Source organism: Semicossyphus pulcher, unplaced genomic scaffold (genome assembly GCF_022749685.1).
Source record: "Semicossyphus pulcher isolate SPU_LCO1_2020_fin unplaced genomic scaffold, fSemPul1.0.p SCAF_10, whole genome shotgun sequence".
In the NCBI taxonomy this organism is placed as follows: Eukaryota; Metazoa; Chordata; class Actinopteri; order Labriformes; family Labridae; genus Semicossyphus; species Semicossyphus pulcher.
The window spans coordinates 16,374,535-16,657,154 of NW_027211604.1; the positions used below are offsets into that span (position 1 = coordinate 16,374,535).

The 282,620-nt window shown below is 41.5% G+C and overlaps 21 protein-coding genes and 1 non-coding gene across 37 annotated transcripts; 13 read left to right on the plus strand and 9 right to left on the minus strand.

The window, feature by feature from the left end:
* Positions 1-4,800: 4,800 nt before the first annotated feature.
* On the plus strand, positions 4,801-11,533 carry f9b (coagulation factor IXb). Its single transcript, XM_069674767.1, has 8 exons — positions 4,801-4,894; positions 6,874-7,046; positions 7,151-7,175; positions 7,270-7,383; positions 7,518-7,649; positions 8,369-8,784; positions 10,351-10,486; positions 10,898-11,533. Exons 1-8 carry the CDS (start codon positions 4,807-4,809, stop codon positions 11,452-11,454), a joined length of 1,641 nt encoding a protein of 546 aa, XP_069530868.1. The 5' UTR covers positions 4,801-4,806; the 3' UTR covers positions 11,455-11,533.
* Positions 11,534-12,761: 1,228 nt separating this feature from the next.
* LOC138599645 (proto-oncogene DBL) lies at positions 12,762-30,780 on the minus strand. Its single transcript, XM_069671399.1, has 26 exons — positions 30,721-30,780; positions 29,039-29,173; positions 28,654-28,770; positions 28,290-28,439; positions 28,053-28,177; positions 27,788-27,902; positions 27,588-27,707; positions 25,827-26,018; positions 25,483-25,674; positions 25,223-25,403; positions 24,588-24,676; positions 23,955-24,055; positions 23,792-23,858; positions 23,107-23,222; positions 22,876-22,945; positions 22,685-22,777; positions 22,366-22,458; positions 20,724-20,849; positions 20,244-20,459; positions 19,916-20,008; positions 19,705-19,783; positions 19,504-19,549; positions 16,498-16,595; positions 16,095-16,207; positions 15,720-15,832; positions 12,762-15,599 (listed from the first exon to the last, which is right to left on the minus strand). The coding sequence occupies exons 1-26, from the start codon at positions 30,769-30,771 to the stop codon at positions 15,518-15,520; spliced, it is 2,973 nt and encodes a 990-aa protein (XP_069527500.1). The 5' UTR covers positions 30,772-30,780; the 3' UTR covers positions 12,762-15,517.
* A 6,944-nt stretch (positions 30,781-37,724) lies between these two features.
* Positions 37,725-41,968, plus strand: arr3a (arrestin 3a, retinal (X-arrestin)). Its single transcript, XM_069672460.1, has 17 exons — positions 37,725-37,729; positions 38,094-38,124; positions 38,281-38,341; positions 38,433-38,477; positions 38,697-38,887; positions 39,049-39,108; positions 39,210-39,286; positions 39,640-39,775; positions 39,920-40,004; positions 40,108-40,180; positions 40,274-40,411; positions 40,562-40,645; positions 40,749-40,772; positions 40,866-40,915; positions 41,029-41,048; positions 41,217-41,247; positions 41,822-41,968. The coding sequence occupies exons 1-15, from the start codon at positions 37,725-37,727 to the stop codon at positions 41,031-41,033; spliced, it is 1,065 nt and encodes a 354-aa protein (XP_069528561.1). The 3' UTR covers positions 41,034-41,048; positions 41,217-41,247; positions 41,822-41,968.
* Positions 41,969-44,577: 2,609 nt separating this feature from the next.
* Positions 44,578-47,108, plus strand: znrd2 (zinc ribbon domain containing 2). The gene is made up of 4 exons (XM_069674057.1): positions 44,578-44,626; positions 45,112-45,263; positions 45,357-45,441; positions 45,640-47,108. The coding sequence occupies exons 1-4, from the start codon at positions 44,611-44,613 to the stop codon at positions 46,068-46,070; spliced, it is 684 nt and encodes a 227-aa protein (XP_069530158.1). The 5' UTR covers positions 44,578-44,610; the 3' UTR covers positions 46,071-47,108.
* Positions 47,109-47,561: 453 nt separating this feature from the next.
* Positions 47,562-51,009, plus strand: fam89b (family with sequence similarity 89 member B). Its single transcript, XM_069672884.1, has 2 exons — positions 47,562-48,015; positions 48,802-51,009. Exons 1-2 carry the CDS (start codon positions 47,758-47,760, stop codon positions 49,066-49,068), a joined length of 525 nt encoding a protein of 174 aa, XP_069528985.1. The 5' UTR covers positions 47,562-47,757; the 3' UTR covers positions 49,069-51,009.
* Positions 51,010-52,097: 1,088 nt separating this feature from the next.
* ehbp1l1b (EH domain binding protein 1-like 1b) lies at positions 52,098-82,522 on the plus strand. Of its 11 annotated transcripts, none has more exons than XM_069665255.1 (30): positions 52,098-52,686; positions 57,035-57,092; positions 57,184-57,279; positions 57,907-57,960; positions 58,139-58,317; positions 58,569-58,687; positions 58,834-58,923; positions 60,403-61,014; positions 62,658-62,723; positions 62,830-62,955; positions 63,055-63,294; positions 63,425-63,608; positions 65,458-65,790; positions 65,926-67,791; positions 69,261-69,515; positions 69,672-70,193; positions 72,371-73,462; positions 75,563-76,333; positions 76,823-77,009; positions 77,090-77,238; positions 77,463-77,511; positions 77,918-78,242; positions 79,685-79,755; positions 79,888-79,936; positions 80,056-80,108; positions 80,429-80,549; positions 80,759-80,858; positions 80,939-81,012; positions 81,147-81,261; positions 81,434-82,522. In XM_069665255.1, exons 1-30 carry the CDS (start codon positions 52,583-52,585, stop codon positions 81,519-81,521), a joined length of 8,148 nt encoding a protein of 2,715 aa, XP_069521356.1. In that variant the 5' UTR covers positions 52,098-52,582; the 3' UTR covers positions 81,522-82,522. The 11 variants fall into 11 exon arrangements, with proteins under 11 accessions (XP_069521356.1, XP_069521363.1, XP_069521380.1 ...); XM_069665262.1 differs by having other exon boundaries at positions 80,438-80,549; XM_069665279.1 differs by lacking the exon at positions 69,261-69,515.
* A 1,107-nt stretch (positions 82,523-83,629) lies between these two features.
* Positions 83,630-87,012, plus strand: LOC138600935 (CAAX prenyl protease 2-like). The gene is made up of 8 exons (XM_069672494.1): positions 83,630-83,769; positions 83,911-84,013; positions 85,284-85,367; positions 85,871-85,949; positions 86,061-86,228; positions 86,471-86,542; positions 86,641-86,703; positions 86,783-87,012. Exons 1-8 carry the CDS (start codon positions 83,630-83,632, stop codon positions 87,010-87,012), a joined length of 939 nt encoding a protein of 312 aa, XP_069528595.1.
* An 8,054-nt stretch (positions 87,013-95,066) lies between these two features.
* Positions 95,067-99,852, plus strand: LOC138600739 (complement component C1q receptor-like). Its single transcript, XM_069672234.1, has 2 exons — positions 95,067-96,066; positions 97,853-99,852. The coding sequence occupies exons 1-2, from the start codon at positions 95,628-95,630 to the stop codon at positions 99,604-99,606; spliced, it is 2,193 nt and encodes a 730-aa protein (XP_069528335.1). The 5' UTR covers positions 95,067-95,627; the 3' UTR covers positions 99,607-99,852.
* A 360-nt stretch (positions 99,853-100,212) lies between these two features.
* Positions 100,213-100,294, minus strand: trnas-gcu (transfer RNA serine (anticodon GCU)). Its single transcript has one exon. It is a non-coding gene; the product is annotated as a tRNA-Ser (tRNA).
* dpp3 (dipeptidyl-peptidase 3) lies at positions 100,268-108,532 on the plus strand. Of its 2 annotated transcripts, none has more exons than XM_069677433.1 (19): positions 100,268-100,321; positions 101,797-101,955; positions 102,127-102,271; positions 102,371-102,460; positions 102,739-102,876; positions 103,211-103,285; positions 103,453-103,543; positions 103,749-103,879; positions 104,137-104,267; positions 104,388-104,446; positions 104,762-104,956; positions 105,048-105,160; positions 105,267-105,359; positions 105,581-105,643; positions 105,731-105,855; positions 106,259-106,379; positions 106,686-106,865; positions 107,460-107,622; positions 107,740-108,532. In XM_069677433.1, the coding sequence occupies exons 2-19, from the start codon at positions 101,831-101,833 to the stop codon at positions 107,880-107,882; spliced, it is 2,181 nt and encodes a 726-aa protein (XP_069533534.1). In that variant the 5' UTR covers positions 100,268-100,321; positions 101,797-101,830; the 3' UTR covers positions 107,883-108,532. The 2 variants fall into 2 exon arrangements, with proteins under 2 accessions (XP_069533534.1, XP_069533526.1); XM_069677425.1 differs by lacking the exon at positions 100,268-100,321 and adding an exon at positions 100,580-100,625.
* Positions 108,533-108,660: 128 nt separating this feature from the next.
* On the minus strand, positions 108,661-113,138 carry LOC138605293 (ras and Rab interactor 2-like). Its single transcript, XM_069677437.1, has 6 exons — positions 112,993-113,138; positions 112,231-112,425; positions 111,946-112,066; positions 110,987-111,059; positions 110,728-110,819; positions 108,661-110,401 (listed from the first exon to the last, which is right to left on the minus strand). The coding sequence occupies exons 2-6, from the start codon at positions 112,423-112,425 to the stop codon at positions 109,179-109,181; spliced, it is 1,704 nt and encodes a 567-aa protein (XP_069533538.1). The 5' UTR covers positions 112,993-113,138; the 3' UTR covers positions 108,661-109,178.
* Positions 113,139-113,594: 456 nt separating this feature from the next.
* rbm14a (RNA binding motif protein 14a) lies at positions 113,595-118,964 on the plus strand. 2 transcript variants are annotated; one of them, XM_069677232.1, is made up of 8 exons: positions 113,595-113,605; positions 114,251-114,430; positions 115,126-115,310; positions 115,411-115,572; positions 115,874-115,983; positions 116,216-116,497; positions 116,595-116,818; positions 117,078-118,964. In XM_069677232.1, exons 2-8 carry the CDS (start codon positions 114,270-114,272, stop codon positions 117,559-117,561), a joined length of 1,608 nt encoding a protein of 535 aa, XP_069533333.1. In that variant the 5' UTR covers positions 113,595-113,605; positions 114,251-114,269; the 3' UTR covers positions 117,562-118,964. The 2 variants fall into 2 exon arrangements, with proteins under 2 accessions (XP_069533333.1, XP_069533342.1); XM_069677241.1 differs by having other exon boundaries at positions 116,595-116,800.
* Positions 118,965-123,310: 4,346 nt separating this feature from the next.
* Positions 123,311-150,903, minus strand: LOC138596595 (phosphatidylinositol-binding clathrin assembly protein-like). 2 transcript variants are annotated; one of them, XM_069667961.1, is made up of 19 exons: positions 149,901-150,903; positions 142,948-143,090; positions 140,412-140,487; positions 139,880-139,982; positions 138,583-138,676; positions 138,355-138,466; positions 137,865-137,971; positions 136,510-136,551; positions 134,533-134,618; positions 132,456-132,558; positions 131,770-131,903; positions 131,391-131,488; positions 131,090-131,203; positions 130,943-130,973; positions 130,624-130,765; positions 128,330-128,353; positions 127,833-127,889; positions 127,572-127,691; positions 123,311-125,909 (listed from the first exon to the last, which is right to left on the minus strand). In XM_069667961.1, the coding sequence occupies exons 1-19, from the start codon at positions 150,028-150,030 to the stop codon at positions 125,895-125,897; spliced, it is 1,731 nt and encodes a 576-aa protein (XP_069524062.1). In that variant the 5' UTR covers positions 150,031-150,903; the 3' UTR covers positions 123,311-125,894. The 2 variants fall into 2 exon arrangements, with proteins under 2 accessions (XP_069524062.1, XP_069524061.1); XM_069667960.1 differs by lacking the exon at positions 136,510-136,551.
* A 4,212-nt stretch (positions 150,904-155,115) lies between these two features.
* On the minus strand, positions 155,116-160,000 carry rab38c (RAB38c, member of RAS oncogene family). Its single transcript, XM_069667938.1, has 4 exons — positions 159,808-160,000; positions 158,898-159,028; positions 157,515-157,652; positions 155,116-155,277 (listed from the first exon to the last, which is right to left on the minus strand). Exons 1-4 carry the CDS (start codon positions 159,998-160,000, stop codon positions 155,116-155,118), a joined length of 624 nt encoding a protein of 207 aa, XP_069524039.1.
* A 1,241-nt stretch (positions 160,001-161,241) lies between these two features.
* LOC138601855 (ras-related protein Rab-39B-like) lies at positions 161,242-165,752 on the plus strand. Its single transcript, XM_069673126.1, has 4 exons — positions 161,242-161,465; positions 162,159-162,392; positions 162,791-163,061; positions 163,172-165,752. The coding sequence occupies exons 2-4, from the start codon at positions 162,178-162,180 to the stop codon at positions 163,325-163,327; spliced, it is 642 nt and encodes a 213-aa protein (XP_069529227.1). The 5' UTR covers positions 161,242-161,465; positions 162,159-162,177; the 3' UTR covers positions 163,328-165,752.
* Positions 165,753-168,607: 2,855 nt separating this feature from the next.
* Positions 168,608-182,430, minus strand: slc7a3a (solute carrier family 7 member 3a). 2 transcript variants are annotated; one of them, XM_069667929.1, is made up of 12 exons: positions 182,356-182,430; positions 174,415-175,035; positions 174,085-174,246; positions 173,488-173,671; positions 173,278-173,393; positions 172,838-173,060; positions 172,600-172,739; positions 172,063-172,165; positions 171,594-171,811; positions 171,326-171,492; positions 171,032-171,140; positions 168,608-170,935 (listed from the first exon to the last, which is right to left on the minus strand). In XM_069667929.1, exons 2-12 carry the CDS (start codon positions 174,779-174,781, stop codon positions 170,781-170,783), a joined length of 1,944 nt encoding a protein of 647 aa, XP_069524030.1. In that variant the 5' UTR covers positions 174,782-175,035; positions 182,356-182,430; the 3' UTR covers positions 168,608-170,780. The 2 variants fall into 2 exon arrangements, with proteins under 2 accessions (XP_069524030.1, XP_069524038.1); XM_069667937.1 differs by lacking the exon at positions 182,356-182,430 and adding an exon at positions 181,485-181,569.
* An 8,374-nt stretch (positions 182,431-190,804) lies between these two features.
* On the minus strand, positions 190,805-196,416 carry snx12 (sorting nexin 12). 2 transcript variants are annotated; one of them, XM_069674006.1, is made up of 5 exons: positions 196,051-196,416; positions 194,084-194,179; positions 193,646-193,770; positions 191,306-191,396; positions 190,805-190,821 (listed from the first exon to the last, which is right to left on the minus strand). In XM_069674006.1, the coding sequence occupies exons 1-5, from the start codon at positions 196,213-196,215 to the stop codon at positions 190,816-190,818; spliced, it is 483 nt and encodes a 160-aa protein (XP_069530107.1). In that variant the 5' UTR covers positions 196,216-196,416; the 3' UTR covers positions 190,805-190,815. The 2 variants fall into 2 exon arrangements, with proteins under 2 accessions (XP_069530107.1, XP_069530098.1); XM_069673997.1 differs by lacking the exon at positions 190,805-190,821 and having other exon boundaries at positions 191,294-191,396.
* A 151-nt stretch (positions 196,417-196,567) lies between these two features.
* Positions 196,568-203,675, minus strand: LOC138605547 (cytokine receptor common subunit gamma-like). Its single transcript, XM_069677887.1, has 8 exons — positions 203,547-203,675; positions 202,883-202,973; positions 200,805-200,974; positions 200,557-200,690; positions 200,270-200,435; positions 199,381-199,483; positions 199,027-199,087; positions 196,568-198,294 (listed from the first exon to the last, which is right to left on the minus strand). The coding sequence occupies exons 1-8, from the start codon at positions 203,608-203,610 to the stop codon at positions 198,079-198,081; spliced, it is 1,005 nt and encodes a 334-aa protein (XP_069533988.1). The 5' UTR covers positions 203,611-203,675; the 3' UTR covers positions 196,568-198,078.
* Positions 203,676-207,793: 4,118 nt separating this feature from the next.
* On the plus strand, positions 207,794-222,203 carry LOC138598876 (sodium/hydrogen exchanger 6-like). Its single transcript, XM_069670657.1, has 16 exons — positions 207,794-208,176; positions 208,773-208,972; positions 209,257-209,334; positions 209,490-209,566; positions 209,693-209,805; positions 210,516-210,621; positions 211,887-212,028; positions 212,279-212,384; positions 214,769-214,857; positions 215,560-215,673; positions 215,954-216,065; positions 217,770-217,923; positions 218,017-218,047; positions 218,126-218,214; positions 218,475-218,580; positions 219,493-222,203. The coding sequence occupies exons 1-16, from the start codon at positions 207,900-207,902 to the stop codon at positions 219,814-219,816; spliced, it is 2,118 nt and encodes a 705-aa protein (XP_069526758.1). The 5' UTR covers positions 207,794-207,899; the 3' UTR covers positions 219,817-222,203.
* A 502-nt stretch (positions 222,204-222,705) lies between these two features.
* Positions 222,706-237,301, plus strand: LOC138598256 (four and a half LIM domains protein 1-like). Its single transcript, XM_069670004.1, has 6 exons — positions 222,706-222,796; positions 234,718-234,897; positions 234,968-235,142; positions 235,592-235,761; positions 236,035-236,221; positions 236,479-237,301. The coding sequence occupies exons 2-6, from the start codon at positions 234,742-234,744 to the stop codon at positions 236,628-236,630; spliced, it is 840 nt and encodes a 279-aa protein (XP_069526105.1). The 5' UTR covers positions 222,706-222,796; positions 234,718-234,741; the 3' UTR covers positions 236,631-237,301.
* Positions 237,302-238,749: 1,448 nt separating this feature from the next.
* On the plus strand, positions 238,750-258,389 carry LOC138600944 (adhesion G-protein coupled receptor G6). The gene is made up of 25 exons (XM_069672507.1): positions 238,750-238,759; positions 240,206-240,330; positions 240,446-240,683; positions 241,731-242,006; positions 242,908-243,005; positions 243,242-243,303; positions 243,476-243,524; positions 243,676-243,701; positions 244,930-245,084; positions 245,170-245,322; positions 245,446-245,519; positions 245,610-245,677; positions 246,922-247,067; positions 248,967-249,171; positions 249,245-249,410; positions 252,195-252,341; positions 252,417-252,542; positions 254,420-254,541; positions 254,651-254,919; positions 255,038-255,152; positions 255,368-255,446; positions 255,691-255,892; positions 256,299-256,400; positions 257,519-257,683; positions 258,256-258,389. Exons 1-25 carry the CDS (start codon positions 238,750-238,752, stop codon positions 258,387-258,389), a joined length of 3,312 nt encoding a protein of 1,103 aa, XP_069528608.1.
* A 2,206-nt stretch (positions 258,390-260,595) lies between these two features.
* adad2 (adenosine deaminase domain containing 2) lies at positions 260,596-271,390 on the minus strand. Its single transcript, XM_069672519.1, has 10 exons — positions 271,239-271,390; positions 270,168-270,312; positions 269,553-269,691; positions 268,655-268,783; positions 267,844-267,994; positions 265,785-265,955; positions 265,136-265,350; positions 264,273-264,507; positions 261,460-261,592; positions 260,596-260,706 (listed from the first exon to the last, which is right to left on the minus strand). The coding sequence occupies exons 1-10, from the start codon at positions 271,388-271,390 to the stop codon at positions 260,596-260,598; spliced, it is 1,581 nt and encodes a 526-aa protein (XP_069528620.1).
* Between the last annotated feature and the right edge of the window lie 11,230 nt (positions 271,391-282,620).

A 282,620-nucleotide genomic window follows, 5' to 3' on the forward strand; every position in this document is an offset into this window, starting at 1 on the left:
GCGGCAGAGCAAACTAAGCAGCATTTTCCTCATGTGGCAACATAAAAAGTGTTCTTGTTAATTGCTTATAGCTGATTTATACATGTTAAGTAGATAACTATTTGCCTTAAAGTGACAGCCTTTAAATTCTTATAAAGAAGGCCATGTGAAGAAGCAGTGCAGGGCTGAATACAAACGATAATAATCACTAATGTTATGAATGCATACAATAACAGAGCTAAAGTAATAAAGAAATAAAGTACAATGAAACCTGCTGCCTTACAGCAGTAGCATGCACATGTTAGTTCTAACAGTCTTAAAGAAGGTCACCATATTCACGAGGTTGTCTTTAATCCGATAAATGCACAGCCACCTGCAGACTCAGCAGACTCACACGATGCAAATGAGCCACTTTATTGATCATTTAATCAATTTGTGCTGCAAAATGGGTTTTTTACAGAGGCAGAGGTAGGATACAGTCATGTGTAACATTTTACCCCGTGACCGTCTGCCTGAAAAACATTGCTTCCCCAGTGTTTCATTCACTATATGAAGACTCTATTAACATTTATAAGACAGCTTTATGCTTTCCCGGGGTAAAAATGGCCGTATATACGGCCAGTGTCTTCTCCAATCAATATAACCTACAAATCTCTCTTTATTGACTCAGCCATGGCCATTTTTTTATGAAATATCACTTACAATGTCTATTATACTGACAGGGTCAACCTATACCTGCAGGTACAGGAATAAAAATCATGTCTTTAACTCTGTCCATGACAGTTAAATGCTAATATTCTTGTGATGTTTTACATTCCTGCTTGGTGACAGCCTCCAAACTCTGATTCACAGTGTTTTTCTTTTTCATTCTTTCCCCTCTGCCTGCAGGACTCTTCAGATCGAGTCCATATGACGTGACAGTGCTCCAGGCTGGAGGGTTAGCTCCAGTCGTCATCACTCAGAAGTTGGGTCAGAGATAAACATCAGCTGGTTAAGTGGCACAACATGACTGGCCAGCTGGAAGTATCCCCAAGTCTTTTGTTTTTGCCTCAGACCATCAAGAAATATTATTAGTGACCTACTTTTTCACAAACTTTTCAGTAGTAAATGAAGTTTGATAGATATCCTGCAAAACTCCCAAAGTTTACTGTTAAGACGAGTATCTCTGCCGGCAGAGGGTCAGAATAAAGAGTTGTCCCACAGACACGTTCTGTGCGTCCTGTTTTTTACTCTCTGGATCTTATCGTCTCCCTCTTGCAAAGTAGAGCTTGATCTCATCTACACTTTGGCTGCATTCATACTGCAGGCCTTCATGCTCAATGGCATCACTGTTCATATCTATTTTAGAATGTGACCGAGGTAACGCATTAATATGAACAGAAAAGAATTTTAAAAAGACACGTGCGAAAACAATAAAAAAAGACGTCACCTCCGCTGACATTCCTTTTCCATAAAACATGGATAGCTCTCTGGCGTTGGGACTTTGGATATGAATAAGACTAAACTTGTGCAGGTAAGCGACATCTCCATCAGAGACAGGCAAAACAGACAAGAGCAGCAAATGTCTCTCGAAATATTTTCGAACACACTTCAGTTGCGGTATGAGCTTTCTAGTTTTGATTGGATAGAGGCATCTCCCCAAATAGTTATTAAGTCTGCTATTTCGCTGTCTCTTCGCTGCTGCGTGTCATTGTCCTCCGTGGTCAAGCAGAAGAAGGAAGTCTTCTTTTTCTTTAGCATCACTGCTGGAGATGCGCATGTTACCAAGGCAACGCGGACCAATTCTGATTTAAGTGTTCTAATACAAGTCGCATGTCATTTAGTCTCACATATTCAAGTAGCCCAGTTCTGAATAAATTATTGGCTCAACGTATTATTAAATTAAAATTGCATAAAATTAAATAAAAATAATAAAATACAGAAATAAATACCAAAACCTCCTCTTAAAAATAAAATGCAAAGATAAAATATTTAATTTATAACATTTATTAAATATACATATAAAAGAAATATAACATTGGTCTACAAAAATGAGCTGAAATCAAATTTACTGAGGCCTGCAGGTGTCAAAAAGTTTAGTCTGTACGGAAAGCCTCAGAAAACAAAACACTTTCATTCCTTTGTAAATCTCACGGCGTCCTTTAATGTGTCTTATGTGACATGTTGATCTGACTCTTGTGTAACAGGTCCGTGACGTCAAGTTGTGGCTTTTTGACTCCAGCTATGAGCCAGCAGAGCAAATCACAGCTGGCCCTCGGACCAAGCTCCCCCTGGAGGATTACTGATCTGGGACCAGCTGCTCTTTGAGAACAAAAAGTGACACATTTGACATTTTGACATACGACTTCTGTTCCCATCACCAGAGCCCACTCTGATAAGACGCTCCATGCAAACACACAGGGCCCTTTTTAGCAACTTAATTACTCCTACTACTTCCACTACCATATTTACATTTCTAATTTAGTTATTGTTGTCAAAAACCATTGTAACAATCCCCCTTAGTGTAACAGGTGGATAGGGTTAATTAAATCACACCTAGTCGGATAATCCTATGTGAAAACTCAACATGTTGCAGTTTACTTCTTAATTCAGAGAAAACAACGTATAAAACCTGACAAATCTTCAGGTAAATAAGTAATTCACCATATTTCCTTTGTGCTGTGAAGTCGTCTCAGGACAGCCTGCAGGATACACAACTCAGTGAGCTTACAGGAATGGCCGAGACATTGACCTCATGAGTCACACGCTGGCAGTAAAACAGCTGTATGATGGCAGGACAATTCTGTATTGATTGATGACAGTGTGACATGGAAAAAGGAGGTCACTGACTCACTCGCAGGCCTACAACCATAAACCAGAGGCTCCATCGCTGCACTGTCCTCACCTGCTCCTTCCACCATCCTGCTGAGGAGATGCCTCCCAGGCGCCTTCTTTCAGAGCTTTTCTGGGCATGTCCAACTAGCAGGAGACCCCCGGGGTAGACCAGAAACATGCTGGGGATTACATATCTCTGCTGTCCTCCAATCGCCTCGGGGTGCCCCAGGAGGAGCTGGGAAAAGATGCTGAGGAGAGGAAGATCTGGACTAATGTGCTTCGCCTGCTGCTACAGATAATTGAAGATCTGTCCAAATTAGACAGTTGTCAGTCCTCCTGACACAACTCACTGAGGAGCTCACATTCAAACCTCCTATATGATACTGCAAGATACTCCATGAGTCGAAAGGTTTAAAAGAGTTTCTCTCAATGAAAACATGGATGTGTTAATACAAAAAACCCCCAAGAAATGTTACTGCCAAATGCTTCCTGCATACATGGGACAAAGATACACGACAACAGGCACAATAATTACAGAGAAAGTAACTGAAAATCTGCATCTAAGTGAGTGAGTGACTAAACACTTTCAATTGCTTTTACTTTGAAGAAAATGAACAACGCTGCAAGTCTAAATCCCTTAACACTCTTCAGTGTTCCCAATAAAGACAATCACATTATATAAACGCTGATGTAATCATCTTGCCGACAAAGATGTAGGATTAAATTCGATTTGATAAGCAGCAGTCATGCAACAGTATGCAGCTCGGATTCTGCACACTGGGGACCAGATTTTCCACCAGCATGCCCTTCCTGGTTTAAACCCTCTTAGCTCTGCCTCTCTCTGTGCATTTACATCTAGTGGCCCCCGCCTGTTCGCTGAGCGACTGTTCACAGCTCTGGTCCCAGGACACTAATCAGCAGGAAGTGTTTAAATCATAATTGTTAACAAGGAGGTGGAGAAAGTGCTAATTGTTGTATTGACTTTTTCTTTTTGTCCTGTCAACTTTGCAGAGGGGGTGAGTTTAACAGCCAAAAACAGAGCTGTAACCCGCCTCCGTCAACCTGTCTAAATCATCGTCAGCCAATAAGTCACCGCAAGGCCGCTGTTGCCAAAGAGCTGCTGGCTCAAGGCCAGCTGACCGGGCTGTCAGTCACAGTGATTTGTCCGCAGCCACGCCCTGTGTAACTCACAGTCTAATCAAACAGCCTTCGATACTCCAGATCGAGCTCCAAGTTTGCGTGTCCTTCGCTTCAGTGTGTAAACAGCAGCAGCAGCTGAGGACTTTTAATTATGTTTTCAGAGACTTCTGCTGCGTCTAAATGGCTGTAAGCTGATTGAGCTGGATTTACTGCAGCATTTGCCCACACAAATTGGGATCTGGACACATTAGTCTGTGTGTGTGTGTGTGTGTTAGTGTATGTGTGTGTGTGTTTGAGTATTCTGAGGAGAAAAATACGAGAATCTTAGGGTTAATTCTTTGAGTTTTTTGGCTCTTCTTCACTTCTTCAAAAGCCACAATATCCAATGTGTAATGTTAAAAAGGGCCCTCAAGATATTATAGTGTTAAGTGTGTTGGTGTGTTCTTAACTGTCACGTAAGCCATGCTGCAAAAGCTGCTTATATGACAAGACTCATCAAACACACACATGCACACACACACACACACACAATGTCCAGAACTGTCCTTCTTTCTCATCATTGTCAATATTTGCTGTTACTCAATTTCAATCCCACACAACTGAATAACATTTTCAGTCTCCGTCACTCTATACCTCTCTCTTCTTCTTGAAAATCTCTCACATACCTTCTCCATATTCCTACTCTCTCTCTTTTTCACTCCCTCCCTCACAAACACACACACAAGTGAACAAACGCACACACACACACACACACACACACACACACACACTGCAGGCTCCCAGGTGAGTAAACAGTGTGTTTCTGTACTTTGGAGTGCTGGATCTGCCTCTCCAGGGCTGAGTTCAGGCAGACGGACAGTTGACAACGACAAGATGGCTGGAGTTTGTTTGCTGGTTTTCATTGCTGGTTTGTTGCTGGAGGTGACCGGACTTCCTGTTGGAACCACAGAGGAGAACACAGGTAAACAACACGGGGGCAGGTATGCTTCGAGGAGGCACGAGTCGGTGATCAGAGACGGGAAGATGGGAAGAGGCTGTTGGTCATCAGATCTCTGATCTCTGACCCCGAGTCTTAAAGTGACAACACTCAATTATCTATATTTTGATTCAATTCTGTAATTTTAAAATGCTATTCACAAGATATCATTTCAGCAGATGTGGCACATTTGATTTATGTTTGATATTATTGATTTGAATGAATATAAGGTTTAAGAATTACCCTGGAATACAACCCAGCTCTCTATCTAGACGAGTTTCTAGGGACTTGTTGTTGCTTTTATGCAACATGCAAAATCCAGCTAACCACCATTAGGATCCATTTTAACAACAGTGAGTTTCAAATGACTCCAGCTGCTTTCCTTCAACATTAAAGAATCATTTTAAGTCTTCAAGGAGCCAGTGTTTGATACTCAACAGAATATAAAACAGGAAGTATCTCTAACAAACTGCAGCTGTGATGCAAGTTAAGCATGACACCAGTGATCATGGGTCATGATTGTTTAAGGGGGGGAGGGGTTATTGTACTAATGTAAAGCTTCTTATTTCACTCTGTGATAGCTGTGGAGTAGCTTAGCATAATTTACAGTTAAAAAAAACCCTCATGTTTCTCACACTGGTGCTCTGTGCAGACCCTCATACAGCCTCTGCCTGATACGACACAGTCAGTTTCTGTCCCTTTAAAGGGCCAGTTGGCCGATTTTCAACCTCAGTCCTATCATGCTATTATGGGGAGCTAATGCCATTATGGTCAAATAAAAAATACAGTTTTGCTCTGTGCCTTTGGAGGACGCTATCTGCTTTTCCAATGGGCCCTGGAAAACCTCGCCAGACTACGTAAAATGCATCATCTGGTGGAGGTCAGGGAGCTCGCTAAACTACACTTCCTCAATCTGGGACGCCCGCCTCCGATGTCTGCAGTGTTTAGTTGAAAAAACCACATACTGTAAAATTTAATCATTTGTTCCGTGAGGTGCCTTGAAACGCTGCCTGCTCATTTGTTTTTCCTCCCAGACATTACAAATTTATAACTGAGTCATGTCTTGTTCAAAATCGTCAGGTTTGAAATGTAGACTGAAGACTTAGTTTTTTAGACGATCCACCGGTATATTCCTGCGTATTTTGGATTCTGTACCGTTCTGAGCCATTACCTGCAGCGATCAATGTCCTTGACTGGAAAACTGTAGTATTTCACTCCAGTGTCTCTCGCTGGGCCGTTCTTTTCAGAGGGAGGGGTGCAATGCACGCTGGGTGTTGTAGAAATGTAGATTGGCCTAAACCACGAGCTGTTTGTACAACTTTCTCCACAGCTATGGCGCCGATTTCAAATATTATCGCTTCTATCGATTACCAACACCAGCTTTGACAGACGGCGGCTTTTTCCAGGGGAGACTTGCTCCTTTAAGAAACCCCGCCCCTACAAGCCCACTTTCTTCTGAGCTAGCTCTCTAAAGCCTGCTGAGGCTGCACTTTATGAGGTCACAAAGTGTAGCATGTAGAAAAAACTGTGTGAAACCAGGCATTCACAGCAGACTGAGCTGAGAAGCCTGGGGATTACTCCAACGTACTTTGACTTACAGATTTGAAACTTCACCCACGTTTAGTGGGGACATCCAACATTATAACATTATATATATATATATATGTGTGTCTTAAAATGAGAAACAGCATAACACCCCCTCTTTAAAAAGTGTGATATGTATTCATCAAGTGTATTCTGATTTGAGGTTTATTGGTATCATTGTAAGTAGAATTCTATTTTGGGCTTTGCAATGTTTTTTAATAGTTATCTTCTTCATCAGGGTCACTTATATTGATTTTGTCTGAAAAGGGGTTTGCATAGTAAAAATGTTAAATCTCTGAAAAAGCTTTAAAGGTTGTTTTAACTGTACTTTTAATTGAACTGTTTTAGTAATGTCCTGTTTATCATCTGTTTCCTTTCAGGAGCCGTGTTCGTGTCTCAGCAGGTGGCCAACGCAGTGCTGATTCGCCAGCGTAGGTACAACAGCGGCCATCTTGAAGAGGTGCTTTACAAAGACAACCTGGAGCGGGAGTGCAAAGAGGAATTGTGCACGATGGAGGAGGCCAGGGAGTGGTTCGAGGATGATGACAAAACTGTAGGTTACACACACATGAGCACACTTAAACATCCAATCTCCAGTATTAATGTGTTTACTGGCTGATATCTGACTTCTCATGGACATCCATGTTTTCCTTTCAGATGGAGTTCTGGGTTGGTTACATCGGTAAGATGAAAGAGAAAAAGTTCTCACAGTTGCTCTGAATGTAAAACAGTGTCACCTCTAAACCTTCGTGTGTGTGTTTAATGTCTCTGTGTAGATGGTGACCAGTGTAAGCCACCCCCCTGCCAAAATGGAGGCTCGTGTACGGACGGAGTCGGCGCATACACTTGCTGGTGCCAACCAAACTTCAGCGGCAAGAACTGTGAGATCGGTGAGAGTGTCAGGCTGGATTTGAAAAACACACACATGGATCTTTACTTTGTGTTTGCTTCAGTTCAATACACAGTTAAATGAGTGCCAAGATGATTAACAACATAACACCACAGAGAATCTTTCTGTTTCCAGAAGTGACCAAGCAGTGTTCGGTGAACAACGGCGGATGTTCCCATTTCTGTATGATGAAGGAGGATCAACCTGTGTGTCGCTGTGCAGCAGGTTACACACTCGGGGCAGACAAGAGGACCTGTAAAACAACAGGTAGAATAACATGACAAACCACTTGAGAAACACTTGAGACTGAAATTAATTATTTCACTGTATATTTTGTATTTCAAAAAGTATGTATGTAATATGTGAAAGTGGGCCTACAGCAATGCAGTCTATCTGTAGGCAGGGACATGGATTTCCGGGACGGCAAGTGTTCTGGTTTCCGTTTGAACTACGCTTGTAGTCCGGAGAAGACAGCACGCCGAAAAGGAAGTCTTGACGGGAAGTTGATTATCGCTTACCGCCCGACATATTCACCGGTGTCCCCAGAGGCTATATCGTCTTGGACTATAGCCAATGCGATCCGAGATTGCACCGACCTTAACCATAAAAAAAATAAACATAAACCCCTCAAGTCTGCAGCTTAGACATACCAACCTATGACCCTCAGGGCCCATACAGAAACATTTATTTACACCTTTTTCCCCTCCATTCCTGACATGCATTTTGTGAAATACCAAAAGGGCATCTTTGGGCTTTGCTCAGGATCCAGAGTGTCCAAAATTACGACCATGTGGTTCATACCTAAATCATAGAATTCAAACAGCCACTCTGTAAATCTGCCCGTAGTGTCCACAAGTCACCCTGTGACAAAATTGCAAAAGGGCTGTAAGATAACCGCCCCAAATGTGCACCTGTAATTTTTGATGATGTCTAAGGGACATAATTAGAATATCTCATTCTTTGTTTTGTTTCTATTTCCCACTCAGATCAATTCAGCTGTGGTTATTCAGGCCTACCCGTCACATCCGACACCAGGTCCGCCTTCATCCCTCGGTCATCAAGCATGACAAAAAGCATAGAGGGACATAACCAGAGCAGCGAACCCCTGCTGACTGACTACTTTGATGAAGATCTATCACAGATATTAAATCAATACTATGACTACACTTTAAATGATTCAACGTCCAACACCACTATAGTACATAAACGTTCAGTAAGGTCAGATTCGGGTTCCTCTGTGAATCCAGAAGAAACTGTTGATGGAGCGAAGGAGAGCAGTGTAGCTGGAAAGAACATGCCCTCTTGGGCTTTCCCCACATCCCCAACCATCACAGCAGAGGAAAACGAGGACCATAGGATTGTGGGAGGGGACGACGCCAATCTTGGAGAGATACCGTGGCAGGTACTGTCAGGGTGGGATGCAGAATGGAAAGATGGAAATGAGTTGAAGGCAAATGGGCGATGCTCACAGATTGGATGCAGTTAGGTGGTTTTCATTATGACCATCGCAGTGTAACGCTTGTGCGTGGGCTTGACCCTTAAAATTTCTGTCCACCGCAAAAATGGAGTTTGTAGGTTTGTTTCTAAATACATTTTTCAACTTTAGGCATTTTCATCTGACATCACACTCAGGGTGGGAAGCTCATTATTATACTATTATGTCATACTGCTTTGTTCCAGGTTGCTAGTCGTAAAAATGTAGAAATCTGACAAATATATCTTAATACTTCAAAATTGATCAGCAACTTAAACAGCAACTAAAAAAGAAGTGAACAGTTAAAATCCAGAGAAATATTGGACCATATTTCACTTAAAAAAACAAAACAAATTTGATAGTCTATTGGTTATTTACAGACAAACCCTAATGTTAGCATTAATCCACCTGCTAGCTAACATGACTGTTTGCTAGCAAATGGCTGAATGCCAACCTTACTGTTTAAAAGTGTTGTGAGATACAGAAGAAAAGGCATCTCCAGACTTAACTTTGTAAAAACAACATATTTGATTACCCAATTGCTACCATCAGACAAAAGCTAATGTTAGCATTAATTCACCTGCTAGCTAACATGACCATTTGCTATCAAGCAGTTAAATACTAAACTCACCATTTAAAAGTGTTATTTGATATAGTAGAAAAGGCATTACCAGACTTAACTTTGTAAAAACAACATATTTGATAACCTGTTAGCTACCATCAGACAAAAGCTAATGTTAGCATTTAACCAGTTCCTTGCATTGCAGTTAGCTATTTACGCCCTTCCTATTGTTTGTGCAACACATTTAAAAGGTAAAACATTCAGCAACTTCGTAGCTAATGGAAATATAAGCTAGGAAGTGGCTGAAAGCTAACATTAGCTGTTGTCTAAGCTAAGTTGTCAGTAGCTAATAGGTTACCAATATGTTATTTTAACTTAAAAAAAGGCTAAACGTTCGGATTTCCACTTTACATTGTCTATTTGATCAATCAGGAAATGGTGGAATGATAATCATTTGTCCAATTCCCTGCGTTTATACAACTCATAACATACTACACAGCTTTACAACGTAACAGCATCTGAACTTCCCACCCTGAGCGAGATGTCTGATCATTCACGATATTCACACAGCCGCCATTTTCCTCTAACAAAAAATGCCATTAAGGTGCATTATTGGAGATGTAGATTGCAGCGGTTTTTATCTTACTAGGGACTCGAGGAATTCATCTGTTAGCCCCTTGACCTAAAGTCTTCCAGGTAATTGATTACAGACTAACAGCACAAGATACAAGAAAGGTTTTACATTGTGTACAAACTTGCCTGGCACGTCAAGCCCAAACTCCTGTGACCAAGTTTGTGGTATTTGCTACCAAGAACAGTTTAAGGGCAAATTTCAGTTACAGTTACAGTTTCCAGTTCTGGTGACACAGGTTAGAATAGGGCAGAGAAGAGGTGAGAAAATGTTGTGCATGCTGTAACGTTTGTGTTTGCAGGTGACTCTGATGCGTCGGTCACCTTCCCAAGACAGAGCACTGCCTTTCTGTGGAGGATCTCTGCTCAGTGAGCTGTGGGTCATCACGGCTGCTCATTGTCTGGCCCAGGCTGATATAGTTTTCTTCGTCAGAGTAGGTAAGAAAAATGTATGTGTTCTACATACTCACGATCTAAATCTCTGAGCTATAGCTCTAAAGTAAAGACAACCTGGTCTTAATCATTGCGATGTTTATCGCGTCATATTTTCCTTCAGGTATAATGCTGGTTATTTGCATGTTTTATCCCAACAAGTACAATACCTGCTGACTTTATCGTTATGTGGTAATGCAGGACAGAGCAGGTAGTGTTTTGAAACCTTTCTTCTTGGTGCATTCAGGAAAGCTCTGACATTTGAGATTTAAGAGTCAGCTCCCCAAAGCTTTTTATTCATCAGCTTTGTTGATGAGAAACCAAAGGAGGAAGACAAATATTGTGCACATGGATGATGTTTTAGGGGTAAAAAATGTAGACATCTCATTGTGTGTATGTATTTATCCATGCTTCTAGGTGAACATGATGTGAGCATAGATGAGGGTACAGAGCGAGATCATTCGGTGGCTGAGCGGCATATCCACCGCGGCTACAATTTCCAGGAGTCACCGTATAACCATGATATTGCACTGCTGAAGCTTGCCAGTCCAGTCGAGCTGTCCAACCAGCGCCGTCCCATCTGCCTGGGCCCCAAAGACTTTACCGAGAACTTAATGAGGGAGTCCAGCAGCTCTGTGGTGAGCGGCTGGGGAAGGATCAAGTTCCTGGGCCCGGAGGCCACCAAGCTTCAGAAGCTGGAGGTCCCTTACGTGGAACGCACCGTCTGTAAACAGAGCAGCAGGGACCACGTCACTCGCTTCATGTTCTGCGCTGGATACCAAAGTATACAGAAGGATTCATGCCAGGGGGACAGTGGCGGGCCGCATGCCACCAATTACAAAGGTACTTGGTTCCTGACAGGCATCGTGAGCTGGGGGGAAGAGTGCGCAAAGGATGGGAAGTATGGCATCTACACTCGAGTGTCGCGGTACTACTCGTGGATCAGTAACACAACAGGACTCCAAATTAAGTAATTAATGAAGTCATGTATTAGAGAGATAAAACAGCTGACGGCTGACAAAACATACAGCAACATTTGTCCTTAGTCACAGAGAAGGTCTTCTACTGAATCATGTGACAAAATCATTGAGTTAATTTTGAGCCTTTAATAAAGTGAAACTAAAACATCAGTATATGCATCTTTCTTTAAGTTTGCTTGTCGTTTATAATTAAAGTAATAATCTCTTTATTAACAAGATTTTCTTGTAAATTTATTTTCAAGATTTTCTTTTAAATAAATGTCTGTTAAGTCACTATCTATCTGAATGAGGCAACACAATGGTGATTGAGCCTATGGCCCACTGATGAAAGCCTTTGCATTTGTAGAGGTACAGACTGGGTGTCTGTGGCGGCTTTCACAGAAAAAAATCACAAGCGGCGCCCAGTTAGTGACGCGTTTTCCATCAGCCAGCAGTGGTTGGTCTGCTAGAGAGGGTAGGCGGAGCTAAGCGGCTGCTTTTCCGGTCTCTGCAAGTGTTGCGAGTAAACAGTAATCTACTATGGCTGAACAAACAAAGAAAAGATCGATGACTACAAATACAACTTCAAAAATAAGTGAGAATCCAAAGAAAAAGAAACAAATTCGACGCTCAGATGAAGGCAAACAGTCTAAAAAGGAAAGCGACCGTCAGCGATGAAAATCAAGAGTTACAACCGGAGCCAACCGTGGACGTCACACATGCAACACTGTCTGGATATCTGGGAAGTGTGCTCCTGCAATTACCGCTTGACGCCAAAGAGAACAAAACTGAGATCTTCAAGATTAGCACTTTTAAAGTGAAAGTGAATGCAAGAAAAATATTGGATCTAATCTTGAGTAGCTCATTTTTAATGACCATGTTTCCTGAAATAGGCAAATCGCTTGTAGTCGCATAAAAGCATGGTCTCCAATTAAATAAGTTAGTGAGTAATTGAGTGTGGGTTTTTTTTATGTCCCAGCCAAACTGTATTTAGTCGTTTGGTACAACTGCTACATGATGGCAGAAGCTGCGTTTCAAGTGCTGGAAGGGAATCAGGCTTCTAATTTGAAACAAATACAGGAAGTGTTGGGTCTGTAATAACAGCATAATGTAATAACTTTAACCGGGCAATTGGGAGGCTTGAAACTACCATATGAGCCTTTATACAGATAAAACAGATAATCCTTGTACTTGTGCAGCCAAGGTAGTAAAGGCACAGTTCAGAGAATACTGTAGATCCTAAAGCAAATGCACATTTGTAAATTTGGATTTGCACCTAAATCATGTAGAGAAGAAATCACATCAGTCAGGTGGAGTCAAATTAAATAATCCTGTGCTTATATTTTAAATAAAATAAATAATCATATACATTATGCATTAATGTACAAGCTTTCACAATGATTCAAAATATAAAAACAGTGCAAAATGAGCAAAAGTGTGAAAAAGACTGACTAGCCTGACTGAACATGTCTATTAATAACTTCTGATGTTACAGCCTGTTGAGAGTGGTTACAAATGAATTCAACATGAATTAATGTTTTCTAATTATTATTATTAAAATTCTTTTTTAGACAGACTGACACTCACTGTCAAGTGACTGAAATGTCCCCACTGTGTGTGTGTGTGTGTGTGTGTGTGTGTGTGTGTGTGTGTGTGTGTGTCATGAACAGTGACAATTAATCAACATAGAGTTACCTTTAGGGTGAGTGTTACCAGTGGGATGAGACTTATATCATCCAAAGACGGCTGATACTGTGGGAATCTATTGTCACTTAATAGTGAGTGTCAACATCTGAACGACCAAACGTCTATTGTACAAAGTTGTTTAACATCTAAAATTTAGATTTGTACCATTTACATTATTCACAGTTCAGTGCAGTTCAACTCCACAAGCTGTGGGTAACTTTAGTCTGCCCGTCAGAGAGAAACCCTCAGTCAATATGGCGGTAAATTGGCAGTGCTTCAATCACCACTTGTCACACTTTGTTCCCAAGTTGTTTAACAGTGTAAAGATGATCAGTCCGGGCAGTTTGAGAACAGGAAGTGATCTTTCCTTATTCTTCAGCTCACTGAATCTAACATAAATATTTCAGGTATCAACACTGTAACTGTAATAGTTCGGCTCTACACTACTATATTTACAGTTACTACCCAACACTGAGCATAGTTCTCCTGTTGGTGTAAAAAAGCAGTACAGGCAGACAAAATGCAATAGGCGTGTGCAGTGATTTGTCCATGCAGAGCAGCAAATTAACAGAATGTAAAGCTCAGTAAAAGCATCCCAGTGGTCACAACAGCTGCACGAGATTCATTTGATGGAAGAGTTTCAGAATTAACCAACAAATAAAAACACATTTTCACCATAACAGCAGAAAAAGTAACAATAAGTAGACAAATTCAGTCACTTTTGAAATCCGCATTATGTTTTAGAGCTCAGCACATTTGACGGCTGAGTAACAACAGCCAGCTATGATGCCAGCAAACGTAGAAGTGCTAGTGCACAGTGTTCATCCTGCATGAGTGCTGCAGTGCTGCCGACCAGAACGCTGCATCAATACACTTTTCTTTTTTATGGGAACATTTCCACTTGTCATAACAGGAGACGCACAAGAGGAACTGGAAACGTTCTAATGGCTCTGCTCCATCTACGCTCTCCACTGAGGCACAGTGCACGAGAACCAGGCTTACTACACCGCAGCCGTTATTCATGTTTTTAATCACTCCTGCACATTTCCTGTTATGACATGTTGAAAAAAAGATCTATAAAAGGGAATGCATTTTGACATTTAAATCCCTCAGCACCTCCTCTGAGTGGCAAACAAACTGCTATGTCTGCTATGAATGAGAACACCTGTAATGCCTTTGCTTAATATTGCCACGTTTCTTACCCTGCTTGTCCAAATCTTATACTCATTAATTTTACTACTAGCACGTACTGCAGCTGCCCTTTCAAAGTAAGGGCTTTGCATACAGTATGAATACAATAAGGACATACTTTTTTGTAATAATCAATCTTTGTTTTATGTCTATATAGAGCAAAATTACGTCAGAGGCCATGTGATGACACTTGCCGAGCAGGTCTAGACTGCAGTCTTTGGTTGCCTCTTGACCTTTGACCCCCTTGCTCAGTACATCTGTCGAAGTGTGTGGCGAAAAATTAAAATATTTTCAAGGAAAATTTTTGCTTTGCAAAATGCGACCGGATGTAGCAGAACATCCTGGTATTTTTGGCAAACTGCATTTAACACACATGTATTTGGGCACACTCAATCTTTTTCTGGCATACCACACATTATGGAAGTATGGGATTAGGAATGCAGCCCCTTCCTTGCCTTGCTTAATGTCCGACATCATCATCTGGCCAATGCTAAAAGGTTTGTTTGCCACTGAGAGGTGAATTAACCATGGCCAGTTTGGGTTAAAGTCAACGTCACATGCACACCGTCTTAAAGACGTAGCTGGCTGATGTACGAGGGTTTAAATCTACTGAAAACTGTAATACCACGAGGTAAAGCTATTCTCCTATGTGAGTCAAAAAGAAGCCACAACAATTAGCTGAGCTGTTTGGCACATGAACAGTAATGATATGTTAGAAAGCATACACACGAGTCCTGTGATATTTCATAAGAAAATAGAAATGATAAAAGTCTTAAACAATAGTCCATTATGTTCGTATGAATAAACCCCCCTGTTTTTACCCCAGGTCCAATAACTCCACTGTATTATGCTGGAAAAGACGGATTAAGTAAAGGAGGCGCCGGTTCTGTGAGGTCCAACATGTGTGCTTTGCATTGTTACATTCTTCTGAGGTCCGTCCTGTAGTTTACAGCTGTCTGAGGTGAAAGTGTCACAGTCGTTTGAAGACTTAAAACATACGGTTGATGTGCTTCAACCCGATGGTCTGATGAATGCATCGGCAGAGTCAGATACCCTTTGACTTTTGGTCAGGAACTTGATGGATTATGTGTGTGTGTGTGTGTGTGTTTGTGTGTGTGTGTAAAAAGGTTGAGCCCAATAAGCTAACGAAACCAGAGGAGTAAGGAGACGGGCGCCATCTATCCTCTGTTCTGATTGGCTCTCAGCAGGTCTCTCCCAGAATCCTGTGCAGGTCCTCAGGTAGAACACGCCCCTCTTCACCACGACTTACATTCCTCACCATCCTGGGATCACACACACACACACACATGTTAAAATATTACGTTACTAGTTTTCCATCCACAGGATTGTTTGCAGGTGAATGTCTATAATTAACATTTCTGAAATACTTAAGTCTATTTTACCACATTCCTGACACTTCCTCATGAAGCAGCTGGATGACATCACCAGAGTTAAAGATGATGTCATCAGTGCTGGCCATGCTGCTCTCCACCATGACCCTGTACCTGCCCGCCACCTGGAACAGAAGACAACAAGTAAAACATGAAGTGTTTTCCACGTGCACAACCCCAACCAACAAAGAGATATAGATACATAGTTCAAGATCAGCTCTTGTCTAATATGAGCCTGCCAAGGTAGGGCAGAAAGAGATGGACAACTTCATCCAGACAGTAGTTTGCTTTTGTCCCATCACCCAGTTCAGACAGGACCTGTATCCTAGCCTCCATATTCTCAAATTCAGCGGGGTTACAACAAAAGTTATCCCCCTAGTTTCTCACCAGGGGCGCGGGCTGATCCTCCTCGTCTGAGTCTGATATGTTGGAGAGGTCGGTAGCTCCCCAGTCCTCCAGGCCTTCACAGATCGCCACAGAGTGAGCGGGAACAGGCCACGCTGCAGGAGACAAGTCAGCTGAGACAACTTTGGCATACACTTTTTAATCACTGATCGAGGGTGCTGATGAAAAATACTTCATTATCTCTATATCATATATTTATTATTCCACACAAAATACTGTTTCTGCTTTAGGAAATGTAACTCCCATTAAGACAATAATGAAAAATAAAACTTGTAGTTTAAATTTCTCACCGCTAATCAAACACAAAACAACAAATAATAAACAACAAAGGCCATAAAGTGATTGTTAAAGGCAATTTTTGTGTTTATCTCTTCTGGTGACTCACTGCGTCGAGGTGAGTGAACCACAGGGTCCGAGTGGGCGGGGCTGGTGTGTACTGACTCCTCCCCTTGGTGCCTGTAGGAGTGGCTTGTTGCCGAGGAGCTGTGAGGAACAGGGAGACACGCTGAGCAGCCTCCCACCGACGCTCCGCCCCACGACACACACACCTCTGATGCACTAAACCGCATCACCAAGACACGACCACAACGAACAAAAACAACAACAACAAAACAACAACAACATCCACTGTGTCACAAAACGAGCTCATCCACATTCTGTAAAATAAAACAGCATTCCGTTAAGGTCACGATCACATATATTTCAGCGTCTGATTTCAAAGGATGTTTGAGTTTAAAACTGAAATATCAATAACATCAGAGATCACTGAAATACATGGAAATATAAGTTAGAGTACACAGTATTCTGCAGACATACCAGGCCCCCTTTAAACAGCATTTGCACATAATAAGTGTGGTTTAACCTGCTTTAAGTAGTAGATGGGTGTAGTCTGTCCTTTTAAAGTACATTCTTTAAAAAAAACAATCAAAAGGTAAATATTGGTTCACATTTTGCCTGATGTCTCGGCGTGACCATCTCTTAAATACAGCAAAACACTATTATTACTTACAAATGCTTTGTGACATTCGCCTACATCATGTAACAAAAAAATCAAGTTGTGACAAACATACGCAGCATCTCATCCTCCATCTGGAATCAGAACACCTCACAGTCTCTGATCATGATTATCTCATGCTCTGATGAGTCTTCATGTATCCATTTAAAGGGGGGTATTATGCTGATTTCAAGCTTCATATTTCACTCTCACTGTTTAGTAGCTTAACATAATTTACAGTTAAAAAAAATCCTCATTTTTCTCACACTGGTGCTCTGTGCAGGCCCTCATACAGCCTCTGCCTGAAACGACTCAGTCAGCTCTGTCCCTTTAAGAAACCCCGCCCCTACAAGCCCACTTTCTTCTGATTGGCCAGCTCTCCGAAGCCTGCTGAGCGTGTGAAAAAACTGCCTGAAACCTGGCGTTCACAGCAGCCTGCAGACTGAGCTGAGAAGTCTGGGGATTACTCCAACATACTTTCACCTACAGATTTGAAACTTCACCCACGTTTAGTCTGGACATCCAACATTGTAACGTTATATATATGTCTTAAAATGTGAAACAGCATAATACACTCTCTTTAAAGGATAAAACTGGAGTTATTTTCTTTTGTCAACAAATCCAATGAAAAGTCCAGAACCAGCATGTGTCAGTCCACTTCATTGCTCTCTGACTCCCAAACCCTTAAGCCCAAGAAGATTTCAAATTTTCAAATGTGTCGCAAAAAGTAATTTTAAGTTTTCCAAAAAGGTTTGTATTTTCTTAAATTGGGCTGCACAGGGGTGGAGTGGTTTGAATCACGGTTCGGTTGTAGTGGGCCTTTCTGTGTGGAGTTTGCATGTTCTCCACGTGCATGCGTTGGTTCCCTCCAGGTACTCCGGCTTCCAGTCAAGGCAGATGGCTGTTCAACATGAGTCTGGTTCTGCTCGAGGTTTCTGCCTGTTAAACGTTTTTCCTTGCCAATGTGCCGAATAAGTGCTACTCATGGTGGATTCATGTTGGGCCTCTCTTTAAATAATTTAACAAAGAGTCGGTCTAGACCTGCTCTTTCTGTAAAGTGTCTCGAGATAACTCTGGTTATGATTTGGCGCTATACAAATAAAATTTGATTTGATTTGATTTGATTCCTCCCACAGTCCAAAGACATGCTTGTTAGGTTCATTGGTGACTCAAAATTGTCCGTAGCTGTGGGTGTGAGTGTGAAAGGATGTCTGTCTCTATGTGTCGGCCCTGTGATTGACTGGCGATTAGTCCAGGGTGTACCCCGCTTCTCGCTCAATGAGATGCAAGACCGCGACCCTGAACAGGATAAGCGGTATAGATAATGGATGAATGGATGGATGGATGTGTAGATTTCTTAAATTGCATTGAATGCATGTTTGATGTATTTACGTTGTATATAGAGCTGCAGAGTGCTGGGTCAGACTGATCAGAAACAAGTTAAAGCTGTCGGTGTTTTAAATCGTTTAAGGAGAATAATTAAAGTCCATTGCTCAGAGGAGTGAGTTGTATCAGGATTTGAGTATATGACCCATAGTTGTTAAGATCTGTTTATAATTGGTTATGGACTTTCCATATAATTTGTTGAAAAAGAAAGCACAAATATTTGACCTGCCAGTGTTAATAATCTTCCCCTACAAGTGGTCCAAAAAACATGTTGTTTATTATGAAAATCAGAGGACTTGGTCATTTATAAATGATTAACATGCTTGCATGCTATCAGTGAACATAACGGTGCTATCATACGCCCACCAACCGCATGTTCCAATCTCCCAGCTCCAACATTGACACCATCATAAAGAAGCAGTACTTCAATGACTCACAAACACCCGAGCAAAAACTGTAAGATATTAGAAAACCTCTAATACAGTTTCCATGTTTTCAATATCAGACAGTTTCACAAAGTGCTCTTAAGAAACATGTCACCCTGTGAAGTGTTTGTTTTATACCAGGATCAATAACACAGGTGTCAAGCTGACATAAGAACTGTTTGAGAAGCCTGGCAAGGAGTTCAAGAACTGCTTCTCAATTATGGTCAACACTTCAAACCTTCCAATCGGGGACTGTGTAGCTCTGTCCATGGTGCTGAATTCAGTCGTATGAGTTTCAGCACCACGGACAGTGATGCTCAAGGGTGATGACAAAGATGCTTATATGTTAATTGTACACACATTGCGCATGTGCAAACTCATTCAATGACATTCACATCCTGAGAGCAGATAACCGTGTGATGCTTTCTTACAACAAATAACATGGAAGGTTGCTATGTGAGGGACACCTTTTCCTTCAGGTGTCAAGTTTTAAATGAATTCCTGAATTAAGAATAGATTAAAAGTGAGAGCACCCATTCCTACCACCACAAACAGTATGACAGTGAGGTCATGCAGGGAGAATTACCTGTCAGAGAGGGGGTTGTCTGAAAGTGGGAGAGAAGGAGTCTCATCTGAGAGAAGGAGACGGGACAGAGGAGACAGAAATGTGGCTTAAATATAACAACATTTCTATGAAAAAATCTTTAACGAAAAACAAATTAAATTCAGATATTTCAAAGAGAGAAGTAACAAAGAGGCAGCACATTAGTCTTAAAGTAATAGAAACCTTGACGCAGTCTCTGCTGGTTGGTGAGGATTTTTCGAATCTCTGTAAGCCAGGCAACTTTGACCTCTACTGTGGGAGCCTGAACAGACCATCACACACACAAAAACAATAACACAAGAGAGGTGTGTGAGTAAACAAGTTTGCGATACAGACACAGAGACAGAATGTTATAAAAGAAGAGCTATAAATTGGTAAGCAAAAGATGAAATACCTGAACTATGTAGACTACTTCTCTGCCGCTGTACCAGATTTCAAATTTCTTCACATCTCCTTTCACCGTTTCTGTGATTCCCACAGCGCTCATCTACAGAAGGACAGAAAAATAATTACACTTCATGAAAACCTTCATTATAAATTACCACTGAGGATTACACCATATTATTCTGCACAATTCAAACAAATGACCAGTTCAGAGTCTGCCTTGAACTGACGGTGTAAAAACATAATGTGATAAGCTCCTATAAGGAGGGATTTATTATAGGGCTGTTGAACTAGCTGGCACTGGATGTAGCCAGGCGTGGCGTGTGAGTTATTGTTACTCTGAGGCAGGATTTGAAGCTGTAGAAAGGCGTCCTGTCGTGAGAGTCCTCGTCCCGGCGCTTGCAGAAGAGGAGGGCGTGGTCGTAGAGGAAGAGATGTCTCTGCATGGGCTTGAACCTGGCCAGCTCCTTCATCCGCACCGCTGCCCTCTTATGGCTGATCCACACGCTGAAGCCCCCCTGCAACACCACCCGGCCCAGCTGGCTCAGATCACCCTGTCACAGACGGACAAGTGGATGGAGAAGACAGTATCATAAATGTACTGTACCAACAAGTGAGAAATGAAAATAGACAAAACTAACACATGAACTGTTTGTTATTCACAACCCTTACTCTGGTCTAACCAGATATAGTAGCTGCATTGTAGTCAGAGCAGAGCAGAGCAAGTGATGAATCTCTGATAATCATGTCTCATAAATCTGGCTCCCAGTGAAATGACTGCACAATACATCATAACCATTGATTTGACTGATCGGTACCTGATATCCCGTGATGGCTATTTGATGCATGGAGTCGTTGACAGACTTGAGCAGCTCCAGCATTGAGTTCAGAGCCTCCTGCAGCTCACAGCGGTATCGCACCTCCGTGCAGTGCTTCAGCAGCTCCTGAGGAAGAACAGAGTCACAGTGTAACAGGTTAGTGATGTTCAGTTTATCTAATCTAGTGTGCTTTTATGTTTGTCAGTATGAATGTTTACGTGTAAGTTCCTGCCTGTGCCTGTTTGAGATGTCTTGAAACTGGCTTAACACTGATTTATGTGCCCCTAAAGATGAAGTGCACTGATTTCTGATTAGCTTTGCATGAAGTGCTGCTATCAGCTTAAAATATGTTATTTTGTAACTTAGCTAATTAGCTAATGCTAGCATGCTAACACGCTAAGATGGTTAACATGGTAAACATATACACTCCCACAGAACTGCAAACATGCTTTAGACTTTTTCTTTCAATGTTTACTTTGGATCAAATGATGCTGATATTAAGCTTCATTGTAATACTGTAATTAAGGCTGTTCACCACAATTTTTACATAGTAATGAACTTTGTTAGCCTGAGAGCCTGTCCCGCTCCCGTTAAGACAGATTTCCATGTGACCAGATTCAGGTCGGGCCAATCACAACCATTTACTTAAAGGGCCAGTTTGCCGATTTTCAACCTCATGCTATTATGGGGAGCTAATGCCATTATGGTAGGAAAAAAAAGCTATTTCACTCTGTGCCTTTGAAGGATCCGCTTCTCCAATGGGCCCTGGAAAACCTCCGCCAGCCTCCTATCTCATGTCTCATTCAGAAACGTCAGGTTTGAAATGTAGACTGCAGACCAGAAGATTTTTTAGACAATCCACCGGTATATTCTCGTTGTATATTGGATTCTGTACCGCTCTGAGCCATTGCCTGCAGTGAAAACGGTAGTATTTCACTCCAGCGTCTCTCACTGGGCCGTTCCTTTCAGAGGGAGGGGCGCAATGCACCCTGGGTGTTGTAGGAATCTAGGATTGGCGAAACCACGAGCTGTTTGTATAACTTTCTCCACAGCTATGGCGCCAATTTCAAATATTATTGCTTCTATCGATTACCAACACCAGCTTTGACTGACAGTGGCTTTTTCCAGGGGCGAATTGCTCCTTTAATATAAATATATTTAATAAACAAGCAATATGGCTGCCGATGATGTGGATTGTTTTGAATCCAAAATGAGCTGGATGTTTTCTCATTTGCCCATCAAATAATGAAGCACAAAACCTTTTCTTATTATTATTATTGTGAACTAGTCGGGACATGAATTGAATGTTGGAACGAGCTACCTGACCGTCACAGGCTTGGTGGCTCTGATTTGTTCAAGCTTCCTCAGACATTTTGCTCTGCAGACATTGATAATGCCTGAAAAGAAAAGAGCTGAAAGGTTCCAGTCTAACACAGAGTCCTAACTGGAAGAGATGCATACAAGAAAAACACTCGATGGTTGCATTTTTCCTATTAAAGAAGATGAAGCAAACACACTAAGAGATGCTTTGCTTCACCTTCTCACTGGTTCTTACTAATCTTATCAACATGCATGTCATTGTGTGAGCAGCATTTCTACAGGACCCTCCACCAGTGATGGGTTCAGGATGAATGTACAGAACCTTGAGGAGCAGCTGGTACTTGGTCAGACGCTGGACTGGTTTCAGAAGGTAAGAGTCCAGACCCAGCTTGTGGTCCAGCTTCTTCTGGCACTCCTACAGAGAGAGAGAGAGAGACAGACAGAGAGAGAGACAGAGAGAGAGAGAGGCAGAGAGAGAGGCAGAGAGAGAGAGAGGCAGAGAGAGAGAGAGACAGAGACAGAGAGAGAGAGAGACCTTCACAAGCAAATATCATATCTCAAAATCATGGCCATGACTAATCCAAACAACTTTCACTCCATCAATGTGGGACTGTGTGAATGATGGTAAATATTGTATCTACCTGAAAGAACAGCGAATCAGAGCACTGTCTCCATAGCAACTCAGAGCGAGGCTTGTTTTGGCAGTAACGCTCATACACCTGGAACTTCTCTTTCTGCTCACACAAACACACACACAAACACATTTTCACACTTAGATATGTAATGTTGTTTAACTTCATAAAAAGTCATGTTTCTCTTCGTGTTTCCTCACCCGCTTCAGGAAACAAGCCCCCACCCTCTCCGGCGTGTCAAGGCACCCCTGCAGATCCTGGAGGAAGATCCTGAGCAGAGAATCCAAGAGGAAAATTAAAAGGAACGGGACTGGCATGAAGAAATGGAGAGACAAGGACAACTGTGTGACAGCTTGTGCACTCAGTGTGTGTGTGTGTGTGTGTGTGTGTGTGTGTGTGTGTGTGTGTGTATGTGTGTGTGTGCGTCTTGCCTGCTGTGGAGCTGGTAAATCTCGGGCATGTTGCCAAACAGAACGTCCTTCTGGCTGCGCAGAGCTGAAGGAAGAAGATTAGACATGGATGGATCCTCCATTTCTGCCCTGTAGCCCTGATATAGAGGAGAGGAGAGGAGAGGAGAGGAGAGGAGAGGAGAGAGGACAGTAGAGGGTGAATGAGGATGTGAAAATGGAGTGGAGAAAGGAGAAGTAAAGGAAAACAGGCAGACGAGAGGAGGGGAGGGGAGTGAAGCAAGGAGAAAGGTGATGGGAGAATAAAGGACAAGTGGAAGAGAGGAAAAGACAAACGGGAGGGTAAAAGGAACATAAGAGGGGAAATACATGAAGAAGAGAGAGGATAGAGGAGAGGCGAGGGGAGAAGTGGATGAGAGAAAGAAGAGGAGAGGACAAAGGAGAACCAGTGGTGAAAGAAGAGTAGGAATGAGAAAGGAAAAACAGAGGAAACATGAAAGGACAAAGGAAAGGAAAAAGGCCGGAGGAAAAAAAAAATGAAGAGAAGAAGGGGAGGGGAAAGGAAAAAGGAAGTAGAAAGGAGATGTAGAGGATGTATCAGTGTGAATTCCCAGTCAGCCAGGGATTTGCAGTAATTCTTCTTATTCCTTTTCCAAATACGTTCTGTCTCTCTGCGCTGTGTCATAAAGTAAACTTCAATAAAACTCACCAGAAGGACCGAGAGCAGCTCGTCCACATAGATCCTCTCTGTAGCGATCAGTTCCTTCATGATGTGGCTGGAAGGAGGGAAAATGAGACAAAACCTGAGTGCAAAGCTAAAGAAAAGTCGCACACAAAACAGTTCAAGACTGTGTCAACTGAAAGATGCTCACCGTGTGACCTGCTCTGGATTGTCCTCTGTCTCTGACTCTGTCTCAGTGGTGGAGCCGTACAGACAGCTGCGGTTTCCTTGGAAATCATGCATCACCTCGATCTGACAAAACACACAGGAAACTAATATTTAAGCCCGGAGCCTTGGACACATTTGTAAGACAAGTTCTGACATATTTTAGTCAATGACATCAGGACGTTAATAGACCATTAAGAGCAAACAAAGCAGTGACACTTCCATACTAACCCATACCTAAACTAAGAGATCTCTGGCCACTTTCAGAAGTTCATGACGATGTTACAAAATAGCTCCACATCCATAAAGTCTGCTCTCATAACTTGTTCATGTTCGCACATAACTAACCACTTATTCATATTCAGCAGTGGTGAGCTTTTTGCACTTCAGCACAGTCTCCTGTCTGAGCCCGCCTGCCAGAATCTGAGCCTCGAACGCCTCCTCAATTTCTGTACGGTGTGCAGCTGCATACTTTTATCTCCTGATGATGTGTGCCTTATCAGAGTAAGTAAAGTATGATCTACTGGTCTCATATACAGCTATCACAAGAGAATAATATAGCACAGAGGGCCTTACAATGAGAAATGTGTAGCTGTGGACTTAAAACACAAACACACACCTTGCGTTGGCTGTTGTTCTTCCTTGCGGCTCTCTTGCCAGGAAGCAGGTCAAAGGAAAACTTGGAGTTCAGGACGTTAAAGTCTACACCTGTGGAGAGAACCACACATACATACCTGTTGATGATGGAGAATAGAGCAAATGCAGAAAAAAGACTGCACAGGACATTTACAAAAGGGAACCAAACATGGTACTAAATGTCAAATGCAATGAGAAGGGTGTAAACAGGAGAGATTTTCACGCATTTTCCATCACCCAGCAGTGGTTGGTCTGCCAGACGGGGTAGGCGGAGCCTGTTGCGAGTAAAAGTGTTGCGAGTAAACAGTCATCTACTATGGCTGAACAAACAAAGAAGCTCAGATGAAGGCAAACAGTCTACAAAGGAAAGCGACCGTCAGCGAGGAAAATCAAGAGTTACAACCGTGGATGTCCGGTTAAATTGGGAAGTGTCCTGCAATTACCCTTTTTTTTCATTTTGGTCATTAGGTGCTGCCAAAGGGACCGAAACTGAAATCTTTGAGATTATATTGTGAAGTGTAAAAAAAACCAGCAAAGAGATGAGGAGATTTAAAAAACATATTTCTGATTTTATTTCTGATCACTGTGAGGGAAAGTGGCCGTTGTTGGGGGATGTACCATGTTTGGGGGAGAAGAGGGGAGACTTGCAGCGCTGTGAGGTCTGGTCGGGTTCGGGCCTGGGGGCCACCAGCTGAATCGGTCTGACCTGAACATCTGCCAGCCTCCTCAGACACTGCTCTCTGTTTCTGATCATGGACTGCATCGAGTTCAGCTTCTCTGTCACCATGGAGATCTGGGACTAGAAAGGCAGAAAAATGTGAGATGAGGTGGCTTGTGGGTAATTGTTGTGTGATTTTGCTTCAGTAGCGGTCTGTAACCTGCAGCTGTGGGGTGAGTATGGCTTCAAACTCCAGGCTCAGATGGTCCTGGTTGTTTTTCAGTGCAGATGGCGCCCTCTCCTGGTGACAGCTGAGGTAATGCAACGCCTCCTGAGCTCCCTCTCTGGTTTGAAACTTGTCCACCATTTGACTCGCTAGAAGATAGGCGCCCTCATCACACCAGCGAAGGGCCTGCACACACACAGATAGAAGACACAACACAAGTAAACACATGTGGATGATCGATCCCACTGGCACATTTTATGTTTAAATAAGGTATTTAAATTTGATTAAATAAAGAACGTGTGTTTGCTTGAATATTTGTCTCCTCGTGGCACTTTTACCCCCTCCAGGCGGAGCAGCAGGTCTCGTGAACGAGCGAGCGAGGACCGCTTGGTGCGTATGGCGTTAGTGATGACGTCACAGTGATGTCGCAGCTCGTTGCAGCGCTGGACGATGAGCGCCAGGGCGTAGTGGTGGTTGGCGGCAAGCTGGTGACCGTGGAGGATAACAACCTGGGCTCGAGCCATCTCCTCCTGAACCACAAAACACACACATCGAGGTTTGGGTTGGACACTTTTCAGCACACCTCATCTTGTATTAACATCAGTTACATTTATATAAGCTAATTTTCATTTGGGTTTCATGTTCCCACACATCTAGAGGTGTTGTCTTCTGGTGCAAGAAGACAATTATGGTTTGCAGGAAACAGATCGAAGCTGTTCTTACATTGCAAACACATGTATACAGCTGACAGGGACACTAGCCAAAACAGGTGATTGGAAGAGAAAGAAAAAAGTACAATGAAAAAAAACTAGACGAGGAGAGGAGGCGCAAGAAGCAAAGCTTAAAAACACAAGCTTTAAAAGTCTTTGTTTTAATTTTTAGAACCATTAACAGGGCTTATTCATCATATTTACATAGTAGCCATTTTGCCACTATGAAGTTCCACCTGCCTAATATTGTGTAGGCCCTCCTTTTGCCACCAAAACAAGCCCTGACCTTTCGAGGCATGGGCTCCACAAGAGCTGCAGTTTTGGAGATGCTCTGACCCAGTCGTCTAGCATCACAATTTGGCCCTTAGCAAAGTAGCTCTCATCCTCACGCTTGTCCATTTTTGCTGCTTCCAACACATCAACTTCGAGTACAACATGTTCACTTTCTGCCTAACATACCCCACCTACTGCCGGGTGCCACTGTAACAAGATAATCAATGTTATTCACTCGACCTGTCAATGGTCACAATGTTTTGGCTGATTGGTGTAATATCTGACAATAAACATTCCACTGCTTCATGATTGATGAGCAACTTAAAAGATAAACGATAGTAAAATCAAGAGGGACATATTTCAAAGTAAAACAACATATGTGTTAATCCGTGACCTACCGTTAGACAGCAGCTAAAGCTAGCATTCAACCTCTTCCTAGCTTATATTACATTAGTAGCTAGCTAATGCTAACACCACGTTAGCTAGGAGTTAAAGCCTCTCCTATTCTACCATGTAGCACTACCAAACGTAATAGCAGCTTTCATCCAATTCCTAGCCAACGGTAATATTAGCTACTAAGTGGCTAAATGCTAACATTAGCTGTTGTCTGACCCTTGCTAATTTGGTTAGCACAAAGGTTGTTTAACTTAAAATGTGGCGAGATTTCCGTCTGCCTTTCACTGTACAGAAGCTTTGTGGTTGCTGATCAACAGAGAAGCAGTGAAATGATAATGATTGTGAGATTTGAGATTTCCACCCTGAGCGTGACATCAGAGGAAAATGGCCGCTGTGTGAGTATATTCAGAGCACTGACTGAGTCACTTAAACCATTTAATTATTACTTTAAGGCATCAATTTTGTAGAATTCTAATGATATTATCATATATAGATCATACGTATGTACACATTTGCAGCTATCTGGCACTGTACTTTCCTTGGGGGTTAATAAAGTTTTATCTGATCTTATAGACATTTTAAAAGCCGTAACATCAGAGTTTCATCAGACAAACAATCACATGAGGGTTATTATAAAAGCGTTTTGTTCTCGTCGGCCACTTCCTCCTACCCAGATCTCAGACTATGATTTTTTGCATGTTGTGTGACTGTGCGTGTGACCTGAGCGCGTGCATCCAGCGTCTCCAGGTCTCTCAGTAGCTGCTCTGTCTGGACCATCGTGGTTCCCGCAAAGGCGATCTCCTTCTCCTGGTCTGTGATCCTCTCCAGCACCTCATCCATCTACACACAGAAGCACACACACAGTTAATCCTCACAGTAGTATAACAGAGACGTGGGGCATATAGGAGCAATCACCTCACCTGCTGGAAACTCAGTTCATAGTGCAGCAGCTGGAGGTACTGCTGCAGCTTCAGGTGGTGTTTCTCGAAGAAGCCGTCGAACGCCTCCTCCATGTCTCTGAGCTGGGCCAGGAGCCTGAAACATATGTGCACGCAGACATTAACACAAGCTGCCTGTTAAGATAAGATGTTGGTGTCAAACGAAGAATATGTCCCTTGTGCTACACCAATTAAAAATCTTGTCTTGTGTCCAATTATATTCTCAGAAGCAGTGTTAACTCTGCACCTTTGGACAGTGTCCATGTCTCCTCTAATGTCCCTCTCCTCCTCTACATCTCTCTTAGAGGCCTTGACAGTTTCCAGGTTGGACAGCAGCAGACGTCCCTCTTTCAGCACATTCCTGATATCGTCCTGAAAACAAAGAGACAAGCAAGATAAGACAGATGAAACCAAACGCAAAAGAGTACGCACAGTAAATCAAATACTAAAGAAGACAGAGTGAGGAAGAGCAGCCAGCGGCAACCTTCATCTGTCTGTATCGGTGCGTGTGTGAGTGCAGCAGGAACTCAATGGCATTCGCTTCGTCTGGAAGCTCGGTCTCAGACAGCTCTGATCCAAAGCCCTGCAGCAGCTGGGCGATCTCCTTCACTGTCACCGCAAAGGTCTCTATAGCCTAAACACACAGAGACACATTTCCACACATATAAGAAAAACTAAAAACCAAGTGTTCTACGTGGGGAGAAGTAGTTTCCGCCAAACCATTAAATACAAGAACAAATATTTTCCTGTCTGCTGCTGTCTAGTAAATCAGGCAGTATTGATAGTGGTTGAGTTGCTAGTTCCGTTTCTTGTGTTGTTTATTTTACAGACACATCAGAGGTGCATACCGTGCGGAGGACGATCCAGTCGCTCTGGCAGTACTCCACTTTCGCAGTGAAGTCTGATGTCAGGTGGTTTTCATCGATGTAGCGCAGCAGGTCTCCCACTGAACGCAGCATCACCACCTACAAGCACACAGACACAAAGCAACCACTGTCACAGCCACCAGGACAGTACTGGACTGTGTGACTGTATTGATCCAATACATCATCATTTTTTCTTTCTGTTTCTTTGGCAGCATGTTTGCAATAGATGGTGGTTGTAATCATTAGAGAAGAGAATATATACAGTAAGACAGTGTGTTGTGTCAAGCAGGAATAAGTTTTACATTCTGTAAACCATTGATAAAGATTTTCTTCCATCCCTCTTTCTCCGTTTAAAACCCCTTCTCACCGGCATCTTTAACAGGAAGTCATCCTGGCTGAAGCGGAAGCCCAAGTCAGTGCTTGAAGACGGACTGGGAGTGGAGCTTAACAGGCCGGTGGGGCGGAGCACCAAGACCAAGTGCAGATTGCCAGGAAATGAGGTCTGAAAGGAGAAGATTGTTTAGAGAAATTAAAGAGGTAAACACGTATGTATTTACAAGACCTTAATCAGTTATAGACAGCAATTACTTGGCTCTGACTAGCGAGGATTTAATACCGAGGATCCCTGTGACATACTTTCATTTTGAAGGGAATCTTATTGCCAACCTGAAAGTGGGGTAAACTGAGTTTTCTGGGTTTACAGGGGAGTGGAGGACAGAATAAAAGGAGTCCTGGTGTCAGTCAGAACACTTTGACAGCTGAATTCTGTTAGTCGTGCAGTCCAGCAGAGCTCAACACAGCATCAGCATCTCTCAGCGTCAGTCTGAGGAGTCTGACAGTCAGCTCCTCTGACTCAGTCTGCTGTTTCCTCACAGTTCTCTCCTGCTCCCGTCTCTATACAGATACAGGGCTGTTTTTATCTCTGCTAACTCTACCTTCCTTTTACAGGATGTTACAGAGTCAGCGCAAACGGGATTTGGTGGATCTTGCTATCTAGTTCCAGCATTTCTCCATTTTCTACAAGATGTGTCTCTTTCATGTGCCTATCTTTATATCAATGTAGTTTTTCCTGCACCAGAAAATGTCCCTGATTGGCACGCTTTCAACTAAAGGCACAGTATAATTATAAACAGATAACAGATAAATTACTGTATTTGCATAATATTCAAATCTGTATTTAAACTTTGAGCAACATGGCACAAGAATTAGAAGGCTGTGATTGATTTTGATTACTTTATATACTGCTGGTACATTATATCAGATTTTATTACATTATATTTTTATTTTGTTTTTATAATAGTAATCTGTAAACTAACTAAAGTTATCAAATAAATGTTGTGGAGCAAAAAAGTCAATTTATGCTTCCAAAATGTGTTGAAGTAGAAGTATAAAGAAGCATATACAGGTAAAGTAGCTACAAGTACCTCAAAAGTCCACTGTAGTTGAGTAAATGTACTTAGCTACATTTCACCACTGGCTTTCAGTTTATAAGCCTACATGCTAAATAATCAACCAAGTCCTCAACAAGAACCTTGAATATTTGCTTCTACAGCAGCCATGATGGATGTTAATGTGTGATTGCATACTTGTCAGAAACTCTGCATTACACAGCTGCATTAAGATCAGTGGGCATCAAGTATGTCACACACATTCCCACATCAGTTACATAAAGCTGCATGACTTGAAGACTCTCCACAGTTACAGACTGCAGTGCCAAACCTGATACAGCCTCATGCTGTTCTGCAGTTGCAGCCCAAACAAACACAAGCACACACAGACGCACGCGCACGTACACACAACCCGTTTGTCATTGGCCTGTCCCGGTCCCCTGAACAGACTCTGACATTGAAATGCGATTTAAAACTGAGCAGACTTTACACCATGAGGTATTTTAAATATCTGCTGCAGTTTGCACTGTACTGTTAGCTCATCCCAACCTCTGTGTCGCAGTACTGAACTGTCCTCAGAACAGCTCGTCTCTCCTCTGCTGCAGTATCCTCACCGCCCCGCTACTAGCCTCCCACCTACCCACCTCCCGGCGGAGCTTACCGCGGCCCGGCGCAGACGGGGGAACCCCCACAGCGGGTTGGACTCGGCCATTGCTGTTAGCGGTTCCCTCTCCCCTCTTCTCCCCGGACCCGGGAAGTCTGTAGCGGGACGCGGTGTCGGGAGCGAGCAGCCGCAGCGATGGCACGGTAACCTACACTGCAGTGTCCGGGCGGGCCGAGCGGCGCGCGGAGTGTACACCTCAGCAGACGCACTTCTGCTCTGGAGCAGGATGATGATGAGGAGGATGGGGTGTGTTTCACTCACCTGACGTCAAAGCCAAAATAAGTTTGCATGCTCTACAGCAGCGCTGCACACATACCAGTCCTAACATTATTTCAAGATGTAGGCTAAAACTAAACCATCATTAGATTTTAGAGTATTTATAATTTGAGAACAATTCTACTTCCTGTATGTGACCCCTTGCAAAATATGAAAAAAATAAGCGGCCTTCATGTTTTTGAACCTTAAATTTTACCTTACCTTTCCCCCTTTTGCTTTAGTAAAAGACAGAGAAGCTTGATAATCTATTAGGTGTGAAATTTAAGGCAAAGTGTGTATTGATTTATTAACACTGAATGGATCCACTAGGTGGCGCTTGGAACTCAGGAAACTGTAAACCACGCGGGATCACCTCGTGCCAAACAGCAGCTATACACCTGTTAAAGTGTGAGAAGACTTTGCTGAAACTTTGTGCTGTTCGTCTTCATTGACAACCTCCCACTCACCTCCTATTGGATGCATTTAGTATGACCTGTTATCTCCAAGTCTTTTTGTTTTTTCTTTATTGTGAGAAAATGTGAAGACAATACAAGTGAAACGAAATACAACACATACAAAACATGGAGTTTCACGACCAATAAAAAACAGTGACAAAAAGATCAGGCGTTACCAAAGCAGAAATTAAGCAAACAAGGAAAATAAAATGAACAGAAGGAAGAGGAAAATGATCTGTTCGAGAAATGAGAGGTGTGTGAATGCACATTTAGTGATGTGTGGGTGTTTGTTGTGGTGGGGTTAGGTGAGGTTGGGGTTGCAGGGTGGGGGCTGTTAGGAGCCGTAGGCGTTGCTGACTGGATCTACACTGCTGATAATATGAGGATATGGTGGAGGGCGGGGCTGAGGAGCTTGTTTAAATGTTATCTTTCTGGCTGGGCCAAACAACGGCAGACCCCCAGCCGTTAGAAGGGGGCCCACCAAATGCAGGTCAGGTTAGATAATGTCTTTCCATTGTAATTATTATATAGTTACGATATAGTTAGAATTATTTACATGTTGTTGTCCTCCAGTCCCTGATATCTCAAAGTTAACTTCAAATACAGACCAAGCAGACAGATACATACAATTTCACTTATAAATCCGGTGGCTACTTTGTATATATATATTTATATTATTTGTTGATATTTGTTGTGTGAAAAAAATGTGCACCTGCTACACACAAACAGCCCAACCCCTACCAGATATGTGCTTGTACACATACATCTACACACACACATGTGGTGAGTCATTTAATGTTTATGTTTATTTAATTGAACTTGTAGCAGTATATTTATGTATTTCTGTGCATGTACACTGAGCAGCAAAGGACAACAACAGCATAAAAGCGGAGGGAAATACCTTGGATGTGTATGTATACCTCATGATCTTATTGGTGTGCCTCATTTCATCGCTGTCCTAACCCAAAGATCATTTATTATGCAGTTTGTGTCCTTTGGCTGACGCTGCTCATGTGACACTTCACAATGTGATCAGTGCATTTGGCTTGACTGTTTGGTATTTAAAAAGGCTCAGCCAGCCACTTATCTTTCTCTTAGCTGGCCCTAAATAAAACCTTTGAGTACATGGGTCCAATGCCAACTTGGGCTTTTACAACCAGGTAGTAAGAGGACATCTGTCTCACTCTATATATGTTTATCTGTTTTCAAAACCATGTCATGATGTACCTGTCACTGGATTAATACAGGTAGCAGACCAGTGCAAGGTTTTATCATTTTTTAAAGACACTAGAAGAGTCAGAAATATATGCTGTTGTTATTACACATACGTTTCATCCAAACCAAAGTAATACATCTATTTCAGAGGATTTATTCATGTATTGCCATTTTTTTAGTTTAATCCTGTAAATTTTTTATCAGATATTTTAAATAAAATTTACATGCCAAGCCCATACTTTCAGTTAGTTGTTGATATCTTGAATAAAAGCACTCCAAAGGTTAAAAACAAGAATAATCTTCTTTCCTCTCTCTTTCTTTCTTTGTGTACAAATAGTGTGCGAGATAGTCTTAAGGTCATGTGTCGGGAGATCCTGCTGTGAGGGAATCACTCTGTCACGTTGTGTTCATGTTGGAGATCAAAAGGGCTGAGAGCCAAAGACGCTGCACTTTTCCTGGAAGCAAACTGTGCTTAGCAAAGATGTGCTGTTACGTGTGCTTCTAAAACCTGAGCTTACTTTTGTGTTTTATTTTAACCAGCTGGAAAACGGTAGCCTAGAAAGTTGATACAGTCACGGATAATTTTGTTCTGCTGAATGAAATAACCTGCCCAGTTTTAAGCTTTATTTTTCCTCTGGATCGTGCCAAGTAAAACGACCTGTGTGACGATAAAGCTGATGAAGCTTTAACGCAACACTGCGCTCGAACTGGCACCTCAGCCAAGCTATAGTCATTACAGCACAGTGACCCTTGACTTGTGGGGCGTACTCAAGGAACTTTACTGGATTACAACTAATGCCTTTTGTATACCTGCATTTACCCCTATTGTAATAATACATTTAAAATATAACTACATTATTAAATTTGTGTTGTTGTCATCTGGTCCTCGGTGGTCAATTGTGATCAATTATCGCAGAAATAATCGTAAACCTCAAAACTCTTTTTTTTTTTAAATGACCAAACTTGTTGAGTTTATCTTTAGAAGATTTTTCTACCCTAATTGCAAGTGTTGGGGGCTTTTACAGACCTGTAGTTCATGTTACATTTTAATGATCTTAAATGATCAAATTATCTCTCCTGATCCTAAACTTTTAACAGCTTTTTATTTAGTTTAAGTGATAATCTTGAAGTTCTCAGTTTCGTTCTATTTGGCGGCCCCTTATGGCGATAAAAGGCAATTGCGGGCGCATACGTCCCACATAACTTGACGTCTACAGTTCGCTCCCTTAGTCATCGATCTTTTCTTTGTTTGTTCAGCCATAGTAGATTACTGTTTACTCTCAACACTTGCAGAGACCGGAAAAGCAGCTGCTAAGCTCCGCCTACCCTCTCTGGAAAACACGTCACTAACTGGACGCCGCTTGCGACTTTTTCTGCGAATGTCACCACAGACACCCAGTCCATAATAATACTATATACTGCAAATGCAAAGGCTTTCATCAGTGGGCCATAGCCTCACTCACTATTGTGTTAACTCATTCGGCGATAGATAACGACTTAACAGACATTTATTCGAAAAATCTTTGGGATTATATCTTTAATTTTTCTCAATTTCTTTGTTAATTTTCCTTTGTAATATTGTAATAGATTTGATGTTATCCTTAATGAGAGTCACGCCTCAATGATGTCTCAAGTATGAATAAATATTTATGAATTAATGAAAGATTTTACCTGTTTATCCATCCATCCAGGGACTTCAGGGTCGTGGGGGGGCTGGAGCCTATCCCAGCTGTCATTGGGTGAGAGGAGGGGTACACCCTGGACTGATCGCCAGTCAATCGCAGAGCTGACACACAGAGACAGGCAACCTTTCACACTCACAATCAGACCTACGGGCAATTTTGAGTCAGTAATGAAGCATGTCTTTGGACTGTGGGAGGAAGCCGGGGTACCCGGAGGGAACTCACGCATGCACGGGGAGAACATGCAAACTCCACACAGAAAGGCCCCTTTGTCAGAACTGGGGTTCCAACTGTGAGGCATCTAGCTGTGAGGCACCACCGTGCACCCCCCTTTACCTGTTTATGTTAAAGAATATTTTCACTTTACAACAAAAAACAGAACTTATATGATGCTTCAGTGTATCAGTTGAAAAACAGTCTGGCAGATTTGGTAGCTTAATAAACCTCGACAGCTTGACTCCGGATTCAAACTTTCCCCGTGAGCTCATTAAAACAGGCCTGTCAGAGGTTTCCCGGGAGCTCCTAAGGTCAGAAGTCATCCGTTCTTCTAGTGATTCTGATTAATCATTGGCACGTTACTGAGACACGGTTGAATAAGACAGCTTACTCTTGACTTTGTAGTCAATGCTCAAATCATCTGTGCTGTAATGTGACTAGGAAGCCTTAATCTGCTCAGGTCAGACGGACTTGAATACTGGGAATCTCCACACTGCTCCACAAAGACCTAAATATATCAAACGCCCTGTATATTGTTTTTGTTCCTTATTAAGGACACAGTTTAACCCCTTGTTTAAACAGGTGCAGCTCACAGATAGATCAGGCTAATATTAGAAAGTCTACATCTATTATTAAACCCAAGTTAATCCACACATCAAGCAGCAAACCTCATGTTTTTGACAAAATAAAAGCCCCGTGATGTCTCTCGGAGATACTAACCCTGATTTGAAAAGGCCTAAAACTTGACTCTCCCCTCAGAATGAAAGCGGACTTGATTGTTTGGTTTGTTCAGAGGAGATTAACACTCTACAACTAGCACAGACATGTGGCGGCTGCAGGGTTGTTCGTCTGTGCCTGTGATTGAACTCGCTGGTATTATTAAACCCTTTGTAGTCCAAAAAAGCTATCCTCTGATTACTTAACTGGATTAAGAAGCAGGCAACGACAGCGACAATGAACCAGCTAAGCCTGAATGATGTTTAGAGAGAGGCTGCGGGTATAAAAAGGCAGATCACCTGCTGGAGATCGTATACTCTTCACTCAGGCCGAGCTCGCAGACAGCTGAGAAGAGGTAAGAGTTCTTCTTCTTCATGGTGGTGATGCTAATGAAATACAGCTGTTGTCTGACGCTTTAACTTGAGGAAGATGCAGAGTTTTATTTTTTTAATAGAATAAGCCGATAAGGGAACTCTACATGGGCTCTTACTTTAAGAAACTTGCAGCTGACTATCAGTGAGTAATGTTATTAGTCCTCACACAGCGCCGTCTCTTACAGGCCATCTTACAGACTAAACAAAGCATCTCGGATAAATTAACATCTCGCTAAATGTTAAAGCGATATACCAGGATGATGTTTAGGCGTTTAGATACAGCAGCTGTATTTTTAAGACTAAAGCCTAAATGATTGAATTAGGTTTGTAGTTACATGAGCTTATGTTCTCGGAATACCTATTGTTAGACCGTGCTGAATTTAATCTCCGTTGCTGAGTGCCAAGTGCAGGCAGATATCAGTTAAGTTACAAGTAAGGCTAATCATTTTCTGTCGTTTCAGAAATACAGATATAAGACAGTTCCTGAGATAAGTTTAGATTGAATGAATCATCAGGTGTCTTATTTGATCAAGTATCTTCAGCCAACATGCAAGCATTAACATCAAGTGTAGTTTCGTAAAAACATGCAGTAATACACAAAAGGAACGTGTGCTGTCATTGATATGTATTGTTGCTGAGCTACAGGTGAGCATTTGTGAGTTACCTAACTATTAACCAGTCAGAATTGAGGAATGGGCCTGTGCTGCATCTTTCAGTGGTCCTGAATCCACACGGTTGGTTTGAATTTGGAGGTTCAGTCTACATGTATCCGCCCACCTCGGCATTTCCAAACTGGAAAGCTTAAACCACCCATTGGAAATATTAAAAGACAGAGGTTATATTATTTTGCTATACCGAACATGTGAAACGTTGCATGCAATGTTTCAATGCCAACACAGCTTGTTATATAACGCAGTCAGTTCCTACAGTGTTCATCTCAGGTCCACCAGGCCTCAAGCTGAGGCAGGAACACTGTGTGTAAAGGGGAAATGATTAATTAAGCCCTTAGTCAATGAAACTCAAGATACCAGCATTTTATAAATAATCTCTAAAACGCACAAGTGAGTAAGATCAAACTGCCTCAGGTTAAACCAGACAGTAAAGCACTTCAGTTCATTCTGAAATGTTTCATGAACAAGAATAAAACACATGCTTACACTCTCCAAACCGCCCTGTAGTAATCCCCATTACAGAGCTATAAAGAGCTACTGTTAGGACTTAGTGTCTCATTATGTCCCCAGGAAGACTACAGCAAGTTACTGAATGGGTTTTATCCATTTAACCGCCCTTGAATAGTCCACGCAAGTAACGACTTGGCATTGCCGTTCCATAGTGACATAATATCGTGTGTTTGTGGTGTAAATGTGGCAGGGAGTTTGGTGTGAAACTTGGCGTCTGCTGGATGAGGGCCAGTTAGCAGATGCAGAATAACAGATTTGGATCAGGAGCCCTGAACACTGATGGTGTAATCTTATTAGGGATTGACCTTGTGTTGCCTAAAAACAAAACATCACTGCAGAAAGCTGACAGATGGTGTGGGGTCCACTTTTGAATAGCAATATTTGATTGATGCTGTGACCTCCTAATAACCTAAAGTTTTCTTTCTTTTCAAACAGAAATCTCCTGATCATCTTTTAGAGATGGCAAAGTAAGTATTTTACTTTTTTATTTTCTTCATGTCATCTGTGCTCAGGAAGTCTTTTCTGGTTTAAAATTGAAAAATTAAACTGTAATAAAAGGCAAACAGGTCTTTGTATATTCTTATACTTTCTTTGTCCAAATCTAATCATCAAATGAATCTTAATGGAAAGATTTGGCTCTTTTCTCTAAGTAACTAAAACTAGCTAAAGCACTCGCATTAAAGCGGTACCATCTCATACTTGGATCCTTTGACCCGTGTCAGCCAACTACTGAATGTGTCAAGCAGTTTTTAAAGTGTTAATCTGAGGTTTGCAAAAGGATTAATCAGTCGATGCGTCGGTTCAAATGGGCTTTTAGTCAGAAACACTGGTAATGAGCTATTTGGGAACGCTACCACACAACATTTGTAGCTTCCTCACCTGGGCCTGCCTCTCAATCCGAGCACGATGAGGTAAAGCTGCTCCACTCTTAGCTGTTCCTAACTGGATAAAAGGGAATAAGGGATTACTGGCCCTTCTACTGCTGGCAAACAAACTTACTTCACCTTTACAGCCTAAAACTAATCATTAAATCATCTGGCTAATCCAGACAGTCCCTCATTACTGTGTTCAAAGTCTTATTTACATTAACAAGCCAGTTACTATTAATCCAATCTATAGGTCTGCAGCTATGCTCAACTTTTCATGAGTCAAACTTGCTGTCATTACTTCTGATTATGAGGAGAAGTGGTTTATATTGGAGTAAAAACTGAGTGTGAAAAATGAAGAAATAAGGGTTAATAAATTAAAGTGATATGTCTGATATTCTTTTCACAGGGTTTACAAGAAGACCAGTAAAAGCGAAGGGGTACGCCTACATTTCTTCTCTTGCTTTCGTTTGTTTTGTGATATTACAAATATTTATATTGTCAGTATTTATTAGAAATGAGTGAAACATACTTGGAAACAGACACACTCTCAAAAGAGTCCAAACAACTCAATTGTCTTATTTTCTGTCCGACAGCTGACCCTCTACCTGGGGAAGAGAGATTATGTGGACCACATTACCTCTGTGGACCAAGTTGGTAAGCTCCTGCTTCAGTGTGTGTATGTGTGTGTCCGGATGATATATAAATATCTCTATATATATCAATGTCTGCTCTGTTACATTTACAGATGGTATTGTGAAGCTGGACACGTCAAATTTTGGAGACAGAAAAGGTTGGTGATGCTACGTTGCAGTAATGCACCTCTAAACTAGTTTGCAAACAACAAATACACAAAAGAAACAACTACCGGTCCTTCACTTTGAAACCAGTCACAAGACCTGTTTGTTCTGGCTCCTCTCAAAGAGCTGTTATTCCCATTTACATTAGACTCAGCTCAAGCTTTCCGAAGTGCAGTCATTGAAATATCCAATATGCTGTCATGTTTTCACAGTCTTCGTGCAGCTGGCATGTGCCTTCCGTTATGGTAGTGAGGACCTGGATGTGATGGGCCTTTGCTTCAGGAAGGACATCTGGATCCAGCAAGTCCAGATCTACCCTGAGTGCCACAAGCCCACTCTGACCGCCATGCACGATACCCTGCTGAAGAAAGCAGGAGACAACGCAATCCCATTCAGTTTTGAGGTATGACAACATGTCATCGGATTTTTGGGACTCTAAAATATGACCTTTACAGCCTAAACTTTCTGAACTGATTCCTATTAAATTGTTGGAATTAAATCTCTGAAAACTTTATATTGTGATTAACTCTTCTGTTTAGCAACAAATGTTCTTTGTCTCTCTAGATTCCCAACAACCTGCCATGCTCAGTCTCTCTGCAGCCGGGACCAGATGACAAGGGGAAGGTAAGGCTCACTCTAACGCCGCACACCCACACACCCTCTTTATAGCCAACACCCTCATTCGTCGTCGTTGTCGCTGCTAACCTTTAATTTTTTGTTTGCAGGCTTGTGGTGTTGACCTTGAGGTCAAAACTTACCTTGCCAAGGAAAAGTGCAGCGCTGATGAGAAGATTGAAAAGAAGTGAGTATGCTTCCATACTGTCTGCCTCACTATTCTGCCTGACCACTGGGGCCTCTAATATGAAGGAATGCAGAAAAAGTGCCCTCTTAGATTCCCCAATGGCATTGCACCATATTAAACTGAGCTGCCCTCAGTGTAAAAAAAATTGTTTGCCTCTTTGTGCCTCAAATTGGTTAAATAGTTAATACTTCCCTATATTTATTCTACTGAAGTGTACTAGTTATATGCCTTGGGGTACCACAAGGCATGCAACTGGAGCCCTTTTTATTTTTCGCGCTGGCCAGAACTATGATGGCTAACAACTTCTTCTTCGGTATCAATCTCTTCTTACTTCCTCCTCTTCTGCTCAACAGGGACACTGCTCGCCTTATCATTCGTAAAGTCCAGTACGCCCCCTCTCAGGTGGGCGCCGGGCCCAAGGCTGACCTCTGCAAAAGCTTCATGATGTCCGACAAGCCTGTTCATCTAGAAGCATCCATGGACAAAGATGTACGGTGGCAACACTTTATCACTTAACGTATCTCAAAGACCATCCTTATTTTTTGTTGTTATTTGCACAGTGAATTTGAATGCAGACTCTGCTTTTCCAACTATTCCTCAACATTAACTGTCTTCTTGCTGGTTTGACCACAGCTCTACTTCCATGGCGAGCCAATCCCAATCAAAATCAAAATCAACAACGAGAGCAACAAAACAGTCAAGAAATTCAAAATCACTGGTGGGTACCTCTGATAATAGCTATGCCTTTATATAGATGTGATATGTCTTTGACTGAGAAGAAACATCACTCTCTCTTTATTTTCATCCCCCTCTTCTCACAGTGGACCAAACCACAGACATCGTCCTCTACTCAGCAGACAAATACACCAAGCAAGTTTATTGCCAAGAGTTTGGGTACGTAGACAGTAAACTGACAGAACCACAGAAAGAAATATTACAGTAGCAAACACACATGTTTATGTGTGGCATTTGTTTTGTTCTCCACAGAGAGACAGTGGAGCCAAGTGGCTCCTATGAAAACACTCTGTCCATCACCCCCCTGCTCGCTGACAACAAGGAGAAAAGAGGGCTGGCACTGGACGGACGGCTGAAGGATGAGGACACCAACCTGGCCTCCACCACTATGTAAGTCTTACTTTTACTTCATTTGATTGTTGCTATAAAGGTCAGACAATAAATGGACCAAATGAGCAATTTGTAGTTTAACCTTGACATTTGTTTTTCTTGTATGTCACTCCATGGCACATAAAAGTAAAAAAATCTTCTCCCCCGCAGGCTGCGAACGGGTGTAGAAAAAGAGGTGTTGGGAATCCTGGTTTCCTACAAGATTAAAATTAACCTCATGGTAGCCGGAGGAGGGTGAGTGTCTGTTCCCCTTTCAGCACTTTTGACTCAAGGAGCTTAATATGAACCTAAAAAAAAATTAAAACAAACTCGTAATATTCTTTTTCTTCTCCTGTAGCCTGCTGGGCGGCCTCACGTCCAGGTGAGTTGAATTTCTGATCATAAGCAGCAGAACAGCAGTGATCATCTCCAAATTACCTGTGTTGTTCTGATTGGTTGGTTTGTTTCTCTGCAGTGATGTGACAGTGGAGTTGCCGTTGAGTCTCATGCACCCCAAACCGGAAGGTATGTTTATCAGAAGCCTGTACACTGACACCAGTGCAGCTCACAGTTTATATGCTGGTTTTAATTCTATCATTGTCTTCACTTCTCATCAATCTGCATTTCAAACTGAACAGAGTAAAGACTTCACATCAGCGTAAGTAACAAATCACTTTTATTTGTGACACTGTCAGCGAGAAATAATATTGCTATACATATTTTGCAAGCTGGCAAGAAAGAAGTAAATGTTAGAGGTGACATTTTTGACATTTCTTTCAGGTATTTTGTTACTGTTTGATAATGTTCGGTCTTTTCTTTCTTACAGTGTCTTGAAAGAAAACTCCCCCATAGTCGAGGTGAGTTTCACCCACAATAAAGTGTGCACAAGTGTTTTCTGTGTGTGCAGATTGTGATTTAAAAAATCTTATATAGCAAAGTTTAATTAATTAATTTAATTAAAACTTCCAAGGCATTCAGCTGGATGATGGAGTATTTAAAGCAAAAACTATATATAGATGGACAACATGACAGCTCCCTAAAAGTGAAGCCAAAACATTTCGGGCGCCCCCTGCTGACTGGCTGCAGTATAGGTCATAAAGCCCGCCTCCTCCATGTTAACAGATGGGACATGAGTCAAACTATGAAATCACAGGGGCTATTTTGGCATCAATTCCGTACAATGGGAGCAGATGAAGACACGTCGTCCATCTATATATACAGTCATTGATTTAAAGAGTTCCCTTTAGAACAGATACTTCATAAAAGTAATGCAGTGTAGTGATCATCGTATGGTAATTTAATGTGTTATGTTGCATGTTAGTGGATGTGTCACACAGTATAATGTTAAAACAATGTCAGGTGATGATTGTGTTCATTATGTTCACATTCTGTTTGTGTTGTAAAATGTACCTTGTGTTTTCTTCTTTTCAGAGAGGATCTCCCCCAGGAGGCTGAAAGAAACCAGCAGAATGACAGAAAGACAACAAGGGTAAAAGACGAAAGAAAGAAGATGGATGCGACCGATGAAACCCAATGGGTTTATTTCACAGCGGACATATTTACATCCAACAGGAGGAAAATCACAGGTGTTAATAAAAACTTTAACAATGGTTCTGTTCTATTCAGGTGTCTGAGAAAGCCATGACAGGCAGTCAGCATGCACACAACCAGGAACATGAAATTGAAGCAGCTAAATGGAATACAGCCATCATTAATGCTACTTTAAACACCTGTGCTTTTCCTCCTGGTGGGTGTAAAAATGTCGGCTGTGAAAAAGGTCTACACCAAAGAGCTTTTAAGGTTACACATACAGACGTAACATCAAACCCCATACAGATTTTGTTGTTCATGTTTTTGTCGTTTAATTATTGTTATATAGCATTTAGAGACCAAAGACTTACGTAGAAGCACATCAAATAAGTGTGCTTTTCACTTAACTGCAGAGCATAAGCGGGGGATAGATAAGAAATCCGTTTGAAGACCATAAAAACCACTGTGCTTTGGATTACAGTGATACACTTCTATCATTTTGATGTGTTTTTTTTTCTTCTGTGAAATGTACAAGATTATGTTCTGACGGTAAGTCATATATAGTCGAAATACAATAAAGCAATTCTAAAAATGAATGATTGAGGTTTGTTTCTGTTTCTTGGCTATCACTGATTGATAGTTTGACTGTTTTTTATTTTCATACACAAAAAGGGCCCGACCCTTAATGGTTAACAAGACACCAAATAGATACGGATGTAAAACATTTCATTAAAATTGCGTGTAATTACAAGATTACATGTTACTTTTAAGCTCGGCCTTAAACAAAATAAAATCAACTAGATAAAAGGTCGGCTTCCTGAAGAACAGACACTTTTTCATATTTGTCCAGCCAAAAGAATTCAGCTTAAATAAGATACACTGTTAAAAATATAGGACCTAGCCACCGTGACGTCACCCAACAGTGTCTCGACTGCGTAAACTCATACGGGATTTTGCAGCCGCCATGTTGGTTTAACCGGTGAGCTTCTACGTTGTGGCGGTAATTAATGATGCTGTGACACTGGTACATTCTGGCCAACATAAAGACAGACAGAACCTGATAATGATACAGCTCAAATACGACACTGCTACATTGGTAGCTTACCGGGTAACTTAAATGAGCAGCCTTCTCGTCACTACTGTCTGCTGTAATCTCTCTCTGTAAACCGTACTCCTCAAAATCACAAATGATCTTCTTCTGTCCTCCGATTCCGGCCACCTCAACATTCTCATCCTCCTCGATCTCACCGCTGCATTTGACACAATAAACCACACTACTCTTCTCTCCTGTCTAGAACATACTGTCCAAATCACTGGAACTGCACTCTCCTGGCTAAGATCATACCTCACTGACCGTCAACAATTCATTCATATCAACAACTGCAGCTCTAACATCGCTCCTCTTGCCCAAGGCGTCCCCCAGGGCTCGGTGCTTGGTCCCCTCCTGTTCATCATCTACTTACTCCCCCTTGGTAACATAATCCGTCAACATGGCCTTCACTTTCACTGTTACGCTGATGACATCCAGCTATACATTTCAACCAAATCCCTAACCACAGAAACACACTCCACTATCATTAACTGCCTCTCTGAAATAAAAACATGGATGCACAACAATTGCAGATACACTCATCCATGCATTCCTGTTGAAAACTCACCTTTTTAAATTAGTTTTTAATCTGTAATTGTACTGTTGCTTTGTTTTGACTTGTTTGAAGTATGTACATTTGTCTATGTTCTTTTTTAGTATTGATTTTAAATATTGTACAGCATCTTTGAGTCCTGAAAAGCGCTCTACAAATAAAATGTATTATTATTATTATTATTATTAATCCTGACTCCCATGCACTGGCCGCCGAGTAGATCAATGTGTGACAAACAATGAACAAGCTAAGAGCTAAGATATTGGTGAGCACAGTAGCCAAAAACTGTATGCTACTTAGTGGAAAAATATTAATACAATAACACTAGAATTTCACTAACTGAAAAAGCTTTACTACAGACTTCTTGGACGGCCAGTTAGTGCAATAAACAACACAGCAAGACAGATTATTTGTCAGATTTTTGCATGAAAAAAAGGCTGCAACAACAAAAACACAGTCAAGATCAAGTTCACTTGTCATGAATAAAGAAATGAGCTATAGAGCCCATTACCGCTTTTTGTAACATGCTGTGTTTTTTTCCATGTTTAACATTTTTAGTTCGGCTGTAAAACCTGGCTCTGTAATAGGGAGCCTGATGGATTGCTTTTTTTTTTGGTGCCAGCCTCAAGTGGACGCTCAAAGAAATGCAGTTTTCTGCACTTGCGCATTGGGCTTCAACATCAGAGTTTGCCACTTGGTAAATACAAGTAATTTTACTAAACAATATGTCCCCTTTGTCGTCATAGACTGGAGAACAAAACAAATCTTCCTTATTCTTAATTTCCCCTGTTTAACACATCACACATAAAACGAAAAATACATCAGAGTGCATTACAACATTAGAGCACATTAGAATATTCCAGTAACTTGAAAAATCTAGTTACAATTGCTAGTTACAGGAACTGTACTACCGCCGAATCGAAAAAGGAGGCAGTATAGCAACGTTAAGGGTTCCACTGCCGTTAAACTTCATAGAAGAAGAAGAAAAAAGTGACGACAGTTGAAGACTCCTACGTCATCACGCACAACGTGTAGCATTGAAGCAACATGGCACTGAATGGAGGTTTGTGAACTTATTAACTTATAAACAAGCTTACTTTATCAATTCTGCGTATCATTTACAGTGTTGTTAAAGGACTGTTTTTTGTGTTCATATGTGCAAATATCCTTACGTGTAGTTTTATATTTTCTAAGGTTTGTTTTTACCTTCAAATGGATATCGTTAGCTGACGTTAGCTCGGTTGATTTGCTAGCTTAGCTTATCATCATTTCCTCGCAGAGCACTGCGGCAAGGCTGATCACGTTTAAACATAATACAACGCTGACCAAAGTGTACAGATTTTCTTGTGGAAGTGCAAACATATTGTAAAATTGACTGTTGATTAATAATCGGCATACTGACAGAGAAAGTCGATGTATCTGTACGTTACAGCATTGCTAGGGACTGTTTAAAAGTAGCATCACAGCTGAGCATATTGTTGTGATAGTGGTGAAGTAGTTTGTCTGCGTAGGTGAAATATTATATCAGCGCTTTGTAACTCACCCCAGATGACGAGGACTTTGAGTGGGAGCCTCCAACAGAGGCAGAGATGAAGGTGATCCAGGCTCGCAGGGAGCGACAAGACAAAATCAGCAAGCTGATGGGAGGCTACCTGCTAAAAGGATACAAGATGCTGGGAGACTGCTGTGATGTGTGTGGGGTGAGTGAATTGGATTGTTTTTGGTTATGGTAGCGCCCTAATCTTGTATAAAAGGTGGTAAAATGTAATGCGTGTGTGTTTTTGTGTTTCCAGACAATTCTTCTCCAGGACAGACAGCAGAAAATCTACTGTGTCTCATGTCAGGAGCTGGACTCTGATGTTGACAAAGACAACCCTGGTACAAACATCTCATACACTCACTTTAAATGCACAAGTAATAAGAAAACTGCTGTTTCATCTCTTGTGTCTTCTGTTCCATCCACACATATTTCATAATGTTGTCTTATTTCCTGCATGGTTGCTCTTCTTGCTTTACATTTTTGGTACATTTTATTTGTGCTTGTTCCCATGTCTCCCTTTCTCTGTTTCCTTAAAGCTCTAAATGCGCAGGCAGCATTGTCCCAAGTGAGAGAAAGACAACTTGCAGCCCAGTCCCCTGCTCCGTCCCAGGCTCCTGTTGTCAATGGAGGCCTCAGCGGCAGTCAGGCAAGTGTGACAGTTCCCAGACCCGAGCACTGTGAGGGGGCTGCCGCAGGAGGAAGAGCTGTCCTGCCTCCGGCCACTGTCCCTTCTCCTACACCTCCTGCCCCCACCCCAGCCCTGGCACCTGCTCGTCCTCCAGTAAGCCCACAGAGTGCTGCCATCCAACCTGTGCTGCAAGAAGCAGAGGAAGCTGTTCTAACCAAACTTCGCTGGGCCACTAATCAGCTACAGAGTTCGGCCTCCCTGGAGGCGAGCATCCAGCTCTGCAGCCTGATTGCTAGCTGTGCCAGCTCACTGCGCAGCCTCAAGGAGCTCAGCCAGTAGCCATTATGGGAAAGGTTAAAACAATGGACTAACAGGAACGCTGTTTCTTCCTGCCTCTGTCCTGGAATACTGACTCTGGTTCGCTTCTTTGACTGAATCTTTGCATAGAGCTGAATTCAAAATTGGTCAAGAATTGCACTTGAAATAGGATTAAAATGTCAAACGTGTTAACAGAGTTGTTTGGCTGGCAGAGATGTCATGTTACATGGTTTCATATGTTTAAGTACAAATGTTTGAAGATTAGAATTTTTTTTTTCTGGCCATTTAAACATTTTAAAAGGAGACTTGATCTGTATTCAACAGTAAGAGACTGCTAACATATATCCTGAGCTGATTCCTTTGAATAATTCAAAATGGCCAACAAATTAACATCCAGCAAATCACAACATCTGTTTTCTGATTGGTTGTTCTGTAGTATATAAAACATGGTGTTGGTTTGCAAGTAAAAAAAAAACACAAAATAATTGTGTTTCTGCAGAAACAAGCGTGTCACTGACGATGTACAACACACTGAACTGTAAGTCATCAGTTAAATGTGTGCTTTGTAGGTATATAAGTGAACACACCAATCCTCTAATCCGGCCCTGACTGTTCATTCTGACACTCACACAGATATCTGTTGTCTCTGCCCCTCTGGTGATGGAAAGACTGTCATTGTGTGCTGGCAGTTCTGAGTTTTTTTTTATTGTAAATATATTAGACACATAATGGAGTTGATAGTCATGTGATCAGTGACAGACAGATTCTGGTGTCAGACTCGTACTGCTTTATTCATTTAAACATCTAGAGGAAATAAACTGTGCACTGCACATTAATTGACAGCACTTCATATTAGATTAAAAGGCCAGCGACAGTGTTGCTCAAGGCAGTTAAAGTTTTTGAAATACTGCAGCTGAATAAAGCTTTGCCTGTTCAGGACTTCTGCAGTTTGTTTCTTTCCACAAGAGGGCGCCAAATGCCATGCCATAAAGTGTATAAAATGGGATAACGCTGTATTTAATCAAGAACATTTTTAAGGACCAATAAAAATGTAGAATGCATGTCTGTTCAAAATGTGTCCTGTGGACTACAATGACATCTGCACTAATACTTATGCTTATTTGTTTCAACACAAATCCCCACTATAGCACTTCGAATGCAACTATTGGCGGATTAGTTTACTGTTTTTTTTTGTTTTGTTTTTTTATTTAACTTTTATATAACCGGGAAAAAAGCTCTTGAGATTTTTTTTACTTCAAGAGCTTTTCTCCTGGTTAAATAAAGGTTTAAAAAATTGTGTTTCTGTAAGGTGGTACATTAATTTGAGTAACAAAGCCTGAGTCTGATTCTGTGTTTTGTCTAAACGGAGCTCGGCAGTTTTCGATAATATTATTATTAAAAAAAAATTGACCCCACTCAGGCAGACCATAGCGGGGCGTGGCACGGTCACTGCCGGGAGGAGCCGGAGGCTGTCTGGGTGAACTCTCCCACACACAAAGGAGAGGAAACAAAACAAAGCCAGGAAGCCTGACATGAACCCGGAGTTCATTATTTCTACTGTAGTCCGCTCACATCCAGAGAAAGGGGAAGCATTGGCTTTCTTTTGCCTTTAAAAGGCCGGTTTAAAGACTACACCGATTGAGAGGAGATTAGCGCCTTTCGACTGAATGCGCATTTGAGAGTGATACATGCTAAGTCAGCAGTCGAGATGAACGGGAGTCGGTGCAGCGCGTCGGGCTGTCCGGTGGGTGGTGTCCCCTCCTCAGTGGAGGGTCTGCCGCCGCTGCCTAAAGGCCTAAGCGGCATCCTCAACTCCAGCGGCGGCTCGTGGCGGGACATCGAGAAAGTGCACAGCAAGCGAGCGCGCATCCAAGCCGACATAAACCGGGGTGGCGGGGACGCGCCGCGCGGACACAGCAAACCGGGCGGACTGGATGCTGCTCTGGCTCTGCTGCGGAAAGAGATGGTGAGGTGGCCTGCGAGTTTCCTGCCTTTGTTTTTCTGCATGTCTTAAAAGAGGGCGAACAAATCGCCTTTCTTTCTCTCATTCTTTCGATTTCATAAATTATTATTGAAGTCCTCATTAGTATAACGACATAATCAACACAAGGTCATCTTACTCGAGTTTCAAAGGCTAAAACCACACCACATCTGTGAAAAAAGTTTGCTCGGGTGGTGTGAAATTGGCTAATTGTTAAACTGTGTGAAGTGCAGCTTAAGGTAAGATAATCAACCACTTCCAAGGTCAAACATGAAATTTCTAACAAATTTTCCTCATTCATTCTTAATGTAAGTTCTGACCTAGTAATTTGATTGGACAAGAAGCATTCCATGGATGCTGATATAGAGTGTAACAGCACTGGGAATTTTAACTGTATATATCACTTCACCTCAGGTGTAGTGAACACTCTTTGTCTAGATTGACAAAGTTAGCACCTTGAAATCAAACATGCCACAAAACAACTGTCAGCAGAATTATTTTTATATAGCCTACCAGAGAAGCAAATGTGCAAAAAAATGTATACGTTGTTAGGCAACAGTCCAATTTAAGTCGTGTTGATGGAGCAAAATTTGTGACACTACAGCACACAAGAGGAAGGTCTTGTCTATACTGAATATCAGCACAGCTGTTATTATCTTGGGCATGAGGCCTCGGGCTGTGCCGATATTCAGTACAACAGCACTCCCTCTCCTGTGATATTGCTTAACTTGTGGCTGGCCGTAACAGATGTTTTATGCTTCTGTGTAACAGGTGGGTCTGCGTCAGCTCGACATGTCCCTACTGTGCCAGCTGTGGTCCCTCCATGAGGCCATCCAGGAGTACAAGGGCTCCTCGCTCCTATCTGACGCCTCTTTCAGTGCTTATAACGGAGACTCTGAAGAGGAGGAGGAGGAGGAGGAAGATGAGGAGGTGACAGGAGGTCTCTCACAGCCGTCTTCGTCTTCATCCTTGCCCGTGCCCCCACCGAGCAGTAACTCCAGGGACCAGTGGATCAAGGACTCTTTTCAAATCCCCTGATGAAGATACAGGCTCATGCAGCATGCGCTGTGGAGACACCCTGACTGTTCTTTGTCAAATTTCATGTCTCTTTTTTTACTTTAAGACCCAATTGAGTCTTTTGTTATGCCATTTATCACGTCCAGAACATATTTCCAGTATTATCTGTTTTGTTTTTTACACTTACACAATAAGTCTTGGATTGTTTCACGGACGCTGTAGCCGTCCCTCAGCCGTCGCAGCTTAAAGTCCCTGTTGATGCGGTTTGAGGAAACGTATAAGATGTCATATGTGGCCTTTGCGGATGCATCAATTTTTACTTCCAAGAATTTGCTCCACTGCAGCTTGTTATTGGTCTGCTTTCTCTCTTTCCTATCTTAACAGGGTCCAAATTTGAGTGTTTGACATGGTGAGGTTTGTGCACGACACCAGCAGGTAAATTGTAAAGAAACACTCGACCTTCTCATAATTGTAGATGTATTAACTTTTTTCAAATGGCTCTGTAATACAGGCTGTTGACTGTTTGCCTATTAGCATCTAAACTTGCTCTACCTGGGTGTGTAAGTTTTCTATCTGTTGTATGTCGCAGCAGAAATGTAAATTATAAGAAGAAAATCCAGACAGACATGTTAGACCAAATGACATCAGGTTTTAGTCGACACAATCTACATGCTACTACATGCTGCTAGCTCGGCACTGAAATAGAGCTGGGTGTAACTGAATTATTTTGACATCCATGTTTGCACGTGAGGGATGAAGTAAGATCGCAATTTAAGTGTGGTTTCCTGATAATCCCAGGCTATTTAGACTTCCTCTTTGGAGTATTAAGTAGGATAATCTTCCCAATCAAACATCATTCTTGGTTATTTTTGTGTTTTGTCTGAAGAACAGACATGCTGTCAATCAATAGCCAATATATTCTTTAATTTTAAGAGCATTGTTTATACATTTTACACACATTTTTCTGATCCAAATATCAGAAGGAATTTCTTTGCTTTTTGTTCTGTCACACCAGACCTAAATCTTAAAAAATTACAGCATATGCATATGCAGTATTATTGTTGAAGTAAAAGGCAGTCAGAGGGTGCTACTGCACGATATAACCAACAGGGGACACACTGTCTCCAGCGAAGCGCTCCCTCCTTCACTCCTCCTCCTCCCTCCTCCTCTGTGTTCATGTTGGAAGCAGAGCAGATACGTGGGGAAAACCATTTGCTGTGGAGCGAGAAGGAATGAAGGGCAGTGACGTGTGTGTCGACAGTCTCATGCTGTTCTCTATTTATAATCAACATATGTTGTGGTTATTGTTAGAATCTATCTGCCTGTCTGTCTCTCTGGCAGTCTGACTGTGAGAAAAACTCAGTTGGCTTTCTATCTTTTTATCTTGTATTTGTGGTTTTGATAATCAGCTTAATGTAAATGTGGATTCAAAACTCACTGACACTCACTGTATTTGTGTCTCTATCTTTCCCTGTCCTCCTCTCTTTGTATTTTTTTTGGCTCATTACTGTTATTATCCCACCCACAGTTACTGTTGGCGCACGAGAGTGAGTGATTATTAAAGTAAGTAGACATCAGACTGGAGGTCAGTGCAGTGGATGTCAGCAGGAAGGGCTGAGAAGAGCAACGAGGTGTTAGTGAGGGAGGCTGAAATACTGCTTAGTTGTAAAACATGAGAATGAGATTCAGTCAAGACAAAAACAACATAAGGAAGGACACTGTTGAAACTTGTATGTCACAATGCAGAGGTCGAGAGGTGAGATGTAATAAAGTAGATTAACTCAAGCACTAAACTTATGTACTTTATTTGTGTATATTCTTCTTATGCCACTTTCTGCGTCTCATCCAAAACAGTTCAGGGTAAAATGTTTTACTACTGACTGCTGTACATTTTTTTCTGATGCCTAAGTTACATTTCAAACTTTGATTTTTGCACCCTAAAGTCCATCAATCAATAAGTCAATCAGGTAATTTTTCATGAAATATTGTTTCATGTTTTCAACTTTAACAAAAATTGAAGATTACCTTACCTTTGAATTGTGAAATGTATTTTCTGTAATTTTAGGTGCGTAACATTGGCTGGACAGAAGAAAGCAATAAAGAAAATTTTTGCAGATTACTCCACGATGAAATAATCATTAGTTGCAGTAGTAATGCACGAGTAATAATATAAAAAATGACAGTATAACGGCCACAGCGGAGGATTTTCTGCATCGTATACCTTCAGTTGATTATACTTACAGTATTAAGTAACATTTTAATGCAGCACTTGAACATGTAACAGGGTCGCAGTTTTAATAGTTTCATATCCTTACTTTGACTTCAATAAAGGCTGGTGATACGTGATATATTATGAAGAAGTTGTACAGCCGTCAGCTCTGTTCATAAGGAAGTAGTGAAAATAAATAAACCTCTGTAGGTACTAAAAGCAATAATGCGTCTCTAAATACTCAACCCACAGAGTAATATAAGACCAACTCTGAGTCATAAGAGAGTTGTTTCCCCCCTGCTGCTGCACCCCAGCTGCCTCTGTCCGTCCATCCATCCCTGCTCCCCCACCTAAAAATACACTCCTGCTCTCACTGAGGAAAATCCCTGTGCCATGACCTGGCTTGAACACACACGCGCACACTCACACACACACACACTCTGACTAGACGGCTGGCACTCTTCATGGAAAGTATTCCTCTGTAGTTTACTGGATGAAATACACTTTTTCTGGATAACTGCTGTATGACGCATCTGAAACTCAGGAAGTTAAAACTATGAGCTCAGTTTGAAATAGTGGGCTTCATGTATTAAGCCCTGAGTGATTGCCGACAGGAGTTCTGAGCGTTCAGACACAAGTGAAAGAGTCAGATAAGCATGTTCCAGTGACATAGACAGTCAGGATCAAAGTCTGCAGGTAGGACTGAAGACTGTTACCTCAGTGCCTTCACTATAAGCATTTCGATAAAGAAGTTTGCATACTGCTGCATCACCAGTGCACACTCTTTGCATATCCTGTCTCACTCTCTGCCTGTCTCTCTCACGGAAGGAGGGAGGGTGAAGTAGCTAGCAGTAGACATATATTAGCTACAACAAGGCTTGACTAAGCGGTGCCGTCTCCGTCTGGATAACTGCCAGAGAGAAAGAGAGAAGTGGTCAATGAGAGCTCGTGCAGTTGTTTGGTAGAAACTTTAGCTTCATATGAGGCGTTTACGGCCGCTTTGAGTGACAACTAACAGGGCGGACTCGGTTCCTCTTTGATGCTCGGCTCATATAATCACCACTTCTGTTAAAAGCGCTCTCTGTTCGGCGACATTTCTCATCTTTTCCTGTTAGCGTGATTCAACTTATTGCCAATGAGCGCGAGTCGCAGCTTGTGCGAAGTTCATCATCACCACCATCATCATCAGGAGCAACAGAAGAAGAAGAGGACCTTTTAAGGGACTGTTACACCGGGCAAAGTTGGACTATATTTGCGCGGAAGTGTACAGCCTGTTTTCTTTTTTTTCCCTGTTTGTTTTCAGGCTCTATATTACCGGAGGCAGTTATGACTTCGGTATGGAAGAGGCTGCAGCGAGTTGGTAAAAAGGCGTCAAAGTTTCAGTTCGTTGCCTCTTACCAGGAGCTCGTGTTGGAGTGTACCAAGAAATGGTGAGTCTTGTGTTTAACCGTTAAAAATGAGTGTGTGTTTCGTATGTTATTAGTTATAATAAGACTCCATATTCACTCATGTTTTGGGTCTTTCCGCTATTGAGAAGGATGAGGGCGTCCCTCATATATATGTACATGTGCTCAGCTGTTCCGGAGTGATTGTCGGTTCGATTCTCAACCCCGCCTATCGACAGAGTCTGCGTGTGTTTGTCAGAGAGGCAGTTATCTGTAAATATTGTCCTAAGGATCATAAATGTCAACAAAGGTCACAATAATGTCTGACATTTAAACAATAAGACAAGAGATGCAAACGTTAATCGATTGGTTTTTGAATATTAAATTACTCACAAACTGTTTGGATAATTGATTAATCGGTCAGTAATTAGTCAAATTGATCTAATTTGAGCTTCATATTTCTGGTTTATTTACTCCAGAGAAAGTTAGACTAAAAAGCTAATTGATTAATCGAGAAAATAATAAACAGACCAATCCACAAAGAGAATGATCACTTGTTACAGCCATTAATATGACACTGAATATTGTTTTTGTTTTATTATCACTATACGTTTAATTTGAATATGTATATAAAAGCAGGCTATCAGACAGAAGTGCTTGTGGTTCATTCTGAGGAAGATTTAGTTTTACATTCCACATCAATACTAAATCATTTATCATTATAAACACAACAGTTTGGATTCAATTGTCTCTCTCTTCATTTCAGAGATGCAGTTCATTCAATTGATCACAGTTCTGTTGGGCTTCCCCTCTGTTGTGCCATTATGTGTCTTAAACATTTGAGAGGTGGCCTGGTGATGCAGCATCACACAGCTCTGACACAACCCTGAACAGAAAGAAAAAGAATCAAAACTAAAAGTTTAAGGGTCTCATGTTTAAAAGGAAAAACAAGGAAGTATAAATCACTTTCCTCTGTGTACTCTTTTTGGTTTTTAGCCATGTTATTGTTATATTGAAGTACCTTTAAAGTGTAAAAGATATTGACTACAATATTCTCTGATATATTACAAAAAAAGTTTCTCTACTGTGTTTAACTTTAGCCCACACACCAGTTTGGCCCACATTGTGCATTCTTATCTTTCCAGATAACATCGAAGCATGGAGTAATTATATAAGCGGCTTGTCAGCAGCATGATAAGAAACACTGATCAGTTCTTTTATCCTGTAACGACTGAAGCCTCTCGTCAGTAAGGTCTGAGATTTGGATCAGCAGCAGAGAGCCTGTGGTGTGTGGACACAAAGTGATTTACAAAGAGTGACAACTCCCAAAGTGATGAAATCAGAGTTCATAAGTCTTCAGCAGCGTGATGTTCAAACAGGGAGCGACCTCAGAGGACAGGAGGAAGTGAGGACCTGTGATTAATCCAAAGATTTAGTCATGCTACTTTACGGCTGTGTTGTTTTTTAAGAAATTAGCTTTAAGGTTTTGTGTGATTAAGCACTGCACACAGTGCCAGAGTTGAATGATAGTTAAGAACACATCAAACATCAGAGGCAGGAAATGAACCCTTGACCACGTAGGGGGTTGAAAACGTCTCTCAGGTCACATGTTTGTGTACAAGTTGTGTGTGTGTTTCTAATTTAGTGCTATGATTTGAGACCGTTGGCTTTCCTCACCCACACAGACTTGTTACTGAGACGCATACTTACTTTGTATGTGTTAATTTGCAACTATAACTCTTCTTCTAAAAGTGCAGTTATAAAGGGGTATAGATGTTGCATTAATTCAATGTTTTAAAGCACCTATAATAGCAGCTTTAAGCTGAATATTTCTATAATAACTGAAATGAGAATATGACACTTAATATCACATAAATATCACCTAAATCTCCCCTCAGTGTAACAGAGCTTAAAAGAGAGTTTAGCTTTTTGACCAACAACTTTTTTCAGCCACTGCAGGATTTTTTTTTTTACTGGAAAAGCTTTAAAAACTTACAACGTGGTCGTCAAAACAAGGCAGACAGACACAGGTGGCAACTAGGTGAAATGTATATTTAGATTTCAAGTAGGTGGAGACCAAAAACAGAGCAAAAAGAGTGACTTTTTGAGTTTCCCGATGTGAGCGCATGGTGAATATTGCTCTGTAAGTTGTGAAGCTGTAAATAAGCTACTATTTGCAAAAAATTGTCTTCATAACATATAGCCATTGTTGCAAGCAGCCAACATGAGTCATATGTTATTTCAGGTGTTATTAAGTAGGGGTGGGAATCGCAGGGTAACTCACAATACGATACGCGTTACGTGTCCCACGATAACGATAATATCAGCGATTCTGCGATAATTGATATCTTGCCAGACAATCGTATAATGACACTTTACAATATCTGATTAACTTCTTCAGCTAATTAATTTCCGTTCATGTTACCCTCATTCATGTCATAATTTCCACCGTGAGGGTTCATGAAGTTGTGACGCGGTGAGTTAAAATATCGATATTTGGCGCCAGCCTATCGGTAATTGTATTGCACGAGTCAGGACGAGGATATAATGCCATATCAATATTTTGTCCCACCCCTGTTATTAAGACGGGGTGTCTGTAAGGCTGTATTTACTTGATAGCACGACTGGAAGAACATGGCCTCCTGGAGGTATCCTCCATCACATGCAGCTCCATTAGATAAAGGACGAACACACAGATAAGAAGGGCTGGTGGTTCTTGCGTGACAACTGTTAGAAGATGATAAAGTGATGTTTACAGAGACGGCAGAGTGGCACCGACATTATTAAAGACTCAGTAACAGCACTATTTTTACAGTAACACTCGGATGTCAAAACACGAGATAGATGTTTACTTCTTTCAGTCTGTTAATGTGCGAATATATTTTATATAGCTGTGGAATAAAACCATTGTCTGCTAAAGGGCAAAGCAACAACCACCATGGAGAGTAATTACATGTTATAAACTGTATTACACCCTAATGTTCGCCTGCGTTAAACCACCATTGTCACTGAGCTCACTGGTACAGGAGATGTCTTTGTGTTTCAGGAGATACTTTTAGTCTCCTTCTTTCTACTGTTCTTTTCCTCCTCCTTCTCCTCTCTGTCCCCTACAGTCTCCTCACTCTGTGCATGTCAGGCTATTTTTGCTGCCACTCCTGACCCCCTAACACACATACCAAATAAACACATGTACAAACACAGCCCTCTCTGCTATACTCAAGCACTGATACACATAAACCTGAGGCAACATTCGGCAACTATAAACCACTGCTATGTATTCTCTGAAGTTCCTCTGTAGCTGCTGAAACCACTGTGAAGAAAATATATCCACAACTTCTGTTATGTTTGAAGTTGATTTGAAGTACTGGTGTATGTGTGTTCCTTTGTGAAGGGGGTTCCTTCTTCCTGTCAGCAGGCACACCTCACATTAAGATGGTCACGTGACCCTGCAGCTTCCAGTGTCACTTCCCGTGCAGCAGAAAATACAATGGCAACATAAAAGCATGCGTTACAACACACACAAAAAGAAAGGCACACGCAGCACTAGCACACACATATTAATAAATGCTATGCACACGTTTACACCTTTATACATACGACTCTTACACACACACATCAGCGCTTTATCTTTAACTCCGAGGCGTTATCGTTCAGCAGCGGCGGTCATAAGAGCTTCTTTTAGACCTTGTGTTGTGTTTGTATCATATGCACTTTGTTTGGTGTATTAAAAGGGAAACTGTGACCACATTCAGCCAACTTTGTGTCATTAAAATTTGGGTAGTAAATGCAGATTAACAATGTTTATTTCCCCTCTGCAGCCAGAGGTCCTCATTCACTTCCTGTGTACTTTTGTGTTACCTTTCTTAGTACTACAGACCCAACATACATATTTTTTGTATGCTTGCCTCCACTGACTACCTCTTTCTGCCTATTTGTTTGCTTGTTTTGTTCTGTTGTCTATTTATTATTTACTCTGTAAAGCTGCCTTGGGTCCCTTGAAAGGCGCTATATAAGTCTAAGTTATTATTATTAATATTATTACTGACATTTGGTATAAAGTGTAAAAGAAAATTGTTTGATTAGAGGATGTTTTTTTATTATTCATGGCTACTTTGAGTCAGAAATCAGGGCAGCAAAATTGCGTCCAAGACGGCAAAGCACAGCCAGTTTAGCACCCAGCAAAGTGCATTCTGGATGTTGTAGGTTTTCTGCTTTCTGACGTTTCCTCTGGTCATGTAGCACCAATCTAAAAGATATTTATGTATTTCTGCTGCATATGAAGCCCAGTTTAAAGAAGACCATCTTCAAAGCTCTAATGAACATTGTTACATAATTTGTCCACGTGGGAGGATGTCATCTCTGTGTTTTGATTTATGTTTTGATGTTTCTGTAGGCAACCCGACAAGCTCAGGGTGGTGTGGACCAGGAGGAACAGGCGCATGTGCTCAAAGGTGAAACTACAGACAAATCTCAATACACAAACTGAAACACACACACACACACACACACACACACAGTCTCACCATGATGTTTGTTCTGCAGCTCCACAGCTGGCAGCCTGGAATCAAGAACCCCTACAGAGGCATGGTGGAGTGGCCCGTCCCCGAGAACATCGACATCTCTGTTACACTCTTCAAGGTACCACGACACACTGTTGACACTGTCTACACAGACGGAGCAAATAGAGGAAATATCTACATAAGGTGGAGAAATAGTGCCAGTAATCAGTCATGCGCCAGTGACGTGCTGGTCAGCGCCCTTTACCACAACACCCAAACACAAATGAGGGAATATTATTCAGAAAAGAGGTGTTCATTCCTCCAGTAGAGTTCAGATTATTTTAATAACTGTAGAGTTACAGCAGCCAAATCAGCCATGAATCAAAAAATAAAACAAACATGTAATAGTGTTTAGTAGGTTCTGTATATTTTCATTTACTGGCGGAGAAGTATGAAGAATGAAATAGGAATGTATGTTTTACACGTGTATGTACTTAAAACTGAATGTAGGTCAGATATTTGATCATAGTAAATATAAACTTAAATTCACAGTGATTGAATGGTGATAATATTTTATGTACGTGTCACACTGACAATATTTGACAAAGAGAGTCTATGTTGTACAACCAGATGATTCAACAACATTCGTTTGCATTCATTAACAACTTTTACAAGCAAATGGATGAAGCAGCTGATAGAATAATGATGTATGATGATGACGGTTAATGGGCAGAGAGGATGTTTAATGTTTATTTGATCTTCTCAGGAGGTCAACGCTGACGAGTTTGAGGACAAAGAGTGGACCTTCGTCATTGAGGGTGTAAGTATCTCTTTAATACTTTTCTAACTCACTTCTTCCTTATCGCTAAGTTAACACAACTCTTTTTTTTTTTTTTCAATGATCTGCATCACTGGGCTTCCCTGGGCTGTTGGTTCTTTTGATTGATGTGGTTGGAAATACAATACACTGTATATCATGGTTCTTTTGTCATGTAAAGGAAAACAAGGGGCATCGTAAGGTGCTGGCGTCGGCAGACATCAACCTGAAGCGGTTTGCCAGTCCGACGCCGACGCAGACGGACCTGACGCTGAAGCTGAAGCCTCTGTCCGTCAAAGTGGTGGAGGCTTCGCTAAAGCTGTCGCTGTCGTGTGTCTTCGTCCGTGAGGGAAAAGCCACGTGAGTTACTTTAGTTAAAGCAGTTTTTATAGTGTGAAAAGCATATTTAAAGAGATAAAATGTTTTTGTACAAACTAGTAGCTGTCACACATTAGTCTGCCCAATATGACATCACTAATGTCATGATGTTTATACCAGACCGAAGAGCGGCAACAACACAAGTTTAAAAATGACTTTTACTTTGAAAATCCAGTATTTGTGTATAAGTATTGTAAGAGATAAAAGAAGTGTTTCCTGTTTGTTTTCCTCAGGGATGAAGACATGCAGAGTCTTGCCAGCCTGATGAGCGTCAAACCCACAGACATCGGCAACATGGACGACTTCAATGAGAGCGATGAAGAGGAGGACAGGAAGTCTGTCACTGCGGCAGGTGGGCCGACTCACACAAACACTTCTCCTTCTGATCTTCACTGTGAATTATTTCTCATCTTGTCACACATTTCTTCCTCCTCTACCTTATTTTTCCTCTTTTCTTCCTGCTGCTTCTCCTGCTTTCCTCTCTCCCGGCCTCTGCAGCAGTTCCTCACACTCTCACTCGCCCAAATCGCCCCGCTCCTCCTCCACCTGACAAGCGAAACTCCACTGGACCTACTTTTCCACCCTCAGGTAGCCTCCTTCCTCCTGCCCTTTATTTCCCTCGCTCTCTCTGTTTGTTTCTCCTGCCTGCGAGGAGGAGGTGTGAAACAGCTGTTATTGTCAGTTTATATAACAGTATTTCACACTCTCATGCCATTTGTTCTACATACCAAATATTTCTCATCCAGACATTAAATACTATTGACAATCATGTGATCACAGACTAATGCCGCCAATGTATTGAAGTCTGTTTGAAGGCAGGAGAAGCTCCAGCTGCAACACGGCACACAGAGGTCATTGTATCCAGAGAGACACCACTGTAGCATGAAATCTAAGCTGCTCAAATCAGCGTAAATCTCATCAGACTACTCGTCTCAGATGTTTCTGTTTTTAGACTGAATTAAATTACATGTTAATGGCAATTTTCAAAAGCAAGTGCTGCATTTACTTTATGTATTTGTACATAATATATTGTACGCATATGAGCAGAAGCAGTTTAACAACAATTTAAGAATAACATGTTACAAGATACTAAAACTAAAGTAGCTAAACAAACTTAAAGTACATATAGTTAATGCACTCCTTATACAATAGAGCACCTTTAATTTTACGTTATATATATATTGTAGGATTACTAATATTGCATTAAGCTGTGAGCAGCATTTTTTTGTAGTGTATCAAGAGAATTTTAAATACTAAAAATAATGAAATGATGAGAAATTAAATTTCCAAACTTATAAAGACATTTCTATCTTTAATTTGAAACAAGGCAAAGATTGCTTTGCTACAGCTGCAGCTGAAGCCGCTATTATTAAAGTATTATTTCATTGTTTATAGTCTGAAGTTTGAGGCGCTGGTTTATCTCAGTTGGTAGAGCAGGCGCCCCGTATACAGAGGCTGCAGTCCTCGACGAACTTATCGCAGGTTCGACTCCCAGTCTGCCGATCAGTTGGTGCATGTCATCCCCCACTCTATTCGCTCAACATTTCCCGTCTCTCTTCAGCTCTCTTATAAATAAAGAGCTCTATAGAGCTGTAGAGCTCTACTTGAGTAAATGTACTGAGTCACTTTCGGTTAATGCTACGCAGACAAATACAGCTGACATGCAGTCAAAGCATTAACTTTCTTTGCCTCCAATCCAAAAAATACTGACATTCCTACTTTAAGTTTTCTTTCCTCTTCATTGCAAAGCAGCTCGGTCCTACTTGAACAAAATGGCATGATATGTTTAGAGTGTTTTAGGTGCATATCTGTTGCAAAAATCTGCATTTAGAGAAAAATGATTTGACAACATTAAATAGGTCACAAGTCGATCGCAGCTCATCACAGTTCCATGTGCTGTTTGTGGTGTTCCACAAACAAGCGAATCGTGTGAATACCAAAGGGTCCTCATGACGGTAGCACCATTTAACAACATTGGATCCCAACAGTAATCATTTCACTTTCATTCTCTCCCTCTGCAATAATCTACTTTTACTGATTCATCCATCCATCCATCTATTCATCCAGCCTGTGGAGCTGATGGTCCTGCTCTCCACTCCCGCCCTCCTCTACCTACCGCTCCTCGCCCCTCTCCCCGCCGCAGCCGACACTCCTTCACCTCCACCCCTGTCCAGTCAGAGATCCAACCCTCCCCCGGCCCCTCCCCTCAGCCCTCACCCCGATCCAAGCATAAAAAATCAGCCGAGTCTCTTACACCTGTGGCTGTTTCCTCTACCGACCGACCTCCTAATCCTCCAAGCTCCCAGGTCACGGCAGGAACACCCTCCTGTGCACTGCCTCTCCCTGACGTGGCTCCTGCAAATCCTCCATCCCCCAAATTATCTGATTCTGTGTCTACGTCTTTGCCCTCTGTTCCTGTGAACTCCTCCTCAAACCCCCCCTCTAAACTTCCCTCCCCTGTGTCGTCATCACTCGAGAAAACGATAACCCCATCCGCCACATCTCCCCAGAAGTCTTCTCTCACTGTAACCACTACTACGATCCATAAAACCATCCTCACTGCCTCACCTTTAAAGCCCACCCTCACCTCTGAGGCTCCATCCGCTCACCCTCCACTCACCCGGACCCTCTCTCAGCCCCCCTCTCTGCCCAGAATCTTCCAGTCAGGCTCAGGAAAAGGTATCAACAGGCTGACATGCTGCATGCTTCCACTAACTGGGTTGACCTTGTTTTCCGCATGACTCAGCTTCATACCCATGATGCTTTACACAGTCTGACGCAGAATTTAGTATACTTCTTATGCACAGTATGGTGTGTTTTAAAGTAACATCTATGCATGATGAACGGTTCGTCAACAACAAGCACGGAGGAAAGTTGTGTGGCCGCTTGTGAAGTGTGATGAACACTAAATGTGTTTGTTTTGACTCCTGCTTCGTGGAGTTAAATCCAAATCTCTTGTGAATTAAGCCCATTGTGAGCACAGGTCCAGGAGGCAGGGGAAACATCACATGAAGGTTTATTTTAAGATTAACATCACACCATGAAGGAGGTGAGATTTAACCAAACATCAGACCAATCCAGTACCAGCTTTCATTTCCTTTTGCAGCAAAGTCATATCACAACATCACATGTAGAGACAGATCATAACACAAGCAGAAGCCTTTTGCAATCCACGCTAAGACTTCCCTACATGTCAATAGCAACGCATCATTCCTAAACTTTAAGGAATCAAGTTTTTTTTAGATTAATTCAAAGGATTTATCGGCATAAAGTTTCGAAAAATTTTGCAAAAACAAGTACAGTACGATTATTTTTTTACAACACGCAAAAATAATTATTATCCGCAGTAAGTAAATAAGTTTAAAAAATCAATATATGTGCTGTTAAAGCTCCTTTTGGTTTGTCTTGATTTTGGCGCCCCCTGTGGACAAAGCTGCACCTCTTCTCTCTTTGCTGATTTTGTCCTGTGCATGCTGAAGTGCTGTTTTTTAACAAAGAATCTCATCCTGCTTTCTTTAACAGTCACATGTATCACTCACTTTAAATATTTGCCCTGAAATGTAAACAAAGGCAGCGTGCAGTTAATCTCTTCGTCTGACACCTACCCCCCGCCAGCAGCTTCAGGCATTAAAAATAACTATATAGAAATAATCGATCTTGTCGCTGATGGTCTGGTTTCATAGCCAGTGAAAAACTCCTCACAGGAGCTTTAAAGAGTCAGAAATGAGCTTTAAAACTGCCCTGGAACACTTTTACCTGTTGTAAATAGTAAAGACACATGTGTATTAAAAGTAATGCATGTACTTCCTAATATTAACTCTACCTAGCCGTACTCGACATTTGAAAACATTCATAAAACTATTCGATCGATTAATATTTAAACACTAAAGCAGCTTAGAAAATAATATACAGTATGATAAATATTTGATTCAGTACAAATGTCTGTCTTAATGACTTTAACAAAACTCCCAATACACACGCCATAAGAGAGTGAGTTATGAAACAAACTATTAAAAAGTATCGACCATGAGGAAAATTAAATATTGAATTCATTCTTCTTAATGAAATTGCAGTATTAGCTTTTTGATGACTTTGACACCGCTGATAGATTACAATAGAGCCAAACTCTGCAGGTGCAAGTTCCTCGTCACTCTTTAGACCGCAGCAGGTGTGTTCCCGACAGATATAGATCCCTTCTGTGGTCATACAGTGTGCGATGATATGAAGTGTTCCCTTTTCATTATTTGCCTTCGCTGCTAATAAATTTGTTTTTCTTTATTCCTCTTTTCACTCCTCTTTCTGCCTTCCTCTCGTCCTCTCAGTTCCTGTTTCACTTCAGCGGCGCCCCCCGGAGGCTCAAACTGCAGATGATCTCACCTCAGTCTCTGGTTTGTTTGAGCTTCGGCTGTCTAAACTAAAGAGATGCTGATTTCATTTCAGCTCTTTTACTTCACGTCTTCTCTTCTGTCTTTCATCATCTGTCCTCTCTCCTAGGCCGCCCTCACATGTTCAGACCTCAGGTTGTCAAGTCAATCGCCCGCCCCACCTCTCCCTCTCCTTTTTCTGCTGATGCCCCTCCTCTCGCATCAGCACCTCCTCTTACATCTGTGTCAGAGTCAGGTAACCAACTCTTCAGTCTCACTCCCTCTCATGCTGCTTTCATTTCCTGGTTTGAGCTTCCACATTTCCTCTCCTGTCCTCCCTCTTTATTTTCCTCAGGTGCTCAGGGGGCGTGGCTAACACCTGGTTGTGACATCACCCCTATCCCTCTGCTGAGTAGCCCTGACCTTGACGCTCTCTGTGACCCCGTAGCTCCGGCTCTTACTCCCTCCCTTCCACGCTCCTCGGCCCCTGGTTCCTCCTCTTCTCTCTCCGGCTCTGTTTTATTCTCCTCTCCTCACGCTCAGCTCTCTGTGTCTCCCTCTGCTCCTCCTGCTCAGATCAGCTCCTGTCAGTCAGGTACAACCAGCTGAGTAATGAAACAATCTCCTGTCAGGGTCAAAGACAAACATATCAAGCTTTTTGACGTTTTAAATGTTTAATAAGAAGCAGTTTTTTTATTATATGACCTTTCTTTTGTTCTTTATAGGCCCATCTTTTCCCCTCATCCAAGAAGAAACGGAAACAACTGACAGCCCTGCGAGCCGAGACGAAGGACCTCCTCAAAATAAGCAGGCACAGGCTAACATCAGAATATCCAACCAGCCGATCAGACCAGCCCAGGAGTCAAAGGCGACCATCACACAAAGCAAGGCTGGAGCAGCAAAGATCAGGTGAGGTCATGGGATGATATCACATGAAATGAGACTGCTTGGTTTGGATCCTTAGAGATGTGTTTGGCCTTGAACTGTTGTGTGGAGAGAAAGACAACAGAGCTGAGGAGGCGTCCTGATGACTGCTGGGTAATCTCTATTTACAGATTCTACATAGAAATGTAGAATCTGTAGGCAGTGACGTGGATTTTAGGGAAGGCAAGTGTTCTGGTTTCAATTTGTAGTACTTTTGTAGTCCAAGTAATATTGACCAATCACGTATCAGCAGTCCAACAGTCCATGCGGAGAGCAAAAGCAGGCGGAAGGTAATGTGCCGTAATGACATCCCGGCTCCCATCAGCGTCATCTGACAACTTCTTATTAATCTCTATAAACAGACATGTGCGTGTAAGTTCAGCTAACAATCTGTTCTAGATCAAAAATTCAACTTGAGACAAGTCTGCCTGACGCTGTGTCAAGCAAGGCGTTAAGCGTTTAGATTTCCCGACTTCCTCGAATGCATCAGAAATTATCAATCTGACCTTCGTTAAACAAACGAGCATTTTAAAAGTAGTTTTCTTCTCCTCTTCAGACCTGACAAAGCTTCATTTTTACTTCTGACATAACTAGAGGGAAGAAATCCGCTTCACTTTGGATCTGAACACAAGGTGCTCATTGGACTGTAAACAATGCAGCACGCGGAAAAGAAAGTCTTCACTGGAAGTCGTTTATCGCTCATCGCTGGCCAAATTGGACACACCCTACATGTTCACCGTTGTCTCCAGAGGCTGTATCGTCTCAGACGATAGCGGAAGGGTTCCGAGATCGAGAAAGCATGGTTTGGGAGAAAAATCAAAGATGACAAAGCTTGTTTTAATTGAAATAAGGGTCAGAAAAGATCAGAAACATTTAAAAAGCCAGAAAGCTCAGAGTGTTCATCTTGCTCTTGTGTTGTCTATGAGAACAGTTTGTTACAGTTTGAGACGGGGTGTGTGCTTGCTATTCCAAAAGTCTGTAAAGGAACAGTTTGGCATTTTAGGAAATATTATCCTCCTTACCAAGAGTTAGACGGGACAATCGGCAAAACAAAATAGTCCACACATAACCAAACAAACAAGATATAACATGTAAATGTAATGATTTAGAGGTGCTGGTAGGTGGACTGTGGTAACTAATGCTATGCTAACCAAATGCTGGTTGTAGCTTAACAGACAAAGTGGGATTGATGTTTTTCTATAGCTCTCAGCAAGACGGATTATAAAGCATCTTTCCCAGAAATGTCAAACTACACCTTTTATAACAAACAGCTGTAGTTGATTATTCATTTACATGATATTAACTTTGTGTACGTCTGTCTGGAAGTGCCTCCAAAGATACACTTAGAGGAGCGTTATTTCTTCTCCACTTTCTTTTCTTATGTATTATATATTTGGTATGACAGCATTTGCAACAATTAACAGCAACATAATCGGAGTGTTAATATTGATTAGCACCTGATCGGCTCAAAATGACCCCATGCTAACCCTCCTGAGTGCTTACTGAAGCTTTAGCCTACTGACGTGTTCTCAACACTTCATCCGTGTTTGTGGGTTGAGAGACTTGTTGATCTCCAGTTGCTCATGGCCTATTGGTCGTTTGTTTTCGTGGTGTTTGTGCTTCCCCGCTGCTAACATGTGCTAACAGTTGCAGAGTGTTTGGTACCCTGCGTCATGTTGCTCTGACCTCACAGTAACTGAAGAGTTATCAGGTGTGTGGTCTTGCTCTGTGGCCTGCTTGTGTCCCTCCCAAACCACCTCCTGCACGCTCCGCCCTGTGAAATCTCCCTCATCTCATCCAGCCTGACCTCCTCAATATTTCTTTCCCCCCCTAGTCCTGCGCAGTCACGTTCAGAGCTGATAATAGCCCCGCCCCCTCCTTGGCCCTTTTCCTGCTGTGAGAGCACCACCCCTCAGCAGCCCTCCACCACTGTTGTGGCGGCGTTTATCACTCCTAAACCGCCAATTGATTTGAAAAAGCCGACCAATCAGACGCCGGGTGTTATGAGAGCCTTTAAGATCGAAAAGCCGCCTCTGGCACAGCCCGAGCCCGATCCCGACTTTGATGACATCATCTTTGAGTCGTTTAACCAGAGACAAGAATCAGGGGGCTTGTTTCTGGATGAGGAGGACTCTAAGCGGGATACTATCAAAAGGTGTCCTGCAGGGTGAGTATTTTGATTTGCAGATAAAGTTAAGTTCCAAAACATTAAAACATAAGTTAGAAAATGTGAATGAGGAAGGTGAAAACACAAACACACTCAGATTCACGGTTTAAGGACTATTGTTTATCTGTTCTGCAGTCTGGAACAGAAAACATCCGGAGAAAAGCCGTCACTCACAGAGGAGTTAGAGGGAGCAGCCACAAAGAAGGAGGAGGTGATGAAGGCAGAGCAGGAGAAGCAGAGGGAGAGAGAAATGCTAAAAAAACAAGAGGAGGAAAAGAGGAGGAAGGAGGAAGAAGAGCACAAAGCAGTGCTGCTGAAGCAGGAGGAGAGGAGGAAACATGAGGAAGAAAAAAAGAGACTGTTACAGGAAGAGAAGAAGAGATTCCTACAGGAGGAGGAGCAGGTAAAGAAGGAGAAGGAAAGGAGGAAACAAGAGGAGGAGAGACTCCTGAAGGAGAGGAGAGACAAACAGGAGAAGCTGAGGGAGGAGGAGGAGAAGAGGAAGCGAGAGGAGGAGGAGGAGAGAAGGAAAAAAGAGGAGCAGAGGAGACTCCTGGAGGTCGAGGCGGAGAAGGAAAAACTTAAAAGGAAGGAGGAGAGGAGAGTGGAGAAGGAAAGGTTCTTGAAGAAAGTGAAGGAGGAGGAGGAGAAACGGACGGAGGAGAGGAGGGTGTTTGAGGAGCAAAGGAGGAAAAGGGAAGAGGAGAAAAAGAGGCTCCTGGAAGAGGAAGAAAGAAGGAGGATGGAGGAGAAACGCTTGAGGGAGGAAAGAGAGAAGGAGCAACAGAAACTGAAAGAGGAGATGGAGAAAAGAAAAAGGGAGGAGGAGGAGAGAAAGAAAAACGAGGCAGAGATGGAGAGGAAGAAGAGGGAGGAGGGGGAGAGAAAGACAATTGAGGCAGAAAAGGAGAGGATGAAGAGGGATGAGGAGGAGACGAGGAGGAAAGAGGAAGAGAGGAAGAAAGGGGAGGCAGAAAAGGAGAGGATGAAGAGGGAGGAGGAGGAGACGAGGAGGAAAGAGGAAGAGAGGAAGAAAGGGGAGGCAGAAAAGGAGAGGATGAAGAGGGAGGAGGACGAAAGGAGGAAAGAGGAAGAGAGGAAGAAAGGGGAGGCAGAAAAGGAGAGGATGAAGAGGGAGGAGGAGGAGACGAGGAGGAAAGAGGAAGAGAGAAAGAAAATTGAGGAGGAAAAGGAGAGGAAGAAGAGGGAGGACGAGGAGATGACGAGAGCCAGAGAGGCAGAGAGAAGAAAGATGGAAGAGGAAGAAAATCAGAGGGTACTTAGGGAGGAGAAGGAGAGGGAGGAGAAGGAGAATGAGAGGCTCTTAAGAAAGGAGAGAGAAAGAATTGAAAGGAGGAAAAAAGAAGAAGAGAAAAAGCGACAAGAGGAGGAGGAGAGGAGGAAAGAAAGACTCTTGAAGGAGCAAAAAGAAAAGGAGAGGAAGATAAAGGAAGAAGAAGAAAAGGAGAGACGACTGCAAGAGGAGCAGAGAAAGCAGGAGGAGGAGAAGAAGAAAAAGGAGGAGGAAAGGAAAAAGAGGGAAGAGGAGGAGAAGAGGCAGAGGGAGGAGAAAGAGAAAGCACAAACGAAAATGAAGGAGCAAGAAGAGATGAAAAAGAGAGAGGAGGAGCAGAGGAAGAAGCTACAACAGGAGAAGGAGGAGAAAGAAAGAAAAAAGAAGAAAGAGGAGGAGGAGAAAGACAAGAGGAGAAAGGAGGTGGTGGTCACTCTGGAGGCCAACAAGTCAGACGAGGACAAACAGAAGATGAGAACTTTGGTTGATGCACCTCCTCCTACCTCCACAAACTCACCCACAGCTCCACAAACTCTCCTCTCCGCTCCGCACCTCCCTCCTCCGGACAAAACCAGCGCTGCACCCGAGCAGCTGCCCTCTCAAGCTGTCAGCCAATCGCAGCTGCGCTCACAAACTCTCAGCCAATCAGAGGACAGAAAGACGATGCTTCAGTCAGATAACAAAGCGATCTGTGCCTCCAGTGAGCGGTGAGTTACAGCTGTGAAACAAAAAGAAATGATTCAGTGTGGGTCTCTTTTTGTGTTCCTACCTCAGGTGGCTGCTACCTGCTTTCTTTATCAGCAGAAAATCAATCAAAGCTTTGACTGTAAATTCACTTTTTACTGATTGAAACATCGGTGTTTGTTTTGTTTGTGTTAATACTAAACTGATCAATATTTATATTGAAATAATTTCCCTGTTGTGATTCCTCTGTGTTTCTCTCTCTGTGGTGGGGTAAACAGATTAATGCCATTAGTATTAATACCACTCATACTAAAGGTGTCTGTCTATTTTTGAATCAGAAGCATTCACCTTAGTGCTGCTCTCTTTGTTCCTCTGCTGCTGCTGTGTGTGCACGCACATGTTCAGAGAATTCACACTATAAAAGGTGGCTTGCGTGTTAACTATAGACTCTAAATAAGAAGTAAACATAGCCCCGTCGTTTGTGGACTCATTTTTAGTTGCGCTGTAAATGGACTGCACTTAGATAGCGCTTTTCTCGTCTTCTGACCACGCAAAGCGTTTTTACACTGCATGTCACATTCACCCATTCACACACTCGATGACCTAAGTGCCCAATCAGGATCTATGCATTCATACCTGATGGCTATGCCACCGGGAGCAATTTGGGGTTCAGTGCCTAAGGACACTTCGACATGTGACTGTAGCACAGACTGTGGTAGACCGTTTTTTTTTTAGCCTGATTTTGGATTTTTTGTATTGTAGTATTTGGATGTGAGGGTGGATACTAACTGCTTTGTCTCTATCTTTGGTTGATAATGAAAGTGTAACACCACGCTGTGTTGAAGAAGACTAACAAATATGACCATAAAGTCATTAGGGACAGTATTCTCTAAGGTATTTAATCAACTTATAAGAAGAATCACTTTATCATATCATTACATCCACCCATCCGTAATCTACACCGCTTATCCTGTTCAGGGTTGCGGGGGGGCTGGAGACGATCCCAGCTGGGCTGACACATTGAGACAGACAAACTTTTACACTCACACTCACACCTACGGGCAATTTTTAGTGCCACCAATGAGCCCAACGATCATTACATACAATCATTCATCTTTTGCAGGCGCTGCAGTCGCCCTCTGCTGGCCATTACAAAGAATGCGGGTTTAAGGCACTTTTGAAACCAAGAAGCTACGTCTACTTCTTATACATTTAAGGCTTTAACATGCATGCATGTATTTAACAGTGAAAAGAAAGTTCAGTGGTAACTTTTATGTACTGACACATTGTTCAGCAGCTTCTGATGATAAAAGTTTCAGAAACAGTATTTTATCTTTGTATTTGGATGCTTCGTCCACCTGTGCTGCTTGCTTGTTGTGCTGTTTCATTATAGCTCCCCTCCTCTGCCGTTCTTATTTCTGATGACTCTTTCTTTTACATAATTCAACCAACCTTTCTTTTACGTTTTCCTCTCTCTCTCCCCTTATTCCAGTCTGGAACAACCCTCTCTCTTAAAAGAAGGTTCATTGTCAAACATTGGTCCTCCACCGGGCATCCGTTCAGGCCTCACTGATCGGCCCTCTGCTCAGGGAAAAACAATCACGTTAGAGGTGTTGACCCTGGTGCCAGCTCCACAGAGGCTGTGTGCTGCAGAGGTTCCTCTTTGGAAAGCTCTAGAAGGGAAAGGTGGGAAAGACACACCTGAAAAAGTCTCTGCCAAGGAGGGTGCAAAACCTTTGTGCAGGGGGTAAGAATGGATGAGGGGACGTCTGCTTCTCTGCTTTATCTTTATTTCTGAGCGTCTGTGTGTCTGTCTGCTTTGCTCATAGTGCGGCTTCTTAATGATGGCAGCAAATATAAAACTAAAATCGCTGTATTGTTCATGTGTTTCTCTTTTCTCTAGCTCACAAGGAGAAGATGCTGCTAAGGTGGACACCGCTGTCGTGCAGGTAGACCATCCAAAGACAGCAAAAGACTCAGAAACACATCAAATAGTCCCACCTCCCGCTCAACCCGAAGCACCACCAGCTAAAGAGGAGCCCAAAGAGCCAGAGGGACCCAAGATGGAACCAGCAACCTCAATCACAGTTTCCCCAAAACCAGAGGAAGAGCGCACAGCTTTGGCGCTGGAGCCGCTTCAGCCCTCAAAATCAGAACCAGCGCTGCGGCAGGAAGGAGTCCTCCAGCCTGCAGGGAAACCACAACAGGAGGAGGGAGCGGTGGAGGAGAAACCGGCCGAGGTCGCGGCTGGTGGTCAGGAGGGAATCGTGGACAATAAGAAGCCAGTGTGCGAGGCGGAGAAGCAGCTGTGGGCGACGGTGGAGGAGAACGCGGCGGAGACAGGAGCAGAGGGAGGGACGGAGAGTAGTGAGAGCGCTGCAGAGAAGGAGGAGAAACAGGAGGAGGAGGGTGGTGTGACAGGGGGGTGAGTCAGTGACGGTTCCGTTGCAGCATGGCATGACATGTCAGCCACATACAGACACACACTCACGCACACACCTGCACATGTCACTGACTAACACTCATCTGCGGTGCTGCCGCCTAACCCGCGCTTACTCAGCAGTCGCTACTAACCTCATCTGACGCACTTCATGTAAACCTGTCTATGCTGTTAGGCCGGTTGTTTAGAAGAATATTATTTCATTTGAGAGTAAAATGTGTGTGTGTGTCGGGTGTCTGTGTGTGTGTTAGTGTCCAGAAAGAGGCAGATGTGTGTGTTGCAGAGCAGCAGCCGGAGGCGCCTGCTGGCTTCATGTCAGCAGTAGTTGGGGTGTTTTACAGAGGGTGAGTCTCTCTGCCTGCCTGTCCGTTAGACGATATGTTCAAGTGTGAGGCTTGGTGCAGAACAGTTTCTGTAGAGCCAGCTTTAGTAGAGTCAGAACGCATACGTGTCAATAATTAGATAACTTGTTAATAACATGTTCTTCTTAGTGTTGCACAAAACAGATGCAGTAAAAAACCCTGTTGGGGTTCCTCTGTGATAACAACCTGCTCACTGTACATTATCCTGCTTATTACACGGCTTTACTTACAAAATCGATTATTTTAAACAATATATTGATCTGGAAATTATTTTTATTAATTTAAAAATGGTGAATATTTCCATCTGTTTAAAAATAGTCTGCTACATTCTCAGTGAGAGCTGCGTCCATAGCAACGGCTACCTCTGTAGCCTTGTTAAAATGAGCTAAGCTAGCTGTTTTTACTCTTTAAATGGAAACATTTCCACTGATGGTGAAGTCACAAAAGTTGAACAAGTGAATACCATTATTAACCAATCAGAATCAAGTATTTAACACGGCCGTGTAATAATGTTACTTTATTAAACACGTCCTCAGAAGAGGAATAACATATTACAAGATTTGATGGAGTAATAATGAGGCTAAAAAGACTTTTGACTCATTTCATATTTTAGTTAAACATGTAATGACATGTCTCGTTTATGATCATGAAATTATTATTATTTCACGACAGATTTATTAAAGATGCACAGTATGTTACACAAAAGTTGTAGCAGCATTTCTTATAGAAAATTCAAATGACTTAAATCTGTGTAAAGAAACACATTTTATTCATCAGAAACTTTATGATTTTAGGATGAGTTGTTCGTCCACTGCAGTTATTCACGTGTCTGTTGCTTGCTTAATTTGTCCTTTGCACATGCAGTGTGCATGAAGCTTACTGCTGCAGAAAACACTCAGCACAGAGCAGAAATTGTTTGCTGTTTTAGGGCCTGTGTCCACTAACAGCGTTTTCTGTGCTGGCAGCGCCTGTTTCCTAAACAAAACCAGTGCAGTTCAGTGTTTTCAGTGCTCAGCGTACTCAGCACAAAAATGCCCTCGGGGTGAGGTGTTTTTTGGTCGCTGTGCTCTCAGCGCTCTCAGTTGAGAATTGTTCAACTTTTAGAAGACCACAGCGCTCGTCAATCATCAATTCATCAACAACAATAGCGGAGGAGAAGCTAATCCTCTCATTTTTCCGAGGGTACAATGTCCATGTGTAGAGCTGCTGCTAACGCCAGGACACGATTCCTTTACATCGTTTTTATGTTTTCTTTAATAAAAGCAAATATTAAGCAAACAGAGCGATTTAAAACAGACTTAATGTTCACTGCCAAGGGAAGTGGAAGTGCTGCCAGACAACTTTCGTAACCTAGCAACAGTAAGCGCTAGTGAGAAGCGCTCTGAAATTGAGGTTGTGGGCGCTGCCAGCGCAAAAAACGGCATTAGTGGACACAGGCCCTGATACCTGCACTATAGATTGAAACTGTACATAAAACCACAGTTTACCAGTGCCCTGTAAACATTCTCAGGTTGGACACAGAGGACAGAGCACCTGCATGGTATCAAAATTAGCTTTCACATGTTCCTTAAAATACATTAAATGAGGTCATGTAAATGCCAGCGAGCTTCACTTCATTGTGCACTACGGAGAAGTCTAGACTAGTTCTTCTCTGTGGACTTTGGACAAGCACCAACACAAAGTCTGAGAAAAAGGAACCACTTAATCAAGCATGCTGTCGCTCAGTTCAGAGCCTGCTGAGGTCATCGTAGGGTGAGCGCTGTCTCAGAGTTCTCCTGTCCCTCGTGTCTGTCCCTTCAGCTATGAGACAGTGGCCTCCATCCTGCAGACAGCTGGCTCCACTGACGCAGCTCATCCACACCAACCATCCTCCCACCTGCCCATTTTACATGAAGAAGATGAAGAGATGTTGTATTCGTCAGAGCCCGATGATGACACGCTGGTTTCGGTGGACATTTTGCCACCAACAGCCTTTTCAGACACAACAGAAACAGAGACGATGAGGGCCGAGTTATCTCAGAGAGCAGAGTGTTTACAGTCAGGTGGTCTGAGTCTGGTGGCAAGTCTGAGACTGGCAGCTAGTGAGCAGGAGAAGGAGAGAGAGCGGGAGAGGGAGAGAAGGGAGAAAGAGAGGATAGAAAACATGAAGAGGGAGGAAGAAGAGAGAAAGGAGAGGGAGAAGAGAGAAGAGGCGGAGCGGAAAGAGAAGGCGAGGTTGGAAAAGGAGAGGAAAGAGAGAGAAAGGATGGAGAGGGAAAAGGAGGAGGAGAGAAAGAAGTTGGAAAAGGAGAGGGAAGAGCTGCAAAAGAAAGAGAGAGAAAGGATGGAGAGGGAAAAGGAGGAGGAGAGAAAGAAGTTAGAGAAAGAGAGACAAGATTTGGAGAAGAAGCAAAGAGAAGAGAGGGAAAAAGCAGAGAAAGAAAACGAGGAGAGGAGGAGAAAAATGGAAGGGGAGAAGAAGAGAAAGGGGGAGGAGGTTAGGCAAAGGGAAGAAAGAGAGAGAGCAGACATTAATTCTGGCTCTACGTCCCTGCAAAACAAACAGGAAGCCGCTAATAGCCAATCAAGTGAGTGGCCTCCTCTGAGAGAAGCAGAACTGGATGAGATTGCAGACGATTATGAAGAGCAGTCTGATCCCACATTAGTGAAAAGAAGTAACCCCAATAAGATCGACTCCAGATCAGTCAAACCACAGGGCTCTATTGTTGCTGTTAAGAAAGCCTTGGATGAAACTGCTCTGAGATCAGTTAGAAAAGGTCAATCCAAGCTGAAATCTGGTGCCGTCCCAGTGTGGATGAGAGAGGAGGAGGATGAGGAGGTGGAGTATGAGAGAGGACACGAGGATCTCGGCTCCATCTGGTTGGCTGAGCTGTACATGGAGGGGGAAGCAGGGTGAGTAAGAGGGGTGAGAGGGTGAATAGTTGCAGGGAGAGAGAGGTGAGTAACTGGGAAAGAGCTGGCTTCATGAGAGAGATCTGCTTGGTGCCTCTTGTGGATCAGAGCACTGTGCCTGTGCATTTTTGACTCACGATACCTGCAGGGGAAAAGTGATTAATAAGCATCCCTACCTTTAATTTACAGAGAGGCTTTGGCCTGTTCCTGCAAGTATTTACTAAGAATGACTTGTGTGTTGGCATGAGTCACATGTCTCTCCTCAGACAACATTATTACAAAGCTGTTTGTAAAGGAAACTGGAATGTTTTGTTTACAATGTTTAACACCTCGCCTGCAGCTGTAGAAACTCTTCTGTGAGTCATAGCTTGGCACACCCTCCAAATATATCATTATGTCCTTTGTCCAAATATCCGTCAAAAATCTGCTTTAAAACCATGAAGATAAAAGTTACTCCTTCAAACTCCAGATCTTGCTGGACAATAATCAAGTTTTTTTGCTTAACACTGTTAATAAGAATTTGATGGCCAAATATCAAGAGTCAAGATCACTGTGATCTCTAGGCCATAATTCAAGTATTTGTATGCTAATAACAATGAGTGTATATAAAGATGGACAACGCGTCTCCATTAACTCTCATTGAACAAAACTGATGCCAAAATAGTCCCCGGGATGGCACTGCCATCTTGCGATTGCTAACTAACTAAAACACACCCTTAACTTACCGAGAAAAAACAGCAAAAATCCCGCACGGCGGCGTGTTTAACAGCAGAACAGTTTCTTTGTGTTGCTCTGAGGTTAACGTTCACAAATATGTAAACTTCAATGACTGTAGTGATTGTTTTAGTTACGTCTCCTCTCGCCGTTCCTCCTCTACTCCGCTAATCCAGAACAGATCGGCTGCTGGAGCCGAATTTGTCAACATAGCTGTCAATCATCCTTTTTACAGCATCTAATAACTAATTAAAAAATAAACTTGTCAGAAGAATGAACACTTGGACGTAAATCAGAATGATAAGAACTAATTATAATGACAGAAACCATGTTTGAGAAACATTTAGTTGTTGTGTATTTGGATTTTATAGTTTGACTCATGTCCCATCTGTTAACATGGAGGAGGCGGGCTTTATGAGCTATACTGCAGCCAGTCAGCAGGGGGCGATAGAGACGGTTTGGCTTCACTATTAGGCTAGCTGTCATGTCGTCCATGTTTTTAAACAATCTATTGCTAATAATGACACAATTATACCTAAATGTCTTTGTACCCAAAAGGTCAAAGGTCAACTTCACTGCGACACCATAATGTCTTGGGGAAACACTTTTCTGCCCTTTATTTTCCATCCCATTCTTGTGAAGCAATATCCTTATGAAGGCCTGGAGCTAACACTTAGATTTTGGTGGGTAAAGGTCAAAGGTCGCTCTGATCTCATGTGTCTAATATCTCAACAAGGCCTGGAGGGAATTTTATAGCATTATTTTATTTTCTTTTATTTTCATTATCCGTCTGAGAAAACAACAGCACCAAGGATCAAGTAGTGGACAACCTCCCCTCACTCTACCCCACACTATTAATGTTAACAGCAACTAAAGCCCCTCCGCTCAGTCTATCTTGCTGTTGTAGTAAGTTGTACTTGGAGATCTGTATCTGCACCGACTGAATGTTTCTGTCTGTAGCATGGATTGATTAATTAGTTTGGTCATTGCATTATGCGAGGCCCCGGCATGTTTAAAATTGGTCTTTCACATTGGATGAGTCACATATTTTTGTGCCTGTTACATGTCCAGTTCGTTATGTTCTCACATAGCCAGACCTCTGTCCTGCCAAACTTTTGGACGTCTGGGAAAAATCTTGTCCAAACAATGTGGATGTCAGGACCTAGGGGAAGCTTGAGACAGGCGTGAAATATGCCGACTTGTGAAAATGTGCTCGTAGAGAGTTCGTCCTTTTGTGATGATGAGCGCTTTTACAAGATGGAGATCTGGCTGCGTGAGACGAGTGGTTGGATGTTGCCAGAGTTGAATTGAGCATGATAAGGACGTTGTGGTGGATCTGAACACCAGCCTTTAGGTTCAGCTCTGATACCTACTTTCTGTCTTCAGCCCCGGCCAGTCATCAGTTGCTGTCACCCAGAGTCCCTCCTCACTCCCGTCCAGTGGACAAACCTCAGACCGGGGCTCAGCTGCCAGTCGGCCCAATAAACCTGAACTCTCTCTAACCAGCCTGGCCGACCGCCCCCATCCTGATACTCCTGCAGGGTCTGAGCAAGAGGAAAGAATCAGTCAGACAACAGCCAAACCTTCTCCACAATTCACAGGGGTAGAAAAACAGCCAGTGAAAGCACAGAGAGACGATTTGGTCACAAAAACTAGCCACAGCCTGGAGGTAGAAACCAACGAGGAGGGAGAAGTTATTCAATCGTCTGTGGTGCCTTGGCCCCTTCCTCCGAGCACCAACACGACCAGCTTGCACTTTGACACAGAAAAAAAGAACTCCGACATGGACAAGACAAAGAGCGATGCAAAAATCACTGAAATAGCCACAGACTCACAAAAGAGTCTTGAAAGTCACACACACCGCGCTGCACAGACACACACCCCTGATCTCACCCGTCTGTCAAAAGACCAGCAGCTCCAGGAGGAGGAGAGGCTCTTACTGGCTAAAATTCATCTGATGACAGGTGACGCTTCTCCTGGCTCCTGCCCTCGCAGCATGAAGCTCCTCATCCCCGACCCCCGTGACATGGACTCCGACACCGCAGGGCTTGTTGATCACAGCGAGCCTTTGGTTATTCCCTGCTTTGATACCCTGCAGGAAGTATCACTAACTGAGGCAGAAGGGCCACCGGACAATGAGCCGGGAGAGGAGGATGTGTAAGTCAGCGAGGGCCGTCACCCTGTGCGGCTCTGTCAAATGCCGCTAAAGCTGTGTATGTGTGATATGCTGAGCTGCAGACTGAAGACTTGAGGCTTGTGAATTAGCATTTGCAGACTTGCTTTGACTTGATTGATGGACGTAAAACAGCTCTGGGAATGTGTGTTGCCACCTGAGTGCATGTTGGCTTAGATAATTGCTGCCATGTAGGACCGGTTCTGCTCGGTTCTGAGGTTAAAGTTTAGCCGAACAGCGAAGAGCTGATTTGAAAACAAGGTTCCCATATGTATGTTTCATGTTGTCCCCGCTTACTTGCAGTCAGTGCTGCCATCTGCCGTCTCAGCAAGCTTGCACGTCTCACGCTTGCATCTACGAATCACTGCCGATGCTGATACCACGCTGCTCGGATGATCGCATTTCAATTCCACCGAACAAAGTTTGTCTTTCTGTTCATCATCCTTTTCTTGCTCGTGTCCTGTCTCCTTCAGGCTAAAAGGCAAAACAGCCGACCTCACTGATGGTGTAGAGAAAAGAACGCAGCTTGAAGAAGGGAGGAGCTCTCGACTTCCTACATTACAAGAAGAAGAAACCTCGGACGTGAAACCGCCGATGAAGTCCCCTGAGCCTGTCCCGACGGTCAGAGAGGAGGCTGATGGGAAGGATGATGTAGCTGAGGTAAATATACAAAACACAAACTCTGACATGCTTTCAAAAAACAGACCCACACAGCCAAATCTGTTCTCCTCCTCCTGCAGGGTCTGGTGAACTCCAGCCAGTCGCTGCTCCAGTGGTGTCAGAACATCACCAACGGGTACCGGGGGGTAAAGGTCACCAACTTCAGCACCTCGTGGAGAAATGGCCTAGCCTTCTGCGCCATCATGCACCACTTCCATCCAGACAAAATGTACGCCTTTCTCACTAGGATGTCACAATGTTGCTTTGTTTTCCTGCAAAACGAGACATCTGGACATTTCAGTTTGTGTTCCAGCCGGGAAATATATTCTGCATATTTCAGTGTTTTCTTGCTTTTTATAGAATAAACAATACATTGATTCATGAAGAAACTAATCAGCAGATCAAGACATCGATATGTTATCATTATATTCTTTAATGCTTTTTCCCCATTAGAGATTTTGACCAGTTGGACTCTCATGACATCAAGCTCAACAACAAGAAGGTGAGGACGGAGCTCATGTTAATTCCCTCTGTATTCAGCCCTTCAGTGCCATCAGAAGTGTTTATAGTTTACTTCTTAACAGCTACAGCTCTTAAGTGAGGACCCTACCTCAATGCACTTTGTGAGGTCACAAAGTGCAGCCTCAGCTCAAGTTGGCTTGTAGGGGGGGGGTTTCTTAAAGGGACAGAGCTGACCGAGTCGTTTCAGGCAGAGGCTGTGTGAGGGCCTGCACAGAGCACCAGTGTGAGAAACTGTAAATCATGCTAAGCTACTCCACAGGTATCACAGAGTGAAATATGAAGCTTGAATAATACCTCCCCTTTAATCACATAAAATTCTACATGTACAGGCTTTTCGCTTACAGTTTGTAATTTACTGATAATGTCTTCCTTTCCTTCATCGTCAGGCGTTCGACGGTTTCGAGGCGCTGGGCATCTCTCGTCTGTTGGAGCCGTCCGACATGGTTCTCCTGTCCGTCCCTGACCGGCTCATCGTCATGACCTACCTCAGCCAGATCCGCTCACACTTCACCAACCAGGAGCTGAGCGTGCTGCAGATAGAGCACAACAGCAGCCAGTCCAGCTACGGCCTCGCTCTCTCCGGTCCCGGTCCCACTAATGTGGACGCGGCCGCTTTCTGCATGGCCAGGCTGAATGAAGGAGTGAGCCTGGAGGAAGGAGGAAGCAGCACGCTGGTCGTCCCCCCGCCGAGGACTAAACGGCTGGTTAAAGGTAGCTCATTAATTATAACCTTGTACATTTTGAGAGTTATGGCCGTACAAACTGTGCAGTGAGCTCACAATGATCTTTGACCATCAGTCAGCCTTGGCTGTGGCTGGCGTCGAGGCATAATATGAGACGATTAATGAAGAGGGGCAAAAACTAGTAAAGTCTGACAAACAGAAAAGAAAAGAGGAAAGGGGGAACATTAGTGTGTCTCCGGGGAACTTAGGAATGTGAAGTAGCACAGTTTGAGACCAGAAGAAGAGACAAACAAATCATTAAATCAAGCTTACAGCAACTCAATTAAGATTCTAGCAGATTCTCAAAGTTCCCAAAGAAACCAAACACACACGCAGATTTGTTGGGAAAGAGAGTAAAATGATGCTCATGTAGAGTTTTCTATTTGATTGAATGGTGCGCCATAAACATGGATATTTGGATATGAATATTTCTTTCAAAATAAGAGTCTAAAGATTAAAGTTAAAGAACGTTTTTGTAATTCAAAGCTCCTGGAACGCTCTGACAACCTATTTCAGCTTGTTACTATGAGTAACGGGGTCCTATATAAACACCTGTTATGTCAAAATCAGTAAAGATGTTTCAGATGAAAGATTTCTGTCTGCTGTCTGTTGGTGAAAGTAATAATCATGAAGATTTTCATGTAAATACATGTCTGTTAAGTCACGATCTATCGCCGAATGAGGTAACACAATGGTGATTGAGCCTATGGCCCACTGATGAAAGCCTTTGCATTTGCAGTATATAGTATTATTATGGACTGGGTGTCTGTGGCAACATTCGTGGAAAAGATCCCAAGCGGCGCCCAGTTAGTGACGCGTTTTCCATCACCCAGCAGTGGTTGGTCTGCCAGAGAGGGTAGGCGGAGCTAAGCGGCTGCTTTTCCGGGCTCTGCAAGTGTTGCGAGTAAACAGTAATCTACTATGGCTGAACAAACAAAGAAAAGATCGACGACTACAGATACAACTTCAAGAATAAGTGAAAATCCAAAGAAAAAGAAACATTCGACGCTCAGATGAAGGCAAACAGTCTAAAAAGGAAAGAGACCATCAGCGAGGAAAATCAAGAGTTACAACAGGAGCCAACCGTGGAAGTCTGGATATCTGGGACGTATGCGCCCCCAATTGCCTTTAATCGCTATAAGGTGCTGCAAAATAGTACAAAACTGAGAACTTCAAGATTATATCTTTAGTGCTCTGAAGGTTTGAAGATGATGGTATTAAGTAAAAGAAAAAGATGATGCCACATACTTCGGTGAACCGAGCAGGGACGAGATAAAACAATTGGATCAAAATGTGATGACACTTTCAAATTTTATCACACGACACCCACACAGTCCCGATTAAACACGTTCATTAAATAAAAATTGCATAGTAAAATAATTGTCTGAATAATGTGGTTTAAGAAGATTAAATCCTGTTTTCTGTTTTTAGCGGAGGAGTCGATAACCCCGGTCCCACCCCCAAGGTCGATCAACAAAACAGTCAAATCTGGACTGGCTCAGGTAACACTTTATCTACCTTTACTTCTAACTGTTACACACTCTCATGACATTTTCATCAGACTTTCTTTATTTTCCTTACTGTCCTCTTAATGTTAATTACTGTACCTGAGAGTTTCATGTTCTTTTGTCCAGGATGAAGACACAACGACTCACTCTGCTGCAGAAATCACAAGTAATACAGGTGTGACTGAAGCCTGAGCCTTTCAGAGATGATACACAAGCCTTTTAACTCTTTATTTAACTTCCTATGTTCATTTGTTCTTTTTCTGTTATACTTTGATTTTGTGTGTTTGCGTGCAGATTTGCAGAGTGCAGCTGAGACCCAGCCTCCTAAACAAGAGGAGGAGCCAATGGTCAGTTTTGTGTTCCCCACATTTCTGTTCTCAACTCTGATTCTCGCTCTCAGATCAAAAAAAATTGAAATGATTGACAGCTGCAGAAGAACATAATCAGTCTGCATTCACAGCTTGTATTTCCATCCTTTTGGGCACTCTCTAATCTTTTGACCCTCTATCTCCACCTGTTTCCCCGACTCCCTCTTTCCTTTGATCTCCTTTCCCCCTTTTTTCCTCCCTTTGTGGCTCTCTGGCATCGTCTCGTGTATGTTCATGGCTGATTGTGTGTGTGTTTGCATGTGTGTGTGTGTGTGTGTGTGTGGTGGGGCTTTGGTCAGTGTCTGCAGGACACCAGTCAGTATGTGCTGAGCGAGCTGGCGGCGTTGGAGACGGAGCAGAAGCACATCGACAGCCGAGCCGCTGTGGTGGAGAGACGGCTGAGAAGCCTCATGGAAACGGGTGAGTCACACACAAAGAGAATATATATAATTAACAATACTTAATTAAAATGCAAATTAATTTTACAATCATATTTTATGTGATTATTTTAGATGCTCTAGGTGTTAGTTAAGGTGCCCAACACCAATAGTCCTCCTGTATACGCACATGTGATGGAAACCCATCCAGCTGTGTTCAGACTGTCCTTTCTTCTTCTTCTGTTTCTACAGGAAGCGACCGTGATGAAGAGGAGCGACTGATCCAGGAGTGGTTCACTCTGGTGAACAAGAAGAACGCTCTGATACGCAGACAGGACAACCTGGAACTGCTGTAAGACCATCAACATTTTACACATGTACGTACACATACAGAATACTACACACCTGTCTGATCACTGAGTGTTTCTACAGGCAACAGGAGCAGGACCTGGAGCGGAGGTTTGAGCTTCTGAACAGAGAGCTTCGGGTCATGATGGCTATCGAAGGTTAGTAACCGACAGAGGTGGAAGAAGGATTCAGATCATTTAATTTAGTATTAAAACCAAAACGTAGACATGTTTTTCTTTGCTGTTCATGGATGTATGGACTGGTACATTAAGTTGTGTCGTTTGTCGAGCAGACTGGCAGAAGTCGTCCACTCAGCAGCAGAGGGAGCAGCTGCTCCTCCAGGAGCTCGTGTCTCTGGTCAACCAACGGGACGAGATCATCAGAGACATCGACGCCAAGGAGAGAGGGTGAGAGTGTGTGTGCGTGTGTGTGTTTGTGTAGGTAAAGCACTGAAAGGAAAACAACACATTTATATACCTATTGTTTTGATAGTATTGTCTTGCCATGTTTCAAATTAAACCTTTGGATTAAAGCTTGTTATATTGATGTACAAAGTCCCACATTGTGTTGTTTATTCAGGGCACTGGAGGAGGATGAGCGTCTGGAGCGCGGTCTTGAGATGAGGAGGAGAAAATATAACAACAAAGAAAAATGTGTGCTACAATGAGAGGAGGAGACAGCCACAAACAGCTGAAAGATGATTCTTTTTCTGTATCTTTTTGCACACAAGATAAAAACGGGGCTTTTGGAGCTCCGTGTTTCCCTTTTCAAAGTGCCTTTATTCCCCTGGAGAACTGTGAGCGGCCACTATGAGGACAAACTGTGGGCTGCAAACTGAGTCTTCTTTGAAGGTGTGTTTAATGTTTTCAGTTCGTCTTAACGTTATAGTATTATTTTAAATGTGTTTTTATTTATTTAAATGATGTGTCAGACTGTTGTACATCTATTGCACATTGGTGTGTGAGTGTGTTTATTCCTCTGGGAGTTTGTTCAGTATTTTTCACTGGCTTTTCTTCTTCTTTTTATATATTTAGGCAAGAGATGGAAACAAGAGGCGTTGTATCTGTGAGATTGAAGCTGAAATTAATGCTAATAGATTCAAGAAATTCTGTTTTGGTTTAGTATTTTTTCCAATATTTGCACCCTAAAAATTTTGAAATATTAGGTTTTAACATGCAAAAACATAACATGAAAATAATAATGAGCTGGACTCAAACTAATGATACTGAGTGTACAGGGTTCATGTTTGCAGCAGCAGGATGACACCCAACAAATCCTGAAGGCATTTCCACGTGTTGCATTATACTTGTTTTCTTTTTAGATGTTAGATGTTTAAAACTTTCTTCATATTAAAAAGTTTTTAAATCCTGTGTGAGCTGCTCAAGGTTTTCTCCAGCTTTAAGCGTGCCTTCAGTCACCCCTGTTCTCCTCTGCTCGACTCACAGACATGACCGTGTTTCCTCATCTCTGTGTCCTTTGACTACTGTGTGCATGTTTTTGAGGTGGTCTGTTGTATAAGTGGTACTCTGCTTCACATCACATTCACTACTGTAAACGTATCACACACTGTATGCCTGGTGTTGCTGTCTTTATTTATGAGGTGAAGATATGATGAGAGAAATAAATATTGGTTGGTTTCTTTCAACTTTGGACTTTGTATCTTTTCAGCTTCAGAAACAACATGAATCTGTGAAGTGTGCTGCTTCTGTTTACAATGCAATGCTCCTGCAACAAACACATGTTTTGTGAAGCTCATATTAATAATTTAAGCGACTCCTCGACTGAAAACTGCAGCACCAGAATTAGGCTTTAGTTTGGGATCTTTTTGCTTTGGATGACTATTTAATACGAAAAGTTCCTGTTCTAATGGTAGATCGTTAAAACACTACAGTACATCAACGTTAAAAGACCCTCAGGTCAAACTCACCGGTAACAAGAAAAAAAGTAAAAGAGCTCTCTACTGATTTTGATTTTCCACAAATGCGAGTGTCCATTATCCTGCTTATCCTGTTCAGGGACACTGGGAGGCCGGAGCGTTTCCCAGCTGTCACTGGGCGAGAGGCTGGCTTACACCCTGGATTGATCGCAAGTCAATCACAGGGCTGACACGTAGAGACTGACAACCTTTCACGCTCACATTCACACCTACGGGCAATTTTAGAGTCGACAATGAACCTAACGAGCATGTCTGGACTGTGGGAGGACGCTGGAGTACCCGGAGAGAACCGACGGATGCGCGGGGAGAACATGCAAACTCCACATAAAGGCCCCCTACTTCTGAACCAGGAACCTTTCAGCTGTGAGGCAACAGTGCTAACCACTGCACCACTGTGCAGCCAAATGCAGGCGTCTACATAAAAACATTGCTGAGAATGAACGAGGTGTGTGTGGCTGCTTACCCAGTAAATAAGTATTGTTAAAGTAACTTCACAATAACGTATATCATCTATACTTGCTAAACCTTCCTACACAAATGTACTGCGTGAATATTTCTTAGATGCCTTCAAATTGCTTATAAATGTATGGCTCAAATGCTCCAACACACTCTGAAACAGTCAAGACATAACATTTAAAGTATGACCTATTAGGTGGTGAAGGCACTCAGTGTGTGTCTGTGTCTTCCCAGTAGAGTATTAGAGTTAATCAGCTTGCCTCTCTCCACTAATCTGAACAGACAGCCAGAACTGAACCGATCCAGCGCACAATGAACCCGTGTTAGCTTCAGCTCACCTGAGGAACCTGCTCACTCTCACACTGCAGCACCTCAGTTCTGTCATGCTGGGTCCAGAACATGGCCCTGTAATAACGCAGGAGGAGCACGCCCAAACAAGATGTTGGGTGTGTGTGCTGAGCTGCTTTCTGCTCGCCTGTGTGTACGTGGGCAGTTTGTACGTCTGGAGAAGCAGCTTACCCAGGTATACACCTCAGACCTGAGACGGTGCTTTAAGACTGGACCGTTACACTGTTGCTTTATGTGTGCGTGTGTATTGTGTGTATTTTGTGCGTGTGTGTGTGTGCGTGTGTGTGTGTGTGTGTGTGTGTGTGTGTGTGTGCAGGGACCATCCCAGTGTGATAAAGCGTCGCTGTGCCAGTGTGCTGCTGGTCTCTGCACTGTCACCTGCAGCTGTCAAGGCCTGGATCCACTGGGCTGATGTCAGGGTGAGTACACATGCACAAAACATGTCATTATCTGCACCTGCCCTTTTAGCTTATAAGTTCTCAGGTTGGCTGTACTTTGCTGAGATTATTTATTTATTTAATTATGTGTTACTACTTGAAGTAGGCCTGCACGGTGGGGCAGTGGTTAGCGCTGTCGCCTCACAGCTAGAAGGTTCCTGGTTCTAGAAAGTGCGCCTTTCTGTGTTGAGTTTGCATGTTCTCCCTGTGCATGCGTGGGTTCTCTCCGGGTACTCCGGCTTCTTCCCACAGTCCAAACACGCTCATTAATTGGTGACTCTAAATGCCTGTAGGCGTCAAAGGTTGTCTGTCTGTATGTGTCAGCCCTATGATTGACAGTAGGTCAGCCCATGGTGAACTTCGCCTCTCACCCAATGACAGCTGGGGTAGGCTACAGTCCACTCGCGACCCTGACCCTGCTGAAAAGCGGTATAGATAATGGATGGAGAATTAAAGTATTTTTCCAATGAGTTGTAAACATATGCCTGAAAGGGAAAAAAACAAATGTACTTTAATACAGGTATGTTTCAGTCATCTCTTAGCTGTAATATAGATGGTAAGAATAAGGTTAGTAAAGATACCTCCACCTGGCTCCACAAGCACCATCAACTATGACGGATAATGTGGATAAAATACAAACAAAGTTTTTGTATAGGCAAGTAGGTTTTGGATGAAAACACAAACATTTCAGAGACTTAAACATGGCAGCAGCTTATTTTTATTAGGTTTAAGGGCTCCTGTTCTTACCTCACCAAGCCCACACCAGTACCAGGTGCTCCACCTCCTTCTTGAACACAACTCTCTTTTTTCAGTGCAGGTGTACCTAACAAACTAGCACATGTCCATACATTCATGGCCAGTTGAAGCCAAAAGAATACAGCCATAACAACAGCCCTCCTACAGTAAAGGCATTAAACAGCACAGCAGATAAACATGCTCACACTGTTTGCATCCACTTTGTAATGCGCTTAATATAAAACAAACCATCATCCCTGATACATGCAGAGAAAGAATTTTGTCATTTTGAATATACATTTCACCACGAGGTCAAAGGTCAGTGTTACTGGAGCTGAAAGGGATTCAGTGTCTTCCTAAAGGATGCTGACCCCTGACCGTCCAGGTGAAGGGCAGTTGTCCTCACTCCTGGAGGCATATTAGTTATACAGAAGGTGTTTTGTGAAGGTAGGCCCAGCGGCTAATTAGCTTAACTTTAAATAAAACTACTGTATGTTTATAAATTCTGCTCTTACAGGTGGATGCGTCAGTGTGGGAGCTGATGGGAGTTCGTTTGGAGGGTCTGCTTCCTGCAGCTGTTCTGCCGCTGCTGCTGACCATGGTACACGAGGAAGTCTCACACCAAGTTAAACCGAGAAGAAAAAACATTTTGCCAAGAAAAAGACTTAATTCATCTTGAGCACCTGCTTTTGACAGTTGACTTCATAATAGGGGTTCACAGGGTTTCGCTTCAGAGAGGTTGCGTCAGGACAGAATACAAGCTAAATATCCAGCGCTACCATGAGACAGGATTTTCTTTTTAAAACTATTTAAAAGCTGTTAAACGTGACGTCATCATAAAGAAGTTATGGGGTAACATTATTCAGAGGAGAAGACAACTCGGTGCATCCCATTTCCCTCTTAGTACATTTTATTTATGTTTCTCTGAGTCAGTTGTGACATGTCAGAGATCAAACCGACACAGCGTGGCCATTAACTTTACGCATTTTGTAGTGATATCTTATGAGCATGCATAAACCAAACATTGAAAAAACATCCCTTTAATAGTGTCTGTATCCTCCTCTTAATGATGTAATAAACATTTGACTTTCTTCTCGACACCAGGTGTTTTATCTCGGCCCTCTGGTTCACTCTGCGATGGAGAACCCCGACGGCGTCACTGGGGAGCTGCAGTCTGCATTCGGTCAGTTCGACTCAAAAGACAATCTGGATTTAGGGGCTTTTAAAAGTCTGCTTGCATGTATTTGCTGATATATATATATGTCATCATAAAGTCTGCATTTTATTTGTCCAGATGTGCAGTCATGGAGGCTGTGTGTTGGGGATGCAGTGTGGCTCAGGAACCAGGTGGTGGCACCAGTGACGGAGGAGCTGGTGTTCAGAGGAGCCATGCTGCCCATGCTGGTGCCCTGCACGGGACCCACAGCTGCCATCTTTACCGCCCCGCTCTTCTTCGGTGTCGGTATGGAAACAAGACTCTCAGGCTGTTTACAGTTGATGAACTCTTTCACAGTAAACCTTTGGACTATGATGGAATTATCATAACAGCTCATGACATAACGACCAGTTTACTTACTGCATTTCAAATCTCCCCCCCCCCCCCAAAATATGTCGGCAGAAGATACGTTATCTTTATTCACAAGGTATTTTAACGGTTATGTTATTTTCTAAATGTTTCATAGCTACTTTATGGTGTCATTCCAGCTCATTTCCACCATGTCATCGAGCAACGGCGCCTCCACAAGGACAGCATGAGAGTCATCCTGCTGGTCTCAGGTCAGTCGGTTGTCTAAACTCTTATTAAATAAACTAAACCATCGGAATGAAAGATAAAACATTTTATGTCTTTTTTTCACTGTGCTGTTTTGTTGCAGGGATGCAGTTCTTATACACAACTGTGTTTGGTGCCTTTACTGCCTTTATTTTCATGCGAACTGGTGAGAGATGAAGTAAACCGACACCAACTTTCTCACATCTCCATTATACACCTCTTTAACCTGTAACCTCTTCCTACAGGTCATGTGGTGGGTCCAGTTTTGTGCCATTCCTTCTGTAACAGTCAGGGCCTTCCTGACATCAGCTCTGCCCTGCAGCACCCTCAGAGATCAGCTCTGCTCCTCTCGTACGTGATGGGCCTGCTGCTGTTTCTGGTGCTGCTCTTCCCGCTGACGGACCCTTTCTTCTATGGTGCCATTCCCGTCTGCAGCCTTGCTCCCCCTCCGTCCTCTGTATGCCAGATTAGCTGAAATTAAATTTACGCCCACTCTTAAAACTACTTTAACAAAGGATTTTATTTTGTGTTGGGTTTTCAAATAAAAAGTATTTTTATATAAAGAGTGTGTGCACCTTTATATGGCTGGCGTGTGTGTGCATGAGAAGAGAACTGTTCTAGCGCTGCAGACATTTCCTGCATGGTTGGAAATATTTCCTACTGTATTGAAACAGAACACCAGTACAACTTTCCCTGGCTGAGAGAGTGAAAGAGAAGTGTGTGTGCGCATGTGTGTGTATGTGTGTGTGTGGCAGAGAAAAACAGATGAACTGTGAAAGCAAATGAGTGAAAAAAAGGAGGGTAGAGCAGACAGACAGACAGAGAGACAGACAGAACATTAGACCACAGAGTGCCAACAAACACAAAAGGAACCAAAGTGTAGCACGAAAACTATATAAAGTGACATTATTAGGAAAAAATAAGGCAATGAAAGCCAGACGTATGAGACAAAACAGTCACAGCCAGAAGCTACAACAGACATGCCAACAGACGTGAAGGGTAGAAGAAAAGAAGAGAAAAGACGAAATGAGAAAAATAATGGAGAACAGAGAAGTGATGCTGGATGTGGAGGATGGGGGAAACATTACCGTGTCCCAGAGGAAATTCAGAATGTGCGGTCGCAGAGTTGGGTGAAGAGAGGGGATTCAGGGTCAGTGGAAACAGAGAAGCTGTAGGACTGAGGGGTGAAAGGTTGTGACAGACAAGTAAGATTAATGAGACAGACTGATGAGCTAATTACAAAAAGAAAACTTTACAAGCCAAACCAGGGAAGACAAAAGTCAATAAACGGATACTTCTATGGATGGCACCAACTCTAGAGTATAGTTATGCAATATAATTCTTAATTTAAACTCTGGTATCAGTATATGTTTTTTCAGAGTTTGAACACTTGACCTTTGCATCCTCAGATCAGTGGTATAGTCCTTTTTGAAATACTCCTATTTGCTTTTGGATAATTGGAAGTTGGATAAGAAGTTCAATACCACTCCTAAGTCTGTACGGTAAATCTTATATGTAGCTAAACTTAGGTTAGGTTAGCACAAAACCGACAACAAGAGTAAGCAGCCTGTTCTCACCACTTGGTACAATACCAATGTTTTTTTTCACACTGCTTTGGCGTCTCACACAGATGCACAAGATACCCTTAAGCGTCTGTATGAGACGGGTAACTACCTCCACTGTAAACCTATCTGCAGCAATATTGCCATACTGAGCAACTACCCCTTCTTTCATGGTGTGTTATCAGGAAACACTGTAGAAAGAACGTTAAAGTTAGTTGATGCTAAAGCCATTAGCTTCTCTTTTAAGATACCCTTTAGCCTCATAGGTATCTTAAAACAAAAGGTATCGGCTATCTTGAATCAGACACAAAAGGGTCTGTATTTGACAACCGGCTGCTAGCATGGTTATGCTCTAAAAAGTGTACCAAGTTAAGCTAGTTGTGTAGCAGTATCGCATGGCTAGCGATACAAATGTTAAAAAACTTAAAAGGGGCCTTGAAACTTCAAATTATCTTTAAAATAATAGGTTAAGTTATGTGATGTTAGTTATGTTAGCTAGTTTGCCTGCTAGCTACCTGTTGCTAGGCCACATGAGCCTAGCAACAGGTAGCTAGCTGTTGCTAGGCGTCACATTCTTTGCTGGAATGTGACGCAAGGGTAAGGGCTGTTACAGCTGGTGACGTCAACAGGAAATCCTCCCTAGACCAGACCGTCTCATTTCAGTTAGCGGTCGACGCAGGCTACGAACGACGCATCCTTCATAGCCCATGTCCTTCTAAGGATGCAGCCCTTGTATTGAGACACAGCTTATATCTTTGCTAGAACAACTTGGAGAGACTCCAGGAAGTCACTGTTACACCAGGGTTAACGTGTTAACAAGCTTTAGACGTGCTAGAAGGTGGACTTTGTTACTAGTTGTTCCCTCCTGTTTCCAGTCTGTATAAGCTAACTAGCTTCCGGCTGTAGCTTCACATTTACCGTGCAGACATGAGAGTTGTATAAACCATATTGTCACAAACTGGGCTTTACGTTCTTATCCTTAAATGGATTAAACAGGGTGTTTGTTTCAAATCATTATTTAAAGGTGGAAAGAAAGCTCATTTGTCATCATCATCCCTCTTCGCTTTACTTTCACTTTTCATCTCATATTTGGGATCCTTCCAGTACAACAAAGTCTTCAGCTTCTGGCTGCTGAGAGTTTGGGGATTTGGGAGGACTTGGCTGCTCTGGCTCAAGCAAGACAGCTGTATAACCTATTTACCTCCTGAGTGTTTCTACACTGAAGTCAAATCTAAACATTCCCCGATCCGATGGGCACCCTCTGAGACTTCCAGGTGACCGCTGAGTCACTGGTGGGGATGTAAAATAAGGAAGGCAGAGTAATAGAGAACTAAAAGAACGGGCTGGTTTTCGACTCCCCTGCACATAAGTGGCCTGTGGTTAAAGGGAATGATTAACCTTCCTCTGCTGATGCTGAGTCAGCGAGTTTCTCTGCAATTTGTTTTTGCCTGAAAATTGAGGTGAGGTCACATGAGGGATGTGGGTAATAAAATATGATGTTTAAAAAGGAGAAGACCTGAGAGAATTGGATGAAATGGTGCAGAGAGAAGTCAGACGTGCGGTGGGTTATCTCAGAGGACCTACACATCTGACGCCTGTCTGTCTCTGTTGAGCCATTGTGTCCATCCTTTCTCCTGCAAAGTCGTCATCCTTTCTTCCCATTGTTAATGCATCCACCATTATTGCCCCGTCTCAGGAGAAGAATGACTGTATCATGAAAGACGCTACAAAGAAGTGTACGATGTCCGTGTGTGCGTGCATGGCTGTGTCTACGGAAAAGCTGAGCCTATCATCTGGTAAAGGAATAATCTGTCAGGAATTATCCTCTCCCTGAGCTCTCGCTCTCTTTCTGCCTCTTCAAGCAGTTCTTTCAAACCTGAACAGAGTTTCTGGAGATTCTTTGCAGAGTTTCTGTTTGTCTGTGGTTTGTTTATGCATGTGTGAGTCCAATTGCCGTCCAGACATTCAGGCATTTGTGTCACCTGAGCCTTTGTTAGTCATGTTGCTGTTTTTCCAAAGCTGAAAAAATATTTGTTTTAAACGTGGCCTTTGAAGTAGAAATTCAGAAACAGGAGTCAGACAATGGCATTGATTTTTTCCCCTGCAATGCAAGAAAAATGACTTTCAGCTCCTTTTTTAAGTAGGTAAGAGGATGAACCTGCAAATTCGATTTTCCAATGCTCCAAAAAATCTTGTTCCTCTGGAGCTTCTCGTTGGATAACACCGGGCGGCTGTGTTTGTACTGGGGAGCTCCCAGGTGTCAACATGGGTGAAACTAAGCATGAAGGAGCAAGGACACGGCTGAAAAGAACGGCAAATAAACTATTCCAAGGTTAAATAAAGGTTAATAAAGGTCACCAGGCATATAGACACTACAAAGACATAACTGCATCAAGCTAACAGCTGCCCCTAAAAGTGTCCAAATTCTTTTAGCCGATACTTCAAGTAACTGTAGACTTCAACTGGCAAGCCGATTTTTCCCCCTGGATTCAACCTTTCGACGCCGACCCCGGCCTGCTCAGATATTTGAGGTGAAGATTTGTTGACAGTCTGGGTGTGGAAGGAGGCGATCATGTCTGCTATGAAAGATGAAACATATGGAGCTTGTAGAAGAGGAGGATAAAAGTATCGTCTTTTTCCTGCACTCCCCAGAAATCACCAGGAATGCCTACACTCCATTATTTAACCACAAGGCCGCAGCTAATTGCTTCAGTGTGTGTGTGTGTGTGTGTGCATGTGCATGTGTGCGTTCTTGTGTGTGTGTCACAGGACACCAGCGGTTGGGAAAAATGAACAACTGACGTGTCCTGCTGTATTCGATATTGCAGCGAAGCTTCAACAGGCCTGAATGGTTCAAGTCTCTTCTCCAAACAACAAGGAAATAAAAATGTAGTTTTCTAAACATCAGTGTGGAGGCTCGGTGAGCAGTGGGGCTACTATTTATTCAGCTGGGAGCAGAGGAAAAAGCATTTTGATTATCAGAGCAGAGGAAGAAAAACAGTCTAAACTTCTGGTCCTGCAGAGACACCAGTTCCACTTATTGCCTCCATAAAGTCTCAGCTAAAAACAGAACAAAGGGACAGAAATGTATGTTTGTATTTGACTTTGGTGAATCGTCTCAACAGCGACTGGATGTATTTGCACACTTTTTTAATGACATTCATGGTCTGCAGATGATAAAGCTACGGAAGCCTGGAATGGCCATCCTTTCCAATAAGTTTCTACCTCGACATCAAAACATTATTATTCGGTTATCTCAAGAAACAAAGCTTGTTTTCTTATTGTAACCCGCTTATATATCTTTTGATCTCTAGGAGAAAGTAAAGGCCTGATTTCCCTCTCCAAGATCATTCTCTGACTGTCGGTGAAGATTCATAACTGGACAAGGATTGAAGTACAGTTTGATGCAATAATCGCTACTCCTGGATCTTAAATTTCAGCATTAACCAGTTGCTACAGATGTCAAGACACATGCTTTGCATACTGGCTTTGCACTCCTCCATCCATCCATTATCTATACCGCTTATCCTGCTCAGGGTTGCGGGGAGGTGGGAGTCTATCCAAGCTGTCATTGGGCGAGAGGCGAGGTACACCTTGGACCTGATCGCCAGTCAATCATAGAGACAACTCACGCTCACATTCACACCTACGAGTAATTTAGATTCGCCAATTAGCCAAACGAGCATGTCTTTGGACTGTGCTGGACTGAGCAGGAGGGAGCGGGGGAGAACATGCGAACTCCACACAGGATTCGAACTAGGCCTCACAACGGCCGCACCGGCTTGGCACTCCTGATCTTTGATAATCATAAGAATTAAAAGCGAATGATATTTTTTCAATTTTCTTGAGTAAACAAAACAATAAGCCCACTTTTGTGTACAAACTGGTGTCAAACTGAACACGTAAGAGTTGAGACTGTCTGAAAATGTGCGCAGTATCTCTATATTCAAAGTTATAATCTCAAAGATCTCAGTTTCATTCTCTTTGGCGTCACCTATTGCGATAAACGGTAATTACAGGAGCACACTTCCCAGATATCCAGACAGTGTTGCATGTGTGACGTCCACGGTTGGCTCCGGTTGTAACTCTTGATTTTCCTCGCTGACGGTCTCTTTCCTTTTTAGACTGTTTGCCTTCATCTGAGCGTCGAATTTGTTTCTTTTTCTTTGGATTTTCACTTCTTTTTGAAGTTGTATCTGTAGTCATCCATCTTTTCTTTGTTTGTTCAGTCATAGTAGATTACTGTTTACTCGCAGAACTTGCAGATACCGGGAAATCAGCTGCTTAGCTCCGCCTACTCTCTCTGGCAGACCAACCACTGCTGGGTGATGGAGAACGCGTCACTAACTGGGCGCCGCTTGTGAATTTGTCTGTGAAAGTTGCACCAGACACCCAGTCCATAATAATACTATATACTGTAAATGCAAAGGCTGTCATCAGTGGGCCATAGGCTAATAGTGACTTATTTAAATCTTTGCGATTATTACTTTAAATGATAACTGATCTTCCCTTTCTCTGTGCAGCTGTTCGTAAACACAGTTTCATTCCAATGTGGTAGAAAAAATGTCTTTGTTAGCATCACCCAGCTTTTATCTTGTTAAATACAAGTCACGTGTTCTTTCATTGAACAAAACATCTTGTGTGTTTTATCAATCCTGATACCAAAGGTTCAGAGTCTCTAAAGAACATCAAATCAAGAGCAGCTTTTCAGCAGCTTCAAAAACAGAATCAGCGGTTGAAGTGAAACGGAGAGGCTTTGGAGCTGAAGGGTTCGCTTCAGCTGCTTGGAAGCTAAAAGTTGAGAAAGTATCAGAGCCAGTAATGATATGTGGCAAGTGGCTAGGAGTCAAGGAGGTAGAGAGAAGGTTGTGACCTAGGAGGCGGGAATATAAAATGAAGAGATCTGTATGTTCCATTAGACGTCTTTGGGCTGGAAGATAGAGCAGCTTTGAGGTACTGTAAGTACATTAATGTGAAAGGGGGGAATTGGAAGCGCAGGACTATGGAAAGAAGAAGTTTTGTCTGTTATATCAATTACATTTCTGGTATGTGTCTCAGGGGGCGTGGCTGTCTACGCAGGAGGGTCAACCGGCCCGGATGATAGAATAAACAGAACAAGAGTGGGAGGTTTGGGGGCCTGGGAGAGAGATTGCTGACTTTGGAGCCCAAATAATGAGACTGAAAGAGAAGAGGGGGAGAAGAAGGAGAAGATAAGGGAAGGGAGAGGAGGAAGAGGATGCAAGAAAGGAGAGGACGGAGGAGGGGGTGAAAGAATAATAAGGAGAGGAGGCAGAGGAGAGAGGAAGATGGGGGTAGTCCAAGAAAAAGAAAGTCAGAGGAGGACAGGAGGAGGAGGAGAAAGAGGTGGGGAACAAGACCAAAAGGCTCTTTAGGATCTCCGGGATCCTGAGGTTTGATGTTTGTTCTCAATCTAGTTCCGATGGTTGTTACATAACTGGAAAAGACTGCTGAATAGTGCGACTGTATACATTCTGTCTGCCAAAACCAACACGCTGCCGCAGCCAGACGACTCATCTGCTGCGCACAGGGAGAAAGCGCAGGCTCGGACACACACACACACACACACACACACACTGATGCGGCTAATAAGTGATGCAGCTACACACACATGCAGCTCGACTTTTCCATCCCATCACCCTGTGGTTCAAAGCTGCGGCGGGTGAAACTTTGCTGTCGTTTTGAAATCTGCGTTAAACAGTCCAGACCACACTGCAGCTTTGATAATGACATCAGGCTGCTTTAATTGTGTTTTGGCAGGTCACACTTTCCACACAGAAGAGCGTGATGAGCATTTATGTGATGGACTATTGTGTGCCAAAGCATTTTTTCCACTTATGTTGCTTCTTGTTTGTGTTTGCTTGACTTAAACGGACGGCCTCCGCTCAGCTGTTCGTCCCCGGCAGCTTAAAATCTGTTACTCATATCAGGGCTTAATTGAATCCTAAAGATCACAGCTACTGGCTTCCTCTCTCGGTCTTTGGCCTTGCTTGCAGGAGATCAGGAAGGAAAAAAGATCCTATTTTTCTTTGGAAAATCCAAACTCGGCCTTTGACTTTGCATCAGGCGTGCCATTCATGGAGGACGGATCGTGTGACGGCAGTGGAGGTACCCCCAAACTACCCAAAGTCCCCCTGCTCCCCCAGCTACCGAGAGGTCAGGCTGATGCACATCTGGCATTTCCTGTTTCCTCTCCTCCAGATGCCCCCGAGTGGTAGCCACACACACACATGCACACACACTTAAGAAAACTTGGGCTTAGACATCTGTGCCCATATGAAGTTATTGTATAACAGTGTAAGAATGAACGCACACACACGCAAAGTCCAACAGGTATGCCATACTCAGATGTTTCCATTAGATTGTAAAAACTTCCAGCTGGTATGGACTCAAAAAGAAAAGAGACAAGAGTGGGGGTGGTGGCAGAAAGAAGAAAATTATAGTGTAAAGAGGATTAAGTGAAGGAAAATAAACAAAAAGATGCAGAGGGAGCGATGGTCAGAAGGTGGAAGAGAAAAAAAGGAGAGAAGAAGAAGAAGAAGAAGAAGAAGAAGAGGGAGACAATCTCTGCATCTCAGAGCTGACAAACACTTTCCACTCCTGCGGATGCTGTGCAGCGCGCTCTGCTTGACGGCTGTGCATGTGTGCATGAGAGAGTGCATGTATGTGTGTGTGTCTAAAGCCATAGGCAGGACAGGGGGGGGGACAGAACGGTGCCGTATGGTTTTCATAACTCTCTGAGGGTTTTGCAGTTCTCTTACTCCCCCCCCGACTTCCCCAAACCCCAATCCGTCAACCCCTCCAGCCTTCTCTTATACACTCGCACACTTCACCAGCCCCCTCTTCCAAAAACACACAATTCTTTTTCCTCTACGTAGCCTCCCCCCCCCTTCCACCCTCCCCCATCTGACTCCCTTTCTGAGGTTCAGTCAGACTTTGCAGAGGCAAGAGAGCCCCAGCAGGATCAGATACAGGAGAGGCTTTCTGTCACTGAACTCATCACAGTCATATTTGGACTCTATTTAAACTCTTCTGGACTAATCTGAAAGGCAGATTTCACCTTTGGACAATTTTGGTACGACTGGTACTTCACTGGACTTTATTCTGGACTGTACTGGACTTATGTGGACTATTAAGGGGCTTCCACTGGACTGCATTGGTTTCTATTAGTTATATTCAGGATCTGGTGAAATCTACTTCACTGTGGCAGCAGCTTGCTGATGAATGGATTTTGTCTGATTCTGCACTGTAAGGGTAAATTAAGGGCCGTTTTTGGATACATCTGCTTCAGATTACTTTGAGTTAAAGGCCAATTAGACCACATAATTTATTCAAACACAGCAATAGGGTAGAAATAATAAACAATCCGGGTTTGGAAAGTTTCAGTTTGTTGGATTCATTGAAACTGAGTCAGATTTGTTTGGAGAGTAAGTCAGAAAAGATTAGAAGGTTGTTTGTTTTGACAGTAAGGTTGGGGTTCTCATTTGAATGTTGGCCTAGTTTAAACCTCATGTCTCGCTGGAGGATGCAAAAGACCGTCAGCAACAGCGGTAGCTGCAGCAGCAGCATGAGTCTCCTGTGTGTCCTGTGGCTGCTGACGGTCTGCCTGGCTCCTGGAGGCCGAGCCCAGAGGCCGAGGGAGCCGGAGGGGGAGCAGCCAGCGGCCAGAGCTCAGCTGGCGGAGAGAGACGCTGTCTGCCATCAGGAGGGATGCTACAGCGTCTTCCTTCAGAAGAGGAGCTTCAGGGAAGCTGGGCGGAGCTGCCGGGAGCGAGGAGGGACCCTGGCAACCATGCACACCAGTGAGGCAGCGGGTGTGGTCCATGAGCTGCTGTCGGCCGTCGAGGCGCAGGGGACCAGGCCGAGGCTTCGTCTCTGGATCGGGCTGCACAGACCGCCGCGCCAGTGTTCGTCCACCCGACCCCTTAGAGGATTCGTCTGGGTCACAGGCAAAGTCTAAACTTTTTGACTTTTGACCCCTCAGTGCTTCTAATTTTACTCACCCTTTCAGCCAGTTTATTGGACTTTAATAAGCCTCCCTTGGCCAATTAAGAAACCACAGCTCTCAAGAGTTATGAGAAAATGTTAAGATTAGACTGTGACTGATGGAAAATCTGAAGATCAGTTTAATTTAGTCTATTCAAAAAGTCATCCATATATTACCAACTTGACTACCCATTAAACAAGGCTACATTTAGTCCTGTTTTACTGTTAGGACTACTAATTTCCAAAACATTCATTGAATTCATCTGGTTCAGTATCTACATCCATTAAGCCTACTTTGATATTAACATGATCATATTAGTTATATCAAGAGCTTAGTTTAGATTTATGTTGGACAAAACAACACTTTACCTATAAAGCAGGTCACTGTACTCTTTGTAATATTATATAAAGAGGCCCGATATTAATCGATCAATGAGTAAGCACTTGGCAACAGTGGCGAGACAAACTTCCTCTTAACAGGCAGAAACTTAGAGCAGAACCAGACTCATTGGTAGACAGCCATCTGCTGTGACTGGCCGGGCCGAGAATGTGGGACAAAGAGGGAAGAGAGATTAAAAAGACAGACAGACAAGGAGACATACACACAGCAAAAGAATAATCACTCACAGATCATATTATTAAAGCATTGTGCTGCCTCTCAGTCAGACTCTGGTACCTGGCCCGGCCTCCAGACCTCTGCACTGACTGGATGTTTAGTACATTAACTTCTTTTGTTTCACAGAGACGGAGCTGGCGCGACAGGGGAAGTTCGATCCCCCTTTTGACCTCACAGCGACTCCTCAGCCCGATTTAGACATTACACAAACGCCACCCACTAAAAACCAGATGGGCTTTTATCACTCAAAGTGTCTGCCGTGCTCTTTAGTTAAAAAAGCCTTTAAATCCTCAAGAGTTATGTCACCAACCGAGTTTTTCATCAGCCATGATTTACAAGTTCAGTTTACCCACATTACAAAAACACATTTTCTCACTCGTCCACTGTGGCATCCAGCAATGCAGATAATTTTGGTTTTATTTAACAAGGGTACGATTTACAGATCAGTCAGTCCAATAAATTTGGATGGGAGTTTGTTTGTCATGCAAAAAAACAGCAGTTTGACTTTAAAGAAATAATGACTGGGTTTCTCTGCACAATCAGTTGTGGATGTGGCAAAAGTCATGCCAACATTTGTTCCCCTCAAGTATGTTCAAACAGATTGAAATGATGCATCCTTCAGCTCTGTTTGTGATAAACTGTGTAGTACTCGCTGTGCAGTGTCAAGCTCAAAAAAGTAAAGGACACATTATCTGTAAAACTACAAACTAGATATTACAAATATTACAATTTAAATACTGTTGCAACAAAGATACAAGCAAGATAATGAGCTGTTTTCAAAGAGCGTGTGCCGAATTTGAAAATATCTGACTTTGGCGACTCCTAGTGGTGAACTGAAAAAACACACTGTTACAAACAGTCATGGCTGCTGCTTCAATCCCTCACCAAAATGAAGAATGAACGTGGGGACAGCGACTCATAGACTGCATTAATTTTTTTCTAGCATTCAAATTTTTCTACAAACTCAAAACAAGTAATAAATAAACAAATAATTTACAAAGAAAAATTGCAAAACAATTTGACACTTTGCGGCTTCAATCTGATAATCTCAAGAATTAACTCTGAAAATAGAACTTCAAAAGCAAAGAATATTAACTTTGACTGACCTTGTCCTTGTCTTCATTTCCCAACAGGAGACCAGGACGGCCAGTTCACCAACTGGCTCCGTGAGGACACTCCTGGGACTTGTGCGGCCCCTCGCTGTGTCGCCATGACCGTCCACACTTCCGAGAACGGACGCGAGAGCAGCGACAACTTCCGGTGGCTCGACGGCTCCTGCGCGCTGCCGTTGGATGGATACGTTTGCCAGTACAACTACAAAGGAATGTGTCCCCCGCTGGAGGATGAGGGTAGTGGCCCCGCTGTTTACACCACCCCGTTTCACCTTGTTAGCACCCTCCTGACACATGTGCCCTTTGGATCTGTCGCTGCTCTGACGTGCCCTGCAGACAGCTCCAACCCAGACGCTGGTGCTGAGCAGACGGTGCTGTGCATAGAGCGAGACGACGAGACGGTAGGCTGGTCAAGGGACGCCCCGCTCTGCTCGTCTGGTGCGGCTCCGCAGAACCAGGACTGGTGTAGCGGGGACCACGGATGTGAGCAGTTCTGCCAAAACACGGACACAGATTACTACTGTTACTGCTCCGAGGGCTTTACGATCGACGAGGATGGGTACACCTGCAAGCCTGACCCCCTGAGCCAAACTGACCCACCTGAATTATCCTCTGATGCTGCCAGTCCCACTGACCAGCCCCACATCAAAGATGTCTGCGTGAAGATGGGGTGCGAATACGACTGCATGGAAACATCTCGGGGAATGCGCTGCACTTGCCCTCCAGGCTACCAAATGGGCCCAGATGGCCGAAGATGCTCCGATGTGGACGAATGTAAACAGCAACCATGTCCGCAACTCTGTGTCAACATCCCAGGCACCTTCCACTGCACCTGCCACTCGGGGTACCAGCCGGACGACGAGGGCGAGTGTGTGGATGTGGACGAGTGCCTGGATGAGGGCAGCTGCGAAGGCACTTGTGAGAACACAGTGGGGTCCTTCGCATGCCTGTGTAACCCCGGTTACGAATCCGGCAGCGATGGAGAGTGTGTAGATGTGGACGAGTGTGTCGGGGAGTCGCCCTGCCAGCAGCAATGTCTCAACTTCATGGGAGGGTACCAGTGTTTCTGTGACAGCGGCTACGACCTGCAACCAGACGGACTTACCTGCCAGCCATCGCCCGATGATGAGGAATATTCAACTCTGACCCCTTACCCCAGTGACTCTGCTTACATACCTGAAATGGACCCTAACCATGATTTTCCTTGGTCCAGCTCATTCACCCCAGACCCAAACTTTGAAGCTGACACTAACTTTGACGTTAACTGGCTGACAGAAGCACCTGAGGCACTCTTACCTGACATGAGTCGTGGGTCAGATAATCATCTGAACCAATGGGATGCACTATCACCAGAAAGACATCAGACAGTCCCACCCCCCACGCAAAAGGGCAGCACAGGCAACGAAATAGATAATGAGGCTAAAGCTAAGACAGGAGGTAAGGAAGCTAGTGATGGGCTGGGAGCTGAGACTGCAAATGGGTCAGGCACTAGTACCAGGGAAGGGGAGGGATCTAATATTGAGGGTACAGAGGTTGTCAGCGGCACAATTGAGGAAGGGGAGGGATCTAATACAGGTAAAAGAAAGCATGACAAGAGCTGGCTTCTCGTGGCCCTGCTGGTGCCTCTGTGTGTGTTCCTCGTTGTGATGCTAGCTCTGGGGATCGTCTACTGCACCAGCTGTGCTGTGGACAAGAGCCTGAGCTTCTCAAACTGCTATCGCTGGATTCTCCCTACAACGCCTCCTGACAGGAGGAACGGCAAAACCCAAGCATGAACCCTCAAATGAACAAACACAGGAGCATGAGCACACACACACACACAGATGTGTTGAAAGCCCAGATGTTTGTTAACATTCCTCTTATGGTGCAGGACCTGTCACTGAATCTGCCATTTGGATATAGCAGCTGACTGGCTCTCCTATTCATCAAGAAAAACGTAATACTTTCTGTTGCACATCCTTTGTAAATAAGTCACTCTCTCATGTTTTTAGAATTCAATAAAAACCAATAAACTGATAAAATACTGTGTGGTTTGTAAGCCTTTTTAGATTATAACATAAAATTCAGTCTAATCAAAGATATAAAAGTGTGGAAAGAATGTGTGTTTATGGGTTTATGTTTCCATATGTTGAGAAAGAAATGAGATACATTAAATAGTGTTAAATTAAAAAAATAAATCAAAGAAAGAATATGCACTTTCGACGAGGGCGGGGGAGGACGAGGTGGGAGGAGCCAGGAAGGAAAAAGCTGCGAGTGACCCGAAGACCACGTTGCTCGGAGTGTAATCTTGTCACTGGTTCCAGTTGCGAGTTCTTTGGCAATGCTCATTCGGTGCCAGAATCGTTTATTGTTAAGATGTCTTGGATTGTGGAAAAGGTATCCGACGAGGATGGGATTCGAACCCACGCGTGCAGAGCACAATGGATTAGCAGTCCATCGCCTTAACCACTCGGCCACCTCGTCACATATCTGCAATGTCAGGCGATATTGGTAATTATTCATACATGTTTCCATATCCTGTTATTAATCTTTTGTGTGCGGTGTTACGGTCACGTGTCCGAGTTACAGACTGTCCAAAGATCGTGTATTTTATGCTTAACCTTGGTCAGAATATTACGGCACGTAGTATATGGAAAAGTCCAGTGCAGCTACTTCACGATTGGTCAGTTTTTCGATCAATCACAGCATGTGACTTGTGATTGGATAAGGGGCGGGTCTAACGTTGAATGAATACAGGAAGTGTACAGCGTGAGACTGCAATTTGACGTTCGCCGGGGCTGTTGAAGAAAATAAGGTAACAAGCTGTTAAGTTAGTGTCCACCTTTACACCTCTTGAAACGTACTAAATAGAAAGATATCATGCATAGAAGTGAGTTAAAAGGTATTTGATACTTAATGCTTTGCTAACAAATGTTATGGCAGTGTTTTTGATGCTGCAAACACTCAGCAGCCGTTAGCATGCACGCTAGTAGCTAACGATAACGAGTTAGCTGTTGGCAGGAGCCTGAAGACTGAACGTATTGTTATTTACGTAGAAATGCAGTGAAAGGGTTGTTGTTGTAGGCTGCTAGTTTAAAGGGGCTTTTGCGTTTGACATAAAGCTGCTTTACTTGTGCAGTAATTGGTCTTATCGAAAAGCGAAACAGAAACCTGATTTCAGTAATTAACGGACTTGTTCCTCTTGAATCTGTGCCATTGTCAAGTATAATAGGTCAAAGTTTAGAGACAAGCACCTGCTTTTCACATCGGAAACTTTTATTCCCTCTAGATAGCGGTCTCTTTAACTTACAACATTATTCGATAATATAACTTATTAACAGTATCATATAGTAACATTACTTACCACTTAAATCAATGCTCTGCCCTATTTATTCAGAAATTAAGTATCTTTTAAAAGAAGCTGCAATATCCAATAATTGATCAATATTGTTGATTTTTTGGGGGCGAGAGTCATTAGCAACATTTCATCGAGTAAAACATTCACGTTACCAACATATTGATTGGCACCGACAAAACTCTGGTGGCAGCCTTACCTAATTTACCAACTAATAGTATCAAGACTTCAAAGAAGCAAACCATAACTTATAATGATGCAAAAAAAGCTCCTTTTTTATAATGTAAGACTCAAAATCAAGAAATGTTTTAGTAGTTTTACCAACAGTACATAAGAATAGCTGTTACAAATGAGCATTTGTTTGATTGTACAGTACACATGCTTAATCTACCCAAAGCTAAGACAGGTGTGCAAATACTGTCTAGAGCACGTGGAAGAAAAAACACCAATCCTCTGGGTCCTAACTTGCAATTTTGCTTTTATCTCTTTATCCCATGCTCCACTACGTTCATTACTACCTCTCTTCTTTGATCTTTGTCTTCCCCCTTTTTTTTCTTTTCCATTTACACATCCTTACTTCTTAATCATTTATTTCTCTACCCCCACAACCCTTTTCCTCTCTTCAATTCAGTTCCTCGTCCTCAGTGTTAAACCTCAGACTAAAGATGGTGGACTCCCAGTACTACCTCCCTAATGACATCGGTATATCTGCTCTTGACTGCGGCGAGGCCTTCCGTTTGCTTTCGCCTCAGGAGAAGATGTATGCCCACTACCTGTCTCGCGCCGCTTGGTATGTTGTTTATCTCATGTTGTAGCAAGTTCAAATCAACCACTGTTCTAAAAATCATCTATCTTAAACTGAACTACCACCAGGAATAGAGAGGTTTCACCTGCTTTAAAGATTAAAAAGTTTATTGTAGAAGTTTAGCCCTGCTGATCAAATAAACATTTGCTGTTTCAGGTACGGTGGTCTGGCAGTGTTGCTGCAGACTTCCACGGAGTCTGCAAACATCTTCGTCTTGCTGCAGAAAATCTTCCGGAAGCAGACGCCTGCACAGCTGGAACAGGTTGCAACAGCAGCTGGACTCACCTCTGAGGAGTACCAGGTACATTTTTTGTTTTTGCTGCTGTCTCCCTTGACACACCCTGACATCCACATACAAATAAGATGCTTTTCTTATATTTCTTTCTTGTGTGATATTTAGGCCTTCTTGGTGTATGCAGCAGGTCTGTATGCCAACATGGGAAACTACAAATCATTTGGAGACACCAAGTTCATCCCGAACCTACCAAAGGTAAGAAGGTCTGCTGTGCTGGGTGTAAAATCCCTTGCAGCCGCTTTGTTAAAGCATGTGGACACCATACAGTTTACACAGTCTGACACAACAGTGCTATTAAATAGAGTCTGAAGATCTTCCACTTTAGAACACAACATTAACACAAAAATTAGATTGTATAAGTTTTCTAATAAACTGGCAGTAACTTTATTATGAGGTGCTTGTTATCAGTAATGCTCCTTGACTGCTGCTGTGACATATCATAAGCTGTCTGCCTCTGCGGTATGTGAACCCAGGACAAGCTGGAAGCTCTTGTGAGGGCCAGCCAGGCGTTCCAGGAGCAGCCCAATGAGATGGAGGCCCTGTGGGACAGCTGCTCGTGTCTCCTCTACTCCCTGGAAGACAGACAGAAGCAGCTGGGGCTGGGTGACAAGGTGGGGTCTTGTATCATTTAATGCAGTGTTCATATGGGATGAAAAACCCCTCTTGTTATCTGGACTGGATACATTTGACAGATGTTGACATTCCTTCATGTGCATCAAAGTTTTGTTTTTGTGGGGAGGTCTGTTTGTTCTCATCACCAAGCGGTTGCTCTTCGTCTCGTTTTCCAGTTTATTCTTTTTCAGAGGTCATTTGTGCCAACAATCACTTTCACTTTTGGAAACCACTGAACCCCAAACTTCCAGGGTGCTCCTCTAGTGACCTGCATTGTGACCCCAGTAAGGAAATGCATGGTCCATAAAGTGTTTTTGCGCATCTTTTCTTCAGGGAATTACCACCTACTTCTCAGGAAACTGCTGCCTGGAGGACGCTGAGCTGGCTCAGAAGTTCCTTGATTCAAAAGTAAGCTCAGCTGACGCCTCATTTACTTCCTTGTTAAACTCTTTATATTTATTCTCTCACCTCTGCCCTCCATTTTGAAAGGTTTATCCTGTGTCTGCTCCTGGTGCTCCTTTACCTAATATAACATATCACATATGCTTAACTGTGTTCTTGTGGTGTGTCTCCAGAAACTGTCTGCTTACAACACACGTCTGTTTAAGAAGGACAATGGAGGCAAAGCCTGCTATGAGGTGCGCTTGGCTTCAGCTGTGCAGAAAGGTCAGAACTAAAGTTTTACATGTGATAAGATTTATGAACACTTACAGCATCAAACAACCACATTACAGATGTGACAGATGTGGCATAGAGAAATGAAAGTGTATCGCATGTCACATGTGGAGAGATATGGTTATGTAACTAATGTTGTTAATGATGGCATACAGTCTGAGATCAAAGCATATAAATGTACACTTCTGCTCCACAGACTGTGCAGTGGACGGGGAATGTGAGACATGCTGCGGCAGCTTCAGCTTTGAAGACAAAGAGTTCACTGTGAAGAGGGGGGACTATGCTCCGATCATGGAGAAAGTCTGCTATTACCTCAAAAAAGCACAGGTGAGAGCAACTGATGCGGTGGGGAATATATTGATGTTCTGATTGTGATCTTTGAGCTGTGTGGAACAACTCCAAAATCAACTAAATATTAAAGGTATAAGTTAGACGACTGAAAGTGAAAGAGAGGAGGACAAACAAACCCAAAGATAAGGCATCTGAAGCTGAATGTAACAAGTATTGCCTCAGGCAGACAATGATTGAAAGAGGAGCTGTCAAAATTCCACTTTTGTATCTCTTGTTCCGTCTACTTTACTTAGACATACGCTGCCAACGAGAACCAGAAGAAGATGCTCGAGGAGTACAGCCGCAGCTTCACCCTCGGCTCAATCGATGCCCATAAAGAGGGCTCGCGCTACTGGATCAAAGACAAGGGACCAATCGTTGAGAGGTGAGAACCCAGTAAAAACCAATGAAATCATGTCTGTGCTCAAAGCTCCTTTCAACTTCTTCTTCTGCTCCTTTGAGCTCATTAATCCTTCACTTCCTCGTCCCTCTCTTCTTCTCTCAGTTATATAGGTTTCATAGAGAGCTACAGAGACCCATTTGGCTCCAGAGGAGAGTTTGAAGGTAACTACCACAGTGATCAAGTATTATCACTTAATAAGTACATATATACTGCTCTTAACTCCAGTTGGTATTTTAGAAATAATGTTTCATCCTAGCAGTGATTTTATTTATTAAGAGCAACATGCTGTAACTTGTGTTGTTCATTACCTGGAATGACTTTTACACTATTTATTAATGTGGTACTCTGCAGACTCGACTTCATCTTCACACTTAGCGTTTGTTAAACTAAAAATACAGGAGGGAAAAGGTGTTTGTTTGTTTTTGTCTTTTCTATCTTTTCACTTTTTAACTTTTGTTTTTTTGTGTCACTTTTAGGTTTCGTTGCGGTTGTAAACAAAGCGATGAGTGAGCGCTTTTCCAAACTGGTGAGCTCAGCAGAAGTCCTGCTCCCTGAGCTGCCCTGGCCCAGAGAGTTCGAGAAGGACACTTTCCTGAAACCTGACTTCACCTCGCTGGATGTCGTCACCTTCGCTGGCAGTGGAATACCAGCCGGCATCAACATCCCCAACTGTACGTACGCTGACAAACAACACAGTTCAGTTGGTTTAAGTTGAACATATCTTCTTGTCTCACTCAACATTGTCTGTTTGTTTGTGTGCAGATGATGACATCAGACAGTCAGAGGGCTTTAAAAATGTGTCGCTAGGCAACGTGCTAGCTGTAGCCTATGCTACACAGAAAGAGAAACTCACCTTCCTGGAGGAGGAGGACAAGGTAACACATGCAGCTTCCTGAGTCTCTTACACTCCAGCTCTTTACTCTCTCATGCTTTCACTCCCACAATCTAACATTCCTCTTTGTCTGTGTGCTTTTGCTCTAGGATTTGTTCATCAAGTGGAAGGGACCTTCATTCGAGGTGCAGGTTGGACTTCATGAGCTGTTGGGCCACGGCAGTGGCAAGCTGTTTGTCCAGGTCAGTCACACATGAATGTTGAATGCCAAACAGCTCCCGGGTTTGAAAATGTTTGTAGTTATTCTGATACGATCTGTTCCCCCTTGACACATTTGATCACTGTTTTCCAATCAATTAGATTTAATTTAAAGCTGTTAAAATGTTTAATTCAATAACATCATCAGAAGAGAATCTTAAGTGTGGAAATATCTAATTTGTTTCACTCCTTATTTTTCTCACAGGATGACAAGGGCAAGTTCAACTTTGACCAGAGCAAGGTGACCAACCCTGAGACCGGAGAACTGGTAAGTTTTTCTGTGTGTATAACTCTTTTTTTAATTCTTGTGTTGGTAAAGGCAGACTGAAGTTTTGAGTGTATCTTACTTCTTTAGGTGTCCAGTTGGTATCATGGCAGCGAGACGTGGGACAGCAAATTCTCCACGATTGCTTCCTCTTATGAAGAGTGTCGCGCAGAGTGTGTCGGACTCTATCTGTGTCTCAACAAGCAAGTGCTCAGGTCAGTCATGATTTACTTGTAACGTCCTCTCAAATGTGAATTTCTCCTAATTTTCTGAATCCCAAAAAAAGTCAAGGTGGGACAAAAGTCTGTTTTTATCAATCTTTTGTTAAAAAATAAAAGCAGCAGTTTGTTTGGGAGTATTTAGTGTACTTAAAACTCTGGCTAGCTTTGTATATGGGATGATATGTAATTATTTGAGTCATACACAGTCTCACACTGTATTGCTGATCCACCTCTTTGTAACATAAAGCTAGTAAGCCAGCTATAGCAAACGTAGCCTGAACAGCTGTCCAGATGTTGGAATGGAGTGGTTATTATTTCTGGTTCAGCTTGGTGGTTGGTGGCCGATTGTTATGAGGGAGGCCAGCATCTAAACAGTTCTCTGTCTTGCCTGTTCCAGTATTTTTGGCCATGAGGGCCAGGACGCAGAGGACGTCGTGTACATCAACTGGCTCAGCATGGTGAGAGCTGGACTGCTGGGTCTGGAGTTCTACACATCTGAGAGCAAGAGCTGGAGACAGGTAATCAATCTGATTTTCACCATAACACCCTGTCACTTTTTACTTGGACTGCTTTGCAACATGCAATGAATCTTACCTTTAATTTATATAGAGCTTCAGAGATACGTCGCGTAGGCTGAACAGCGTTTATAATACAAGTCGACATACAGACTATGAGGCACGTGTTTCTAACAAACTGACTGGCTCAGTCTTAAGTGTCTGTGTAGTTTTATATCACAGCTTATGGTAAGTCTGTCTGTGTTTATTTAAGTGTCAGGACATGTATACAGTGTATGTTACATGTACGTGTGTGTATGTGTGTGTCAGGCTCACATGCAGGCTCGCTTCGTGATCCTGCGTGTTCTGCTGGAGGCTGGGGAGGGCCTGGTCGGCCTGGAGGAAGTGACAGGAAAGGACGGCAAGCCCGACGCTCGAATCACACTGGACCGCAGCAAGATCAACACTGTGGGCAAGAATGCCATCCACAGGTTCCTTCAGAAACTGCAGGTATGTCCATATTTGGGTCATGCAGTTGCCCAGATATTTTTATCACAAGAACTTGCTTTGATTGATTAATCTGATTCATCTATTTCCATCCTATAAAACATACACATCTGCTTTACTAATAAATACTCTTCCTTCTTGCCTTTGTTGGTGCATAACTGTGTTCCTTGGTGCATCAATATCCCCTTTAGATCAGTAAAATAATTTTAAAGCAAAACTGTCTATTGTATCACTCGCATGCATGTGAATCCTCATGTTTGTGCAAGTGCTGTCATGTAACTCGAGTACAGCAGTGTAGTTTGCTAACTGCAGTGGACTGTATAATTAGTGTCTTCTGCATTACCACTGACATGAGAGGGTTTCTGTCTATGACTGCCTCTTAACAAATCCTTTTTTGTAATAACACGATGAAAAAGGAAACATAACCTCTTCATGCCTGTGCACTGCTGTAGTGTCTGAATAAATGATCATGGCACAGTTTAGGAAAGGTTCATGTTATAATGTTGATAGCTTTCTTGTTAAATGATTGATTATCATGTCTGTATGAACACCCTGTTGGTTTCATTCACCTCTTCATGTTGCCAACTTGTTTTGCAGGTCTTAAAGTCTACAGCGGACGTGGAAGGAGGCAGAGCCATGTATAATGGCTACTCTGCTGTCGGCGACAGCGGTGCTCACAACTTCCTGCGTCTCCGTGAGACTGTACTGCTGAGGAAAGAGGCTCGCAAGATGTTCGTCCAGGCCAACTCCAGAGTCAATGGTATGCACCTACATCTGTTCCTGTTATGCAGATAATCAGCTTTTGAAAGCACAGCTGGTTACAGACAGTATTAGCAACTTAAGACTCTTGCACTAACTGACCGTGTGTGGTTTCCAGGGGACAGCGTCGAGCTGGTCGAATACGAAAGCAGCGCAGCAGGTCTGATTCGCTCTTTCACTGAGCGTTTCGAAGATGACGCAGAGAAGCTGGAGGCCGACCTTCTGGAGATGAGCAAAAGGGACGCCCCCTGCTGGTGTTGATGGATGGATGATCTGCTTTAATGGCTTAAAAAGTATCAACATGAACCAGATTTCATTTCTCATCATATGTAAAAGCAAACTGATTTTTAATGGATAAAAACACACAATACTGCTAAATGATCTAAATCCTTTCTAAAGACTTTCAAAACAGACTAAAGTGTGGTTTATACTTCAAATGAAGCCATAAGACCAGAGCTGCCAGTCTTTCAGCCGCGGTCCATGGCATGGTTTGTTTTTTAAAGAACAGGACTGAATGAAAATAAATATAACATGATATGTAATTCAGTCTCTAACTGGATGCATTTAACAATCATGTTCTTCAAATGACAAGTATGAAAACTAATGCTGCCTGACAGGACAAATAAACATGTATGTTGTCGGCTGTGGGTAGTACCTCTTCAGATTTTCTCCATGCAGAGTTTTTCTGTCAAAATTGGCTAAAAATGGATCCGTCTTTACAGCTTCCCCATGAAATAAATGTGTTGATGATTTGACAGGTTGACTAATGACCAGCTGCCATTACAGCTTTATTGCGACTGTAAGGCAAAATAATGTTTTTTTGCTTGGTTTGGTAGAAAGTCATTTTAACCTGACTGTATGAAATAAGTGTACGGAGATTGTGGTGTTGAATCTGCACAAATAAAATTTGTTTGATATGATTTTAGCTGTTTAATTTCTTCTACCCTGATGAAAAAGTAAGGGCATGCTTATTTCATTTATTCATTCATTCTTTAATTACTTTCTGTATATTAAAGTAACATAGAAATTGCCCTGATGATTTAAATAGGACTTATATTAAACAGTAAATGCTTAGTTTAAGTCTGAAGGCCTGTATGTCAACTTGTGTGAGGAGAGGTTGTTAAATTCCTTATTTTAATTCATAAGCTTGGTCGCAAACTCAACAGCAGCCTGTTTGTAACAGTATACTAATATTAATGTGATTTTTGATGCTATAATGAAGGTAACTAAAGGTTCATGGTGATGGCTAACCCAACTCAAGACATTTTCAAAGGACAGGAAACAAAGTGCCAGGTAGGACGCCAGTCAGAAAATGTGGGGTATGATTTTGAAAATGGTAATAGAGCATTAATAAAAAGTAACAGACGCAGTTAATTCATGCAAAACAACCATTATCTTCTTAATATTTGGTTTTGTATAACCCATTTAATAAAAAAAAACTGCCTAACATTTCCTGATGAGACTCAATACTGTCGACATATCTACACAAAGTAGTTCTACACAGTGCTTCATGATATCACAAAATGTAATTCCATAACAGTCTAAAATGTCCGTTCACTAGAGGCTTGTGCCATCGTCCTGTTTGTAAGGTTGACTCTCTGCTGCCCCCTTAAGGCAGCTTTCTGTGTCATTTAGAGCAGCAGCACTCATCTGTAAAACCAGACCCTCCTCTTCTCCCCTTTTGTGCAACTCCTTATTATCTTCATCCTTATTTGTATCCACAGCTGCTCCCTCCCGCTCAGCCTCCTTTCCTGGTCTCAACTGATCTAGTCTTGAAGAAGATGAAGGTGTGTGATAGGCCTGCTCTGCCAGCTGGGAAAAAGATGGAGATGTGAAGGGAGAGAGCGAGAAGGGGACTTTAGGAGAAGGAGACGGGGACACAGAGGGTGAGGCACTGGGTGAATCATATGGAGAGAGGGAAAGGGGAGCCTTGGGAGAAAGAGACGGGGATTGATAAGGCGAGAGAGATGGAGAAGCAGCTGGGGAGTCATGAGGAGACATTTTGGGGAAAATGGGAGGCGCCATGGGAGAAACAGAAGGGGAGAGGTAAGGGGAGAGTGAGGGGAAAGAGGAGGAGGTGATCATTGGAGATGGCTGCATGTAGTCTGAGTCCTCTGGGAGATGCTCCGTGAACGTTGGTAGCTGAGCTGCAGTCTCCTCCTGCTCCTGAATGTCAGCCTGGAAGTTAGGAGCAGCTGATGGAGGCTGAACTTGGGCCTCACTCAGGGTATCCTGAACTATTGGATCATTCTGAGTTGCTTGATTTTGGTTCCCACCCTGCGAAAGACCTTTACTGGGATGGGTTCCCTGTTTCTGGGCTTTACATCTGCTTTTGGGCATTAGAGGAGGTGGAGGAGGAGGAGCAAGCGGGGGCGACAGCAGGGACGACGACTCTGTGGAAATCCGAACCTTGAGGCTGCGTTTGAACATGCGTCGTCTGGACAGAGCGTTCTGGGACTGCAGGAAAAGCGGGTTGATGAAACAGAGAGCGCCCTGGCCGGAGCCGCAGTCCAGCTCTCTGGGGCTGCGCGTCGTGATCGGACAGAACTCGTGGAACAGGGTGGTACCGGGACCTGGTGGTTGGGTGTCTGATTCAGGCGCTGTCTTAATCTGGGAGCCTGTGTCGGGCTGGGGAGCTGAATTAGGCAGAGCTGGAGCGCTTGTCTGTGGGGCAGCAGCAGGAGGGGCGGAGGTCAAGGGGTCTGGCTTCTTCTCCTTCTCCGTTTGGGGCTTTGGAGCGTCCCGAGGTCCCCGGACGTTTAGGTGGGAATTCCAGAATTCTATGAAATAATGCAGATTTGGAGAAATTACTTAAACAAAAACATTGTTTTTCACTTTTAAAGTAGCATTTTTAAATATTGTTATTTCTTCTTGGTTATTTGATTGGTTAAAATAATCACTAAGATTCTTTTTTAATGGTAAAAAAAAATACCTACACACATTTTACATACAGTTTTCCAGTGTTTATGTTTGTTTCCAAGTAGCGCAGAGATAATTACAGTATGTTTAGTATGTATGCTCCTTGTGTATATAAATCATTTAAGGCCCATGTAATTGAGGTTTAAGTTACAAAATCTGCTGCGAAGAAACAAATTGTGTCACCAACCTACTCCCATGTGTGAGATGGACTCCAGCTCTTTGTGGGACGCTGCCTTTGCAATGGCTTCCGGAAGCTCCAGAGGGAAGGGCAGGACATCTCTGACAGAGAGACATTACATTAAATCAACACCAACATTTACAGATGAATTTACACGGACAGTGATCATTGTAGAAAAAGAGGCAAAGGTAATTTTCACAAAGAACAAATGTGATAGAAAACATGATTAAAACAGAGGAAAATGAGAATAAATAAGAGGATATTTTACCTGCTGACACAGTAGAAGGAAATCAGTCTTGGGAGATCTGGAAAGCTGATGGCTGAAGTCTCCAGACACAGAGCTGTGGGAGGGATGAGGAAATTCCAAGGAGCATGAATTAGTGAGTAAGTATCAAATACTGTATGTGGTTGATGTGCCTCTAAGGTCTTATTCATACGGATTTATTGAGTATGTTGGCACCATATTGGCATGGTTAATTTCTCACAGAATAGATACATAGATATTACTGGTTATGTAATGCATCACATTAACCTGGGAAATAGAGCTGAATAACATGAACAAACTTTACACTGTACATAACAATCAATATTGGCAAAATAAAGCAATCCTTCACAAAAAGATACAAAACATGTTTGTTATAATCTACAAATAGGCCTTTAACAATATTTATGAATATAACCCCTGTAATCACCCTCATTTTGATTAGTAACTGTAATCTAATCACATATATTCCCAGTAACTGTAATGGGTTAACAATAGCCTACATTTAGTTTGAAATGTAATCCCTTTATGCTGGTACAGGTTACTCTTGAGTAACTTCATGTAAAGCTGGATGTAATGTCTAAATACTGTAATTACTGCAAGGCTCTTTTAGAGGACCATAGCAGTAGTTTTGCCCTTTTACAAAGCGTGCATTAGCTTGTAATTAATTTCCTGCTTTCCATGCAGCCATGGTTGCTATTTACTTCCTATCAATGCAGCCTTACAATAAACGTGCAGAGAAAGCGGGAATAGTTACTTCATAATCTCTCAGTAAATTATAAAGTGGTTGTCAATACTGTAAAGCAAACACAAGTAATGATAAGTGTTGTATAAGAACAGTTATTAAAAATTTAATCAGCTTTGTACCTGTAGAAATCTGTTGAATGGAAATTCATTGTTTTGCTAATTTCCTGCAGTTCCAATATTTTCATACATGAAAACCATATAAAAAATCTATTGCCTACTTTTACTGGAGCGCTCCTCCCTGATGCCAAACTGCTGAACGAAGGACGGCACGCTGTCATCTGCCAAACGGACACACAGCACATTCCTCTGGGATGTGCGAGACTTTCGCACCAGGAAGGTCTGCAGGACAACACAACTGATCACAGAGTGCAGGTGTGAGCATGCAGGCAAGAGGAGATAAGACATGTATACAGTACAGCATAAGTGTACAGCATAGATATATGTATGACATTCAGAGCAATTGTGTGCTTGTGATATTCTGTTTAAGTGTATGTGGCTCTGACCCCAGGAGGCTCCCTCTGCAGTATGTGCAGTGCAGTGGCAGGGTTGATTGACAGCTGAAGCCAGACAGGAACTGTGAGCAGGAGACGGTCCAGTACACTGATGCTCCTCAGAGATCCCCGTCCCCTTTGGAACCTGCGCTGTGATGGCTTGGTGGGCTCTGGGAAATCATACAGAGGTTCTTCTTGCTGAGCCATCTACACACACAAGAGAAAAGCAAACAGATGGTTTTGTCCTGCAACTTCACGCACTCCATGCTTATATGCTACAGGTGGCTATTACCTGTCCCTGTGGGGCTTATATTTAGGATCAGGAAGAAGGGTGGGAAGGCTGTACACACACCTGCGTAATAAAGCTGCCTGGATTGGGACAGCAAGTCCAGACTTGGTGAAGTGCAGCAGCTCAGACAGAGCTTAAATTAAATAGGAGGCTATGGGAAACGCGAATTATAATTTAGAGACCAAAGAGGATAGACAAACGCCACTAAAGTCAATGTCACATTACTTATTAAAAAAATAAGGACAATTGGAAAAGATAAAGTTTGCTTAAGGCTATCATTTTGAAAATCAAGTAGGTCTGTCTCTATAGCAGAATACATGTCAACATCTGTCTGGATCCGCAGCGCGCATACCTGTAAAACTTTTCATTTCCTCTTCAAACTATGTTGCATGCAGTCTTCCTGTTTGTACAATCACACCGCATCTAATGGAAATATGTATGTACTGCGCCATTCCAGTTTTAACATTAACAGGCACGTTATTTACCTCTTGGCTTTAGTCCTTCTTTTTATCCCCTCCGGTTCCACTTCACGAAGGCATGCTCGTTCTTCTTCCATCAACTTTTCCACCATGGAAAGTTTACTTCTCTTCCACTTGGTCGAGTGTTCCCAGAGGTGGATTTCTTCCTTGGCTCCTCCTCCCCTCCCACCTGGAAACAAACGTGATCATATGAGCTTAACTCGCTGGTCTGACATTTCATTTTACACCTAACTATGGCCGTGATAGGCCGAGCAGCAGTCTAAGATACACCAATATTAGTGCCTAGTTGTAAGTGTACAACGCATGCTGTTTTATTACTTTAGTTTAACAGTCGCAGCTACACAGTAATTGCTAGTGTTAACAACAGAATTACAAAAGTTTAATGGTTGTACAACCAACTCCACTAAATCCTTAACATTTTCCGTTTCAAAATAGTAGTCAATAAGGTCCAGCTATGTACAAAATCAATATATGTGATATGACATGAGGGCCTAAGCGCTTGTGATCTGTAAACGTGTTGTTGTGTCATCCTTGTTAAGAGCAAATTTGATGTAACTGCGCCCCTCTAGAAACCGGAGCCGGATGTGACGTCCGAAATACAGCTCCGGGACCGCGTTGGGTAAGAAGTCTGTGTAGCTTATATTCTTGAAATAATAAATGCTTTTCCTCCTTGCGTTAAAAAGAAATCAAAACGGAACTAGATTAATGGTAGTTAATATATATTGTTTTACCCCATACCAGTGGTGGAGCTATATCTTGCAAACAACTACTACGTAAAAGCTATAATGTTAGCGTACGCTAGTTAGCTTAGCTAACATTAGCTACATCGTCAATGTTTGCTTTTAACAAAATGGCCAATAGTGCCAGTAGTTTATAGCTAACTGTTGGTCGTTTAAGTGACCCTGCATCTTACACAACAATCAATGTTGTGCTAAATTGCCGTTTATGCGTAGTTTGCCTAAATAGTTAGATAGCTAACTTAGCACGTAGCTAAATTTAACCAACTGCCAATAACTTAATTGGATCGATTATAGCCGCGCGAGTTAACGGTTTAATTAGCTTAGCTAACAATATCTGACTAACTAGCAACTGTCACTGGATCGCAATAACTCCACCTGGCAGTTTTATTTTAGGTTTAAAAAATCTACGATGACCGCCAAAACGCATATTTTCTGATGAGATTCACTGACTCGTCTAAAAGATTTATTAGCATGTCTCAAAGTATCTAACTTAACCAAAGCTCTCCCTGTTTAATCTTTTGCAGATCTCCTGTGGACACAGAGATGAGCGGTGAAAACGTGAAGTTGTTTGTGGGAAACCTTCCTTTAGATGCAACTCACGAAGAGCTGAACAAGCTCTTTGCACCATATGGAGAGATCAACACCTGCTCTTTGCTCAGACAGTATGCCTTCGTCACCCTGAGGGGAGAGGGGGCGGCAGACAGGTACTCAACTCTTCAGTGTTAGATATCAGGGAATACCTACTCTTCTAGAAATATCCTTTTATAGTACGTAGATCGAGGTAATTTATTGAACAGAAACAGGTCCTGCAACTGTTGCTTTAACTAGCAGTGGGTTTTTAAGACATAAAGTATAATTATTTAAACATATGCACACATAATTTGCCATGTATAGACTATGTACTAATACTTAGTAAAATGTACATATTGTATAAATAAAATAATAAACAATATCATAAACAATATTACAGTACTGAAGATCAAAGGCAGGTGCACATTACAAAGAGGGTAATGTTTCCAAGTTTCCAGTTACTGTCATAAATTATGAGCTGGGAATAACACTGTACAGATGGCTACATATGTTACTGTATCACATTTTTATAAGAAAATGTTAAAGAAGGGATAAACTACTCTCAGCAGATGTCAACAGCCTTTTTTTTTTTTTTTTTTAAACAACAGTCATACTATCTCTGAGGTGTGAAAAATGGAAACATGCTTTCAGTCCTGTCTTTCATACTATCGAAAGGCAGCTAGAATTCATTTTGAAAATGTTTGTTTTACTTCATCAGACTTGGAGTGAAACAACAACATTGGTTTTGTTCTTTAAGGTCTCAAATCACTGGCCAATTGAGTTAAGTGCAGTGTTTAAAAAAAACTAAATTTTGCTCATACTCTCACAGGGCCATTCGGCATCTTGATGGCAAAGAGTACAGAGGCAGGCCCCTGGTGGTCGAGGAGTCACGAGCTCGCCCACCCAACTCCACAAAAGTGTTTGTGGGAAACCTCAGCGCAACATGTTCAGCAGATGACCTGCACGGGCTGTTCTCAACCTTTGGAAGAGTTTTAGATTGTGACAAAGTCAAAGGTAAGTAGAAAAGCCCTCCATAGGTTGGGGTTGATTTGTTGTGGGGGTTTTTTAAATCAATGTCTCATGCTGCTGTCTCTGCTTCCTTTTCATATTACAGCCAGATTATGCTCAAATGTTGGCTACGCGTTTGTGCATATGGAGAGGAAGGAGGAGGCCATGGCAGCTATCGAGGCACTCAACGGGACCATGTACAAGGGCCGTCAGTTGGCTGTGGAGCTGTCCAAAGCCCAACCTTTGATCAACCAGATTGTATCGGCCGGTAATGCAAATAATTAGGCATTTGTATACCAGTTGTATATACCCCATATTTTTATTTTATTTCTTTTATCTATTCATATTTTATTTGTATTTATTTACTAGCTGTTTTGACTTTGTGCTGTTGCAACACCCGAATTTCCCCTCTGGGGATTAATAAAGGATTATCTTATCTCTATCTAATCCCGGCGTTGGTTTAACAGCAGTTGGAGACGAGGGATCCACTCAAGTCTCTTGTACAATATAAAATGCTGAAAACTCATGTCCACTTTCTGATCATGTTTTCTGCTCACTTCTCCTTTTAGGTGGCAGGGAAGGTCTTCTTCCGCGACCACCTCCATCACTAGAACATCACCAGAGTCAAGCAGCCGTGCTTGCAGCAGCTGCAGCAGCTGCGGCTGGACTACCCATACAAGTAAGTTAATTCTTTAGCCAGGCATCCTCTATCTTGGAAAAAGGTATTTGTAAGGAGACTTGTTTTCAATCCTCGCCTGCAACTTTTAAAATCTATGTAGACCCCTTAAGATGTTGTCTTGTGTATTGTGTCGTTCAGTGTGCTCCTGCTGCAAAACAAATTTCCCCTTGTGGGGCAATAAAGATAATCTGAAATGTTTGGTAATGCTGCTGTCTGTCATTGTTGTTTGCAGGTTCAACAAAGTGTCCATAACTCGTTTTACAACACCACATCGTTTGACCCCACCTACGCTGCTCTAAAGGGCATTACAAGCTCTAAAGGCGCCGACGGGGTGATATATGGTGCTCTCGCCAGCCAGGTGTATGGCTCTGTTGCTGACCAGGTATACCATGATATAACCAATCACAATCCTGCACCCAGCACCGTTGTTGAAGAAGTAGAACCACCGTCTGGACCAGATCCAACAACGCTTTTTGAGGCAGCAAGAGCCAAGTTCTTTCAGGAGGGACAGAAGGTCTTTTAAACATTTCTTTGAGTAAAATCTGAAATGTTTTTGGGTATTTTTCTGTTGTACTTCTTCATATTATATACTGACATCATTTCAATTAAAGGTTCTGGCAGAGCAGCAGGCAGGGAGGAAAGCAGCAGCTTCAGAAAACGAGCGGGACCGCAGTCCAATCAGAGGAAATCGAGCCCCCCTCCTACCGGACCCTGTCCCGGGTTCCTTCGCTCAGATAAGACCCAAACGCCGCGCCCTACTGCCGACACCACCTGGAGGACCTGAAGAGACAGCGGCTGCCACCAACACACCTGAAGGGTCAGATCCCGTAGCTAGGTACACATAACACGTTTTGATATTTGATGAAAGCAGAAGAAAAATAAACCTTTTAGTCCTGCTTTCACTTACACACATAATGATAATAGCAACAACAGTAAACATTTATTAAAAGCAGATAACATTTAATGACGATAAAGTACTTTACAGACATGAATCAATTTAACATTTCATTGTCAAATATTTCATATGATGTGTGATTTATAGGCTAATTTTGCTTTGCTCCTTCTTTCCTCTCTGACTGTAAACTCCACTGCAGGTCTTACTCAGAGTACTACCAGCAAATGCATCAATATCAACAGTATCAACAGTACCAGCAACAGTACCAGTACCTCCAGTATGCCTACACCAATCCTCCTCCTCCCCCACCACCTCCTCCACCGGCCACCACACAGCCACAGGCCTCCACCGCAGCCCCTGCACCCCCAGGGACGTACTCTGCGCCCCCGACCTATGCTGCATCGGGTGCCTATGCAGCGCCGGGAACATATGACGCTTCGGGAGGGTATGACGCCTCATCTGGGAGCTACAACGCTTCATCCGGGAACTACGATGCCTCGTCAGGAAGCTATGACACATCTGGAGGCTACGGTGCAGCAGCAGCATATGATTCATCTGGAGCTTACGCGGCAGCGGGAAGCTACTCCGCATCCACACCGTATGAGCAGACACCCGCACACGGGCAACCCATGCCCCAGCGCCATGATTACCCTTACCACACGCCAGAACCCCCTTATCGATAGTCCCACCCCAAAACACTCCTTCCACACTGCAGATGTGTGTGTGTTTGTGTGCGCGCGCATGTGTATTTACATGAGGGACAGTTTTGAGAGGAAAGTCAGAGAGGGAGCAAGGTTGTTATTCAGATGTGCTTTGAATCTTAAGCATCTCTTTTCTCCATCGTAAAGAGTCTCCAACTAGCTTGGCTGTTAGTTGTTGGCTGTTGGGTTCAGTGGTTGATCATATGAGTGAACAAGAACAGGTAGAGATAAGTGGACGGCTGTTGTTGGAATATTGTCAAGCATTCACAGTTTCTGTTAGATGTGTTGGAGGCACAGCTGGTTCCTTGTTGATTGTCAAAGAAGCCTGAATGTTTTTCAGGACAGAGTTTGACAAGTGAAGGATCTTGTAGGAGAAGCCTTTCGTTTGTTCTGAATAAAAAGCCCTTTATATACTCTACATGAAATGTTGAAATGTGCGCATATTAGGTATTTCCTTCCAAGTCTGCATAATAAAAACAGTCCTTAAATTGTTTAGTAACATTAAAATCAGTTTAACGAGAAACTACTATCCTGCCTATCAACAGGATACATAAATCTGCCCCCACTTCTTTTTAAACTCTTCCTGCTTTGTTTCAGGTCTGTCTAGAGAAACATTTCGCCATGATGAATAATTTCAAACATGAGCACCCTGTGGAGTACATAACAGGCTTTTATATCCAGCCTATTTGTTCTAACGTTTAACATCCTAATGGGTAATACTACTCGGCTAGAAGAGGAAGCAGAACTACTGAAGAAGCCTTTACTGAAGAAGAAGAATGTTCGATGAAGGTTCAGATTGTCTCTTACATGTGTCACTGAGCTGACCGGTTTAGTGCTTATCAAACTATTCACACTCAAAGTGGTGGCAAATAATTTATTCCCCCCTCTGTTTTGGATCAGGAAAAACTTTGATTAGGCGGAAATCGACCTGATTGAATTGAAGGTTAACATGTCTCCTTATTTCCTTGCAGCCCCTTTACTTTGTTACATAGTGTGGCTTTGTGATTGAATTTTGCCCGCTGGCATTAAAGATTTTCTTCTGCAGAAGTTATGACAGCTATCACCAGACGTATGCTTTCTGGAAGCTTTATAGTTATGATGGATCCAAGTGTGAATTCTTAGCGTGACTTGGATGACAAAAAATGGGTAAAATATAGTGATGACAAAGCAATTACAATTAAATGGAAGTCCATGACTTAAATGTTTTCTCCATATGTTTGGCCATAATTTATCTTTCTTGATTGTCCCAGAATCTATGTTGTTGTTGGTCTTGAACAACTAATGAAGAAGAAACGCAAGTCCCACTCTTAGGAATTTATTATGTCCTGTCAAAGGTCAATATTCACATCTAACACTTATGAACCAATCATTTCAAGTATGCTACATAAGATGAAACCTCTCTCTAGTTTTAGGTTCTCAGTTGCCAGAGTTTTCATTTTTGTCAGACCTAAGAAAAGTTGTCGGATTTGTACATAATTAAGTTTTAAATGAGGGATGGCAGCGAGAATTAATTGGCCAATGATGCTGCAAGAATCTAAGTATAATAGATCCTTAAAAATTCAAATTATTATTATTTTGTGACCCTTTCTGTCGTTAGCTTTTGTTCCAGTCTCAGCAGCTGCTGTCGTCATGCCTCTGCTCTTTTTTGGAAACCATCAGGGATTTAGAGGAAAAGTTGAGCTCGTTTTCAAACCAGAAAATGTAAAATTTGGTACCCTTGTAAATACTTACTACCTTTTTTTTTAAATGACAACGTAATGGCAGCCAACATTTGGTTGAAGAAGAAAAATATTGACTGTTAATATAAAGATGAAGTGATTGTATTTTACTCCCCAACAGTTTGAGATAGCGAATAGATGAGACTTAGTCGGACGGTTGGGATGTTGTACTGGTCTGTTTGTGGGGAAAAAAGGAGGCAATCCGTCTGTGGCAGTGACTGAAAGGATAACCATCATCCTCTTAGCATTTAAGGAGTGTTGGGTGTTTGTAAACGTGGTAAAAAGGTTGCACACAGTTGTGAAGTGCTCATTCTTAAAATGGGAGGAAACATGGATGAAACGGTTTATTTACGTGCAGGCAGGTACAAGTGTTTTTCTTTTAAGTGCTGTGCAGTGGTGTGTTGCAGATGTTTGTGGGGTTATTGACTTGAGTGGATTTGAGCTGACAGTCTTGGTGCTGCAGGTGAATGTAAAGGTTGTTCTGGATTAAGCAAAGGCCGCTGGTTTTTCCCGAGCAGCAGTGAGAAGGGCCGTCGACCTTTTCCTTTTCCCTCTTCTGATCTCACCAGAAACACACACACCTCATTTCGACATTTTGGCTTTCTCTGCATTCATATTATAACCCTTTGACAACTCCACACAACACTATCCACACTATATAGATGTATTTTAACTGGGTTCATCACAGACTACACACGAAGTAATACCAATGCACACCTGGTTCCACCTGTATTTTATCTGACTTACAGTAGTTGTTCCGTTCGTGATTGTACCACACACTAGTTACTCATCTTATTTCTTATTTTCCACTTGAGTTGGTAGTGCTTCGTTAGGCTTAAGTGACACACAGCCTCTCTAAATTTCCACATTATTCCACCTTCTTCCATGTGAACTGTTAGTTGCATGCCTTGTTGTTGCTGCTGCTCCAGCCACCTTCTTCCTCTTGCTGATTATTGCAGCTAGAGTGGGAGGGAGCCAAACTGAGCCCTTGCCCTGGACGTACGCCACACGCAGCTGTAGCGTGGGATGGGGAAAACAGCAGCGTTAGGCCTGAAAATGCTGTGGACGATGGGGTGTCCCCCCACTAAGGTAAACACTCAGACCACACACTCCTGCCCCTCCCCGAAACATGCGTACAAACACATTCATACACACACAGATACACCTGTGTCCATACCTGTCTTCGGGGATTTTATTTCAGGATTTCAGATTTTTGGAAATGTTTCCCTCGTCATTTTTTTAACGGGAGATGACCTTTTTGATTTTTTGTCCTGATCATATCCCTACATTTTTCCCCGAAGCTTCCGCAAGCTCATACATTCCTGTTACACACAATATTTGGAGGAGACGTTTTTTAGGTCTAAATCCTTTTCTGAAGCCGCCATGTTGTTAGTACATCCCGTATCTAACATCCTGTCATTCAAGAGTACCAGGCAATCACAGCCAGAGCTGGACGTGGGACATTTAGGTAGGATGGGTCGTTGTAGTTTTTGTAAATGTGCCCCTGGGGCCACTTTGGAGTTAAGTGCCTTGCTTAGGAGCACATCGGTAGGCCCTTCATTTCAGAGTTGAATAACCTGGCTCAGGATCGGTTGCTGGTTCAACGCTCGACTCCCCCTCGCCCTTAAAACATCGATTTTTGATGCCACATTCAACTTGTATAAATGACAATGAACACAAATATTACATTTTGTTTTAAATTACATTTTGTCCTATGTTCTTTGAAATGTTTAATTATCAATAAATGAATTTCAACTGAATTAGAGGTTCTGTGTGAATGTTTGAAGGTCTCGGAGCTGTTAATGAACCAGTGATTGGATTACCAGCTAATTAATACATTATTATCACACGTTCTAAAGAGACTGTGGAGGAGTCAGCAAATAACTAAGAGCTCAGCATCAGATGACGTTTTATTCCATTTTCTTTTAAAAACATCAACCTATTCGTTTCAAATAAAAACCAAAAACTTGAGAACAACTCAAACCTGTTGATAATCACTTTGAGATACAAAAAAAGGAAATGAGAAGAAATTGAAGGTAGCAACCTCAATCCCTGCTATCAAGACTGATTCATGGACACTGCTGAGTTTCATGCCCTCAGCAACAATGAACAGTTTACAGATGGACACTTAAGCACTGAATGAGTGTACTGAATGCAGCATACACAATACTAAAGATATACTGAGGTAATGTGAAGAGTAGGCTTATGTTAAAGGACAAAGGGTGGAGCCTGATTTTAAGTAGACATCATGCACCTTTCACTGGCATAACAACATGGAAATGCAGTTTCTACCCAGGTAATGTAAAAGTCTGGTTTCCGCCCGCCAGAGTTGTCCATGAAGTAGCTTCAGTGATGAATATAGAGGTCTATTTTGTAGGGTTGCCTGTTGCGTATCTGCAGACGGTTCAGTCAGTAGATGGTGGTCTTAGGAGTCTTCTATTATGAACAAATACAAGACTACAACCAACCCTCTGTTGTTGGTACATCTTGAGGTAAGTTCACCTCTTATGTTCTTGTAAAGTAAGAGTGCAGGTAGTTGTGTGCGCTAACTACACTACTTAAAAAAAATTAAAGGAACAGTTACAATTTGTTAATACCAAAATAACAATGCGTGGATGTATTTGTTACATGTTTGCACATCCAGCAAATAAAATCCATACAGAATGCAACTTCACAAATCAAACTTATGGTAGACAAAGTGTTGCACTGTAAAGATGTGTTCCTTTAATTTTTTAAAGTAGTATATTTGTGTTGATGCTGGGGCAGGAAACCCTTCTAAAAATCCCTTTCAGTCCTGTATTAGACTTGGTAGTAAGACAAGTTTCTCTTACACCCGTTGAGCTACCAAGTCTGACAACCTCGTCTGAGGAGGCTTTTAGGAAATCCAACCCCAGATTCAATACTGCAAGTTTATGTTGCCTTATAGCTTTTTTGCTGTCCCTCACACTGATGTAGCAGGATGGAAAACAAGGAGGGGTTTATTCTTCTTAATTAAACTATGTGCTACAAAAGAAAATGTATACGGACACTGAGACAATGGGAGACTGAGACTAAATTTTGTTTACCCATCTACCCTTGAATAGAGAGGTTACCTGACTTTCTTACCTAATTGTCTCAAAATGTATTCGAAGCTTCTTTAAAGTCTGGTTTGAGAAAACCAGTCCGTGCTTTAAAGGATGACTGGGAAAGAAAAAGTCCAGTTGATGGCAACAGACGGGACAAGACTTGGCAAACACATTAAAAACACCACACAATATGGACCAGACCAAACACTTATTACAGTACTTTGACTTTCAATCACAACCTCCCATGATGCTGCTGGCATAGTATGAAAAAGGAGCAAGCATTCAAACACATGTATTGAAAATAGCAACGCTTTAATAAAGAGCGATTTTACAAGACTGCAATGTCTAGCTAGCTAGGTGATAACTGGCATTGACATCCATGATGTTTTACAAAGATGCAGTTATGGTAACTGAGTTTGAAGTTTGATGGGTTACTTGCAAGTTGCATTTCTGCATGCGAGGCAGCCTTCAAACAGTTACAGACCCTACATTGTAAAACAGTTGATTATGAATGTCAATGAACGTTCATGTCAAGAGGTAAGTAAAAAATCTCATGGAGAAATTTCCTTAACGTTTTCCAAACACACCGGTAAGTGAGAGTTCACACAATGGTCATGCTTTTACCGGGCACACAAGCCAATAAAAAGACGACACTTAATCATGCAAAAAAAGACAGTTTCTTTGTCTTAAAAACATAAAAGAACGAAAATCCTTTTGAGTTCTGATATCATCCATCCGTTGTGACCTTGAATAAGAAGAAGCTGCGCTTTGATGATGACTTTGGTGCAAAAAAATGTTCCTGTTTCGAAGAGGACAGACCCTGTCCTGTCCACTTCCTCGATGAAGACACTCTTGGTATAGACCAGTTGTGATAGTTTACCCTTAACCCCCCCTGAAACCCCACCCTCTTCCTCCTCCTCCAGATGGACACAAACATTACAAACATCAAACCCACCCACCCACCCGTCCCTGGATGATGACACCTTCAAAATACAACCATTCAAACACAGATACAGCAATAAATTGTCCCACGTACAGTACGTCTTCCAATGGGGCTTCGTTCACTTTACAGAGAGAGCACGTCTAGAAACACATGAACGGCATTACCTATATACAGAGGACACAGTAACAGTCAGAGGTTGGCCCAGGATGGATCGAGCTGCGTCGTGGGAGTGAAGTGCACAATGAAAAGAGCATTCAGCTGACGGAGGACAAACCACTTGAACAATGAGATGTGGAGGAGATTGAAACAAACTTTCCAAAGGAGATATCCAAGTGTCAGCTGGCCTCAGAGAATATCTGCCTGCTTGGTGACAATTTCTAACACTGGAGTCTCGGTCTGCTGGTAGAAGAGTCGTAGCTGCAGGGAGATTGGTTTTTGCGTAGCCAGCAGTTACAGTTCAAAGGTGAATCATTGCACAACACCATACAGTCGCAATTCTCTGATGATTTAGTTTGGAACCACCAGCGTGTGCAGCTCCAGCTGTCCGGAGAGGTTCGCCTCGGATTCGCTTTGAGATTCCACGTCCGATGACTTGGGGGGCTTTTTGTTTTTTTTGCGTTTTTCAGCAGATGAGTGATCCTGGAGCCACCTTAATTTGATGTTGGGTTGTACAGACTGAGACAAGATCACAATAACACTCACCGCTAAGTTAGTACACGCTACCAGCTCAATAGAGACCTTCCATCTCTAGTCGAGGAACATGACCCTGTTTATCTCTATGGGAAGGCATGTGCACACAAACACACATACAGTACATGTACATAGAACAGACACAATCAATAGAAAACGACTTCATCCCCAATCGATTATTGCCCCTTTCAACTGTACATCCCAGCAATGATTTTAGGTTTTTGTGCAGCAGAGCGTTGTCCCCTCTTCGAAGGTTGTGCTATATATTTATATATATCGTCTGTCTGTGGGTCGTACTTGACCTTGGATCCGCCAGAAAAGCCACATTAACATTTAACGTCTCATTAAGCCTCCCGTTTTGGCTGTCTGAATTAATCTGTATGTCGTCACTGCAGGCATGACTAGGGGCGTGATCGACAGACATTATCCTCATTTGACTCCTCCTACTGACCTTTAGCCGTCCTGTCCGCGAACGCTACATTAACAAACTCCTCTTTGTTTGCAATGTCTTTAATTCCTCTAAGTGAAGGTGAGACATATGCTGCGGTAATTACCCTCATACAGTTTTTCTGGAGCGTAAAGGACTTCACTAATTTTTGACAGGACTGGGAGGACATCGTTTAGTTTGAAGTTCAACCAATATTCTGGTCAACTCTCTATCTGGCTCTCAGTGCATTTTTCACTACTTTTAGAGCAGCACAGGTAAAACAGAACAGGAGTTAGAACAGGTTTAAGAAAACAAAAAAACAACCCCAAAAATTAAACCGCATTCTGTACAGAAAACTGATGTAGACACACGAGAAGTACATCACTACAGCAGGAAACAGCTTCTAAACATCCTACACATGGGTGGAAAAGACAGTAATGAGATTGCATGATATTGCACAGCTGTAGAGGAGAAAAACAAAATACACAGTGTGTACAGCACGTCCCCAAGTAGCAAAGTAAGTGTAAGAGGTTTGGTTACATCCAAATGCGATGCCTGGGTCTGGCTCAGTGCTTTCATTAGTTCCAGTGCAGTAACACGTTTGGTACCTGGCAACACAGTAATGACATCAGGTACCAAAGAAGAAACACATACAGGACACACTCTACACAGGCACGTCCATCAACACACACACACACACACACACACGCAAGAATGCAGGATTCTTCATGTGAAGTTGGCAATTAAGAACAAACCGAGCTCATAAAAAGACTCAAACAGTAACGTTGATGCAGCACGTTGAAATGTAAAAAAAGGGACATGCACACACACACATTCAAATGAATCAAATCTGACATCAGGTGATGGATGACACGCAACAGGGGAACCAATCTGAACAAGATGCTAAAATCACTTACACAGACACACACCCTTGGCAAAGTTCACATTGAGTAAAGTGCCAGCAAACAATCCGATCAGAGAAAGAGACGTGTGTACTCCGAGTTTGATTCAGTTGTGGGATGGAGAGGAACGTGGGGAAGTTTTTTACACGGGAATTATCAGGATGAGGAGGTCAGGAAGTGAGAATCAGAGCTTCTGCACTTCCGTAGAGCTGTCAGCCTTCGTAGCGTCATCACAGGTCGCGAACGCCGTTCCAATTGGCAAATCAAACAAGAGGATGAGTGGGATTGATGCAGAGCCTCTGGTGCGCCGGCATTACAGATTCAGAGACTGAGAGATCAGTAGCCACATGGAGAGAGGAGAGGAGATTAGAGGGTGAGGCGACATGGAAACAGACATCAGCATTTCTTCTTTTATCCCTCCTCTGGTCCTCTCTCCTTCCTCTCCCCTCCCTTCTTCCTCTCTGTCTTCGTCTTTCTTCCTCCGGCTCTGGATTTGGTTCTGGGTTTGTTTTCTTTCTCTCCCTCTCTCTTTCCTCTCGCGGCTTTGCTGCCATGGTTACCACATCATCCCTACATGAAGTGCATCTGCAGATGATGGAGGGAGAGAGTGGAGAGTAATTTAGTTCAACAAAACACCTCATCAAGTGTTCAGGCATCTATTGACAAGCAAATTACCTGCCACAGTGCGAGGAAAACAGCTTCTCAGTAAGCGTGAGAGCTCAGTGAGCAATTATATTACTCTGTTATGTTTGGAATAATTGGTCAAAATACACTTGTTTGTTCTGCTGATAGTCTTGTAGCCGGGCCAACTGATGATTACTCGCTGTGAAAAACAGTTTTTTCACACTTGTTGGTCAATTTTAAAATTGTCTGACAACATGATTCATCCTGTTTCTTGAAGGACCCACAGCTTGAACGCTACTTGAATCAATCATTAGGAGCAGCTTGCAGCGAGCGCATCACTCATTAGACAAGACATGAAGCATGCATACAGTTATTAGGCTGTCATACTAATAATGCCTTTTAAGAAACACTTTCACAAGCATAACAATAAGGGCAGCCAAATATTCAGCCAAGATTCTATTCGGATTGTTTCCCCTCATCTTGTCTTTATTGCCCACTAAACATGTCTGCATATACGAGAGAGAAACTATGAATAAATAAATAAAATGATTTCCTGAGAGATGAGTGGAAGTGTTTAATCAAATGCCTCGTGATTCTGTACGCAGTTTAAAACAATGATGTATTGGGGTGCCGGTTTAGCTCAGTTGGTAGGGCAGGCGCACCATATGAAGAAGTTACAGTCTTCGACGCACTGATAGCAGGTTCAACTCCCAGCCTGAGATCACACTTCCTGTCTCTCTTCTGCTGTGCTACGTATATAATAAACGCAAAAAACTACAATGTATTCCTCTGCCCTCCCCAAATGTGTGACGTCCACGGTTGGCTCCGGTTGTAACTCTTTATTTTCCTCGCTTTCCTTTTTAGACTGTTTGCCTTCATCTGAGCGTCAAATTTGTTTCTTTTTCTTTGGATTTTCACTTATTTTTGAAGTTGTATCTGTAGTCATCGATCTTTTCTTTGTTTGTTCAGCCATAGTAGATTACTGTTTACTCGCAACACTTGCAGAGACCGGAAAAGCTCAGCTCCGCCTACCCTCTCTGGCAGACCAACCACTGCTGGGTGATGGAAAACGCGTCACTAACTGGGCGCGGCTTGTGATTTTTTCCCGTGAAAGTCGCCACAGACACCCGGTCTGTAATACTGCAGATGCAAAGGCTTTCATCAGTGGGCCATAGGCTCAATCACCATTGTGTGATAGATAGAGACTTAACAGACATTTATTTAATTGAAAATCTTGGTGATTATCACTTTAAGCTAACACAGTTTCCTCGCTTCAGCATTTTATCAGTTATTCGTGTGAAACTGTATTATAATTATTGTGTGAGTTTTAGATCTGCCAGCACCTAGAAAGCTTTTTTGTTTAAACTACAAAGTCTAGAAATGACAAGTTGTCCATTGCCCCGACCTATTTGCAGTCTTCATGCTAAGCTAAGCTTTCTGCAGCCTGACAGTATGTTGAACAGACAATAATAATATATCAGACAATGGTATCAGTCATCTTATCTAATTCTCAACAGGAAAGGAAATTCTTTCCCCAGAGGTAAAACTATTACTTCACAACAGTATGTGACATATGCACTAATACATGTACTGTAAATGTGTGTGTGTGTGTGTGTGTGTTACCTGTGTCCCAGGGATGGGTCCAAAAGGATTGGTGGGTCTCAGGACAGGCTGGTTGTACATGACAGGCTGTGGGGGCATCATGGGAACTCCCCCCATCTGATGACTCATCTGAGGAGGGAGCTGGTCACGGGACAGGTGAGGAGAGCAGGGAGAGGATGGTGAGTAAAAAAGGTAACTTTAGAGTTGATCTAATCCAGCAGAGTATGAATGAAATATTCCTGAGTGTTTGTCTGATTTTAGAGAGGACGATGTTTGTTTTACCATTCCATACACAGGCACTTGAGGTGTCGTCATAGGAAAAGCCACTGGTGCTGGAGCCTGTATGGAACATAAAGACGGAACACAATAAACCACTTACCCACCTAAAAGTTAATGACAGACATAATCTTGGTGCTGTCAGCCTCATGTCAAAGATGCCCCCAAACAAAGAAATGTTTTCAGTTTCTTAAAAAAACACATTTGTTTGCATGTAAGACGAAAACCTAATCCTGAACAACAAAAAGAGGAGCAACATCTAATAGTTGTATTGAGGAAGCTGACTGGCAGCGTGGAACAACAACAAGGGATGAAACAGCAATTTTAAGGCAGCACAATAAGAAAATATTCTCCTTTCCCTCAACAATTCATGTTTCTCAACAATACAAACGTGTCAAGAGGAAGGATTTTTTTTTTTAAACGGAAAAGCAGAGAGATTTCTGGAGGATATCAAGATAGAAACGGATGCAAAAAGAGGAGTGAGGGTGAAGAAGAGTACTTACATAGCCAGTATAGATCATCCCATTCTGTGGAGAGGTGCAGAGAAAAGAGAGTTAGAACAATAAAAAACATTTTTGTTCCTACAAGCAGAGAACATAAACCCGACCAATCCTCTCGCTCTAATCATTGCTACTTCATATTCAAGTCGTGCCTCCGGCTTTCCGAGCCGTTTGCTGCATTAATGAGCGGTTCGAGTTGAGAGGTCAGTCAGTCGAAAATTAAAAGATGAAAACAGATTGAATGGAAGAGACGTGTAGATAAGTAGAGTGGAGCACAAAGGGCAGGGACACGTTTCGGAGCTCCTTCAAAAGCCCTGAATGCAGCAGAAAGTTCGGTACACTGATGAGCTTCATTCAAGAGAGAGATATCGTATCATTACGAGAAGATGACCTCATCGACTAAATGATGGATGGCACCAAATTAATACGCGAAACTTTTTCTGCTCGAGTAGCGCTTCCCTGACAAAAGCCACATTTACGGACTTTATCCTAAACCTGACATGACAACAATAAAACGATCACAGGTTCATTTTAAACTGTCGTGTAAATTCATTGGCTGTTGACTTGAAGTTCAGTGACTCAGTGGGTTTTATTACCTAACCGTTCGGTCCTGCACACCCACCCAGGTGTTTTCAATTACTGATATCTAATGTGCTGCTTGTGTTAACCTTCTTAAATAAAGTGCAGGTGGCACATGAAGCAGCAGGTATGGTGTTGAATCTCTATCAGCTGATGATCAAGCAGAAGCTCAAAGTGAGATGTTGTTTTAAACTTTAATTTAATCTTTCACAGCTTTTAAAGGTTGGCAGCAGTGATGTAGTTGAGTCACCAAGCCTCGAGTCCAAGTCGAGTCCCCAGTGTTCAAGTTTGAATCAGAGTCACTATAGAAGAATCGGAGTCGAGTCCCCATTACCTGAGTCCGAGTTAGCTAGCAGCTAGCTAACAGTAACGTCATCAACAGTCTTAAAGTAACTTTAGCATCTCACTTACTTTTCTAAGTGTATCCTGGACAGAAGTCTGTTAAAGTCTGAGGTTGTCCCTGTCTTCTCCTCGGTGGTTCTTTTTCATATCAAACATGCTGCACTGGTTGCATTTGCTGTAAAATCTTTGAAAGCAAATTCTAGGCTTAATCCAAAAGGCAACTGGACTTGCTTAACATACTAATGACCTATAGAGGTTTATATTTCTAGCTCCGTCAACCAGTCAGTTTAGAACTGAAGAAGCATTTCAGGTTAGAGGTGAAACATCTTCAAGAACTTCAATCAAGCCCAGTTGCCGTTTGGATTTGAGTTACCATGACCTGGATGACTGAGTAAAATGCACGATTAGTGACGCCTCTTTACGGATCCTAGCGGTAACTGTTGCTGAACAAGGCGGCATGTGAATGGACGTGCAGGTGAACACAAGGGCCAGCCCTTGCTCAAACGAAGATGAATAAATTATTAGGGCCTTAAGCAATAAAACTTTATCAATATATAAGTCAGAGTCCGAATGCAGTCAATGCTCGAGTCCAAGTCGAGGTGGATTCTGGACTTGAATACTAAAACGCTGGATGGCAGAGACACTAGAGTAGCTTTTCCATTTGGATTCCACAACAAGAAGCCAAATATCAAATGATACTGATGATTACACGGCTCCCTACAAACATACTGAGTGTGTTTAAATGCACACTAATTTTCTGTTATTGGAAATGTGACAGTATTCTAAATCTGATATGGGTCACATAAACAGTGTATTTCCTTTTAGATACTTGACATTGGGCCTTATTCAGAGTGTCTCTTTTTACGATTAACACATGTGAGACACGCTGATATTTCCCTGGTTTTAAAAGCCTTTCTTAGAAGCATTAATTTATAGAGTGCTACGGGGAAAAGTGTCTCAATTAGGGATATTGCAGCAGTTTGTGACACACAGCCTCTTGCCTGCTAACTGTCAGCTTCACTGTTGTAAACCAACCAACTAGCCAACAGTTTGAAAGGGCAGGGTTAAGCACGGAGCTCGGAGCATGCACGGTTACATGTAAGCAGGTACATTAGTGGAATGTTCCTTTTTATAAGCCGTGTAAACAGCTTAGTATGATTACTCTTCTCTTCGTAATAAGGGCAAAAAACAGATTATTTAGCATGTTAACTTTGTCACTGTCTCGAGTAGAAGTCTAATCTGCCAATATAAGTGAAAACACCTGTGTGAGTGGATTATGGGTGTGTAGGGGAGCACTGCAGTGCTGCATTTGACCATGAACATTTCTGACACATCGTCCAAAAAATTTCATCATGTAATTGCAGCTTTTAAGTTACCATCTGCGGGACGGGCATGGGTGCAGGTGCCATGGGATGGGTGGTGTGAGTCCAGTTGGTGCTGGTGCACATGGTCTTCGACTGCCAGCCACTCCCTCCTGTTGGCTTCTTCTCTACTAGCTGACTCCACTGGAGCTCCGGCCTGATACACACATAAACACACACACACACACAGCATTAACAACAGAACCGAACAGATTATGCAAAATCAGAAAGAGAAATAATGAATCATAGGAGCGTGTGAACAGTGATCAAACTGGGTAGACAGCTGAGTCATTTGCTCGGGGCTAAGTTTTAGATATAAGAAAAACACACTCACTTTTTAGCTGGCGTCCCTCCAAACTGCAGATCTGAGGGAAGGAAAAAAAACATCAGCTGAACAGAGCAAACACAATGGAGAGGAACAGCAGCAAAGACAGAAAAATGCAAGAGTGAATATTTGGAGAGAGAGAAACTGTAAACTCACTGCCAACCAGGTTGGCCAATGAAGAGTCCAAATCATTGGGCAGCATTTTCCCAGAGTGCAAATGGGCTCCAGGGCTGTGAATTTGAGTATGTGGGGCTGGCTTTAGCAGGTCACCTGACATCCAAAGGTTACCATGGTAACATAAAATGAGAAACGAGGGGAAATGAGTCGAGAGCATGAAGCATTGGGCATCACTGTCACAGCGGATACAGCTCTGTGCCGCGTATGTGTGAGTGGGCATTTATTTGCACGCTTCGTTGTATGTTTGCATAATTATATGTTTGTGTGTGCACAGGCCTACCTCCCCAGGCATTGTTATTGTTGGGCACAGTGTGTGTGGTCTGGATGGGGGTGAAGTTAGGCTGCAGGGTGAACAGCTCACTGGTCAGGTTTGGCACACTGCAGGGAGGAAAATGAAGAGCAGATTTTTGTTACTCGCTTTATTTTTATGTAAGCAGAAAAGACCATACACCAAATCTAATTTATGATGACAGCCATACAAAAGGCCTATTGTTGAGGAGCTGGGCTGCAGGGGTAAAATGAAACAACAAACTGAAGGCTAGTAGTTTGCAGACAAAACAGAAAACAATACATAAAACCGCACTAGCACAGTTTAAAAGCGTCTTTCTGCTCCACACAGAAGACTTTTCTTTAAAGGAAGTAACAGATGTGAGACTCACTGGTTGTTGACGGGTACGATTGGTGAGTTGGAGAAGAGATCTGTGGCTCCTCCACTGCTGTTGGCACTGCCCACTGATTGGGTGCTGGGTGACGCATTGGGTGTTGTAATGTCGATCACCTTGTGACTGTCCTCCTGCATTGAATGCAACAATAGTGTGATATTTACATGTCTTCTTAATATCACTGCAGCACATGTGAATAATGTTAACGTCCTCTGGAAAAAATCATATTTATCTAGAATTATCTTACATATTATCAATGTAGCCTTTATAAGTATTTTCCACTATTGTTCTTTGTAAAAGAAATCGGATTGTCCTGGATGCTTTTCATCTGAGTGAGAAAATCCACTGCAGAGCGTTTTGAGATTGTGACTTCATTTCCATTCTCTGTGCAGCTCTGTAAGCTGCGGGCCAGCAGCCAGAGACAGACAGTGTATTTCACTGTATTGCAGGATTAATGCACTTGTCCATCCAACTTAAACAACAGTGTGTAGGACAAAAAGACTCGACTTACAGCTTTTGTTCACAGCAGTGATTTCCCACATAAAAGCGAAACCAGTTATTTTATCAAAAGGTACGTGCAATGGTAGTGTGGTTTCATTCAGTGCAGTATTGTTGGTGTGTAGTATTGGCTAGCTAAGCCTAACTGTATGTGTATGCTTTGGGTTGTCCTGCATATGTCTCGCCTTGTGTTGCTGCAGTCTGTTGTCATCTGTCTTGTCGTCCATGCGGCTGAGAGAGATCCCAGTGCTGGAGAGAGAGGACACTGCACTGGACAAGGTGCTGGATCTAATGGTAAGAAACAAACACACAAACACAAGCATTTATATTTAAAGCCTGCTAGAATATATATAAATGCCACATTGCTCTGTTTTGTTTGTCTTTGCTCTTTTCACTGAGTTGTACTTCGTAGTTATTTGTAACTTTACTATATTTAAACAAGACTAAGAATCTAAGCCACACTAGCTGCTCTGTGAGGCTGGACAGATTGAAATTTTAACTTGTTGATCCACTAAGTTAAAGATCAGAGGATACCAAAAATCATGAGGATTGCCTCAGGCAACCATACATTTCATGGTGACCCATCCTGAAGTTATTGAACTATATCACAATGGTGACATTGCCATCCCCAAAGCCATGGCTGATACGTTTTTAAGCAGTGAGAGTAGAAATAGAAGAAGCACTCATTCAACCATTGTAGTAGCATACAGCAAAGCCAGCAGAATGTCAGTCTCTTATTCGGTCTAAATAATAAATAAACTATTAAAAGGATTGTCATGAAATTTTAAACAAACATTCATGACTTTGAGATGATGAATCTAAAAGACTTTGATCCAATGGGTTTTTCTCTGCCGCCATGAGGCTGACATTTGTAGTTTGAAATAAAATGAGTGGTACAATCATTCATGGTCTCCTCAGGATAAATTGCATTAGCCTAACTTTGGTGATGAAGATTTGATTTCTACAAAATTTGCATTTAATAAAAAACACATTTATAAAACTCCCAACAGGATCAGCAGTAGTTTGTGGCAAGTGCTTATTAGCAAATGTTAGCATGTTTTCATGCCACTTTAAAGTGTTAAACATTACCTGCTAACATAAGCATGCCAGCATTTTCATTGTGCGCATGTTAGCATGCTGAAGTTAGCATTTAGCTCAAAGCACCACTTTGTCTTAATATAGCCCAGCCAGCTGATTTGCTTACATGACTCTAAAAGACGAGAGAGTAGTAGCAGTAGTAGTAGAAGTACTCGTATTTGTAGCATTAATACGATCAGTGTTCTTGCTTTGTAAAAAATAGCAGTATCTACATTAGCTTAGAAGTGGTACTAGCATCCATAACACACTAAGCAACAATAGTAGGCTACTAGTAGATGAATTAGCAGTAGTTGTAGTGGTAGTGGTAGTGGCAGCAGTATTATTAGTAGTAGTAGCAGAAGAAGAACTAGTAGTAGTAAAATAAGTAGTATTAGTGGTACTAAACTCTTGGTGTTGTTTCTTTGTAGTAAAAAGAGCAGTAGCTACATTAGCTTAGAAGTGGCACTAGTGACCATAACACAGGAAGCAACAATAGTACTAGTGGTTGCATTAGCAGTAGTTGTAGTTGTAGTGGTGGTAGCAGAAGTAATAGTAGCAGTAGTAGTAGAAGAAGAAGAAGAACTAGTAGTAGTAGTGGTACTAAAGTTTTGGTGTTGTTTCTTTGTAATAAAAAAGGCAGTAGCTACATTAGCTTAGAAGTGGTACTAGCGACCACAACACAGGAAGCAACAAAAGTACTAGTAGTTGAATTAGCTTATAGTGGTAGCAGCAGCAGCAGTAGTAGTAGTAGTAGTAGAAGAAAAAGAAGAACTAGTAGTAGTAAAAGAAGTAGTAGTAGTGATACTAAACTCTTGGTGTTGTTTCTTTGTAATAAAAAGAGCAGTAGCTACATTAGCTTAGAAGTGGTACTAGCGACAACAGGAAGCAATACTAGAACTAGTAGTTGCTTAGCAGTAGTTGTAGTTGTAGTGATGGTAGCAGCAGTATTATTATTATTATTATTATTATTATTATTATTATCAATAGTAGTAGTAGAAGAAAAACTAGTACTAGTAGAAGAAGTAGTAGTAGTGTTACTAAACTCTAGGTGTTGTTGCTTTGTAAAAAAAAACATTAGCCACGTTTGAATAGTAGTGGTACCAACAGCACAGGAGGCAACAGTAGTAGCAGTAATAGTGATATAGTGCACATGATCTGAGTAGCTTCTTTATGCTGTGATTGTACCTGCTGGCAGCAGAGAGGTCCTTGAGCTTCCTGCCCTCCAAAGAGGCTAAATGCTGTTCCAGAGCCTCCAGGAGAGAGCTGGGAGCCTGAGGGAGGGGGTCAATGGGGGTGAGGGGAGGGTTGATGGGAAAACATTAGAAAAACAGCCAAGTGGACAAAAAGGGACACACTGCTTTCTCTCCATCCATCTCCTCACCTCCTCATTTATCTCATTCACTCAATATTCACAAACACACACACACACACACTCACTCACACGCACACACACACACACACACACACACACACACACACACACACACACACACACCACCTCAAAGCAGCAGCAGAATTAAGACATCATCCTCAGATTCATTATCTACTCTACGACAGCTCTCGGTTCTCTTTTTTTTTTTTTGCATTTGGTTTCATCAGGTTTGGTTGACCAGCATGCACACATCAGCCTTGGATCATGCAAGCGAGTCCACATTGGGACTAACAGGTCAGGGCAGAGCAGAGCATCGTCGCTGCAGGGCTCCAGATTAGAAACACAACATACACATCTCTGAACCAACTAACAAGCCCATGCAGAGGCCAGCAGTGCACAAACGCTCTCATTAACACACACACTTACACACGCGTACACATAAAGAAAATCACAGTCTAAAAATTAAGAGTTAACTTGTGGATTCCTTATTAGGTTTACAGTCAAGTTAACATTTGATTCCCTTATTTTAGTTAGGAATTTAGGCAGCTGAATAAAGGAGTATAAAAATTGTGTCCCACTGGAAGCCAAGGAAGTTAACTCATTGAAATGTAAACATCCGGTGAAAAACCAGGTATGCACATTGTGCAGATGGCCAGCACTCTTTATTGGGAAACAAAAAGGATGGATGGGTTCATTTGGACCACATGTGACACCATGGTTTTCATCTAGAGCCTTACATTTCTGCATCAGAAACACAATGCAAACACAACAAGCAAAGAAAAGATTTCTCATATACTTATTTTAAGGGGGAAAGAGAGTAAAATGCGAATTCTGGATATCCTTCTTCAGAGAAATCTAGAATATGCTAAAAGTTTAAAAGTAAAACAGACACATATCTAGAGCTCAGTAAAGGCATGGGTCACTATGTTGTTGAATAAGGGCATATAAGGTCTTCATAAGCACTACAAACAAGAGATTCATTTGAAAAGGTCAGCCCTTTTCAGTTTGTTGTCTGATTTGTCACATTGTAAACATCCAATTATGTGTCCATTAAAAAAAGATAAGTTGCATTTAGGGCCTTGAGCGTGATGTGCAGTACTTATGATGGCATTATGTGCTCCTATCCAAGTCATATTTGCAGAAACCTACTTAATAAAAACCATTCGCTGCTCTCCCCACAGCTAATGCAAAGGGACATAATCTTTTCAGGAAATTGATTTGAACACTGCGTATATGGGCGAAAACCTATTTCAGAAAGCTGAGCTTGACTTATTTCTAAGATAAGCCTTCGAATGAAGAGACAAGCCTTGATATTTACACTGTGAAAATGTCAGAGAGACAGAAAGAGAGATTCTAAGCCCCGGTCAAAGACTTCTATAATCAGAATAATAGTCTAAAAACTTTTCTGATTTAGCTGCATAAATGCTGCTTTTAAGATCTTATCTAAGATGAAATTTTGCTCTTTAATGATTCAGATAAGAAAAAAACAAATATACTGAACTAATGCTTTGAAATTGTAAAAAAAAAAATTGTGGTTCAAGGCTATTTGCATGTCTTCATTTATTGTTTACTCTCTATTCTAGACTCAGAGAGAAAAGGAGAAAAAGCGAAGGAGTTAAGGAGTGTGAAGAAGAGAGGAGGAGGACGGGGCAGCTGCAGTGTGGGCAGGTCTGTAGGGTGAGTAGGGAACGGGAGCGTTTAGAATGAAGCATTATGGGATTGACTTGACGGGTTTCAATAGTGGTTGACTGACTGGTTGATTGACTGATTGAGATGAGATGTAGACTGACCTGTGTGAGATCGGGGCTGTCGCCCTGATCTATCCCAACTCGCTGTGTCACAAAAAAGGAGGGAGGGGTAAGGGGGAGGGAGGAGGGAGGCAAAATAAAAAATAAACCAAATGTAATAACAAAACCAGGAGTAAACCAAAAAACCCAACAGAGTAAAAAAAGGGAAGAGGCGTGTGAAGAAGGAAGAGGAGGAGGAGGAGGAGGGAGAAAGAAGAATCAAACCCAAGCATTCATTACTTCATGCAGTGGCTGGAAGGAGAACAAATAAAAGACAACAGAGGAGGAGGGGAGAAGGGCACATGCATACAAACACCTATATATTTACACAGTATATGTACACACACACACTTAAAAGTACACACATACACACACACACACACACACACACACACACACACTGAGATCTGGAGACTGGTTTGAAATGAATGCTGAGCACACCGACTGATCGAACAGGCAGGGCAGAGAGGGCAGACAGCAGGTCACGTGACTGCGAGGTAAGAAACATCCAAAAGGAAGACACTCAACTAATGTTGACTTTGAACAGAAAGACAAGGGAGGGACACAGATGACACACAAACAGACAAACACACATTTTGTTAGACAGGTAAAATGAATGGGTCCTTAAAGTCAACGTTAGTCTGTTGTTGTTGTTTTTTTTTTGGATCGAGCGGCTGCACCCCAAACCTTCTTTCAAATGGGAACTAAACCAAGCAGAGAGAAAGCCTTTGAAGATGGCGCACGGGAGAAAGCTAGAAAGTCTACAGAGGATAAAACTGTTTATGTTCACTTTGAAGCCTAGCAAGGACTGCTACTGTTTCATGGAAAACAGCCATTATTTTTAAGAAAAGGGAGGAGATAAAATAATAAGAAGAGGAGACAGAGATAGAAAAAGAGCTTGCTTGGGCATGCAGTGCAGGCATGTGAACAGGCAGCACGCGAGGGGTCCCTCAACTGGAAGCTCTACATGAGTGGCTCTCTGATTGGCTAAGACTCAGCCATTAATCACTGTCTTGGAGTAACCCCCTCCCCTGGTCAGGGCAAGAGAAGGACAGAAACAGGAGAAAATCTAGAGGCAAAAAAAAGACTTGGAAGATTAAGGAGAAGAAGCCTCTGGATGCTGATCTACGGTCAGTTTTTATGTTTGAAAATATCAACCGTACATCAGATCCCGAGGGGGACAGACATCTGGAGCAAATCTCAACAGGTTCAAGAGGTTAAAGTTAAATTCTTCTGGGTGACAGGAGAAAATTCTCCAAGAACAGGGAGGTATAAATCGGAGAGGAGACCGTCGAGATTCGCTCCAGACAGATATTCTCCAGTGGTGTTTAGCTCTGTGCGGGACGAACAGACGTTACCTCTGCCACTTTGAGAAACTCTGACAGTTTGGTCATCCTGTTGAGGAAAGTCTTGTAGATCTCCAGAGCCTCTTTGCACTGGTTCTTCTTCATGTCAAAGTATTTCTCTGTGAATCACAAAACATCTGATTCAGTATTGATAAATCAGGAAAAAATCCTCATAGAGGCGTGGTTACTACATAACCATAGCTGAACCACCTCAGATCAGGTCAATTAGGTAATGAATCGTTTAATGAACTTCTCACTAAAGAGTGGGTCTGTCTGTTCTCAGCCCCTGACTCCTCACTGGCCTAACTATTAATCAAAGAAAGAAGGTGATCTTTAGAGGCTTTAATTGGACTGAGAGACAGTTGGAGGAGGAAATTGATTTCCCCTTAACGAAGGATCGAGTGGAGTCACAGTCCTCTGATCTTGACATTAGAGTCAGATTTATGCGTTAAAACAAAATGGACTTAATAGATATAACTCTGGATCTGCTGTATTGGTTTACCCAGCATGTTGATCACGCCTTCGTTGTAAGCAGCAAACAGCCGTATGGAGTCTTTAAACAGCAACATGAAAGCTGTGTTGATCACTCCGTTGGTCAGCTCGTTGGAGTTCGGCTGAAGGAAAGAAAGAAAAAAAACTTTTGATTGGATCGGATCGAGATGTTTCAGTGACTGCTGCACTTCTGTTTTTTTTTAAAACAGGTCTTTTTGTCTTTAAGTGAGATGTTTACCTGGAAATCCAGCAGTGCATCCAGCTGGTTCTGAATGGTGGGCAGAGTCTTAATCAGCTTCTCTGTGTTCATGGTGCGCATCACACCGTCAGCCCTGGTAACAAGTAAGAATACAGGCACACAAAGACGCATGCAACACACACACACACACACAGGACTCATCAGACCAGTAGACTAAACTACGCATGTACGAAGGAGGGTGAAGAAACAACCCAGATGGGTGATTAGTGTGACTTTCTAGCAACCCAAAAACAACACATTTTTAAGTGAGACTGTGCTCATTATGAAAGACATAAGACACACTCACACTGTCACAACAGCCTTATTGTGTTTGGTTTGACCATTAGCTGACGGTGGCTTCTGCTGCATGCTGTTAACTAACTCATTTGTGGACATTACTTGGTCTGTTCACAGGTTTTGTGACTGTTCTTGCGCTACTAGATTAGTATTGAGCCTTTGTTTTTAATCATCTACCACTGGCCCATAACTGGCTGATCTAGAGCTGGGGCGGCTGTGGCTCAGTGGTAGAGTCGGTCATCCTTCAATCAGAAGGTTGGAGGTTCGATCCCCAGCTCCTCAGGCTACATGTCGAAGTGTCCTTGGGCAAGACACTGAACCCCAAATTGCTTCCGGTGGCATAGCCAACGGGTATGAACCTGATATCTGATCGACAGTTGGGCACTTTACATAGCAGCCTCTGCCATCAGTGTGTGAATGGGTGAATGTGATATGTGGTGTAAAAGCAGCTTTGAGTGGTCGCAAAGACTAGAAAAGCGCTATATAAGTACAGTCCATTTTATCTAGAAGACGGACACAAACATGTGATGTTTCACAGTTTGTCCTTATCTGAAGGTCAAATGTGTATCTTTATCTTTGGATAAGATCTCGTTATTGAAGCTGTAGTTATCAAACTTTTCAGCAATATAGTAACTATTTCCCTGCAGCTAGAGACCTAAGAAACCCAACTTACTCTGTTTGGCAGACCCCTGCCGGGCAAAGGACGCCACTTACTTAAAATACTGCAAATACAAGGGCCTCCGTCAGTGGGCTATGAGCTCAATCTGCATTGTATTTACTCACTTGGCAAGAGATGGTGACTTAACAGGCATTTATTCAACTGGACATCTTCCATATTCTAACTTTAGGGAAACTATAAAACATATTTGCTGTGTAGCTAAAGTATAGCATTTAAAGGAACTACATTTCATTATACTACATCCTTTTGTTTAAAAAGGCTCATGATGCTCCCCCATATATGTGACATGTATATCTCAGTAGTGTGTGCTGAGTTTGTTACCCTCTCTTCATCTTGGTGAAGTCCACCGCTGCTAGTCTGTACGACATGGCTTTTTCATTCAGGTAGCGGCTGTAGCGTCTGATGAAAGTTGACATGTTGTAACCTGGGGGGGGCGCAGAAGGAGCGCTGCGGTTAGAGATCACCGTGGCCTTTTCACAAATCAGGTTAAGAAGCAGTAATCCCTTTCATATGAAATGGACTAACTTCTCCTTGAGCAATCTGCTTTTCTCCGACGTGTCAGACATCCCACCTTGAGATTTAGTTATTATTCTTTTTATTCTTTTAAGTAAATCTAATCACAAAGTCGCAGAGCATGTGTTTAATTCTCAGAAACATTCAGCAGCTTTTTGTGTCAAACAAAAGGCACAACTGTCTCCGGGGTTTAAACTCTGGACTGTAGTTTTCCTTTGAAATCAGCTCTGAAATGGGCTTATTGATAGCGCTACAGCGCCCGGGAGAGTCCGACATAAAGTCATTTTGTAAGACGTACAGCTCTGCTGAGTTTACAAACAGCTGAATGCCATTAAATCACCTTGTAGTGCAGCCTTATCTAGAAAGTTGTTGAGGTTGAAGAGTGTGTTTCTGGAGGCAAGGTACTGCATCAATCTCTGTGGAGAAAAGGACAAAGGAGAGAGTTAGTGACATATCTGATGCTGAAGTCACGTCCTCACAAACACAACAGAGAAGTTAAGAGAACTTTAACTGCTTTATGTTCCCTAAAACTTTGGAAAACTTTCAGTGGCTGCAACCTTCGGACACGTGGACACATGATGTCGTTCCTCAAACCCACTCTGACTTTGGTAAAAGTGCTTTTAATGTGTTTACTACCTCATCTCAGTCTGAGCTACAGAGTGATCCTTAACAGGAGGATTTTATTAGCATGGAAGACGATAAAAACATGATTAGCGATCAGTGAAGGCACATGTCTTGTCGCTGAGCCTGGTCTCTCATGTAAAATGTTTTTCAATGGGATATTCTTGGTAAAATAAATTCAGACTTTAAAAAGAGTTCATTTGGAAGCAGCTTTAAAAAGCATATCACAGAGGATCAGTTTGTTGACTTCAAGTCTTGAGATGGAAACCCGAACTTCCTGCAAAACTGACTAGCTTGACACAGCTAGGCTGGCTTAGTTAGCTGGTAAAATAGTAAATTATAAACATGGACAACAACAACTGAAATAAAGTAGTGTTGCTTGTACATTTTGTAAAAATATTTCATTCATTAAAACCAAATAAGTCGTGTATTTTTCTCAGATTCCACACCTGTCAATAATGACTCATCATGTGTTTCTGTTGGTCTTTGTTGCCAGGTTGGAGTGACTAAACCAGCACCTATTGTGGCCTGTTTAACAATCGAGCGCTGACTCCTGCTGTACAAGTTTTAGATCATTCTTCACAAATATTGTTTTAAGCAGTAAAACTCTTTTTAATCTTCCCCGACTGTCAATTTAAAGAAGATTCCTCCCTTTGAATGAAACCACATTGTTTCATTGTTGACAATGAGCCCACTCCAGCATCCTCTTCTGACAGGAAATATATTAAATTATTGATAGAAAGGTGCCGATTCATCTGGCTTTAAACCAGTTTGTGTGGTCAAGCTTACGCAGATGTTCATTACAAATCTCGTCCCATCTCGTGTTGCAAATACCTTTGTAAATACTTCATGAGGGTCAGAGAGCCCGCAGTAATCACTGCCACAGCCTCTCTCTCTAGTCTGAGACACCCATCATTTAGCATGTTGGATGTTCTGGTTGTTGCTCTTGTAGTGTGAGCCGTGTAGTGACTTAATTTGTCACACCGGGGGGGGGGACATCTAAATGTCAGAGGGACTCTTCATCAGTCCTTGTTGGACACATGGAAGGTGCAGCCTCAAAGACACTCGCGGCATGAGTTGGAGAGAAATTGCTCCAACCTGGCGAGCAAAATGTCAAACGATCAACAGCTTGATTCTCTCTCTCTCTCTAATGTTTGTGTGGGGCTTCAGTGAACCATTATTACATTATCTATACATGTGTAAACTGTATTTCTATATTTCATAGATGCATCGTGTGTTTAAAATTACTTATTAAATGTCAGAAAAAAGGGAAAAGGGCAAATCACAAGTTCCCAGATTGGAAACCAGTGAAAAGCAGATCATCCGGATATTTAAGAGGGTACTTAAAGCAACTGTATTTATTTTGTGCTTTATCAAAGCTTTAAACAACTAATAGATGACCTAAATTGTAATGCATTGGTTTTCTGGCAACTGATTTAAAATTGATCTAAAACTGGTAAATCATTTCAGTGCTAATCTAGTAAAGTCCTCCTGAAGCTGATCATCTGCAACATACCACTATTACTACTAACTGCTCAAAGTTATCCGGACATAGATGGTCATTATGACTTTAAATCAGATGATCTAAACTGACAGATGCCGGCGAGGACATGAGTATGAGCCTCAAAGCATTAATATGGACTGGGTGTCTGTTGCAACATTCGTGGAAAAAAATCACAAGCGTTGCCCAGTTAGTGACGCGTTTTCCATCAGCCAGCAGTGGTTGGTCTGCCAGAGAGGGTAGGCGGAGCTAAGCGGCTGCTTTTCCGGTCTCTGCAAGTGTTGCGAGTAAACAGTAATCTACTATGGCTGAACAAACAGAGAAAAGATGGATGACTACAGATACAACTTCAACAATAAGTGAAAATCCAAAGAAAAAGAAACAAATTCGACACTCAGATGAAGGCAAACAGTCTAAAAAGGAAAGCGACCGTCAGCGAGGAAAATCAAGAGTTATAACCGTAACAAAGGGAGCCCACTGTGGGTTTCTGGTTATCTGGGACGTACCACAAATTGCCTTTTATCGCCATTTGGTGCCAAATAGAACGAAACGGAGAACTTCAAAGTTATACTTTAATAATTTCTCATGATTAGCTTTTATTTTGAAAACTGCTTTTATGATATAAAAAGAGGAAGCTTGTTTTGAGACAAGCTTGTCAGGAGAAGATGACAAACTACTTTCTTGTCATTATAAGCATTTTGAAAAATAACCACATTTGACATCTCCGGGCTTCCATACGTTGGCGTCAGCTCACCTCGTTGCCGTACATCATGAGGTGGTGTGTGGTGATGAGCGCTTTGAAAACCACTATCCAGCTGTTGCTCGCTGTGCGCTCCAGCAGTGTGTCTGCCAGGTGGGGGATGCTGATGTTCAGCTCATTGGTGCAGTGGATCAGGTCTGAAGGACACAAACAATAACACACAGAGGAAACCGTTAAAGAGGAACAAGAATAAACAATAACTAGCAGAACAAAGATGATTAAAGTTGCATGATTGAGTCCTTAAAATCCCCCGCCTCTTCAATAAGCACGAGCCACATGTCGAAATAGTTTATAACCTTCGAGAGCTTACAGCTTGAGTTATTATAAATCAATGCATAGTGAACCACCACAATGAATGCAGACGCATCGACTGCTGCATTAATTTTAGCTCACTCAATATCAGCACACAAATCAATGAACAAATGATTATTTAATAATAGAGCCTGCATAGACAGATGGATCAGAACCACAGCTACTGTATCACACAATCAATCTGATGGCTGTACGTCAACAGTGCTGCGAAGCTACTCCTCCAAAATGCCAATAAAATATCAGCTGGGTAGATGGAAAGTCACATTACAAGGTCAAATTCTATTCAAGCACAATCAACTCAAGGGATGAATACATTTAACTAATCAATCACAGCTCTCTTCCAGAGCGTCTTTGTTACCGGTGCTGGACTAAACGGAGTCGACCCAGACGGAAAATAAGGTCTATAGATGATGTTGTTGATAATGTTTGATGCTAGAGTCAGGAGTGAACAGTGCACATACAAGAAGGGCAGACCGTTGTAACAATGCCCTGAATTCTTCTCCGGTTTAAGATCAAAATGTGAAGTATGTTCAGCGTCTGTTTAATCTCACAGATTTACCGACTCTTAGTTAAAGAACGAAGCTTTAAAAGGCAGAAACATGTGCATTCTGACATGCATCATATACTGCTTATTCTGCAAAGCCATGCTCAGTTGGATTACTGCAACAACACACCCGGCATTGTATGTTTTACAGAAAGACCCTTAATATTAATGGACTGTAGTGTAAATGTACTGCATAGGTGCTCCATGTAGTCTGTTCAAGGACATTTATCAGCAAGTTTAAGATGTTTCTGACCACGTCTATGCTACTATTTTTTACTAAAATCCCAGCTTAATCCCCAGGTACAGTATGTCAGGTAATATTTTTCAGAATGAATTCATTGCTAATGTCCAAATTTAGAATTCAAGAGGAGAAGCAGTGTTACTTGGATATGACAGCAGAGTACAACATGGCAAAGAACAAGAAACAAAAGCAACACACAAGACAAGTAACTAAATGAAAAGACCCCGACACAGTGAAACCTCTGGGGGAGTGAGAGGAAATGAACTCGTATTCAAAGGCAGGCAGAGAGAGAGAGTCTGCATGCCGACTGTCTGTGAGAAGACTTCAAGCAGTTTGGTTTCTGAGGCAAATCCTTGGTCTGGTTCTTCCACAGGATCAGAGGTTATCAGGGTTTATTTGAGAGCTCTGTGATGTTTTCTGCGCTCGCTGAAATGCTGGATACCAAAGAGTCCCAGCTGATGCCACGGTTAAATGTTTAATGCATGTCAAAGGCTCCCAGAGTCCCCACACTAAACCTCAGCTAAGGCTTCAGTCCCCTTTATCCGTAATTAATTTAATGTTATTTTTGATTGTGAAAACCTCAGCCGCAACACAGAGGCCAATAATAACTGTAACAATATTGATTATTGTGCTAATCGACTTAGCCTGCCTCAGATTATCACCACAGAGCCTCACTCTGCTGCATAAAGGTCATGACAGTTGCTTATTGGACATTAGGGCAACATAAAGGTCTATGTTTTTCCAATATCTGAAATTAAACTTGTAGAAAACCAAGCTGAATTGTATCTGTATACGGATGATTTTAGATTAGCCAATGTCACTGTGAGCAAACCTGACCACTATAAATCTGACTGTATCTGTAAAGTACATAAACTAGCTTAGCTTAGTTATTAACACTATTTCTTACTGTGAGAATGTGTAATTAAATCTTGGGGCATTAATAACAAAACCATACAATAATTGTCTATTTGGGAATTTCCTTCCGGCTCAATAATTAATGTGATCACATTGATTTTAACTGACTAACCTCTCCTGTTAAAAGTGAAATCACACAAACACACCAGTAAGATGGGCATGCAGAGGTCAAACACTATTTCAAACACTGTTGTGCCTTTTTTGATCCCTTATTTTTATTCAATACAGGGATATTATCCCCAAATACCTTCAAAACTAATGACAAATCCATCAGTGCTAACTAGCCAACATTAGCATGCTAACAACTGAGAAGGTGAGCATTCTGAACATTACCTGCTTTATATACTCATAGCTCAAAGTGCTGAAGAAAAGGTCGGCTATAGTTTGTCTGTTACACAGTTAGGTTTCATCAAATTTCAAGCGGTTACTGTTGTTTTTAATAGATAATTGTTGAATGCTTTAAATAAGCTAACAGGCTGTGAACTTGCTAGCTTTTCATGTGAGCTGCAATATCAGACATATTTGCTTTGATTTACAGTTTAACATAGTTTCAATGATCACTAACATACAAAAGGCCTGTTGTTTAGTGTGAAGATACTAGCTGTGTCCCAACCCAGGGCATCTGCATCCTTCGAAGGGCATATTTGAAGGCTGATTGCGTCACAGCCGCACGTTGAAGGCTGTCCCAATTTGAAGGCTCCTTCAGATGGTGTTAAAAAATGCATCCTCCTTTTCCCGGGCCACGAAGGATCCATCGGGTCCATCCTTCGAGGCCCATCGTATCCCAGGATTCAAAGCGCACCAATTCAAACGAGATACCAGACTCTTATGCGGCTGAGGAATAAACCTTTAAATGTAAAAGTTTTTGGTTTCAACTCAATCGAATAGCTAGTGATATACACGTAAAAAAAAAAACGCAAGGGCCCGTGAAACAACTTATCTTTAACATAATAGGTTAAGTTACGTGACATTAGCTAGTTAGCCCTCTAGCTACCTGATGCTAGGCGACAGGAGCGGCGTTTGGTAACGCAAGGGTAAGGGCAGGAGCAGCTGGTGACGCAAACAGGAAAATCCTCCGTAGACCAGACCGTCTCATTTCAGTTCCCCTTCAATGGTCTATGCAGGCTATGAATGGGGCATCCTCCGTAGACCCTGCATTGGGACACAGCTACTGATATCTATATTACATAAGAATACTATGACTATATTTTCCACTTGTTTGTTAAAACAGGTAACATAAATTCAGCCTTAGGTCTTTATGGACTCTCCTAGCTAACTGTCTCTGATGCTGGATGAGGACAGAAAAGTTAACACGTTCGTAATGTCACTGTGAGCATGTTATCATGTTAACATTAGCATTTAGCATACAGCGCCACTGCAGCTAAGAACAGTGCTTAGGTAGTGCTAGTGTAGCCTATTTAAAGATATTACTTTACACTTTGCTGAGTAATAGCAAAGCACTGGTGCCTCTTCTTCAGTACAATTACACCTAAATAATATTTCCATGCTTGGTCCACCTCTGTGTATTCCTTCGGGGGATAATACATCAGCTAGGATTTAATCGTTGACGTGTGACAGGGTAGATAGCCAAAGGATATGAGATATCGACTGCATGATTGCCAACTGGGATTATTGATAAGCTGCAGTCCACGAAGGAAGTAATGTGCATCAATAACACAATTACAAATATGATTTAAAAAGCAGTATGCAAACACTTTTACAAAGATATATATTGCTAGTTTTAATAAAATATAAAATCAGGCTCTTAAATCACGAGAGAGGAGGGACTTTCTCTCAATGAAGACTTAATTTAACATGTTTGAGGACCAATGATTTAAAACAGTATATCTCTATTACACTGACACTTAAATATGGGAATCCATTGGCCCGGCTTTATTGTATTTTTGTTTGTTGATATTTCTTCAATGTCTTCTTTTGCTTAATTTAGCCAGAAATGCAGCAACCAAGAGCATGATTATTCTCAACCCATTTTGTTGTTTTTTGCAAACATCTACACTACCTCAATTTTACAGCAATGACACACAACCAAATAAATCATAGGCTGACTGTGCTGTCAGGGCAGAAGGTCATTTTTGGCCTGATTACTACTCTCGCGTGATGAATCTGGTTTCTATCCCTGCTCGCTATCATCTCGTCTATGCTGAATATTGCCCAGTGAAAGTGAAAATCCCATTACTCGGACTGTCATGCTCATCATTTGCCGCGTGGTTGTAAATAATCAACATTGGATGTTGACGTCACCGACCGGTCCGTCAAGGTCGCGACACTATAAAAAAAGAGCATTCAGATGAGGCTCTCTCTGAATTAGCTCAATGACCTGCATTTTATTTACATCGTGTTGCTTGCATTTGGAGAACAGGCACAGCCTTTCATCTCTTCTTTCCACTGCGCCTTACGAGGATGAATCAATAACAAGTTGAGTTTCTTTTAAAGGAAACTGAAATGCCCTCTGTGTTTATTAAACCTCTCAGATTAGGAAGACTGATCCAGATTTACTGCCCAGGTGCAGTTTGCTTCATTGGACGTGATTCTAACTTTACCAGTACTCTGTGTTTCATTACATTTTCCTCCTTTAAGCCGATTCTGTTGCCCACATGGATTTAGTTCCATTTCCTGGTGTGATTCCTCCAGAGGGCTTTACACACCTTAACATTACCTCAAAATACAAACCAAGTCTGTCACTTTCTATGACCCTGTTTAGCCAGGAAAGTTGGACAGAAAAGACTCTCAGATCCGGTGGTGGTGTAGCAGGTCGGGTCACACACATCTGAACTCTTAGACCTGAAATCGACCCACAGCCTCGTACAGCTGACTCATCAGTTCATTGTCGATCTGTTTGCATCCTTTATTCACTTCCCAACCAACTGGTCCTCTCAGCCATTCGAAGGACGAGATCCACTGACCTCCTGATCGCAAACGCACTTCCTTCACTGCATCCCTCCCTAATCTTAAAAGTCCAGCCTCTCTTTAACAAGACATTGAGAGAGTTTTATTGTGAAGGCTAGCTGTGTTGATCATTCAGATATAGGCCTACAAGGGGGTGAACTAAGCCTGGCCCCATTGTTGCTTCTGCGTGGAGCATTTTTCTCCAAAAATGATCAAGATAAGAGTCTGATCAGAGCGCAAATGTGTCCTGTACCCACCTCAAACAGAATGAATGGAGGCATTCTGAGAGGGACGTCATTGTCCTTGAGAGCAGTGGTTATAAACCTACTTTATAATCCATTTGACGGATGAAAATTTATCATGTAAATGCTCCGCTTCTATTTTCAGAATATCTGCTCTCACCCTGGAGTTACTGTACGTGACATTTACTAGTGTCTGACAGACTCCGGCTCATGGCGAGCGCTGAAGGTGGACGACCTTCTACCATTTAATAACTGCAGAGGTGCTGCACCCTGATAAAACTGTGGCTTCAGTAGTGACGGCAACATTACAGCACTGATGCTGCCAATCACTTGATGCCCTTTTACTGATTAATTTTTGTACTTACAACAACACTTTCTTAAGACTCATCAATTGGCTCGATTTTCTTTATAATTAAAGACAGGGTTAGCCAACCTTCTGCCTGTATCAGCCAAGTTGTATAACATTAACCTCACAAGTGGCTGCAGCATTAATACCACTGAAAACATCAACAATTTGCTATTAATGGAAGTCGCTTTCAAGATAAGGAAATCACAGCAGCAGTCATTACTCAACGATGTGATTCAAGAGTCACAAAAGTGCTTCTGAGCCTTCCCAGAACCCCCCACTGGGTGCTTTCCTGCTTTAGTGGCCTTTTTTAGTAGGTCAAAGTGATACAACCCTAATTTAGATGTATTGTGTCGTGGCGCCCGGTGGCACCTCTTGTAAGGAGGTCCAGAATTCCCAGTGTCACCTCTGCTGTGGACATGACTGACTAATCCACTGCCAAACTTGCCGGCTGGCTGGCTCGCTGGGCGCGTAGCTGGATGACTGACTCTCCGGCTGTTTGGCAACCTGCCTCCCCTCAGACTGATTTATCCACATTTCCTCTTGATTAGCCGTCTTTGCTAACCCCCCCCCCCCACTCCCCACTCTGGTGTGTGTCTGTCTGTCTGTCTTTTCTGACTGCCTGTGAGTCTGACTGGCAGCACCATTGATTATCCATGCTCTCCATCGATCATGTCAAGCAATTAAAGCGAGCCAGAAAAGCCACTTAACCTAATAATCACTGGTAAAAATCTACATGTGAGGGTTCCTCTATCCTCCCCGTGAACATACAGTGATGGGAGCAGTTTGCACATGCAGGTAATTAGCAGCAGATAAGGAATCTGTATACTGACACCAGCACTGCTCTGCTTAAACGCCTCATTTTAGCAGCTACAGTACACACGGTGTGACTCCCTGAGAGCAGCAGTAACACATCCATTAATGATAATAATGCACCAGAAGACATGACACTGAACTTGAATGTGAGGTTATAGAAAGGAGGTGAAACTGTTGGTGATGCTGCACTAACACACTCTCTCCTGAAGTGTCTCCAGAGGATGGATAGTGGCGTTAATAATGGATAGGCCTACACTGTAAAAGCGGCTGGTTGCAATATGATTAGCCTATAGCAGAGTGGCCTATTTCCCCTGAATGACGCGCACACATACTACCTGGCTGACTGCCCTCTTCGCCTTATATCAAGATTTACCGCCTGCATTAACATTCAGATACATTGCAGAGTGTGCTTTAGTGCGTAAATCACATTTTAATCTAAGGGAATGTAATGGTGCCTAATTAAAGAGGCTGCAAACATAACCGGGCCGGATGAGAGGAAGAGGAGGAGGAGGAAGAGTGGGAGAGGGGGGGAAGCATAATAGATGCTGTTTATACAAGCTGTCCTTTGTGAGGATGCATGCAGGCTATCTATACAGTAACAGTGATGGTATGCTCGTAACCTACAGTCAAGGTGCTTCTTCTTGGGTCCGCTGACTTCATGCGTCGTGGCCTTGCAGACGGCTTTGCTGATGGCAGACCCGGTCATGCTGTGCTGCGCGGCGGCGATCCGGTCCGTCAAAGACTGTCCCGACATGTTACTGAGGAGGAGGTGGTGGTGGCGGTGGCGGAGGCAGGCGGAGTGATGGTCGAGTCCAGTTGGGGGGAACCGGGGTGGTGGACGATCAAAATGTCTTTAGCGGCGGGGAGGAGGAGGAGGAGGGTAGTGCCCTCTGCGAGAATCGGCCGTCTGAGCAGGAACAGGAGGAGGAGGAGGAGGTGGTGGTGGTGGTGGTGGTGAAGGAGGTGGTGGAGGACAGCAGAGTACACCGGCGAGAATCCGGTGGGAGAATTCATGCGGCGGCCAAATAAAACATAAAGCGGTCACATCCAGGGGACTATTTAATATTCAGGCGGAGGCATCCGGATGAGCCAGCTGCAGGAATACGAAATTATTCTGTATGAAAAAGCTGGAGAAAAATGACTGTATAATAAGAGCATCAAAAGCAGCTTAATCTAATAATATAATATACAGTTAATAAATCCCTGAATTAGATATTGTCAAAGCAGGATTAGCCTGTACGAGGGCTGAATCCGAGATAACGATGACAAAAATCGAAAGACTACCGGTGATTATCAAATCTATGCAGCATCCTCCGACCGAAGATTATTTTTTTTCAAAGACGATAAAAACAGCATTGTCCTTTCCCTTTTCCTCCTCTTCTTCGCCCGGTTTCTCCTCTTAATCTGTGCAGATATCCGATCGCGAACACCTCTCTGATCCTCACAGCACCCCGCGCTGGCTGCGTCTAACCTTAGCTGCTTTGATTTTTTTTTTTTTTTTTTTTTTTTACCCCTTCAGTCTTTTTTAATCTGCTTAAAAAAGGGTGTATTTCTGTGTTGAGGTTGCCGATAGGCCAATTCAGATTTTTCTCTTCTTTTTTTTTAGTCGATCAAACTTGTGTAAAATGGCAGAACATGAATCAGGTGACAGGGAAAGGAGGGCGATTGGGCTACTTTCCTCGGGTCCGGGGAGGGCATCTTAAAGCAGAAGGCTGCCCCGGGTTTTTCAAGGCAATGAAGGCATCAGCTGGTTCATCTCCCCAGTGCATGATGGGGGCTCCAGAGTGTGATGTTCTACCTCTCCCTGATTTCCGGCTGTCCAATGAAATGTAGACACATATATGGGGAAAATTCATGACAAAATAATGTTCAATTTATGTGATGTTTGCATTCATGCGTCTCATATTGATTAAAATGTGTCTTTTGTGGGTTTAATTTCATAGACTGTATATAGGAAGTGGAAAAATGAAGCCTCTAGGTCTGAGAAGTACAACCAATGTGAAGTGAGTTTGCCTTAAACTTGCATTCTTCTTTATGGCCAGCAGGGTGCGTCGCCACTGGTTGCAAAAAGAAATTCAATAGAGGTCTATGAGAAAATTACGATACTCCTCACTTTATTTATTCCCCCTGTAGACATTTTCCTGATAGATATAATGTCGTTATTGCTAGTTTCAAGTCTTTTAGACAGAGATTAGTGTTCATTTTGAAAACGATGGAAGTAAATTACATGATATAGCAGGGTATGCTTTAGGGCATAGCTACCTCGTGACTGACATGTCGCTTTCAAGGTGGCTTGGGAAAGGGTTGTGCTGAAAGAAACTCTAACATTGATTCTTTACTGTCAGTGACGCGAATGAGCAAGCTAACAAACGTCAGATATTTTCAGTTTTTCCAAAAAATATGTCCTATCCACGCGATACGTTAGCAAACAGGCTAAGCAACATGTTGCTAAGTTGTAAAACAGTTCCCCTGGCTCTTTAAAGTTTTGGACGTTGCATTTCATTTGCAAGGAGAGACACCAAGCAATGCTAACAACAATCTCATCTCCTTGTTGCTCTGAGACATTGCTCATTATGGGCACAATTATTTATTTTCAATCCGCTAGTTCGCTCGCTTACGTATGTTAGGAAGAGGTGTAAGTCAGCTGACCATTTTTTCAGTCGGTATACTAGCTAGAGTACACTAGCTAGTCGGTACACTAGCTAGTATACACTAGCATACAAATTAATTCTACAGTTTCTGTTTATTACAGGTGCAACTTCAACATTCCTGTGAAGGTCACCATATGGTGACATTTCTTGCAGTCTTAGAATAATTTTTCAGGACTGTACCAGGTTAGATTCATTTAGATCCAACAACATTCCCAGCATGTGTCTAAATAAAATGTAATGGTTATGTGAATACCATCATTGAGCATTCAGTAATGGTTCCCTTTTTATTTTATAGATCAACTTCTGACGGGTTTCTAAAGGTTCCTAAAACTATAAAATGTTCTGGTAATGTTAAAATAGTTTTATAGGAACAACATGTCTTATTATAAGGAGGGAATATTAGGTCACATGATCACGTTCTCTTGGCTCAGTTTCAACAACCAAAACGTATTCTCACAGGGGATTTTTTTTATCAGTTCATCTGCTGATTTCAGTTTAATTGGTAATTTTCTTTTTGTGAATCGAGTCAATATAAAAGCTAATTTCTACATGTTGAGGGTAAACTCTGTGAGGACTTCAATTATCTTTTGATTCATGCATGAACAATGTTTCTGAAAACATTATTCATTCATACAGAAACACAAAAAACATTTTTTTATTGCATGTAGTCGGGTCACAGAGAATGCAGTTACAAATGTGTTGCATTACAAGGCCAGGCAATTACACATCAAAGGGACAGAAGAAAAATATAAAGCAGATGCCTAATTTGAAAACATGAAATTTCAAATAACACCGGAGGCAGACTCAACAAAGGCTGCTGTTCACTCGTGTCTGCGCTGAAAAGAGCAGCACATGCCATGTTTATGACCGGCAAGAAATTGATTTCAGGGTTGGAAAAAACGCCTCACACCAACAACAGAGCCAATAGTTGTACTATGAGTCAAGTTTGCTATTAAAGTTATTTATATCCTAAATGAAACATCCACATTTTAAGTGCAAAATGTCAACATTTATAGGTTGAAACAACACACATGCATAATAAAACTGGAAGTGAGTGCTGAGCTATGAGGAGACACTGCTGTGTATCATTGAAAGAGCAGTAGCTATTGGAAGAACCACAAACATCTTAAAGTGGTTTACTCTATCCCACTAAAATATTCAATCCACTAACACCCTTTAGGTTTTGTCAACTCATTAAATAGTCCATTTACTGGACATATCCGCTACATTGACTCTCCTCCATTACCTCCACAACATTAATGTTTATTTCTGACTGTAAAGGATTCTCACGTGTTTTTCTCATTGCATGCAAGAACAGATTTTCCACTCCATTAGTTCATGATTCAGCATGAAATAGTGTTGTACAAACTAGTGGTCCAATTAAAAACACACATGATGTATCCTTCAGATGCTGTGTTTTTATGTTGCACATAAATAGATAAGTCCCATATCACATTAACAGATACATACCATCATCAAGTCATTTGACATTTGGTCATTTCCTGCTCAGTTTAAACCTAGTGGAACCAGTTTAATCTGGTTTCCAATAACAGCAAAGACAATGAGCCATATTTCAATGTTAAGAGGTTTTAGGATTAAATTCACTTGGATGTCAATCATTAACTGTGTCAAATCCACTATGTTAATAAGTTTAACCAAAAAAGAAAACTGAAATGAACAGTAAATTTGCTTTGCTTAAATGTTTTCTCGTTAGATAAGAAGTTTAATGCCAATCTCATATCAGTCCACTACATTTTAGGCCACAGCCAGCTGCGAGTTAGCTTAGCTTAGCATGATGACTGGAAACAGCTAGCTTGCGTCTGTCAAAGGGACCAAAAACATTCCAGCACCTCTTAAGCTAGTTACATAACATCTAGTTATCTTGCTGTTATAATCTGAGGGGAAAAAATAAAGTCTAAAATGTTACAGGGAGGTTAAGAGCTGGACTATTTCTTGACCTGGAACTTACTTCCTGGAGTCTCCTCGGGTTGCCTGGCAACAGTTCTGAATCAAATTGTAATTTTGACACTCTGGTTTTTAACTGCATTAAACAAATGAGATATAGCGTGTTAATTTGTGAGATTGAGAAGTGCAAGTATGCAGATTTTGTTTGAACACAGCCAGGCTAACTGTTTTCAGTCTTTTTGCTAGGCTAAGCTAACTGCTCTCTGGCTGTAGCCTTATATACAGTTACATTTTCTTAGCTAACACTCAACAAGTAAGCTATTTGAGTGAATTTTCTCATGCTCAGTCTATATCACACATATTAAATGTATGTGAGCGGAATCCTAACAAATCACTTGGAGCTTGTAAGAGTAACCAGAATTTGTGATAGCCTTTGTTTAGGTTCTCATGATGGCTAACGTCCTGTTCCTGCTAAAGAGTTAGTGAAAGATAAACTGAGCCTCTCTCAGTATACAGTCAACCAGCGCTGGTTGCACTGCAGGATGTCCCAAACGCAGCAATTATTCCGCTCCACAATATGCATGACATTTAGATTCTATTTTCAACTCTTATATACTTTATTTTACGCACCCTTGTCCAGTGAGCTAAGAGCTGACTGCATGACGATGGCCTGGGGAAAAGTGCAAAGAATGCAAGAAGGCTGTTTTTGTGTGAGCGTTCACACTGCAGACAAAAAAAGTGTCACAAGTTCTCTGTACAAACAAATGTCAAATATGGTCATAGCAAGAAAGCACAGTTATAAAATGGTATATATTAGATACTGTGAGACTATACATTCAATAGATATGGAATACATTATATAATGGAAAAAAATTTATTTCCATGAAAATTTTAGCGACATTTAAAAGAAAAAAGACTCCAAATTCTAAAGCAATAAAGGACATTATAAACAAACGTTTTCATATTTATAATATATAAATTCAAACCTATATTTAAAATAGAAAACCACAGATAACATTTCTTTTTTTATCTTCTTAAATTTTGCATTTTTGGATGTGGATGAACTCTGTTTAAAAATTCATAAAAATGCATTTAGTGTGCCAGACAGACCTATTATGGTGGCCTGCAGTGTGAACACGTCACATGAACATTTATACAAACTTTTACAGATTCTACACTAAACACTGTCGCTAACATTGAGGGAACACAACACCATTATTTTTTTTACAAACAGTCCCTGAGTCAAACTTATCTCTGTTCACTTCCTGGTTTTCTGTGACTGGTCACCATTTCACACACGACAAGCAGTTGAGATTTTCCTTCCTGGTGTTCGTGAAGCCGGACAGGACGAGGGAGCCGGGGTCTCGCTCTGTCACTGGGCTCTTCTCGTTGTTCAGGATGTGTTCGACTAAGCAGCGCACTGCCTCCTCGATGTTTGTGTTTTCCTGAGGGGACAGAATAAAAGAAGACCATGTGAAGAGATCGTGTGATTTCGAACCACACTGGTGATGGCAATGTTAGTCAGTTGGTCCACTTCTTCCAGCACACCTTTAGATGGATTACAGTGGATTTTTTTTATGGACAGTCATGGTCCCCAGAAGATTAAATCTACTGAGTGTGGGATATAGATTTTTTTCATAAATGTTGTTCATAAATGCTGAACATGAAAAACATGCCACTGGAGGAAATAAGTATGCTCATTGTATCTTTAGGTTGAAGCACCACAGGTAAGTACAGCCTCACTGAGACGCTAACATGGCTAAACTCTCCACTTTAGCCTTATTTATACGTGTGTAGATACATTAAACCAACCAGCGTGTACTGTTTATCCCAGGTCCTTACATTCCTTTTGAAATAAAACCATTAAAAATTGTGTTAACAGAAGAATCATTAAGTTGACAAGCTGACACAACACAAGCTAACGGACAACAACAGGCCAAGAGAGACCTTTGCACCAAAACCCCTGAGAAGGACTCTGCAATATACTTTCTCAAAAGTCTCATAGCCTTACTTTGACACCTTAAAGCTTTGCTTGTGATCACATGACAGACAGGAAAGTGTTGTTTTCAGTGCAGCCGACTTCTCTCATCTCACATAATTTCTAGTTACTGAGATTAAAAAATTAGCTCCCTCTTGCAGCCATGAGCGGCTACAACTTTATTCATTGCATTTTTTAGTCAGAATGGAAACAACAGTCTGATTTTAACTTAATTTACTGTCTCCCTTTTTACTTTGACATTACTAACTACGCTAAAGAGAGTCCAGGATATCATACACTGTTAGAAACACAGTTATTTTAATCCTGATCTGTCTGTCCTGTCTGCTGACTCTTCACGTTCAATCTGACTCGCACCCTGCTGTGTAACTCATTAGACGGGGTCTGACTGAGAGAAGAAACAGAAGGCTATTTCACACCAGACTGTAGACATTCCTCTGCATGTCCTCTGAGAGCACTGTACAGTAAACAGGGCTTTCTCACTGTTAGCGGTTGAACTGAAAAGCCCAGCAGTCATTTTCAAGTGGCTTTGGTTGTTATATCATTCATTTCAATAATTTAATCCCATCAAATATGCAGATACCCTGTTTAAGTTATGTGAAGAACAAATGACTGTAACTTAAACCAGAATAAAGTTGACATACGCCACCAACATTGTTGGACGATGATATTTGGACAAATGTAGGTTGACTAAAACTCAGTGTTAGGACAACTTCTAATGCAAATGTCAATTTAACTAGTGTAAAATTCTATGCGTATGTACGGTGTATAAGATGGACTTTTAATACTTTTTCTATTCATCTAAAAAGTGGGCTAAGTGCTGTGAGGTGCCACCAACATACCAATATAAAATGCAGACAATGGTGCTATCTGGTTGTTGAGTGGGGACGTCACATTTCCGGGTCCATGCCGCTACAATGTCTCTTATTTACAACATGATGCAGCGCTGTTTTCCTCACTGTTTTAAGCTCACAAAGACTTGCACCATCATGATTGTCACTGCAGCTACAATTAGCATAGGCTGCCAGCTACCGCTAGCTACAGCACTGGTAGCTAGCAGGATTGCAAACTCAACATGGTGAAAACAGAGTGTGACTTATATTCCGGATTTTATGGTAATTTGTTGAATAACCAATATTCAATATCTTCCAGACATCTCAGATCAACAACATCTAGACACAGAATACCAACATTAATTTTGATGTAAATTGAAGGAAACCTAACGTCTGCATGTAAACAGTCATAGTAAAGTTCTTATATTGTTAGATCTTTGTGGTTACAGACAATGTGTCATCGTTCCCTCATAGAAAACACAATATTTTGTTGTGGGTTATAATAAATAAAACCTAAATCTGCCTAAAGAAAAATGTTATGTCTAAGAAATTGGACATTTTAACATCATTAGGTATGTATATTTTGTTGGATTAAGTCGTTGGTGTTAAGAAACCAAAATCGTACATCATCAAACATCTCATGCCACAGCATCTTGATGTCGAATACTGACAATAAGTTGTCATATATATGACCAAAACCAAACCTAAACCTCATCATGGTAACACCAACCCATTATGAAATTAGACATAGATATTTTGTTAGTTTGAAGTCATGGAGTTAAGTGACCTAAATCCAAACATGTCATCCCCAAATCATTTTCACGTAGTATCCAACATAAGCTGTCCCTCGTACCTTTGCTGATGTCTCAAACCAGCCAACAAAGCCGTTCTCCCTGCAGAAGGAGTCCAGTTTGGGCGCATGGGAAGCCAGCTGGTCCGACTTATTGGCTAAGAGTACAGCTGGAACTGGCCTCCCGTGGTTCAGGGTCACCTAAGGAGAAAAGAAATGGCTACAAACTGTGATGTCATGAAACTTACTTTTAATGACATTTTACATGTTACTGTATAAGAATCATTTTTAAAATACCCTTATTTTTCTATCTTTATAAGAAATGTGTCATTGATTGCAAGATATATATGGTCCCTTAGACCTTTAGAGTGAACCAAAAGAGTAACATTTCCATCCATACCATATCTTAAAGTTGAGGGTTGCTCAGAATCGTGACACACCTTTCATAAAGCCAATTTAATCTATCATTATGCTTAAATGAAAGTGCTTCTTGGATTATAAAATAGCACCCAAACCCCCTCACTTAGGTCCTTTACGATTTTTTTTTCTAAATTTCCGACACTGCCAATACAACTCGATTCCTGCACCACTGTGATTGGCCAGGTATGTGAAGCTGAGAAAGTATGCAGGGTTTAAACTTCTTTCTCAGGTTTTCATTTGTCACATGATGACTTGTGTTATTTGTACAACCCAGAAGAAATGCGAACCATTTTCCCCATTTGAGTGATTATCTAATTTCAACCATCCAATATAACAGCTGGATTTTACTCCCCCCTTCTATTGTTGCTGTTCAGAACAGCTCTAATAAAATTAAAATGTTAATGAAACCCAAGTGACTACAAACGTCAGAATACACAAAAATACTGCAATTCGACTTGTGTAAGTGAAAGGTGTATGATGCTGTATTTGTGAGTTAACTCTTTAATTAGACGTTTTTCTCCTTTAACCATAACAGAAACACTAGCCTAACCCTAACTGTAATTTTGGTATAAATTATTGTTGTGTGCAGTTATGCTTATCCAATACACCACTTTAACACTGCGGCCATGTTCCTCTGATGTCATGCTCAGTGTGCGAAGCTCAGACGCTGATATAAAGTCATGTTGCTTTGTTGCAAGTTTTAAGTCGTATTAAGTAAGGGGTAATGTATAGTGAGTAGGTAGTTATTAAAACAACAGTCATGCTTATTACACGGCTTTCTTCTTAAGAGATCAATTACTTGACACAAAATATTGATTTGGAAATGATTTTATTAAATTACAGCATCTTAGCTTCCCACTTTTAGCATGACGTCAGAGAAAAATGGCCGCAGTGTGAATGTGGTGAATTGCAAGTGTATTACGAATGTACACCTCTTAAAGGGAAGGAACAAGGAAGACATTTTGACGGAGGTTTGAGCTTCTTTGTGGGTGTTGATCAAAGGTGGGTCGACTTAAGACGCCTCACCTTGGAGTCCAAGTCGTCCTTCCACTTCAGCACGGCGTCAAACGTTGAGGCTCTGGTCACGTCAAACACCATCAGCGCCCCCACCGCCTCCCGATAATACACACGTGTCATATTCCCATACCGCTCCTGTCCTGGGACGCATGGGCAGCCATCGCACACACACAAACACACACCCACACACACACACACACACACGGTACTTACATAAAGTAATCTTTCAAGACCATAAAATTAAATCAACTCACAGCATGGTTAATCAGTGACATATATATAGGCAGTGTGACTTTGTGCATGTGTTTGTGCGTATTCTGCAGTAACTGCCATCATGTGACTGATATTATGAGCATGGGATCACTTGAGTCACAGCCAGGCACAAGATTCACATTCCTCAACCAGGCTTCAAATGACAGGGAGGGACCCAGGAATTAACGGACGACACACACGTTCACATCAAAAATCAAGTTGTGTTTGTAGCCGATATCATTGAGTCATAAAAGGAAAAAAAGGGTAATAATTTGTATTTGATTGCAATAGTCTGTCTTATTGTATCTTTCTTCAAGATACTGGACCCTATGAAGGATTGATTGATTGTAATAAGAAGGAGATGGATGCAACAACCAGTTTTTAATAATGATAACATGTTTTTAGTTGCCTTCAGTTTAAGTTAAAGAGTTGTTTTCAGCTTTAACAACTAACAGGTTAACACAGCAGCTGAAGGTGAAACAAAAGCTTTTTGTTGTCAGAGATCCCCCCCTACCCCCCCAAACAAAAAAAACCCCAAAACAAATAAATCCTGGTCTTGATCTTCAAATAGAGCCTTATTGTTTAAAAAATATATAAAAAACTAACCCTGGTGCATAATAAGCCTGTTAAACAGGATGAGCTATGGGGTCGTTAAAGTTTTACAGACCTGCTATGTCCCACAGCTGTAGACGGACCACAGTGTCATTGTCCCACTGAAGCACCTTCAGGGCGAAGTCCACCCCGATGGTGGCTCTGTAGTGCTGGGAGAAGATCTGATGGACGTACCGCTTAATGATGGAAGTTTTTCCCACTCCCAAGTCACCGATGACCAGGACTTTAAACAAAAGCTCCTGCTGCATGGCTGCAGCTCTGCAGAAAGAAAGAAAAATCTCCTGACTAGACTTAAGTAAACTTTACGACGGATGGTGAAGAAGTAGGATAGATAATAAAACCTAGCTATATCAAAGACACAGGCAGTTTAAAAAAAACTTATAAGGACATTTTCTCCCGTCCAGTGCGCTAAGAAAAACACATTATGGTCCAAAATCATATCTGGATTTGCAAAAGGAAGCAGTCCAGACCGGCTGCGATCACTGCAGTCCACTCGTTTAATCACACATGACAGTTTGAATCTGTTTACTTCACGGCACACTCTCTGTTCCTCTGAGCAACTCAAATACTACTGTTGTTAACTGGTGGTGCGTTCAAAAGCTCCTCGTAAAACTCAGCTTGAACTTTGTCAGGCATTTTCTTGGATAGGCTTAGGACCTTTAGCCTCCTGAAATAAGAGTATCATGCCAAAGTACAGATGGTGATAAGTAACAGTCCTTTATTCAAAATGTTACTTTATGTCAAGATACAGAAGTTTTAACATCAATTAACAGTAATCACCAAACAAATATTTGTCCTTATACTCTATCACTAGATAAATATAATTTATGCTCTAACTTTTAACAAGAATTTTACACTTGCAGTCATGCAAGGATTAGCTAATTTGAACGACTTTTAATGCGGTTTGGCACTTTAGTTCTAACATATAATAATTTTTTATTAATTGAGGCTGATCATAGAGAATGTACTTTAAAGTCTTAATTTGCAAGTTAGCTAACTAGTTACCATAGCTAGTTAGTAAAAAGTGAATCATTATAAAGTTGCGCAAAAAAGAAATATTCAAGTTAAGTACAAATAACTTAAAATTTTACCTAAGAACAGGACATTTATCTCCTTCCTCTTACAAAAAATATTTTAAACAAGCCTAAATAATGTTAAAAATGCAGATAATAGCCAAATATTTATGAACAATGTTTACAATAATAATTCAAAAGTGATATGTAACCTAAAAAGTATTGCTCACTTTTGAGAGCAGCCTTCATAAATAACGATCTTTAGGATGAGGTGAAATTATTGTGTTGATGTTCGCTCACATCGTAATTACAGCTTCTTTGTTCCTACAGTCTTTGAGGGCAGCATTAGCACACGGGGGGTTGTTGCTGCGCCGCTGTGTGTGCAGTTACGGTAATGGTGCTGATGAGGGCGAGGAAGATATGTGTGTGTGAGGCTGCTGTTGTGTCCTGCTGCCATTTCATCCGAGGATCCTCACCGAAACATCAACAGCACTGGTAGAATTATTTATCTAGAATTATTTGAGCACGAAGGCTGCTTTAATCTTTAATACCGGACAAACATAGTTAGATGGTGACCAAAAGTCTCAAATGAGACAGCCTGTTTCTGTTAGCAAGGACTGCTAATATCGAGGATCATTTTTAGAGCATAATCATCGACATGGGGTTTGTTTTTCAAAGGTGCTGAGCTCTAAACTTTAAGGTAGGTCCTTATTTACCGATTTGTATTAGCTTGTTGTCCTCTTGCTAACCATTAAAGTGAATGACACTCATACTGGCATCATGCTAATAGTGCTGGGCCTCGTGATTCAAACATTTAATCATTATTTTTTATAAACTTTGTGGGCTCTCTCATATTAGTATTAATGGACAGCTTCTATCTTTATCAAATTGCAAGCATTTTTAGCAGCTATCCTTGGTCTAAGCTAACTTTTGGCTAGCTTCAAGGCCTCATTGTGTGTTAATGCTGTATAACAACCAGTGTGCTATCCACATGGGGGCTGACTACGCCAATGTTTATTGAGTTGGAGAGGAGTGGCCTCCCTCCCCCTCCTTCCCTTTCCTTAAAATTAGATCACCCATCTGTAAATCACATGGACCCCTTCTGTTGAGACGATCTGAGCCCATTTTTGTCTCCTCATGATGTCCATGAATTATCCATGTGGTCAACACAGTGTGTGGATTAAATGCACATTTGTGTTTATTCTAAATCTAATTAACACGTCCTTTCAGTGGCTGTTGTTTCCACCAATTAAAGGACTTTAAAGTATATTCAATATAAACTAATATTTAATTGATTTGATTTTGCTGCTTTTCTTTGCAATTATTGATATTAAACTCAGTTCCTTTTCCGGGTTTTGGATTGTTTGAACATCAAAAATACATCTTTTTGCAGATTTTATTTTGGTTGAAACATGGAGACGATATGGCTTTATCAGTTTCGTCTGATCGTCATCGGGGACTCCACGGTCGGTAAGTCATGTCTGATCCGGAGGTTCACCGAAGGTCGTTTCGCCCAGGTGTCAGACCCGACTGTCGGGGTGGACTTCTTCTCCCGCCTGGTGGAGATCGAGCCGGGAAAAAGAATCAAACTACAGATCTGGGACACTGCAGGACAGGAGAGGTTCAGGTGAAGACAGAACTCTTACTGTCTCTTTTTCATACTTCTTATTTTCCATCCACAGAACAGCATCATGACCTATACTTTGCAATTTCCCTAGCATGTGTGTACATCTGCTGAAGTAAACCTTATAAAATCCACTCACAAATGTAGTTTCTTTGTTTAGAAAAAGGCTAAATTATTCCCTAAAACAGATTGGCACTGTGAGGTTTGACAAACAGTTATTTAAAAAGTGTCAATTAAGCAGTTATTGGGAACTATTTTCTGCAGCAGTTGGATCAGATAGAAATGATCTACCATGGCCATGTTGGTAATAATGAAAGACACCCAGTGTCAAGGTGTTATCTGTGTTGTTTAACTTATTCAAGTGAAGTTTGTGGCATCTATCTTTCCATCATTTTATCCAGGTCCATCACCAGAGCGTACTACCGTAACTCGGTGGGCGGGCTCTTACTCTTCGACATCACAAACCGCCGCTCCTTCCAGAACGTCCATAACTGGCTGGAGGAGGCGCAGAGCCACGTGCAGCCGCACAGCATCGTCTTCCTGCTGGTGGGCCACAAGTGTGACCTGGAGGCCCAGCGTCAGGTGACCCAGCAGGAGGCAGAGAAGCTTGCGGGGGCCTTCGGGATGCGTTACGTGGAGACGTCGGCACGAGAAGCCATCAACGTGGAGAAGGTGTGAGGAAGGTTTCATTTTTCTTTACCAACACACATTTTTATGCCTGCGAGTCACCGTAACAGGGTTTCTGATCGATCAATATCTGGTATTTGTTTCTTTGTCATCAGGCGTTTGTGGATCTGACGAGGGATATCTTCGAGCTGGTCCGGAGCGGGGACATCAAGATCCAGGACGGCTGGGAGGGCGTCAAGAGTGGATTTGTTCCCAACACCGTCCATTCCTCCGAGGAGGTCACAAAGGGCAGCCGGCAGTGCTTCTGCTGATTCACCGGTCTGCAGCATGTAGGGTGACAGGCGGTAACACTCGGACTCCATGTGTCGGAACTCTCTCTCACCTTGGCTGCACTTGGGTCCGATTTTTGGGACTCTTAATATTTCCCTGCTCAGTTACACACTTTACATCTATATATAAGACTTTGTTTGATCTTTCTGGTGCCTGTTTACGGCTCGGTCAAAACTTAAGACACTTTGTCGATGTTCCTAAGAGGCGTAGAAGCACAAAAAGCATCCGAACCTTGTCACTGTCTGTGTGTGCATGTGTGTGTGACTGTAACAACCCTGCAGCTCTAAACGACACTTCAGCTTTAACGCACTTCTTGGCCTTTTCCTGCTGTGTAGTTTTACTCCAGTGGACAGTTATGTTGTTGGCGCACTCTTAAAGACTGATGCTGTCAGTGTAGTGTGATATAAGTTATTTTAAATCTGAATCAGTGAAGCCAAGACTGAGCCATGCCTCTTCCTTTTCAAGCAAAATGCTCCTTATATCTTGTAGTGATGACACAGGAAGGGATTTCATTGATTATGTTGCACACAAATCCAAGTGGCTTTATACATAATGAGAGTGGAGGATGATGGCGGTGAACTCAAATGGAAAAGTTTCAGGTCATGTTTTTACTTCTCTGATGACAGTTGGAGAAAGAGTTTGCACTGTGAAAATGTTCAATGGTACATTTGCTGTTTGCTAAAAGGACAAATCCTCCGTAGCTGCTGATTAATAGCCATTATCATTTCCTCAAAGCCAGGAGTCATTCAGTACCCAGTTTGTGTTGACTTGTCTGTGTTGGTCTACTGGTGAGAACAGTCACACCGTTGAAGCCTTTTGTATGGAGGCCCGAAGTGTCCAATATTAAATAGAAACACATTTCTAAATATATTAATGAATAATTCTTGAAGTTATTGACTGATTGATGTTATTATGATGCATTTTTATTTCATTATTCTTATGTTCTGGCTGTGCTTTAATTTTATTTTATTATTCAATGCAATTTTCCTTAGATCACAAGCTAAACATGTTGTTATCCAAAGACAACAAAGCTTGTTTTGTCATGATAAAATTTTATTTTAATGTTATTTTTTAACAACACTGATGATTACAATCGTTCATCCTGTGTCTCTTATGCTAGCTCTAAATTTAGCCACTTAGCTCCTCTAAGCAAGAACTACTGCCTGCATAAAAGTAACTAAAAAATAAAACTTTAAATTAAACAAACAAACAAAAAAAATTTAACAATAACATAAGAACATTTAATTCAATTTTGATTACTGACATTTTAACTGTAAATTAAACACAAGCTATTCATGTGTTTATTTATAACATACTACAGTAATTAATTTATTCAGTATTGAACACTTTGGTGCTCCGACTGATTAGTGTGAATATGGGGCCTGCTCTTAAACATTACACATTACCTTAAGTCATAATCTTAATCCACATTTAATCCACATTTATAATCAATGCATGTCTCCATTTTAAAGCAAATTTTCCAAAGAAATTAATGTTATTTTTGATAGACTGTAAATAACCATGTCCCCTCAGCACCAGAGATCTCATCAGGAAGAGCCCAATTACTGAAATGTCTCATTTATTACTTGAAGATTTTACAATGTATTTGGCACTTTTACAAAAACTGAAACTGAACATATGTGGACAATTACAACATTTCAACAATAACACAGTTCATCAAACACATGAATGGGTTTATTCATCGTAGGTGTGCAGTGGAAGTGTCTCTTTTGAGTGCCTTTAGGAAGAAAGAAGCCTAAACACACACATTCAACTTCCTGTTTATAGATACGTTGTATGTTTATCCTGTGAATATTAAGGTCTGAACTGTTAAGAGTAAGGGAAAGACTTTGGTATCACGTTACACCACCTGTAAATAATTCATTTGAAACCAAACTCTGACAAAGCTGACTGTTCGATGTTGTCGTGACTCTGGGATCATTAAGTGTCATCAATAATAAATGCCTGGAGACATTATGAAAGGTTTGTTACGTGCAATGATTGGAGGTGCAGCAGCTCTTTGCTGTATTAAACGTGCTGTTGGGTAATAAGGAGTAGAAATTGGTCACAGCTACAATATAAGCAGATAGTTGTAATACCGTGTGCAGCCTCTAGAGGGCAGCCTTAGACTGTGGAGAAGAGAGGGAAACGTTTCCTCCAGTAAATTTGTCTGACAGTCCAATTACATGTCAGAATACACTTTACAAGCATTTCTATCAAGGGAAATTGATTTGAAATATAAATGCACCTGAAAAAGGAAGGATTAAGTGATTATTTATGGGTTCTTCTAGCCTTCTTTTTCTGTAACTTCTCAGAGATAGATTATTCCTAAAGAAAAGCAACCTTTCAAACACATTATGATTTTTATATATTTTATCCTATTGCATTGCTGTAGAGCTGAATAAAGTTGCTCAGCCTTAAACATCTACCTTTTAAAGCCTCAGTAGTATTATTCCAAAACACCATATTTAACAATGTTTATTGCAACATAAGAGACTATTTTACTGCACATTTAGTTGTTTCATTTTTTATAGTTTAAGGTAATTTAGTTGATAATACTTAGATACTATTTTACTACATTTTGAATGCCGGACTTTGCTTGTGGAGAGTTCTCAAAGAGTGCGATTGATACTTTTGTTTCAGTAGTAGTAGAAGTTTGAAATCAAGGAATGTTAAGAGTAACTACAAATTGAGGCTCTGGCAAAAGTGCCCCCTGACCCCTTGGGCCCCTTTGCTTGTCTCCAGTAGGCCTGTTCAGTAATTCCACATTTACACCACAGAGAGCAAACGTGAGTTTAGAACCAGTACGGATTGTGACAGAGAACCAACAGGCCTCTCACACAGCAGCAAGGTGTTACATAAAACAGACTTTATGTTTAATTTGTCAAAGAGATCTTTTGCGTGTCTGTATTTGTGTTTGTATTTTCACAGTAAATATTACATAAAAATTGTTTACATAGACAGAGTGTTGGATGGCCGGTGAGGGGTTGACTTTGGTTTACATGATAGAGACTGTTCTTTTACTTTTGTCAGGTTTGTTTTACTTTGTTGTTACAAATAAACAACGAACTGCGAAAAGAGACAGGAACAGTAAACACTGACAGAAATTTAACATGATTGAAACTTGTTTTTCTTTCACACAAATGTAATCATTTGAATATACAGGATTATTTACTTTATTATTTGGATCCTGTATGAGTCAATAACTAACAGTATCAAGAAACACAATTTTAACATCTTCTGTGATGCTGACACACTTCCTTAGGCTGTCCTGACTGTATTATACAGGGGACTTGCCTCTTCTGGGGCAAGGGTGAACTTGACGATGTTTGCCTTTGACAAACAAGTTAAAGGTTTTAAATGAGTGCAGGCCTGAAAGTGTTGCGTTGTTTACACACTGTTTCGTGTTTTGAGCGCTGTGAAGTGACAAATCTTAAGCAATGGAGCAAAACTGTATCACACTGTTTTCATTTACAGATGCAGATACAGCCAGGATGACACTCATCACAGAGTTAACCATTTATTGCAACCGTTGGATAAAGTCATGCATGGCTCATCTCAACACTCAACAGCAAAGTAGCATGCTAAGCTAAAACAGAGGGTACAATGCGGGACTCCCCACGCGGCTGTACACGAGTGGGCCCAAAAAAGACATTGAATACTTTGATCTACTTTTGCCAGTGTTTGGGCACTTGAACTACAAAGATGGAGGCTGGGGTTCATTTGAGTTTTGCAGGATTGGTACAGCAGGGAGGAAAGAGTCATAGATTAATGGCCCATCCTGTTGACAGAAAGGGCTGTGATTGGTGTGTGTGACTGATTTGGCACAGTGATACGACGAGCGAAGCTAGCTGCTTTTTTTGCTTCCTGAGACAAGTTTCGACACCTGAACGTGGGTGTCGGCAGATACTGAGTACCTTGCATACTGTATATCTATCTACTGGTGGGGTTTTATAGTGTAAACAATGACCAAATGTTTAATATTTTGCTTGCTATGACTGATGTTACACTTTTGGCTAGCACCCCGCTGTTTGCTAACGACCTGAGATACGCAATCTATCATTGTCCCGACTGGTGTGGTACTATTATCACATCGCTGGCGCCAAATATCTATATCTTAATTTAAAAACAATTCTGCGCTCTGAACAGACCTCTCTGCATCATTGTTTATCTCAATTTGTGTCATAATCTGTGAAACTGACACCCAATTGCAGGGAATAATACATGAATTCTGAACTTCACCTTTTTAGGGGCATTTTGTACTCATGTTAATCAGATGTGATGTATCATTATACGATGGTCTTGCAATACATGAATTATCACATAATCGTTGTATTGTGATATTATCATTATTATGGGCCATGTATCGTGAGTTACCCTGTGTTTCCCACCCCTATAGGTAAACTGGAATAAGTTCTTCTTCGTTGCTCCGAAACAACGGCAGGCAGCGAAATACATCCATTGTGGCAGGATTAGCACAACCTTATGTTTAGGAGTGGCAAAAAGCTAGATAGATAAGGTGGCAGTTTGAAGTTAAGATAAATATTGGTACCATGTTGCATGTACAGGTATACTAGCCGATGCCTTTGAGGCTCTTTTCTGCGGCGTCAGACTTCATTGTTCTGCATTTACTTAAACTACTCATACCTGACAATACAAATAGAGAAATAAAGCTTATTTATGTATGGATACATGTTAGAGTCAAATTGTTGCTTCAGGATTTATGTCAAAAGTCATAGCGTAAATACAACAGCCCGAGGGTAGAGTCCTTTTGTAACAATGTTAACATAGTAAAACAAGTGAAAAACCAGTACAGGGGGCTCCAACAGCCTCTGGCAGGCGGCTCATACTGGGAACATGTCTCAGCTGTTCTTTAAAGAAAAGGACGACAATCTGTGATAAGCTTGAATCAGTTTTATTAAAAAAAAACAACATTGAAAATACAGCTCATTTTATACATGACAGCCATATGTACAGTATATAAAACAGAAGGGCAAAGATGGATCATGGCTGTTAATGACAGCACTGAGAGGGGAGATGATGATTACTGAAAGGCACGAGGGCTATGAAGAGCTCTGGGTGATACGAGTCACAGCCACATCAAATAACCTTTATGATATGATAAGTTATCCTTTTACTCCATCACTGGCAGGCAAGAAAATATGATAAATATTTAACTGTCAAGTCTTTCCTTTCATGTGATCATGAAAGTTCTTCATTAACTGAGATACAGCTGGACTCCTCCAGCCCAGGTGCCTCTCTCTCTCTCAGGCAGAAGGAAGCTTCTTTAGGCACCAGTTTAATGATTCACGTCAACTAGAGACACTGGCTGAATCCAAATCTACCTCTACTCTACCCTCGCCTATCACAAATGCCTCCGACATGTCTAACAGAAGATCATTTTGCAAACAAAAACAGTGAATTTTTTTTAAGGGCCATTCTTGAAGCATCTGCAGAAGCGCTTCAATATTGCATCACTGATATATCTGCGCAAAGGACTTTATCACTGTATAAGTTTTGAGTTCAGCAGCATCAACAGTCGGATGAAATGCCTCCAAGAGTGATTTACAAAAACTCTTTTTCCCAAATTATACTTAAAGGTCATATTCTATAGAAAGCCTGTATAATTTACAGCATTATACAAATAAAAGATACAGTTTTAAACAAGTACTGTACACTCTACAGTAAAGCACTTTACGAGAGCAACAAAAACAATATGAACAATAAGTTATATTGACTCCAGAGGGTTGGGGGTAAAAACTTTTTTTAAATTACAGAATTTAGAGACCAACTTTTAGTGGTCGTTCTTTGTTTCAGAAAGCGCCGTTTCCAAAAACACGTTCATTTGGTCAGGGAGGATCACAAAGATCACACATTTAACACATTGGTGATGCAAGACATTTGAAACATGAGACAAATATATAAAGAAAACAAAACAACAAAAAGATCGGCACGCTAAAAACTGTACATGTAATGATTAAAATACATCTAAAAAGCATATTAATTGATTGAAATTGATATGAAAAAAGGCAAAAAGTAAAGAAAGCTATCCCAAACGAGCGCGATAAACACTTAAATATTAACAGCTCTATTAGAAAAATGTAAATAAGAATAGTAAAAATAACATACAAGTAATAGGAGCTCAACAAATAAAGCTGCCAATTACAAGTTTCAATTGAAACTAAAGAAAAAGACATTTGTGAAAAAACAATCAAAGTCTTTTCACAAGGAAGAGAAAACAGAATGGTGACAATAATGTAGTGGTGATTAAAAACAGGCCCCTCCCCCCCGGCTCCCATACACCAACATGGATCTGACCGAGGTGGACAGACGTCTAATAGAAAATAATTGAAATTTCTCGGCCTGAAAGCAACAAGCACATAAAACTCATCAAGTTAAGTGCAAATCTGTAAAACCTCCTCAGATCTGCAAACACATCTGGGTAAAGGATGACACCGACACGTGCAGGTACATAAGAAGTATATTAGGAATGCACCGATACCGGTATCGGAGCTCAAGTACTCGCACCCGAATACCACTTTACAGCTTGACGTTAGCCTCCTGTTAGTTCAGCAGGTAGGGGGGAGGAGCAAAGTGAAGTGTTATAATGTCAGCAACCGTTGCAGTTCAATTATGTGTATTTACTTTGTCAGGAAGTGAGGAACATCTGATGAAATTAAACATGTATTTAAAATCATTATGAGAACTATAATGATATTAGTACTTATATCGGTACTCGCCGTTGGCAAGAACCCAAATTTAAGTTCTTGTACTTGGTCTGAAAAAAAGTGGTAGTGGTGCATCCCCAAGTATATATTAAGACTATATGCTTCTTAAAGAACGCTCGTATCCAAACTAATATGGGCAAATAAGCAGATATTAAATCTTACAGTTGCCGCTGTTTTTACTTCAATTTTTACAAACAAACAAACAAACAAACAAGCTGCAATAAACAAGAACCAATGTAAACTACTTAGAGCTACTCGTGTTTCTTATACAGTTTAGTCTAGCTCACTGATCCAAGTATCTTAACGGTAGGCGGCCTCGCACGTAACAACAGCACACCAATAACGGAGGGGGCTCAAAACATGTAACATTCTTCCAGATAACGGCTAACGAGAGAGCACAGCAGCGCTCTGTAAAATGAGGTCCATTCAAAGCATGTGTTATAGTCAGATCTCCAGAGGGCCATGGCTAAGTACAGACAGATTGACATAGACAAGCGGAGCAGAGTGGCTCTGTGACAATGTCCAGCCATCAAGGTAATCAGCCTCAGAGTCAGAGGTAAGATGTGTGTAACGTTTCTCTTGCCTCTTCTTTTCAAACCCAGGGCTGCGTTCGAGGCCACCTACACCGCGGCTTTTGGCTTCAAGTTCAACCGCACTGCAGGTGTCGAGCGCTCTGCAACGCTCCCCAAGCCCACACGAGTCTGTATCAGGGACTGCTGCCGGCTTCTACGTCGCTGTCGCTCGGGGCACCTTTGTATATCGGGCTCTTGGTCTGCAGCGCGGGCTCGTATTTGCGAGGGGACGACCTGTTGGCGGCTTCACTGCTGTTCCTAATACCATAGAGGAAGTAGATAGCGAAACCTGGAAGACAGGAGAGAGGCGACAGGGAGTTACAAAACGACTTCATGAATGAGTGGCGCTGATAAAACTGAAAACAGAGGTGAAGTTTAACTGTACCGATGATCATCCAGACGGTGAAGCGGCACCATGTACCCTTGTCCAGCTGCATCATGAGGTAGATGTTGACGAAGACACTGAACAGCGGCAGCCAGGGGAGCAGAGGGACCTTGAGAGGACAGAGACATAAAGGATGTGAATAAGGTCGGCCTTTTACAATCATCAGTAATCAGGAACAACGCGTGAACAAGCAAACGGGCCTCTCAGCCTCAGAATAAATGATCCTACTGAAAAGATTGTTTTGTCTTTGTCTAGAGTAACACTGAGGGTATATTCAGAGGGTGCGATCTTTACCTTGAAGGTGAGAGCCTCTTTGCTCTCGGGTTGCCTCCAGATGATGATGACACAGACGACACAGAGCAGAGTCAGGATGACACAGGTCACCACGACACCCGGCTGCGCGTCTATCAGCTCTTGGTGACAGTTAGCCAGGATAACGCACAGCAAGGTGATAAGAACGGCTGCAGAGAGAGAAAGAGGAGAGAAAGTTAGATGTTATGGTGCTCATATTGTAAATAAAATTAAAAAAAAGAAGCTTGTACAACAAGCGTCATCTTCTTACAGATAACAGCAGTGGTGGCGTAGACGATGGTCCCAGAGGTGTGCGTCGGGTTCTTTCCGCTCGGGCAGAAGAGCAGCTTGACGCTGAAGGGCTCCCGGAGCGGCGTGTCATCGCCCTCGTCGCCGCTGTCCCCTGCGCTATCCGGCCCTTTCTCCCCTTTCCCCAGATCCATCAGCTTCTCCGTCTGGCTGGATGAATTCAGGGTGCCGGGCTGGTACCTAAGCAGGGAGACAATCGAGATGTTCAGTCAATCTAAAAGAATAATTAACCTGAAACCTGTTCTTCTTTGCCGCTCTGAGGTAGCCATAATATATCTCATTGCTTTTTTTTGTCTACTGTAAAGCAATCTACCACATTTAGACCGTTTACTTCATTGCTATTGGCACTGGCATTAGTGCAGCAGCTGTTCAAGAGCTTTAAACACTTCAAAGACTTTGAGACTGTGCTACAGACAATGAAAGGTGCTTACCTGAGGATAAGGACACAGATGGCCACTAAAGAGTACGCCAACAGAGTTCCAATGGACATGAGGTCAACCAGAGCGGCCAGATCGAACAGGAAGGCCATCAGAGCTGGAAGGAGAGGTAAAACCAGATTTTTAGAGTTACACATCTCTGCTAGTCAGAAGCTGGAGCAAAAATGTATTCATGGATCAGACTGTTCACAACATAGGCATGGAGAAAAACAAGCATTCCTAGCATCTGCTTTTTTTGCAGACTTTTCTTGAGTTGAAAGTGTTATCGATCTTGAACCGACAGACTGCTGAGACAGAGCTGAGGCAGGAGACAGAGCTGCGACCCTGAGACAACGTTCAACAGACTTGAAGGCAGACTTAAGATAGACACAGTAGAGAAAAAAAAGACAAAGAACAGACAGCTGCCGGCCTGGAGCAACGAACAAACAAGACGAGGAAGATACACACATAAAGATAAACACACATACAAACAAAAAAAGAAGAAGAAAAAACAAAACATGAAAAGAAGACAAACAGAGACGGGGAGCTTACCTGCAACGATGCCAGAAGCGATGGTCGCAAGGAGAGGAGTCTTTGTGCGAGTGTTCATCCTGGAGAGGACACGGAACAGCAGCCCGTCCTCGGCCATGGCGTAGATAACACGGGGCATGGGGAACATGGAGCCTAGGAGACTGAGATAACAGCAGGTACGAGTGTTATATTGGGGTATTACAAGCTTTGCGGCGTAACGTAAAAAAGCAAAGCGTGGCAAGAAGCCGTCCTTTCGTACCTGGTGGACAGAGCGCAGAGAGAGCCCACAGCCACGATGTATCGGGCCGGAGCCCACCCCACGTAGGTGAAGGCCTCGGGCAGAGGGCTCTGGGTGTCCAGCTGGTAGTACGGCATCATCAGGGTCAGAGCAGCCGACACACCGAAGTAGGCGAAGAAACAGATGAGCAGCGAGGCCACAATGCCGATGGGTATGGAACGCATGGGGTTCTTTGCTTCTTCACCTGAGGGGGAAATTAAACAGAAAGATTAGGTAAGAAGACGCAGGACAGGCGAGATTTTATGTCCCTCTTGTTATGTACTTAAAGTTACATAACAGTGCATTTCACTACAGGCAACAGGTGCTGCAACAGCTCAGCACTATTCAAATGTAATGTGGATATTTATCTTAGACATCGAGACATCGTTTAATTCCTAAGGCATTTTTTGTAAACCTCTTACTTGTAGTGGCGATGCAGTCAAAGCCAACAAAGGCGTAGAAGCAGGTAGCAGCACCAGACAGCACTCCGCTGAAGCCAAATGGAGCAAATCCACCAACCCCAAAGTCCTTGCTCACTCTGCGCGGCACAAGAAAAGAGACATTTAATAATCGAACAAGGATTGACAAACTACAAGTTAAATTCCAGACGGAGGCGGCTGTCAAACACTTACACAGAAGGCCTGCTGTCGTTGCTCTGGTTTATGAAGCTTGTGTAGTTCTCCAACGTCAGGTTCCAGTTGTTTGCGTCGCCCTTCACAAAGCCAGAGATGATAACGAAGCCCAGAACCACCAGGTTGATGCCTGTGAAGATCTTATTCACCAGCGCCGACTCGCTGACGCCAAAGGCCAGAAGTCCTGAGTGCAGAGAGAGAGAGAGAGACGGATGTAACAGAGAAGAGAGAACCCATGTTTCAGATGTCACAATAACAACATGTCCTGCTATGTGGGCGGACGTGTTTAATTTCTTCCAACATGCCGTCACTCAGCGACACAAATCTGCCAATTATTGTTTTTTTCACGCTGCTTCTGGCATGTCAGGCTAGCTGCAACATTAGTGTGAGAACTGTTCCTGCTGTTATGCAATGTTTTAAAGCAACGCTAACGAATGGGTTCCTTTGTAAACGCACACATTAAAAAAAACAGGTCTGATCACTGACAAGAGAAGCTGCAGTTCTTCTAATAATTTAAAACTATGACATTAACCTCCCAAAGAAGCTCTTGACCCCCGTGTTATGATCCGCTGTGAATAATGATTGACAAGGACTCACCAGTGAGCAGCAGGATGAGGATGAGGGCGAACAGGTCGGGGTACTCTGCCAGCACCCCTCCTGGCACCTTCATGGCCATGGAGGCTTTAAAGAAGCCAGAGATCTTTTGCTCCACCAGGTTGTCAAATGTGGAGCTCCAGGCCCGGGCCACACTGGCCGTTCCTAAAAGGGAAGACAGACACTTGTATGAGTCGACAATGTGGGGGCTGGAAAAGGTCTGCTTTTTAAATTTAATTTTAAGTTACAAACTGATCAGTGTTGTTGCTGCAGACACACCAGACACAACTTAAAAAGCAAAGTAACAACTTGACTGAAACTTTGGAAACTGACCTATCACATAAGAGAGGATGAGGTTCCATCCTGTGATGAAGGCCCAGATTTCTCCCACTGTCACATAGCTGTACAGGTACGCCGAGCCCGTTTTGGGGACACGGGCTCCGAACTCGGCGTAGCACAGGCCGGCCAACATGGAGGACAGAGCGGCGATGAGGAAGCAGAGGACGATAGCGGGCCCTGCCTTCTCTCGGGCGACCTCGCCAGCGAGGACGTAAACACCGGCTCCGAGCGTGGAGCCCACTCCCAAGGCGATGAGGTCCAGGGTGGACAGGCAGCGGGCGAATTGGGACTCTTCGCCGGAGCCGTTTAGCGCCCGGCGACGCAGCAGGTTCTTGCCAAAGTTGGACAGCTTGCTGGCCATGTTTGCTCTGAGTGTGTGGGCGCTGAAGCAGGCTATGTGTTTTAAATCCTTCTAGTGTGGGTGTGCGTGTGATTGACACAGCTTAAGCAGTACACGTGTGACAGGACTGAGAGTAGAAGGCAGATGGGAAGGTAAACTTGTGTTATAGGTCCTTCAGAGTAGGTGTGGCGACTTATGCAACAGTCACTGGGCCCAGAGAACAGGAAATAGCAGGTCTGTGGTAACAGTATTTTGCAGCAGCAGCAGATTAGGACCTGTAAAAAAACACAACAAGAAAACAAGAGCTCAAAACAGTGTACTATTCAGTCAGTGCCAAAGCTTACATGTCACACAGCTGCCTTTGGCACCAGGCAGCGAGATTACAGCCAACTTTTTTTTATATAACATTGAAGAACTTCCAGGAAAAGTTGTTTAAACTGCAGTGAAATCACAAGCATGGACCTGTTACAGCGATACATCCATGAAACCACACGGAGCCATAGGTTAACAGGTTTATTTGTACAGTCTGATATCAGACACGATCTCAAGAGAGTTCGGATGCATTTCAAGATGCAAAAGGGAACCTGAATTACTACCAGTTACACAACTTCCAGGAATTCATACTTCCACCTTTTTCCACATCATGAGACACAGTGGGGCACAGAGAGACCTCATGAGGTCAAAAGAAAACCCTACTAGGCTTACATTTAATCTTAAATTTGCCTTCATAAACAAAGCTGGCGTAGTGCACGCCCCTATGAAAACATGAAGACACGTAGCCCAGTTCCTCGCCGCTCCCTCACAGCGAGAGCGGGCCCTCTGCTACCTGTGTTGGTGTTTTCACAGCAGAGAGAGGCCGACAGGGAGAAGCCTGGGAAAGCCAGAGGCTGCCCGGGCACAATACGGTCCAATTCTGCAAGCTAATATCAACAAGGGAGACGAGGACAGCGTGAAACGGCAGCTCGATAAGGTGAACCAGCTGCGTCGGGTGGAGGGTGATACTCCGATAAAACAAACTGCGGCTGTAACAAATGACCCTTAGCCTATTTAACAAGTGTTTGAATAACGAACACTTCATTAGTTGTGTTTGAGTTAATAAAGAAATCAGAATAAAAATCAGCAAACAAAGATCATGGAGGAGCGACTGTAATCATTCTATAAATCATCATTAGGGAAGATGCGCAGTTTATTATAACTCGGGCTGTCAAAATAAAACGTTAAAAATTAACGCACTTCATTATATTCCCGGATGCCGGACCTCATACGTCACCGAGCGCAGTGTTTTTGCTTGAAATGCCCATCCCTAGTTTAAACACATGTGAACAAACACACAAGCGTACACAGGCCAAGGACACCTTAGGAAAACCATGTGTCCTTTCCCGACAGATCCCCGGATGGATGTGTACACACAGTCGTGCTTTGACGTAAATCACAAAAGGGCCAGGACCAAAAAAATTGAGGGTAGTGACACTGTGTGACGATAACTCAACAAACACACCTCATGAAAACATGTCGGGCTTGAAACCTGGGCCAGATGGAGCAAAAAGGAGCCACTTACCTGAGTGGAGGGGCTCCAAAATATTCAGACACAGTTGAAGGCTTTCTAAGAATCTGTAGTTTGGGTTGGTTTTTTTTTAAAGGTAGAAGGTATTTCTGTAAAAGCTTTTTTTGTTTTTACTCCACAGCTATGGGCTGGAGAGAGAAATCCTGTTGCCTAAACAGGTTAGGCCTGTGGGTTTCTCCACATTGATCAAATGCTTAACCAAGACTATTGGGCAAAGTGCTGCGCCATGAAGCTGCACCTACTTAGAGGCTATCAATGATAATGAAAACACACATTATACAAGTTTCTTTGTAACTTTGACTCTGTGCTGCCAAGAAGTTTGAAGGCTTATGCATGAAACTAAACTTCCAGTCGGCCATGAAGTTACACGGGCCAACTCTGAGACTTTGCACATGAAGAGTGTGTGTGAATGAGTGAGCGTGACTGTTAACAATTCAACAGTTTTTAAACTGTCTCAGTTCATCGACACCATTTCACTTCTATTGTTGCATCCGTCTCAGTTTGGGATCAGTTCTGGCTTTTATTTTGTCAAAGTTCCACAGCCATTGTTTGATTGGAAACGTGAAGTGATGTTATCAGAGTGTCCTTGAGCTCGTCTCTGCTCTGCTACAACTCATCGTTGCATCAGAAAATGTGCAAGTCGTCACATGCAGGTCCAGGCGAGGGAATGCTTGTAAAGTCAAGGGTGAAACATCTTATCAGTGAATACTACACTACCTCCAGACTACAACTACTAGAATCACCACAATTAACCATTAACCAACCACGGTAAAAGACTGATAATCATAATAAATGTGTGTTTTTATTACTTTTTATGGTGCTTTATTGTGTTTTTTTAATATTGGTTTAATAATCTCATGCAGTCTCATTTTGTTCCCTTTCATGATTTACATTTACTAGACAGGCAATACAACAGCCTTATCCTTATCATGCTTGATTTTTTGTCCCGAGAGAGTCAGCATCAGAAGAAGCTCTTTAAAAAGACATACATGTGTTTGTTCTAATGGTTTTGACTGATTTACAGACAAAACATCATATTTCAGATTTTTTTTAGTGGGTCATTATCACTGCGATCTTTTCAGGAATCAAGCGTCAAAGACGACGTCGTATTCAGTCTGAAGCCTTTAATGCAAAGAAACCTGATCCCTCGCAGTGAGCCCTGAGAAGGCAGACGAATGTTTCAGCCCTATCAGTCACTTCACCGGTCAGGCAGCAAAGACGAGAGGTGAAACTCGAACCCGGCGACGCGAACCAGGCCGACCGTGCAGGACAGTGTGAGAGTGGACGTCTGAGCCTGGATCAGAGGTTAGGCAGAATACTTTTCCACACTCATTAAATGTGTGAAAGTAAAGCTCGAGGTGCAAAGAAAGCAAATAGCAAGAAATGTATTGCTATTATCTGACCATTACTTTCACGAGAAATTGTTTAGAAAATGTCCAAATACATTTTTTTAAAGGGTTAGTTCGCCGATTTTCAACCTCAGTCCGATCATTTGCTTTACATTCTTTGGGTTCCAATTTTCATATCTGCACAGGAGGCGACACGAATTTGAGTCTGAGGTACTTTCAGGCGGTGTAGGGAAAAAAAATGGAGATGGGTTTATGTTAAAGACACCAAAAGATTAAATCAGATGATGTTGCAGCAATACAGAGCCGGGGAAAAAAACACTACAAGGAAGGACAAAGATGATTGAAGAGAAGAATAATCATTGACACAACATGTTTACCCTAACAATATGCAAAACGTGAAGCGGTTGGACGACATTTTAGGTAAATATCGGCCTTGTACTTTGGAGACTTCCCGGTTTGTAAAACCCAACAGGAACACAATAAAGACCTATCACGACTGCCTCACAAGGTTCTCGAGTTCATTTTACGCACAGGTTCGGGTCACACAGTATAAAGTATACAAGTCTTTCCGCTGTAGATTATGTTAAAGTCTAATTTTGGCCTGTTCTTCTTCTCAGCACGCAGGATACAAGCTCTCACAATGTTTCAGTACAATGACAATATTCTATTAATACTATTAAAACAACATAACCTACTTATCAAAGCACTTCAAAAAGGAGAGTATCCTGCCTCGTACAGTGAAGTGATGGGAGAAAAAAAGGCCAAACATAGTCAGACAATGAAATAAAAACACAGAGAGCACCCAATAATAAACAGTCAGGCCTCTGAAGACCGATGGGAAACTGGTACACGGGGGATGTGCTCCCACTCCCCACCTAGTGTGACATTCCAGTAGCGTTTTCCATTTGCACACCAGGAACTGAGATCTGAGGGTGTCAGTGTTGTGTGAATAAACATTTCTTACTAAACCATAGTGCCCAGCTGGCTGTGATCTCCTGAGGGGAACGCCCAACACCGCGCACACACACCTAAACTAGACAGGACAAAAGAAATTAACTGAAACTATGCAAAGTAAAGCCGTTAAACACACAGAACTTCACAATGGGACATTTTTTTTCTCCAAGTAGGGAAGCGTCCTAAGCTTGTCCTTTTGGGTAACACTTTCTTTCATCTCTGCGCACCAAGCTGTGGCACAGTTTCTACTGTAAGGTCGCCGAAATGCAGACCTGCTTACTGTCTGACCTCACTTAACGTTGGCCTCATTAAAGCGTTTCTAGAGCCCCTTTTACCCGACTCCATGCCTCGCTCACCTCAGCTGCTTGCTAATCTTTTCCTTGTGGTTTCCACGAGGGTGCCCGTCTGCGTAAGTGGGGCAGCTTTATGCCAGGTTTGCACGGCAGTGTGTCTCTTGAATGAAACTCCACTGTGCACCACATGCAGTGTGCCGCTTCCTGCCACCATTTTCTATAACTAAACGGACAGCAAGTTTATGTGTGAACAAGGACGGCTCATTCTTAACAGTACTTCTATTTTCTAGTTTTTTTTAAAGCAACAACACACCCAGAGTTTGCTCAAATTATTACCAACCAGAGGGCTCTTTATCTTGGAGGACTATGACCACTACCCGGGCCAACAGAGCTCCGGTTATAACTGGATTCAGGGATAATAGACCTGCTAGCAACTTGACTTAGCACAGCAGCAACTGGTGCCACAGACTGTAAGAGGATTATTTGTTGAAGTAAGAAACCTGCTAACCTCATTATAGCTTTTAACAGCTCCTCAGTCCATCGATGTAAACAACGCATGGCTTTGTTGTGACTGCGAACTTTGACAACAACAACAAAACTTTACAGTTATATGACTGTACTAGTGTTGTTACGAACACTATAACTTAGTAGCTATATCAAATAGCTTAATATCTTCAGCCACAGAATTCTAATGCTCTATTAGTTAGTACATGTTATTGTGTAAATTTGCTCAAAACTGTTTTGTATTATTCTCAATATGTGCACAAACCTAAAGTCAAGATCTATTAAAAAAACATCCCGCTTCCGTCTATCCCCAGTACTTAAAGAGTGATGTCTGAACCAGAACATTTGTGAGGCCAGCAGCGGAACAAAAGGAACAACTTGTCCAGTACCCTGCAGGGGCTAAGCATCCACTGAAAGGAGTAAATGTGACCTTGCATAACCCTAAAAGGGTACGCCGTATCATGGCCGACCGCTCAGAGCCAGTGAACCATTCTTCAGCCTTCACACACACACACAAAATGGTTTTCAGGTGTTTGAAGTTATGAACAGTACGTTTGCGGTACAGTACAGCATGTGTTAGGCTACATAAAAGCATCATGTGTTTTTTGTTACTGTATGCGCGTAAACTTGTGTGAAGTATGTGAGGAAAGACCAACCACTGAGACCGAACCGAACAACCCTACAAGTCACCTGGATGGAAACCAGCACCGCTGCCAAAAACTGCCCTCGCTGCGAGATGGAATGTGACAAACGCACAATCTGTTCACTTTCCCAGGACTAATGCCAAAACCATTTACATTAACAGAACTACAAAAACTACACATTATAGTAAAGGATATGCTGCTGTCTGGACACCCTTACATGTCAGGATACACCGACTGATACGCACCAGGGGTCAGACAAGTTGAGGCAACATACGCAGAAAAACTTGAAGGCTTCTGTTTCCATTCTGTGTTTCCCCCTGAATATTTAATTTTGTTCCGACTAATTAGAGACACAGCTTACACATTTCCTGGCTTACAGAAATCTAACACACACACACAACAATAAAATATAGACACGTTTCACAAAATATGCCATCTTGTACGTCAAATCTAAATCAATCTAGTCAACTTTTAATCCATTTCAATTACATAGACACAAGGACTCACCGAAAATGGTCAAAAATCCCCCCAACAACAAGGACCATTATGCAACTACTTTGTGATTTTGACAACTGATTCTTACTGTTAAGGTTGCCATCATTTTAAACATATCAACATTAGAGACAGTAAACAAAAAAATTAACTCCCCCAATGTATTTACCTATCAGTTTCTTAGGGAAAATACTTTGCTTAAACTAATGCAACCTAGCACAACTGCCCTGAAGTAGATTTTGCCTTCATAGAGGCTGTAGTTTTTGTTAAAGAGACATTTTTACTGTTTGATCCAAACATGACTCTCTGTGTAATGTAATAAAACTTTAATTAACATTGCCAAAACGTTGGTTCAACATCAAAATATTTAAGGTAGGATGTACTGCAAGGCTTTTGTATTGGACTGCATGATTTAAAGACAAAGCCTGATACTGTAGGTTTTTCACTGCATTAATACTAATATTAGTTCATCCGGGGATTAACATTTTTGAAGACTGTCTGTAAGATAGGTTCATATTTTTGTTGTCCTGTCCTGAGCTTAAATTACTCAAGTGGGACTTAAAATCTAGATTTTTGTATAGCAACGTGGCGTGAGTCTACCTGCTTAGTCCTATAACCACTCTACCTCACACCATCAACCCACCTGACATCCGCCAGGCAGTTTTGAATCGCTTATAATACCCTGACTCTCTACTCGCGTTCACCACTGTAACCTTACTATATTTTGTTAATTGTGGATCGTGGCTTTAAATCATCGGCTGATGCAACACAAGCATGGCAACACCCTGTACGCGGACGGCATGCTAGGGAACATTACCCGGAAGGATGGCACGTTTTAAGGAATTCACGGTCTGGGACTTCGATTGGAATTCAAGGCTACTATAAACGGCAAATTAACGGACACTTATAAATAGCACTACTTACGGTTATGGCAACCAAACTGGGCTCTGTTCAGCTGTCCATCAAGCCCATTGCCCATCTGTCAGGGACGGAATCACCAGCCAGCTACGTGGCTCCAGATCGAATGTTGCCTTCATAAATTACGGACACACCATATTTACCAAGTGTACACTGAAAACTCGTGTCTCTGCATGTCGGTGACAGAGGACAGTTTTCTTAATCAAATTTTAAGCATGAAATTCGCTTAGATTTAATTTAGGAATATGCCTTCCAACTAAAGCTTTCAAGAGGGTCCGGTTTATTTAAAAGAAAGTGCATTTGAAAATGGAAAATTCGAGGGTCTTTGAAAGCAGCATGACGGTTATCACGCCTTGGTTGTGCGAGCAAGCCATACTACTAGCGGGGTGTGCTAGCCGGACCAAAACAATGAATGAACGCGGACATTTGTCGAGCCGCGTTAACATTTTTTTGAAGCAACCCGTTTTAACTTTACCCACAGTTGTCGCCTCATTTACAGTCCCGTTTCTAATTCGTTTTGGCGTCCCCTGAACGCAGCAGACTATTGAATAATATCAGCGGATTCCCCGCTAAAATAAGAAATTAAATCGCCTCACAAAACGTCAAGTAGTGCCACTAAACTTAAAGTTTATGTTTACGCTTGGCTAGAAACATTCCTATTTCATACAAAAAAATAAAACAAACAAAAATGAGGAGCGTTGTGCCATATTCAAACGCTAGTGCGCCAATACTGATAACACACGAGGAATTATTGCATCAGTCGAACAGGTGAATGTATCATACAGGCAGCAAAACATCGTTTTAACACCACTACATCACTTAGAAAACATGGGAAATTATCCTTTTGTATATAAAATATCATAACAAAGAGCATTACCTTTTAATATCTTTTGGTTAGTGGTGGCCAAAGGACCCAGAAGGAAGAACGGAAGTGCTGTTGCTGTGATCGCTGATGAAATACTCCCGCTCTGTTGTGAGAGATTCGTTTATAATCAGCTGGGAGGGGCGGATGGTGTAAATGACGCAATTCGGAAGCTCCACCTCAGAGGTTTCCACTCATTTAACTAAAGGAGAAATGGCTAAAAAAAGTTTTACTGTTAAGAAAGCAGAAAACTGAGCAGTAAATGTAGGAGATTTGAACAAGAAATACTTGAATTTGATCAAATTGTTCAAGACAGACATGTGTGTTCTAATTGTGTGGGCGCGTGCTTTACCGTAGTAGTATACCCATATATGGAAACTTCGCATCCGGCCCTTCAAACAGCTATGTATAGGCTCTGCTGTGGCCAGTCTTCACAATATAACCGCTGTTGCTTTGTTCCGCAGATAAAAAGAAAAGGAGGGAAAAACCAAAATGCTTCTTTCATGTCCATTTGCACTCAGTGACCTAGGTATTGTAAGGGTTAGAGGTGCCAAGCGATATTTACAACATTTTATTTTGTTTGTATCTCTTGCAATTACTGATTAGTAATTAAGTTTCATCATGTAACTTAAAGCTCAGCCAAAGTCTGGACTGTGTATGATGAAATTCTGTGACATCATGAATTTGAATTTGGGGGCATAAGAGTGAAACTCATTCTGAAAGTCTGTTGCAACACCACCACTACATTGCTTTAGAAAATTAAAGTACTGTTCTTCAGTACAAATTTGAGGTAATTACCTTTTTTGTCATGCTAGTGTTTACTTCTTTCTATTACATTTCAGAGGGAAATATGGTATGTTTTACTGATCTACAACTATTAGATATCTTGATATACTTGTTACTTTGCAGCTTAAGGTTACAAAATCTATCAAGAGCTTATAAGAGCTGATTTGAGTTGTTGAACGTGATGTAGAAGTGCGACTAAAGTCAACTGAGAGAAAATTATACGCCGCTATCTTCATTTTTGATTTGTAATTGTCATATTTAATGCAAAAACATTGCATCATATGGTTCCAGCATCTCAAATGTAAGTATTTGCTGCTTTATGTTTAATTATTTGAAATAATGATTCTGAAATGTGTACTATTTATTGGACAAAAACTGCAGTGAAGTTAGGCTCTGGATAATTGTGTGGCCTGTTTTTTTTTACTCACAATTTTGAAAAACCAAACAATTAAGATAAGATAACACTCTCTTTCCAGGCTCACATCAAATCGGTCATCAAATCAGCTTTTTACCACCTCTGTAACATTTCCAGGCTCCGGCCATCATTCTCCGACTGCGTTGCAGAGACCCTTATACATGCATTCATCACCTCCCACATGGATTACTGCAATTGAGTCCTGTTCGGGGTTCCTAATAAAGCCCTAGACAGGCTCCAGTACGTCCAAAACTCAGCCGCCAAGGTTCTCACCTGCACCAAGCCCTTGCAGCACACCACTCCCACCCTCATCCACATCCACTGGCTCCCTGTCAAGTCCTGCATCACCAAAAAATCCTCCTCCTCACCTACAAGTCTCTTCACTCCCTCTCCCCCCAGTACCTAAAGGACCTCCTCCATCCCTACACCCCATCCCGGTGTCTACGGTCCACAGATTCAAGGCTGCTCTCCATCCCTCACTCTCGCCTCCCAACTGTTAGGGACCGAGCCTTCAGTGTTGCTCTCTGCCTCCCTGGACATTTTCAAAAACACCCTCAAAACCCATCTGTTCACCACGGCCTTTGGACTATAGGTCACCACCTTCCCCTGTTTTCAGTGCTAATTTTATGTATCTCTTTCTGCCTTATTTGTTTACTTGTTTTGTTTTGTTGTCTGTTCGTTATTTACTCTGTATAGCGGCCTTGGGTCCCATGAAAGGTGCTATATCAGTCTAAGTTATTATTATTATTAATATTATGAGATGTTTTGTTAAAAAACCACCACTTAAACATGAAGAGGACAAAATCAGCAAAGAGATAAGAGGTACGGCTTTGTCCACAGGGGGCGCCAAAATCAACACAAGCCGAAAGTTCCTCACAGGAACTTAAATCTAAAACAGATAATACATTGCTACAATGTTATTGATCAAAAGATCGCATCACAAGGTCTATGCAGTCGCAGCTCTCAGAATTTAATGGAATCAAACAATGTTAAAGAGGTTCAAATTTATTATTAAGTTAATTCTTTCCTTAGGGAGCAGTTTAATTTTCATCTGAAAGGAACATCTGCTGAGGAAGAACATGCAGTATCACTAAAACCAGAAGAAGTACTAAATTAGTTCTTGGTGAGATTTCTTGGAAGTGTTCCCTTTAACACATTTGTGCAATAAAGCTTTTCCGAGAAATTCTGATTTTTTGGTCTTCATCAGCAAAGCGGCCTGGATCCACAGCTCAGTGATGGAAAACCTATTGTAGTCTATCACTAAACATCAGTACATCACTGCACATTGTGGACGATATGTTTAATGAACAATTTCTCCCCTTTTATTGACCTTAAAGCTCCTGTGAGGAACTTTCTGTTTGTGTTTGTCCCTGTGGACAAAGCTGCACCTCTTATCTCTTTGCTGATTTTGCCCTTTACAAGCTGAAGTGGTGGTTTTAAACAAAAAATCTCATCCTGCTTTCTTTAACAGTCTTATGTATCACTCACTTTATGTTTTTGCCCTTTAAAATGTAAACAAAGGCAGCGTGCAGTTAATTGCTTCGTCTGACACCTACCCCCCCACCAGCAGTTTCAGGCATTAAAAGTAACTATATAGAAACTATCAATCTTGTCGCTCATTGTCTGGTTTGCTTTTGTATGTCAAACAGAGTCATCAGAATTAATCAGTCTGTTTCATAAACAGTGAAAAACTCCTCACAGGAGCTTTAAAATCAAAGTATAACATTGTGTCTGACTGTATCTGCATCGCCTTGTTCAAACTCTCCATCGAAGCAACATGTTTAATATGAAGAGAACAATCATCTTAAGTGTGTCTCTTACGTTGCAATTAGTACACGGATATCTGTCTGCATTCATACTTATGTACAATAACTTAAAAAGCAACTTTTGTTGAACTGCACTGATGACCCAGTTACACAGATGGAAAATGTGTGTTAGCCAAGACACCTCAGGATGTGACACTTGGTGTTCCGTACATTCTTAGTTTTTCTCGGTATTGTCCAGTTTCGCACTGATGTTTGTGGAAGTCAGCTGATGAAATGTGATTATTTTTGATTAGGGCGGCCACTGAATTACTAGAAAATATATTGCAAGACAGTAAAAAAGAAACTAAAAGTAAGTGATCTCACGGAAATTCTGAATTTATTCCGAAAGAATCTGTTCATTGAAAAAAAAACGCAGTGGGTTCTTGTTGACTCTGCGTTGGATTTGGACAACACTTCTTTTCTCGAGATGCTCGTTCATTAGCACCGAATGCTCCACAATGCACATAAATAACTAATAATGAATCAGGACACTTCTAAATGTCATAAATGATTGAAGATAAGATTTTTCTTTTGTGTGACATATTGCAGAAGAAATCTGAAACACGTGAAATCGCTTCAAACTCATTGAAACTGATCAGTCAAACAGAGCTTTTCGTGTAGATGAGCATGTTTGGTCTCGCTGCTGGCTGCTTTTTGATAATAACAAGAGCCATACCTGTTTTGGAATGATTGTGTAGGTAAACGTTGTAAAAGTTTTCTTTAACTCTTTGTGTTGCTGAGAAAATCTGATGTATTGTTTTGTCATGTTTTGGAGTATAAGCAGGCGTAACTTTGATTTGTAAATTGCATTTTGTTCCTCTCCTCCCGTCGCTCTCTGTCTGATAGTAGCCACTCGTCTCACCTTTTGTCCCTGCCCAGTCACACTGCTTTGGGTTGCTCTTTTAATTTACTTCCACTTTATCAAGCTAACCCAACTGGGTGTCTCTGCAAACACAACAAGCGTCATGGCTGCACACTGGGCTCCAGTGTTAGCACGGCTAACAAAACACCACCTAATCTCTGCCTTGGCTCGGTCTGCCCATCCTGTCTGCCCACTTTCATTACTCAGGACAAGGCCAGCACATCAAAGCTCACTGGCTTTATAGGTCATATTTTCCCCCTGATGAGGAAGGTCAGGGCCGGTATGTATCCCAGGGTTTCTGCACACTTTTTTACCCATTCTTTGATACGTTTCTTATAGATTTAATGTATATATTGTTCTTTTTACATGATGTCTCTTTGCAAAGATTTAAATGAATGGTGTAACAACATATTTCTGCCCCTTTCTGCTCATATGTAAGCACATGGTAAATGTTTTTGTCATCCTGAAAATAGCTCCTCTGGATGTTTAATTTGCCTGATCCAGCATTGATAGAAGAATTCAGAAACTGTACAGCTTGTGAGAGAAACATTGTTTTAAGGGATCTATAAATAAACCTGCTGTTGCACATTTTTTCTAGCAGTGCACCCTGTGAAGTTCAGTGAACAAAGGTACTGAACTGTATGAAGTTAGACACTGTATTAAAACGTACAATATTTTTTTATCAACGTTCTCGCGGCAGCTACGGTGTGCAATTACCGTCTACTTTGGGCCACTTGCAGGTCAAGGTCTACATCACAAGATCACTATTCTGGGACAACTTTAATCCACCTGTGGCCAGAATTCCTCAGTTAATCCCTGTATTTCCTGAAGGCTGACTACAACAGGAAAAAGCTTACAGGACTTTAAGATTCATGTTTAGTGAAACAAACGGAGCCATTGTGCCACAACTTGTGCTTATTATGATGCTCCCTTTGTTTCACGTTTTATTTACAGCACTAATAATGTGCTCAGGTTAAATGTTTAACCTGAGTTTGAGTGCTCTTAATGTAATCCATTGATCTGTTATAAACAGTCTGTGTATTAATGTGTTTACACTTGTCGAATCTATATTTCAGTAAGGTATTTAACACATTGATGCTTATAATGATTATGTAACCTGATTCCTCAGAGCAGCTAAAATGTTTTTCACAAAGAGGGGAAGGAAAACACAGGGTATACTAAGTTTTCTGTCGTCTGAACAAAGGCAACACTAACATTTTACTCTTCATTTGCAATGCAGTAGGACTGCAACCTACAGTTATATTCAATATCATTTATCGGTTGGTCCGTTTCCTGATTAATAGTTTTGTCTACAGAACGCACAAAGTTATTTCCCACACCTGACGCTGCTATCTTAAACTTGATTTGGTTTATTTATAGTTCAAAATTATGTACAACATATAAAAGTAGGAAATACTTCCGATTTTTGCCTTAAAATGAGAAAGAATAATCTTATTATCCAAATAGTGGCCAATTAATTTACCATAACTATAAAATGTTTCATGGTTCATAAAAGTGAACTTTACCACATACTTGCTCAGTCACTATATAATGATTTTATTACATACAACCTTTGTTGTAATTGTTTTCTTTTATATACATACATACTTAACTGCAATTTCTGCACCTTGTTTATTGCTTTTACTGTCTTTGCTGTTGTTTTAACATGTAAAGTGTCTTTGAGTACTTTTAAACCGCTATATAAATAAAATGTATAATAGTTATTGATTTTTGCATTGCTGCATCACATTAAATTCATAGTTAAAAAGGCTTTGATTGTGGTTAATGTTGTTCGATTCTAACACCGATACATTATTTAAGTGTTTAATGTTATCTTTTTATTCGGAGTAAAGAAAAAGGATAAATGAACAATGACACATCAGGAAAAATGGGAAATGAAGCCTTAGCTTAGCCGATCTCGCCACACCAGTCATTTACATACAGTCCCTTAATAACCAGTCCTCAAATGTTTGGCTGTTGTAAGCATTTTTTATGTAATAGAACGTGTAAATTATAAGTTGTGTGCGAATAATTCCTCCAAAATATACAATTTTTATCCTCTTCATGTTCTTTTTCTGTTTCCTTGTTAAATTAGGTCATCTGCCAATCTGCTGGCCACTCATCTAGCTACTATGACCCTGTCTGATCTAACTGCATCTCAGTGTGGGGCACCATTCACAATCTGTCATCTGGGTTTCTGATGATTTAGCTTTTTTCCCCCCCCCGCTCTGAAATCAAAGACACGTGGACATGAGACAGCAGGCAGCAGGAAATTTAATAGTTGGACAGAATTAACAAGGAGGTTCCTCGTCACCCATAATGGAACTGCAATGATAACATGTATTAATACACTTCACAAAAATATTGATAGAAAGAATTAAACAGCTGAAAATAAGCGCGGAATAAGCGTCATTTCAGATCAATTAACCAGATGCTGATTACGCCTTGAAACAATGAAATATTGTTCATATAATGAACCTCTTGTCACAGTGCTTAGATATGGTTATTTACCTAACTTAACATTCCCAATAGCTGATTTGACAACACACAGCCAAAGTGTAGGCATGATGATGGAACTAAGACAGCAGAGTTAAAACAATTAAGAGCATTTCCAGGACATGAAACTCAGGGGAAATTATACTGAGTGGAATGACACGATGTCACTGTCTTTTTCATGGTGCTACATGTTGCTCGACTTTGGGAGGTTATCATCAAAATCACATCTCGGCTAGCGAAAGAAAAAGACCGATCAAAGCAGGAATTTACCCTCATTTTAAACTTGATTCAATCAATTCAAAAGACATTCAGAAAACATAATAATCATTGTAAAAAAAAATCTAGCTATGACAAAAGTATATATTGAACATGTTTTCTTTTCCACTGATTACTGATTTAAAATAATGTACATATAGTATGTGGAATGACTGAATAAAGACACAACATCAAACAATTTATAGATTGGATGTCTTGAGCAATAGTTGTGTTTTTTCCTACACCGTTGATACTTATCAGTTCGGGCATTTCCACCTTTTAGGCTTTTTAAATGACGTGATGTAGAAATAAATGTACATGGGGCAGGTGCAGCAGTCTGTATTGTCTTTGCATAAGAGGGAGAGAAGAGACAGGCGGTAAACATTTGTAATAACATACATGTGCAAAGTGAATTTGGTCAATGCAGTGGGTTTCTAAATAATGACATTCACAGAAAATATCACAACATGACAAATGACTGCGGGTCCATACTGTACAACAGGCCCGATGTCCATCTTTACTATTTAACTTTTCAAATGATTAAATTTATACACATTTGCAGGCTTTCTATGTGTGTTTTTATGTGCTGCATGCATGTTGATGTTAGAAGAGGTAGCAGCTTGGGCATGACAACATTCCTACAGCATAAGATATTGCAAAGAGTTGCACACTGTCGCCTTGAAAAGCTATTTTAAGCACGTCTGCATGGTAGACATCTGATCTTTTGCTGTATAATTAGTCAATAATTCCCTGGAATGTGGAAGAGCTCTTGATCTATGAAGGCCTTAATTAGATTTTTAAAAGGTAAAGGAAATTATGGCAGCTCTATATTGATGCATTACACAGGGCGGCATGCAGGTCACATGACATGGTGTTAGAAATAAAGAGACGTTTCCTGCCGGGCAGATGTTTGTATCCTTCATTTTTAATCATGTCGATTTCATGCTAAGATACAGCATGATGTTTTTTGTATGTCTCGACTTTCATGTGACCGATGTGCGGTAAGTGGAATGTCTTTTTTATGATTGCTTTAAGGCATTCAAACCAACGATGTCTACAATTCATTAGACAAACAATGTGCCCACTGAACTGCAGACGCTGGTAGACTTTGACACAAGAGAATTTTAACATAATGTCAGATAAAAATGCAGGACATATTTGCAACATTACTGACACAGTCTTATCCACGTCTGAAACAACTGAATTCAGGGAGATAAAGATCTGATTTGACACACTGAACATGATGGTGATCAGAGGCATGTAAAAGAAGGTATATACACATGTACAGCAAAGAAAGCGTGCAAAGTTTGCCATGCAGCCAATGATTAGTGCAGTCGATATTGACAATGTATCAGAATTAGTTTGGATAGAAATGTTTCAAAATAAGAGCTCTAGTCATTTGTGGTGTACAGTACTTATTCCCATTAAACAATAGTTCACATGACTCAAAGAACACCAGTGGGGGTTTGTGTTTTTTCCACTGGCCGGATACGGGTGGAGTGAGAAACTTCTGTAAGCCAGTTACTGACAAACTGCTGATTAATAATGGCTGATTGAAAACTTTTTTTTCTTTACAAGCATAACCGGCTTGCAGGGTGTTCCTCCGTTTGCAACACAACATGATCACACATTTTTTTGGTAGTAACTGATATTATTTGACAACCAGGGGACTATGTGTGGCACATTTACAAGGTAAAATGACACACTGAAGTCAGAACTCTGTGATGATTAGCATTACTTTGCCTTAGTATCTGTGAACTATCGCCTTTGGTCTTTATAGTGCATGCAGCCTCTAAACTTCCAGGAAGCTCTTGGAGACAGAGATATGGAGATATAATAAAGCAAACTTACTTCATTCATACCTAAAACAAACAAAGAGAGAACAAAACAGGATCAGAAATCTCATTTGCAGTCTGCATGCATCCCTATTTTAAATATTAGTGCCAACACTCATTTTTAGACATTATTCTACTTTGTTCACATTATGACACAATCATGATAAATATGACACTCATCAGGGAAAGACTGAATGCATCATAGATTATTTTTATTCCTGAAAATTGTGATAAAGAGCCAAATCTTCACCATACAATCCCAACTACTGAGTGTTGCTTTCCTTATATATTTCCAGTAATGAAACAAATGCACAGTAAAGAGACATTATCAACCTGTTCAAATGAATAGTAAATGTAAGAACGTACTGTAACCCTGAAATTTAACAGTGGTATTCACAGAGTGAGAGAAAAAGAGAGAGGCAGAGAAAGCAGAGGAAGGAAAGGAGGGATGAAGAGGAGGGAAGACCCCAGACTTTAACCCACACCTCCCTCAATAACCCTAGTGTCGTACTTTTCCAGGAATGTAGTTACGGTCAATGCTTTCCTCTTGCAGGAACATGTGAAGACAGCGCTCATTCTGGGCCAATGGATGACCTGCAATTCTACAGAAACATAAACACGGATGGAAAATTGACAAGATTCACTCTTTCCATTAGTTAGCTAATGACAGACACAGATTCAGTAAAAGGGTATTTAAGGTACATTTAAAGCTCCTGTGAGGAACTTTCAGTTAGTGTTGATTTTGGCGCCCCCTGTGGACAAAGCCGTACCTCTTATCTCTTTGCTGATTTTGTCCTGTACATGCTTAAGTGGTGGTTTTAAACTGCTTTCATATGCATCACTTACTTAAAATTTTTGTCCTGGAAAAAGTTAACAAAAGCAATGTGCAGTTAATGGCCTAGTCTGACACCTACCCCCCCCACCAGCAGTTTCAGGCATTGAAATAACTATAGAAATATTCAATCTTGTCGCTGATGGTCTGGTTTGCTTTTGTAGGTCATATAGAGTCATCAATTAATTTCAGTCTGTTTCATAGCCATCAGAAAACTCCTCACACAGGCTTTAACCTGGGCCATTTTTTTCAAATAATTAACCAATTAACTAAGACCTACAAAAAGGTTTGACATTGGTCCAGTAGATCTCAGATCTTTGCCGACTCAACTGGCAGCTAGGAACAGCAATGGCTGCAATGTAATCCTTAGATGCAACTGAGCTCGACCAAAGTATGCTGATTAAAGGAGTGAGTTGTTTTTTGCAGGAATGGAATAAAACGTTATCGAGTATGTTTTCGCATTAGTGTATTACACCATGTATGTACAGAGTGAGTGGGTGTGGTCCATTTAGTCCATGATGTTGCACAGTCCCTGACAAGATTTTGCAAAGTAGGACATGTCCCTGAATCATCACAGCCAACATTGTGGTTCAGGACCGACAAGGTTACCAACCAATCATAGCCCTCTGACATCATCATTCATCATTGATCTTCTAATGAATTCTTTGGTGCTTAGCTAACTTTTGCAGATTAAAGTTACTACAATTGAGCAATCCTGAGTAATCTTTATAGTTAGTTCTTACCTACAGCTGTAGCTAAATGAGCTACTGCAGGTTAAACAAGTTAACTTGCTAATTAGGTCAGCTTTGCTAACAAGTAAACTTGCCAGTAAACTAGGATGTTGTTCACCGATATTAAATAGTAAATATAATATTATAAAATCCCTAATCTTGCTTTGGCTCAAACTATTCTTCATTTAAATGAACATAAGCATTGCAGTCTTCCTTCAGTTTACATATTCAAAACAAGTTATTGCAAGATTAGAGTGCTAGCATTGATCCAAGGAACTTTGAAAGAAGCACATGAGCAGCACACTGATGTCAGAGGGCTGCCATTGGTTGAGATTTGGTCCAGAATTGCAATGTGCGTTGCTGATCCAGGAATCTGCTCTACTTGGCAAAATCACCAACTGCTGCCCTGAGAGACAAAATAAAAACTGGGTCTGGAAGTTTCCCAACCACTATTGTTTCTCCCACACACATGAAGGGGATGGTTAAGGCAGCTGTTGTATGTTTGTTACAATCTGCAACTTCCTCGCTAGATGCCACTTAATCCTACACACTCGTCCTTTTCGTGCTTGTTTTTGCCACTAACAGGCTTAGACTGTTATTCTAAGTGTGGAGAGGACTCCTACCTCCTTTCTCCAACTATGACTCTCATTTCTGTCTCTTCTTTGCTGCCAGATTTCAGAGGAAGAAAACTACTTGATCAACTTCTGTTTCCAGTGAAGAAAAAACCATTGTACTCTTAAACAAAAAACTCTTATTTGTAGCAATCCTTTTCATAATGTTGAAAGACACTTGGAATAACAAGCTGAGGAAGTCAGTGCTGAAAACAGGCGCTGTTAGTGCGTGTACTTTAATCAGTTGCCCCACGGATTGTGTTGCAGCCATGGCAGCCCTTTCCACAGCTGCTGGCTCAGGTGACCAATTCCAAAACATTTTGCCCCCTGTTAGTAATTAAGACCCCAAAATATGTAAAATAGGGCCCAGGTTTAGAATACCTGAATTATCCTTTAAGCCTATTGTAGGACTACACATGTATTCCAATCACTGTCTCTACTGAACATGCCAATTTCTGTTTAAGCCAGCACATTTCGGGGCTGGAAAACACAATAACAGCTTTGAAACATGCTTTAACACGTTAATGATCTCATCAATAAATTCTTGTAGCTTTTTTTAGATTATCTTTGCCCAAATTTTAAATTCCCCATTTTCTTTGTGATAGATATATTTGCTTGATTAACACATGAAAAACACAAAGTACAGATTTTTTTTAAAGGCTGTTGAACCGACTGACTTGTTGATGAACTGCTCCAGGCCTGATCGCCGCTCCTCAATGAAGCCCTCCTCAAAAAGGCCCTCATCTCCACGGAAGGGCAACTGTCTCTTCAGGGCTTTGCCCGGTAGAGTTGGTACTACAATCTGTAGGTGTCAGAGAGTAACAGAAATAACAGGAATGGATTTTAAAAATCACTTTAATATTACATTAAAAAAAAAACACTTGCTATTCTGAAAGTTCAAAAAGAACTTTTTTTATCAACATGTTTGAGCTCCAGAGAAGTTATGCACTTTTTTACAGCAATACGGTTAATAAGGAAGATGCCTCAAAAGTAAGTTAGATAACGGATCAACTCAAAAGACAAAACCTTAATGGCAGTTCTACTGTTTACTTTAAATTATAGTCTATATTAGATTATATATATTTTACACTTATATGGTCCCTTATACTACTCACCTTACTGTCTCTTTCCAGCTCATTCTTTAACCACTCAAAGTCACTGTATCTTCTTCTCACACAGGAATCCTTCAGTTTGAAAATGGGAAGGTTTGTCTGCACAGAAAGGAAGAAAATACAGCAATTGATTTATTCTATAGTCAACTATCTGTATATGCTCACTGTGAGAAAGTTAGAGCAAGGCCTGCTGAATATTTGGCAGCTTTTGTGACCAAGTTCTGTGAAAGTGCCTTAAAAGACAAACATGTCATGTGATAAAAAGAAATAAATCTTACCAGCAAAATTTGACTAAATTGTTAGCATGAGAATCATTAATAAAACTAGCACTCTAGTTTATTCTAGTGTATTCCCCACAGTCTTAACCAAAAAGATATTCAAATTTCAGAGACTTAAAGAAGGAGAAGACCAATAAATCTTTAAATTGAAGCAGCAAAACTTAACAGTTAGTTTCTGTTCATTTCCTGTTGTTCAACTTATGGATTAATAGTTTTAAATCTAGCTTTATTTGGCAAGAAATCATTCATGGAATCCTCTAATCAGTGGGAAATTACAGGGGTGGTCTGATAATCGATCTCAAGTTTTATCAACATACTGTTTATTGGAAATACAATTAAAGATGCTGCCATGCAAACCTGCTTCACTGACTGCTGGAAAGCAGTTTGATTAAAAGGGCAAATCTAAGGGCAACTGATCCCCAATTTAGTGAGCATTTGACCCCAACTGATCTAAGTGATTCCCCATTTAAGTATCTTCCACTGAATAAGTGGTTATAGATGAATAGGCGATCCTTTTACATGACTTTCCCATGATTCACTGCCGTAGACAGTGAGTGGGATGTAATGAAACAAAGCTTTCAGTGAAGGCAGGCATCTATTAACCACGCTGATCTGGTTTGTTAAGGTTTGTCCATTATTGTTAGGCAACGCTATTTGGATAAAACCTTAAATAACTTCACCCCACCTCAAGTGCAAGAAACTATCACACAGTGTAACACCTGAATGTGTCTATGAAGGTTGTGTTAAAATCATTCAACTGGAGAAAACAGTAAATATTATTATGGATTTATTCTCCTAGCAAACAAATAGAAATAAGGATATGTGTCAAGACAGGCCTTGTAAGTTAAGTTGCAATTACGCAATTATAGTGTGAGCATAAGCTTCCTGAAAATATTCAGCTGTGTCAGTGATTTGTTGTATCTCACGCTAACCGTCAACCACACGAAGGAAGTTAAACATCCTGCTACTCTTTCTACTCTCATTGTTCATGCTCGTATTATTTCACAACACCCAATAAATAAAACTGAATTCAACCAACAAACTTTACTAAATGCAATTTCTCCCATTTCCATCTAAACTGACACTGCTTTCATTCCCATCAAATAGCTACAAGTTAACTTGTTCTTAGTCAAGGTGTAACTTCACGTGACGCCTTTTTATGTTTGTAAATGTGGTCGTCAAATGAATTCTGCGTTACACATCAAGGTAGGCAGACAATTTTAAATGAGTCTTTACTTTGATAACAGTGAAGGTCTGAGCTGTTAGCTTCTGGATGCCTGGCTCCCTTATTCTCCTCCTGTCGTAATGTTTTAATTCAGTTTCACTGTATTTCACGCTAACTTGCTAACTTACATAACGGTTAGTTTAAAGGAAACTTAACTATAACTCTAACTCTGCATCAGTGACATGGCCTATATTTTAAATGCTAGAAGTCGTTCACAAAACTTATAGGTTGCACGCAAAACTACAAACCAGGCCACGAAAAATCCTCGGTTCTTGATTTTTACTGTGGCGCCATCTTGAGCTGCTTCATGCGGCTCACGTCAACGTCACAGCTCCGACGCTGTGTCGACTTCAGCGCTGAGGCTAAACATGCTAACTGCTAGCAACAACACTGTAATTACCAGTTAGCTTAGCAAATAAAGGCTAACGCTGCAACAAGGTGTTTTGGCATGCGATTCGAACACCTACCCGCATGCGAACTTCGTAAGTTGTGTAACGGTTCCGTCCAACTCCAACGATTTGTGGGTCATAAACGTCTATTTCCAGAAAATTGCTCGGGGGGCCGTAAGCGTCGTTCAGGTCCTGGGGCTTAGAATGCAACCGGCGAGTGTCGGCCACCGACGGCTCTGACATTTTGTCGTGTTTTGTTTTTGGACGACCAACGGCGAATTAGCGTGAAACCAGCTAAATGCTAAGTTTAATCTTAGATCTCATCTGAAAACATCAATTGATTGCGGTAGCTGATCGGTTCAGCTAGGGAAGTAGCTGACTTGTATCTCTCTCCTCTTGCGGGGGCCAGCCGCCCTGCGCCCTACCCTTCTAGAATCTGAAAAATGCGTTGACTCAGTTCCGCGCTCGTGCGGGACACTCTGCACTCCCTCTAACGGACAGTGAGATAACTGGACCGAGCACTTTAATCGTAGTTTTCCTAATCTTAATCGTTGCAGACAGTTGTACAATTAATGTGAGATATCTTTAGACGTAGTAAAGATGTATATTTATTAATATATTTATAAAACCAATACAGAAACAAAATACAGGAAGGAGCACTACACAGCATAATAGACAGCCTGGGTAATGACATATATTGGACAGTTAAATAAAAGAAGGTTACAAAAACAAAAGCCATATTTAAAAAGTATTACTACATTCAAAGATATTGAGATAAGTAAAATAAAAAATATAGGCTCTAATAAAGTATTCACTTTTGCTTTGTAGGCCAATCAAAAGGCCTTAAAGCTCCTGTTGGGAACTTTCAGTTTGTGTTGATTTTGGGCCCCCCGGTGGAAAAAGCAGTATCTCTTTTCTCTTTGCTGATTTTGTCCTGTACATGCTAAAGTGGTGGTTTTAAACAAAAAATCTCATCCTGTTTTCTTTAATCATATGTATCACTCACTTAAACTGCAGCGTGCAGTTAACCGCTTCGTCTGACACCTACCCCCCGCCAGCCGTTTCAAGCATTAAAAGTAACTATATAGAAATAATCAATCTTGTCGCTGATGGTCTGGCTTGCTTTTGTAGGTCATAGAGTAATCAGAATTAATTTCAGTCTTTTTCATAAACAGCGAAAAACTCCTCACAGGGGCTTTAATTAGAACACATTTTGAGTAGCCAGGTTGGGTATAATGACATTGGCCGGCTTTCATCCTTTCCATTTGGTAATAATACAGTTGAGTATGTTACAAGTTATAAGCACTTTGTATAGGGTACCTTATTAGAGAATGGTACCTGCTCGGTAATTGGTACTACTTCCATTAAATACCAATGATCATTATTCAGATATTATCACATCATCAATACATTTTTTTGCCTGAAATAATAGGATAATAGATTTTATCAATGCCATAACACTCTATAACTGTAACGATTTCACTACCATATTACCAAGCTCAATGTGGGCAGAAGGATACAATTTTAACCTTACAGATAAAGACATAATACCTGACTGAGGGGGAAAAAAAGAAGTCAGTTTTTCATTGTACTTTTAAGTGTCCTGAAGAGACCTCAAGAACAAATGCCCTGCTGATGTACATTCACTGTTATCAACTACACAATATACATTGGATATTATATGTCTCATGCATTTACTTACAATATGATCATGTGATGATTAAGTGAACAAATGGTAGTCCTAAATGCAACTGAACTGAAAACTCCCTTATAATGTATCCCTTATAAACCTCAGTTAGTTCTCCTGGATACAGCTCCGCAAAATGGTTGACAAATCCTTAAAATATATTATAGATTAAGACATTTGTTCTTGATTTCCTGTGACATATAACTGCTGCACCAGGTTATTGTAATCTTTGAGTATTAATATCGTTAATTAACTGATTGCTTTTATTGCCTCCAACCCTTTGTGTCATTTGATTGCCTTTCTCTATTAAGCTATCTTTATTTGTCAGTATAACAAAGTGTGTATTGTAAAGTTTTGTGAAAGCCAGCCCTGACTGAGCTGCCTACTCAAACGAATCTGCTCCACCCCCTCAGATGAGACTAGAACTGTGGAGCTGGGGACGGAGCAGGGTCTGACTCGTCCACAGAGATGAAGACGGAGCAGTCGGTTTGGTCGGTGGTGACAGAGAAGGTGGAGCTGTCGGAGCTCTCGCTGTCAGACTGGGAGACGTGTCTGTACTCCTGGACGGTACAGGCACGCTCATTGAAGTTTTGCTTAAAACTCTCCTTCAGGGGTTTGGAGCGTTCGAACCAATCCTTTAAAAAAGAAAAAAAGCATCTGACTTTTTTGCTGTCATATCATAGTAGGAATAATTGTCACAAAATATAATCCAACAAATTTAACTTATATAAAAAATCTTACAGCACCCTACACCTTGAATTATAACAATAATAATGATATTAACAGGCTTTGTTTTATGTCTACAGGGTTTAATTTTCCTTGGCAATGTTGGGCGATCCACCCCTCAGGTGCAGACTGAAATATCTCAACAGCTGTTGAAATATCATTTAAGTTTGTACTCACATTCACGGCTCCCTCAGGATGAATTATAATAAATCCTTTTACCAAGTATCATCACCACAGCCAATTCTCAATCTGTCCAATATGATGGTTGAATAGAATTTGCTTGGCTTTAGCTGCAATTTGTATTTACTGCTAATTAACAATGCTAACATGCTAAAGTGCTACATTAAGCTGGTGACCATGGCAAACAATATATACCTGCTTGACATCCCAACGTTAGCATTGTCATTTTAAGCTTTTTAGCATGCTAATGTTAGCATTTAGCACAAAGCACCACATATAGTAGCTGCTAGCATGTCCATAATCTCTTAGCTATCTATTTAATCTAATCCCAAATCTTCCAATTACTTCAGTAGTTTTTGTCTATATGAATTTCCTTCTAAATAAAAAAGATAAGTTTCAATACTCATCTTCTGTGTGACTGACAACTTTAGGGAGACAGCAGAGCTCTGGATGCTACTAACCTCGATGTCGCGAGGAATCAGGGCTGGCTTGGGAACGACGGGGATGAGGATGATTCTGAGCCTGTAGGGGAGGTAGGCACATTTTCAAATCATTATACTTATTTCTTGAATAAAATACGCTGTTCCATGAAAACAAAATATTTTCTTTTACATGTCAAATTATTGAAAGAGTATTAGACTTTTCTTCCCGTCACCACCCACATCTACTGCCCCTTTATTTCACACTTTTACAGCATAATACTTACAACCGCTTACAGTTTGAGTAGCTTTATAGTGTTAACACAAATTTAATGCGTGGAAAAACAGTATAACCGAATAATTCCCAATATTTACAAATGACATTGATTGACCCACCTTTCATGATGCAGCAACATCATGACCAGTAAGACGAGGGTGATAAAACCCACCACACTCAGCACTGGGGTCCACACAGACATGGCGTTGGTCTGATAAGGGTCTGTAAGGGGGAGGGGAGTCAATTTTAGTTATTATCTTACGCCTTTACTGTATTGTGCACATGCAGAGCAGCAGATTCATTCACCTTTAATGCTTACTAACGTTTACTTACATGTAGAAAGTAACAGAGGACAGTACGTTTGCTCGATCAAAACACCCTGAAGCGATTTTAAGGGAAATAATAAAGGTTTTCACTGCCCCTATTGTCCATGCTGGCCATCCTATAGGGATAATGGGCTAGGCTTTTATGGTCTAAGATAAAGATCCCAGGCTCCTTAATTAAATACCTGACATGAAAACATATTTACCTACCTGTGTTGTGCAGGTTGCATTGTCAATATTTCTAAATGTTGGAATTCTTCAAAAAATCTTGATAACAATGTTTTGGGGGGAAAAATGCTTCTGTAAATAACCCAGCAAACACAACCATGTGGGGCCCATATGGGATGCACCTGGGCTGATATGTGGGCCCAGACAATTTTGTCCTCAAAATTGTATGATGTTAGCATTTTTAGATTTAGATACATTGAAGTGTCTTAAACTTACCAGCTATAACATTTGCTCATTAGCCCAAGTGTCAAAACAACTCTAAAATGTAGCCCACTTGGGACCAATCCAGTACCCATGTCCGCTGTCTGAATGGTATGTCCATCTCTAGCCCGTGTAAATTCTGCTGGGTTGCCCATGTGTGCCCCAACACAACCCACTTCAAAGCCCACTCTGTGCCCAAGCCCAGCTGATAACCACCAAACCCAGAAAAGGCCCATGTGGGCTGGGAACATTTTACCTGTGCTGTTGTTTGATCCCCAGACTGCCGGCTCACTCCAGTTACTCCAGAACACAGACTCCCCACAGTTAGAGTCCAACCTGCTTCGCACTTGGACCTCATAGCGGCAATAGCTGCAGGGCAAGTTGATGCAGTGATTCTGCTTCTCACTACTGATTCCAGTTGTCTGTGGAGTTGTGGAGTGGAAAATGAGAAGGGATAACAAAGACAAAAAGGTAATGAAGCAAGTAATGAATAAGAAGGATAATAGATCGATCAGTGTCTTCTTTTTCTTTCAAATTGCTTACATCCCACTCCATGTTGTTGACCCTGTAGCGAACTTCACTCTCCACACAGTTTGTCGCAGTCTGGTTCCAGTAGAGCCACAGGTTGTGGTCCGATTCCATTTGGACAGTCAGGTTAGTTGGTGGATTTAACCTGACTGGAGATGACAGAGCGCATTCAGTGACAGAGAATATGTAAAGATAAAATAAAAACGCCTTGCTTCGTTATTTTGCCTCTCAATTTTATGTTGCACCCCAGTACATAAGCATACCTCTACGTAAGAGTTCATGCTCCTGAGAACGGTTGTCCCTGCCGTGTTCCAGTATGGTGTAAAAGGTCTTGAACCTGTTGCGTGGTTTGTTATACGGCTGCTTACATCCAGTGTTTATGCCATTTTCTGACAGATAGCTGGGGCACTCAATGACTTCCTCATTGTGGAACCTGTAAAGAAATCACAAATTAGTCCCTCACACACAAAGCAAAGTATGCAGACACATCAACTGTAAATATGGCGGCGATTTAACTTAATGTGTGAGTGTCACTTAATCATTAGATCATCTGTAGTGTGAATATTCAGGAGTTGTTAAAAAGGTCATTTTTCTTGCTGGTGTGTTGCACTGCTATTAAAGGGCCAGTTCACTGATTTTCAGTGTCAGTCCTATCTTGTTATTATGGGGAGCTGATGCCATTATGGTAGGAAAAAAATGCAATTTCACTCTGTGCCTTTAGAGGATGCTTCTCCAATGGGCCCTGGAAAACCTCCGCCAGACTACGTAAAACGCGTCATTGGCGGAGGCCAGGGAGCTTGCTAAACTACACTTCCTCAATCTAGGACGCCCACCTCCGATGTCATGTCTCGTTCAAAGTCGTCAGGTTTGAAATGTAGACTGCAGACCTGAAGTTTTTTTAGACGATCCACCGGTATATTCTCGTCGTATCTTGGATTCTGTATCGCTCTGAGCCATTGCCTGCAGCGATCAATGTCCTTGACTGGAAAACGGTAGTATTTCACTCCAGCATCTCTCGCTGGGCCGTTCCTTTCAGAGGGAGGGGCGCAATGCATGCTGGGTGTTGTAGGAATGTAGAATGGGCGAAACCACGAGCTGTTTGTACAACTTTCTCCACAGCTATGGCGTCAATTTAAAATATTATTGCTTCTATTGATTACAGAGAACACCAGATTTGACTGACAGCGGCTTTTTCTAGGGGCAAATAAATAACCTTACTTTTGATTTGCTGTTCTGCAGAACATATGTGGTTTTAATTATAAAAATGTTATTTTATTTGTGTGATATCATTATCGACATGAATTAACGTATATCTGATGCATTAAATATATTTAAAAGAATTGAATAAAAGGGAACTCATTGAAATGGAAATTTAAAAAAAACTAAAAAAGCAAAATAAAAGTTCTGCTGTTGTTAGGAAAGGTCAATCAGATCAATGATTCAAGCAGAATTTAGCACCACACTGATTGTTGCAGGTGTATGAAAAGTAATGCAAACAAAATCACTGAGGTATGTACCTATATAAAATGCAAAAGGCTAAGACAAGCCTATTGTCCATCCATCCACAATATATACCGCTTAACCTGTTCAGGGTCGCGGGGGCTGGAGCCTATCCCAGCTGTCATTGGGCGAGAGGCGGGGTTACACCCTGGCCTGATCACCAGTCAATCACAGGGCTGACACACAGAGACAGATGATCTTTAATGCTCACACTCAAACCTACGGGCAATTTAGAGTCACCAATTAACCTGACAAACATGTCTTTTGACTGTGGGAGGAAGCCGGAGCACCCGGAGGACACCCAGGGTGCCCATATTATGTGACCATATCCTATTGATCAGATTTGTTAGAAGTCTAGATATGTTTAATAAATGATTGGAACACATAGGGATATTTACGGCCATTAATCTGGTGCAAGATTGATTTTAAAGTCACAACTCGAGGCCCCTATGTCCAAGGATTCGAACCAGTGACCTTCTAACTGAGAGGTGACAGCGCTAACCACTGCACCACCATGCAGCCCCCCCAAGTCTATATTGCTTTAACCTGTGTTTTTCATTACAACCAACGATTTTTCAAACTTTACTCTATGTCTCATAATGTTTGTGTGATGACCTACATTTCTGTATAATAGTCATGAACCAACTTCAAACACGACAGGAAGCGAGATAAATAGCCTTCATTGTTAAGAAGTTAAGATAAAGTAAAAGTGAAGTGTTATGACTTTCACTTCTTTAACTTAACATACACAGTTTCACTCTTACCAGTTTTATTTATTCAGGCGAAATGACATTTGTTTTATGGTTTGTGTTTGTCCGGCGTGCTGTCGCCGATTACATACCAGCCTCGGAAGGTGTAATTGACCCGTGGAGTCCCCAGGTTGTTCCAGGAACACTGAACATGTTGGAGATGCACCACCAAACAGTCCACGTCTGCCAGAGACACAAGAGGGGGGAGAACAACAAAGGAAAATATAATCAGGATTGTGTAGACCTTCATAAATGGCAATAGATTGACAGCGGCCTGTTTCCACACACGCACACATACAAACACAAATACAAGGAAGACATAGCAGCACAATGACGTAATGGAATTTACTAGATATTGTGCTTCATGGAGGAAGTAAGGCTTTATATTAAACAGTTTAATTTCATTTTATAATCGAAGAAATTATTTACAACATTTAATTTGAAGGCTCCCAGTGTGTTCCCGCCTGTCTAATCTTTTTTTTTGTTTTTGGGAAAAGTAATAAACAATACAGTTAAAATCTCTCATCGTGATAAAGATTTTACCATAGCAATATCTATACTCTGAATATAAAAATATATACACAAGAATAGCAGCCTCACAGTATGATAGCCGATAAACATGATGAGGTCAGCTAAAGGCCCGTAAGCAAATTGAAGTCAAACACATTCAAATAGGCCAAAAGCAAAAATCCATGATATCATAATTTGCCAGTAATTTACGGATATAAAAATTTGTTCAGCTGTTAAGGTTCTTACCAGGCGGTTCTATGGCAAACACATGTCCTGTCAGACAGAGAAGCAGCAGCAGTCGTGCTGGCATCGTGGCAGACTTCACAGAAACAGGATGCGTAGGTCTACTTCTTCATCTGAGTATCAGCGTAATTTCCGTGTTTGCTGAGTCTCGCTTGTCACTGCTGTGTGTGGTTTCCTGTCAGCATAGAGCAGATAAGCCGACAGGTCAGGATGACATTCAGTTTGGACTAATGCTGTTTGACTTTAATGGGAAATAAAACAGACACTTATTTACCGTATAGACCATACAGCACATCTGCATAGCATCATGCAGTCCACAATTTAAACAAGAAATGTGAGCTAACTTGTACCTTGTGCACGACAGGAGGCTCCTGTGGTATCAGATATGCGAGACACTTTCAGTGTGTGCGGCTCAAAGTTGACTTCTGTGGGTTTCCTGTCAGAGGAAACGGTTTCAATTTAAAGATTGAGTTTAACAGCACACTGAGAAATAGTAAAATAGTCTGTATTGTTTAATTAAAGACAAATTTATATCCAATATATTTAAATACCTGTACTATATGCAGCTTTTGAAAGTGACACAACCTTCTACAGATCACTTACACTCTTACACTTGTTTTGTTGATTTAACTTGTTTATTTGTATGTTTTGGATGTTGCCTTTATGAAAACAGTGATTTAAAGAACAGAGCACATGCAATGAAGTGTTTGTTTACCTCGGATGACATCCTGACAACTCAAAATCAAACTATACATTTTGATCACATTCCAGTGTGTGAAAGTGCATCTAAAAGGTTACACACTATAGCAAAAATGTTGCATAGAAATATACAGTACTGACCAAAAGTGTTAGGCAGGTGTGAAAAAATGCTGTAAACTCTGAATGCTTTCAAAAATATAAATAATAATTGCTTATTTTTGTCAATTTACAAAATGATAAGTGAGCAAATGAAAAATCTAAATCAAATCAATATTTGGTGTTACTACCCTTTGCTTTCAAACCAGCATCAATTCTTACAGGTGCACTTGCACACAGTCGGGGATTTAGTAGGATTATAGTCAGGTGTGTGATCAACCAATTCTACCAAACTGGTGCTAATGATCATCAATTTCACATGTAGGTTGAAACAGAAACAGCTGTGTAGAAGGGAACACAGTTTCATGTCACAGGTCATACACCATGGCAAGACTGAGCACAGCAACAAGACACAAGGTAGTTATACTGCATCAGCAAGATCTCTCCCAGACAAAGATTTCAAAGCAGATTGGGGTTTCAAGATGTGCTGTTCAAGCTCTTTTGAAGAAGCACGAAGAAACGGGCAATGTTGAGGATCTTAGACGCAGTGGTCGGGCAAGGAAACTCAGTGCAGCAGATGAAAAACACATCAAGCTTATTTCCCTTCGAAATCGGGAGATGTCCAGCAGCGCCATCAGAACAGCAGAAACCAGTGGGACCGAGGTACACCCATCTACTGTCCGGAGAAGTCTGGCCAGAAGTGGTCTTCATGGAAGAGTTGCAGCCAAAAAGCCATACCTCCGACATGCAAACAAAGCCAAGCAACGCAACTATGCACGAAAACATAGGAACTGGGGTGCAGACAAATGGCAGCAGGTGCTGTACAAGCGGTACAATAATGAGTGTCTGTAGGCAGCAGTGAAGCATGGTGGAGGTTCCTTGCAAGTTTGGGGCTGCATTTCTGCAAATAGAGTTTGAGATTTGGTCAGGATTAATGGTGTCCTCAATTCTGAGAAATACAGGCAGATACGTATCCATCATGCAATACCATCAGGGAGGTGTATGATTGGCCCCAAATTTATTCTGCAACAGGACAACGACCCCAAACATACAGCCGTCATTAAGAACTATCTTCAGCGTGAAGAAGAACAAGAAGTCCTGGAAGTGATCTGATCTCAACATCATCGAGTCTGTCTGGGATTACATGAAGAGACAGAAGGATTTGAGGAAGCCTACATCCACAGAAGATCTGTGGTTAGTTCTCCAAGATGTTGGGAACAACCTACCAGCCGAGTTCCTTCAAAAACTGTGCAAGTGTACCTAGAGGAATTGATGTTGTTTTGAAGGCAAAGGGTGGTCACACCACATTGATTTGATTTAGACTTCTGTTCTGTTCATTCACTGCATTTTGTTAATTGATGAAAATAAACTATTAACACTTCCATTTTTGAAAGCATTCTTAGTTTACAGCATTTTTTCACACCTGCCTAAAACTTTTGCACAGTACTGTATAAATGTAATAACAAAAAGTTTAATCAAGGACAAGCACTCAACCCCCACGTATAAATTGACATTTGATCTCTGACGCCTACAAGTCATCAATCTGCTCATCTCAGCTCATTTCCAGTTAATCTGATGGGGTTTTATGTGTTCGTATGTCAGACTGTCTCTGTGAAGCACGCAATCTTTCTGCTACACCTTCATCAGTTGAGAACAATTACATGATCAAAAAATAACACTTCAAATTAAAAAAAGATTTTTTATTAAAAATCAGAAATAGACATGGTAGAAAAACACATTAATTGAATCTGTTGTTAAGAAACATTGTGGTGCTTAATATCTTATGATGGATTTGATAGTGAATATTTCAAGACCTGAAATCAAGTTAAATATCAAAGAGCATTAAAGGGGCATTGCACCAGTAATAACATTTCAGTGGGGAGTTGTTCAAATCAAAGCTGCTGGGTTGTTTTATGTTCCCAGAGATCATCAAATCAAACATAAGTCAACATAAATAAGAGTGCCGTAGACATCTAAATCATTTGTAAAATAAATGTTAAAACTTCAAGACTGTTTCTGTCAGGGTTTCGGTTTCAACAAAAAGGTGAGGACCCAGAAGCAGACTAAGATAATGGTTTTAATTAAATAAAAGGCAAAAATGCACAAACAAAATCTAAAATCCAACAAAAGACAAAAAAGGAAAATCAAAAGACAGAGCAAAACACTTACAACAAAACCAGGAATCAGGTAATAAACAAGGGACACGAGGAAATCAAGGGAGGCACGAAGACAATCCAGAGTAAGGTCATGGACATAGACTAACACACGATGGACGACAATGAACAGGCAACGAGACAGGGGAACACAAAGACTAAATAAACTTAAGAGGTGAGGCTAATCAGACACAGGTGAGACAATCAAGGGGCAGGTGAAAACAATCAGGGCAGGGCACAGAATCAAACAAGCGTGAAACACAAAGGCTGGAAGTGGACCAAAACGAGAGTCAAGGTGACAAAGTAAAACAGGAAATGATCTAACCAAAAAGACACAAGTGAAATACTTGACAAGACTAAATACTGACAAGAACACAGAATAAACTAAATACAAAACTAAACGATGAAAACTCATGACAAGGGACTAAGTGACAAGGTAAAACCAGAACTAATAACTAAACACCAAAATACAAGACAAAACCAGAACTAATCTAGAAACTCATGACAGTTTCTCTTCTAAAATACCCATAAAGCAAATGAGTCAGCTGTCCGTAATGTGTCAGCTAACTGATTAACTAATAGGTCAGATGTGGTAAGTCTAACCGCTGACAGAAGCAATACTATTTGCTTTACAGAGCAAAAGCGTCAACTTAACAAAACAAAATTAGACCTGAGGAGGCTTTGAAGCAGCTCTGGAAACATTTAGCTTTGCTGTGATTGTGAATCTTAGCAAGTAAAGCAGTGCCTGTCTGTCTGAATGCCTGTGTGAGCAGGAAACAATTATTAGGTCTATCAGCCAGCCTCCATCGGTGAAATACATAAAAAAAAAATTCTTGCAGATGTGACTTGCATGGGTGTTTGTTACGATCAAATATGGAAGCTTGCTAACAAACAAACACCATGTGAAAGATTTTCTTAAATAAAGAAGGAAAGCTGTCAATATAAACAAAATTATGAATGAAAGGTGCTTTATTTGAGGATGTGATGATGTACAAGTGCACTAGGTATAATACAGAACAAGCTATATATTTTTTATCACGGCATACTTTATGATCTGTAGACGTAATGATCATATAATGTTTATCAAAGTTAAATAAGAAAAAGTTCATTTTTTAATAGGTAATACCTGTAAAAACCCGACCCACACTCCATTCCAGTTGGTAGCGGTAATGCACCATAAAGTTGTTTGCCAACCGCCAATAAGACAGGAGGAAGATGAGGAAGGCCCTGTCCGCTGTTGGTCCCTGACTTTTATTTTGAAGAACCGGAAGTTCCAGTGTTTTGATAACGGCTGCGGAAGGACCTGTCATTTGCTCTCGTTTCGCCGATATCTCGTCTAAGCAGTTGTTTCACATCAAAACCAATACCAGTTTAAACGACAGATGTAACCGTTTCATAGAGAGCCACAATGGGATTTACACTGAGACGCTTTCTTGGTGTTAAACCGTCGAAAGCGCTCCCGTTGTTGTCTTTTCTGTTGACATTCTTGCTCGTCGGGAGCCAAGGCGAGAGCAATGCGATGGACAACGTCGCAACCGAGAGGCTGGCTGAAGAGAGCCACCGACAGGACAGTGCCAATCTACTCATATTCATTATGCTCTTAACACTCACAATTTTAACCATATGGCTGTTCAAACACCGACGATTTAGGTTCCTGCACGAAACAGGACTTGCCATGATCTATGGTAGGACCACCAACGTTAGCTAACGTGTCTGTCAATCAGTTTCCTTTAACTTAGCCGTCAATGCTAGCTGGTTGGCTATGATGCTGTTAGCTCCTCAAACTCCAAAAACAGTTAGCTCACATGACAGGTTATTCTCAGGTTTCTCGACCCTTGCTGGGAAATAACATTGTGTTAGTGTGGTGTCTGTGTTAGAGGTAGTCTGCTGTCATGTTAACAATAGAATAAAAGGTAAACAGCTTTAATCGTTGGAAATATTAAATATATCACCCTCTTTAACAAGTCAAACATCTGCACCTCTTTCATTTTCAGTCTGCAAATAGAAGCGGCTTTGATTAATTTTCTTCAAGAAGCCAAACTAATTAAATTATGTAGCGCACCCAGATAATTAAAAGCAGGTATTTAAAATAGAACCTCAACCTATTTTTCTGCACAAGCTACCATACAATGATGGTGATGTTTTTTTTCTGTTTTTATGCCTTTAACGCCCACTGTTTATAAGGCACTTTCCAAAAATATGTTTACATAGGATATCATATCAATGTTTACTTAAGATCCTTGACTAACTCCCTCTCTCCTCTCCCCCTTTCCTCCTGAAGGCCTGTTGGTGGGTGTGATCCTGCGCTTTGGGGTCCATGTGCCTCAGAGCATGAGTGACGTTATCCTCAGCTGTGCTGTCAACGCCAGTCCCGCTACATTGCTGGTCAACGTCAGTGGGCGGTTCTACGAGTATACTCTGAAGGGGGAAGTCAGCCGGGGCAAAGGTCACCAAGTGCAGGACGATGAGATGCTGAGAAAGGCAAGATTTAGGATTCAGGAGTATGCAAATGGTTGTTTTTGATGTCTCACCCAACGTATGTAATTTCTAGCCTGCAGGGTGCAAATGGCAGATAAATGTGTATTATATTATATTGAACAATTTTGGAAAGTTGGATCAGTAACTGACATAAATACTCTCAAAGTCTTTTATTAAATAGAGTTAAGCTTAAGTCTGTGTGACTGTAGATATTGTGATAAACGTCTGCAAACTTTGACCTAAAAAAGCAAGTTTATAACATCTTATGATTTCCCCCTGTAATTTAGGTGACCTTCGACCCAGAAGTGTTTTTCAACATTTTGCTGCCTCCTATCATCTTCCACGCTGGATACAGTCTGAAAAGGGTAAAAAGGATAAAGGCCTTATTATTCTCTTCAGTATACTACACGTATTTTCCATGTGCTTTTCTCATTTGGGTTTGGGCATATATTCCCTGCCTAACAAAGTGCAATGCACAACCTCTGTTTTAACCTATGTGTCCTTTCTGTGTCTGTCACAGAGACATTTCTTCAGGAACATTGGCTCCATCCTGGCCTACGCTTTCATGGGAACAGTTGTATCCTGCTTTGTTATTGGGTAAGTCAATTTGCTGTTGAATTACCTATTATATTTTTCAATATCAAGTTCATTGTACCAGTTTGTTGAATGGAGAAACAATCATAGGGCCTTTTATAACTTTCACAAATGCTTCTTTTCCTCTAGGCTGATCATGTATGGCTTTGTGTCCTTCATGAAAGTTGTGGGCCAGCTTGGGGGAGATTTTTACTTCACTGACTGCCTCTTCTTTGGGGCCATTGTTTCGGCAACAGACCCAGGTAGGTAGTGCAATAACACATTCCCCAGATTTAGATTTGTACATCAAATTTCAGTTCTTAAAGAATTCCTTTGTAGCCTCTGAAATGGGCCATTCAGAACAGCTGCAGTTTTCTACGTAGAACCTTGCTTTCGCTGAAATCATTCACCTCAGGCTCCCTTTTTGCACTAGCTTGCAGTCAAGTCGTTGTCAAGATTTCAACTTACCATTCCGATACCTCCTGGCGATTCTGGCTCGTACATATAAGGCCGAATAACCGATCCTAGAGTTGCCATGTTTTCTACAACGTTGGAGTGACAGTGCAGTGTGCGGACGCTCCCCCACGTGGGATCGCACACATGAGGGAGGGGCTACGCGATCACTCCAAACACTGTCAGGCCAATCGTAGCTAAGGTCTTTCCTCTGAATGGCAAAACGGCTTGTTCATCTCAGGAGGAAGGAGAGGCTCCGAAAAATAATTAAATTAAAATATGTATACAATTTTTAAAATGAAACAAACTTTACCAACGTGACTCAAAAGCACATTAGAATAATAGAAAATTGATTGCACAGCTAAATTATGTCCCCTTTAATATGTATGTTAATAAAGCAGTCTGTCATCTCTTCTGTTATTGGAAAGTGTTTCTGTTCGAGGGCTGTGTGTGCTCCTGTCCTGCTCTACAGTATTTGTGTGTGTTGCACTAAATTGCTGATTTCTCCTCTGTGCCTCAGTGACAGTGCTGGCTATCTTCAACGAGCTAAAGGTAGATGTGGACCTGTATGCTTTGCTCTTTGGGGAGAGTGTCCTCAATGACGCCGTGGCCATCGTCCTCTCTTCGTAAGCATTATTTTCAACACACTGCAGAGATATACACAAACAGCCAATGCAGAAACAGCATATACATTTCTATAATTATAAGTGGCGTTCACTTTTTTCACACAGAGCAGGGACTGTAGATTTGAATCAAGAAGGCATATTTTCATGGCCAATGACCAATAACTCTTGAATTGTACATATTGGCATGGTAGTATTAAAAGTGTGAACCAACCCTTCAGTTTCCCATTCTGTGTTAATGACCTGCACTGTAATAATTCTAATCGTGTCAACTTGAGCTCTTTGTGTTGTCACTAATCATACTAACATCAGTCCCTGTCATTTCACTGCTTGCCTTCCTTCACCCCGTCCGTGTCATTCATCGCCCACCTGTACGTATGTATGCATGCAGTGTTCTCCTCCGCTTGGAGAAGGAGGGAAGGCGGGAGGCTAAAGCTGTGCTGTCCCCGGGAGACGATGGCCCGGTCTGGCCTGAGGGGGCGGAGGAATGGCTGGGAGAAAACCAGACATTGGCTCCCCGGTGGGTGGGTGGGTGAGTGGGTTGTCGGGTAATTTGCGTGGATGTGCTGGCAGAGTTATAGTGTTAGAAGCTGAACATCTCGATATGTTGCAGGTCTTTAACTTCTGATGTAGCTTTGAACCACCAACCATTAGGATGCCCTCCGCTACAGCCTGCTGCCACTGCAACCCCCCTCATGCCCATTCTTTGCATCATATTCCTCTATTGACCCTGCAAATAACTACAAAAATAACTTTTATTTTTGTAATCTATGTGTGTTTTGCTTTGTTGGTGTTTTGGAAATTTGAGTACTACTCCCCTAAAGTGGTAGCTCCTGACTTGGCTGTTTTGTGTACTTATTAGTGCTCTCTTTGGATATCAACCAAATGGCGTTGAGAGATCCAAGATTTATTTAGAATGAATCATGCAAAGCTCTAGCTTCCTCCCTTCTTATGACTGACAAACCCAACTCCAGTCCATGTGTGTGTGATGTCTTTGTTGCTACTTTTCAGATTAACCAAATTCCTTTAAAGTCATATTAAATCAGATAAACCTCAAGGTAGTAAATATGAGCCGAGCCATCATTGGATTTGGGTTGCTGCAGGTTTGATTTGATGCTTGATTTCAGCTTGAATATCTGTTTGTCTTTATGTAAGCACGCATTTAACACTTGACCAGTTTCCTCTTTCTGAGTTCTCAGTAATGTCTATTTCCTTTTTTCCTGTTAAGTTATCTGCGTGTGCTCTCTCTCTGTCTGTCTGCATTTTAGCTCTATTGTGGCGTACCAGCCTGCAGGTGACAACAGCCACAGCTTTGAGGCCATGGCCTTGTTGAAATCCTTCGGCATCTTCCTGGGTGTATTTAGTGGATCCTTCGCGCTGGGGGTGGCCACTGGAGTCATGACTGCTCTCATATCCTTTCATTGTATTTCACCTGTGTGCATAAGCAATTTCTCTAACTCATTTCAGCAGCTGCTGTTTCATTATAATATGAGCAGCTTAGAGCCTGAAAAGCATACAGTTTGTTTTACTTCCTCGACTCAGAGTCTCACCTTCCTGATTAAATTTATTGCATGTCTAGGTTTCGGTTGTGACGTACGAGGGCTGCAGGTAGACTGTGGTTGTGCTTCCTCTTGTTTTGCACCTTGACTTTCTTGATCACGTGACCAAGTTCACAAAGCTCAGGGACTTCCCCTTGCTCGAGACAGCTCTGTTTTTTCTCATGTCCTGGAGCACCTTTCTATTGGCCGAGGCCTGCGGGTTCACAGGTACATCTACATGCTATTTTGAATGTGAATTTTGGCATCTTTTTTTTACTTTGTGTTAAGCCTTTGACAACAATATAAATGAAGGTTTTATGGCATTGTTTTAGGTATTTTATTGTTAGTAGTTTTGATCTAGTATTGGTAGACAGTTATGTTTTACTTTTAAGATTTAGTTTAAAACACTTACAGTCTTATACAGTCACAAGTTACAAAATGATGACATGATGGTACAGTAAATTCAAGGATGGATAAATTATGTACACCAGGGTTAATCAAATAACCTAACCCATATTTAATAATTATAAAATAAGATAGGATAAAACTTTTTAATCCTGTTGGAAGTTATAGTGCCAGATAGCTCCAAAAATACAGTACGAAATCCAAACAACTTAAATATAAGTGAAAATATAAAGTGTGTGTGTGTTAATACAAAAGAGACAGTGCCTAAAACAATATTACAATACTTTTCTACAAAAGAAGGCAGGAAGTAATGGTGGCAGTTAAAGTGACAGTAGTGTTGACAGTTATTACGTTGTAAGAACCTTAATTGCACAAGATTATTAATTTGAAGATAGTGCACGATATTAATGTTATTGTACACAATACTTAAGAAAATATTCTATTACTCCTGCACAGTATCATTAAATTATTAATAATACTAATAAATAGACAATGCAGACAATTATTTTCTCATTGTCAACAAATCTATTGCTGCAAATAACAAATATTAACATGATTTTATTTATCTACAATTTTTTTCAAGGTTTTTTCATTCTTTGGTCTATAAAGAAGATAAAGAAGATATAATAAAAATAAAATAGTTTGCAATAAATCTTCTGTAGGTTAATTGAAACATTGTGTCAGCTCCAAAAAAAAGTCTCATTAAAAGAACAAAACAAACCAACAATGTGTTGGTCACTCTCCCACCCTATTGTTAAAAGTAAAATGCTTACTCAGAGTTTAATTTTTTTAAAAGGCTCAGCAAGTTTACAAAACTGCTGGTCACTGTAGTTTTATGAACCTTTACTCAAACAGAAGTCATTTATAGCTGTTTTGGGAAATATCTAAAATAGCAGATTGAACATGTTTTGCTCTTTCGGTGAGTAACAGCACCAGGACAGTGTCGACTCTTTGGGATTGACTTAAAATAAGCTAGTGGCTGTGATCATGGTAATGAATACTCAGACAGGGTCTTTGTTTGGTCTTTCGATGGCATGGACTAAACTGAACTGATACCGATTATTAGTAGTCAAGGAGGCCGATAACCGATATTTGGAGCCGATATTCATTTGCAGTAAAAGTGAAAATATTGGCGTCAAAATTTTGAATAATACAAACTCCAAATTTGTTTAAATGCCTTTAAGCATATGTTTATTAAACAAACAAACAAAAAGCGCACGGAGTTCCCAGGGTCAGCAGCATCTCTTATAAAGTTAACTGAAAATCCCGGCTGATAATCACTCTTGTTGTGCTTAATTGTTTATTGAGTATCTATTTTGCTGGTTGATTGTGTCCATTTTGGGTTCTAAATATGGGACCTTTATACGGTTGACTTTTAAAAATAAGATACTGACTCACGAACCCTGACATCAGTATTGTTAGGCTGCAACCTAACTAGCATCCCGGCATATGGTCAAATCGTTACAACATGGGACAAGGATTGCAGCCTGCTGACACGTGATTGGTCAATATTACTTGGACTACAAGCGTACTGCTAACGGAAACTAGAAGACTTGCCGTCCCTAATATCCACGTCCCTGCCTACAGATTCTACATTCTGTGAATAGAGGTTACTCTGCTGCTAGAACACCTGTTCATGTTTGGGACATGTGCTCATATGCTGTACACACAGTCCCTGTTTTTACATGAACCTTTGTACGGCCGAGTAGAGCCAGATCACGAAAAACATCTTGGTTATGTTGAACTCGCTACATAGAACGATCAAAACAGACTGAGTCAGCGGCGCTCATCCAAGCCAGCAGTTTAAAAAAACATAAGCCTAAATCATGTTGTACAAAGACTAACACTCCCTCGCAATTACAGTGTTGTTAATTATAAAAGCCCCTACATCGGAAACTGGCTTATTATAGAAATCGCCTACGTGTGTGTGCACACGTTTCTTTGTGTCTGAACCACAGGCTCCTTTCCTTTTATCTTTCAAAACATTTGACCATTTTTTTCCACAGAAAAATTTCTAAATATATTTAACATGCTTTGGATGTCCCTACAGCGCTGAACAGTATACAGAGTGTATGGTCAAATCGTTACAACATGGGAGGTCAATATTTTACCCCATATGTTGTATTTTAAAATGTTTTTGACCCTCTTCAATAAAACATATTTACGTATAACTACAATCACATCACATAAGTGTATCTTTTTTTCAGGCGTGGTGGCTGTGCTGTTCTGTGGCATCACTCAGGCTCACTACACCTTCAACAATCTCTCCCCTGACTCTCAGGACAGGACCAAACAGGTGACGTATAATCACACATCTTTTATAATGGATCCAATTGTTTGTTATTGTATGGTATAAAGCATCATATTACTTTTAAACAGCTGTACTCAATGCTGTGTCACAATCTATCCATTCATATTATAAATGGACAGATTGTTACAGATCCTTTGATACAGAGTTTTTAATGCATATTATTTGCTTGATTTGAATACCATTTTGAAAATGCATCCCGGGTACAGAAATAAAGAAAGGCAGAGAGCAAAGACCTGTGGTTAGAACTGCTTTAAATGAGATTACTCAGAAGAGGACGTTTTATAGGACATCTGTGCTTCTTTAGAAATCGTGCAAACTCTGGCGCAAATTTCTGAGAAATCTACAAGCTGATGTCATTTACAGATACGCACTGAAGTAGAGCGCCGGTAGCTCACATGATTAAGCTGGAAATCATGTCTGGTTTGTGGTACATCACCTAAAGGTCAATAATAAAACCTCAATAAAATGTTTTATATTCATCATAACTAGCTTTGTGTTTTATCCTCGATTAATGATCAGTTTCATCTTCATTTTAGTATTTTAAATAAATAAATGGAAAACCACAGACTCTATAAATTAATGAATTCATGCAAAGTTATACCACAGTTAACTGTCTGAACAAACTGTCTGATCTTTTCATGCAGTTTAACATTATTTCAAATGCGTGTTTTGTTCTTGGTCCATCAGTTGTTTGAGCTGCTGAACTTCCTGGCAGAGAACTTCATCTTCTCCTACATGGGTCTGACTCTCTTCTCCTTCCAGTCGCACGTCTTTAACCCTTTGTTTATCATCGGAGCCTTTGTATCCTTTACTCTGCTCTGTCAGAACACCACACTGGATGCTCCGGAGATGATTGACTATCCGACCGAGAATGCTGTTCTTTTTGCTTCCTATAAATTATGATGCTAGTGCTATCTCTACTGAAGCCAGCAATGATCTGAAAGTGTATTCATGCAGTATATACGTGAACTAGCACCTATTTTTATGAAACTGTTGTTAATATAGAAACTGCTGTCTACCCACGATTATTTTCCGTCACAGCCGGCGCTGTGTTGTGTCCTTGACTTCCTGCGTTGTGTAGGTGGCTGTATTTCTGGGCAGGGCAGCAAACATCTACCCTTTGTCCTTTCTGCTCAACCTGGGCCGCAAGAACAAGATCGGATCCAACTTTCAGCACGTCATGATGTTTGCAGGTGAGGCAGCTGTAAATGGTAAATGGACTGTACTTATAAAGTGCTTTTCTAGTCTTTGCGACCACTCAAAGCTGCTTTTACACTGCATATCACATTCACCCACACATCCATACACTGATGGCAGAGGCTGCTACGTAAAGTGCCCAACTGTCAATCAGTTATCACATTCATATGCATTGGCTATGCCACAGAGAGCAGTGATATTATAAGCCTTAATTACACTTTTTTTGCCAGCTTCCCCTCATGCATTTGGCAGCTGCAGCTGCTGGATTATGGGTTTGACTTGAAACATTAATATTGTTGTTTGCTTTTTGTTTTAGTTGAAGATGTTACTCTGCTGCTAATCTCGGATCCCGTCGGCTATAGTCTGACGACGATATAGCCTCTGGGGACAACGGTGAACATGCCGGGGCATGTAGCCAGCGGTTAGCATAAACGACTTCCAGTCCAGACTTCCTTCTCCGTGTGCTGCATCGTTTACAGAAAAAGAGACCGTTTGTCCTGTGATTGACTTTAATTAACAGGTCTTACCTTTGCTGAAATTTCTACATCATGATGCAGATTAGTAAAAAGTAAAAATGAAGCTTTGTCAGGTCTGTCCTCAAGAGGAGAAGAAAACAACTGAGGAAGTGCTTGTTAGTTAAACGGAGGTCGGATCAATCTGATGCATTCGAGGAAGTCGGGAAATGTAAACGCTGAACAGCGTTTTTGACACAGCGTCAAGGGAATTTATCTCAAGTTGAATTTTAGATCTAGAACAGATAGTTCGCTGTTAGCATGCAGATGTCTGTTTATAGAGAAGAAGCTAAATCCTCATCAGATCACACTGATGGGAGTCGGGATGTCATTACGGCGGATTATGTTGCGCCTGCTTTTGCTCTCCACATGGGTTGTTTTTCCTGCTGTGCCGCAGCCTGCTGACGCGTGATTGGTCAATATAACTTGGACTACAAGCGTACTGCTAACAGAAACTAGAAGACTTACCGTCCCTAATATCCACGTCCCTGCCTACAGATTCTACATTCTGTGAATAGAGGTTACTCTGCTGGTAGAACACCTGTTCATGTTTGTGACATGTGCTCATATGCTGTACACACAGTCCCTGTTTTTACATGAACCTTTGTACGGCCGAGTAGAGCCAGATCACGAAAAACATCTTGGTTATGTGGAACTCGCTACATAGAACGATCAAAACAGACTGAGTCAGCGGCGCTCATCCAAGCCAGTAGTTAAAAAAAAAAAGCCTAAATCATGTTGTACAAAGACTAACACTCCCTCGCAATTACAGTGTTGTTAATTATAAAAGCCCCTACATCGGAAACTGGCTTATTATAGAAATCGCCTACGTGTGTGTGCACACGTTTCTATGTGTCTGAACCACAGGCTCCTTTCCTTTTATCTTTCAAAACATTTGACCATTTTTTTCCACAGAAAAATGTCTAAATATATTTAACATGCTTTGGATGTCCCTACAGCGCTGAACAGTACACAGAGTGTAGATAATGGATGGATGCTGTGGATGATTGAATATAACTGGTTAGCATTGTTGCCAGTATGGTGATGGTAAATGACGTTGTACATAGTCAGTAGCTTTTCCTGACTTCATGATGCATAACTATTGCTGCTCTCTCGATCTCTCTCACAGTCTTTATGTAAAACGCACGCAGTTTCTCCTTCCCACGCTGTCCTGTCTGTGTCCTCCAGGTCTGCGTGGGGCGATGACCTTTGCTCTATCTATCAGAGACACAGCGACTTACGCCCGTCAAATGATGTTTTCAACCACCCTCCTGATTGTCTTCTTCACTGTCTGGATCTGTGGAGGCGGCACCATGCCCATGCTGTCCTTTATGAGCATACCGTAAGGCTTTGTTTGCAGTAGTTCTGTATGTGTGTCTTCCCTTTGGTGAATGTTTTTGCGTCAAAATCACTGTTGCTGCCTTTCCTCCTCCAGGGTGGGTGTGGACTCTGATCAGGATAGCTCTGTAAGTAATTAGTACAGATGTTTTTATGGTGCTACAAATGATTTAAACAGTAACTAATTAAAAATGTTCTGCTTACAGAGTTCAGCTGTGTTGGATGGCACACAGCGGAGGAACACCAAACATGAGAGTGCTTGGCCTTTCAGGATGTGGTATAACTTTGACCACAAGTATCCTTTGATCGATTGTATATTAAAGAAGCTGTCTGCAGAAATGTGGGTGCAAGATTCAGCTTTGGACACCAGGGGGAGCTCTTCCCAAACTGTTAGAAATATACAACAAGGTCTTTCTGTATGAGAGATTTTCCAGCACAATCTCAATTGTTGTAGCTTGTATCTCAGAATCAGCACAACTGTATTTCACTCTTGACCAATGAAAGTCTCTAACTTAAGTAAATTGTAATAGTCCTTGACCAAAGCTTGTTCTCCAGCTATCTAAAGCCCCTCCTGACCCACAGCGGCCCTCCTCTCACTGCCACTCTGCCTGCTTGTTGTGGACCGCTGGCTCGATGCCTCACCAGCCCTCAGGCCTATGAGGTTTGGACACACAGCACAACGCCATACAGTTGCATTAGTGAAAAGACACAATCTGTAGCGTTTTTACTTCTTAAATACCGATGTAATATTACGTTTATTTAAGGTTGATCTATAAGTTTTGAGTTACTAATGGTTATTTGCAATATAAAACTGTTTTGATACATTTCAGATGAACAAGAATTAGCTTTGAATCTTGATTTATGTTATCTACTGTTAGTTTGTGTATTTATAGATCTTATTAGGCCTTAATTTAAATGAGCATTTCGCCCCTGGAAAAAGCCACTGTCAGTCAAAGCTGGTGTTGGTAATCGATAGAAGCCATAATATTTGAAATTGGCACCATAGCTGTGGAGAAAGTTGTACAAACAGCTCGTGGTTTCGCCCATTCTACATTCCAACAACACCCAGCGTGCATTGCGCCCCGCCCTCTAAAAGGAACGGCCCAGCGAGAGACGCTGGAGTGAAATACTACCGTTTTCACTGCAGGCAACGGCTCAGAGAGGTACCGAATCCGAAATACAACAAGAATATACCGGTGGATCGTCTAAAAAATCTGCAGTCTACATTTCAAACCTGCCGATTTTGAACGAGACATGACATCGGAGGCGGGCGTCATAGATTGAGGAAGTGTAGTTTAGCAAGATCCCTGGCCTCCACCAGATGATGCGTTTTACGTCATCTGGCGCAGGTTTTCCAGGACCCATTGGAGAAGTGGATAGCATCCTCCAAAGGCACAGAGCGAAATGGCATTTTTTTTCTACTATAATGGCATTCGCTCCCCATAATAGCATGATAGGACTGAGGTTGAAAAAATTGGCGAAAATGTCCCTTTAAAGTTGTAATTTTGTTCATCTCTTCATTCTCTTGCTTTTCATATTTTTTCCCTCCCCCTCTTCCTCCTCCACTCACCAGAACGAAGGTCAGCTCCACGACGACGACTCAGACTTCATCCTGAACGATGCCAGCGTGAGCTCCATGTACGCAGACGTCACGGTCACCACTGACGCCTCCGGATCCCGCACCATCAACCGCAAGCGCTCCTCCACCGCCAGCACCGGGGGCGGCCCGTCCGATGAAGGTCTGGATCACGATCTCGGCCTGGCGGAACACGAAGTGGCGATCAGGGGCACCCGCCTGGTCCTGCCCATGGATGACCCAGTGGAGGCTCCGACCACCGTCACCCTGCCTCCGCCGCCTTCCCCGCCACGCTCTGACCCTCGCAGACACAGACTCTAAGGCAAAAACAACGTATCTGTTAGTGAATTATTTTTTGGAATATTTATTAAAATGACCAACTGCTCGAGTCATAAAAAAGTCCCTTGTTGACGGGGCCACCTCTCTGTCTAACGTGGTTTTAAAATAGTCAGAGCTTTGTAACAAACTCGAGGCGTGCTTGATTCAACAATTAAGGTGGATCACTATAATCTGAATGTGAGTGCACTACATGAAAGGTACTGTAAATCAAGTGCACCTCTAGTTTTATTGTTTGCTCGAAATCAAGCGAGATGCACATTTATCCACCTTTTAAGGGAGGTAAAAAAAAGTGGCTGTAGTATCTGCTCCTAAGTTTGTACTACTGTGGTGATACTGTATGCAAGTGGTGTTATCTTTGCTCTCTTATAGACCCAGCTCCCCTCCTCCCAATGTTCAGGTTGATCCCTGAACATAACACGCAGTTTACTCTTCTCTCTGTGGTGAAGTAGCTCCTGACAGCCTGTATGTGTCTCGCCTCCTTTGGCCTTCAGTAACTAACATTTAGGGCAGTATGCTCTGGTACTTCTTCGACTGGTGTTACAGAGCATTTGACACTACAGTAACATTAATAATCTCACTTATCCAAACACTGCAAAGTGTCTGGTATGTTTGCCTCCCTCTCAGAGTTCATTGGTGGAGAGGGTTTGGTGTGATTGGACAAGGACTCTGACATTGTGATGAAAGCAGTTACAGGATGTATGCAGATACTATTGGTTCAGGAGCGTCTCCACTATGTTTTAACACTGCCTGCCTCTTCTCTTCTTGATCAGTCTTTTCACTTTATTTATGTAAGAAAAATGATTTATTTATGTAATGATTATTTTGTTTATTTATTATTTATTGATTGTTTGGCGTTAAGGATCACTTTGCCCTGTTAAGAATAGGACTGCCGTGTGGTGAAAGGCTGTTGTTGCACTACGTTTTATCCCTCACAAGGTACGTTGTACAGAAGGGAAGTCACAGGGAGGTGGACTTTCAGTCGAGGAGTTTGTCTCTCTTTACCACGTGTGCATGTTAAAATATCTCCTTCCTGCACTGTAGCGATCCTTTTACTTTGTACTTGGAAACTAGAGCTTCCCTGTGTGTGAAATTGAAAAGGTTAGTGTGTGATGTCGGGATGAAACATGGTTATTAGGGCTAATGTTTGTTTCTGGGTTTTCTGTCATCATTCGGGTTAATCTTTCTAAAAAAAAAAAAAAGAAGGTGACTGCCGTGTCTTTGTGATGTTACATCATCAAAGATGACTCTGAGGGCTGGCTGAACTGTTTTGAATTAAAGTGCCTATTCAGAAATTCAAGTACTTAATGTAGATTTGTACATATTTTGATTTGCTAATGTGCAGTATGATACAGGATCTTTCTTTATTTTATATGACACTAAACCCATTGACTGCTGTTTAATATCGTATTCAAAGTCTAATTTAGGCCATTAGGCGACTGCCTGTAGTAAAACTATCTGTTTTTAGTTCATTCAAAAGCCTGAAAGAGTGCAAACTGAAACATTGTTCTCTCATTAATGGGAAATTACAAGTACCACATATATTTTATCAGATGTGATCATTTTGTGAGCATTGTACTTATGGAAAATGTATATTTTATCAAAAAGTATTTGTGGGATTTTCAAGTGACATAATTAGGGACTGAATTTGAATGCAACAAGAGCCTGGCTACCTTTTTTAGGCTTTTTTTATTTGCCAGTGAATTCAAGGGAAAGATTCTTCTACAGGAGGACATTTTTTACTGATGAACTGTTTGTCTTTTTGCTTCTTGTTTGGCGACCAAGCCTGTCTATTTTGTTCCCACCTCAGTGAGAGATATTTCACACTGAGGCCTCTCTTTTCCTTGTTTTTTTTCCCTTTTTATCTGCTGAGAAGGTCTGATTTTTACGACCAAGGTAGAACTTAATCACTGGTCCGAATCATATTTTAAAACGTGCTGATGTATCTTTTATATGCGTCAGCAGCACAAGACTTTTCTTTTCCTTGTCTTTTTGATTTTCAAACAGTATTACTAATAACAGAGAGATGGACTTCTCTCAGTAAGGTACCCTTTGATTTTCATTTGTTGTGTAAATGTAACTAAACCATTAAAATACTCTATCTGGGAACTTAGAACAAACAGTCCAATAACAACTGCATCTAAAACTAAAACTCTAAATACGTTTATGTTTCTACTGTTTGCAGAAGCTGTTTATGACGGATGTATTTGTGAAAGGTACACCTGCAATGGATCTGTATGTGAACATTTTAAAAACAAATTGTGAATTTATGTTAAGGAGGAAATAATGTCAGATTTAATAGATTTTCCCTGTGTAGTTCTGATGTTATTAACAGTGTCTCCTCTGTCAAACATCTTGCAAGTGTACTAGAAGAAAATAAAAATGATTTCTGAAAATGACACGTCTTCGCTTTTTTCGAACAGTGTGCTCCCACATCTCCCTATGCCTGTTTAGTCTATATCCTATGGCCACTTACATTTAAACTTGATTTGAATTAAAGTTTCCATCTCTTCAATCACTCTTGCTTCTACAGTACTGACTCTTAATTTATTATTTATGAATGTTCCCGTTTGACAAACAAGAGATTGAGATTCAAAAATTATGGTTTGCCTCAACTTCAAATGTATCGTTATTTACCATTTCCTGATACTTTCTACCACAGGCTGTATAAATACAGTATAATTAATACAGTAGATACGTATACTCGCTTTCAACAGTAAAGTTTACTTTTATTTTGAAGGTAGATAAAGTCCGCTTCTTTGAAACGGCCACTTCCTCTTTTATTTCGTAGGTAAAACATCGTATTTCCGGTCTTAGATTCGTACGTTTTTTTGTCTGGCTTTACGCAGTCGCAGATGGCAGGCAGTACTTAAAACGTGTGAGGGTCTCGTTAAGCGGAGTACCGCCGCTGCCACACGGTTCAGAGGGCACCGCTCATCCCCGCTGCATCACCACCCTGAGCCCGGTAAGCTAGCTGCTGAGCACCGCTGTGTACTACTGCATACAGTCCAACAAAACCTGGTTCTTTTTACGCTTGTTTTTAGACAAAACCGAGGACTGTTATGTAGTTTGCTCTTCAACATGCAGGTTATAAGAAGTCTGATAAAACTTGCCAAAATCAGATCCGCACTTTTATCTTGTATTAGTCTACTTTTAATATGTGAAGTTATTCATTCTAATATAAAGTAAGCTCCTGCGTGATCACCTTTACATAGTGAGTAACATGTTCCTCTTTCACACATGTTATGATTTCATGGACATAGCACTTGCAAAGCAGTATTTTGATATCTGGACAGGAAACAGGTCTTAAAGTTGTCTGGGGCGTTGGCTATCTGTCTGTTTCTGTAAGTGTGTGTGTGTGTGTGTGTCTGAGCTACAGTTACATGCTGACTTGTGAAAGCGGGGCTGCTCCTGAAATCTGTTTCCAGTTAGGAAGTCTCCTTTTTTCACTCACTGATGGAACCGCTGAGCTTGAAAATGTATCACAGAAGTCAATTAAAATTCCTGTAGTGTTGTTTTACTGTCCTTTTCATGTGTGTGTGTGTTTAACTGCATGTAAATGACACACATGGCTTCAGTTTTGTTCTCTGCCAGGTATCGATATTGTGCAGCAGTTCTAAGTAAAGTGAAGATCCATATGTACGCCTTACCTCTTCCTCGATTTACAAGTAGGTCACATGGCAGATTGTGTGACAGCAACAGTTAAGATAAAGGTTTAAAACCGATTATTAATAAACTGACTGGAAAAAAGGGTAATTTGTCTGTTAAATGACCCAAAAAAAAGACTAAAAGGCGAGTCAAGTAAACTTGTTGTGAAATAATGCCTACACAGATGTTACAAATTAAGTGAAATGTCATCCAGACCTAACATTTTTGGATACAGGCTAATAACTGTTGCTTATTTTAACAGTCATATTGAAGTACTTTAACTACTTCTAACAACACACACTATTGCACATTCACAGACAGTAAATAAACCAAGAAAGACCCACATGTGTAACTGACCTTTCTTTGCCTGAGACACACACACACACACACACACACACACACACACCAGAGAACCATAGGGATTTGAACTCTGATTCAGTGCCGCTGCCTGCATGTTAAAGAAATTACCATGAGCTCATTCCCATAAAATACATCACGGGCTCGTAAAACTTTTATGCATTTTGTCTGGCTTCATGTCATGCTAAGTCCCTGTTGTGTTTTGCCTGTTGCGTTATTAAAGCATAAAATGTAAATGGGCTACAGACACTATGTTTCTTCTTTTCATGGATCCCTGATGGAAAACCACATATTGTTCGTAGAGTTTTTATGGATATTTTAAGGAAGTTGTGCTGCTTCATTGCTCTGACGAACATGAAAATACAGGAGTTGTGATCTGGAAACTTGGCAGTGTGTTTTCTTTGACCTGCAGCCATTAAGGACTGTTCGTTCAGCTCAGCTTAAAGATAAACAAGCATGAAGATTGGCTCGGTCCAAATATTCCAAGAAAATCACTTAATAGCACCTCTTAAACTCACCAATTACCACATTTGTTAATCTAATCTAAACTAATCTCTATTTACAGACTCTACATAAAACTGTAGAATCTGTAGGACAGGGTTTTAGTATGTGAAGTGTTCTGGTTTCCATTTGCAGGACGTTTGTAGTCCGAATAGTATTGGCCAATCACATGTCAGCAGGCTTTGTTCTATTCAGGAAAAACAGTTCGCTTGGAGAGCAAAAGCAGGCGGATCGATGATTTAGCTTCTTATTAAGCTCTATAAACAGACATCTGCAGCAAGTTCAGCTAACAATCCGTTCCAGATCAAAAAATTCAACCTGTGCGACAAATTCCCTTGACGCCGTGAAAGCCAACCAGTGTTTAGATTTCCCGACTTCCTGGAATGCATCAGAAATGATCAATCTGACCTCTGTTCAACAAACAAGCATTTAAAAAGTAGTTTTCTTCTCTTCTTGAGGACAGACCTGACAGAACTTGCATTTTTACTTTTACTTATCTGCATCATGATATTGTAATTTCGGCAAAGGTAAGACCCGTTAATTAAAGTAAATCACAAGAAAAAGTGGGTTCTTTTGCTGGCTCATACTACAGTAGTTAGCCAGAGTGCAGCTTCTGTGTAACTTCCTATTTACAGTGAAACTGAGACTCCTCTGGGGGATGTAATGAGATGAGAACTGATGCCGTTTATTTTGCTGACATAACTGGAGGGGCGAATTTCGCTTTGCATTTGATCTGAACATACGGTCGCTTCTCAAGTTGCTAACTGAAATATAAACAATGCAGCGCATGAAAAAGTCTCTCTTGGCTGGAAGTCGTTTGGCGCTAAACTCTGGCTGCACCGAATGCCAAAAAAGTTTGCCGTTACTCCCAGAGGCTTTATCTTTGTGAGACGATAGCCAATGGGTTCTGAGATTGTGTCCTTACAAAACCCAAAGTCTTAAGGCTAAACTAAGCTAAGTCTCCTAGCTATTGCTTTATATTTAATAGGTGCACATTGTAGTTGTATAGAACTCACCAAACAAAATGCTAAAGTGGCAAACCTTTTCCTAAGCTTCCTAAGCTTTTGAAACGTTTATTTGTACTCGGGATAGACCGATTATTGGCCGGACCGCTTATCGGCGGCGATATTCGGCATTTTGACGCATATCGGCATCGGCCATTTTTTTTTTTTTTTTTTACATTTTTTTTTAATCCGACGGCCGATAAGAGATCAATTTAAAACTGGGTTATTTTGGCAAAGTTAAGTGTTGGAGTTTGTATTATTCAAAATTTTGACGCCAATATTTTCACTTTTACTGCAAATGAATATCGGCTTCAAATATCGGTTATCGGCCTCCTTGACTACTAATAATCGGTATCGGCCCTGAAAAAACCATATCGGTCTATCTCTAATTTGTACCTATAAATAGTAACAGATGGGTGAAACATTTAAAGTAAAGTCTTAAGTGTAGGAACATAATAAGAGCAGATGTGTTTGAGCTCATGTCGGACAGCACTCTCCACCATCAACAAAACACAATACTGTTTAAACATGTATGAATACGTTCCTGGTGGCCCAACATCTTTAGTAATACTACACACTTGGCGATGTTGGTTTCCTTTCATTTAAAAAAAATCTGGGTTTACTCAGCGATGGTTTAATGTTTGGCCCCCTGAAGGGAAATTTATGATTATTGTTTTTACACAGAAATGATGTTTTTGTTTTTTTAAAGGAAAGGATTCAGTTCAAGTAAGGATTTGGTGTGGTCATTGTTAGGTTAAGAATTTGGAGGAATGGTTTGGACGTGGGATTTGAAGGGATTTTGTCGGTTGGAGATTTATGAAGGGGGACTGAAAGGAACCCTCAAGACAGTACGGAGGGCTTAATTATCCCACAAGATCATTTTAACATTAAATCTTTAGGTTAGCGCTGAACTTTCAGTGCTGCTCCAACAGGACTGTTGTGTTGCCAATGAGGGGAGCGTTTCCTCACTCCCACACACACACACTCAATATGTCATGGATATTCATGGCAATGGAAATTGGTCATACATTTCTGCTGCGGATGGATTCCAGTTTTGTCAGCTGCTCTGTCCTGAAAGACATCCCAGTCTCTGAATCGAGAGCAGAGGAAGCAAAAAGAGAGAACAGACGATGAGAGCAGAAACAGAAAAATGGACAGAAACTGAACAGAAGTGAGGTAAAGGTTGTAGTACAGTTAATCTGCAGCTTCTGGTAAAAGCATCACGTCCGTCCTGTTGCAGCGGGACATTCTGTGTTTCTTTAGCCTCGCTCTACACGACTCAGATCTGATGTACCCACTTTATTCCTCCATCAGGAATGTGCCTAACCGGAGCCAAATAAAACAATTATCTTTCTTTGGACGCTGATGTGGAACTCAAATGTTTAGCTGAACTTGCTCAGTTTTTAATACCGATGTGTATTTATTTTGAGATAGTGCGAAGGGAATCAGTGGTGGGAATGTTCTGCGAGATCATATTTGTACATCATCAGTGCGTATATCAATAAGTTAAAGGTGTCATTACCCAAGTGAAGAGTTCCCACAAGTTCATCAGGTATTTATAGCATCTTTCAGCTTATCATTTTAGATTGAGAGCTTGTTGATTTGACAGTTTTGCTTCACTAATAAGGGCCGCCCCTTAAAATTCAAGTCCCCAAGACGACTCTTATTTGGTTCGTCAAATCTCTGTGTGTCTTGCAGGTAAAACACGTAGGTTGACAGTCGTTTTCTGCAGCGCTGAACTGAACAAAGTGGAACAAATGGTAAAGGTTCGTGTTGAAAAGCCAAATCCGATTCGACTGCCAAAATTCAGAGTGGGATACAGCCGTAACTCTTACCCTTCTCTCCAATGTCGTTTTCCAGCCGTGTCAGGCAGATGTTTGCAAAGTCTGCCAAAGCTCTGATAGATGGTGGAGCATTTGGCAGCTCAAGAGTCACATACTTCCACATGTTAGAGCTGAAAGAACAGTGGAGTCATCGTCAGAGGGCCTTGTAAGATGGAAGGTAGTCAAACATCACTGCTGACTTCTCCCATCCATCCGTTATCTATTCCGCTTATCCTGTTCAGGGTTGTGGGGGGGCTGGAGCCTATCCCAGCTGTCACTGGGGGAGAGGCGGGGTTACACCCTGGACTGATCGTCAGCCAATCACAGGGCTGACACACAGAGACAGACAATCTTTCACCCTCACGCCAACAGTCGATTTAGAGTCACCAATCAACCTAACGAGCATGTCTTTGGACTGTGGGAGGAAGCCAAAGGGAACCCACACAAGCACGGGGAGAACTCTACACAGAAAGGCCCACTATGTCCGAACCACGACTCAAACCAGGAACCTTCTGACCCGGTGCTGCTAACCATTGGACCACCATGCAGCCCTGCTGACTTCTCAATCTAGTAAAACATTTATTCTGAAAGACAAAAAAAAATGTCATTTAAAGCTGCAGTAATTCATAAGCGAAAATCTACTGGTCCCAGTTTAAATGTAGATTTATTTTTTTTGCTCTTGTTAGCCTCCTATGAACAATTATCAGAACTATTAGGTCTTAGATTGTTGTTGAGATTGCATAGTTGGATATCAAGTAATCTGAAGATGTCATCCTGGAATAAGTTTTTTCTATTTTTTCAACATTTCATATAACAAAAAAATTACAAATTGAGAAAATATAAATAACCTTAACCCAACCATCACATCATGACTTACTTTCTAATGGAACGACCCTTTATTGTCACTGAGTGCTACAAGTAAATCCAAATACAAATCAATACTATTCAGTCTTAAAGTTATAATCTCGAAGGTCTCAGTTTCGTTCTCTTTGGCGGCACCTATGGAGATAAACGGTAACTGCAGGAGCACACTTCCCAGATATCCAGACAGTGTTGCATGTGTGACGTCCACGGTTGGCTCCGGTTGTAACTCTTGATTTTCCTCGCTGATGGTCGTTTTCCTTGTTAGACTGTTTGCCTTCATCTGAGCGTCGAATTTGTTTCTTTTTCTTTAGATTTTCACTTATTGTTGAAGTTGTATCTGTAGTCATCCATCTTTTCTTTGTTTGTTCAGCCATAGTAGATTACTGTTTACTTGCAACACTTGCAGAGACCAGAAAAGCAGCCGCTCTCTGGCAGAGCAACCACTGCTGGGTGATGGAGAACGCGTCACTAACTGGGCGCCGCTTGTGATTGTTTCAGCGAAAGTCACCACCGACACCCAGTCCATAATAATACTATAACAAACACCCAGAAGTCCCATTAAGAGACATTTCCCACTGGCTGCTATAACAAGTAAATCTTTTAACAGAGAGTTAAAAGAAAATTCTGCATCCAAGTAGAGCTCACACCTGCTGCACACACTGAGTGTGAGTTCAGCCAAGTGTTTATGGTGCTAAATCTGTAGGTGTTAACGAGATGTTAATGTAAACACGGTCAGTGCATCAGAGAATAAAGTGTGTTTGTGTGGCTCGACTGGACCGTGCCAACTTTGACGTTCTGATGGAGACTTCCTGTTTCTCAGTTTTCCTCTACATTCTTTAGCGATAAGCTCATGCCAACACACACACACACACACACGCACACAGACGAACAGAGGGTTGGTATAAGCAGACACGCCAAAATATTCTATTTTGTCTAGGCTTGTATGTCCTGCTGTTTTCTCTCCTTCTTGTTTTTTTTTGTTCCGCTGTCTCTTCTTGCGTCACTCGTGTTTTAAATGTGTGCGTGATTCTCCTCACGTCCGTACTGCATGATGTCACCTCTCCGTCTGGATGAGACACACGGAGCTCTAATTGTTACAGTCAGGTGGCCGAACCTTTAACCTAAACATTATCAGCGTTAATGCCAATGGTAACACTTTACAATACTGGTGCCCTCGTGTGCATTTATTAATGCTTAATTAATGTATGACTCATCAGGAACTAAGACATGCATTACCACGTTTGTATTTAGAAACTTGGGAATGCTATTTGGCTTGGACAGCAAGTAACGGAACCTAAAACAAAATTCTCACTGACTATATTCCAGTTATTGTTCCGACTGAAGAAGAAGCTCACGTTTTTTAGGCACCACGTAAACGTAACAACGGACTTCTGTTGTTGTCCAAACTCTCACTAAAAAGTCACTAAGCTGCTCGATGTGGCAACAGCATTTACCCTGTAGTTGATTTGAGGTGAATCCCTCAATACTGTGGTCTGAAACATTCTCCAACAAAAGTTTACTCCAGTTAGTTCTTTAACCATAACCACTACATGGCCTCACTCAAACCCTTGTGTGCACCGAACACAAAGTCTTATCCACAAAATATAATAGCTTCTCCTTTGGGACCCAGGTTAGCGAGTCTAAATGATGTCACTTCCTGAACAGATTTACGTCCCCACATTATGACTAAAGCAAGTACACACAGAGTTGTCCTTGGCTGCTGTGCTGCAGCTTTGACTGTGTGACACATCTTAATTTCGCATTTAACTGTTTCCATGGCGATTAAACAGAGTGTTTTTGTATTGGCAGTTTGGCTTCAAGAAGATTATAAGTACGTGCCTTCGTTTCATGACACGGCAGGATTATTTATAGCGGAAAACAAAGTAAAGACATGCAGCAACACTGTCCTCAGAGCCGCCTGACGTCAGTGTAACCTGTCAGAACACAGGCTCACTTCCTGTCAGCCATTGTTCGCCTCCCATCAGATAACATTTTCATGATGTTGGTAGCCAAGCATTTTAATTAGCTGCTCCACAGCCTCAGACGTTCACAGTACTTCATGCTGTGTATTACATGAACTGAATCTCCAAGTTAGCCGGAGCTGATTTACAGAAAAGTAAAGAAAAAAAACGTCTTATTAGTTTAGGGAGAGGCAGGAAGTAAGATAAAAGGTGCATATCAGACCTTGCTTATGGCCCTCTTTACTTGCTGTCTTCCAGTGGAGATGGATGAGTTACCCTCACCCAGTCAACAATAAAGCAGCTGCTGTTTTTTCCATTAATAAGTCATGAATTAGCGGGTCACTGAAAGGAAGATGTATGTCCGCTCCACATGGTGTCGGTGCCGGTTTGAAGCTCTGTTGTCTGCAGAGGTGACGGGACCACAAAAGAAGTTATTCAATCAACTTTGTTAACAGTAGCACTTTTAACCTCAGACACATTCCTCTGTCAGAGAGCAGTGAGACCAGGCCTACACAGTGAAAGGTGCAAAAAAACTCTTAGGTCTGAAGTGGACAGTTCACACACGCACTGTACTGCTGATAATGTCTGGGGGCTGCATGTGAGAACGCTAAGACTTTTCACCCCGACTTTATTCAGACTTTTTTCTGCCAACTGTCAAAGTAAAATGTCCGCAAGAAGTCTGGGTGAGCCGATGTGTGAACCCAGCAGGTAACAGTCAGGAACATTCACCGTGAGCGTGTTGGTGGGGTGATGATGTTTATATCATGCATCAGTACAAAACCAGAAGAGCAGCACATAACAGGATGAGTAAAAACATCTGAGGGTAAAGAGGAAGGATCGTTTACAAAACGACAAGAGCAAAGATGTCCACAAAGTGTAGAGAGGAAGAGATTCTGGAGCTTTTGCCAGTGAAGGCCAACGGGTACTCCGCAGAGTACTTCTTATGTCATGTCCTGCCTAATGAGGACCCTCCTGGCCCCCTGTCCGGCAGGGAAAATCTCCTGCTGTGAGGGACGTGTGTGAAAGGACAACTTTGGAAATGTCTTGACATTTTCTGGGAATCGTCAGGAGTGCATGTGTGAAAGGCACCAATCGTTTACTTACTATATTTTCTGCTACACGCTACAGGTATTAATTTGTTTCCTCACTGAACACATACAAATGTGTGTAAATGCATTACACAAATACATTAAAATTGACCTTTTTCTTTGAATATATTGTGATTTAATTAATATATTTATCTTTTTACAACTCATTTGTTAAAGAGATTTACGGCAGGATGGCTGTTAAGTATGAACAGAAACGCATCTTGAACTTGAATCGCTCACCCTGAATTGTTAATTGAAAAACTGGATTTAAATCACATGATTTAACGTGATAATCTCGAAGATTTTCATTTAAATAAATGTCTGTTAAGTCACTATCTATCGCTGAATGAGGTAACACCATTTGCAGTGTTACAGACTGGCTGTCTGTGGCGACATTCGCTGAACAAATCTTAAGCAGCGCCCAGTTAGTGACGTGTTTTCCATCACCCAGCAGTGGTTGGTCTGCCAGAGAGGGTAGGCGGAGCTAAGCTGCTTTTCCCGTCTCTGCAAGTGTTGCGAGTAAACAGTAATCTACTATGGCTGAACAAACAAAGAAAAGATGGATGACTACAGATACAACTTCAAAAATACGTGAAAATCCAAAGATAAAGAAACAAATTGGACGCTCAGATGAAGGCAAACAGTCTAAAAAGGAAAGCGACCGTCAGCGAGGAAAATCAAGAGTTACAACTGGATGTGATTACCGTTTATCGCCACATGTGCCGCCAAAGAGAACAAAACTGAGATCTTCAAGATTACAACTTTAAGACCTTGAATATTGACATAACTTTTAACAGTATTTAGTATAACAGCTGTTAGAGACGAAGAAAAGGCACGTAGTTGGACGAATACAGAGTTAATGACTCAGTGCAGTTGCAGTGGCTTCCTTCCAGGTCTTTGCTCTGACCTTAACCACAGAAAATAATACACATCTATTTTTAACCTTAAGCCTTTATGTAACAATTCTTAGAATTAAAAACAAAAACTACAACAGCTCCTGGACAAACAGATCATGTGACAGGTCCTCACAGACAGCATTCAACTACCTGTGTCCACATGTGACTGATGAAGACAAAAACGTCTCCCTGCCATAAGCATCAGAGTGAATGTCACTATTATAAAGGAGGATCTATCTGAGTTTTTTCTGAGTTTAAGTAAAGTCACAAGAAACGGGAGGAGAAGAAACAGCCCGATCTCGTGGTAACTTCGGTCCGGAGCCAAAACCAGAACTTCCTCATGACTCTGTGCCGACATGCCGTTCCAACCAGGAGGGGAGCGCTAAAGTTTGTGGTTCTGGCGGTTTCCTGGGGAGTGGTCCATGTGAGAGGTGGAGTGTGTGTGTGTGTGTGTGTGTGTGTGTGTGTGTGTGGAGGTTCTGTCAGAGTTGTCAACGTTCCAGATCTAACCACGTTAGTCATACCAGGCATTCCTTCATGTGTTCACCTCTCTGTACACACACACACACACACTCACAGTTGAGGAGAATTCCTCGCGGTCAGCCAGCGCGAACTTGATGTGGGAAATAACTGAGGAAACACACTTAAAGCATCTTTTCCTCAAACATTTCTGTGTGTTTGCGCAGCCGTGATCATGTTGTGTATTATTTAGCGTCTGAGAACGGCCCCTGTAATCACAGCTGTGTGAGTGAGTTATGATGAACAACGTGGTGATTTCAGTTCTATGTTAGGGAACTTTATGAGCCGTATTTTAGGGAGAGTGATTTTTGAACTGTGAGGAATGAGTTACATAAGGATGCTTAAGATGTATTTTTAATTAAATAATCAGGCTCGGTCTGTCTGGTTTTAAAACTTGCTGCATTTTTCTGGATAAGGACATGAAAAATACAGTCTTACTCCTGCAGCTTTCCTCTCTCTGGGAGTCTGTCCCACCAGACCGGCACATGAGGATATGAACTTCATAAAACACAAAGTGCTTTCTGGGTAAATCTACCCGCACATCCAAACAAACCGCTACAACACAGACATAAAGTATGTTGCACAAAACTTAAGCAATTTACACATCCAGGAGAAGCTCAGGTATGAACAGTCAACAAGCTAAATTTATGCCAATATTTATAGTCAGAAATATGTGATTATATTACTGTAACGTTAAAAGTGATCCATCCATCCATTATCTGTACCGCTCATCCTGTTCAGGGTCGCGGGGGCCTGGAGCCTATCTCAGCTGTCATTGGGCGAGAGGCGGGGTAAACGCTGGACTAGAGATAGACCGATATGTTTTTTTCAGGGCTGACACTGAAACCGATTATTAGTAGTCAAGGAGGCCGATAACTGGTATTTGGAGCTGATATTCATTTGCAGTAAAAGTTAAAATGTTGGCGTCAAAATTTGAATAATACAAACTCCAACACTTAACTTTGTTTAAATGCCTTTAAGCATATGTTTATTAAACAAACAAACAAAATGCGCAGGGAGTTCCCAGGGTCAGCAGCATCTCTGATAAAGTTAACTGAAAATTTAAATAAATAAATAAATAACTTTCATAAGTTTCATAAAGTAAATAAAACAAAGTTAAATAAAATTTGCAAAGAAATGAACTCTTATCGGCCGTCAGATTTAAAAAAAAAAAAAAAAGAAAAAGAAAAAAAGGCGGATGCCAAAACGCGTCAAAATGCCGAATATTCTGCGAGCAATTAAGAGTCACTAATGAACCTAGCGAGCATGTCTTTAGACTGTAGGAGAAAGCCGGAGTACCCGGAGGGAACCAGTCGAATTCTTTTGTTTTAAATGTCAAACTTTAATCTGCAAGTATGTACAATAGAATAAAATAAATGTAGCAGAGTTAGAAGATTAGTGGTCCTGCAGCTCTTTTCAGAGATTATCATCTGATTGAGCACCATGTGGCCTGAGGCTGTGGACAGGGATTGTTCTACAAAATAAAGCCATTTGTTTTTTAGTTTTCTGTGATTTTCACTAAAAACACTGTTTTTTACAGACAGATCTGTTTACACCGCAACGGATTTATTTTGTTTCCTGCTGAAAAACTACAATCGTGATTTAACTTAACCTGCAGACTTGAGGTTTCTCGACAGCCATCACCTTTTAGCAGCTTACAGCACAGTGAGCAAATAAATGACACTGCAAGAATCAGATTTAAAAACATCAAAAGATAAGACATTACACATTTCAGGATTTAATCTTGTGTTGTTGGTCGTTTCTCTGCCTCTAAAACCAGCCGCCAAACTTTACAGTCCCAGTTATCAGCTGTACGAGCTGTTTTACGAGGCAGAGATGAGGTGTGTGACATCAGAGCAAACACACAGGTGCACACACAGTACACCTGGTTGCTATGCTTTTACACTAAACAAATATTCCAGTGGCTCCTTTTTTATGTCACAGTGGGGAATGAAAGGTGTCTTGTGAGACAAATGTGGCACAAGTATCAAAGGGTCTTTGTTTTCTCTAGTTTATCAACAGCGCCCCTTTGTGGTGGGTGTAGGTATCTTTAAAAAAGAAGACCTTGTTTTGAGTAAGACGAGAAGTTAAACTTGAGAGCAGCTGAAGCCAAACATTCCACCTTCTCAAATGTGAGGCTTTGTAGCTTTTCTCTGTTAATATCTCTGTTAATAAATAAATATTCCTACTGACCATGATTTTCCCTCTTGCTTTATTTCTTGTAGTCCTGAGTCTCCTTCTGAGGGACGATGGCCGACAGCCCTCAGTGTTTCTACTGTCGAGAGGACCTCGGTGGGAAGAGGTTCGTCCGCAACGAAGGCAGGCCGGTGTGCGTCCGCTGCCACACCAAGTTCTGCGCCAACTCCTGCGCCCAGTGTCATCGACCCATCCCTGTGGAATCAAAGGTGTGTGTTATTGAGTTTTCTATGCACATTTTTCTTCTTTCCCTTTCATAACTGTTCCTTCCTCCATCAGGAGCTCAGCCATAAGGGTCGCTACTGGCACGAGGAATGTTTCCGATGTTCAAAGTGCTACAAGCCTCTGGCCAAGGAGCCCTTCAGCACGAAGGACGACCGCATCATGTGTGGGAAGTGCTGCTCCAGAGAGGACGCTCCCCGCTGCCATGGCTGCTATAAACCCATACTCGCTGGTCAGTGATCAACTTCAAGACCTGATCATCCACTGTACTGTTAGCAGGGCAGCGCTGTATGGAAGGGATGTGGGGAAACTTGATTTAACACTAAGTAAACCGAGAACAACTTTCAATGTTCAGGTGTAACACAGATTTCCAAAGAACATAATGTGACACATATTTAAATACAATAATATGGCAATTTTGTGAAACTAAAATATTATGATAATTATTAATGACCTATAGAATAATTTGTTCATTAAAATGTTGAAACTTTGAAAATTGATCATTAGAATTTTCCCACGGTGGCTTTTTTAAATGGCTGCATTTGTCCAAACAACCAGAACAAAATAGCATTTTATTTTGAAATGGAGCCTCTGCCATGTTTGAGAAACACTGAAATATTTTTACCTGTTACCTTCCACATGACGTGTTCCTCTGACTCCCCGTGTCTCGTCTCTTCGCAGGCTCAGAGAGCGTGGAGTACAAAGGGAACTCGTGGCACGACGAGTGTTTCACCTGCTGCAGCTGTAAGCGGCCGATAGGATCGCAGAGCTTCCTCTCCAAAGGAACGGACACTTACTGCAGCCCCTGCTATGACAAGAAGTTTGCCAAGCACTGCGTCAGCTGCAAAAAGGTTTTTCATCTCCTCGTTCTCAAGACCAAACTCCTCTAACTGAAACTCTATTTTTTTATAATGTTATAATATGTTAAAGTGTTTGTAGTTTTTGACTAGAAACTTAAATAAAAAGGTGAAAGGAGGTTAAAATTCAAGAGGGTGGAAACAAATACAATTTCATTAATTAAGCTTCCTTTGTTAAAATCAAACTAATGAATATAAACATCATTTTATGTGAAGAACAAGATAACACAGATGTTCATGCACTTAGCTCTTCTCTTCTGTCTCCAGCCGATAGTGTCTGGAGGAGTGAACTACCAGGACCAGCCGTGGCACGGACACTGTTTTGTGTGCAGCTCCTGCTCGAAGCCTCTGGCCGGGACCAGTTTCACCAACCATCAGGACCAGGTCTTCTGTGTCGACTGCTACAAGAGCTCTGTGGCCAAGAAATGCAGCGGCTGCCAAAACCCCATCACAGGTAGCTCTTAACTGAAACTGAGGATTGTGTGGTTTAAAGTATAATAAACAAAATGTCAGGGTGTATCCTACCTCTCGGCCAATGACAGCTGGGATAGGCTCCAGCCCCTCCACGACCCTGAACAGGATAACTTGTATAGCTAATGTGTGTCGATGCATTTCCTGCTGTAACTTCTAGGGCAGTGGAAAGAAAGAATAAAGAGTAAAGAGGGAAGAAAGGGACAAATAGGAAGTCTAACTCTCTCCTTCTCTTGTCAGGTTTTGGTAAAGGAGTGAACGTGGTGAACTATGAGGGCAGCTCCTGGCACGAGTACTGCTTCAACTGTAAGAGATGCTCCCTCAGTCTGACCAACAAGCGCTTCGTAGCCAAAGGAAAAGACGTCCTGTGCTCCGACTGTGCCAACAAGTAGAGATGGAGAGGATGATCGTTGTTGGCAGCATTTTGTTTCTGTTCTTCTTACATAAAGGCCAAAGTCTCTATTTCAATATTCTGTTTTATTTGTTGTTGTTTTGTGAGATTATCGATGTAATGATGGAAACAATGGGACCAAATGTAATCTGATGCTACATGCTAACACTTAAACAAACATGTTGCTCAGTGATAACAGCGACTAGCTTTGGCCTAAGAGTTAGAAATTTAGAGCTCAAGTTATAAACAGTATGTAGCTGAGCCCTGCAGTTTCCTGTAGGAGGCTGTCGTGAACACAGCTAAAATAAAGAGTTACCATGAAGCCAGAGGTACCATGCATCAGTGTGTGTACGTTGCAGTTAGGGGACATCAAATTTGAAATATATAAATGAATTTGGATTGTTTTAATTGTATTTTAGCACTTAAATTACTGCTTATGTGTCTTTTTTCATATTCTTGAAATGTGATATTTTCCTGTTTCCAGAAAAAAATTACCTTTTTTAAATATACAAATTATATCTATATTTGTATTTGCAACTTGCCAAGTTTTTTTACCGTGCTTATTAGATGTTTTGATAATAAATGTTAATGCACTTTTATTAACGCTTTTCCCTCCGAGAAAAGATGAAATTTCAATTTACAATTTGACTATATGCAAATGTGACGCTTCAATAAATAAACTCAACAAAACTGAGCCTTAAATGTGTTTTTATTGATTAAATATGGATCTTTTTGGTGGTCCATGTTAGACCAATTATTTTAAGAGTTTTTAAAGTGATAATCTCAAAGATCTCAGTTTCGTTCTCTTTGGCGGCACCTATGGCGATAATAGTTAAATGCGGGAGCGCACGGTTGGCTCCGGTTGTAACTCTTGATTTTCCTCGCTGACGGTCACTTTCCTTTTTAGACTGTTTGCTTCATCTGAGCGTCGAGTTTGTTTCTTTGTCTTTGGATTTTCACTTATTTTAGAAGTTGTATCTGTAGTCATCCATCTTTTCTTTGTTTGTTCAGCCATAGTAGATTACTGTTTACTCGCAACACTTGCAGAGACCGGAAAAGCAGCAGCTTAGCTCCTCCTACCCTCTCTGGCAGACCAACCACTGCTGGGTGATGGAAAACGCTTCACTAACTGGACACCACTTGTGATTTTTTCCACCAAAGTCGCACCAGACGCCCAGTCTGTAATACTGCTAATGCAAAGGCTTTCATCAGTGGGCCATAGGCTCAATCACCATTGTGTTACCTCATTCAGCGATAGTGACTTAACAGACATTTATTTATGAATCTCGGAAAGACCGATGGCCTCTCTTATTGTTACTTGCTTTACAAACACAGTTCTATTACACAGAAACACAGGTACCATCAAGTAAAGGTCAGAGTGCTGATTTTATGTGAGCTTTAAAAGAGGCTGTAGCTTTATGATGTCTCTGTGTGGGAGTCTAATACTTCTAATTTGAACTTCAAAGCGACAGTGAGGATCTTTGTGACCCCTGTGGACGAAGCAGTACCTCTTACTCTTATCTCTTGTTCTATACATGCGTAAGTCGTGTATTCTGACAAAACAGAAATCCCAAGCGGCTGTCTTTGAACGGTCAAATACATCACTCGCTCAAATCTTTGCTGTAGAAAATGTTAACAGGGCCATTTTGGCAGCGTGTGATTCATCGCCTCGTCTGGCTCCGACCCGGCCGCAGCAATAACAGAGATTAAGAATAAGTATAGAAATAGTCAACCTTCTTGTTGATGGGCTTGTTTGCTTTTGCAGGTCATATAGAGACATCAGTGTCCATTTCAGTCTGTTTAAGCAGTTAAAAACTTGTCGCAGGACTTTCATTAGATCAACTGGAAAGATGATATTGACCATGTACACCCTCCTCTGTGTCTCAACTGTCTCTCTCACCTGCACACAGGTGCAGACACACATAATAACACGAGAGGACCGACCACAGCTAGCAAACACAAGTCTCTGCTCCACAGTCGCACAGTCTCTGTTTGCAGAGGCAGCTGTGTGGTTCTTATGATCCTTCATGAGGTACTTTGAATCTTCAGCAGTATTTAATGTCTCTGTTATTGTGACTCTTGTCAAGACCTGATAATCACCTTTGCTTTAGTGATCATTCATGTATGCAGGTAAGTACTTTTTTTTTTTTTACTTGACAGCTGCATTTTAAAGGGGAAAAAAACGAATCCTCTTTTTTAAACAAATAAATACAGTCTTCTATTTTTTTTTTCCATTATGTTTGTTGTTTAAGTTATTTAAATTTAAAATGTGATCTTATATGAAGAAACCAAACTAACCTAACACATCTTTTTCCAGGTTAGAGATGATTTTTCATCAGAAATTCCTGAATTTGTTCTTCACTCTGTCTCTGCTGAGCAGCCCTGCCTCCACTTCAGAGAGAGGTAGGAACGTAAGATGATTATCCAAACTGTTTAAGTCAAGATGTTTCTATAGTAGTTTTATAAAATATGTTAAAGGAATAAGACAAGATTGAAAACAACTGCCCCTCTCCTTTCTCCCTCTTAACTGTTTATCTTTTACATTACATCCTGCGTGGTGTGAAAGTCACTGTGTTGATTGTAAATAAGTCAAGAATATCTTAAACAAACACAGTAGTTAAACACTATGTGGTTACGCATGTACATATATGGTCTCTCTAAGTTATAGATTAAAGGTCAAACGCTTGAAACCAATGAGGAGAGTTATAATAAGTAAACCAATTTACCTGACGGCCATCTGTTGTCTTTAATTGCCTTTGTGTCTCCATAGACTAGATCCCACATTTTTTTTCAAAAACAACAGCTGGTTTTTCTCCTTGATGTCAATGTAAACAAAACAAAAAAAGATTACATCCAAACTTTTTATATGCATTTTGTTAAATATAAATTTAATGCTAGATTAATCCTGACTGGTCGATTCTGTGTCAGTGTTGTTAGGCAAGGTTCAGGGCTGAACAGAAGTTGTGTTGAGCAATTTTAATCCAATGAAAATGCAGATTTTTATGAATTAGGTGTTAAATGTCAAAATCAGCACCTTTGTAAGTCTGTGTGTCAGTCATATCATTTCACTTACAGCTCAAATAACCTGCAAAGAGTGCAGTTCCTCTTGTCTTACCAACTTTAAACTGCAGGTTTTTCTATGTAATCAGTTCAGTTGTGCAAATACGAAAGGTTATATCTCCTATTAAAGTTGTCCACTGTTCTAGTGTTCAAAATTATTAACTAGAGATATTGCCTTTTATATTAGAAATGTCTTCTTCCTTGTTTAAACCTGTTGCCTACATTACCCACAATACAACCAACAGTTAATTTAGAGTTGAGTTGGAGATTTACTGTTATGCTAGCAGTGGCTAATGTAGCTTCAAGCAGAGTTGATGCACAAACTCCACACCCAGGGATTGTTCTTCATTTCAAACTACTGGACACCTTAGGCGGGGCGGCCTCACGTGACATCACATGAGGATATTTATCAGACTTCAATTAGTTACCTCTGGAGCCACAAAGGGTTTTATATCTATAGATCTTCTTTTGTTTGCTGTATGTTATTGATTTATTGTATAAGTGTTTTGTTGACAGCTTTGCTCAGTCTATGGGGCAACGTGGCCGACTTTAACCCCGGGTGCAGCCACTGGAGACTAAAGCCTGGGGTCTCCATCCCCGCCCTGCAGGAGTTCACGGTCTGCTTCAGCCTCAAGTTTGAGGTATTCTTGATAAATGTACATTTTTTAGCACAGCCCGATAGGTTAACTTTTTCTGTATGTATGTGGATGAAATGAGTTTTTGAGTGATGGATATTACTTCATCCACCATGTCTAGGACGTGACTTCCTCACCATGGACGGCCTTTATGTACCGTCACCCGGACGTTCAGTACGCCGAGCTGGGTTTTGGGGGAAAGCAGGGTCTATTGGTGGTGTGGTTGTTTGGGACGGAGTGGACCACCGCTGAGATGAGACTTCATGTGTCACAGTGGCACTCCCTGTGTCTGACCTGGACACACACTAAAGACAGACCTGCTCTGTACATTGATGGTGAACTGGTGGAAATCACAGCAGGTGGGTTACAAAGACATACGTTTCTGAACTCTTTGGCAACAAAATAATCCTCAGAAATACTCAACACTTACACTTGGAAGTCTACATGGAAGATAGAGGGTTAATTTGTGTGTTGGATCCAGCTTTTATTCTCCTGATTCTCTTTCTGACACCTAAACTTGGGGCATCTGATACACTGCTCTATTTCCCCCGTATTTTAAACCTTTAAAGGGGGGGTATTATGCTAATCTCAAGCTTCATATTTTACTCTGTGATACCTGTGGAGTAGCTTAGCATAATTTATGGTAAAAAAAAACTCCCTACAAGGCCACTTTCTTCTCATTGGCCAGCTCTCCAAGGCTAAACTTAGTGACGCGTGTAGACAGTTCACAGCAGCCTGCAGACGGAGCTGAGAAGCCTGGGGATTACTCCAACATACTTTTACCTACAGATTTGAAACTTCACCCATGTTTAGTCTGGACATCCAACATTGTAACATTATATATATGTCTTAAAATGTGAAACAGCACAATACCGCCTCTTAAAACTTAACTGCATGGATTTAACATGAGGTAACATAATGTAACATGAGGGTTACTGTGACTTTTAATACTTTGTTGGCATTTAGCCAATTTACGGTGACTGATAGCAAAACTACCAAAGAACACAAAGTAAAACAAAGAATCACATAAACATGAAAGGAGCTGTTGTTAATGTGGATCGGTCATCTTCTGTCTTTCTTAATAAGGTTAGTATTGGCAACGTTAGCATTCTGGCGTATTGGATCTGTGCAACCCTAATTAAATACAGGCCAGATCCATCATTTAGTAAAGGACAGGGACACATGAACCTCAAGTCCACATGTCCCATTTGTCACCAGGAAACATTTACATGTTAAGCATGTTGCCATTTCAGTGTTAAGTATCTGGAAATGATTTGTCTCTTGACATTTAGCTCTTTGGTTTTGGATGCCGAACAGTGTTGGATGTTCCTGTTTCAAACTGTGATAACTTTCCTTATTATTTGACCCTCCTTTGTGCCATGCTCCCCTGCTGTCTTCTCTCCTAGCTCACAATGTAGAAACTCCCTCCATTACCCCGTCATGTCGCAAACTGGCCCCCAACGGGACTCTCACTCTGGGTGCGTCGCACTTCCTGGTCGACGGGAATATCAAGATTATTCCATTCACCACTCTGTTGGGCAAATTATCTCAGTTTCGGCTATGGGGTCGGGAACAGGAAGTGACATCACTGAAATGTGCAGAGGGGGACCTGGTGAAGTGGGAACCAGACAACTGGGACAGTCGGATCTGTGCCGTGCCCTCTGATCCCAGCCTGCAGTGTGGTGAGCCAAAGGGAACCTTTACATTTACTGGACTATAAACTCGCTGGTGTTTTTTAACTGACATAAAATGTATCAAATTTGATGAAGTCTAAATTCACCTAAGAAACTGCCAGTTCTGCAAGTGTCAAGTTTCTCCCTTCACCACCTCCCACGGTGTTTTTACATCAGTCAGTAATTCACTTTAATGCAGTCTGTCAGTTTTATCGAGCGTTTGACAGCTTTTTCCTACGTCAGCTGGAGCCTCTGTGGCTGCCTTTGATTTACTTTACGTCCTCAGCCCTCAGATTAAATATTGACACCCGCTCTTTTTGTCAGTAAAGTAAATACAGAAGTCATTCTATGATCAATAACATAAAAAACAAAGCATTAATTACACAGCTGTCATAGCTTGTTATTTTCTACCTGCAAAGCTGGAACCTGGGGTTAATTAAGTAAGTACGTTTTTTTCTAGGCTTTCTCTAGGCACCTTTATTTTCATGTGAAGTTTATCACTTAAGTCTATAAAACATTATTACAGTAAAGGTAAGACATAAAAATGTGCTAAGTATTTAAATCAAAGTATAGATTTTACTTTACACAAGACTTTTTTAAGCCAAGTATTTGAAAGTCCCTTCACAATAAAATAAAAAGGTCAGCAGTTTGTCGTCACAATGAAAGAAGTAAGTCTGAAACTAAATTGTTGAATTTTTAACACATCTTCACTCAAGTTTTCTTTTTCCAGTTAAACACAATTTTTGGTAGAAAATCTAGAAATTAAACATGCGAGAAAATACTATAAAAATGTTTCCATCATGTTTTCCATTTCTTATCTTGTATATTTCTTAATGCATTTTATTGGTAAATGTTTCAGTTGTTCCTTTTTCAATTTACATGTATGTATCCGTCTGTCCGTCTTTGGCAGAATGGTCCTTCTACAAGCTGAGACTGATGTTTGTCATTATGCGTTTTGATGGGAACAAAACAGAGCTCTACAAAGCCAGAGACATCGCGCATAAATGGGTAAACAACACAAACAGAGAGACAAAGATGTTCTCAATTTAATGTTAAAGTCTGTCCTAAAAGTCTTCTGTATTCACTCTGAACACTGAAACACTTCTTGTTAAACCTTGCGTATGTCGACAAAATGTCATGTATCAAATCTCTTTTAAGGCTGTTGGGAGAGATTGTGTTGTATTGCACAGGTGCAGTAAATCTCAGTGGCTGTAACTGCTCTCTGCTGTTTGTTGTTCCTGCAGCTCAGAAAGGTGCTCCCAAGCAGCATGTATTTACCCCGAGTGTCTGTGTTTGAAGTACTCAGGTAAGAGAAGATCTGCGTTTACGACCCTTACATCACTGACCGTATATAATTCAATAAAATACCTATGAATGTCATTTTGTGTCACATCAGTTAAACTTATTTTATAGTGTATAACAGGAAGAGGGAACCAGTAAGCCAGAAGCATAATGTGTTTCTCTAATGTCTCACACAGATCCAGTTCAGAAGAGAGTGATGTTAAAACATCACCTGAAGACGGGCTGGTAAGCAAGAACAACTTAGCTTCATCAACCATCACTTCTACTGATTTTAATCAAACACTAATTAAAACAACGTAAAATATTTATTCATCATGAGCTTAAATTTAGCACATTTTGGTCAATTTTGTGTAACTATGTGTCTTTTATTCTTCAGGTGCGATGGGCTCCATCTAGTGACAGGTAACATGGTTCAGGTTGACAGTTTGACCTTATGATTGAGGTTTTATTATATAGTATATAGCCTCATAGAGGGTTAGTAATAGCATAATGATACATCACGATATCTGATTAACTGAATAAAACAAAATGTGCAGAATTAATGCATTATTCACTGCAACTGGGATTTTTACACAAACTGAGATAAACAATGATGCAGTGACTCAAATTGTCAGGAAGATCTGTTTGGAGTGATGAATTTTTTTTAAATTAAAATAGTGATATTTGATAATTGGGACGACGATATATTGCCATATCGATATTTTGTCCCACCCCTAGGGCTGATAATGGCTGGGCAATAAGATGGGCAACTATAGGATGCAAGACAAATTTATAGCCTATTGCTTTCATAAAAGGGAAGCCGATGCGAAAGTACACTAAACCTGTGTATTTCTAATGGCCAGCAGAGGGCGACTCCACTGGTTGCAAAAAGAAGCTCGATTGCATGAAACCAGATGAGAAGATGTCTCTATTTCTCACTTGATTTATTGCCCCCAAAACATTTTTCCTATTGAGTTCATGATCGCAATCACTAGTTTCAAGTCTTCTTCAACACTGCATGGTCCTAATTTAGCAAATAATTCTCCCATTTAGAGTAAAATCAACAATGCAGCAGGTTATGTTTTAAGGCGAGACTACCTATGATGGACAAGTTGCTACCACAATGTCTAGTCAACCAGGAAAGAGACGTAAAAGGATAAGGACTGGCTACTCCCTCTTTGTATAAACAGTTTATAGCATAAAGAAAATTCCTTGCATTAGAAAATACATTACGAGTCAAAAGTTTGGACACATTTTCTCATACAAGTGAATGGGAAAGTGTGTCCAAACTTTTGACTGGTAGTGTATATCTATACGCAAATATCTAATAATAAATGGGAAGAAACTGTTTTTGATTTGAAGACTTTGAAATTGTCGCATTAAATGACCAAATTGTGAAAACTCTTGGGATCTGAGTTCTGTAAACAAACCACATTATTTTAAAGTAAGCCAGAGTGAAATGAAGAAGAGTGAAGCTATCTACAGTTATAAATGCATAAATCCCAAACAGGACAGGACAGCAAACATTTCATCATTACTTTCACTTGAAAAATCTGTCTGTGGTTGCTCACAAAGGAGGGGAGTCACAGGTCAGAATATATGGGATCCACTGCAGGAGAACACAGTTAAAAAAACTCTGTCTCTTCTGTAGGTTTCACTGCCTGGTTCATATAAACGTTATCCCTCCTTTGGATGTGGCCACTGTGCAAACAGAGATGTACACTGACCTCAGGAAACCCTACACTTGCCCCGGCGGTCAGCTACAACTGTGGGCAGATCCAGCGAGCATACACATCACACCTGTCGGTAGGAAATACTTCACAACATGCAGATGTGTGTAAATATGAGTAAACTGAATCTGGCTCACCTGAATATTTGCTTTTAATTGTAGAAAGCTTCACTGCGACCACCACCAGCCCCCCTGATGTGGTGACCTCTCCAGTAACAACAACATTACCCATTACCACCACTAGCACTACCACAAGTACCTCTACCAGTGCAGCCACAACAACCAGCTCCACAGCAGGCCCTACAGGTGTTTCGGGTCAGCCTGATCATTCACAGTCACTGGATACATTTTTTGATGCATTACTAGGGGAATTATTTAAGCTGTGTCTGACTGAATGCCTCATGTGAAGTGGTAATTTTGTCTGGATCTCCTCTGCAGAGCTGTATTTTGAGGTCAGGGTGAATGTTTCCATCACAGGAAGCTATGATCCAGAACAGATTATTTCCACCTGGGTAGGTCTGACAGAATAACTCTATTAGTTATAACAGTGAAGCACTGATTAGGCTTTACCTGTTATAATTGCCGCCTCTGACTCTCCACAGCTCAACTCCAGTCTGCCCGATGACATGATGATCGTGCTTGACCTCCAGATGCTCCCACAAGAACGCAAGTATGGTGTACAATGCAGCTGCCACACCTTACCCATCTATTTCAAGAAATATCAGACATCGTGATGCACATAAACAAATTAACTTAAAAACTGATCTCACTTTCAGACGTCGTCTCAAGCGGCAGTCAAACCTCTCAAACTCAGATGAAGTAAGTGAACCAAAAATTACTCTCAAGTCACAATGGAAGCTCTTTCCAAGCTCCAATGACTTGTATGAGCATCTTTAGGATGACGATAAGGATTTAGCTTTTAGGTTCTGCAACCTGATATATCTCTTGGGAATAGTTAAATATTTTGGGAAGTACCCTGATAAGTTTTCATGCCAAGGTCGTTGCCCTTACTAAAGATCTGACTGATTAGTTTCATGGGGAGATAGAGCTGAGTGTTGTCAGCGTAACAGTGGTAGGAGATTTTTGAACGTTTGGATAATTTTAACTAAAGGAAGCATGTAGATTGAGAAGAGAAAGGGGCCCAGGATGGAGCCTTGTGGGACTCCACAGGATATACACTACCAGTCAAAAGTTTGGACACACTTTCCCTTTCACTTGTATGAGAAAATGTGTCCAAACTTTGACTTACTGTGCATTATCCCTTACCTAACAGCACAGAACTCCTCATAAAACACACGTCTGAAGTAAGTGGGCTAGCTGTTTCCCCTGCTTCAAGTCTTTATGCTAGGCAGAGCTAATCAACATTTCTAGCTCCATTGTTAATGCACAGACGTAGTGGAGGTATGAATCATTCCTGTCTCTCTATGCATGAAATCTCCAAACTATATTTTTAACATTGAAGGTTTTGACTGGTTGACTTTTTGTTGCAGTACTTTATACTTTTATTATAGGTAAAGGTGGAAAAAGAAATGTAACTAAACAATAAAAACATGTATTTCACTGGAATAAAATACAAAATCTAAAATTGAATTCATCCACTATTTCCTCCAGTTTTAAAGCTTGGTTCAAAATTTTCTTCTTCTCCAGGTATTTGCACACAGAATTTCAAGGTACGGATTTGTGTCGCTCTGCACAATTTCACTTTAATCAGGAACAAATTAAATCGTAGAAAAATGAAGAAATGGAGTTGTAAAACTAATTAAACAGAACCAGTATAATGCGCTGCTTATCAGATGTATTTACTTTGTTACACTGAATGCTAATTTGAGTTGGACATTATGGTTCAATTTAGCTTTAATTAATTCCTCAAACATATTCATTTACTGCCATAATTATCTCTTTTATTGTCTGCAGAGAGAGCTGTGTTTTCCGGGTGCAGTGCACGATGTCGCTGTCAGAGACGCATGAAATGGAAGAGCTGATAAGAGCCCTGCTGCTGATGCCTTATGACAACGGATCCATCTCCATAGAAACCCAGGACATTCAGATAAGCCGCATATGTATGGTCCACTTAACTTTTTATTTAAGATGACATAATTTATATTTTACTCTATAAAAAGAAAGAGGGACATAATTTTATACTGATATTTTAATAATTTAATCTCCTCCTTTTCTCCACTTCTGTGTCTGTCTCCCTTGGTAAGTGATATTTACGTGCGCTGCACAAACCCACCTGACGAGGAAAGGCCTGTTTGAGTGGCCCGCCACTTTAGGAGGAAAAAATGCTACTCAGCCGTGCCCAAAAAACCCTCGACGCTACGCCACAAGACACTGGTGAGCACTCAGTTTATTCAGTGATTACTATCTGAGCTGAGTTTGTATTTTTTTGACCATAACTCTTCTTCTCTTCTTTGTTGATTTCAAATGGAAGCAAAAACAAACAATAATCCCACTAAATGAATAAATATGAAGCTCTAAAGTATGTAAACATCTGTATGTAGATTGTATCCTTTCATGGACATGTTTATGCTTACTACTGTTACTTAATGCTGAACTCATGACCTCTAGTACATGAATAGTGCACACAGTTAGCTTGTTATCAACATACATTTAACAAATGACTAAATACAGGCCTATGCGGGTACTGATTACTTTTACTGGTAGATATTTACACAGCTATCACACTGTACTCAGGACTCCTTCTTTGTGTTGACTCAGCCTGACAATACTTATTGATGGCTGCTCATGGGCGGGAGGAGGCTGCCCTGTAAAGTCATTAGTCAGAGGGTCGGTGTCACTAATTAGGGGATTTAATAGATTGATTATTTCTAAGATCAACATCCTCCCAGCTGTCTGATATCTAGCACACTAGCAGTTGTTTAAGAGATGCATGTTCTGCCAAACTAAGACTGTAGATAGCAAAATCATACCACACAAACAGAAACAAAAGACTACAAAAAAGTAGCAATACAAAAGGTAGACGTTCTATTATTATGACCCTCGACCCGCCCCGTAGTTTGAGAAATCAGGAAGCGATGCTTAGTTATTTGTATTTACTGTCGAAGTGAACTGAGTTACCACCGGCAATGATTCCGCTACATACATTTTGCCGCGGTGCAGCCGCTGCTTCAGATTTATGTGCAATTCAGCATATTTATTGAGAGTGCAGTACCTTTGGGGTTATTCTGCAGAATATTCTGGACAGTATTTGTCATTGTTTTGGAATGTCGCACTAATAATAAACATACATTTGCATAAAGGAAGCATATTTGTCCATTCCCATGCTGATAAGAGGATTAAAAACTTTAAAAAATATCTCTTTAAGGTACATTTACTATAGGTAAAAAACATGCGATTAATTTGCGATTAAATATTTTCATCGATTGACAGCCCTGTTATAAATACAAGATACCTAGCTTGTAAAATAAATATAAGATTAGATTTACAATGTTTAGTCGGAACTCCGTTCACAAAGGTTTTTCAAGCCCTCCTCTGCTGTCCTCTCACCAGTAAACTTTGCCTCGGTACACACTGGATGGCACCGGACCTGGAAGACTGTTCTCTAGTGGTGGAAACCATCCCTGATCTGGACCACGTCAAAGTCACTCCCGGTCTGTTACACGATCCATGTCTCTGTCTTATGTTGTAGTAATAAACTGACGAATAACTTGGTAACATTAAATCCCAAATTTATGGTTCAAAATGTCGATTTAAAGATCCAAAGAAAAGGTAAAAAACTGAAGTACGCAAAGTCAGAATGAAAAGGAGTTTTTCCAACACTTGAGAATGTATATCGCATATTGGATGAAGTCTTTAATAAAACAGGGGACTGTTCAGTTTGACTTTATCATAAACAATGTTCTAAACCCTGCTGCTCATCAGTGGGTTCAAACAAACCAGTAAAAATGTCACAACACAACAAGATAAACTATTTCACATGTTGTATCGTCTGTCTCCAGGGAATGCGCTGGACGTCATTGAGATGATTGTGAGCTTACTAAAGAACCAATCCACCTTAAACTACAAGGAGCTGGCCACAGTCCTCAACAAGCTGGAGGACATCCTCAACCTCAGCGTGGTCACTCCAAACCTGGGCCAAGCTCTCATCAACATCATCTCGGACATCCTGGAGTCTGACAGCGACCTGTTGCCTTTTACTAACACGTAAGGATGGACGGCTGGAGATAAAATCAAAATGTTTGACTTCTGATGACCCCTCCTCTCTCTTCCTCCTCAGTATCCTGAATATCACAGAAGCAGTGGGGGACACGATGGTGGGCTACGAGGGCTCCTCTACCCTGGTTGCTCCGGCCATTGCTCTCTCAGTGGTGGATGTGGTTCCCGGACAGTTTAACAGTTTGACTTTCGGGGTGAAATCTCACCGCGTAGGCACAACGCCTGAGGTTTGTAAAGTAACGACAATAACAACCAACAAATGTCCTCAATCTGTCCGATCCAACAAAAAACTAATTCATTGTTCAGTGAGCGACATGATGTTAAAGACATTAACATCACTTTTAACTGCTCTGGTGAAGATAAGCTAGCATATTACATAATGCTCTTATACAAAATAAATCAGTTATGGCTCTATATGATCAGGGATACAACTGGTATAAATATGTTTGTGTTTGCATTAGGGATAGACCGATTATCGGCGCCGATATTCAGCATTTTGACGCATATCGGCATCGGCCTTTTTTTATTTTTTTATTTTTTTATCTGACGGCCGATAAGAGTGCAGAGTGCTCACACACACGGCGGAGAGGAGAAAAAGTTCATTTCTTTGCAAATTTTATTTAACTTTCTTTTATTTACTTAATAAAACTTCAGGAAGTTATTTATTTATTTATTTACATTTTCAGTTAACTTTATAAGAGATACTGCTGACCCTTGTTTGTTTAATGAACATATGCTTAAAGGCATTTAAACAAAGTTAAGTGTTGGAGTTTGTATTATTCAAAATTCTTACCCCAAATATTTTTTTACTGCAGATGAATATCGGCTCCAAATATCGGTAATCGGCCTCCCTGACTACTAATAATCGGTATCGGCCCTGAAAAAAACCATATCAGTCTATCTCTAGTTTGCATGTTTACATCATGACTGTGTACAGCAGCCTGTACATGACTGAGTTACCATCTATCCTTGAGCTACAATCCACCCCATATAGTGAAGAGACTAGTTAAAGTTTGGCTATATTTTTTGCCTGGTTAAACAAATATAAACAGCTATATATGGAAAGCTGCTACTAAAGCAGTTGAAGTTTATCCCCTTGCCATCATAGCATCTAGTTTTCCTCTTGCATTTCCTTTTAAGCAGCTTTAACATTGGAAAAATAAGCTTACTCTACATTGTCCAACAGCTTATTATATATTCTATATCATCTTGTTCCAACTCTGCACTGAAGCAGAGACAACTGCAAAATATGTTTTGGTTCTTCCATTTATAGGTTTGTGTCAAATGAACTGTTGTTTTATTGTAAACATTTGTCACGACTTCCAGATAAAATATTCTCATTTGGGTCTTTTATTTGCAGAAAATTACGACTGGTTAGAGATAGATAAAAAGATGCAAAAAAGGTGTTTTTCAGACGTTGAATAATGTAAGGATGCACGATATTAGATTTTTTGCCAATATCCAATATGCCGATATTTTACAACTCATTTAGCCGATTACCGATACCGATACCGATATTTTTTCCCGCACACCTAATTGCAGAGATCATCAACTCTCTTCTGCATTGGAATTAGCGTACAGTATAATGGTGATACTCTTATCACATTTGTTACAACGGTCGGGGTGACGGGTCTTGAGATGGTTAATCAAGTTTGTAGTGTTGAAAGACTTTGCCTTGGCTCCTCCTCGCATCACCGAAGCTGAGCAGTCATTGCAAATAGCAGTTTTGCGATCTATTTCGGACACTTTGAAAAACTTCCACACCACGGACATTTTGGCTTCTAACTCTCTCATGCTGCAGGTAGACACACGTGCCGTCATCACGCTGCGCCGCGCAGGTCTTCTTCGCGCCGGGGACATTGCGCCGAGGTCGGGCATTTAATCAAGTATGCAGCAGCCCATTATTTTATCGGTTAATTATATCGGCGGATATCGGCGTGTTGAGCGATATCCGATAGTTCATTTTAAGCCAATATCAGCCGATAGCGATAACGTGCCGGTAATATCGTGCATCCCTAGAATAATGCAAAGAAAACAATTTCATATTCATGTGTAAACAACAGAATACTAATGTTTTAACTTAGGAATAGTTCAGGAACCAATATTTGGTGGAATAACCTGCTTTTAAATTACAGCTTTAATGCATGTTGGCATGCTCTCCAACAGTCTTTCACATTGCTGTTTGCTGACGTTATGCCACCCTTGGCGTATAAATTCAGCCAGCTATTCTTTGTTCGAATCACATTCAGGAGGTTTTCAATGGGGTTCACATCTGGATTGGGCTGGCCATGACATGTAGAGAGAGATGCTGACTCAGGGAACATTTGGAGCAGGAGCTGTATTATGGATTTCTTAAACTCGAGATGAAACGGCATTTCAAAAGTATCTAGCTTCCGTATCGTGACGTATTTCTGAGTGAAACAGGACGTGCAGGCGGGACATATCATTAGAGGGATTTGATCGTTGAGAAGTGGGTGTAGACAGACGTTCTCCACAGCACAGTAGCTAACTGACCGAGCGTTCTTGGTGCTCTGCCGCTAAATGTTGCAGATTGATTGGTTGAAATTGTTTGGTGCTAACTTACGTAAGCACGCATGAAATTTTGTTTTACTGGGAGAAAAAAATAATCAGATTTTGATATAAGAAGACGAAGAAATGGATTTTCTAAATTTTTTTGGCCTATATTGTTAAATAGATGCACAATATTAGCGGGGATGTGATCTAAAAGGATTAAAATGACATTTTTCATTTCACCTCGACTTTAAGCATTTCTTTGATACACGTGTAATATTTATGTCTTTTGAAAAATCTTTCCTAAGTTTGAACAATATTTGGATTTTGTAAGTTTATGTGCACTTAAACAAGTAATGTCATTCACTTCTAAACTCTTTTGTTCCAACCTTTTCACTCATAATCTAGACACAGACAGTCCGCTCAGCTCTGAATCTGGAGAATCTTTGTGTGTTACTGTTAATCAAAGCATCTGAGTTAATAATGTCTCTGTGTTTTAGATTTTCATCAACAGGTATCCCTTAAACGGCACCGTGGCTTTCATCTCCCTGCCGTCTGTCCTGCAGCACAGCTTCCCACAGCACAGCTCCAACCAGAGCCCACCGAGGGTTACGTTTCAGTTCTTTGGCATCCCGATGCTCTTCAAGGTATATTACGTAGAGGAAAAATGTGAGAGTCTATTAGAAACATGAATATGTCATATTAAACAGTTTTATTTCCAGACCAGCCAAAAGGGGGCGATCCTCAACACGTTCGTGGTGTCAGCAAGTGTGACCAATGCCAGCTCTCCAATCAAAGACCTGGACGAAGATGTGAAAGTTACACTCCAACATCTAATACCCAATACCGTAGGATCAGCTGTCCTGTATAGATATAGATCATGATGCTTACACTGCTGCAATACAATGAATGAATGAGTTTGTAATTCCCTTTAATAACAAAAGCATTTAAATTTCATGATAAAGCTTCACAAGGACGTCCAGTGTGTGTACTGGAACTTCAATAAAAACAGTAGGTCCTGATTTAAATGCTCAGTACTCTTTCATTGTTTTATTAATGCTGGATGAACTGTGTGATTCTGAATGAATGCGATTAATGTGTCGTCATGTAGACGGACACGGAGGCTGGGACGACTACGGCTGCAGGAAACACAACAGCAGCTCAGAATACACGACATGCCTGTGTGATCATCTCACACACTTTGGAGTTCTTCTGGTATGCGCCGCATGTTTGCAGAGGGACAACGGCACATTTAAATGCTATATGTTATGTTAAATGTTATATGTAATAGTAGTGGCAGTGCTACTAACAGTATTATTGGTAGTTGTAAAAGCAAGGAGGTTCCAGACAAAGGAAAGCTGTTAAACTCAGGTTTTACCAGCAGAGGGCGCTCGATGCACAACGTCTAAAAAACTAATCTTTAACAAAGTTTGACCATAAACAGTCACTGAGTTTGGCACTTATTCTTTATTATAGACTAGATTGTGTAAAGTAATTGAAGGAAACTCACATTTTAATCTAATCTGATATTGAATATATTGCTTTTAAATAATCACATAATGTAACAAATCATTTGTGTGTCGTGAAAGCCAAACTTGCATTGTTCTATACACCGATCAGCCATAACATTATGACCACCTGCCTAATATTGTAGGTCCCCCTTTCGCCACCAAAACAGCCCTGACCCGTCAATCTGGACTCCACTAGACCTCTGAAGGTGTGCAGTGGTATCCGGCACCAAGACATCAGTAGATCCTTTAAGCCTTCTAAGTTGCGAGGCGGGGCCTCTATGTATCAGACTTGTTTTCAATAAGCCACGGCCGCCCATGACGCTGTCAGCGGTTCACTGGTTTTCTTTCCCTGGACCACTTTTGGTAGGTCCTGACCCCTGCAGAGCGGGAACACCCCACAAGAGCTGCAGTTTTGGAGATGTGCTGACCCAGTCGTCTAGCCATCACAATTTGGCCCTTTGTCAAAGTCGCTCACATCTTCACGCTTACCCATTTTTCCTGCTTCCAACACATCACCTTCAAGGATAAAATGTTCGCTTGCTGTTTAACATATCCCGCCCACTGACAGGGGCCATTGTAACAAGATAAACAATGTTATTCACTTTACCTGTCAACGTTGTGGCTGATCGGTGTATGTAATAACTGCTAAAAGTATCAGGGTGTTCACTTCAGCTGTGTGGCCCAATAAAAGCAATCTTATGTCTGTATTTTACAACACAATTATAACAGCTTCAACATCTTTTCTGATTTGTCAGAGGGAGAATTGTTCCTCTTTTATTCCCCCGCCATCCTGCAAATATCTCTTCTTGTTTCATGTGACGTAGCTTGAGTGGGTACGATCCCCCGTAAGAAGTCTGTTTTGCCTATGACGCGTCTTTCTCGCTGTAAGCCCTGAAGGTTTAGTATTGTGAGAATGGACATCACGGCAGAGGCAAAGAAAATGAGAGGGACCTTGACAGAGAAGCATAAAAGAGAATAAGACAGAGAAGAGGACCGGACAAAAGTAAATCTTGGCGGTAGTTTAAGTGGAGAGGGTGAATTGCACTCTGAAATTGTAGGGCTGCAGATTCACCTAGTGCTAAAGGTTTGGACTTAGATAGTAGAGGTCATAGGGACAAGAGCAGTTACAGATATAACTGTACGTGACTTACAATCTGTGTCTTTGTGAGTAATTTGTGGCACTTATGCTTACATATCTGTGTGTGTGTTTCTAGGATGCCTCCAGGACCCCGTTGGACCCAGTAAATGAGCAGATCCTGACCATTATCACCTACGTTGGATGTGGAGTCTCATCATTGTTCTTGGGAATCACTGTTCTCACTTACACAGCTTTTGAGTGAGACCTTAACCACCGAGATGTTATTTTATAAATATTTCCCACCTTATTATAATTATTTAATGCTCTCTTACCGTTCGTCTTCCTCCCCGATCTCTTATTTCCCCAGGAAGCTCCGTCGAGACTACCCGTCTCAGATCCTCATCAACCTCTCCCTGGCGCTGCTGGGCTTGAACCTGGTGTTTCTCGTCAACTCCTGGTTGTCCTCCTGGGGTATATATGGCCTCTGCGTGGCTGCAGCATCCATGCTGCACTACTTCCTCCTGGCGTCATTCACCTGGATGGGATTAGAGGCCGTTAACATGTACTTTGCGCTCGTGAAAGTCTTCAACGTCTACGTACCGTCTTACATTCTCAAGTTCTGTGCTCTGGGATGGGGTGAGTGTCTGTTCAACTAACTACCTTTCAGAGAGTTTCTGAAGGAATGTCCATTTAAAACAAGTTTTAATTTTTAAGGCTATAACATACTATAAAAGTATATAATCTGTCCCTTCAGGGCTCCCTCTGGCGATCTGCATTCTGGTGCTCATTGTGAACAGAGAGGCGTACGGCAGTCACCTCTACACTGATGCTCAGCCTAGCCTCGAGCCATTGGACAACTCTGACAACTTGTGAGCTTTTGGTTCATTTTCCAAGTCACAGGGGCTTCAATTTGAGTCAGGGCGACTGCAAGCGCAACCATCTTTCATTTAAGTATCTGAAACTGCAACACCTGCCACAGAATGTGTATTTGCTGGGACCACAATGACCACTGAATCTCCCCTCTCCTCCTACAATCACTTCTTTTCCCTCTGACTAACTCCCTCTTTTCTTCCTGTTCCCTCAGCTGTTGGCTTCAGGACGACGTGACATTTTATGTGTCTGTGGTCGCCTATGCTGCACTAATCTTTCTCTTCAACATTGCGGTAAATAATTTGAACGAAGTTTTAAACTACAAAAACACTGGCTTATGTTTATTTTACTGGTAAATGTGTAGGCACAATAGTGTATACTGTACATCTTGAAATATGATGATTTCATTGTGGACTTTTTGGCTTGGCATGACTCTGAATAAACCTCCCATGTGAGGGCCTGTCCTAGTTATCTTTAATCCCAGTAATATTTTCCTCTAACTGAACTTCCCTCAACCTTTCTTAAATCTCCATTTAGGTTTTTGTGGTGGTTCTGATCCAGATTCGCCACATGCAAACCAACAGCCCGGCTGGGACCCGCAGCGGACTGATGCATGACTTAAAGGGAGTTGCCAGTCTCACCTTGTTACTTGGACTAACGTGGACTGTTGGTTTCTTTACCTGGGGACCAGCCAGAATAGTTCTGCTGTACCTTTTCTCTGGACTCAATTCCCTGCAAGGTAATTGTTTGTGCTTATATGAACTATTCCTATGAAAAGGTTTGTTGCATGCACAGGTGATATACCAGTAAATAAAAAAGGAAGAATAAGACGTTTGCCAACCATACATGGAGTTTTCCTCAACATCCCAATCCACGCTCCCAGTTCAAAAGAAACCAACAAAATTTGCAGATAAGAAGAAAAAAATCAAACAGAGGCTGAATGATGCAACTATTTCTCAACTGCCTTTACCTCGGCTGGCCTTTCTTTTTCATCTCAGAGTGATGCAACAGAAGCGCTCCACTCTCTACTTCTAGAGGAGAAATGCCTTGCTCAAGTGCAAATTAAAAACAAAAGAGCTACCAAGCAAGAACCGGTCTTATCCTACAAAGTTCACGACCTTATCTCAGCTCTGTTTATGTTCCAGGACTTTTCATCTTCCTCTTCCACTGTCTGATGAAGGAGAATGTCAGGAGGCAGTGGAGGATTCATCTCTGCTTTGGACGTTTCAGACTTGAAGAGCACTCCGGTACGACAGCCAGACGTAGCACGATGTGACCTCATCAAGTCACTCAATTTAGTTTTAATGAAACCTAAGATGCTGCCTGAAGCCTTTTTCCACACAGTACGGGATCAGCTCGACTCGAAACTTTTACTCATACTTTAAAGGGGCCATATCTTTTGAAGTGATATTCTCTTATTTTGGGGTGTTTATTGTTCACAGTGAAAAAGTGAAAACTGCATAATTCCGTGTTTTACCAGAATGTTTAAAAAGGTCTCCTCTGAAATGGGCCGTTCAGAACAGTTGCAGGTTTCTACGTAGAACCTTGCTTTCGCTGAAATCAACCAATCGTCATTCACCGTCATTCCCCTCAGGCTGCTTTCTCGCACTAACTTGTAATCAAGTCATTGTCAAGATTTCAGCTTACCACTCCGATACTTCCTGTTTCTGGCTCGTACATATAAGGCTGAATAACCGGTCCTAGAGCAGCCATGTTTTCTACAACTTTGGAGCGACAGTGCAGCAGTGTAGCCACTCTTGCTCTCGCGTGCGTTCCCACGTGGGGGAGGAGCTACACGGTCACTCCAAATACTCTCTTTCCCACCCCAAAGGCAAAACAGCTTGTTTGTTTCAGGAGGAAGGAGAGGCTCTGAAAAATTAAAACATGTAAACAACTTTTAAACAAGCTTTACCAACGTGATTCAAAAACACGTTAGAATAATAGACAATTGCACAGCTAAAATATGTCCCCTTTAACTATTTCCTTAAAACTGATTGTACCCTCCAACCTAACTGCAGACAGGCCTCTTAGTAGTCTGTAAAATGCTTTTGTACCACCTGTGTGAGTAGCTTTAACATAACAGAAACACAGCGTTATGCAGGGGTCCTGTGTTGCACTAATGACGTTCCTCTCTGACCAATTAATTGCCAAAAAACACAAAAGGTTCAAAGCAAGTTGAGTGGAGTCGAGCTGTACCATGCAGTGCTTCTATGTCACAGTTGTGTCTGTCCATTTGTGTTTTGGTTTGTGTTGTCACTATGTTGTGAAAGTAAGAGAAAAAGAGGTTTCCTCCTGAGGTTAATTCCTTACAAAGAACGATACAAAGGGTCCCCCCCTCAATTACCTGTTTGGTGTTGTCTTTCAGAGTGGAGCAACTCGGCATCAGTAGGCGTCGTGGCCAAACCCAAATCTAATCCTCCAAGAGCCTCTGTGCCATCGGTCCGCTCGGTCAAGTCCAGCTCCACAGACAGCACGTCAGCTTCCTCCGACTCCAGCCAGAGAGAGTCGTCCTGCAAGAGGCCAAACCTGGGTGAGGAAACAACGCACTCCAAAGCAGCTCACATCCTATCTACAGTCAGAACTCTTCGTATATATCACGCAATACTAAGTCTCAATGAGACAATAAAAGGCTTCCATTTTATTCCTTAACGAGTTACACAAAACGTTTCAGGGAGTTCATGTCATCACTGATGTATCTTCTGTTGACATTAAACTTGTACTGAATCCCTTAATCCTCTTCTATTGTTCGACATTTAAGGTCACAATTTAAAGTTATAATTCCTCTTAAGATTCAGCCTCTTTCATACGAGATGAGGATGATCACAGGTTTAGTCAGACATCACAGTCCCTCTGCTGCAAGCATCACAGTGAAGGTCACTGCATACATTAATGAGACTGCTCTGACATTAAATAATTACATGAAAGCCTTTGTAATTAAGCAGCTTTAAACACAACTAAAAGGACATTACTGTGGTTTCTTAAAGGTTTCTCTCACCACCTGACAGTTCAATTTAATTTTAACCCCACCTCCCAGGCACACGTATGCTAAATGTCTGGTTTTCACACCTCTAAATTGTTCTCAGATGTTTAATTATCTTGCAGGCTTTTTCGTGAATTCCCTGGCTATCCCTCGAGCCCAGAGGAGCCCCTCAGGTACAGGAGCTGCGCCTCACCAGCGGGGGATGAACCCGACACCTGGCTGGAGGAATCACCTGCTACAGCAAGAACAAAGATAAACCACATGCACGACATATGCATTTCAAAACACACATCCAGGAAACCCTCACAAAGCGCTTTCAAACTGAAACAGCAGCTTTAGCAAACACTGTGCTTCTTTAAAGCCTCGGCAATATGTAACAGATGCAGGGTAGAGCTTATAGTAACTGTGCAGCACCGTTGTATGCCAGCGTCATTAGATTATTTTATCATCCAATTCTATTGTCATTTGTTTTAGCTAAATATTGAAAAAGAGCCGGCAATTATGAAGACATGAGTAGTTGCATCAGTTCCAAGGAGGAGTTGGTTGCCAAGCAACTGGTGAGTGGAGCCATGGTGACAATGAACCATGGTACCACACAGTTTGCATGAAAAAATTATAATAAAAATTTTAAATTGAAGCCTCCCTCTACTCCTTCTTCACTTGATTGCTGTAAGAAAATGTGAACGGCAGCTTAAGAAAATATTGTACAATCCTTCTTTAATCACTTCATGAGATGATTAGCACACCATCTCCGAGTGTGACTGCTATCTCGCTTGTGTAGATTCTGACACCTGTGTGGTGATAAACATGTGACGGTCCAAAATAGTCACTAAACATACATACTTAAATATACCACTTGGTTTGTTTGGGTTTGATCTGCAGCATCGCAGAGACAGAACTGACGTCCATGCTGCATGAAATTCTCCTCATAAAGTCTAACAGTGTTTTTACATTTACTGTATCATATAAAACATCTGCACGATGTAATGCAAACCATCAGAACAGAAGGCTGGCAACAGCTACTAGTTCTGTAAACTTTCCTATTTCTATTTTTAGACCAGCAGAGGTTGGCGGTCAGTTTTTGACTCATAGTTGGTGGATTTCACAAACTAATAAACTCATATGAAGTATATTAGGTAAAAACATAAATGTGTGAACTGTAACATTAACACAGAAAACAAAAAGATCTGAAATTCTTAACAAGAAATATTGTAGCATATTAATTTCCAGTTTCTGTTTCATGTTTTTAATTATACATCAACAGTAAAATGTGGAGAGCTCTCACCCTGTATTTAATAGTCACCTAGAAATTAAACCCACCAAGAGTTAAACCTATTTCAGTGATATTGAGAGAAGATTCATACAGGAGATGAAACCTTGAACGTCCATGTTATTGACAAGAACAGGGGTCTCCAACAGGTAGCCTGGATTTTAGAAGCTCGCCAAGAGGTGCACAGACACTGCACAAAAAATCTGACAATAAATGCACCTTGAAAGCCTCTTCAAATACAATCAAATACACAGATGTCCCACCCCCTCCAATACAACATTATAGGATAGGCCTATCAGCTGTCAATAACAGACAATGATGCCCCTAGCAAGTTTGTCAAAGTCTGAACCTAACCGATCACAGCAATGTTGCAGCAACCTCCATTGACAGGTCGAGTCAGTTATGCTGTACGCTAGTTGAACAGTGATCCAGCTGTAAATGACTTTGGTGCTATTAGCCTGTTTAGCCAGATTAATGATGGACAATGAATTTCGTGGCCACGCCAAGAAAAAGCAGAAAACTTTCCACAAGTTTTTATTCACCAATGGAAGGACAAGTGTGTGTGCCTCATCTGTGGTACCAACATTTCAGTCGACAAAGGAACCAACATGGGGCGCCACTAACAATTACAGCGATGTAATGCAAGTAGCTCTTGGCCACTTTCATTTTTACAAAGTAGCTCTTAGTAGCAGTTGGAGACCCCTGGACTAGAACAATCAGAAGACAGTAATACAAGTACAATCTGAGAAAGTAACATGTATGAACAGTAAATGAAACTGAATGGTAAAGCACAGAATCAGTATGTTCCTGATGCCCTCTCGACGCCAATGACTGGTTGCATTATTGTTTCGGTAATCAAAACAAGATGCATTGTTGTTAATCAGTAAGAACCTTTGGCTGCAGAACAAAGGGCGATCATTTTGCTCCATTTTACTTGACAGGGTGAAAAAAAAAGTCCACCTTTAACCAATATTTTTCCACCCACAGCACTTTCAAACGGACTACTTCACTGTTGCAAACAGTAGGGTCGCTTTTATTTTTCTCAAACTCCTACACAAACTGAAAACAAAAATGTTTTTTGTAAAGCCAAACTAAAATCACTGTTAAATATATTAAGTGCACAGAAACACTGTAAACAAATGTCAAGAGGAACTTTGACAAACTTCGACTGGTTTCGTTACTGGGAGCACATTCAAGTGCTAAAGCAGTCCACCAGCTTTTTGGAATTCCAGGGACCTGCATGGTTTCTCAGAAACTGTTGCTTGATCACATCTTTGACGGTCTGGTAGACCACAGCTTCAACCTATGAGACAGAAAACCATTTACAACTGTAAACTTTATTAAAACACAGTTCACTTAAAGCCCCCCTCCAGTGAAAATCAAGTGTTTAACCTTGTAAACATCTCCGTGTGGTGTTTTTCATGTGCTACAAGACATATCAGGGACTGCATCATCTCCATGGCTGGGCCTGTCTGCTTTTAAACTGCAGTGTACCAAGGACAGGCTGAACAACATGCACGAGCCAGCTGTAGCCTTCATCGTAATTTTTGCAAACTCACTACTGAATACTAACGTTAACATTACTACTACTAATTACTAAATTCCAAGCTAGCTAAGTTTCAACTAGTTGCCACTAAACGCTGGCAGAGACGTGTTTTGAGAATCTTAGGGTGCTTTTCGACAGCAGAAATTTTCCCCAGGAACTAGGAACCTTTTCAGGAACTCTGTGCGTTTCAACAGCAGGAACCAGGGTCTAAATTTAGTTAGAAAAGCAATTATAGTACATAGTGGGCGGGGACTATGCAGATTCAGGAGTTTTTAAAGAGGGAGACGGAGAAGGATTTTTACAAGGTAATTAAATGCATTCTGCAGAATAAAACATATCAGACACTATTTATTATTTCAGGCAGTGCATTTTTTTGTGTTGAAACATGACTGGAGCTGCTCTTTAAGCATGATCAGATTACAGATTACATTCAAACAACCACACTTGATATTTTCATTGCACTGCATTGAGCGCTGGGCATTCATGTTACCTTCTGCAGCTGATACGCACCTTGACGCTGTGGTAGGTGGGGAGATCCAGCAGATAGCTATGCCCGCCGATCCGTGCAACTCGGAGGAAATAACTGTAGAGGGCTCTCTTACAAAGTCTGCTGGAGAAGCCCGGCCCGCTCCCAGACGGAGAGCTGGGAAATAAGAAACGATATAAATATTAATCCAGTGACACGCATCAATTATCTTATAAATACACATTATATATAAGTGCATTTAAAATGTAAGAGTATATAATATTCAAGGTAAACTTTTGTTAAACATACATTTTTTTCCTTTAACGTTCACCACGCTTACACTGATTTGCAAAATCTATATCCAACCTTTGTAATGTTTGCAGGGCATGTTTTTTTGCTTACCAATCCTGCACTGTGAACATCAAATGTTATCCAACATAAATCTGTTTGCTGCCTTCTTTTGCTCTCTTATATGAAACCCAGCAACAATATAGGATAACAAAACATCCAAAGAGCAATTATGGTCTTCTGTGATACAGACAACAAAATGAGAGTTAACAGTCCAGTGAAATAACGGCATCTCCTTGTCCACTGAAGTCTTGCTTTGTAGTTTGTAACAAACACACTCCCCCAGCAATACACCACAAAAAGCTAGCCAGTTAGCTAGCAGCAGCGAGAGGTGGGTGATGCCCCTTCAAGGATCTGCTTATATGACAAAAAGTTGTAAATGTAAAACATGTTCCTGTCTCCACTACACTTAATGACTTCTGCTTAAGTCACTCAAGGAAAATTGGCGTTTCTATTACCTGAAAATGCTGATAGGCCTTACTGTTCATAAGATATGTTGTAAGGTACCTGAATTTGGGGATAATAGTTTAAAACTTTAAGCTGTTTAAGCTGAAATAGAATGATGATGTATGACTAAAGACGAAGCCATACGTCATCCTCCGAGCTTGTGCAAGGACCTGTCATCACCTTATACACTTTTAGATTGAAGACAAGTTCATTGGAAGAAATGGCATTCGTACAGTTTGTTTCTGGGATTAGGCCTCAACTGCAGTCCAAAAACACAACTGTGGAGGACCTGTGGGGATTGCTGGGGAGCAGTAGTATTTAAAAGGAATGAGCAACAGATCTGAAGCCTTGTCAACAGTCAACGGAATCAAAGAACAGAGCGAGGAGGCACTCTGCAGCCTCCCAGAGAACATGGCCAGAACACAGCCTCCGGTGCAGATGGAGGCTAGTTTGACAACAGGTTATACAAGGTGATTTACAGTGGCTCCGACAAGGACTCTGACTCCGGGGAAAATGACCACAGCAGGCTCAGACGGGGGGCAAGATTGACCTGAAAAAGGAAAGGAGTGCTAGGGAAGTTGGTCGTAAGTTAGCCTTGGCCTCTGGAGGTCTGAACGCATGTTTAAGTGGGGTCAGCCTGGCGAGGACATCCACATGGTACTGTGAAAATAATTACTCAGATAACTCTGCCGTGACTACTATTGCATATGTTAGAACAGCAATCTGTTTGATGATGGATGACGTCCAACTATTAACCAAACCCTCATTCTTCAAGTAACACTGGGTGTAGTGAGACTTATTAATATACTGAATGCATGTAACATAGTGAACTGGAGGATGCATTCTCTGCTTCAGGGGTCAGCTGTGCTAAACATTAAAATGTGTTTGGCGAGATAATTCTGCTGCAGCTATAATTTTAAGTGTGGTTTGGCTGAATGAGAAGGTTTTTCCAAAGAATGCACTTATCTCCGCTGCTAAAAAACTGTCTGGGGAAACCCCCGGAGCTGAAGCCGGGGAGGCAGACAAGTGGTGAGAACCCCAGTGCAGTCAATAAAGACAGAGTTTGGGGGTGGTAGTAAGTATGACAGCATTTATAAAGACAGACACTAACAGATGGCTTTGGTATGGGGTCTGTTCATAGGCCACTACAAAGTCTCCGGTCCATAATATCCATCATCCCACACAAAAAGTCTGTGGTTTTCATTACCAATACATTCCAAATATAATGGATTTTTTCTGGGCAGAATTCAATAGATTTGGGTGCAAGCCAGGGTCTCCAGGAAACAATTAATTGCTCCAGTGGTGAAAACCATAACAAAAGGAAGCTAGGAATAATTGGCATGCTACTTCTACATCTCTAAATTAAAGGCGTCTCATGTGACACAAGCAGCGTGTCTTTTTGTTTTCACTCTATAATTTGGGAGGTTTTTTTCAGTAGGTGCTCTTGCCATCCTTTTAATTCCTTCTCAGCTCCCCCTGCACATATTAGGTCCCGTATCCTTGCCCTTATTCTGTTCTTTTTCTTATTCTGGAGCCTTTTTCCTTCGTCTATTCACAGTCTATTTAGATTGTGTTGCAGAGCTCATCCTCACAAATCACAATGTTGCCTAAAAGTGATGGTTCAGGCTGCAGTGCAAGAGCTGAAATATGCAGCAACACTGCAAGCACAAAGCAGGATCTGAAATCTATTTTTGGATGTAATCTCTGCTCAAGGACAACACAGCCTCCAGTGAGAGCCTTGTCTGTGTCATACTCTAGCTACCGGACATCAGCAGTTGTCCGCAGCTCCAAAGCCGGGAGATGGCAGGAGCCTCAGGCCTCGCTGAGACTGTCAAACAAGCAAACTGCATCAAGCTCTTCCAGCAGTACCACTCTATCCCTGTAAGTGGCTAAAGGGGTGTGTATGAGGTAGGCTTTAGTCAGGTCATGTCTCTTTGCAAGAGGAGGAGAGGACAGCATACAATTTTGGATGCAGGCACATGTTACAGGACATTTAATTCACTTTGTCGTGAAAAGGCAGTGTGTAGATGATTATTCCCAGTACAATTCATCTGCTACTTACCCATCGATGATGAAGCCATTGCTGCTGTTTAGAACTTCGATATCCTTGTCTCCGAGGCACCAGTTGATGCTGAGATCGTCACGCCACGGGGATGACACAGCGGGCCCCACATAATCCCCACAGAGAAAGTGGATGTTGTGTTGTTTGTAGGATGGTGGCAGAAAGTCCTTAATTTCATCACCCAGTCGCTTGTTGGTGATATCAGACACTTCGTCATTAAAGACCTTCTGGCCCCCTAAATCAACAGAACAAACTCTATTGGCTCTTCAAAAACAACGTACATAGACACAGAAAAAAGAAATTCATTTGTGTAAGATGTAGCTGCCTGTAACGGACCCCTCCTATCACAGGGTCAGAACTCAAGTGTATTATGCCACCTGGAATATAAAATATCAGGCTGTACTGTGTAAACATTGTGCTGGAGCCAAAATGTGCACTACCCTACCCTAAGCTAACTTAAATATGAGTTCCAATTGGAATTAACGGAGTAGTTTGACATTTTTATTTGGTTACATTTGGAGATTTGGTAGAGAAAACTGAATTCGCTGTCGCTTCTTTGCATTATGAAGATACAGTCAGAAGCCAAATTGCTTAATTTAGCACAAATACAGGGGTAAACAGTCCGGCTCTGTCCAAAGGCAACAAAATCTGCCTTCCAGCTCCTCTCAAGCCACCATGTTGTATCTCATTTGTTTCATCTATAAATAAAAAACAAGTGTAAAATCAACAAATGGTTACGCAGGGACTTATTTGCTGGACTATTTCTTGGCTAAGAGCAGAAAGCTGCAGGCTGTAGCTTCATGCCTAGCTTACAGATGTGTGTCATTTCCAAAATGTTAAATTAATGTTTAAAGGCGCTTTACCTAGCACCACGCTGGTGATGTAGAGCGGCTGGATGAAGTGGGTCAGTAATGCACCCTGAATCCCAGTGACAGTCCAACGACACAGTTTGTCAGTGCCGGACATGCAGCAGACTTTGGCCCCCCACAGACTCGGTTCCAGGTAGGCTACGGGGACCAGCAATCCTTTGGCGTGATACTGCAGCTTCATGGCTGCCCAGGTGCTGTTCGCAGGACCCCTAAAGAGGACACAGTGTTATATATTCATATCCACTGTTACGCAGGATAGTAGTTCTGATTTACTCTACTATAGAGCAGACATTGAAAAGATTTTATGATGATGCTCAGGGTTTGGGATATCAGGAAGTGGTTCAGTTCTGTGGTGTCAGACCTGGAGAAAATAATTGTTCCAAAGTTTGTCTAAAGTCTTTGGCAACAAGTATCATCCTACATCTGATGTGGAGTGAAAAACAACAACACCAGCTCTACTTTATTATAAGATATTAAAAAAATTAAGTGTTATATAACTTTGTAGGATCCTCTGAAGTCAAATCTGCTAAGTGAAAAAAAAATCTTGTTTTTATAATGCCACATACACACTGCAAAATACTGCTTTCTACAGAGCACACAGGACAATACAGATGTTAAAACACTCAAAAGAAGCCTGCTGTACTTGAAGTAGAAGTTCTTAGATGTTCCTTCAGGACACTGATTGGTGTAGAGATGCAGACTGATCCCAGGTTTGAGCTGAAGCTGGTGGCTGTCTGCACTGCTCTCGAAAATGCAGTTCTCCTTGGCCTTTGGATCGGCATCAAAGAACAGCAGAAGCTGTTTGTACAAAAACCTGAACACAAGCCAGAAAAAAAAAACAGTCTCACTTTGAGCAGCAAAGCACAAGAGCTGTGTTACAGTAGAGCGAGCTGCTTATCTAGGCAGCCTGCTCAAAAGTGAAAACACATGTCACAACTTCACCATTATTATCAGTAATAAAAAAAGCATTATATACATTTTATAAGAAAAAAACATTTTAAGTTAAGATTTAATAAACTAGTAAACTGGACTTTACTTAAACTCGTACTACCAAAATCTGATTGCAATTTGTAGGAGGTGGTTTTTGGTCCATGGTGGAATCATAAGGGTGGTTTGTAGAGCCCGACCGATTGCCAATTACCGATTTTATCGGCCGATATTCGCACTTCGCAGATATATCAGTACCGGCGTATATGTCCTCCGATATTCTCCGATATAAATTACTTTAATTTTAGCAGCACTGTGGGAAAAAGTCATTACACCTCCTGACAAACAGAGGGCGTAGTGATAAGTTTGATAGCATGAGAGCCAGGATCTCAATCCTCAAAACAAAATACAGCTTAAGTCAAGAAATGAAACAGCCACCTCACTCATGGTTAAACGATATGTTCTAATCAGACACATTAAAAACACTATAATATATTATAATATAATAAAATATTTTTTTGCATTTTGGAACATAAATAGCAAACTTAACAACTTAAACTACTCAGTCAGCACTAGGCGGCAGGCATGGTGGGAAATGAGGACGTTCCTATCGCTGCCAGAGTTCGCGTCACAGCTGAGCAGAGCAGCACACACAGCGAAGGGAAGCATTATCTTTCCCATACGGAACGAAACATTGTGAACAACAAACTCATGTTAATCACAGTAATCAGCCAAAGAAAGCTTGCTTTCAGAGCACCGCTGTTTCTACCCTCTGCGCATCTAAACTGCGCAGACGAGATCCCGTGTGTACAGTCTGGCTCTCAGTTAGTTTTAAGTTTGATAGTAACGAAGGTACAGGAGCTTTAAGCGTTATTGTCTGCTAGTTTCACAGCGGTTACGCTCTAAACAACAAGCTTACACATCTATACCTCCATACAACCCCACAGGAAGAAACAGGATTTTGTTTTAATAAGCCATAGACGCGCTGCTGTCAGGTGTGTGCATCTGTCTACTCCGCCCTCAGCACACCTGCAGCTCCTTACAGCAGTGAGACACACGCACGCGCGGACTGTTCTCATTCACAGAACGGCAAATGAAGACGTTTTGTGAAGTCCCTTTCGCGTCTCATAAAGATGTTAAAGTTACAATGTTACTGTGCTACAGACAGACAGAGAGCAGAGCACAGAGATAACCATGTCACCGTCATGTTACGTTTTGATTGAGTCCTGACCTGTGGACTGTTGGCTGAGTTCCAGACCTCTGCCCCGCGATAGACAGTCCATAGATCGTCCAAAATGCCCCAAACAGAGCAGAATAATAAGAATAGAAACACAGACGAAGGGCAGATCCTCTGCAAATACAGACACCAGCTCATACTTCTCCTGGATTATGATGTTGATTAAGAGTGAATATTTAATATGGAAAATCCTGCTCATTAAGCCTTTCATTACGATTATTAACAGTATCAGTCAAATGAGCTGGTCTGTGTTAAGTGACTTTTATCTTCAGCAGCACTGTGTGAAGGTGGGAAAAACAAGAAAATCTTTTTTGTTCCTACTTCTGTGTGTTTTTGTGTTATACTCACTTCTATTTCATTTGATATTTTATTTTGCTGCTATTAAAGTTGCTACAGAAACATTAATATTTTAATTTCAGATACATTTTGAACATATGTGAATTTATCGGCCGATATATCACTATCGGAATTTTTTTACTTCCTAATATCTGAATCGGCCCGAAAAATCCAATAATGGTCGGGCTCTAGTGGTTTGTACCTTAGGAGAGCTCGTCTGGCGATGATGATGGCGTGGCAGTCATGGACCATCGTACCATTGTAGCAGAGCCACTTGCTGCAGCTTGAACGGCCAGCTCCCAACGCCACCGCTGTGTACTGCTCACATGGACGACCCGCTGTATCCAACACATCTAGGGAGAAAAAAACCTCATTTCTTTTAAATTGAATAGTAACTTTTTTCGCTTTTGTTGGTAGCATGACTCACTGAGATATGACTTATTTGAAGAATAATGTGTGAAGGTCATTTAACCATAAAATGACTCATCGGTCTCCATTCAAAGCATGTGCTTGTGACTGAAAGAACCCACAGGTCATTATCAATAGACAGGTCCCCCTTGATAAATAACTGCTCTGCAGCATTTAAATGTCAAAATCCTTGTTGAAAATGGAAAGCACAGTGATAAATGCAGTGATGGTACAATCGGAGAATTAAGCAACATGCGTCAATACGAGGTCAAAATGAAATGTATTCAATTATCTACAAAACTGTATTTTACCATTTTTGCAAAAAAAATCTGAAAATATCACACACAGGAGAGAGACCTTATTTTGATACATCCCATCAAGCCTTGCATGAAGCAGCAACGTCTGCATTGTTTTATAGGCAGAGCACACAGTGACCTTGAGACAGACAGCAGCCACAGAAGAGCCACAGACTTTAAACATCCCACATTATCTTTCCTGCTTAAGTGTCTTTCTTATCAAACCTACTGAAGAAACCCCACATAAATAAAAACTGAATCTTCTTAAAAAGAAATAAGAAATTAATTAATATAAACTATAGCGCTTACCTCTTATCAACACAAAGGTTGCCATGTGGCTCTTACAGGCCTGGAAATTAGGACACATCTTCAGGAGGCTGTCAAACTTCTCACTACTTATTGCTACCATGTGATTCTTGTGCCAGTCAGTTTGACAAACTAGGAGAGGGAAAAAAAGATGCATTAAAACACTGATATATGATCAGGGAGAGAAGGCATTTTGGACATCACCACGTCAGTGCTGACAAAAAGCTGTGCTCACCTCCAACACTTTTATGCGTTTGAATTGAAAATGATTAAATGTAAAGTGGCACAGATAAAACTGTAATGCACTGTAGGCAGTTTGGAGTGCTGCATTATACTGTACACTTAAATGCAAAGGCAGAGTCAAAGAATAAATCTCCATTCAGCTTCATGTCAGCACAAAAAATTCATTTTCTGACATTAGCGCTGTCCATCTGTTGCCTTGCCTTCTGCTTCAACTTGTATCATATCCCTGGGATGAATGAATCTTTGATATAGCATTAGCCAAGCAGTAACCTTGAACACAACATTTTCCTTGTCGAGCTACTCAAGCTGTCATTTTTAAAAGACATCTTACAAAATGTGCTTTTTTTGTTTTAAGAAAGTGACAGCATGATGTGTTGAGGTTTTTCAAGCCTGTGTTGAAAGATATGTAATGACTTGAGCTGTCCTTAATTAGCAGGACAAAGAAAAGCCTTGACTGACATCAGTGGCCACAGGTTAGTTGGAGTGACAGTACTAGCAGCAGTAAGGTTTTTAGATTAGAAGGATCGGTTCTTAATAGGCTACAGTGGCACCAGAAACATGATCTAGGATGCAAGCTGTAACAGTGAACCATTGTAGTATACCAGTGTGGCAGAGTGGTGTGAGAACATACAGCACACACTGACTATAACTACAGCACCTTCAGTGTTTGTGGTCTGAACTGAATTCTTGAAGTCCTTGATCTGATCCAGGAGGAGCTCTTCATCCGAATGTATGCTTTCTTTGGGCGACATACCAGGAAGAGAGAGGACGGCTTGGTCATCATCTGGGTCTTCTTCCTGAGAAAAAATTTCAGTCTGGTAAAAAATGAGGAACTCGTGTTTATAGGGATCAGGTAAAGTGTGAAATAAACATTGAGAATGCATTTCTGTTGTTCACAGCTTTAGTGATTAGGATGCTGCAGATGGTTTTGAACCTCTTAAGGTAGCTGGATAACGTTGACAATCACTGCTGTACATGCTAGTCACGTAATCTGCTGCTAATTATCACAGATGTCGAGATATTACTTTGATGTCAGCTTTTCAAACATGGTTAATACAATTCCTTATTCCCATATAGTTGTAGGTGATCTGTGCAGAACATTTCTCAAAAGGTACCATGTAAGTTTTCTGTTGAGTCTGACAGATAGTAACTCACATATTGGGATCAAATAACCTAAACCCAACACATTTCAAATATGGCGACTCCTATGCAACAACTAAGTAAGCAGTAGAAGGAAACCCAGATTTGACCTCTTTCCATATTTTTTTTTTACCTCATCTCCGAACAGGAAGTCACCAGAATCATGTTTATCTTTGAGTTTTTGGATGGAGGCCGTCTCCATTCTGTGTCTGTCACCTCCCTCTGAAAATAAGTCCTCTTTCACTGGGTTACGGTCTCTGGGCGCAGACAGATTTTCCCTGAGACAGGAAAACATTTACTCACCTCAAAATAACACAACACTGGCCAAACATTTAGAAGCCAGATAATATATTCAACAATGTTTTCCTCTCAGTGTCCAAACACCGTCTAGGTGACAGTGCCACGCAGTGACAGAGGGTTGAGATGGAGGGTGGGATTCAACAGCAAAGCATCATTACAAGCTTCACGATTACCTGAATGTTTAAGCAGAAGTGTGAAGGAATAGCCTGTGGATTCACAAATGAGACTGCACTGTTGTACTTACATTTTAGGTATTCCACTAAAATCTTAACTTAAACTTTTTAACCCAAAACTATAGGGATATCTTTGGTCAAATATTATAAAGTTTTGACGGCAAATATAACAAAAGAGAATGACTAAGACAAAGGTTCATAGCAGATCCAAACAACGTACATGATGTGTCAAAACCAAACCAGGCAGTAAGTTGTCCACTGTCCTGTAACTATGGGTGCTGTTATTAATGAGCTTCAGGCACTGACTATGTGCCCAATTTAAACTGGACACCCTCGCCAGCAGCCCCCTCACTGGCCTGATCTTAAACTTCAGTAACAAGCAGCCAGAAAAAACAAAAGCCAAATTGCTTTTGACAAAGAAATAGTTGCCAACTTTTTATTAAAAAGGCTTTGACCTGAGTTAAAGGGTGGGCCTAGAAGTTAAAGTTAAGTAAATGATTTATTCCGGCCTAATGAAAGTGGATTAGTGAGTGCATCTTTCTTGTTTAAAGACAGGGTTAGAATGTCTGTCTTTCCTTTTGTCGAAGATTCAACAAATGCCCTGAACAATTTTTTTTACCCATCATGAGACCCAACTCACTTCCAGACAAATGTTAATTTAGCAATAAGCCGGTTGTTCTATTAGTGGCTTTGCTGCATCATATACCGTGTGTTAGACCTGCTTTCATTACCTCGGTCCAGTGGCAGCAGAATATTGGGGCATATTATCTGTCACATAATCCTGAGGATGATGAAGGGGCGAACTCGGCTCAAAGTCTGGCAGAGACTGAAAATTAACTCCACGTCTTCTTGGACTGTATTTAAATGCTTCCTGGACTGCCATGGTTTCAAGCCACCTTGAAAAAAAAAAATTTAAATTTTAAAAAGAAGTTATTGCAGCTTCTAACTACACAAGCAACGTAATGCATCATGTTAATACTGCACCATAAATTCCTATTTTTAATGTTACCAGAACAACTTGCACTTTTATATTATTACTCTATGTAGCCTTCAACTATCATGATGCTGTGATGAAACAATAATTATTAACATATCTGATGTTATTTGCAGAAATATTTGAAAAAATCTGAATCTAGATTTTTTGTTTGTCCGTTTTTAACAACAGTAAACTCCTGTGCCTTATATTTAATAATCATCTTTCCTGTCTATCAAAATGAACCATAGCCAACTCTAGAGCTGCCCAGAGTCCATGGGTCCTACACTCAATAGCAAGGAGACACAAAAATAACATTTAAATAGAGCTGAAACCTTTAGTGGATTATCACTAATTCAACTGACAAAATAACAAAGAACTTATATTTGGATACAAATTTAATATAGATTGTTCAATTCTTTTTTTATTCAGCCAATTGTACTCTGGTTCTAGCACTTCAAAACGGAGGATTTGCTGGTTTATCTCTTCTAGAAACATGAATAAAAAATATTATCTTCAACGTTACCCTTTTTACCATGGGCTTTTAAAACTGGGGTTGCTATTTTTACTTGTCTGTCATTGTTAGACCAAACATTTGACAAAAATAACCAAAATTTGCTGGAGCTATATTTCATTCCTTCATTTGACACTAGGGCATGGTAGAAAACAGACTACAATATTTGCTGTTTCGCAAATAACGTTACCTGTTATAAGCCCAACAGTGTATTTATGCTAAACTCATAAATTGCCGTTAGCCAAAGGCTGCCAGTTGAGAGGGACAACAGTGAACGGAGAAGCTAAGGTTAGCTGTTAACACTAGGTAAGTTATCGTAACAAAGTTACACAGCTGGCTTAAAGTTACTTTAATGCTTTGTAACCACCCTAACGAGCGAAAGGCTGAACATTTCTAAGACACGTCTATCAAACAAACGTCGACATATTTCTTTTGTCTTCACCCCTCGAACTTTTGAACAACCCTTAGTTGACGGTTAGGTCTGCTAGTTTTAGCTAGCTAACATAAGCTTAACTTTCACCGTTGTTTTTCTTCTGTCTGACACGCGCGACGTCTCCATTCGAAACAAACGTTCCACGCCGACTTCTTTTTACGAGGTTAAACTGTTTTAACACATTTTATAGTAACGCTCAAATAAACTGGCCACATTATACCAAAAATGTACCTGCAGTTTTTCACAAATATGAAAAGAACGAGTTAGCTGCGGTTGTGTCCACCTGTCTGAATCCAGAGTCGTGAAAGGGCGTATTGGTGAGTTGAAACTGGCAACCTTGGAGGAAACGGTGACAGTGGGAATAGAAAGACATTTCTGGTTGATGTTTTGCATATTGTTAAATTAATGATAACTAAAAAATAAAAAGAAATGTGCAGTCGGATATTTGCGTTCGTACTTAAATGAAGAACCTGTATACTTTATGGCCAAAGGTACGTGGACAGTTAAACATAACTAAACGCCCTTTTTTTGTTTTTTTTATATATTAGTCGAACATTTCACTCTCAAACTATGGCTGCCAAAGAAACATACTTGTTAACATGCTAGTGTAAAAACCCATTTTAATTATGTCGGTGAACATGGTTCACATAAATGTTGAATGCAACTGAGGCATGAGCTCAAAACGCACATGATGAAATCAGAAAGGCCCAAGGAAATATCCACTCCTGTCTGTAACTCAGTTGAGTAAATATGATACTTTAAAATCTGTATTTACATTGTGATATCTGTGTGTCACCATTTCGGTACAATTTAGATTGGATGTGGGAAATAGGAGGGAAGGAAAGAGCGGGTCAGTGATGTTTTATGTATGGGGGCAGTAAATAAGCAAATAGGTACAGAATGGTGTGATGATTTCTATGAATTTTAAATCTGTAGCGCTGCACAAACACATACATACTCAGTATAGTAAACACCAAGAGCATGTGCTGAAAAGCTCCTGTGATGAAATGAGTTTGCAGTTGTTAAAATTAAATCTCTCTCTCTCGCATACACACACAAATACACACTTCTCTAAGCCTCCTATAAGTGTGGCATTATTTACAGAAGAGAAATGTTCCCTTGATCATTGTGAGACTCTATTTCCTTCCTATCACCTCAACAGAACGCCTTCATTTCTGTCTCTCCTGAGCCAAATGAGGCTTTCTTATGAACCAGTGTGTATGTGTGTGTCTGTGATTCATATGAGACTGTGAAATGTTAAGTCACTCCCATCTCAAGAGAGCCTTCTGAGGCGCAATGGAAACTATCCCATGTGTCATCTTCATTTTAAATACCACCTATTCCCTCTCTGATTCCTCTCTCTTTGTCTCTTTCTATTCCCCTTTCCCTCCCTATCTTTGTCTTTCCTTTTCTCTCTCTCTCTTTTCAACTTTCACACCCACACACTCGCTCACGGGCTGAGAGATTTCCCTGTTTATTTTTTAAAGGGAAAAAAATGAAACAGAGGTGGCCCGCAAAACACTGTAGAGCTCGATTCATTATTTTCTCTTTTTCTGCTCAGGGACACGGATCCCCAAATACATTGTCACAGCTTTTGTGTTGGAATATGGACAGGCAAAACTGTGAAATGTTGAGCCTGTTGACAATTTTTCTAAGCATATGTTACTGTGTGCATGTGTGTGAAAGTGTGACTGCATTCCTGTGCTGTGCGTGTGTGTATGTGTGAAAAAACAAGACTAGGCACGGTTTACAAGGCTTGTTATTGATGTTTGTCAGGGACTGTGATGTATTAATTCATATTAATTAACACTAGAAATGAAAGCTTGAATTTCAACCAAAGAATTCTGAGCTTAACAATGATTGATGTCCACCATGTGTAGCTACTACAGTGTATTCACTGTTGTGTGTCTGGAGGTGAAGATCTTCCAAGCCTGTCAATACGTGACAAAAGAACTGATGCAACTGCTAATGATCAACGCTATCAACATTTGCACATTTTGTTGCCCTCGTATTTGTATCACACAGCCATTTTATAAATACTGTTAGTATACCAGAAGTAAGAGAGACAGTATGCAGGATTTTTCTACCAATTTAATTCAGATTTCTATATTGAATCATTTATGGCACAAGTTGCTGCAGAGAGAGGTCATGAATTTCTGAAAGTGAAGTTTAAATGGTAGGTGAACATCTTTAAAAGCATGCTTAAAAGGCCTTTCGGAGGTCTTTAATGTGCTGCTTTTCATAGGGAGTTAAATTTCTGGCTCACTAACATCTCCGTAATGCAGCATAAGCGGCTGCCTCTGATTCAGTCCGCTGGCTTTATTCTGCTGGGAGCTGCAGAGTGGAGGAGTGACATCAGACTGGCTGATTGCGCACTCCGAAAAAGAAAAGTTTGACATACTTGTATAGAAGAAAACCTCGCATTATACACCGAACTGTATCAGACTCGCTGCTGAATAAAAAATGAAATTCTGAAATCTGGAAATTATTTCCAACTGGGTCACTGCCTCCATGCACAACTGAACAGGGATAATTGGCGTTGGTATTTTTTTTCCCTGAATGAATTTGACAGGCCTTTCCCCAGGCTCACCACTAGAGGGTAAAAGTCCTTTGCTCGCTCTCTCTCTCTCTGAGGCTCACACATGACCTACAAATCGGCAGCATCAGACAGACGAGAGGAAGCAGAGAGGCTTGGGATCGAGCACCGTTTTCCTGAAATGTTCTGAACCAAAGATTAATTTTCTCATTATGCACTTTACTCCAATTCCTCTTCATAATAATGTTTCAATTAATAGCATCTGTACTGGATGATAATAATCAAACACTATATTGGACTAGGATATAGAATGAATTACCACAGGCAATACAAAGCTAATTCTAGTTTTGACACTTGGGGTAGTTTAACCTATAATGCAATATGTTTTCTGCAGGTAAAACCTTCATCTTAAAACAGTATAAAGACCATCTCTGATGCCTGTCCACACGCTTGCTTTATTTTGTTTACATTGTATTTCTTTGTTTGTGTAGTAATTTTTTTTATTCATTCACTTATGTCCTTTTAAGTATGTCTGTTTTTTTTCTGATCATTCCTGTGCTTATATTTGATCATTCGTGTTGTTGTCTTTCTATTTGTTTTTTTTTAATATGCTCCATAAATAAATAGACTTTAAAGTAAGTAAGTTATAGCTGCCAGATAAAGTTGGTTCAGTTCAAAGTACAATATTTGCAGCATCACTGTCCTCTCTGAATCGTATTGGAGTAGAAGCATTAGGCCACATTAAGCGGAACTAATTCAGTAAAGTACAAGTACCTCAAAATTATACTTAAGTACAGACATACTAGATTAATTTACACCATTGGTTTAAAGTTATTGTAATGCTTTTCAAAATGTGCTCCAAACTTGTGAACGGCTCCATCTTTAGATAAAAGGATTGTCAACTCAGCCTGATATACCTCCCACGTTTCAAAAGACAATAGACGTTCTATCGCAATATGTGTGATCCATCACATGAAAACATTGTCTGTATGTGTGTGAGTTTCAGGATGGCCGTGGTTGTGTGGCTGTGTTGGTACAGAACCAGACAGGTGGTCTTTGCACATGCAGCACAACACCTGTGTTGTCCTTTAATCTCTGGAAGAGCGATGGATTGTAGAGAGAAACAGATCAAGCTCTTTCACCGGTGCATGAAGAGAGAGAGCGAGAGAGAGAGAGAGAGAGAGAGAGGCTGGTGTTGATTCTGTTTTTGATGTGCTGCCATCCGACTGTGCTGGGCAGAATTTCAAAAAGGAGGCGTCCATTAATACTAGAAACTCACGCAGAAGTCCTTATATCAGCTAAAATCAGAAAGAGATCACTGACACACTCCGGGCTGGCCTCTAAATCTAATAAAGGAGGAGAGAGGAAATTGATCATGCATTTATTTTTATTGTCCTTCCCCTCAGCAGAAAGACACTAAAGGGTTGAGAGTTTATAAATAGTGTTTTTACAGTGTAGAAAACTGCTGCTGCTCAGTGCTTTTTCTTTCTCTATCTCCTATACAGTCTCCCCTGACTCTCTGCTGCTTCATGCATCTTTAAAAGATGAGAGGGAGGCTCCACTTTCTCACGCCATGTGTGACGAGGAGGGAGAAACGCGAGACAGAAGCAGGAGAAACGCGAGGTACAAACACATACCATATACTACAGTTTGTTTGCAGAAAACTTAATCACCCTTTGTCTCTCTTTTTCTGTGTCGTGAGGTATTTCCCGAACCCTACCTCCTCTTCCTCTGCGTTTCGTGACGCTCTCGGTGAATCTCATCAGGATAATTATTCGCGCACAGGCATCCGAGGCACGAGCATCTGCCTCTCCTTCTGTTGACCTCCCCCTTGCCTCCCCCTCAGTTTTTTTTCTCCTTTTCCATACTCCTCTCTTCTCCTCTCCTCTCAAACACACCTTTCACTTCTTCTCCCATCCTCATCGTCCTTTCTCTTCCTTGTTTTCTCCTTATGCTCGGCTCATTCTTGTTAAGTAGAGCATCTCTCCAATTTATTAGCCACTTCACAGTCTTTGTAAATTGCAAACATATTCTGCTTACATTTGAAAGGGGTGAGCAGAAATGAAAGGTGACAGGGAGAAAAGAACAGATTTGATGCAGAATATATTATAGAAAAAAGGCCTCAAAGAATAAGACAAAGGTGGAGAATTTGCACATATTTAACAGGTCAGAACAAAACAATGCAATCAGACTCACTAAAGCCTTTCTTGTTAGTGTAAAGTCCATGTTTCCTATGATTTAAATACTGTAGCCCCCTATATATAATATCATTTACACATAAAGAAAATTAGGTCATGAAAGGGCTTCATAAACTGAACATATTGAGGAGTAAACACATTGAAAAGTGCAGTTATGAGGTTAATATACAGCAAAATGCTACCATTGTTAAACTCTCTCTATGTGCTTTTAAATGCCTTAATGGAATCGATATCGCAGCGGAGGTGAGTAGACAGCTACTACAGGATCAAACTACGTTTTATAAAGCATATGGTCTGCAGAAGCTGACCTTGTGTTATCACATTTAAGATGATAGATGCTTCTGTGTATGTAGGACCAACACATTACTGACCAGAGGCACTGCCAGGAATCCAGGAATCACATTAAAGGGTGAAGTGACTCCCACCATATCAAGTCCTGGTCTGAGATAAGAACCAGCCCACTTTGTCCCATCTTCAACCTCTTGAAGACGCCGAAGACAAAGAATACTTTGTAAATAATCTGTATCACTGAACATTGCAGGCTGGCATATTTCTAATGAAGATTCCCTGACAATGTAAACTGCATGTTATGTTATCCCACATTATACCTATAGAGGCGACCTTGCAAGTTTTTTTGCTAGGCTAGCAGCAGCATGGCAATGTCCGTCTGTTGGTCAGCCAATGGCTACAGTAGATGATGGAAAGTCAGGAGTTTTTTCCTTGTAACTAATCCTTGAATTTTGGCCTCTTGTGTCAAAATAGGATTGACATTAATGGTTTTGACTTAAAGCCCATCATAAAATAAAAAATACAATTCTTTTCTCATCAAGTGTTTAATGGACACCACAAGACTCGTAAGAAAGCGAGTAATGTAAAGGAGGATATGCAAAGACAAAATGAAAGAGGAAAAGAGTGATGCCGTTGGTAATATAATACAATTTTCTTCAGACATATAAAAACATTTGTATGAAATAAATGCAATCTATTAAAGACCCCCTCTAGTGAAAATCCAGTGTTTAACCTTGTAAACATCTCAATGTGGTGTTTTTCGTGTGCTACAAGACATATCAGGGACTGCATCATCTCCATGGCTGGGCCTGTCTGCTTTTAAACTGCAGTGTACCAAGGACAGGCTGAACAACACGTTTTCAGATTGGCAGGTTTGAGACGTCACAAATCTAAGGAGCCAATCCCGTTAATGGACGGGGTGACGCAGCATATCATTATGTGTAACCTATGGCAACCACAAGTGATGCGCAAGCCAGCTGTAACTGCCATCGTAATTTTTGCAAACTCACTACTGACTACTAACGTTAACGTTACTACTACTGATTACTACATTTCAAGCTAGCAAAGTTTCAACAAGTTGCCTCTAAACGATGGCAGAGACGTGTTTTGTTTTCGTGCATGGGGGGCGGTTGGAACTATGCAGATTTTGGGATTTTTTATTGAGGGAGAAGGAGGAGATGCCTTGGGAGGATTTTTACAAGGTAATTAAACGTATTTTGCAGAAAAAACTAATTGGACACAATTTATTATTTCAAACAGAGCATTTCATATGTCTGAAAACATAACTGGAGCTGGTCTTTAACTTCCTAAACACAAATTTGCGTAAATGTACTGAAGCATGGTTTAACTTGTGAACTTAGAGCTTTCTGAAAATGTCCACATCTGTTGGCTAAAATAGGGCCTCTTTTTTTATGAACATGGTAAATGCCTCTCCATGTGAAAGCACCACACGACCCAGCTAATCTCAGTGTTTACTGCAAACTGGCAAATGTTAGCATGACACGCTAAACTAAAATAGTGACGTAAATCCAGACAGTGATTTAGCTGCAGAACATTGCATTTTAGCATTGTCATTATTAACTTGTTAGCATTTTGCTCGAGGCGCTGCTGGGCCTAAGTTGGACCTCAAAGAGCAGCTAGCATATGAAGCCTGTTTTAATTGTGTTTTTCCCTTTTAAACCCAGTCTCCTCATACATGTCTTTAAAGCCATATAACAGCCATATATTTCAGGCCTGTCGTGAAGCATCACTGTCCTCACCTTCCCTACTCGCTATATGTCCTTGTTACACCCATTGCATCTGTTGGCACATTTCTCTGGCACATGCTGCGCTATAAATAGCTAAATGGCATCTGCAATGTATTTGCTTCTCTGTTATGTTGCTTTAAAACAACTGCAACACACCATTCAAAGGGCTTTGATGTAAAAAAACCCCCCCCAAAAAACAACTTTAAACCTTAATGATGGAATTATCATGAAATTATGTGCAGTTAGAGAGAACTTCTAGTTGACCCGGCTTCACAAATGTGAGGATTTGCTATGTTTCTCTGTTTGAGTAATTTTATTTGTATTCATTTTAGACTTTGGAGGATTCGTAGTAGAAAGAACAAGCTGTATAAGACGTCAGTATGGCCTCATGGAAACTGTAATTGGCCTTTTTTAAAATGTGAATATACCAATAATCAACTAAATAACGAAATAAAGATCAAACTATTAATTGGTTATGTAAATATTCATTAGTTGCAGCTTTAGGTGTTACACATATATACTTTTTTCCCACATATTTTTCACAGTCTATTCATATCAGTGTGCAGTATCAAGTGAGACAAGACAGCACTCCAAAATCAACTAATGAGGTTTTCTCATCACTCATATTCATCTTTGTCTCAAACAAAGACATTACAGTCAGAAGCCAAGAGAGGAAGGGAGAGAGAGAAATATGAGACTTAGTTAATAGAAGGCAAAGCTAATCAAACATCTAATTATCTGCCCATAAAATGAATAGAATGGAGGATAACATTACAGAATGGGGGGAATCTTTCACGCATATGCAGAACAGATTCACATTACACTCAGGGTGAAATGTGGGGGGATGGGAGCTGCTCCTCATAGCCACAGCGGGGGATATGCAGTATGCATATTCAGATGGCTAGGAATGCGTACAGTATAGCATATACAGTACGCATATAGAGGTTTTTCAAGGGCAGGCACCGCACTGAAATCCTTTTAGCATTTTTGGTATTTTTAAACTCTGCGTGACCTGAATATAAAATCTGAAATAGTGTAGATTTTAATTTGATGCATATGAAACAGCAGCAGGTTGATGTAGGGCTTTCTGAATTTATATGGTGCACAAAAGAGTGGGCTATTGAAGAGAGGGGCATCCATAAGGCATTGCCCTGGCTCACACGTATTAATTAAACATCAATGGCCAGCGGGGGCAGCACTCAGACAGCGCTCCACCTACTGCTGATGAATCCAGCAAAAATTCTTATATTCAACCAAGACTTTAGCATCCAAAAATAGAGCTGTGTCGATTAAACATCAATGACTGCGTGATTGTTTGATGAGTTTGCTGTGTGTGTGTGTGTGTGTGTGTGTGTGTGTGTGTGTGTGCGTGTGCGGTTCTGTTCTGTTTCACACCAAGCTGACGCCAGTTACCATGGCAGCAACATCAGCTCTCTGAATCTCCCCCTCTTCTTCTTCTTTTCCCTCTGTCTTTTCTCTCCTTTTCTCAACTCCCATCTTCCTCTCTTTCCCCTCTTCTCCAATTTTTCTGTTTCTCTCCCTTCTTCCTCTCTTCCTCTTTTTTTTATTACCCTTCCCTCTGTCTCTCTGCTGCCTTCATCACACAGCACAGTAAGCAGGCCACCAGCCTTCATTTACATGGCACAGTTGGGCCATGGCCAGGCTTTCTTGTCTCTGGCAGGCAGATACAGTACATGGAAATTATGGAGATGTTACACTCTACATCACTACAATGCTGTCCTACAGTTGCTCCATTAATACAATGGTGGATTGCTTTTTACATCCGTGTTACAAAGGACGCAACCGAAGCAATATCCAGCTATAAATGTGTTTATTTCCCTTGAGTGGAAATTTAAATTAGGTGCTAATATCTTACTCATATTTCAGACATTGTTTCTCCATTTTTTCTTCACTTTCTAAAGTCACAGTTCTAGCAGTAGCCCTTTTCACACATGCACTGCACTTTTGAAGATTTCCCGACATTGTCAGGGTGGCCTGCCTGTGTGAACGTAAACAGCCACATTTTTCACCCCAACTTCATGCTGACTTTTTTTTACCAGCCTCCTGGTAAAATTTCCACAAGAAGACGGGATGGCCCTTGTATGAAAGCAGGGAGTAATAGTCAGTTTATTTTATTAAGCCGATTTCAACCTCAGTCCTAACATGCAATTATGGGGAGCTAATGCCATTATGGTAGGGGGAAAAAAAAGGAACGCCTTTGGAGGACGCTATCCGCTTCTCCAATTGGCCCTGGAAAACCTCCGCCAGACTACATAAAACACGTCATCTGGCGAAGGCCAGGGAGCTCGCTAAACTACACTACCTCAATCTCCGATGTCTGAAGTGTTCAGTTGAAAAAAACACATACCGTAAAATGTATTAATTGTTCCACGAGCTGCCTGCTTTCCTGTTTTCCCTCCCAGACATTCCACATTTATAACTGAGTCATGTCTCGTTTGAAATCGTCAGGTTTGAAATGTAGACTGGAGTCCAGAAGTTTTTTTTTAGACGATCCACCGGTATATTCTCATCGTATTTCAGATTCTGTACCGCTCTGAGCCAAGCGAAAACAGTAGTATTTCACTCCAGCATCTCTCACTGGGCCGTTCCTTTCAGAGGGAGGGGCGCAATGCACGCTGGGTGTTGTAGGAATGTAGAATGGGCGAAAACCACGAGCTGTTTTTACAACTTTCTCCACAGCTATGGCGCCAATTTCAAATATTTTTGCTTCTATGATTACAGAGAACACCAGCTTTGACTGACAGTGGCTTTTTCCAAGGGCGAATTTCTCCTTTAACCACGAGTGTGCGGGTGATGACGGTTATATCATCGACCGGTAGAATACCTTAATATGGATGACTTAAAACGTCGGAGGTTGAAGAAGAATTAACATTTACAAGACGACAATACCAAACCCGCCCCCCTTCCCCCATTCGACAGGGAAAATCTCCCGTAGTGAGGGACATATGTGAAAGGGCAACTCTGGACTGAGTGCATGTGTGAAAGGGACTAGCATAACACCAGCATTTCAATGCATAACACCAAACCTGCAGTGTTTCAAATGCAGCGTCCCTGTCTGGGCCTCAATTCCCAATTCAGTTCTGCTCTCTGCCAAAGTGGGACCTTTGTTCTGCAGATATCCTCAGCGATCTTCATCACTCCACGTCTATTCATCGTCTCTTTCCCATTTAGTTTGGACAATGAAACGACGTGCATCAGAATGAAGACAAAAAGAAGTGAAGGGAGAGGGAAGATAGAGGAGAGTAATGTAGAGGAGTGGTTTCCATTCCCAGTAGAAATCAATACAGTCAGATCTAACATCTTGGGAATGTGTGTGTAAGTGTGTACCCTGTGTGTGTGTGTGGATGTACATGTGTGTTTTTGGAAGCATATGGATATATACATCCTGCATATCTATTCAAA

Coding starts and splice junctions, on each gene's coding strand:
- f9b (XM_069674767.1), top strand. CDS start 4,807: ATGGCTGGAGTTTGTTTGCTGGTTTTCATTGCTGGTTTGTTGCTGGAG. Junction 7,384..7,517: donor CGGCAAGAACTGTGAGATCG/GTGAGAGTGTCA, acceptor TTCTGTTTCCAG/AAGTGACCAAGCAGTGTTCG. Junction 7,650..8,368: donor GAGGACCTGTAAAACAACAG/GTAGAATAACAT, acceptor TTTCCCACTCAG/ATCAATTCAGCTGTGGTTAT.
- LOC138599645 (XM_069671399.1), bottom strand. CDS start 30,771: ATGGCCGAGTCCAACCCGCTGTGGGGGTTCCCCCGTCTGCGCCGGGCC. Junction 29,174..30,720: donor CCCGTCTGCGCCGGGCCGCG/GTAAGCTCCGCC, acceptor TTCTCCTTTCAG/ACCTCATTTCCTGGCAATCT. Junction 16,596..19,503: donor GACAACCCCCTCTCTGACAG/GTAATTCTCCCT, acceptor TGTTCCTCACAG/CTCCTCGGCAACAAGCCACT.
- arr3a (XM_069672460.1), top strand. Junction 39,287..39,639: donor GATGAGAAGATTGAAAAGAA/GTGAGTATGCTT, acceptor TCTGCTCAACAG/GGACACTGCTCGCCTTATCA. Junction 40,412..40,561: donor AACCTGGCCTCCACCACTAT/GTAAGTCTTACT, acceptor TCTCCCCCGCAG/GCTGCGAACGGGTGTAGAAA.
- znrd2 (XM_069674057.1), top strand. Junction 45,264..45,356: donor ACTGCTGTGATGTGTGTGGG/GTGAGTGAATTG, acceptor TTGTGTTTCCAG/ACAATTCTTCTCCAGGACAG. Junction 45,442..45,639: donor TGTTGACAAAGACAACCCTG/GTACAAACATCT, acceptor GTTTCCTTAAAG/CTCTAAATGCGCAGGCAGCA.
- fam89b (XM_069672884.1), top strand. CDS start 47,758: ATGAACGGGAGTCGGTGCAGCGCGTCGGGCTGTCCGGTGGGTGGTGTC. Junction 48,016..48,801: donor CTCTGCTGCGGAAAGAGATG/GTGAGGTGGCCT, acceptor TCTGTGTAACAG/GTGGGTCTGCGTCAGCTCGA.
- ehbp1l1b (XM_069665255.1), top strand. CDS start 52,583: ATGACTTCGGTATGGAAGAGGCTGCAGCGAGTTGGTAAAAAGGCGTCA. Junction 58,318..58,568: donor GTCCGTGAGGGAAAAGCCAC/GTGAGTTACTTT, acceptor TGTTTTCCTCAG/GGATGAAGACATGCAGAGTC. Junction 73,463..75,562: donor TACATGGAGGGGGAAGCAGG/GTGAGTAAGAGG, acceptor TTCTGTCTTCAG/CCCCGGCCAGTCATCAGTTG.
- LOC138600935 (XM_069672494.1), top strand. CDS start 83,630: ATGCTGGGTCCAGAACATGGCCCTGTAATAACGCAGGAGGAGCACGCC. Junction 85,368..85,870: donor TGCCGCTGCTGCTGACCATG/GTACACGAGGAA, acceptor TCTCGACACCAG/GTGTTTTATCTCGGCCCTCT. Junction 86,704..86,782: donor CTTTATTTTCATGCGAACTG/GTGAGAGATGAA, acceptor CTCTTCCTACAG/GTCATGTGGTGGGTCCAGTT.
- LOC138600739 (XM_069672234.1), top strand. CDS start 95,628: ATGTCTCGCTGGAGGATGCAAAAGACCGTCAGCAACAGCGGTAGCTGC. Junction 96,067..97,852: donor AGGATTCGTCTGGGTCACAG/GCAAAGTCTAAA, acceptor ATTTCCCAACAG/GAGACCAGGACGGCCAGTTC.
- dpp3 (XM_069677433.1), top strand. CDS start 101,831: ATGGTGGACTCCCAGTACTACCTCCCTAATGACATCGGTATATCTGCT. Junction 104,447..104,761: donor CTCCAGAGGAGAGTTTGAAG/GTAACTACCACA, acceptor TGTCACTTTTAG/GTTTCGTTGCGGTTGTAAAC. Junction 107,623..107,739: donor GGCCAACTCCAGAGTCAATG/GTATGCACCTAC, acceptor TGTGGTTTCCAG/GGGACAGCGTCGAGCTGGTC.
- LOC138605293 (XM_069677437.1), bottom strand. CDS start 112,425: ATGGCTCAGCAAGAAGAACCTCTGTATGATTTCCCAGAGCCCACCAAG. Junction 112,067..112,230: donor TGCAGAGGGAGCCTCCTGGG/GTCAGAGCCACA, acceptor GTTGTCCTGCAG/ACCTTCCTGGTGCGAAAGTC. Junction 110,820..110,986: donor TCCTTCTACTGTGTCAGCAG/GTAAAATATCCT, acceptor TCTCTCTGTCAG/AGATGTCCTGCCCTTCCCTC.
- rbm14a (XM_069677232.1), top strand. CDS start 114,270: ATGAGCGGTGAAAACGTGAAGTTGTTTGTGGGAAACCTTCCTTTAGAT. Junction 114,431..115,125: donor GGAGAGGGGGCGGCAGACAG/GTACTCAACTCT, acceptor ATACTCTCACAG/GGCCATTCGGCATCTTGATG. Junction 116,819..117,077: donor GGGTCAGATCCCGTAGCTAG/GTACACATAACA, acceptor ACTCCACTGCAG/GTCTTACTCAGAGTACTACC.
- LOC138596595 (XM_069667961.1), bottom strand. CDS start 150,030: ATGTCGGGACAGTCTTTGACGGACCGGATCGCCGCCGCGCAGCACAGC. Junction 131,489..131,769: donor ATCGTACCCGTCAACAACCA/GTGAGTCTCACA, acceptor TCCTCCCTGCAG/TGTGCCAAACCTGACCAGTG. Junction 131,204..131,390: donor CAATAACAATGCCTGGGGAG/GTAGGCCTGTGC, acceptor TTTGGATGTCAG/GTGACCTGCTAAAGCCAGCC.
- rab38c (XM_069667938.1), bottom strand. CDS start 160,000: ATGCAGCAGGAGCTTTTGTTTAAAGTCCTGGTCATCGGTGACTTGGGA. Junction 157,653..158,897: donor AGGACGACTTGGACTCCAAG/GTGAGGCGTCTT, acceptor TTTTCTCCTTAG/GTGACCCTGAACCACGGGAG. Junction 155,278..157,514: donor GGTTTGAGACATCAGCAAAG/GTACGAGGGACA, acceptor CTGTCCCCTCAG/GAAAACACAAACATCGAGGA.
- LOC138601855 (XM_069673126.1), top strand. CDS start 162,178: ATGGAGACGATATGGCTTTATCAGTTTCGTCTGATCGTCATCGGGGAC. Junction 162,393..162,790: donor GCAGGACAGGAGAGGTTCAG/GTGAAGACAGAA, acceptor CATTTTATCCAG/GTCCATCACCAGAGCGTACT. Junction 163,062..163,171: donor AAGCCATCAACGTGGAGAAG/GTGTGAGGAAGG, acceptor CTTTGTCATCAG/GCGTTTGTGGATCTGACGAG.
- slc7a3a (XM_069667929.1), bottom strand. CDS start 174,781: ATGGCCAGCAAGCTGTCCAACTTTGGCAAGAACCTGCTGCGTCGCCGG. Junction 172,740..172,837: donor CTCTGCGCTCTGTCCACCAG/GTACGAAAGGAC, acceptor CTGTTATCTCAG/TCTCCTAGGCTCCATGTTCC. Junction 170,936..171,031: donor CACCGTCTGGATGATCATCG/GTACAGTTAAAC, acceptor CCTGTCTTCCAG/GTTTCGCTATCTACTTCCTC.
- snx12 (XM_069673997.1), bottom strand. CDS start 196,215: ATGTCAGAGCCGTCGGTGGCCGACACTCGCCGGTTGCATTCTAAGCCC. Junction 193,771..194,083: donor AGCTGGAAAGAGACAGTAAG/GTGAGTAGTATA, acceptor TGACACCTACAG/ATTGTAGTACCAACTCTACC. Junction 191,397..193,645: donor CTGGAGCAGTTCATCAACAA/GTCAGTCGGTTC, acceptor ATGTTTCTGTAG/AATTGCAGGTCATCCATTGG.
- LOC138605547 (XM_069677887.1), bottom strand. CDS start 203,610: ATGCCAGCACGACTGCTGCTGCTTCTCTGTCTGACAGGACATGTGTTT. Junction 200,436..200,556: donor TCAACAACATGGAGTGGGAT/GTAAGCAATTTG, acceptor ACAACTCCACAG/ACAACTGGAATCAGTAGTGA. Junction 199,088..199,380: donor ATGTTGCTGCATCATGAAAG/GTGGGTCAATCA, acceptor CCTCCCCTACAG/GCTCAGAATCATCCTCATCC.
- LOC138598876 (XM_069670657.1), top strand. CDS start 207,900: ATGGGATTTACACTGAGACGCTTTCTTGGTGTTAAACCGTCGAAAGCG. Junction 208,177..208,772: donor AGGACTTGCCATGATCTATG/GTAGGACCACCA, acceptor TTCCTCCTGAAG/GCCTGTTGGTGGGTGTGATC. Junction 209,567..209,692: donor GTATCCTGCTTTGTTATTGG/GTAAGTCAATTT, acceptor CTTTTCCTCTAG/GCTGATCATGTATGGCTTTG.
- LOC138598256 (XM_069670004.1), top strand. CDS start 234,742: ATGGCCGACAGCCCTCAGTGTTTCTACTGTCGAGAGGACCTCGGTGGG. Junction 235,143..235,591: donor CTATAAACCCATACTCGCTG/GTCAGTGATCAA, acceptor GTCTCTTCGCAG/GCTCAGAGAGCGTGGAGTAC. Junction 235,762..236,034: donor ACTGCGTCAGCTGCAAAAAG/GTTTTTCATCTC, acceptor TTCTGTCTCCAG/CCGATAGTGTCTGGAGGAGT.
- LOC138600944 (XM_069672507.1), top strand. Junction 243,304..243,475: donor TCTGTGTTTGAAGTACTCAG/GTAAGAGAAGAT, acceptor TGTCTCACACAG/ATCCAGTTCAGAAGAGAGTG. Junction 252,543..254,419: donor AACATCTAATACCCAATACC/GTAGGATCAGCT, acceptor GTGTGTTTCTAG/GATGCCTCCAGGACCCCGTT.
- adad2 (XM_069672519.1), bottom strand. CDS start 271,390: ATGGCAGTCCAGGAAGCATTTAAATACAGTCCAAGAAGACGTGGAGTT. Junction 268,784..269,552: donor TCAGACCACAAACACTGAAG/GTGCTGTAGTTA, acceptor TCCCTCTCCTAG/TTTGTCAAACTGACTGGCAC. Junction 260,707..261,459: donor CCACCTACCACAGCGTCAAG/GTGCGTATCAGC, acceptor TCTGTCTCATAG/GTTGAAGCTGTGGTCTACCA.